Below are 267,394 nucleotides of genomic sequence, written 5' to 3' on the forward strand. Positions count from 1 at the left end.
TGATTAGGATTAGGTTATATCATTCCCAAATTTTGTATGTAACTAAATAGTATGCCCAATACAACACTTCTTTTTATTCATCACGTTTTAAAATTATTATTAATGTTCTTTGAACGTTCTTAAAACGTTTACAAGAAATTATAGACATTTCTGAAAACTCCTAATACGTTTTAATACTTAATAGTTCTCTTAAAGACATTTTTAAAAGGTTTTTCGAAGACGGTTCTGGACGGTTTTTTAAGGTTTTTTAGGCGTCCGCAGAAGGTCCACAGAACGTTATGAATATTCTTAAAAAAGGTTTTCTGACGTCTATAACATCCAAAAGCTTTTCAGCAGTTGATTAAAAACTTTGAAAGGTTTTTAACCCTTTTTTTTACTTTAAAAAGAAACTCTTTAACTTCTTTTTGAAACGTTTTAAATGCGTCCAAAACCTTTTACAAAAGACGTGCTGAAAACTTTTTGACAAAACGTTCGAATGAAGAACTTGTATTGTTTTGAGAACTTTCAGAAAATGTCCAATGGCTATCTGGGAATGCTTTACGTTTGACTATTGGGAAGGGAGCGCAACGTAGTTGTGGTTTGCACTGACAGTACGACGGCCTAGCTCAAAAGAGAAACATTTATCTGGATGGTTATCTTAATTAAGTAGGTAACCAATTTTTTTTTTGACAGCTGTCAAAATAAGGAAACAAAGTGCTACGACCCATATTATGATTTACGGTCATACCGTATCTATCGCAAGTAGTTGTTCCTATCCATGAACATTTAGGTTGTCATTGTCTTATATATATCTGGTATATATATTTTTCAGAAGCAATGCTATAATTTGTTGATGTAACTTAATTACGCATAATGTCTTTTACATGAATTGGAATACTTGTAGTTTATAAGATATATTTCACGGTGCATAAGGCTTTAATATGAAACTTAATAGTTCATGAAAAAGAATTTAATACTCTGCTCTGTGGCTTGATTGAGGCTATATATAGAGGTCATCAAACAGCTTGTTCCAAACTTTATGTATTGTGTGTTCATCTATTACGATAATTTGTCTTTTCTAAATTCTAAAATCTTACCATTAAGCACCATTGCAATCATAGTCGGGGTGTACTTAATATTGATCACACCAATCGCACATTTTTTATGCTCTGATAATTAACTACTTATTATAATAGGAAGGGAAAATGACTTTTTCGTATTAAATGTTAATTGACTGGAGAAAGAAACAATGACTGTTTATTTGTTGATCATTTATCGAAATCATTCATATTACAAATGTGTATAATAATTTCGGTTTGTATATGGAATGAGATATTGTGTGTGCATCTGTGCATTGATATGTTTTGGAGACTGTTTCATGAAGATTAATCTTACGATTGATGGGATTCAAAAACCCTGCGCTTAATCTGCTATTGAATCTGTGCTTTATTCAAAATCAGGCCTAGATATATTTCCTGAAATAGATTTACGATCAGTATTGATCTTATGCTCTATTCGCTAAGTTACGCTCAATATCAAAATCGAGCGCAAGATCAAACCCGTTATGAAATACACCCTTGATTGGTTTTGAAAAAAAAAAAAACACTTATGTTGCAAAATATCTAAGTATTTATGTATCTACTGATGTGTTTCTTTGTGTGTGAGGGTGTATGTGTGTGCGTGTGTGTACGTCTTGGTCTGTGCATGTGTTTGTGAAAGTGCAAAAATTGAATAGAAGACGGGAAATGGAGACTTACAGAAGACAAAATGGTAAAGCAATAATACTTTCGCGTCCAGGAAGGTATACAAGAAGAGTAGACTGCACCGGTAGTTTGGATCTGTAAAACTTCTTTTCTTTTAATTTCAAAACAAGTGATGACATACCAAAATGTCTCCCATTCTTCACAGACTACTCCAGGGAGTCAGGAGGAGAGAGAGCAACCCTGGCTTGAGGTGTTGGCAGGGATTGTTTTAAGACATTAGCGCGTGGTGCCATCGTGGGATTTGGATGTTATGTGACACAGCAGCTTGGAGGCAGACAAAATCGCAAATCCTCCCCCCCCCCCCTCCTCCTCCTCCTCCTTTCGAATCTGCCTACCGAGGAGTACTGGTCTCGCGCAAAGAGGATAGGAAAAATAGAAGGGAGCGGAGCGAAATGAGCTAAGGGCAATAATCCCAATTAGAAAAGGTTTAGAAGGGGATGAAGAAAACATGCTAAGAATTGACGGCAGAAAAGAAATTAGAAAGGGGGAGAGAGAGAGAAGCAGGGGAAGAAATCTCCTCGGGATAGATGTCAAAAAAATCTCCTGATTGAATTAAAGGGAAGAAGACATTAGAGAGGATTTGTCAAAATATGAAAAGGACTGACTTTCCTTCTTCTTCTTTTTTTTTTTTCTATTCGTGATATCATACTGAGAAGTGTCAAACATTTGACGTCTCTCGCTTAACTGCAGCCTTCGGGCCGCATCTCCTGGAATTCGTTTACACGAACTGATAAAAAGATCAACGCGTTTTAACGCCGCCAAACGATAGGTACAAAGGGCGTCGAATTCTTGACGGGACCCCGCTTGTCCAATTCCCGGCTGATGAAAAATCAACTATTCCCACTTATTTTAAACTTTTGAAAAGGGGTGGGGTGCATTTTCAACGCTTTCTGACTTCCCTTTATCTTGAATTTAAATATGAAGTAGATTTATTGATTAATGATATTGATATTACGTTTTACGTAGTGAAAATGCATTCAGGGACCATTATACTAACGAAAATCAGAATTTCATTCCCAGGTTAAAAAAGATCTAATTTTACTATTATTTTGCTCGTTATGAATAATAATTGTAGAAATAATAATAACTGTAGTTACCACAATTTATGTCATTAATGTTATTTTATATCGTACTATTACAACTAAAGTACTATAGATACTTCTATTTGGAAGATCTTTTCTGCTATTAGTTTGGAACATAAAGGGAGTAATTGGAATGCATTTTTGGTAGATTTGGATTCATCCAGCTGCTAAAGTTTCCTGGGGTGTTTTCCCACTCATAAGAGCTGAAGAATAAGTGATTAATTCGATTTGATGAGCTAGAATGATATAAATGGTTTACACAAACATGGCCAATGACGTGTGCCATACATGAATCAAGAGTCAATCTTGTGAATTTGAAAGAGGAATGTGTAGATTAATAAGAATAAAAAGATGAAAAGCCGAAAAAAAAAAACTCACGCCGATCAACATGCCATAAGTTTCGCATGCCATGGGTTAACATAATTATGTTTACCCATTGGGTTATGGGTTAACATAATTATGATCACGATTATGAACATAATGGTGATTGCTGCTTTCCACCAAAAGGAAACGCCCCACGACGGCAAACGCACACAACGACCCGTATCGAAGGATCCAGCAGCGAAGAGATAGAGAAAACGTAAATAGGAAGATAAAGAAAGACAAATAGAAGCAGTGTGTGCAAGGAAGTACCTCCTTGGTGTGTGTATGTGTGTGTGCGCGTGTGTGTGTCTGTAAATATGTGTATGATTATCAAGAGACAGATTGGAACCTGAATTGACAACACGGCGACAAGGAAAAGGTCGTATCTCAAAGACAAACATATTATCATAACGAAGGCAGCTCAGATATACCCAAAAGTCGAGAGTGCGAAGAACAATGTTTTCTCAGGGGTCATGGTTTGTTTTGGCCTAATTCAATTTTACACCCTCCCATTTCCGTCCTCTTGTTTTTACTCTGTTTGTTTCTCTTTTCTCGATTTCTTATGCAGTTTTCTCTCCCTCTTACCCCAAGCTCTCCCCTAAAAAAGCGGAGGAGGACGCTGACGGACTGATATTGACAATAGCTGCTGAACAAACTGGTTTGGTAATGAACTTTAGGAGGCGGTAGATTATATCTTGCCAGAAAAGGATGGACGGGGGAAAAGGAAGACCAAGGAAATCCAACTCATTATCACCGCCCCTCCTGGACACACTAGGTCGAGACAAGTTTGCGTAGCTAATACGGATCGGGATGACAGATGCGTTTCCACACGGCGCAGCGAGTGGTGTCCGGCGAACCTCCATTAACCCTCTCAAACTCAGAAACATCCAACTGATCATATCCCGTACAGGAAAAAGTCAAGCCGTGAAAGCTAACCCTAAGCTTTATCCAGTGCAACGATGAATGAGCAAAAACCCACTTTTACAGATCATTATGTTAAACATTGTCTATCATTCCCCCGTTCTTTTCTGATATTGTCTAAAGCATTTTATTCATTTAGTTGCCCTGAGAAATAAATAAATGCAGAAAGGGCACCACACAACCATATGCATTGTTGTGGCGCATTCATCATGACAAAGGAAAAATTGTAAACCCGTCACTATGTTTTTCTAGATAATGCTAAGCCAGATAAGGCCAGAGTAAAAATTGTTTAGGAAATTTCCACTCTGATGCTGTCTCCTGTATACGGGGCCTGGTTCGGGCCTCCCACTTTTTTTTTTTCACCCGTACATACGTATACATAGAGTGTCACCATTTTGGGCCTCCCCGCTTTTTTTTTTTTACCCCAGAAGTGGCAGTAGAAAAAAAGGATGAAACAATTAAAACGTTTTTTGCTTGTCACTTGAAGAAACCCGGAAATGGAAGTACAAAAAGGGAAAAAAAAATAGAATGAAACCCTTACAACGTTTTTTGTTTGTCACCTGAAGAAACCCGAAAGTGGAATGAGAAGTTGAGCTGAAGACCTTTTTTTTTCTCTTTTTTTTTTTTTTGCTTCTTAGCTCATGAAACCCGTAGTGCCCCCCTCTCCCCTTTGAAACGTGGCGTCGGCCATGTATTTCTGTATATGTATATGTATATGTAAATGTATATGTATATACATATATAAATAGATATATATCATATATTTTTCATCTCGTTGACCTGGTGTTGCCATCATAATATGACGAAAAGTAACAATTGGCAATGGTAAGCCACACATGAATACATTTGAAAGCTATCTGGGTATTAAACAAGAATGAGTTCTTACAACATACTCATTATAAATTGTCCTCAGTTTAGATTACAGATTTCAACAATTGAATCCTTTTTAAGTAATTCTGTGTGTCGTCATTCTGTGAGCAAGAAACTGAAAGAACTGTTGTATAATCAGTATATCCAAGCATGATATACGTCTATCTTTCTCACTCTGCCTCCGAGATGTATGCAAGTACATCATGTACACTGTACATCATAATTCATATATGAAGAGTTTTAAAAAAGATAAACACAATTATCACTTTTTGGGAAGTAAAAAGGTAATCATCAATTAGAGACAATCAAATTCTTACCAAAGTGATATGTCAAGAAATCATTTTGATTTTTCATTCAGCAGATGGAATCTCAGATATCTGAAATTGATGAAAATGGATGCATTTTTTAACATTTACATTTTCAAGCAATATAATACTCAGTATATGATATATGATATGATATATATATATATATATATATATATATATATATATATAGTATATATACAGCTGATATATATGTACATGAATACAAATGCATTATATACACACATAAGCACTGATGCTTATTTTCGAAAAGACTAAACGTGTACTAGTAAAATCTTTTGCATCTGGGAAAGGCACTTATTACTGGAAAAAGGACTATTTATTTCAACTTTACGCTATGCATTCAAAGTGAAGTTACACTTCCGATGGTAACAGCTACGTAAGAGTTACAGTGTAATTGGATACACGCATGTCAGCTTGTTTGTAATGAAAGCTACTTCATAATGTAGGTAAGTCGTGCAAACTTATATTGACATAAAAGACAGAGATTCTTTCATTGGTTATTCAACTTCTGATTACAAGGAAAATGGGTGATTTTCCCATTTCTTTTCAGGATAACATGATTGCACACATAGTTGCCCTTTCACGAGATAAGCATGTCCTCTATTATGCTGTCCCTTCTTCATTGGTGAGATAGTATGCATGTATAGACAGGTTCAACTTTGTCATTTTCCAGCTTGTTTCTTCTAAGTGGAAATGACATTAGTCACCAACATTTCATGCATTCAATCATCACTGTTATGTGAGAGCATTCGGGGAGGATTGTGATATTACGATGGCATACGGATATGATGCGTATACATTACCACCACATCCACTCAGGATACCACCCTGCCATTGTATAAACATGGCCTCCGGCGGCTTACGGCAAATTAGCGCCAAATCCGACTGGTATCGTAGTGGAGATCGATCACATTAGCCGAGCCATCTTCTATTTGGACTTCCCTCTCACCTAGCGCTTCTTTTCCAAAATAAATTCCTTCTAGTCTCTGAAATCAGACACTGCGTTATACTGCACTCCATCTGGCGTGACTTCGAATGGTTTTGTAAAACTTCTGTCACGAAATGTCAATATAATCATCCAAACAAGAAGTATATTAATTAATTTTATTGAAATACTTCATTCTTGCGCATGTAAAGTCTTAAGCATTTGTTATTTCGTTTTCTAGATGAATGGTACGTGTGTGTCATGAAAATATTGGTAAAACTTTCACTATTTGAAATATCATTACGACAATGAACTAAGGTGTGCTATATATAATCAAAGTGTTTGTTGCTCATTTTTCCTGCTTTTTCTATTCCACGGGGGTTATTGAAAGTGAAAATAGAGAAGAAATAAAGCAAAGAAGCAAATACACTTGGAATCATTCATAATTAATGTGTCACTATCCCGAAGTACTATTTGCTTTATACAACATCTTTCATTTTGAGGGGATTCTTTCTATCAAACAAGCTTCTGTTTTGTATAAGATGTATCATAACTCACAGAGGCAAATCATAGTTACTTTCCATTTTGTTGTTCATTGTCGGCAGCTGATACCCGAACAAATTTATCTTTGCTTGTTTTGTTTCACTTTGCTTTTGTAAATACAACCGAAAAATATAACATTTCAGTGTCTTGTTCAATTGAAGCTTTTTAATTTGCAATTATATTTGGATGCTGTCAATGTAAGCGACTCTTCCAATTGGATGAGAGAATGCCCATGAATCATCGCTGGTGTTGAAACGTTCCAATGTCAAAAGAGTTATTTTGTTTTTATGTTCACTTCTTTTCGATGCATGACTTTCACTTTGATACTACTTTATAGTCTATCCATTTCTCTTTCTGAAATCTCACCATGGCCGAAAAAGAAGAAAATGATAAACAGTATACAATATTACAACATATAGTAGGTGGGAAAGTGTTGCTTTATTACTGTCTCCTTATATATGAACGTATACTTACAAAATGCAGTGTCATCGCTCTCTCTCGCTCCTACCTAGGTAAACTTTGCTCAGCATTTAGGTAAATCGAAGAACAAAGCAATCATTTCAAGTCAGAGACTGACATCATAATTTTTCAGGTAGGGCCGCATTTTGCAAATCTGGTATTACGATATATATCTTGTTAAATTAATGGAATTGATTTACACATTTAATTTTTTTTTCGAACAATGTGTGTAATCCTTATATTGATATTTTCTGTGGTATTACTGAGAAGAATTTTGCTTTATGTATAAAATTATGTGGGAATAAAAATAAAACAAACAAACAAACAAGCAAACATCGACACTGTGGGCCTGCTAACGCACAGAAAACGATTAGGACACAAAAAAAGCACTCAAATTACAGTGAATTTTTTGAAGTTGTATAGAAGCGAGAATTTCATTCTTTTACTTCCGAGTCAAGAAAAAAAAAAGGAAGAATAGACACTTAGGTATGTATTTGAAGAGGGACATGCAATCAAATACAAGGAACGAGAACAAAATTTATGCTCGCAAACAATAAAGATTTTCACTAACGTCTCACTGCCTTCTCAATGATATCATCCTGCTGTTTTCAAACGTGGCCAATTTCAAGCAGTCTCACTTTCGAAAGATTGATATAAAGGCGCTACCGTTAATGTGCTAGACATCCGATATTATTTGATGCGGATTAGAAAGCGAACGGTGTTCCTGTGGGAGACATTTACATGTTATTCTCTGCTGTGAGAAGATCACGTGGAAAAAAAAAATGGCGTGAAAGCATAGACTAATGATTGAATAGCCGACGATGTAAAGACGTATCGCGCGGCATCAATGCGTATCCTCCCGATCGCGCGTGTGTACCAACCAATTTCATTTATTCCGCAAAAGCTACGGTAAATAAATTCTAAGGTGATGATTCTTCAGCGCAGCCTCCGGCAAAGGGGAAGGCTGATATGATGAGACGTGTCAGGAAGACAAGAACCGTGGAAATCAGAACCTCGTTTTTAGTGTTTGTTGTGGGAGATTTGCGCCTGCTCTGGCGTGACGACTTGGTCGCAAATGGTTGCGCGTAGCGCGGGGCGAATGCGTTAGGCCGTTTCTGTCAACACGCCGAGGGAAGAAGTGTGGATTTTAAGACATTTAGTCTCGACACTTAAGACCGAAATTTTCGACAAGAGACCTCAAACACGAGCGACATACAATGCACTGTGACGAAGATAGTCAGAGGTTACGAAACATGCGCAGCAAATAATATTTAAGAAGGTATGTACCCTTTAACATCTGTGTATCGAAACGTGAGGTTGCACAAAAACTTCGAGCATTTCATGCTCAGGGCGGTGAGTTGGCTCAGTCGGTAGCGCGTCTGCCTCACGATCACGCGGCCCGGGTTCGAAGCCGAGTCTGGACTGAGCAATGTTGTGTGTAAACATACCGTCCCCTCTAGCAAGAGGCAAAACACTCTGTCCCTCGGATAGGACATAAAATGGAGGTCCCGTGTATGAGAGAGTCACAGCTCATGCACGTAAAAGATCACGCTTCATTCATTCATCGCAAAGAGCAGGGTGTCTAACCCGGTGAAGTGGTCCCACCCCACATCCAACTGGACCCCATGGAAGACCAGCTTATTGTAGCTGAATATGGGCTATCCAGCCATCTTCTTAGATGGAAAATGAACAACAACAACCTTGGCGAATATTATTATGCTTAGAACACATCATTGATTTATAGGTTAATAGATGCTACAATTACAAATGTAATTAAAACAACAATGTTACAACAATATTAACATTTAGGTTGGGTTTTGCCTTGTTTTGTTTTGCCTTTTATTTTCTCACTTATAACAAACGGCGGGTGTACTGACATTATAAGTTATTTTTCTTAGAGAAGTCTGACAACATTCATATTAAGACCAATCGTGTTTTATTATGCTTATTATTATCGTGACAATGGTGTCATGTTCTTGATTAACAAAATAAGTTTTGCCACAAACACAAGAGATGCGTATTAATTATTTACTTAAATCTAATGTAATCATGGTAATGTAAATTTTTGTTACCTTCTTTGCAGTGTTAACAATGATTTGACGTTTGCATCAACAACTTCTAATAAATGCAAGCTTAGTTCAACCAAATATAATGATAAAAACACTATTATCAAATACTAGTACAATGTATATGGATACATTTGTAATGCTGATAAATGGCCTCCATCTTTGTTTCAGCCGAAAATTTGCCTCGTTCATAGAGATTGTTGAAAGAATGGTACTAGACTTGGCCTACCTGTATCTTCACTTCCGCCATATGAGCTAATTGCAACTATTAAATGTATCTGTGAAATCCACAATTTAGAAAAAAATACGGAGACACTGAACAACATTGTTTCAAAATGGGAATTGAAAATGAAAAAGTCGTGACAAAATTAATTCTGACATGATGTCAAGTTTAGTGAGTGCTCGTCCTGAAAGGTGAAGTTAGACGGCTGCTGATTAGTCTGCAAGTTACGGGTATCAAATCCAAGACGTCATGATATTTGTGGTTTGGTTGTGTATTTATTTTTAACATTTTCTTTAATATTCATTCCCTACGAGTTTACATAAGGTGGAATACAGCATTTGATTAACCGTTTGTATCTTGTTTAAAATTGTCTTTGTAAAATCGCAAGACTTTTAAAAGCCTAATTACTGCTAAAGCTAAAACAAGAGGTAATTCATGAGTTAGCAATAAAACTTAATGCTAGAAGGGAAAAGGCCATAATGTCTAATTATTATCTGATTCTACATCATTTAATATCGCACATAGTGCGTGAAAAGCCTATAGGTTTGACACTCAACAACCAACAAAGGGAACCAAATCGCGAACTTGCATGTGATTCCCTTTGAAAGACAACCAAATTCGCCTTTTTCAAACATTTGACTTGGCGTATAGTAAATTTGATTACGCAATCTTTATATTCAGTGTATCACAGGTAAATTTGTTTTCTGTATCGAATAAAACGCCTTTCTCTTGTTCATTTCTTCTTTCACCTAATGATATCACTTTCCGATTTAAAGTTTTCTGTTCCTACGTGTGCGTATCATTGTGTACAAGTAAAATACAGTGCGAAATTGAAAGCACTATAGTTAAGAATATGAATACTCCTTGAGCAAAATTGAACGCTCTAACTTCAGTGACGTGTCCTCCCACACTTATGTGAATACACTATGGGAAACACAAATTATATTTCTACCATTTTGACTGCTCTATGAAGAAGACGACGACGAAGAAGACGATGAAGAAGAAGAAGATGAAGAAGAAGACGAAGATGATGATGATGATGATGATGAAGAGAAAGTAAAAGAAAGGATGAAGGTCGTTCAGATGTTTGAGAAGGGGCTGTGGATAATTAAGATTACGTACTGCAGGCGTCATAGTAGTAGTGTCTATATAGACAAGACATTACTAGCGGTAAGTTGAGTGGATCGTCATGTTGTTGCCTGCAATATTGGCCTTTGTTGCTTCCTTAGCGTTTACGTCCAACGAGTCGAAGTCAATCAACTCAGATATTTTGAATATAATATACATATATGTGACGAGCTCGCCGTTTCGCGATTGTGAGAGTTATTTGACTGTCTGTACAAATGCCTCCGCGAGCCGTGTCAGGATGGCCGAGTAGGCGGGGTTCGTTTTGTTACAGATTACAACGATAACTATTAAATGAAACTACAGTATGTGTCTGTGAACTACCATGTAATATGTTGTATCAGAAGCAGCTCACCAACACAAGCGGCACACATACTGAGTTCACCATCACTTAGATTATGTTACTCCCAAGCGTCACTTGTAAATGGTGTTAAAATTGTACACCTAATTGTGATACCAATATACTCAGTCACGCTAACGTGGTACACCTTTCACAACCATGTGATGGCACAAGTGTCGTTGGTATGCACGGGGTAAGTGCTAGGTCGCACTTTACCAACTCCTCCCGCTTCCTCTTGCGACGACTGGAACTATCAGGATCATGGACAGGCCCACCGGGGGTATGTGACGTATCACATTGCCACTACTTCCATATCCTCGGGCGACGACTGAAACTAGGATCATGGGCACGAGGTATATGCGACACGTCGCATTGCCAACTTCTCCCATATCCTCAGGCAACGACTGGAGCTAGGATCAAGGGCACGGGGGATATATGACAAGTCATTACCAACTTCTCCCAAATCCAACGACTTGCTAGTTTTATCCTCAGGAACAGTCCATGAAATTTCCCCCTGTGTCCTCTGGAATGTGTGCCACCACTCTGCTGCAGTCTCTTGTTAATGCAGCAACACAACCACAAGAAGACACAGTGGAGACATTTGTTTCCGAACACATCTACAGTTTACCTCATATGCAAAAAGAGGAAATGTACAACACATAAGTATGTACCATCGGTCTAAACCGGTGTGGGTATTTAAATTATCCTATTACTTATCCACAACAAACAAGAAACCACATATTTAACATTAAATCTTTAAACTCGTAATAATGCACAACCACATGAAAACGACTATTTAAACCAATAGTGCGCAATTCCATGCTAAAGGATCAATCGAGTCAAACAGACTGCAATCAACCACGTAAAACCGAATCGGTTCCACCGAATTTCGTTACAACATATATGTAGACCTAAATATATGAGCTAGAAAATGAAACACTTGTGGGTGCAAGGTGCGATTTCTTGAAACTGGTCAAGTTTCCCTCAGTAACATGACTGGTAGCCGCTGGCAACGTCGAAACCAGCCGGAGGCTGGAAAAAAGTCTCCGAGAAGTCGGACACGTTCGATTCTCTGGCGACTCTCCGGAGTCCAGGCTAGTCTCAAAGACCGGCTGCGACCGGCGAAACTCGGTACCTATAATATAGTCCCAAGCCAGTGAGATATCCATTTAACAGTGCATGTCCATATGATAAGCGTAACCAGTCACCGGTTGTCGAATCTAAGCGCTGCATGGCTCTGCTCTAACAAACACTGTCAATGGCCAACTTTCACGTGATCATGTTTAGACCTACTTAGTATCCCATCTATCGCTGACAGGTGTTCAACAGAGCTGCATTTGATACCAACGTATGTTAAATGATTGTTTTGATAGCTGTCACCTCGAACGTACATTTATCGTGATCGTATCAGGTCAATTACGACCTGAGGACAATCACCCCCTGCTAAATATTGATAAGTGATAAGGTTAGAGTAAAGATTAAGATTAGGTTTAGGCGGGGAGGTGAACCTCCCTGGTTTAGGGGTTGAGTTTGGATTAGGGTTACGATTAGGGTTAGGGTCAGGGGAAGGGTCCGGGGTAAATGTCCATGGAGTGATTGTCCTTGAACCATCGAGCTATCAGAATTTCATGCAATAAATTGTCGTCGCAAGATGTCAAATCCAGACTTTGAATACTGTGCTCTCAACCACTTGACGGAGATCTACGCGATTCAGCAGACGTCTTGCGGTTTTCTTGAGGCTCTTATCTGTCAGCAGAAGAATAATGACATTCAGCCACGAAGTGGCGTAAAACAGGTTGTCGGACAAAAAGCACCACCACTGCGGCATCTCTACCCCAAGCCATGGCACCACGATGCCTATAATGACCGGTACCCAGTGCAGGTAGAAGGAAATGGTAAGGAGGTTCACAGTGATGGACACACGGACGAGACGGCCCATCTTGCCTTCATGGCGGCCGTCGCCCCCAGCAGGCTTCTTTGGAATGTCAAAGGAACCTTCCATTCTGTCTGCGTCTCCTCGTCCTCTCCTCACCGGCGATGGCCAATGAATCCGGGCTTTGTCGCGGGGGGCGTCCTTCTGGAGTCCCATTGGTTGGACCCTCACCTGCCTGTGCATTCGACGGGCTATCAGAAACTTGTGCCAGTTGATGGCGGTAACGAACAGCAACATGAGTACTTGTGTAGACACCGCCGAGTAGGCCATGGCTTGCCCAACTGGCACAAGTACCATCAACGCTTTTTCGTCGCATTCGACACTGGCACGACGGTAATTGTCGTAAAATGAATACGGAATTGGCGCCTCGAAAAGTGAAGACAAAGAAATGAGGCAGACAACTCCGACAGAAAGTTTTGCCCTGCGAAAAGTGACGACACTTGCGTAGTGCAGAGGACGAGTTATAATTATGTATCTGTTGATGTTGATGAGAATCACAAAGCCTTGCGTAGCTATCATAAAACCTGTGTCGACAAACCGCGAATAGGACAAAAGTTCGGGATGAACCAGGATCCACGCTGTAGCGCGCATGATGATACAGAACACACAGAACAGGCAATTCAGTGTAACCAGTGCTCGAAAGAAGAAACATGTTATCCCGTCAAAATCAGCTGGTGAAATTCGTAAAAGGACAGACATGAACACACTGATGACAATCGAGACTGTGGCTTGGACTAAAACCGTAACAGTTGTATCCATTTTGCATGATCCTGCGTCATTACCATGACAGACGGTAGAATTGACATCAAATCCGTTGTAGGTTTCCATGGTTCAAGAGTTTGCTACCAATTAAACGCATCCAGTCGACACACGGCCTTAGCTTACTGCAAGTCTAATATACTGCGAGCTATGTACACAGACGGCTGCACGGCAGAAGTTTGTGTAGATATCGAGTCCTATTTTGCAGTGACTTCTCGCCCGTCATGCTTTTGATATGGAATTCAACGGCATGTAAACAAGTCAGTCAAAATAATGTGGCTTTGAAAATTTCAATCCTTTTGGTGTGGTGGTACATAATGCAGCTGGACTATGGCATTCGATCTGATGATCAGGTAGGACTAGCTGACTCTAATATCAGTCGATTTTGGGGGGTTAAGTTTCAGTTGATAGAAGACAAGGAATAAAAATATCACATAGTGAGTTTCATACGTCAATCTCCATTCAGAAGACAAAAAAAAAATATATGATTCTAATTGCACGGACGTGAATAAGCGATAGTCTCTGTCGCGTAGATTGACTCGGGCTCATATACGGGCAGTGGGCGTAAAGTTGGTTCAATGTATCCCTAATAACAAATGTATGAGATGTCTGGCACGTGTTCACCTGTCGATTTATTGTCAAACATGATGAGGTTTATGGATATGAACACTAATTGTTAACCTAACCTTCAATAGGACTTGTCAATCATTATGCACCGAAATATTGGCAAAAGTGTAATGAGATTGGGAGAACAAATAGAGGTGTCTGGAGATTTTGACCTCTTAATGTTGGGGTTATTATTCTTGCTCCGATCAAGATTGTTTCATATCATACACTTTTTTAATGATAATCTGCTTAAAAAGGAATGTGGAGGAGGATTGTACGCAACTTTTCATAAGATTCTATTTTTTTTTTTATTAGTGCCATGCCTTCCAAAGGACTATCTGCAATCCCCCCCCCCCCCCTCCCATCTCTGTTCCACTTCTAATGACAGCTCACAATAATGTCGTATTTTCCTGGTCTTTATTTCGGCATTTTGTTGTGTGTTTTGTTTTGTTTTGTTTTTCAAATTACAATAAGGATGGCAGCTGGGCTTGGCAGGTGACAATGGGGTTTTTCGGCCAGGAGCGTTTAATAGCCAAATCCACAAGGATAATGAGTTAACAAAGTCACGTGCTTGTGTTAGTCGCTTTATAGACGCAACGAAAAAGGACACAATAATGATATTCAACCATGTTTGTTTGTTTTTTCTGCTCTCTCTCTCTCTCTCTCTCTCTCTCTCTATGTTTTCTCCTATGCTCGTTTTCCTTGACTTTACAATGTTGACATAGATTGCCTTTAATAAATTTCGGCAGTCATTACTTACATTATGAATGTTTAGATTGTATTCTTTTTCTTACTTAAATTGTTTTTCTCCAAATAGGACAGTTCGTTTGAGAGCTGTCTGTTTGGCATTTGTTTTATCTTTTTAATTTGAAAATGTTATTTCGTATATCTTTACGTTAATGTCTCGATCTTCTTGCATAGTTAAGATGTATTGTATGTTAATTAGGAAAGCATGTGTCCAAAACATCTGTTAAAATGAAGGGATATTCTTATACTCTTACTCATTTAACTACTGTGATGAAATTATGTATTTCTCTAGATAGATTATATAAGCAAGTGTTTGTGTGTGATATTATCTTTATGCCCACAGTTCCTTCTCCTCTCGGCGTCAGCAGTGATTCTCAAGTCAGAAACAGAGTGAGAGTTGAGTCTATTTCCTCAAATTTTAGATCTTCACCGACACAAACTGAGTGGAATGTCAGAAAGGCTTATCATACAAATTGTCACAAGTGTTGTATGATATCTTCCGATGACGTCAGCTTTCATAGCATTCCCTCAGCATTCCCAGCTCATTGCTATTTTTGTATTTTGCAGGCAATTTCGGCGTCTTCTTAATATCTTGGATCAGGTTGTTTATTTCCAATGTCACTTTTGACCTTTTATCTTTGACCAATGTGTGAATATATATATATACATATACATATATATAATTATATATATACAGTTTTATATCACTATAGTTTTATGTTATATAACACACAACATGACGATATGAAATTGGTATTTTTGTTATGTACGCTCATTTCAATTAATAACACGAATTTGATATGATTATATTCTTATGAAATGCATTTGATATGAAATTAATTATGTATATATTATTATTGTATTCTGTTATATAATTATACCTATTTATTGATGACAAAGCCATTATAGACTCACGCTAATTAGATTTATATTGAGTGTAGCTATACGAGTGAGTCATTTTTGTATCATTACAGCCCTGATGAAGGTCCTAACGAGACCGAAAGCTCGGCAATAAACACACACGTTGATCACTAGCTACGTCCACGAATGCTCTTCTTCTCGCATTGTATATACATACATAATATGTATGTATGTATATCATATATATATATATATATATATATATATATATATATATATATATATAATATATAATATATATTAAACAGATATATCAGATCCATGCATCAGTTTGATTGTAATTGTAACTTTTGTTTGAAAGGATTTTGGATGGTCTCGTCCTACCACAATGATTATCTAAAACGGTACCTAAGCCTTTATCCACTTTCTTGCGGATTAATTTGTGAAATGAAATTTACGAAAGAGAAATATAATACATAGCAAAATTGGTTTCCATGTGTTCCTACGCTAATAGAGTGGATAGGTTGACGCACTGAAATTAAAGGTTTTTTAATGTTGTAGGATCGGAAGCGAAGGTGAAGAATTCTGAATGTATGACTGACTTATTTTCTTAGTGATGAAGCAATCCAAGATTTGTTGTATTACTGGGAGCTTATGAGAAATATGATTATCATCCCAACCATCAAAGCTATTACAACCATCACCAACATCACCATCGTTGCGAACACCCCCACAATTGCAATCACCCTCATCCTGCGCATCATCGCTCTCATAAACGAACTACCACAAAGATGTCGATTCAAAATCATTTCCTACAGCCAACATCAGAAAACAAATAACTCGGGCAGCATTATCTGCTAGGAGAGGCTTTCTATTTTATTGCGGAATGATTTAAAAGAACGAAAGAGCAGCAAGATAAGATAGCGTCACATTATATGGTGTAACTGAAACAAACATCTGATAATCTACTATATTGGCATGTCACATAATTGGTTTATCTCAACACTGAACAGACTGATACAGAACAGATTCCGATTCCATTTGTCTTTATGTAGCGCATAACAAATGTTTACATCACAGTCATTATACTTATCATTACATACTTTTCTATTCATTTTTGTATATTCTATCGTCTCCTGTCACCATGGTTACTGTTCACATGTTGAAAGGTTTATACATGTTATATGTTTTGCAGTTAACGTAATCTTCATAAGCAAGAGTACTAGTATGATATGACGCGAAGTCAGCCACAGCGAGCATCAATTATAATTCCATATAGATACGTCTTGTCCTCTTCACGTCGAAGAGTTATGAGTGTAGTGATTTTTTTTTTCTGCATCATGTGACAAAAGGATGAAAGGATAAACTACAACGAACACACGAAAGAATGAAAAAAAAAAAGAATCAAACAGGTTGCCAATTTGAAGTTGCCACTTTCGTCTCCGCTGTCACGGTAAGGGCAAAATCTGTAACAAGAGAAGAAAACATTTCACACGGTTATTTGTCAAATCGGCATCACGTCGAAATTTAGGAGTGTTAACACCCTTTCCCGTCTGATCGAAAAGGGTAAAAACTAACATCCAACTTACACCAAACAGATTTTTTTTTTTTCGGTTTGTAAAGTACACTGTTTATAAATTTAACATCATGCCGGCCAATTAAATGTCATAAAGTAAGAGGAAGTCAGACAGACTTTCACGTTGTCTTATTCTATCCAACCAGATTTACACCGGCTCAAAACTTATGGGGCTCTAAGGCCGGAGATTCCTTTAGATCCCTATACTCACTTTCAGGACGACTACTGGAACCACTAAGCGTGGAGCCGAATATGCAACAGACTCTATACACAGCCTGCTGCCGTTGGTCTAATTTCTCACGATGTGACAGAACAGCGTGGACTTGGACAGATAACAGAATTTGTGTTGACAGTTGAAGAGTTTTATTGCAAAATGAACTAAGCGTCATTTGTAAACATTTTAAAGTCTATCATCTCATAGAGCAAAAGAAACCTTCCCAATAATACCTCACTAGTGACATAACTATTATAGGAATATTCTAGAAGTTATCATTAAAAATATCATATAGACATATATATATATATATATATATATACACATTATTATTTGTGTTTGTGTGTGAGTGTGCGGGAGCGCGCGCGCTTGTATATGTGTTACATTTTTGTGTGGGAGAAGCTTGAATACAATGGGTAGGAACTTGCTATTTAGCTTGATACCCCACTTATTGGTAAAATGCCTAGTGATGTCTCTTACCTCTGGTGACTTCTACCGATAGCCATGGTGATGTCAAGAAGCGATGATCTAGTCAAAGCATCGGTCATAATAGTCCGTGACTCTGCACTGGTAACGCTTCGACCAGCTTGACGTCATCCTGACGTAACAGAAAGGCCTGGTGAACTTGGCTTTCTTGTTGACGAGCGTCAAGCTTCGGCACTTGTTACCTTCGCTACTGAAAGCATTTATGAACTGGTCAGTACTTGTGTCCTTAGCGGCCGACCAGTTCTGGCAGGTTTTACCGGCTTCGGTCACGCTGACATCTCCCTTGTAGTCGGACCCATCGGACTCAGTATAGCATTCTGAAGAGTAGCCCATTCGGTCCTCTGAGGAGTGAACCAGTTAGACCGATGGTGACAATGATAATCGTAATGGTAGTGATCACAATAAAGAGAGTGATGATATTCAAAATTATTTGTCACCACTAGGTAATGTTTTTGACATATCCATGAAAAGAAACTTGTTGAAGTTCTTGCCTATCCTGTAAACAAAAAATCTCAGAATAATTATTATGATTATGTGATTTATTTGAAATTTGAAAGACCCATTAAAAATGTCACATAAAACATACGTAGTACTATGCGAAAGTGCAAAATTAAAGAGAAACGCCTACTGGTCATGATTTCAGCATAAGAGATGGGGCTTAAACGTTTAATACCATGTCATAATTTCCCCTGGTATGAAAAAAAAAAAACACCAACAAAGGTTCATGGGGTCCAGGCTTTTTCTTTTGCGGCTGCTGCTGCTGCTGCTGCTGTTGCCGTTATTGTTGTTGAATAGGTCTTTAAAGTGTCATATCACTTTAATAAAAACAAATGCAAGTGATTTGCAATGTGCATCATATAATATTCCTCATAATTTTCTTCAAAGATTTTTGATTGCAATTAACTATAAATTCATGCATTAACTTCTTTATTTTGCTTTCAGTGGTATCATAACTGCTCAATTCATAGCAAACAGGAACGTAATGTATGACGTATGAATAGGGTTAATTATGCTCAATTGTAACGTAATTCGGGAGCTGCGATCGTGGCGATGAGATCCTCAAAAACTCTTTAGTGGAACACTGCCCTCTGTCGACGTGGTTTTGGACCACATTATACTTACGAGCAACTGGGTCCCCTTTAGTTTGGCTGCAGTCCGTATCGCTAAGGTACTTCTGCGTATCACAGTAGCCCCACCTTTTGTTTCTGGAGAGAGAAAACGGTGGAGATAGCAAAGTGAGCGATAATGTAGGTGAAATGATTTTTTTTTTTTTTTTTATCATGGGGAAGGGGGGGGGGGGGGAGAAGGGAGAAGTCTCAAAAGCCTACTAGGACTGTCACGCCAGATATATTATGAGGGGAAACTTTGCAACAACTTCTTTTCATAAAAATTTTATCCAACATTAGAAAGTTAAAAGTTTCGATTATGCTTCCTTTGTTTTCTAGAATGAAACAGTCGGTAGCGGCCGGCATTGAGTATCATTTGACATTGACATTTGACAATGACTATTTCAACAGCCTTAACATTTTCTTTTCATGGCCAATTATTTTTGATGAACTTGCTGCCACTGTAATTCATTTGCTTGCAATTCGCTTATTCAAGTCACTTGAATTGCATTTTTGAGATATTCTAAGATGATCGAATAAACTGACTGATAGACGCTTCATTGAAATCAGATATAGCTTACGAACGTCTCTGCCTCTTGAGTAATACACACGTCTGTTTTGTTTACTCAGTATCATGTATGTGTATCGCTATCACCAAATTCGCTGAGGTACAGCTGCGTTTAGTCGGTTTAAGCAAAACTGAAGGCATCAAAGCAATTGATAATCTCATTTAGTGAGGTACAGCATTAAGTTAGTGGGCGAGCCACATAGAAAGAATGAAAGCTAACTGAAATAAGATTCATTTTCGTTCATCTTCTCCCCTTCATCTCAAGATTATTCTGCTGCGAGAGCAAGAATCCCGCCTTTGGACGACTTACCCGGCGGTGCTATCTGCGATCCAGCACCAGGGTCCGGTTGCCAGATTTCCGTCGGGTGTGTTCAATGTTTTATCGTTCCTGCAGTAGCTGTGGCTACCGAAGAGCAGGTTGTTGAACCGCGGCTTCGCTCGCTTGGCCTTATTCCTGCCCTGGGGATAGTTGACGTCCCATCTTTGGCACTTGTATCCCTCCGTGGTGACGCTGACGTAACCGGTGTAGTCACTTCCATCGGGGGCGTTGTAACACTCTTGGGCGTCATAGTCCTTATTTTCATACTCTGAACGGAATTCGGCAAGCTGTTCCTCGACATCTGGAGAACGCGAGAGAAAGGCGTCACAAAAGGTTTAAATGAGAGCGAATATTTCTCCTGAAGTCCTATTATAATGACAGGTTCGTTTTGTTGTTGTAAGTTGTTGTTGTTGTTGTTGTTGTTGAAATTGTTATTGTTGTTGATAGTAGATGTTTCATTCTTGAGTAACTTTACGTGTCGGTCTAAGAGTTTTTATGTTTTTATTTTGTGTGTCTGTGCTCTTTAGCGTGAGAACAGTTTTGTTAAGATGGCAATGTTTACATGAGCTGTACATGTTTCAGGAAGGACACGCTTTGCTTGTAGACCTGAAAAACAAAAATGATACAATGCATTAAATATTTCTTGGACAGAACTTCTAATTTGGCGTTGATCATGTAATGGAGTACGTCAAGAACAGAAACTCGATTGAGCACTTTTTTAAGACTCCCTCCCCCCCCCTTATAATCGGTCCGCAGTTCCTCTTCACAATGGCACATGCTTTTAGTATAAGAGCGCGGCTCGACATAAGCCAATGTTTCTTGTTTTTATTAATACATAGACCTGTATTATAAACATTATGTTCCTTCTGCATGTATTATTCATATTATCTTGTCCCTGGCTTCTGAGCTTCAATCGCAGTTTTTAATACGAAAGTTATGTTATCAGATATTCCAATATGCAATACACCAGACTAATCCTCCGCGAAGCTTACCGGAAATTACATCCCGTGCATCAGTGCAAACATCAACACGATCACCCACGTTGCAGTAGCCCCACTCAATGCCTTCCACGTTTGTATAACACCAAGGTCTTTCTTTCCCACTGGATGGATAGTTACGGCAGAAATTGTTGTCGTCCTTAAACAGGAAATGCTCCACGTCTCTGAACAAGGAAGCATGAAACAACAAAGAACAAATTTCTTGTTAGACGGACATTGCTATGTAAAGTAGCCCATGGGGTTTACCTACCCACGTCCGAAACTTGTAATCTTTGACATCAATAGAATACATGGCTGGTCAATGTGTATCTGTAAACGTTGTTTAGAAGCTATAGTCCACAAACTACTCTGGTATATATCATATCATTTTAGTAATTTGTAAGAATGCGAAAGGATGCTAATTGGGAAACCCTACTAAGAGTCGATGGCCACAACCTACCAGAATTCCTCAGTATATGTCTGTAGGTTTCTTTGGTCAATACTTTATTAGAGTGAAGTTTCTACAATGAATGACATGGTTTGCTCACCCGACACGTTGAGGGTGGGTATTGGCCCAGTACTGGCAGGGGTAACCGCCTTCAGTCGCAGCGACAGCTCCTCTGTAGTCCAGACCCGCCGAATCGGTGTAGCACTCAGGGCCGCTCCCCGCAGCTTTGGTATAAACAGAGAATGAATTTAGTGAAGTCCTTCTCTGCGACAAGTCTTTGTATAAGCAAATCAAACGGTGATAGTGTATATTCCATCATGACGGAAAATTTGGACGAAAATATCAAAACATCATTTGAAAAAAAAAAAAACAGAAGAAAAGTGCAGAGAGGGATGAAAGAATTCAAAAGGAAAACGCTGTCCTTAGGCTAAATTTCAAAGTATGTATTTCATTTGTACTTCGGCAAAAGCTGTGTTGGGAACGAAACCATTTGCCAAATCCCCCCCCCCCCCCAAAAAAAAAGAAGAAATCTAGGTTACTTTTAGGTAAAGAAGGCTTTATAGAGGAACAATATAGTTCATATCTAAGGTAGATTGAATAACTGACATGACCTTAACAATGCACATGATAGAAAATGAATATTCACCCTAACAGAGACAAATCATAGATGAAATACATGTATGAATGTTTATGAAAAACATTTGTATTGAAATATATCTTAATATTTTTAATAATATCATATGCAAAATTTAATGAAAGCGTTTTTTTTTTTTTTTTCAAATAAAGTGCAATCCGGACGAAAACAAAGTGGAATATGATTCAAAATATCGTTTGAAGCGCATCATTAGCTTAGACTGTACTGAGATTGCATAAATGTCAAAATAGATAGAGTACTGCACTGAGACTGCATAAACATTAAAATAGATAGAGAAAGGAATTAAATAAAATACATTGGGCATTTTAATTAGCTGAACTCAAAGTGAACAGTAACATGCGCTGCAAAGTAGAACTTACCTCATATTATTTTTCTAATTTTTGGTCTACTTTTGTGGCATTATTGGCTGGCGGAATTAGTATGTGAAACTAAATAGTTGGTTAAAGAATTATGTAAAGGCTATTATGTACAAGAAATTTAAGGTTCGGATGCAGATCTAACGCAAGAAAAAAAAGAAGAAGTTTTTGTACCACTTCTTGATCAGGTTGCATGCCAAAACATATTCTGGTTCCTTTGTGTATGTGAATAAAGGTTTATTGATGGAAAGAAGAGTTTAAAAGCGCACAAAGTGGCTGTGTTCGTAGGTGAATGATCGATATTGCTCCAAGATTTCGACACTTAATATGCTATAGATACTTTGATCGCAACGATCCCCTGTGAAGCCTTCAGCGCAGGTGCACGTGTAAGAGTTGATTCCATCCACACATTGGGCTCCGTTCTGGCAGCCATTCTGGGCACAGTCGTCAATATCTGTTTAAAGGATGATATTATAGTAGAATCATTCATGATTTAATAAATTATTGCTAGAATGTAACAAATGATTAAAGATTTAAGCGAAACTCTTACCATAATATCTACAAAACATCTCTATGCCAAACATATTCATGCCAATGAAAATACAATTTTCATCAGGCAAGAGACAATAATTCATACACATTTTTTTTTTTTAAACGACAAAGTTTTTATAAAAGGTTCATCCAATTTAGGACTTCCATCTGATTGAAGGGGTCAAAGGCAACTTAAAATCTTGTTTTACGAGCTTATATCTTTTCTTATTTTTATAGCAAATTGAACGTTGGATTCCCCGCAGTAGTAAGTGCAGCTCGGGGTTAACTCACTTACTTTGCTCGCAACGATTTCCTGCATATCCTGTAGCGCAGATGCACGTGTAAGAGTTGATTCCATCAACACACTGGGCTCCGTTCTGGCAGCCATTCTGGGCACAGTCATCAATATCTGTTTAAAGGATGAAATGATTGTAGATCCATTCATGATTTAATCATTGGAATGCAACGATTGATTAAAGATTTAAGCGAAACTCTTCACATCTTATCTTCAAAATATCTCTATGCTAAACATAGATATGCCAAGGAAAATGCAATTTTCAGCAAGAACGGAAGCGATATGTAGGTATTGTTGGTTTTTAAGCAACAAACTTCATACACAAGGTTCAACCAATTTAGGATTTCTCTCTGTTTAAAGGGTCAAATGCAACGAAAATCTTGTTTTACGTGCACATTCTTTTAATACCGAATTGAACGTTGCATCCCCGCAGTGGTTAGTGCAGCTCATGATACACTCTCTTCGGTCAGCAAAATGCATCTTTCATTATTCCTTTAGATTTTGGTCTGTCAATAAATTTATTGTCCTTTTATGACGGGATGATGAGGGGGGATGTCCCTTGACCAGAAAGGGAAAAATTTTGAAGAGACTTACTTTGTTGGCAACGGTTTCCTTCGAATCCTTCAGCGCAGATGCACGTGTAAGAGTTGATTCCATCCACACATGTGGCTCCGTTCTGACAATCACTCTGGGAACAGTCGTCGATATCTGTTTAAAGGATGAAATGGTTGAGGAATAGTGTAATTCAGTTTCAGTTCAGTTCAGTTTTTATTTCTGCATTTCAAAATCAATACAAATCCACAAATCCACAAAATACTTACATAGTCATTTACACAGCTAATATTCGTAACGTTTGGATCCTACATACATTTTTTTTTCAAGAACGAATATCATATATGAAAGGAAGCAATAGGAAATGATAAAAATGAAATGCAGGGGACCATCATCATAAGCTAAGCTTGACGAGGAAGATGGCCCCAGGTAAAGAGATACATAAAGAAAATCTTGCCACTCACTGAGTGGGGGGTAATTGTGCAAAGGGCACAACGAAGAGATACAAAAAGAAAATCTTGCCACTCACTGAGTGGGAAGTAATTGTGCGAAGGGCGTGCGGTGCAGTGCGGTGTGCATTGTGTTGGGATGAATCTTGGTTTGTACGTTGAGTGTTATTTTGTGTATCAGTGTGATGAGGTGAATATTACTTCAGTTATGGCCGTGAACTCATTGTTTAGGGTGTTTGTTGACCAGGTGGTATAAATATTTATGTGTCAGAAGTATACTGGATTATGAGGGTGTTTTTTAGTTCTCGTTTGAAAATGTTCAACGACGTACGTTGTTTTAAATTAGGGGGTAAAGAATTCCAAATATCTGGTCCATTGTGCTTTAAAGATTTTTGAGCTAAAATGATTCTGGGGTTTTCGAGATGGTAATCGGACGACTGACGTGTTGGATATGAATGAACGGTGAAATTTGGAGTGAAGAAGCCATCAAAAATTTTTGGAAGACAATTAAATGTATATTTATACATAAAAACAGCAGTTTGAAAGGTGTGAAGATCCTCAATTTTCAATGTTTTTAGTTGACGAAATAGGGGATTGGATGGGGATAAGTAACGGGAATTGGTAATCAAACGTACAGCACGTTTTTGGAGAGTAAGAATTGGATTAATTTTAGTTGAGCCACAGTTTCCCCAAACGATATTGCAGTATGTGATATGTGGTAAGATCAATGCACTGTATAGAATAGTCAGGGAATTTTGAGAAATGAAGTTTTTCAGTCGATATAAAATTCCTACAGTTCTTGAGACAGACGTGTGGATATTATGAATGTGATCGTTCCAAGTTAAACTCGAGTCAATTGTGATTCCTAAAAATTTAGTAGATCTTACTTCAGTTAAAGATAATCCGTCAATATTGATATTATAACTGCTGTTAATGTTCTGTGAAGCAGTAGGTTTGAAACGTATAAAATTTGTTTTAGAGACATTAAGGGATAATTTATTACATATAAACCATCGGGAGACTTTGTCTATTTCCGTGTTCAGAGTATTAAACAGTGTTTCGAGGTTCTCATGGGAGTAAGAAATATTAGTATCATCCGCAAAAAGTATAAATTTAAGAGTTTTTGATGTATTTATTATATCATTAATATATACAAGGAACAGTAGGGGGCCAAGAATTGATCCCTGGGGAACACCACATACAATATTAGAATTCGGAGATTTAGATGACTTAAATAGTACATATTGCTTTCTGTTGGATAAATAATCAATAATCCAAGAAAGTGCTAAACAACGAATACCATATCTTTTTAATTTGTAAATTAATATATCATGATCTATGGTATTAAAGCCTTTGATAAATCCATGAAAATTCCTATAAAATGTTTTTTATTTGCAAAAGATTCAGTAATCTTATCTAACAATTGAATTATAGCTAAATCGGTGGAATGGCCCTTTCTAAATCCAAACTGATTAGGTATAAGTAGGTCATTTACATGAAGAAAAATGTACAGGCGTTTATGAATAATTTTTTCCAGAATTTTAGAAATACTAGGTAATAACGATATTGGTCTATAATTTGTTAAAAGAGAAGGGTCGTCTTTTCTTTTGAAAATTGGAACTACTTTCGCAATTTTTAATGAGTTCGGGCATATTCCAGAAGACAGTGAAAGATTGAAAATGTAAGATAAAGGTGTGGTTATTTGTTTGATGATTTTCTTCAGTATATAAACACTTATTTCATCATGGCCACTAGATCTACTTGGCTTTAATCTGTTAACAATCTCCAGTATTTCTTCCTCACCTGTTGGGGTAAAGAAAAGGGGTTTGTCGCAGTTTGGTGGAAGAAATTCAGTAAAGTTTGAATGAACATGTTTGTTTTTTATTTTTGAAGCTAATTGGGGACCAATAATTACGAAGTATAAGTTAAAAGCATCAGATATTTCATCAGGGTTTATGAGTTCTTTGTTGTCATTATAAAAAACGGACGATATGATATGATTACGTTGCGTATAGGGAAAAGAGTAGATATCAATAAAACCATGTTGCCGTTTTGGATTAAAAAAAAAAGTTACAACTCACTTTGGTCACAGTTGTAACCGGCGTAACCTTCGTTGCATTCACACACGTAATCGACAGAGCTGAGACGGCTGCACGTCCCGTGGACACACGGAGAGGTTTGGCATGGATCTGAAGAAGGTGGCAGACGAAGAAAAACAATTTCTAACTCTGAGAATAACGACTAGAAAATGTCGATCTATGTACCATGTACTAGATTGGAAAAACGTCAGCTAAATGAAATAAAAGAAGCTGAAAACTTCTGTAAAGAATATCCTTTATACAAATACACATACACTCACATAATACAGTGCACTCCCGTTATAACGAACACGGTTATAACGAAATTCCGGTTATAACGAAGTAAAAATTTGGGCTGCAATGTCATCCACTCTATGTATTTTCTATTGTTATTTGTTCGGTTATAACGAAATTCCGATATAACGAAAGAAAACTGCCGGTCCCGAGGATTTCGTTAAAAACGTGAGTCCACTGTATCGATTTTAAGAGGGTTGTAACATGCAAAGTCAAATTTTGCAATTAGGCCTTCTTGACAACAATAGATCGGACACAAATCGCTCTACAGTTACGTAGAGGCATAAGCCTATATACATTACTGGTGAAAGGAATACCTTTCAGAACAATTATCCTCCCAAAATAAAAAAATAAAAATCTGCAATTGCGCTTTATACCATTAATGATTGCAGGTTCTGTGCAAAAAAGCTTTGTGCTTCGACGAGGTTAATTGCAAAAATATTTCTATTTTTTCATCCGTTCTTCTAAACAACGCTTCACACATTTATCCAAAGACAGCCAGACGCCTGCTTTCTTACAGTAACATGACATTTGTTTGCTCCTGCGACAATTGCTCCAGTCTTATTTTCATCAGGGACTTAGGGTTAGGTTTGTGACAGGGTGTGATATTTAGTTTGATGTGAAGACAAGGATCAGGGTTATATCTCTGAGTAGAAGTTATGTTTGGCTGATTGGGAGCAATGGTCGTAGGAGCAAATGCCACACTGCAAAAAGTCCGGTGTTAAATATGAAACACCGAGCTGGTGTTAAATTTCCGGTGCTCATTCATGGTGTTAGATTAATACCTCCGGGTGTCATTTCAAAATTTAAAATTGTTTTTTTTTTTTATATAGTAATAATAGTTACTGCAATTCTTGTTAACTTTGAACTTCAACAAGACGATAAAGAATTTTCCGATAAAGTACTTGATTTTTGAAAAAATCTGTAAATACATTTACACCACAGTAACACCAGTTGGTGTGGTCCCCTATTGAACCTGGACGGTTGTTATACCATTGAAATTAACACCACCAATATCAAATCAACACCATGCGGTGTCAGTCTAGCGCAGTGTCCAAAATATCACCAGCCACAGTGTCAAATAAACACCACGAAGTGCCAGGCGAACACTTTTTAACGCCGTCACAATACATTTTCTACACCTGTGGATGTGGTCCTCTATTGAAGTTTGATCGGTGTTAGATTTAACATCCATGGTGTTAAATCTAACACCGATGTTTTTACAGTGCATGGAACCCTCTTACTCACCCGTGCATCCGTTGTCATTGACGATCCTGTCCAAAAGATCTGGTGAGAAATGCAGATATTGAAAGATTAGACAGTATTTTTTTTTCTTCTCCATATTCCATATTGTCACGTTCACAAGTAAACGTCTTGGACAGCTTGATATTCTTAAAAGTGTAATTTAATAGATGAGACTGCATTGCATTTGGAATGATCAAACAAGTGGTGTTATTGCAGACTCATGTACCATCGCAGACTCGTGTTACACTGCGCTTAGACTGTGTCACTCGTACACATTAATAGCCAAACAGCAAACAAACAGCAATATTCAAATACTGTGACATACCCAGCACAAAAGATACTTTTGGGAGTTGTTTATGACATTCGATTCTTGAATAATCTTTTATGATTCAGGTGTGTCTTTAATCACCAAAATATCTTAGACTTATAAGATTATATTTGCATTGCGATTTTTATTTGTTATCTTTATCATTACTATTATTATCATTATTATTATTATTATTACTATTTCTATTATTACCATTATCATAATTTTAATTATTGTCATTTTCAGTATTATCGTTATTTTAGTCATTATTATTATCATCATCACCATCATCATCATTGTAGTATTAGTATTATCAATATGAGCATCATTACTATTATCTCATAGTTTAAGACTTTGTGGATGGTATACGAGGTACTCATTGGTCACTCTCCTAGTTACGGTACTGAACTGCTAGGGGCTTAAATGTCATAACACACTCATAATCTATACATTCGAAGTTCTCAAGATACTCTTCCTTATACGAATTCCAGCCTGTAAAACAAAAATAACATTGGGAGACTGAGGAGGTGCCTGTACAGCTCAAAACTGTGGCATCACTTGCAATTAGAACTCACGAAATCTCCAACAGTAGCAGTCTTTAATTCAATTCAATTCAATTCAATTCAATTCAAACTTTATTTCATTTTTCGAAAAGAACATAAACATTTCACTTTCATTGGTAACAGAGAATAAGGTTACATAATCAAAACAAAGTAAAATTGAAAAGAGAACATAATTGTGGAACCTTGGGGTAACAAATAATGTTGTAATGAAAATTGACTGAAGTGATATAGATGATATAACATTACACAAAATATCGAAAAATGGAGGGACCCACTGAAAAGGCAATAATTGTGGGCCCCTCACAAATCAAAACTCAAGACACATCTATTTATTCAACTGTCATTCATCATCAAGTATATATTTGAAGCTTTTGCGGCGCAGAAAAATGTTCATAGGCTTAGCGCTATATACATTTATATTATTGTTATTATTATTATTAGTAGTAGTAGTAGTAGTAGTAGAAGTAGTAGTAGTAGTAGTAGTAGTAGTAGTAGTAGTAGTAGAAGTAGTAGAAGTAGTAGTAGTAGTAGTAGTAGTAGTATTACTATCATGAACATTCTCAAAACAGAGTGATGATACAATGCTCATAAATCACTAATATCAACCATCAGTACTATGAAAGATACTTGACTTTTTGTCCTTACTTGTAGCCTCTACCAGGTAGTCATCTGCAAGAAAAAAAAAACACGGTATAACAAAAATATATTTTAATTTCATGATGTATATATAACATGTTTATTTGTGTGAATCCATTTATTATCAATAATGCATGTCTGTTCAAAAGTTACTATTCAGTGTATATTCCTCACAATGTCCCTTATTAGTGAAATCCTAATGAAAATATTGATGCAATATTGATGATGTTGAAACAAATCACACAAACAGACAAAAAGTGCTATATCATTACGTCATTCATTGCATAGTGTACTCGCCCAGGAATGCCATCATGGGTATCGATACTTTAAAGTGGTATCGGCTTCAGTGTATAAATCTAGTCCACCCAATGGCCAGGATTGAACGTAGCGTCACAGTCTAGTTTTACTGAAATCATTTTCATATTTCATATTCAATATCACTATTATAAATTCGAAGATTTGTGTTAGTGGAGTGACAGAAAAGAAATTATATCAGGCACTATTTTGACCCACTAAAGTGAAAAATACTATTATAGGTCCTCAGCGACAGAAATTGTATTCGTTGACTCGTCACTCCAGGAAAGCACCATTCCTATACCACTTTGGAATCTATGATTAAAATAGAGCTTCTCAGTCCATGGTATATTAATTTGTTCACTGTCATGACTAACGCCTTTTATCATAATTATGTGCAATGTGTTTGCATATTGATCTCGCATATTATTCTAAACTGTAAGAGAAGAAGAACTAAGAATATGATTGATAATAGTAGACATTTATAGAGCGCCTTTTCCACTGGATACAAAGCGCTATGAGATGTCATCCCTGGTCGCCATAGGAGATAAAATATATACAAAAATTCAACAGATTTCAACAGAAAGATGCCTACCTGGGTTGTCGCAGGCCAATACTGTGAAGTAAAGAGGAAAGACACAATTTGAATTATTAATTCACCCTACATGGAGGTCATACATCAAGCTATAGTAAAAGAAAAGATCTGTGCCGTTTCGTTACAAACGATGTATTCCTGTGAATTTCGTTTTCCGTTTCGTTACAAACGACGATTTCATGTCAACTTCGTTTAACCCTTTCTTCCACTATTTAACATTCAACATGATATGAAGGAAACTGAATAGTAATAGAAGTAATATGAATGAATAATCAATAGACATACGCATAATTTCATCAACACTACTCTGAGTTTAATGAAGCAATATCAGAAAGTCATTTCCCTTTCATGCATGTGTTTCATTGTAGGACAATATAAAGGGCAGCTGCGCAATTGGAACAATGTTGGACTTTTGGGGGTAGCTAAAATGTATTTTTATATCACTACATTACCTGGTTTACATATCTCATCTTGATGGGAGGTCTCAGCAGCAGCAACACACCGACCTGCAAAAATTGATATCACAGTGATAGATAAATCAAAAACCGCTTATTTAACGAATTCAACAAATAAGAAGTTAGACGAGGTTACGTCTCTTATATAGGCCCCACTCCATGCAGAAATACAGAAGGCTTTGTACTTTGAACTTTAACGAACAGAAAGACACACACTAAGCATCTAGTGAGTATACTAGATATGATTTAGCAACAAATGCATTTGTTGCTAATAATTTTACCTTTTTTGTTTTTGAATTTTTGGCCTCACCTCTCCCCCCCCCCCCCCCCCCCTCCTGAAACAAGAAGCCTGGCAAATTCATGATTGAACGACTGTTCGGCAGTAAGATATTCGACCACTAGATGAATTAAAAAAAAAAAACAAAACCGTAAACATTCCACAACGTAATGACAGTATATAACAATGGTTGCGTGAATCACAGTCAATTCTCGCAGGAGTCCAGTTGTTTCAGCAGATTACGTAAAACAAAACAAAACAAAACAAAACAGTCAAACGCATGCAAAAAGTCACGGAAGTTGGACGCTTACCGAGTTGATCCATGGAGACAATGTCTGGGACTAAGCTCTGAATGACGGCAGCGTAATTACAGAAGTCAATCTGAATATCGATCATCATATTGATAGTGCAAACTGTGACCTCTGTGGATGTAAGAGAAAATATAGGCCTATCAATATTAAAAAGTCGCATGTTACGGGAAAAAGCACATGTTTGATTTAACTATCTTGAGTTTATTTTTTTGCCCATGATCAATCCTTTGAACAAGAAAAACTACAATACCTGTATTTCTATAAGAGAGTCAACTGTACCCGCCTACAACATTGTAGAAAGAAAACCTAGAACCAATGGCAATCAATTACGATTGCTGAGTAGATCAATAATAATTGAAGAGAGAAATGCATAGACGGACATTAACATCAGTTTTTTTCTTGGTCATACCGCAACGATCTCCTTCAAATCCTTCAGCACAGATGCACGTGTAAGAGTTGATTCCGTCCACACATTGGGCTCCGTTCTGACAGTCATTCTCTGCACAGTCGTCAATATCTGTTATTAGTAGCAAAAGGTACGCACTTTTTACCATCTTTAACCAACTATTTATCATCATCGTCATCAATTGTCATCGGTACAATATTAGTTCCACAATTCAGAGGAGTTAGAACATCTTATCAATGTCACACACACACACACACACACACACACACACAAATAATAATACGCGTACCACATCTAATACCAGTGTGTGAGAGACACGCCTAGAACACCATTGTATCATAATATGCCGGTCCTCTGTCCACGTCCCCTTGTATTTCGTATTGTTTCGACTCCACCATACACAAAGGTTACAATAGTCTTTGGAGCAGTGCTAATGGCAAATACGTTAACATACAAAGAAATACATAATCATGACAATGGGTAGAAATACTTTAATAGCTAAACACAAAGCCCAAAGCTGTGGGTATGAAAATACACGCGTCTACAGACATTCTATACTTCTACCGACTCAATTTTTTTTTTTGTGTCTGTATCATTTCTCTAAGATAGTCTCACAGTATAATAATTCTCACTATAATGTGAGGCGCGCAGGTCCGACCATCCATTTCCACAAGGCGTGCTAATATGGATGATAGCATCATGGATCGACGAATAGCTACAAGATTACATATCGCAGGTTACACTTTGTACATGCTCGGATGGCGTAGGTATTGTATCTCGAAACGTCATGCAAATTACATGAAAAAACTACAGTTATTCCTTTCTCCAATCCTGAAGATTCTGTCTGTTTCCTTTTCATTCTTCTTCTTCTTCAGGACATTCTGAATATTTCAACTTGTTCGAAAAAAAAAAAAAGGTTTCATGAAAATGGTAGAATCCAAATTTGACGTCTGCATGACTGGGTGGCCGCTGGTGTCTGATTATAATGTATACTGGTCAATGACATCTCGTCACCCTATCTTCCCAATGTCGTAAGAGGGCGTTCTGATCAGAGGCGACAGCGAGCAGTTCGGAACTGGGGGCAGGTTGGACGACGTCTCGACAGCAGGTTGCACAATACGGCGACAGATTTGACTTGCCAACAATGCTTGCCGAGCTAGCCAATTTTCCCCATAAAAAAAAAACAACAACTTACCTTCGCGTGTTCACCTAGTTAGCGAAGGTCGATAAAGTGACAGAACGTGAGACTATAAGAAAGGGTTTTCAAAAAATTTAATATTCAACGAGCATGATGACTGTTCAATTACGAAACCAAACTTACAATCGACAGAATACAATAGATGAAAATGTTCGACGCGTGTTGTTGCTGCTGTTGTTGTTATTATGGTTGTTATAATTATTATTGTTATTGTTAATGTTGATGTTGTTGTTGCTGCTGCTGTTGTTATTATGGTTGTTATAATTGTTATTACTATTGTTAATGCTGATGTTGTTGTTGCTGCTGCTGTGGAATTAGTATTGTATTTCTTGCCAATGAATTAGATATAAAAAAAATATCTAATTGTTAAGATCAGCAATTGATATCATAACAAATTTTATTTGTAGATGGAGACATATTGAAGAAACTCACATCCGAACCTTTAACCCTCTGAATAATATCTTGCTTTCTTTTGAATTATATACGAGTACTTGATATATACAGATAACAACAAAATTATTCATACCCCTGGGAAATTTGTAGTTTTGAGCAGATTTTTTACAGGTTAAGGATGGAGTGATGGTGATTGGGTGTTAAACTTTTTACTCTTATTTGTCCTATATAAATTGACATTAATTCCAGTTTCATCTCATTTGCATAACAATAGAAATGTTGAGATAAACACCCAATCACCGTCACTCCATCCTTAACTTGTAAGAAATCTGCTCAAAACTAAAAATTTGCAAGGGTAAGAATAATTTTGTTGTTATATAAAATATATATATATATATATATATATATATATATATATATATATATATTATTGCAAACTCATGATTTTTTTTTTCAAGAATGATTAAAAATAGACTATTAATACGTTAAATTAACAGCTTTAACTGCCTGTTCGAAGTAATGACGTCTTTCTTGTAGTTTTATTGATTCAGAGTTTTATTGATTCAGTTATACAAATTCATTTATTGGTTTTGGTTATTTATGTATTTGTTACTTATGATGGATTCCTGTGTATATTATGATTATACATATTTTTCCGTCCCTTATTCGGAAACAGCACGTATAAGCGATTTGCAAAAGTCCGTTATGCATATCATCTATATCTTTATATTTCTCCGGACAGGAAATTCGTAGCCATATTTTTTTTTCCAATTAATAGATTGTATACTTGTCTCGCAACGATCCCCTGCGAAGCCTTCAGCGCAGTTGCACGTGTAAGAGTTGATTCCATCCACACATTGGGCTTCGTTCTGGCAGCCATTCTGGGCACAGTCGTCAATATCTACAATCATTAAGAAAGAAAAATGATTCCCGAGCATCATTGACTTTGCTCTCTGGGGAGCACCAATAGTTTTCCTCATATTTCACTGTCTGTATTCAAAAAGTAAATCACAAAAAGAAGTAAAATAGTAAAAATGAAGGAAGGCACTATTTTGTGTGGTTGCCAACAACTTGGAAAGTAAAGTTTTATGATAGATATTACCCACTCACCAAAATCAACATCAGTCGAACAAAATCCACATCAAAACAATATAGCGTTGATTTTGTTGAATATTGCATTCAGAGGTCAGAGGTAGGTTAGAGGACTCCATTAAAATGAATGAAACTATTGTGCAGAAAGGTAACAACACCTCCTTTTTTTTTTTGGTATGGAAACTAACCTTTTCTTTAGTTGAGGAAGTATTTTTACATCCATCTCTATAATCATTACACCTATGACTCTAACACTATGCATTTTTGACTATCACTGACCAATTCAATTCAATTCAATTCAATTCAAAGTTTATTTCATTTTTCGACTTAACATATGTTTCACTTCTTTTGATAACAGAGAACAAGGTAAATAGAACATAGTGAAATGAATAGACTGTACAATAATTGAGGACCTATAGTAATCATACATTGTATAGTAAAAAAGCAACAGAAGTGATCGAAGTGAAGTACATGTATACCGTGCGAAAAATGGAGGGACCCACTAAAAAGACAGAGCTTGTAGTGTGTGGGCCCCTCTGGAAAAGAACATTGATGGAATCGAATCATCGTAGATACAATGCAGTAGACATGAGGTTTATTTTTTTTTTGGGGGGGGGGGGGAGCGGGGAGGGGAAACATTCGTTAATGCTTTTGAGATCAGATCCTTTGATATGATATTGCGAAACATAATGATCAAAACATGATGAAAAACGTATTTGAAATCATAACATCATTCCGACTATTGTAGTATATTATGTAATTGCAATTACGTTCTAGGTACAGAACCTCCCCCCCCCCCTTCAAAAAAAAAAAAAAAAAAGGTCCATTATCTGGAATGTCAGCTCTAAACTGGCTTACTTTTTGGGGGGTATGATTGTTGCTGTACCAACACACATTTTTTTTTTCACGACATTTGCTTGTCAATGGTATAAATTTTATTTTTTTCGTAAACATGTTAAGCACATGTCTCTAAAATAGATGGAATAGACTCTGGTTATCAGGGAATATTGTGTTCATTTCACTATAAACGTCCCCCCCAAAAAAACAAACAAACAAACAAACAAACAAACAAACAAACAAACAAAAACAACAACAACAACAACAACAACAACAAAAACAAAACAAAACAAAAAAACATAAAAAAACCACAAAAAAAAACAAGACAGAAAAGGTGATGCAATCAAGGGATTCAAGCTGAAAACTACGAAAAATCTGACGAATCCAAAGTACTTTGCTCGCAACGGTTTCCTTCATATCCTTCAGCACAGATGCACGTGTAAGAGTTGATTCCATCCACACATTGGGCTCCATTCTGGCAGCCATTCTGGGCACAGTCATCAATATCTGTTTAAAAAAAAATGAAATGTTTGTGGAACCATGCATACCATAATTATTGGAATGTAATACTTGATTATATTTCAAAATGAAATCATTACCCGTTTATTTACAAAGAAACTTTATGCCGAACATAATGGTTAATGCCAGTGAAAATGCAATTTTTAGTAGGGAAGAGGCAAAATAGGTATTGCTTTTTTTTAAAGTTCTTACAAAAACCTCATCCAAATTGGGATTTCTAGCCGTTTAAAGGGGTTATATGCAAGTCGGGATTTGTTTGTTTGTCTTTACATGAAAATATCTATTCATTTTTAATAGCATATTGAATGTTACATCTCTCTCAGTGGTGAGTGCAGCTCAGGATTAACTCACTTTCGTCATCAAAATTCATTTTCATCATTCCTTTGACATGTTTGTCGGTCAATGAAATCATTGTCCTTTCTGTGATTGTAGGGGGGGGGGGAATCTCTTGGGGGGAAAATCCCTTGGTGGGAAAGGGAAACATTTACGAGACTAACTTTGTTCGCAACGGTTTCCTGCATATCCTGTAGCGCAGATGCACGTGTAAGAGTTGATTCCATCAACACACTGGGCTCCGTTCTGGCAGCCATTCTGGGCACAGTCGTCGATATCTATGTTGAGAAACAAAAATGATCGACAGAGCATCAGTGGCTTTGCTCTCTGTGAAGCACCGATAGTTTTCCTCACATTTTAAAGTTTGTATTCAATGGCCCAAATTCACGAAGGTGGTACAAATAAAACCATGGTTTAAACCATGGACAAAAACCATGGAGCGCCAAGTGTCGCACAGAATATTTTGTTACGAAATTGGTCATTTCGTCGACAAGATGACTGTTTCGTTAACGAAATTATCATTTCGTGGACGAAATATTCATTTAGTTACAAAATGTTGTCATTTCGTTACAAAATAATCATTTCATCGACGAAATGACTGATTTCGTAATGAAATATTCCATGCGACACTTGGCGCTCCATGGTTTTTGTCCATGGTTTAAACCATGGTTTCATTTGTACCACCTTCGTGAATTCGGGCCAAAGAGTAATTAGAAAAGGAGGAAGGGGCACCTGTGAGGTCCCAAACAACTTACAATGTAAAGTTTAATAAGAAATACACATGTATACCTGCTGGAAAAAAACCACATTGTCCCACAGTGTGAGAACCATAATGTGAACACAGTGTGAACACAGGTCATTGTAAACACAGTGTGAAATCTCCTTGCACTTTTAAATTCGAGGGTTTTAACAGTATGAACACAATTTGAGTCTTCAATTTGTACTGTCAAACAAAGCATTACTATGTGAAAATTCTGTGAAAACCACGTCATAGTGTGATATCATATTCACTCTGTTAAATTCGAGCATTTTCACACTATGGGACACTGTGTTCTTTCCAGCAGGGATAATACCCATTCACAAACATCAACATCAAAATCCTCATCAAAATAAACTTTGATTTTGTTAAATTGCCCTCAGAGGTCTACAATCAAGAGATTCAACCTAAAAGCATTGAAATTGACGAATTAACAGTATTTTGATAGGCCATATCATTTTTATTTTGTTTTAAATGAACCAATTATTGTATACTTTGCTCGCAACGATTTCCGTCATATCCTGTAGCGCAGATGCACGTGTAAGAGTTGATTCCATCAACACATTGGGCTCCGTTCTGGCAGCCATTCTGGGCACAGTCGTCGATATCTGTTTTAAAAAAAATGAACCAAATGGGTAGAGGGATCCATTACGCAAAAATGTCGGCAAATGTAAATGTTCAATGAATATTACAGACACATCTGCTATGCCTATATCATTGACCACATGTGCATAAACTGTCAAATATTATGTCAATACCCTCATCATGATGAGACTACTATACATTAAGGTATGTCGATAGACATCCCGTAAGCCCTACACCCACTGGCACGAATGAATAATGAGTGGGGAATAATAAAACGAGAAAGATGGGTGGCGTGTCAGGGGGGAGTTGATGGAACAAGACAGGGAAATCCTTGGAAAAGAAACTGCCAGATTAAAATCTGGTTAAATGGAACTAAATGTATTACTTTGTTCGCAACGATTTCCCTCATATCCTGTAGCGCAGTTGCACGTGTAAGAATTGATTCCATCAACACACTGGGCTCCGTTCTGGCAGTCATTCTGGGCACAGTCGTCAATATCTGTTTAAAGAATGAAATATTTTCAGAATCATTAATGATTTCATCACAATTAGAATATAATGCTTGATTGATGATTAACGCGAAACTATCACCGTTTTATCAACAAAACATCTTTACGGCAATGGAAATGCAATTTCAGCAGGAAAAACCCAAAATATTTATTGTTGTTGTTGTTGTTTCCGACAAAGTTATTACGAAAGGTTCATCAAATGTATGATTTCTATCTGTTTAGAGGGATCAAAGGCAACTAATATTTTTTTTTTTTTAATTAAAGGGATAGTATAGTTTTGGTTGAGACCTAATTTCGGGTTTCTAACATTTTTTTTTTTTTTTTTTGGTGAGATAATGAGAAACCTCTTATGAAATATGAAAGAGCATGTAATTCTATGAGGAATTCAACGTTTATTTGATGAAAATTGGTTTTGAAATGGCTGAGATATCCAAAAAAGAGCGATTCTAATAAAGTGTGGGACCCACACTTTATCACGATCGCTTTGTTTTACTTTGTTTTTGGATGTTTCAGTCATTTCAAACACAATTTTCATCAAGTAAACTTTGAATTCCTCTTAAAAGGGTATGCTCTGTACTATATCATAAGTGTTTTCTTGGTATCTCGCAAAAAGTTAAAAGCCCAGTTCTCATCTCCACCAATACTCTACAATCCCTTTAACATGAACACATTTGCTTTGTTTTTGTTGCTGTTATTGTGGCTATTATTAATATAACTTCTTTTTCTAAGAACATTGAACGGTGCAACTCGCAGTAGTAAGTGCAGGGCAGAAGTAACTCACTTCAGTCAGCTAAATACATTTTTATTTTTATCATTCCTTAAAATGATTCTGCGTCATTGAAATTAGTGTCCTTTTATGATTGTGTGGGGGAAAATCCGTTGATGGGAAAGGGGAACATTACAGCTGATTTAAGAGGCTTACTTTGCTCGCAACGATCTCCTGCATAACCTGTAGCGCAGTTGCACGTGTAAGAGTTGATTCCATCAACACATTGGGCTCCGTTCTGGCAGCCATTCTGGGCACAGTCGTCGATATCTGTTTAAAGGATGGGGAAGAATCGTCAGATGATCTCTTTAAGGAAATTGCTACGTAATCAGTTTTGTTACGTGATCAACTTTATGATTTAAGCTGCAACGGAATGTAAACGCAAGCAGTATCACCAAAATAATGTTATGAACATTTAAGTAACTAACCTGTGTCCAACACATCAAAAGACGATTGATTTGTATAGAGTTAGACTCGTCCCTATGTCGAGCAATGGTAACGGATGAAACATTGAAGAAAAAAAAAACAACAACTGTTATTTCGGCATCGGAGTGACTCATCTAATTCTTGTAAAAACAAATCATCCATCGTTACAATAAAAGTGGATGTTCCAAGATATTAGTTGATCTTGTGCTTTACTCATGTAATATAAACGTTGGAAGTTCAGATCTGGTCGGGTTTTTGAAGGGTATATGCAGAAGATTTTCATCTATGTCATAAAAATGTTTTTGTTGCTGCACGTCATGTCTGTCAACCTATGAAGTCTTTAAGACTTCTTTAGTGCTTTGCTGGTGTACCTTTTCATTCATAACATTGATTACTCCTCGTCAGTGTCTCCAAAGCAGCCGTTAAATAGAGAACTATCCTTCTAACTATTAAACGGCAACCCATTTTCGAACTGAATATCTTTGCTCTTCTTCCACATAAAGCTGGATTTATTTTTCGAGGTTCTGTCCGATATTTTGTAGATGCAATATTTTCAGCCATCTCATATATTATTTTCATCTTACTGTTCTCTAGGATAAAATATATTGATTAGGTCCAGGACAATATGTGATGAGTAAACTTGACAGTGCAAGTACATAAACTTACATATTGAAACATAAAGAGTTTGGACTTACTTTCTTGGCAATTAGAGCCTGCGTAACCTGCGTCGCAGTTACAATGGTATGTCTCTGAGCTGTCACGAATACACGATCCGTGATGGCAGGGGTTGTTGGTTGCACATGGGTCTGGATGTACGGAAACACGAGTGTAGGGGAAGGCAAACGAATTACCTTTTTATCCAGATTAAACACAAGAATACGTACGAAATAAAGTGCAGTTATCTTTTTCAGTGTTTTACCGGCAATCAGTCAAAGCATCTAATCATTGTTTGAGGGGTGATTCCAATCAAGTTTATGCAAATATTACGAATTCCTATGGCAAATGTATTGCAGGACATGGATAAGTGGTGAGGTCCTCCCCCCCCCCCAAAAAAAAAACCAAAACAAAACAAAACAAACAAACAAACAAACAAAACAAAAACGCCTTCTCCTCTGCCAATTATCATCAACAGTGTTTTGTTGTTGTTTTTTGACAAACGGCACGGATCTGAAATGTAAATGGATGTAACTGTTTGCTGCATGTATTACTTTGGTATAGGTAAAGAAATATTTATTATGTTTCTTTTTCTTAAGATGCCACAGTAAGGACAAACAGAAGTCCAATGTAATTAGGAGATTGTACGACGAAATTGTGCCTAAAGTGACCAATATTGTGTATTTGTTCTTCAATTCTTTTTTGGCTACGCTTTTTTATAATCACACTGATGTAAGTATTCGTATACACTGTACTGATTTGTACTGATTCCAAATTCTTAGTTGCATTTTCATAAATGTGTAATATACTATTTATCGTTTGATTTTATCTTATTTATTTCCACATCTGAAAAAATCACCAAAAAAAGTTCACGAACAGTACCTGAAACAGATATACAAAACAAAACTAAAACATTCTGACAAAAGATACAACATAAATCACCAATTACAGTCATCTTTCCTCACTGTTTGAACATGCTTTATATAAAAGCTGTAACGTAACTGCCGCTGTTTAACTGCTTAGGTCAGCAAATTTTTACTATGTGAACAGAGGCCAAAACATTCTGTCCACATGTCTTCTTGTTTTTGTTATTCTTCCTAGTTCTCATTTCAAGTGGAGGAGAAAATCCCAAACTATTACAAAATATTGTAGACTCTATATAGGGCACAAGAAAACCATTCTAAGTGTTCGGTAGTGCAACATTATTCTTGGAATTTGAATCTGTTTCAATCATTTGGAGGAAATTTTACTTAACTTTCATTTCTCTATCAAGTCAACTGTGCCCCTGCATACAGCAACATCTTTATCGAATGTCTGCTTTTAATGCGAAGACACTGAAGACTTTTTCAAGGCAGTAAGAAAGATTGAGTTTTCCAGATTTCACCATCTCCATGCCCCCATTTTAACCCCATCTTCTCGGGCCTCCAACTAATAACTTTAGGCGGTTTCACATCAGCCCGATGTTTCGAAATAACGCGCTATTTTCTGACTTGGGAAATTAACCCGATCACGAAATAGCGCGTTATTTGATAATGTGAACACAAATTAGCGCGCTAATTGTATCGCTCTGATCGAGAAAATTTCTCTGAGTCCAACTCGGGAAATTTCTGAAATAGCGGGATAGTAGCGCGCTATTTGATAATGTGAAAACGACTCGAGAAATTAGCGCGATGCATCAAATCATGCCTAGCGTGTGTGACCCGATCGATCGAGGCAAACTGCACACAAATCATGAGGAATTTTTGAGAGGGAGCACACATTACTGATGCTGTTTGCACATACTCAGCTGTCGAATTAGCTCGAAAAAATTCTCTTCGGGCTGATGTGAACAAGAAATGAAATAGCGCTCTAATTCGCAATCGCGAAAAATATCTCGAGCCTGGATTTTTATCGGGCTGATGTGAAAACGCCTAATGACCGAGAAAATTTTTCAAGTCCAACTCGGGAAATTTTGGATATAACAGGATAATTAATGCGAACTAGCGCGCTATTTGATAATGTTCAGGCTGATGTGAATAGGAAATGAAATCTGCTCGCTAATTTGCGTCGCGAAAAATATCTCGAGCTTGGATATTTATTGGGCTAATGTGAAAACGCCCCCAGCAGTCCTAGAATCGTCTCTTTTTATGACAAAGACATTTCCTGACTTACCTGTACAACCATTGTCATTGATTATGTCATCGAGAAGATCTGTGGACACGTGAAAACAAACATGCAATCAGTCAGACACAACGTTGAACTGCCTATTTGTTGTCCATGCAGTCAACAATTCACGCACTGAATTTCTTGCAAGCTGTGTTTGTGGTTTACTTGTAAAACGTGGTGAATGAGTCAATGCAAGCAAGCAAGCAAGTAAGTAAACAACCAAAGGAAAATACCCCGTCAAATGTACTTCAATCACTTGAATCACTCTTAGGAGGTGCAATTACACTCAGTAACAATACAAATACCACTTGATTAGAATGGGCAGAGAATAAGACGAAAATGGACTAAATTACTCAAAGAACATTATGTTTATCTATCAAGTCTTCCAGTCTATTTTTCAAGTCTTTCAAGTTTGCGGATATGTTTTGTATCCCTCATTACAAAGAATGATTACCATTCCGGCAAATGTTCAATAATATCAAATGGCAGAAAGTATCTTGATCTTTAGCTATCAAAATCTGAAAAATAAACACTAAGAAAAATAGGTTCAATTTTGCACCTTTAAAGGTGCAGACAAATGTCATAATGCTAGCAGCACCTTTACGGGTGCAACCTTGCACCCTTCAGACCAGAAAGGTGCAAGTTGCGCACATTTAAAGGTTCTCCCAGTGTGACATGTCAACACCTTTACGGGTGCACTTTTGCACCCTTCAGACCAGAAAGGTACAAAGCTTCACCCGTAAAGGTGCCCCTAAGGTGACACCTATAAAGCTGCACAGTTAAACCCATCTTTTTTTTCTTGCAGTGAACGAGGACTACATACACAGAAACAGAACCAGAATGGAGAGGAGAGAGCGAGGGAGAGAGAGAGAGATAGAGAGAAAGAGAAAGGAGAGACGTCGAAGTATTTAGCATCTCCTTACTTAAAGCGTCCACGAACAAAGAATCTGCAAACAAAGGATGGAAATGAGAAAATTACAAACTTGTTTTCATAAACCCATATGTTATCTACATTGATACCTCACAGCGTGTTTGTGATGATGGAATATACAAAAATTACAGGTGTTTGTGTTTGATATCTTGAAAAGAATTGCGAATAGTTTCCCCGCACCCTGATTGATTTTTTGCTAAAGCATGTGCGTTACAATGTTTACGCCGGTTTTTTCAAACAGAAGACATGAAGATATATATATATATATATATATATATATATATATATATATACAAATTATATATACATATATAATAATTGCGATCATAAATGACTTGTGAAAACAACAAGAGCTCTTCTAGAATATGTTGATCAAATCGCTGTCTCACCGACAGGCTAAGGGTTCGAAAACTCAGGTGCTCGACTTTCAGATGAATAGTAAAAGGATCGGTAGATAGATGAATTTAGATAAATGATACGTATACAATACACCCGCAGAAAAGCACACATTCCTACACACACACGCACACACAGTTATACACACAAACATCTACATATGAATGTAAAAATCGAGAAAAGAATGTAACTTAGTGTGACCAGTTCTTATTCAATAACTTTATCTATATTTTGCAAGAACAACTGTAATAGCAAAATGCACTCCACTTGACACTGATAGATATAGGCGACATGAGTCAATAATGGACACTTGTTTATACGAGATGACAAAGAAATCCTTATAAAACTCTGATATTATTTTTGTAAAAGCCGAGAAAATGCCACGAATTTTCCGGAATATGGAAAATTACGTTAATGGTGAGTTAAAAGAAAAAGACCAAAAATAATGGAAATGGAACACACTCACCTGCGTTGTCACATGCAGTTACTACAATGGGGGTAAAAAAAAAAAAGAAAAGCAATGATATTAGCCTATAAGAAATGGTGTTCAAGTATTTTAAATTCCGTTGCGGGTAAATCAAAATTCACCAAACATTGCCAAACACAAACCACATGAGAAACCACTTTTGCCTAAAAGGCTTGATTTGATAACAGTATAATTCACAATTCTTTTTTTTTTTACGAATAGTACTTCCGAAATTCCATTACAGCAGAGTAATAATAATAATGATAATAATGATAATAATAATAATAATAATAATAACAATAATAAATCAGTTTGGTCCTTTGCTATGCTAAATATATCCATGGATACGGATATCATGGTGTCCTATAGGCCTACATGCTATTGTAAAATCCCTATTTCAGTACACCTGTCTGATAAAATCCTAAGCCTCGAAATCCAAGTAGGATTTGGTTCACGAGACTTTCGTTCGGCATTTAAGCCCTTAATATACAGTACACAGCTGTTGCTCGTGTTCAGATGTACGTAGTTTACCTATAGCTTTGGTATCTACCTCTAAAAGATCCCTTAACCGTATTTCAGTCACTCACTTTTATATATATTATGAATGTTTACCTATGATTGTTTACCTATGGTCAAACATCTCGTTGCATGGATTTACTCACCTGAACTGCACATATCCCGGTTTACATTGGCTATGCAGGTGGCTAAAATATAAACAATAATAACAACAAAGCGAGTATTAAACAAAGGGCGATCGATCAAGATATGGTATAGTCATTGCATCATTCTGTAATATTCTGCTTAAAAGTAATGCGGCGGCGTGGACCAAGCTATACATTATGTGGTATTTGGGCGCCACGTTAGATTGTTTACCTAATTTCTTACGTCCTTATTTGTCATTGCATGCATTTGATAAAATAAGAAAAATAAGGAAGAAAACAAACTAATGAAACCAGCAAAAACTAGGTGCCTACTCTTTTACGACGTAATGATGATATAATATTCGAGCATCATACTGCAATTCAGCAATTCAACTTCTGACGAAGAACATTTTTTTTTTGCACGAGGAACGCGAAGATTGAATAGAAATAGAAATTGAAATTGATATTGAAATTAAAAAGAAATACATTGGAGAACGTGTTTGTAATCATATCCTTGGCAATCTTTGTTGTTGTTGTTTTTTGTGAGTGTGACGGTGTAATGAGAATTGATCCTCCCGTGATATCTCTACAACTTAAGAAAACAGTAATCATTCATTAAAGAATCATAGTGATTCCTACATTAACAACAAATTTGCAAGATGAAATTTCCAATTTCTTTCTTCAATTGACTTGTTCAATCACTCAAACTTACTAGAAAGATATGCAATGAAGTTCAGAAGAAAAAAAAAAACAATCAGTAGGCCTAATGATAAGACTATAACTTTGGCAGCAAGATTCCTCCAGATCTGTAGTCTTGAGGAGTCATTATAGTTCCCCTACATACTAGATACTCAAACATTTTTACAGAGGCTACCAAAGGGAGACGAAAAAGTGGCCTTTTTAAACAGGTGGCAGCTATTCATGGACACTATTTTCAACATGACTTTAATCTGGGGGATTTTCTAACAGGTAGCCACTATAGACAGGTGGTTGCTAAGGCAGGTTTGACTGCATACGGCATTGGTCACTCACACAATTGGTTGCTGGACACCAGGTCGGGGACAAGGCTCGAGATTATGGCGGCGTAGTCGCAAAAATCGATCTGAAGATTTTCCATCTCGCTGACTGTACAGTCAATTATCGGAGGGCTCTCTGGCAACGATCAGTGACAGGTTGATGGAATACAAAACACAGATTGATATGATTTCACCACTTACCATGCTTAGCAGGTAACTATTAATATGCATGTTTCATCGGTCATTACCATATTATAAACATGGAAATCGAATACTTAACCGTTCGTTTCTCCTCGGTCAAAGAAATACATGCATTCACCTGTTCACACTGGTTATAACATAGATAATTAACACAGTATTGATTATATACCTGCATAAGATAATAAATTCATTTTATTCATTTTTTTTTATATCTATCAAAATGACGTGAAAGCTTTTACATATCTCTCCTTTTCAGGAAAGGGTTGTGCATAATGTCATCATCAGAAAATGAAATATATGCGTGGCTTAAGAGATTACTTAGTATCAAGATTACTTTTTTAGATATTATGTTTTAATTTTGGTCTCTAGTGATTTTGTGCGGCTTTCTGTTGGCCCCATTCTATATATCCACTGCCACCCCAATTACTCACCGGCCATTACGGCAGAGGCCGACAAGAGGATGCCCACGATCAAGAGCAGGTTCATCGTTGAAAGTAGTCGTTTGTTCTTCAGCAGAGAATCTACAATTCTTTTGTTTTGTCTTGTTCTTGACAACGAATAAGAAAAATAAGGAGTCGATTTTGCTTTTCATGTAGACAAAAAAAAAAATAAAACAAAGAAAAAAATTGTTGATCCTACCATGTATATTTAAGGATGGTATTGCTTTGGTTGTTCTGGGCATTCAGATTTTAACCATTTGCGAGATGATAAGAAACCACTGAAATATCAAAGAGCATGCAACTCTAAGGTGAGTAAAAAGTTTATAACATGACCATCAAGTTTGAAATAGCTGAGCTATCCAAAAAAAGTGGTCTTAATAAAAGGAGGGTTTCACTGTTGATCACTTTGATCACATTTGATAAAGATAAACAGTTTGCGGGAATATGCGTTATTTTCTTTCGCAATTGTCTAAACAACAGGATTTCAGATAAATGTAAGTTGTTAATGTAGAGTTTCATCACGAATTTGGTTTAGTTTGAAAAAATGTCAAGGAATTTAAAGTCCATTATCTGACAGACCCAAATAAAACCGTTAAAATGATACACTCTGTACTTCCCTTCTTGCATAGCAGGAAATATTTTTGATTTTATGATTAAAGAATATCTTTTACTTTTTTTTTCATTTAATTAACGCTTTCAATCAGGTTAAATGGCAAATATCCTACAATGACAAGAATATACCGAAATCGTCCCTTCAAATATTTCCATAATATTGAAAAGTTAGTTGACGACAATTTATAATTGGTGTTTTTACGAAAATTTTCTCTTTTTAGGAAACTAAATCATCAAATCTTTATTTGAGAAATATGTCGATACCTGCATCACTAGGTCAGTGGTAAAAGGGACAAAAGCAGCAAAGGAGGATCGTATACGTAGTATACGTCGTATACAGTCAACAGCGTGTCAATCTTTTAATGAAAGATACTACAAACATGGAAGGAATTTTGTTGACCTTCTGGATGGCGTATTCTTGTAAAAAAAAAAATGGTTAGCTTTTGCACTACACTGGGGGGAGCAGACTTGTACAAAATACTTGCATAAGAAAAATAAACAGGTCTATGTGTTGTCGTATTTTGTACAAGTCACAGTCACTAAAAATGTGTACCTGTATCTTACTTTACGTTGGAGATTTCATCTTTTCATTTCTTTTTGTCACATGTTAACAAATTCATTTTTAGGGGTTTTGTTATCACTGTTTTATCCAGGCTTCTGAACTTAAGGGGCCCATTTGTATAGTAGACGCGAAATATTTGAATTCGAATGGTGCACTAACAACAGACCTTATAAAGACTTGTCCATGTGAAAAGACAGAAAGACAGACAAACAGACAGAGACAGACGGACAGAAAGAAAGGTGGTGTTATCCACTGGCTTTTCAAAGTTTTCCAGGCAGCTAGAAACGATCTCCCTCAGCTTTGCAGCATTATTATATGGTATCAATGATTAGATAGAATAAAATTAAAATAATAATGATGGTAATAATTTGCACATATTTAGCACGATGCATTTTTAAAGATTGCGTATTTTGTACTTGACATAATTTCAGTCGCAGTCACCATGGTTGAAAAAAAAAAGTTGTCAAAGATTTTGCAAATTGCTTAATAGTGCCTTTTTCAGCTCTTATTCTGTCTGACAATCATCTTTGAAAACAAGCAAACGCACAAACAGAACTTCTAATCTTTTCAACCACCAGCATAGACTGTCTTGACGAAAGTGAAGATGAAATGGCTTTTACTTACCACTTTGACACCTCCGAGGCCTCCAAAGGGAACAATGTAATATACCTGCGCCAAGTAGGCCCTTTTTATACTATTCACTTTCGGAAAACGTGGCAAAAAGGGTGTAGCTATGAGAAAGGCGCATATGTCAAGACAGGTGCACTGAAATCAAATTAAAAGAGTGAATTCAATGCACTTTTCTCCAATAAAACCCAAGTCACATATTCGATTAATCGATCAGGCGTTTAATTTCTAATCTAATTCATCTTCAGTGCGTCTGTTGAACAAACATCATAAATCTGACTGTTTTATTTAATCAACCTTATATTCCTATCTTTTCCTCTTGAAGTACGATTGGTTAAAGAATGCAGCATTTTCAAAACTTTATAGTGAGTGGAAACTATGAACTATATTCACTATGGTACGAACTCTGTGAAAGTCTTGGCGTCAAGATATGAAAAAGGAACGAAATTTTGGAATAATCAACTTTATTTCATATTCGGATTAACGAGCCTTGGGAATAACGATCATCACCCACCTTCATGGCAGTCTGAATAGTGGATGCATTAAGCAAAGTCAGCTATGATCCATGTTTCTTTACGATTGTAATTCAAATTGCATGTTCTTTATCTCGTGGTAAAATATTAAACGATATCGAAAAGGTATCTCACACCTTACACTGTACTCTTTCATTTTTTATTTTTTTTTTGTTATTCCTTCGGGTGTATCTTGAAATTGAAAACTGCTCACTCTTTTCCACTCTGTCGTTTAGAAAAAAATACAAATTTACATCTTTGAGCAAATAGTAGAAGAGAATTATCAAAAACAGACTCAATCGATACAAAGTTATAAAGCATGATTTATGGTTGCCACGCTGTCTGCACGAATCTATTGATTAAAATATATTGCGTCATTTATAAAATGCATTGAGCACGTTTTAGTGAGGTGGGCATGCAGTGCGATCAGTAACGAGAACTGAATTTACAGTGCGATCGATAGGAGTCCCAGTATTGCAGCAATCATGATTGACATGTTAATTAACAATCGTAATCATATTCAATTGTCCCTGTTCGCATGCTTGATGCATGAATTGTTTCTATCCCCACCCCACCCCCACCCCATTTTATATTCTTTAGTGATTTTGGCTAGAATCACTGCACGAAGAAGTTAGATATTTCCTTTGTCATTGAGTTGATAGCATGGAATAGTCTCCAATAATGTTTGGGTGCGTTCTTTTTTTATTTGTTTCATTAAGTCTTCTTACATAGACTTGATAAGATGAACTGTCCCTCTTTCTCAGCCGTCCATCGCTTTGTACTCTAAGACAGCGGATAACAACATTACAACGCCCATCAAAATACCCATGGAAACGTGAGTACAGCTTGTTTTAAATATACAGTTTTGGTACAGCAATAAAAATGCCTCAGTGTAAACGTCAGATTAGCTTTCGTGTTCTATGCTCGCAGCAAATTCTGTAAGACTTCATTCGGTACCAGTGTGGTGCCAATGAATACCTCCAATGGGCTTCTCTCTGTATGCGCGAGAAACCTATTTCATTTTTTTCATTGAATTAGACCAAACCAATGTTTCTAATAACAATAAACAAATAAAACAAATAAATGAATAATGATAATTGTAATGATAATATATATAACAATAATAATAATAATTATCATTATTATTATTATCATTATTATTATTATTATTATTATTATTATTATTATTATTATTATTATCATTATTATTATTATATGACTACGATATTCACGATGTTGCACTATTGACTTTATGTGCCGCTCAATTTCAAAGCAATAGGGAAATGGATTATTTTGTAAACTTTCAAGTGATTTTACATCTTTAAATCATAATCTGTTGGAATGTAAGTAGAAGTAAGTTGAAAAACTGAGTTGAATAAGGATACTCGTTCATCTCCGTTTTCCCACCAATTCATGCAGTTCAAGGATTTCGATTTTTGCTGTTGTTGTTTATTAAATTTTGTAGAATTCTGTCATTTATTTTTTGGTTTACTTTAATACGTCTGATGTCGGCCTCTGAAGACTGCTATATTATGATTTTGCGGGGGTCATCTCACAAGACCGACACCCATGAGTCATACAACCCACGAGTTCGACACTAGGTAAAACAGCCCACGAGTTCGACAGACGCAACACGGGCTTTAATATATCGGTCTCGTGGGCCTTGTTTGCTTTAGTGTCGAACCCATGGGCTATATGGACTCGTGGGCTGTATAAATTGTAGGCTGTATGTCTCGTGGGTGTCGGTCCCGTGACGTGCACCCGATTTTACGTGCGATGCACACGACATTCTCTTATACAGCCCATTCGTTATTGTCACATGTTCTTTTCTTGTTTCTGCTTTTCTTCAATTCTCTTTCAAGTTCAAGTTCAAATTTAGTCGTTTTTCCACAATATATAAACATAAATCTCACTTTTTTGAGTGACAGAAACAATGCATGTAAATTTGTACCGAGAAAACAACAATAATAGAAAAAAACTAACAGTAGCGATACATTGCAATCGTTGCTTAGGTAACGAAAGTGAAATGATTGTCAATAGCAGTATCATTATGCAGTGTGAAAAAAACGGAGGGACCCACTTAAAAGACAATGCTTGTAGAGTGTGGGCCCCAGGCCTCTTGTATTGAAAGCTCGATGCAAAAATTGAATTGAAAACAGCAACAAAGGACCTCAAAAAGTTTGGCACAAAAAGTTTGGCAGCCCACTAAGAGACAGACGGACAAACAATTACACACAAAACAACAACAACAAAGTAATGAGCATGAGACAAGTCTGAGACAGCAACAAGACTACTGTAAGAAAAAAACTGACTTGACGACACGAGAGGAAGCAAGACTATTATAGCATGACAAAGAGGTAACAGAATAGACAGGAATATGCAACAGGGACAACGATCCGCGGAGGTTTGAGGAAGAAAGAAGAAGAAAAAAGAATATACAGCAAACCCTTTAACTGCGAAGTATAGGTTAAAGAAGATCTTATCATAGTCAAAGCTTAGGCAATAGCAACAATAATTTAAAAACAAAACAAACAAACGGCAGTGCAGATTTTGCGGACGGGTAACAAAATAAGCCTATAAACTAATCTGATTCTGGGGGTCGTCTTTATAAGATTGTCTCTGTCCCTTTCTATACTCTCCAGTCAGATCGTCGTGTAGGTATTCAGCGATTTAGGTCGTGTGACAGTAAAGGCACAGCACTATTGTTGACATTTCCCATATTATATTGTATATCACAACGGTGCATTACTCACAAAAGTCCGTGCAGTCACTCACAAATTGATGGGCTGTCATCAAGATGACACATTTATTATCGCTTTCAGTATAATTTATGCGATGAGGCTGCCCGACAATATACTGTAGTTGTATCTCCCCCGTCATCTCAACCAATTATTGACCAGGCTTTTCAACTCTTAATAATGGCGGTGATCCCATTCGGTTTGGCTCGTTTGTTTTGTTTTGATATTTGTCTTTATACACTTTATCTTATAGCATGCAAAGTTTGAACAATGAGCAAAATCCCTTCAGGACATTATAGGACATATATAATATCATAGCCTGTCACCTCCTAACCGTTTGTATGTTGTCTTTTATGCTCATATTGTCAATTTGTCGCAGTCACCCTCAGTAGAACATTGCACAGAAAATAATATACGCATAGAAAACTTATCGATAATTGCGAGAATGATATCCTGTCAATATGGTCTTTTATTCGTTCTTTACCCAACTTACATACCAGGGCAGCCTTCCCACTCCAGACTCGAGAGTACACAGTTTGTTTGTTTGTTTGTTTGTTTTTTTTTCATAGAAGCCGGATTGTGAAGAGATGGCGCTACTTCTCATATTTAGTCATGGTGATTATTGGTAGGCACTGGCCTATATACAATTTTTGTGTTTACTGATCATGATAACGGTTGTCGAGCCTCTTTGCTGTCAAAACCACATTTCAAATATATTTTGAACCCAATCGGGATCGAGACGACTGTTTGCTGATCGACATCGACAGGTAACAAGGGAATGCAACTCTTTTAAGAGTAATATGGAGTTATTCTTTAAGTTTAATGTAATTCTGACATAGGCTACGGAAAAAAATCAAAAGGTACATTTGAGCCCCTTTTAACACATTACGGCTTCTTCATGTGCATTGAGAATGTCTATAAAACTATGCCCGTTTGTTATGAAGTTATTTGGCATAATCGTATTGTCGTTCTGAAAGTTTTGATATAAATGATCAGCTGGATTGACATCTACAGTTATATCGTTCATGTGAACATTGTAGGTGTAGTGGGTTGTGTGTGTGTGTGAGTTTCAGATACAAGGACCAGATGAGACTGACTTTAAATTCAAAAAAAAAAAACTCCGCATAAAATTGAAAACAAAGAAATAAGCTCCATAATCAACTTCACTGAACCAATTACTTTAACAGAGTACCAAAAATATTCAGTCGATGATTATTGGATTCACATTACTGTTTAGTATATGAAATATTTCAAATATGAATATTTCAAATATTGTGCTGCAAATAATCTTTTTTATGTGCAGACAGTAGTTTCTCAATACTCTGTCCTATTATGGGAACTGGCTGAGATTTTGCTTGCAATCACGGTTTAACAACATAATCAACTGAATCAGTATAGGGTTGATGTAATACTTCCTAGCTGGTCAACAAATACCGTTATAAATTTGGAATTTCGTTGTGCACCTTATTCCCACTATGCGTTTGTGACCTACACAGCGACTACACATATGTATGTGTAGTATACTACATCATTCTCTGTTACATCAGGTCGGTTTTCGATTTTCTATTTCAAGCCCGAGTTCGATGAATCTTGTACTAGTCTGCTTGACAAATGTTTTACTTTTATGAAAGTAAACTGAAACGGTGTGAAGAGGTAATTCAAAAGCTGCAATGAACTTCGTTGTTACTCAACCAAAAGTTTTGTCGTCGTCGTTGTTGTTGTTGTTGTTGTAGTTTTTAACTATTATTACTTTCTCTCTCGTTTCAGGCCAAATATAGATGTCTGTGACGTGGAACCGGATGTGAAGAGGTCCAAAACGGCTTTCCGGAACTCTGGGTAGCGGGCGGTGTAAATGAAGGGATTGGCACACGAGTTACAGAATGAGAGAATGACGAGTGCGCGATTGAGTGGACCGTACCGGTAGGACGTCGGTAACAGACCCAGATTGAAGGCCAGATAGGCACACTGAGATGGTCCCCAACAGATGATGAAGAGTATCACCACGATGAACAGCATCTCCATGACTCGTTTCTTAGCAACGAGATGTCGCATCGACGGGCTGAGTTTGTCTACCTGGTTCTTGTCCCCTAGGTACTGACGAGACTGCCGATGGAGCGCCCTCGCCGTCAGCAACTGCATCGAGAGGGTAAACAGGGAAGGGAGAAAGAACTGCAGCATGAACAGAATCCAACCCGACGATAACTGGGCGGCACGAGACTGATGGACGAGAGAACACTGCTGTGTAGTCGTGTCAACTCTAGAGATGACGAGAAGAAACACATTAGCTAGGAAGGCCACGAGCCAGTTGATAAAGATGACGGTATTCACTCTTCTCCTGGTCAGGATCCGTTTTGCGTGAAGCGGATAAGCAACCGCAATCAGCCGCTCAATGGGGATCTCGGTTAGGGTGAATATAGATGCATCAACGGAGATCCACATGAACATTGACGTGTAGACCACCTTGCAGTAAAGCTCACCTACCCATGAAGATGGCACGCGGGTTGTTTGAGGCAGTGGACACATGAAGATAGATGTTAAGAGATCGGCGGCGGCGAGCGCGCCCACGAGGTTATCCATCGATCGACTATGCTCTCGACGTCTGTAGAGGACAACGATCACGAGCAGATTCCCCACAATTCCTAGCAATGCTGTGACCATCTGCAGAATCACCCACCAGGACCATGCCATTGGTTGCCAAGCCCACTCTGACTTCGTCCAGTTGCGTTCATCCTCCTCACGAATCGGTGGATCTTCCAACATATCACTTCCCGATCCCGAAACTTGAGAGTTCGGGCTGTCACTGACGAAGAACCGTGAGAGATGACAACTTACACAGTCGACGCTGCTTGATTCTTCTGTCGAGTACATTTCTGTTGCCGAGATGTATGTTGCAGATACATTCTCATCCGGTGAGGTGACTTTACGTCGCATGAGCATTAGTATAGCCTCGGTTGGTTCGTCATTGGTACTGACGACGGATGATAAAGGATTGTCCTCTTGCGTAATCATGGAGTGATTGGATGGACTTGCCATGGCGGTTGTCACAAGTACGAGATTGATAAATAGTCTCTGCACTGTAGCTTTCACACCGTCTGAATCTGTAGAAATAGGGCACATTATTGTCACATAGCGTTTCTTGTCAAATCTTGACTTTAATTTAGCTGTGTAGATCTCTCAACAGTCGAGCGATATATCACAGATTCTAGTGCTTTGCAAATCTGTATAATAAAGATTCTTCTAAGTAATGATCGAGTAGCATTATTGTGTCATTGATATCAATGGTTTACATTTTTACAAGCCTACAATGAGTGACTATTTAGATACACAGCCGATGTGGTATTAGAGTGAGAGAAAACGGCTCCTTAAAAGATGGCAAATGATTTCAACCTACTTTTGTACGATATCTTGCTTCTCATCTGCCTATCTCTATTGATTATAATTATATATGAATAAGAAGTTATGATACTGTAAGAAAGCATGTATATCGATGGTTTAATTCTATCTCAATATCGTATTTCCCGTATTTTTGTAATTAATTATTCTGCATATTGTGTCTGATTACAGATAATGATGTTGATTTTATGCGCAGTTCTACCCATTTTGGTTGAGACGCATGAGATGACAATAAAGACTTTGGTCTCCTCCACTCAATGCATTATTTTGTTAATGAAAGTAATATTCATACTTTTGCCATTTTACAGCATTACGACTTATCAAACTGACAAATGATAAAAGTAAATGTATCATTTAATCAAATACTAAACTTCATTACACGTATAGGGGGTCCTAAATAAACGTGTACCCATTCTCTCTATATATATACATACACACAATTGAAATAATTTCATTCATTCCACGTAAATATGAAAAAAAAACTTAAAGTAGAAATGATAGTCGAGTTTTTTTCGATTGTATGTGAGGAACGCATATTAGTTAAAGATCTCCTACTCGGCAGGTTAAAATACCAATTGTCGCTCACCTTTTGTTTTGGGCACTTGTTGCTTTCCACACAAAATCACGCCGATAAGTTTCATCTCTGCCATGTTTTGGCACAGGTGATGTTATGCAGGTATCTGTTTGAAGGCAGATTAGGGTGATATTTGCTTGAAGCGCTGCTGGGTAATCACTTTTTCTCCCCCAAAATAACTTCTTGTTTAAATGCCAAATACCTCGCGTGTTCCCCCTCAGTCTGTACATATACTGACGGCAAGCTGTGATCTCCCAGGTCACTAGCCAAGATAGAGCAATGGAAGGGGAGGCAAAGCAAGTAATTACAGTTATGACATAATATTTATCATTCCCCTCCACATAAATAAAAGCATCAGCTCCTCAGTCAGAACGCGCATGCGCATATTTCAATCTCAGACACACCCAACGCAAAATGTGTGTGCGTGTGCGTTTGCTCGCGCGTGTGTCTGTACGTGTATGATTTCTTTTCGTTATCTTCGTAGTGAATTTCCAAGTTGAAATATTGATAGTTTAGTCCTGTTAAAAAAGGGAAAATATCATCTTGATTCCAACCAAAAGCAGAGACAATATTTTTTTTTGTTTATTCTTTGGTGCTGTCTTACTCTGCTTCTTATATAAGTATTATATACATAATCATTAATGTATTAAATGCTGAAGTTGCGATGAAGAGATTCATCTTGATGGCGACGTGACTTCAGTGTGAATGACATGGCTAGCGCCATGATAAAGTCCGTTGATATTTTTAAAAGATAAGGTGAAGTCTCACAATTCAGTATGTAACGTTTCCATGTTGAATGTTTCATCTTTTCTACAGTCATGAAGCGCATTTGCGTGATGATGATGATGATGATGAAACGGTATCTATATAGCGCAATTTGTCTGTAGAAACAAAGGCAGATCAGTGCGCTCGTGTATGTACGTGTAGAAGTGTGTTAAGACATGCAAGAACTTATGTTTTTGTTTTAAATGTAATTTCCGGTTTTGACATATGGATAATAAATGACTTCTTTTACTGTTACAGATGAGATTGAGTTACGAAGGTCACGTGCTGATTGATTATATGCATGTCATCCTCATGACCGATATCATTCTGCAGGTATCCTCATTATGCACACGTTACCCTCATCCTTGAAGAGTTGTCATGACGTGTACATGTAGAGCAATATCAAAGAAGTTTTTGTTTTTTTTTTCTTTTTTTTTCAGGTGCAATATGCAATAACCCTCTAACAAATTTAATTTGTAGAGGGAGACAAAGTGAAGAAACTCGCACCTGAACCTTCACCCCTCTGAATAATATATTTCTTTCAAGTTTTTTTTTCTGTTTTAATCTGTGTATTTCTCACTCTCTGTGAACGAAAACGAGAAAAAACGAGAGGTATGATTTAATTCCTGCTAACTTGTAAAAGCGCACACGTTCACACTACCGCTCTTGCCGTTCGATAGTGTTTATTCATCATTTCTACTTTCAATATGATTAAGAAGCTTGTCCTTGTATTGCCTAGTTTTGTCAATCCATCCGTCAATCAATCTGTTCATTATTTGTTGTCTCTGGTAGCAGTCTCCTGGAGTCGATTGTATTTTTTTTTTCAACCGCCTCATTAGAGGGTTATTGTATATGTAAAATGATTTGAAAAGTTGGAGTATTCCTTTCGGAAGAAAGTGCATTTAGACGGCATGAGTTCATTGTGTTATCAAACTGAAGCGTACGGTTGATGTAAATGCAACTTGAAATGTATTTGCTATTCATCCGACGACACTGTTTAAGATTTGTTCTTTAATCAAACTGTTTTTCCCAAAGATTCTCAAGATTTTTGCTGCCTACCAACTTGCATAAAACGTCTCTTTTGACATGAAGAAAATACGAAGAGCAATGACATGCTAATGGGGTTCATCTGAAAACTGTGAGTGGATTTTCTTTTCTTCCAAGTCTGGTGGTTGCTTTTCCGCGATCGATCCTTCCCGCAATCAATATACCTTTCAGCGAATATCTTATACTGAGGAACGACTGATGCTCTTTTTTTCTTCTCCGTAGAAGTATGAAAGTTAGTTCATTTGTAAGTTTTCATAAAATTGTACTTGTAGCTTCTTCTACATTATCGATATTTGTGCGCTTTCCTTTGAAGAAGGAACGGTTGCCTTCATTTGAATTCTTGGTTCTTCCAGTTGTTAAATGAACATCATCGATCGTCAGTGATTTTAATGAGGAAGATTTAAGACATGTAGATGACTCGAGCTTCGCGAAAATGTGGACGTGTCCTCAGTCCGGATCGGTCAATTCGGATTGAGATGGTAGAACCTTTGTCATTGCTAATAATGTGGTCGATGAGAATATTAGCTTATTGATGACAGAGGAGAAAAAGCGAGTTTGAAAATATTTCTGCGGGTTCTTTTTTTTTTTATTAATGTGATTTTATGGGAAAGTGCGAGTCATCTGTAGTGGTTGCTGCATGTAGCATTGTGTGCAAAAGTAAGGGCATTATCGCGCTTGGCAGATGTTATTTTTTCATAATTGACAACTTTGTTGATGGCACTTTGTAATGATTTCCTGTACTGTAAATGTACGGTTTCCCCTCCACTAACGCGTATGGTTACTTTTTCCAATACTGAAATTGTCAGACCTTTTTTATTCTTATTATTTTGTCTACAGTCTGTACTACGGGATCCATATTCAAGAGTACATGCTTTTTTGTTATTCTCGCTTGCTTCTTCAAAGATGAATTAAATCGTGTATTTTTCTGTTGCCGGTATTACGCATTATTATATATGCATTACCATAAGGCGACAGATTGAATTGAGTTGAGACGACACAATGAAATGGAAACCTGAGTGCGATGGATCACTTTCGTATGTGTATGTATTTTTCACATGAAATATGATACACATGAGACAGGGAATACAACTAGTTACAAGAAGAAAGACAACAGTACCCAATTATTAAATTTAGCTATCCTGTACCATGCAGAATTATTTTGTTAGAAGAAGTTCTATTAGATTGCAACATAGTCCTATACTGGAAATTATTGCTATCATGTATCAATCACCCAAGATATAAAACATTCCTCAGTCAACCTGATCAAAGCACCATTAAATCATACAATAAATTAATCTTATAATGTATTATATACTATCTAATGTCAGAAATCCCATATTTGAATACACACACGAAAAAGCGATCCTCTTTATACCTATTATACACAATGTTACACAAACAGAATGACAAATGATATAGGCATACTGAAATTAATATCACTTCTGAAAATAACTATATAGGGTAACGAGGTAAGTTAACGTATTACATGTAACAAATGTACCTCAGAATCTCGCCAATCCCATTGGCTGACTGCAACTGAAGTGCATTTTTTCTGACTGCCAGCATTCATTTTCAGCCAATTATTTGTTAAAGTTTGTCCGCTAACACTTTTCCAATAGATTTGTGAGCAGCCATGCTGCATTCACATTTCTTAAACTTAAACCTTTGTACTGAATGGACGGCTCAACGGTACGAGATATATACGATAGGAAACTCGTATTGTATATGCTTGTCTACAAGTCATTAAAAACTATCAATCAGCCTGTCATATAGCCTATGCAGCAAAAGGAGAATTTCACGTTGAAGTACATGCATTTTTCAATGGCATATACTCTTTACTTACACAAGCTGTGACATAACCAATGCTTCCTGAAAAAAAAAATATTAAGAATGTAAGCAATACAATTGAAAACATAATCACATCATTTTACACAGACACCAATTACAACAGCTCCTCAACGTTTATTTGCATCAATACTGCACCATGTAGTGCAGTATTGATGTATTGGCTTTAAATTAATCAAGGAACCTCTGGCATTACCTTTCCTATACTACGCTAGTACCGGCACAGATGAAATGTTTGGGTTATGGTGCCAGTTTAATGACCATGTTTGTGGTGCTAAAGGACAATTTTATGCCACCTATGTGGTGGCTATGAACGAATGCAGAAACTCAGTGGAGACAGCTGCAGCTGCATGGCAAATCAATTTCAAAGTTATGAATTTTAAAAACTTTTTCTTTTCATTGAATGTGCTGTAATAAGATCTCTACAACAATTTGTTACGTCATCGTGATGGTGCAATATAGGAACAATAAAAGGAAATCACCACACACGTTTTATTCTATTAGTTTGTCTAGCATAAACAAAGAGCATTTTGGGTTAGACCTCATTTCGAAGGCAAGGCAAATTTTTAATTGCTCGTAACATAAAACGAAAAGTGGCAAGTCAATGGAAAAGATTCAATTCAATTTTGAATTGAATTGAATTGAAAGGTGTTTTAATGATGTAATGTTAACTTATAGAATTTTGAATATGATTTTTTTTTTTAATCATTGTTGCTGTGCTGTTTTCTTCCCATTTTCTACAGTCACTGAATCTAAAATATCTATGTCTGGTGTAAATTCCCCTTTCATGTCAACACTGGATGCATACAAAATAAATGTCTGAATTGTAGCATGACTTTACTTTTCTTTTGACATCTTCTAGGACAGATGATTTTAATCGAAAAGGCACAGTGTTTGCAAAGTGGTTCCACGATATCATTTTATTCCCCTCATTTGATTCTTATCCTGTCAGAAGAATTACAACCTCATAAACGTTGTAATAATTTTGTGTTGCATACTTGCACCTTTGGAATCTTTAGGGCCACAGACAATGTAACCCACATTATAAAACAATCAATGTGATTTCAAACATAATTGACCTAGCTGTGGCTTTTAATCAACGCATTAATTCATGCCCCCCCCCCCAAAAAAAAAAATATATATATATATATATATACATATATATATAAAACACATTTTAAATATCGACCGAAAGTCTGTGAGATAATATCCTGATATTTTGGAAACTGACAGGGAGGATATAAACACCAAACTTGCATTAAATGAAGAGTGACGTTGATAGCATTAGTACAGTTTCATACATCTTTAACAGGAGCAGATTGAAAGGAATGGTAATCAGATTATGATACGGTTGTAAAATGTAAAGTATATATGCGTATCCGCTTCCCCTTGATGTTGTGGTTTGCTCTGAATATTGAACTTCTGCAGTGGCGGATCCAGGGAGTGTGCACCGGGCTTGCGCCCCCTTTATTATTATTTTTTTTTCTAAAACAAAGGAAATAAACATAAAAACGGGGGGGGGGGGGACGTCCGCCCCCTTTAATTTTGCAAAGGTGCCCCCTCTTTAGGGAATTCCTGGATTCGCCCCTGGAAGATCCCATGGTTCAAATCTCACAGAGAGCCTCCACTCCTTGGACAGATGTATTACCCACAATGCCCCTCTTTACCTAAGTACATAAAATGGGTGCCTTGCGATGCTGGGCATGCTGGGAATGTGATATTCAGTGGTCAGCTAGGCCCTGTGACCGAGCAGCTTAAAATAACGGGACCGCTGAATTATTCCCTCCACATCTTTCTTCTATCGTTTCTTGCCTGTTACTGCAATCTACAATATTCACCAGTGTAATATCTTTACACTATATACTGCAGTAATTGGCACAGATATATTATATTGTTCTGATAAAGAGCATTTAATTCTTAAGTCAAAATGCTCTGACAATGGCCTTTGAATGGGACTAACGGCACAGTACTTGTCTAACCTGAATGCCCTTGTGTTGTAACTTAATGTATGGTTGGCAAGTCTTGTTAATGAATTGGCAAAATGCAAACAAAATAGCGTTGCAAATTACTGCCAAGCACAAGGGCTCATACAGGGTTACATATCAACGTTTGGTCCAACATAGGTACTCTAAAATATGTCCAATAGCACAGAAAATGAAATTGAAGTCTCTCTTCGCATATTTAAAAATGAATATAAAACTTGTTCCAACTTCAATGCATGTCCAAAGGTTCTACTCCTCCACACCGTCTGCATGCGATGCACTGCTGTGTGCACCGTAATGTTTTCCATTTGGTTGCCGCCTGCTCAGGAGTGAATCTCGCTCAGTGCCAATTTGAGGTTTGAATATTGACTGGTCCATTGCCTTTAAAAGAAGGAAACAAAAGAAACGCATGTTGAACGCAGAAAAAAACACCAAAATATGAATGTGCAACTTCAACATCGGCATCGATAATTGATACCCCCCCTCCCCCCTTAATTGTTATTTAGGGTATATACGTGTATGTTCGATGTTCGTTGCCTCACTTTGCAAGTAAAATTTTAAACCCCTTGTTGCGACACGGATTGTCGCCCCTACACGGATTGTCGCCTCCTGCTCGGGGCGACAATCCGTGACGGGCGCTGGCGGCACGGATTGTCGCCCCCTACACGGATTGTCGCCTGGCGACAATCCGTGACGCTTGTGCAGTTCTCAGTTTTTGACCTCGAAGGCGACAATCCGTGTTGGCAAAAAAATTGTTGCGACACGGATTGTCGCCCCGTCACAGATTGTCGCCCCGGGCTCGGGGTGGTTCCTCCGGTGTTAAGCTTTGGTGGGATGGGTATGACTGGTAAGTTACGCGTATGTGTGTGTGTGTGTGTGTGTGTGTGTGTATTGTGAGCTGCATGATATGTGATGTGTATGATTTGTTGTGTGTGTGTGTGTGTGTGTATGTGTGTGTGTTTGGAGTATAATAATACAATATACAATATGAACTCAACAGCTGAAGAAATGCAGTATGATTTTGATGATATAACCCAAGCCCCATTATGTAGTTATGTTACTATGAATCAATTTAAAGAAATTCGTAAGGGTTTATGTAAAGACACATTTTCGTTTATACATTTGAATATAAGAAGTTTAAGTAAGCATTTTGATGAATTACAGTTATTGTTGGATAACCCAAAAAAAAACCTTTATTTACGGTGATAGGATTAACTGAAACGTGGTTATCTTCATGCCCCAAACGATCTTTCTCGCTTGAAGGATATAATGTTTTTGTGAATAACAGACCCGATCGTTCTGGCGGTGGGGTTGCCTTATATGTATTAAGCAGTTTTGAATGTATTGTTTGTGAAAAGTTGAGCAAAACGAATGATATTGTGGAGTCCCTTTTTGCTCAAATTAATGTTCCTGGTAGGAAAAATATTGTGATAGGTATTATTTATAGACCCCCAAATTCTAATAACAAAGATTTTTTATCATATCTCACCGAGCTGCTCACAGATCCTTTATTTGCTAACTCAGAGTCCTTTATATTCGGTGATTTTAATATTGATTTGTTAAAACATACAACAGACAATATACCGGGTGAATTCCTTGATACATTCTTATCCTTTTCTTTTTTACCTCTTATTTCCAAACCAACACGTGTTTCTAGTCATTCGGCTACTTTGATTGACAATATTTTTTGTAATGTCTTAACTCTCCCAGATTCTTCTATAATTTTGTCTGATATGACTGATCATTTTCCTGTTATGACGCATTTTAAGTATAATCATAGTAATGTTAATCCATTTCATTGTCAGGAAAGGCGTAGAGTAACTCAAGAAAATTTGTTTTCATTTTGTGCTTCTTTAGATAATGCTAATCGGGAATGTGTGTTTGATACAGATGACATTAATTTGTCTTTGAATAATTTTTTTGATGTTTTGAATAATCATTTGGATATATGTATTCCCAAAAGAAAATACAAACGGGGGAATCATGAAACAACACCAAGGCTTCCTTGGATTACAAAGTCCATTTTACGATCTATTAATAGAAAAAATAAATTGTTTTACTCATTTAAGATGAAAAGAACAGAGCAAGCACGTTTGAAATACACTTCGTATAAAAATACCCTCACAAAAATATTACGTATAGAAAAGAAAAAATATTATCATAAGCAATTGCAGAGATATAGATATGACATAAAAAGTACGTGGAATGTATTAAAACAAGCTATGAATATATCAACCGAAATCTCTGGTATATCAAAAATTCGATTTGATGACAAGGTTATTGATAATTCTCAAGATATTGTAAATATTTTCAATAAATATTTTACAACTATTGGAGAAGATATTGCTCAAGGAATTCCCAATACTGATAAACATTTTACTGATTTTTTGAATCAGTATAATACACATTCTATATTTTTTACTCCTACCACTAGGTATGAGGTTATTGATATTGTTTCTGGTTTGAAAAATAAAAAAAGTGCAGGTTATGATGATATAAGCAATATGATTTTAATAGGAGCAATATATTCTATTGTGGATCCTTTGGTGTATATTTTCAATTTGTCAATGTCAAGTGGTCAGTTTCCGGAACAAATGAAAATAGCAAAAGTTATTCCTATATTTAAGAATGGTGATAACTTAGATATTAGTAATTATAGACCTATTTCTTTATTATCTTGTATATCAAAAATCTTAGAGAAAATTATATATAAAAGAACAATGAATTTTTTGAAGACGCATTGTGTTCTAACTAACTCCCAGTTTGGTTTTCGAGAAAAGCATAGCACCTCTCATACATTTTTGAATTTCATTGATAAAGTAGCACATGCTTTAGATATTCACTCTCATATGATCGGTATCTTCCTGGACTTCTCCAAGGCCTTCGACACTATTAATCATAATATATTGCTTTATAAGTTGTCCCACTATGGTATACGTGGGAAGGCCTTGGAGTGGTTCAGGAGTTATCTAACTGATCGTAAACAATATGTTTCAATAAACAATTATAACTCTGATATGAGAGAACTAATTTGTGGTGTGCCACAAGGTAGTATATTGGGGCCGTTGTTGTTTATTGTTTATATTAATGATTTATGTGCTTCCTCCCAAGTGTTATCATTCATACTTTTCGCCGATGACTCAAATGTGTTTTATTCACATGAAGATCCAAATACTCTTGTGCATACAGTAAATTCGGAGTTACAAAATTTACGAGATTGGATACGAGCTAATAAGCTGTCCCTGAATATCAATAAAACCAAGTATATGTTTTTTTAGTAACACTTTAGATAATTTGAATATGGATATTTATTTTGATGATACTGTCTTAGAAAGTGTTTCATATACAAAATTTCTTGGAATCACAATAGACAATAAACTTTCTTGGAAATTTCATATAGATTATGTTTGTAAAATTATTTCACGTAATATAGGCGTCATTAACAGGTTCAAATTGTTTCTTCCCCAACATTCTTTATTTATACTGTATTCGTCTTTGATATTACCTTATTTAAATTACGGAATTTTGGCATGGGGAAACACGCATCAAACATTATTAGATAGGGTTTTATTGTTACAAAAGAAGGCACTTCGAATCATTTGTAATGCCGCTCCTTGCTCTCATACAGCTTCTTTGTTTTCTGAAAATAAGATTCTGAAAATTAAAGATTTGTTTTTATTTCATTTAGGACAATTTATGTTTAGTTATAATAACTGTCTTCCGTTTATATTTGATTCTATGTTTCTTCGTAACCTGACATACCATAGTTACCCAACAAGACAGTCTAATGAATTTCACTTGCCCCTGCTTAGAACTGCGTTAGCTCAGCAGACATTCATTTATACGGGCCCAAGATTCTGGAACTCCCTTAGTCCAGACATAAAAAATGCTCCTTCTTTGTTTTCATTCAAAAAAAGATTGAAATCATTCCTCCTTAAGTCTTATAATGTAACAGAAAGAAATTAATTTTGTTTGTTTATCTTTTTCAGTAAGTAGGTTTTGTAAGCACCAGGATGCTATTGATTTTTCATAGGCTTGTTATAGGTCGCGTCTTTCGCGGAATTCCACATCGCATCCCCTGTTTTTCTTACTCCAAACTTGTACATTATTACACGTGCCTTCACAGAGCAGATAATATGTTCTGCTATCAGCAATTCCATACAATTGTATATATCATTTTCTCGTCGCTTTCAACGCTCTACACTTCTAATATGGCTAATAGTCTCTGTTGGTTTGATCTTGAATGTATCGATTGATCTAGGCTTTTTGTTTTTAGTTGTCTCGTCTCTTTACTTGTATTTCTGCTTCTTCCCTTTCCCCTTTTCCACTTTTTTTTTTCATCCCGCACACATGTAGTTAAGTTTTCACTTTTTTTTTTCCTCCTGTGAGGTGCCCACGTTGTACAAGCATAGTCTTTTGAGTGGGTACCTCCACTTTTTTCGCAGAATGTATGTCTGTATGAAAAATACCTAACTTTGTAATGATTATTGACAAATGTTATTCTTTGCTATCTATGCATCATTCCTTATCAAACGCATGTCGAATCTATATTTTTTGTACATTTTGTTGAAAGAAGTGAAAATAAAACCTTTGAATTTGAATTTGAATATGTAGAAACTGTGCATGTGTGGTGGTCATACTGGTAGTGGTTTGTTTGTCTGTGTGTATACGTGTGCCTGTATGCTTACGTGTGTGTGTGGAATATAGCGGCGCTACTGTGGCAATACAAACGCCTTCAGAGTGTATGAGCACGTGTTAAAAAAATTCACACCAGCGTTGATCTAAAAATAGTATGGGTGTGTGAACCAATATCAGCGGTGAGGCAGGCTAGGCGAGAGAGAGACCGAGAGAAAATACATACGAGGGAGGTACCCTCCCCAAATGTTATTTGTCTTTGTTCATTTTTCACTGCAGTCATTTTCTTCCATCAGTCTTACAAACTAGAACGTCCATACCACTATTCTTTGTCCCAGAATAGGTTTGGCATGCTTTATGCATGAGCGAATAATTTCCACACACCGTAAAAAATTTGTCAATCGTTAGTTGATTTTAGCACAAACGAACTGCCATTGCACACCGCTAATACATACGTAATACAAACAAACACCAACAAACACTCAAACAAATCCTCATAATGCAAATAAACCAACTCAACACTTTTTTCTTGATATTCATTGATTTCATTCAAATCATTCATAAATCGACTCATTCTGGGTGTAACATGAAAAAAAAGTTACAAATGGCAATTCGAAACAGAAACAAATCCATTTGTCAATTTATACCACAAATAATCTCACTTCAACATAGATAACTCGATTATAGACCAACCCTACTAACAATTTCTTCACGAGAAAGTTTTAACATGTAGGGCCCTACCAAACCTATATTCCTTGAATACATTGGTTTGGATCATGTAACACCTTCTTTCTTACAAGGGCATATACATAAAAAAAACACACAAATACATTACACGAATCTAGAATGAAATCAGTCATAAAAAACCCGACCACCCCCTCCCCTCCCCATCCGAAACAAATCTAGGGCCTACATCTATCCTAAATATTAAATCCTACCAACATCTGTCATACCATTTATAACTATCCTTCTTCAAATCCAATCCCCAACCCACCAACCCCTGATTAAACAAAACCTAAATCATCCCACACCCACATTCACCAACCCAAATACATACACACACACACACACACACACACACACACACACACACACGAAGGTTCCGTTATTCCGAAGTTTCGTTTTTTCCGAGGCTTCATTTTAATATCCGAAACACACAATTCCCTATACCTAGAGGTTCGTTGATCCAAAAATGAAATTCGGAATAACGAACCTTCGGAATAATGAGCCTTCGGACGAATGAGCCTTCGGACGAATGAGCCTTCAGAGTAACAAACTTTTGCAATAACGAAATGTAACCCCCTTCCCACATACCGACACACACCCGAACCGATACCACATTCCTTCCTGATGAAACGATTTCCCAATGTTGATAAATAAGACATAATGGACCGTATGCAGAAAAGCAGCATCTGCCCGCACGCAAGCTCCACTCCGAATTCATAATTATACAAATCTGCCAAACAAACTCATCAAATTCAAAGCTGCTGATAAAATCAATATCAACGTTTATGCCAGCAACAGCTTACTAGTTATCCCTCCCCACGCGCAGCTAAAAAAACACATACGCAAAAAAAAATGACATTATAAACACATTCTTCCATATCACACACACACACACACACACACGCGCGCGCGCGCGCGCGCGCACAAACGGACACTAAATTATCATGTGCACGCGCACATACACACTTCCTTGAAACCTTTTTACATGGCATGTTTGCATGGATGTAGCCATGTAAGTTATGTGTTAGTATTTCAATGATTATGTCCAGAACGATATTACTCAGCAAAGTGTGCTTCGAGGGCGGGCGACAATCTGTGCCGCCAGCCCCCTACACGGATTGTTGCCAGGCGACAATCCGTGTAGGGGGCGACAATCCGTGCCGCCAACGCCCGTCACGGATTGTCGCCCCGAGCAGGAGGCGACAATCCGTGTAGGGGCGACAATCCGTGTCGCAACACCCCTCTTTCGTTGGCTTTTTGCAGGCTTTACCAGCCTTGGAGACCCCCTAATTCCGGAATATTGCTCAGTGTATCAGATACCAGTGCTGACGATAAGTACCTTGGAAAGGGAAGCTTATATTCCCTGTAAGTATCGAATCCGTCCAAACACCTTAAAAATGTCACGTTTGCTCAATACAAAAAAAGGTAAAATTATTGTCCAATCTTGCCAAGTTTGTTAAAATTATCCTGCTCAAGTTAGGTAACAAAGTCTAATTGGAACATGCTCATTTTTGTACTGGGGTTGTGGTACTTCTCCTATCTCTATGGCACGTCTTTACATTGTAACTATTTTGGAATGGTGCATTAACTATTCCATTCCTCACTTTTGGTATTCATCTGAAAATTCATGATCTTATTTTCCGCTTACCATATACGGTATATATGCCCAAATACTTTATCCATGTATTTTGAAAATGGAATGATATCTTTGTAGCTGTCAAATGATTAGCTGAATTTTGAAAGCGAGTAACAGATTTATAGCCTAATTACTACAACCCTAGAACTCACCACCTTTTATTTTTACACGACTGTTTAAAATATGGCACACTACAGAACTACAGTGGTAGCTTGTTACAGCGATGTCTTCTGGACCTGGAAATTTTGTTGTTTGTGTGTACGTGCATAATTATATGAATACATGTTTTATGTATGCTAAAGTATATACACACATATGGGTGTACATGGGTACCTTGATGTCATTTTTGTGTCAGGCATCCCTTTGCATCGTGTTTTCAATGTACTTAATGATTATTACATTTGTTCATACATGTATGTACATATGTTATCATCATGTTTGTTGTATTTTACTGTTACAAAGACATTGTAAATTTCTCATACTCCGAAAGGGGTCGCTAGAAATTGTTCAAATAAACTTCAAACTTCAAACAAACTTCAAACAGTCGGACAACTTATCACGTTAAGACGACTGGGCGCTTCGATTTGACGCTGGGGAGATTGCAAATTCCGTGGCAAATAATCGGAAATAACATGACGAATAACCACCGTAGAAACATTCCAAAAATGTAAAACGAATTTACTGATGATTACAATCTGCATTTCATACCCTAACGTCGTATACCGACTTTTGATACCTTAACGTCGATCGAAGCTGAAAAAACACATACCCCTCTTTAGAAGGAAATCTCCGGGTGAAAATTCAACTTTACCCCTTTTTACAATTCTAGGGCCGGATTTTGCCGGGCGAAAAGTACCACTTTACCGGAGATTTGGGGAATGCGCACACGCTTCCCCCCCCCCCCCCCCCCCGAGAATAGGGGCCCGGGTATTTCACCGACAGCATCCATGGCTGCTAGCCGTTAGATGGTCTAATGAAAGGGCGAATCACAGAGATTTCATGAGTTGAACACACCCTTACTTTTCGTTTTTTAATCTATATAAGTAAACTCCTTTCACATGAAAGAGAATAGCAGAATGCATTGCAACATATTTCCATATTATGCCTATTCCCAAGTGAACAATGTCCAATTATTTTTAGAATTTCTGACTAGTCAAACTTTGTAACTGTTACACAGGCTATATCAATGAAATGATTTTAAAGAGTATAATCATGATATACAGTTTATATTACTGTTATATTCACAGATTCTAGGTGGTTGGGTTTCTGGTGGTGCAAATGTGTGTGTGTGTGTGTGGGTGTGGGTGTGTGTGTGTGTGTGTGTGTGTGTGTGTGGAGGGAGGAGGTAAGGTGATTAAAGTGGGAGAGGTCTCCACTTACTGGGTATTTGATTTGGTCCCTGAGGGTGCTGGACATGTCCTGCATCTCGATTGGGGAGGCCTCACTGGATTCAGACAAGTTGTCTACGGGTGGCGGATATGCCTCCTCCCCGGGTTGGACCCGGTGGAGTGATGTCGGTGGAGGAACCAGTGGTGCTACGAGGAGGGACACACAATTTAAAAGGATGGTATGGTATTGGTTGAGGTGAAGATTTGGCCTTTAACTTTTTAAACACTATGTAAGATATGTATAGAAACTACTTTATCAAATGTTTAAAAGCATAATAATTCTTAAAGAAAAATTCAAAGTTCATTTGATGAAAATCAGTTTTGAAGTGGCTGAGATTTCCAAAAACAAAGTAAAATAGGTGGGAAATAATCACATATTAACAATCAAAGCTGGCATAGGCATCACCATCCATGTAAGATAATCAAATTTTAAGCTTAACACAACACATATTCAAAACAAAAATTACAACAATGGTAACTTAAAGGGTGAGGTCAGAGGTCAGAGGAAAATTTCAGAGGTAGAAAGTAGCATCCCATACACTCACATTTAATACCGTTTCTGTGTTCCCACTTGTTGGATGGCTGGTCCTCCCCTTCTTCCCCCTCCATCTCAGTGGTAGCTCCCGTCTCATCCTCCGGTTGACCTCTCCCGTGAGTAATCATGAACACTCCGATGAATGAACAGGCGCACCTGTAGCAGACACAATATTGTTTTCATCTGTATTACTTTATGAGTACTTTTTTTTCTTTTTTCATGACAGTTGGAGAACTAACGTCACAAAAATACTGATTAATTCACTCAACATCGATATTCAATTTCACTGGAAATTCAGTTTTGTGGTGATTGTAGACGTTGAATGTTATACGAAGAAACGTAATGAATAATGGTGTGCAGTATGCAATGAAATGCAGTCATTATATCTGACCAGTCATATCACGCAGTGAAAAAAAAGAACAAAAATCAATTCAAAAAATAGATCAGGGCATTCCACACCCACGTGTTGCAGAAAACATCAAAAAACGAGGCGTTTCAAATCACAAGATGTGTTATTCAGACATGTCTATAATATCTTGTGGGAAATCACTGATTAATGTATTTCGTGTAGCACATGAACGAGATCGGCTAGAGAGAGAGAGAGAGAGAGAGTCAAGACAGACAGACGCAACCCTTCAAGTTTGCATGAACCAAATGTGTATTTTCAAGTCCGGTTTATTTTTATTACACCTTTTTTTTTATTTGTCATTTTTGGTGGGTTTTACATTCGGTGGGGTTAAATACTCTCATTATAGCTGTTCAATGGACCGTTGTTCGTATAAGTGATAAATTTGATTCTAGTTTTATAAGAACTTTTAATATTTTCCTTAATTCCTGCGTTTACAATTACATCTTGAATTGACAAGCTATTTTAAGAACACAGTTAATTTTCACTCTTTCAAGTTGGCAAGGTTTAAAAAGGAATCCGTTTGATTTTGTGGAGTCTAATGAATGCACGCTCACCATCAAATATTTTGACAATATATGTATTGAAATTCTGACGAGCCAATCTGATGATAAGATCGCAGTTTTTGCAACAAAATTCCCCCGAACGTAATGGGTTAATGTTGATGCACGACAATCTGCCACAGACACACGCACACACACTCAGAGAGAGAGAGGGAGAGAGAGGGGGAGAGGGAGAGAGGGAGAGAATGCACAAAGGGACAACTTGGTGCTAAAAAGGCAGGGGGCACATAAAAAAGACGCGTGATCAAAACATGCGAACTGCAGAGACTGAAATAAGCCGTGCCGTGTTTCATCAAAGACTCTCTGTTATAAAATGCGTGGGTGCGTGGAAGTCACAATGACCTGTACATCAGTGGTCGGATAACGTGAATTCAATGCACTTTGACCCACCAGGGACCATGGCAAATAAAAGAAGGTTTAAGAATCTGGAGCTTCATATGAAAAAAAAAAAGTCCTTCACAGTAAACATGTTTGGCAGATATCAACGTGAACAGACTGCACCAGAACTTGATACCAAAGATTTATGAATCAGTGTCGAAAGTTATCTAGCTATGACTGATTTGTCAAAGATTAAACAAAGCAACCTTTCACTTATCCTACAGATAGCATTTCATTTTTTAACTCGACACACGTTACTCTTTTACATCAAGAACTAATTTCATGTCAGGTGTGTGGAGACTGACATATCATGCAACATGAGACAACTTTCTTATTGAAAGTTATGCGATTAAAAAGTCCTTTCCACCAAAGTGACCAACTGGGTTATAGGGGGGGGGGGGAAGCTTACCTATTAAAAATTCAACTTACCCAAATAGAAACATACATATCCTGATGATGGTCAAACCATAAAATTCTCCATAGAAAAATACACCTGAAGAGATAAGTAAAACATAGTTTCAGTGACCATTTGTACACCAAATAGCCAAAAACAAAACTAAAAACTCACCACAATCCAAGCATTGCAATCTCATCCTTTCATACTGCAGAATGGATAAATTAATATTTCGTTCACATTGCTGGAGGTCTAACATGAGTGGACATAAAGGGAATTAATGAATATTTCTGCGATGATGAAGAGCCAAATTGAAAAACTAGTATCCTAGCCTCTTTCTCCCTTATCCACTATGCTGTTCAATATTATGAAACCATTATGATGCTATAAATGTATGACCAAGGCAGAGTCAAGCTTTTAATAGTAAATTGGCTCATTACGGTACCTTTCCCCACACAATTTATGCCTGACAGGAGTTACATGGGTTAAACAACATTTTATAACCACATACCGGTGTTTTTAACCCTTGGTATGCATGGACAAAATCTAAAATAGTCTTCAATCTATTGGGAGTTTTCATATCTTAGAAGCAAAGAATTGACGAAGCTTGTAAATAGATATATAAGCGTTACTGCTGTCCATGTTGATTGAACAATATAACATTGATCTGTCAAAGTGTTAACAATGGAATGGCTACCAAAACCTCTTAGAGAAGTATCTTCCATTGACGGTTTCAAAAAGAATCTCAAGACCTACCTTTTCAATTTGAATTGACAATTGTATACCTGTATGTATATGTGTACGTATATATTGTTTGTTGGTTTGTTGTTCTTATTATTTTCTGTGATACTGTTGTAACGTGACACCATATGTACTCTGTTATATAGCGCCTTGAGTATCTTTTTTTAGGTAGAAATGAGCGCTTTATAAGAGTCTCACTATTATTGTATGAGGGACAATGTGAAAACAAAATCTTGTTCTTGTGAGAAAATCACTTGTAGAGCCGTTGCAAGGTTTGATATTGAAAATGCAACGATGGAGAACTCTTTGGGCAATATAATCCGAATATTATCTGCCCAATTCTAGGAAGAACAGTCACGCACATCAGTGTCGACAGATGTCCCACCCCAGAGAATTATCAGTGACACTCACCTACTAATATTGCACTTAGAGTGAAGAATACAAAGAAGACTGGTACAACGACTGAGGCCTCAAACGCTTGCATCGCCTTGGTCACAAATCTGCGCGGAGAGAAGAGGACATTAATCTCTGCAAAGTTTCTATAATAGCGATGGCGATGGCCGATATCATAGGTGTATCTTCCGGGTGCTGTTCGTTATTCCGAAGGTTCGATATTCTGAAGGTTCGTTATTCCGAAGGTTCGTTAATCCGAAACACGCAAATTCCCTATACCTAGAGGTTCGTTAATCCGAAAATGAAAAAGGGTTCGTTAATCCGAACATTTGTGGCGTTATTCCGAAGGTTCGTTATTCCGAAGATTTGTTCATCCGAAAATGAAATTCGGAAAAACGAACCTTCGGAATAAGGAATCTTCGGACTGAAGAGCCTTCGGAATAACGACCCATCGGAATAACGAGCTGTAACCGTATCTTCCACAAGAGATATTCCCGGACAAGCCCCCAATTATTATGAAGGAGAGGAAAAGAAAGTGGCAACTCAACAACATGTCACACATAATCATCCTCAGTGACACCAAACAGATCACCACCAGTGCACTATACCAGGTTTTACTGGAATAACAGCAAGTGAACTTTATTCCTCCCCTCGAGTGCCACAGTCAGTTCGCAAAGTCTCAAAACTTCCTCTGCCCCACGTGGGCTGACCACGTTACACTAATTTACATGAATACATATTCATTCAGTAATAAAGATTCTAATTAACATTATCTATCAAAAATTGTTTTGAGGGGAATATTACAACCACAAGATTCTGATATGTGTTATATGAAAACGATAGATATTGCACTATTTGTTAGAGCTTTATCATGTTTATGCATGGTCAACATAAATTCATATGTTCCAGAATTCCAAATTTCACTCACTAGAATGATGCAATGTTATTGTATCATTCTAGTCAGTGAAATTCCATGAGGCCCGTTGCACAAAAGTTACAATTATGGTAACTTTGCCATCCATTGGTAACTTCCATGGAATTCTTGATTTTGATTGGCTATTGAGTATTGTTACCATGCTAGTTACCATTGGATGGCAAAGTTACCATAATTGTAACTTTTATGCAACGGGCCCCAGGAATTACATGCATTTGATAGTCCCGTGATTGTATAAGGGCAAAATTTACGAATTATATAGACTATCTTATATACATGTATAGTAATGCATTCTTTGTTTACTAACTAAAGTAAATTGACAGAACTGAATTCAACACTGCGATCGGAATTTCATACCTTAAGTTATGGACAGATAATCAGAATATTAAGGACAGTTTTACAGACCTTAATGATCTTAAACATTCCACAATTGTCATATCATTCTTACGACTGCTTAATCATTTCTTTCCTGCAAGCCTTCGAGGTAACATTTACCACGGCAGATTATGCTGGGGCATTGTAATGAAGACTTATGGACTTACCTGATTTGAAACACTCCCGTAATGATAACCACAGCGAACATGATGTAGATGACGGGACTTTTGAATTGCGAAAAATTCCCCTCAAACGCAAGACTGATGGCTGTCGAGACCGCCTTAGCACCAAGAACTGTTAGAGAGGCTGGTGAAGAGACATAGTGGTGAGACAAAAAGCAAAATTAGAACTTCCTGCGAAGGTACGAATGTACATCTTTAAAATATTCTTAATGCACCTGAGAGCTGTCGCTTGATGTTGAAAAGGGGAAATCTTCAGGTGTGAGTTTCTTCAGTATGTCTCCCTCTACAAATTTAATTTGTTAAGATCGCAACTGCTGATCTGTAAATTAACAAACATGTCGGAAAAAAGGAACCAGTGGAACTCGAACCTGTCATCTACTGTTTCCGGGCAGCGACACTACCACCAGGCTGTCCCTGGTTTCCAGCAGTGACACGATGAATATGGAACAAATACCCAAGTTCCGAAATTCCGACATTATTATGTTAAGAAATAGGCCTTTGATATTATGGGGAATTCTTCCTAGAAAGAATTATGACTGAATGAACTGGTTCCTGACATTGTGTGAAATTTTTCATTTTACTGATAATGGAGGCAGTAGACACACGAAAAAAGTTGTCTCTGCAATCAAGAGGAATTCACGGTGAATCTAAGAAAAACAAAAACTCATCAGAGTTCATACTCAGATCTCTAGAAAAAGTGTTACTTCTACATGTAAAAGACTTGAAACAGGTTTCATGAAACTTAAGCCTATGACAAGAAAGATTTTTTTTTTCTACATTTGTATCTCTCCGCAATACATAAATGTACTATGACAATGTCAACCAATCATTTCCATTTCCATCTTTTTTTTTTTCATATGAAATAAATTACTGGTGTGTTAGATTATAACAAGTAATGATGGTGGGGTGTAATGTCATTCATTATCGCAAAAAAAAAGAAGAACCGTTACTAGTATGATCTATTTAGGCGCAAACAAACATGACCGTTGTCATTTAATTGATGATGATTGTAATCATTACTTGAGTTAATTATTTATTATTTTTTTTTTTGCATACTTGGTTGAGGCAAATGTCACTGTTCGGTGAAAATATGTCATTCTCTGGGTTTCTAATCCTAAATCTGATTGTGAGGGAAACGTCAACCATTGTTTGATAAAAATCTTTATCTATCATAAAGTTCACTTGAACATAGCGTGGAATTTGGGCCTTTAAAATTTTGTCCACCTTGGCAAAAATTCTTCGTATGGTTCGTGTGTACCAAAGGTTGTCTAGATCCGCTAAAGGATCTTTGTGTTCAATTACTGTGTGAAAAAAAAAGCAAAGTCAAGTCACTGTGATCCTCACCTGTACCAATCAATTCTATTCTTTTTTTTTTCTAGAAATACCTTCTCCACCACAAGATCCCCCTCCATTAGTGTCACTGCACCTCTCCACCCCCACCCCGCCTCCATTCTCTCCCTTTTGCCCTTTTCTTTCCCGCTCCCCCTTTTCGTACGCAATCTCTTATGTACCTGCAGTACCACGGGGGCAATACCTCACCTCCCTTCCAATACCAATCTCTTTACACATGCCGTAATCTCGTACTTGTCCTTCCACGTGATTACCTATATACCCTTTTCATTTTAACCATGGAGCTATAACAATCACGCTCTGATGTACATAGGCTGACACACTTGGGGGCACACCATTAATTCAGTCACCGACCAAAAATCTCTATCAAGCCTGATTTCTCTTCAGTAAAAATGGTAGGCGATCCAAAAATGTTTCTATTCTTTTTGTAATCCGAGTGTGTGTGTGTGTGTGTGTGTGTGTGTATGTGTGTCTGTGGATAACACACCTGTCGAAACAGCGTTCTACGAGACTCCAGTTCTCTAGTAGATCCAGGGAGGTGGAAGAGAGATACCCCCTCCCTGGTAGATCCCAGCAACCTCCCTGACTACAGGTTAGCTGCTCGCAATCGATGCTTGTGGGCCACTCTCTCGGATCCGCAAGTAGGGCCTACCCACCCTTAACCTACACCTTATACCACAACCAATCTCAGGGCATGGGGGGGGGGGGGGGGGGAGGGACCGGTCATAAGTGCCCCCTATATAAATCTAAAAGATGACACGTGATTTGATTTGACAGACTGAGGTCTTGGTCAACCAATCTGGTTGTGAGTAATAATTTAAATGGATATTACAAATGTTTTTTGGTAAACTTGATTCAACGGATGTAATCCCTTCCACCACTGCTATTTGTTTTTTGGCATCTTTCGAACAATTGGTATGAATAGGTTTCAACCTCTTTTTCATCGATGTTAACCTATCACTACGGGATATGGTCCTCCCATTGTCCCACTTAGTGGCTGCAGTATAAAGTGGCATATCAAGATAACGGTTATGGATGAAAGCATGGCCCTAGATTCATATCACATGCGCAAGCATGCATGCACGCACAACTCACCTTTTTTATCCAATAATCTTTATTCTTACACACACACACACACACACACACACACGTACAATGTTGCTTTTGCAGAATTCTGTACAGGTGGTTACTGAAGCGACATATGCACGAGGATGCCTACGGACAACAGAGTAAGCCTCGATCCATGGGCCATTTCTGAAGGCTAACACCCAGAATCAAAGGGGAGGGCGAATTATATATGCAGATAGAATCATAAAATGCTATACCCTCGCTGTATAAAGTTCTTCCAAAGCTTGTTTTTCTCAAATACTAAATCAACTTTATGGGGGATTTTTTTTTTCTGATACTTTTGAGAGCATTTCACACGACACAAATTTTATTTCACAACACAATAAATGTCATTCACTTATGAAGGATGCAATGCAAACCCTGTGACTATAACTCTTGAATAAGCTCCACCCGCCATCATGTTGTGTCTTCTTTCACCGGCATTACCACAATCGCTTTTTTTTTCATTTGTGTCAGTATTTTAGCAATAATAAAGACTTCACTTTATACATGGTTAATAGGGTCTGTATACTTTCACCTGCGCTTCATCTTACAATCCTGGATATTATTACAAATTGAAAGTGTTTCATATCTCAAACATCGAATGACAAAATGCTTTAAGAATAACTTACTCGTTACAAAGGAGTAATTCACCGCAGGCATCACAATCACTTGCTTTGTTTGTAAAGTGTCGAAATAAGGATTTATAGGGTCAGTCATGGTATAGTGATAGTGAATAGCCATGGGGTCTGCTCCATAAAACGTGTAACCTGAGAAAAACCTGATGGCAAGAACTGAAAACTGCAGGTTAGAATGATGCTTCCACTGACTTTGACGCAGGAAATGAAAAATCATCAACCTGAGTTCTACCATGGAGCTACCAAAATTGGTAGCTCCATGGTTCTACTCACCTAAAAAAGCTTAATGCAATGGGCTTCGGATATGGTGTCAGAAATTGCAACTGAACGATGGAAAATTACAGAGTATATGCAAGGCAAGCCATCAGAGTGTATACATTGTCGAAAGAAGACGAAAAAGAAATAGAAGAGGAAGAAGAAGAAGAAGAAGAAGAAGAAAAAAAAAGAAGAAGAAGAAGAAAAAGAAGAAGAAGAGGAAGAAGAAGAAGAACAACAAGAAAAACAATCCCACACCAAATAGTGAAATTTTTGCTACCGTGAATTTGAGAGCTCCCTCATAATTACCTCCGCCCACGTGTTAGCATAATATTATTGTACACCTGCATGAACAAAGCTATGCAAACCCATCTGTGAGTTTGTTATATCGATATAGGCCTACTGGCCTACTCAGAGTGATTTTTCATTGCGTTTTGAGGAGGGAAAATGTTTAGGATTGCATAAATGTTAATGCTACATATTTGTGTGGAGAAAATGGTCTATTGTTAAAGAGTTCACTTCTGCTGAGTCTATGTTATCTATATGCCTACACATCAGTGAATGCCTGGCATAATGGGTCTGATCTGTGTGGGTGCGTGCTTGTCGGTTCATTTTTTTTTTCAGGACAGTTCCACCTTGTTCAATTTTAGAAGGTAAGTTTATACTAACAAAAGAGCTACCTCACAAACAAGGCAATTCCATCAGTAAACAAATCACTACTGTCAAAGATATTCACATCGGCATATAGATCATCTCTATAGTGGATCTAATTCTTATTATGCATAAAATTATAACAACAATACATTCTGATCAGCAACATCGCAAGAACTATAGACATACTTAAAAAAAAAAAACAATGCAAGGACAGAAAAAAAAAATAAAACGAAGACAAAAAAAAAAAAAAATCAGAACCTGGACAGATGGTTGCTAGACAGGTATAAGAGGGTGACTGATTGATTACTATGCCTACCTAAAAGAGCTGCTGGTAGTAGGTAGAGGATGACATGACTGTAGCCGCGGACGAGCCTGAGGTACATCAACAGCACGAAGAGGACTACCTCCAAGCACTGTATATATGAAAGCCGGATACAACGGATGAGAAAAAAAGCTTCAGAAGTGCGCGCATATATCTGGCTGCCGCATGTCATACATTGCGCTCCCGTTACAACGAACACAGTACGAAATTTCGCCACAACGATGTAAAAATTCAGGCCTGAACTCACTGTCCCATGTCATACAGGGCGCTCGCGTTACAATGAGCACGGTAAGAAATTTCGTCACAACGATGTAAACATTCAGGTCACCAAATTATTGTCAGCAACGCGTACGGTGCAAAGTTCCCTTCCGTTATCATGAAATTTCCATACAGGAAAGAAAACTGTCATTTCCAAGAACTTCGTTATAACAGGAGTGTCCTGGGCCCTGTCTTATAAAACTTGTGATAGAAATCAATCAATCACAAATCTCTTGAAAGCTACAATCAATCGCAACATGTGATTGATTGATTGCAGTTCTCCGTATTAATTTCAGTCATAACTTTTTTATAAGATGGATTTGCATGCAATCGCAAAGTTGTGATTGATTTGAATCAATCACAAGTCTTTATAAGACGGGGCACTGCCCTTCGAGTCTTGTGCACATTTTGTGCATTTGATGGACACTGACAAAGAATTAGGGCCTACATATTCAAGGCAATTGATAAACAGCGTCATAAATTGTAAAAAGGAAGCATATGAAATAAAAATGATCACATTTCTTCGAAAGAATCTTTCGCCCCTCATTTGTAAAACAGAAATCCCCATAGTTTCGGGTGAAATACTTTAGTTATGATACAATGCATCCATATATTAATACAGTATTGCTGTGGGTGTGGAGTGTAAATACTATCATGACTACAGGCACAGTGAATTTGTGTTTCTGCTCTGCAAATCGCTTCACTATTTTAATTGAAACAAAATGCTTGACTATTTAAAATCCAAACAACTTTTGGAAAGGACTGGAAAGTCCTATGAAACTCACGAAGCCTTGCTATGTTAAATTACTTGATATGGGAAGAGTACTATCACTATTCAGGTACACTAATTCATATGCTATGTTGATTTATCTATAACTCTTTGCAACAAAGGGTGCATGAACCCCACTCACATGCAGGCACACACTGCAATGCAATGCTAGTGTGCACATATATTTTTATATGTACTGCTGTGTAGTCTATAACTGCTTGAATAAGCTACTAACTGCGCATAAATCCGCATAAAAAGCAAGCCCACACAAACAGAATTAAAATGCATATCTTATTATTGTCAATATAAGCACGATCGATATCGCTACCACTATTACCATAATATTCATCATCATGTGAACTATACCATATCAGTATCATTACCATATTTAACATTTGTCATAATTATATGAAACAATTATAATATTAAATCATCATAATCATTAATTTTAATCATAACATGGTAACAATGATATTTACAAGATGCCAGTTTAAGTGGATGCCAGTGACAACGAGAGTTAACCCTTTGTCGGTAAACAGCTGAATGTAGCTTCCGGGTTTTTTCTTTCAAAATTGAAAAAACAACAACAACTAAGTATTTAATACTAAATGACGGCGAATGAAAATCAGTTGTGAACATACTTACCAGATACACCAAAAATGGCCAGTAGGCAAGTCTTTGTACAAAGCCAGTGGGGTTCAGAGGAATTTCATCCTGAATAAAAATCAACACAACACAATACCATACACAAAATTACAAAATGATGCAACCGCGTTGTGTGATCCCATGTCATGTTTGAAGGTTTACTTTTGCACTCTGAGATCAAGGCAGCCACAATCTGGTCCTGTTATGGAATTGCTTTTATTTGTTTTTATTGTAAATACAATGATAGTAATGATGCAGAAAACACCACCACCAACAACAACAATAATAATGATAATAATAATTTGAATGTTTTAAATGTTTTCAAAACATGTTATTACACATTTAAACCGTATTTCAGAATGAGATCATTTTAATCTTCAAACTTGTCCCATGAGCATGATTACTTATTTTACATTTTTTGTGGATTGGTAATGCATATATAGTGAGGTGCAGCTGTCTATGTTTGATACTAAGATCACTGCTTGGTGTAGTGTGTGATGAGTGCTTATGTTTTGATGCAGCAGCACTGTTGAGAACATTGTTGTATTTTTTTTCTTCCATAAAGCACGTAAAATCAATTTAACCCAATTTTCGGTAACCCAGGGTAGCCCAGGGTACAGGGGTATATATGTATGTATATATACATATATATATATATAATTCAACAAAATGGTGGATTCCTATTTGGTACCCTATGGTACCAAATAACCGCATCAGTATGTATCGTTTTATGATCATATCATTTACTCCTAGAATGTTTGAGACGCATTCTGTTATTTGGTATGCAACTCTGTTGTGAATATGAATTGAAGTTGCAACTTTTGATTTTAGGCTGGCAATACACATTTGTATGATCTGATACAGCAGACCTACCTTGTGCGTGTGTTCATATGTGTGTATGTCTGTCAGTGTACGTGTGTTTATCATCATTTTAAATCAATCATTCTATCATAATTATGATGATGATTGATGATGGCTATTGTTATCATTATTATGATTACAACATTAACTATGATTATTTTGTTAACATTTTGCAGGCTAACCACAGTATAATGCAATAGAAGCCCTTGCGATTCTGTAAGTTCACTGCCAAAACTCATTCATTTTCAAAACACATTCACTTTGCATCATTTTCATCTGTATCTTATGAGCCATTTGTGCCACAGTGGAAGTCAGTTTTGGGCCCATCATCAAAAACATAATCGTTCTCCTGTGCACAATTCGTACTTTGTCTGAAATACCATGATCAGATGATGACACCATGTCCCCAAACTTGACGGGCTATGAAAATGCAACCTTCCTTAACTTTTAGTGACTGATGCTGTTAGTGACCTGTTTTTAGTGATTTTTTTTTTCAGAATGACCTAAAGACAAACATGCAAAAACACACACACACACACACACACACACACACACTACTCTCTCTCTTTGTGTGTGTCGACTAATATTGGCCCCTGTAAATTTAGTGAAGAAAGAGGATATTTGCAAGACCTTCGTCTCTCTTTGTATTCAAAGGTTGATTTATTTGCACTTTGCTATGTGTGGGCGGAAGTGACTTTTGAAGCACCAAACTCACTTTTTTTTAAATGCTTTCAAATTGAAAACTTTTAATGCTTAGATGTGTTTAAATCCTCAGCCTCCTCTTCCTCAAATAGAATGTGCTTACAATAACAATGTTGGCCCTTCACCACGTACAAAGGTCCTTTGCTGAACTTTGCAGAACACGTGTTCTATTTGTACTGCAGGTCGAAGAAACACTCGTAAGCTGCTCACGGCAGAAAATTAGAGGGTTAGATGTGCAGCTTTTCTGGACTTTACTGTCGACTTCAAGAAAAAAAAAAACAACAACTCGCGATTTAAATGATGATTACCACTATTGAATCAATAGATTCAAGAACAGGATAGAATATTTCTCATCATATGAAATTTCTGATATTTTCTGCCTATTGCAAAAAGATGTGTGCACACGAAATCAGACTCCAATACATTGCAATGTACATACAAAACTCCATTTGCAGCCCAAACATTGACAGAGAAGTTTACACAAACTGAGCCCCCTCAAGATTAACAAGATTGCCAAACGAAGGTGGGCCAAACCTAGCTCTCTAAAACCAGAAAGGTTACACTCCTATCATGCCTATTCCAAGATTTAGCATCCCTCTGTTATAATCTTCAGAAGATATCATTATCATACTCCCTTGCCATCAAACAAGTTACCCCCTCCCTCAGCTATGTGCATTGGAACTCTTCTATGATGTATGATTAACAAAAGAATATACAGTACTATAATCGTTAAAAAAAAAGAACTGCGGTTATATGCTGTTTTGACGTGTTTGATCTTCTGTGAATGCCGCTAATATAAATGTTTCGTATGCTACTTGCCAAGATGTGCTGGGGGATGTATCAAATGAAATAGCCTGATTTATAAAATTCCATTAAACTTCAACCTGTTCTATGTAACCTAATCTCTATGCTTTTACATGAAACCTATTGTATACTTTTTCAGTAGAATTTCAGAAAACCGTTTTTGCAAAAGAATCACATAATATGCAACAAAGACTCCGTGCTTTCCTCCGTGCAGCCAGTGTGGCAGTTTTAAATGATAGACATTATCCAATCATTCAAAATCTGCTTAAGTACCTAAAAATGTAACTGAGTACTTTAAGGCTCCTGTTCCTTACTGCAGGAAGCAAAATTCAAATTTTGACCTTTATTCCACTTTATATTATAGTCGGGTTGTTTGACTTGCAAGCAATCTCTGACTCCAGAAGTCCCACCGTTCCGTCAGCTGGTGTCAAGCATCATTTTTTTTTCTGTATTTAACCATGAAGCTTATTCAAACTGCCAAGCAAATTAAACAAATTCCAAGGTCAAAGACTTACATTCCTTTCGTGGCTGAATGATATTGCAACTATGATTTACATTTTAATCTATATCTCATTCACTTTAAATGACATAACTAGTACTTTTCGGGTACGTTCCATGCAGTGTGAAAATTTGATTTCACACCATGAATGATATTATAAAAGAATCAGCAAACAATGCGGTGGATTTGCTTTTAAGGTTGTTACCTGTGTTGAGAAAATGACGATCATGCAGGCTCCGATCACAATTATTACTGTTCCTGTTTGGGAGAAAAGAAAATGTGTGTTTAGTAAGTCTTTTTTTTTTCTCCTCCTGCTGTACACAATGTGAGGTGAAAGTCTCATCTTGTCTAGCCAGCAAACCATTGGTAAGGTATCTCTTTTGCTCGGTTTGGCGGACACAAAAGATTTCGCAATCAGTGTGACCTCTGAGCTGCGGACATTACTGGCCGCTAGATGGTTGGAGGACTAAGTAGAAGCACTTTTATACTGAAAAAAAAAAGTTGAGAAAGGCTGGTACACTTATGGTCTGGTGCTTCACAAAAACGGCCAGTCTAAACAGAAGTATTCAGGTGTAACACAATCTGTCGCAGAGCTTACTGGGAGTCACCTCCCTGTTTTATTTATTAGATAATAGAGTTTTGCTTTCCTAAGAAATACACACAATTGTAAGAAATTCTTTTGAAATTACAACTAGTCAGTAAACAAAGTAATTGCAGCATTTCATCAACAGCAGTGGCCATAAAAAGCAAAATTTTGACCTTAACATGAAGTATGACTGATTTTATTTTTTCTGAAGACTAGCTAGTAGACACATCTACCAACAAACAAAAAATACTTCAGCATTTTATCACGGCACGTAAATGTAAGCATTAATCATTACAAGTTACAAAACAGCAATCACTAATTCAGAAGTGACGGCTGATGCAAAACTACTACAGTATTTAGCATATGGTACAGGGCATCGCTAAACCATTTGCTTGCCTATTCAGGTGTGGTCTCTCAGGCATTTCTTTTATTGAAAGGACATTATTCATATCCATACAAGAGAATACAGAATATCAATGAATTTTTGGCTTGCTTAGCCATGCAGGTGTGCGTGGTTTGTTCATTTCAAACTGTCAATAATAGTCTAACAGCATCAACTTTGTAATGGTAAGAAAAACATATATTATGGACACAGTTTTTGAGATATAATCTGGCATAGCATGCGTGAACTATATAATTTGATGCAAAAGACAAAAGTTTTTCTCTAACATTTCTAGTTTCGATCAAACACTTTATAAAATAAGACATTCTGCTAAATCTGCTCCAAATAAAATAGTTCATTATTAAAGATCAAAGTAGTGAGCTGTCCCATTTATCTTGTATTATTGCATCACAACCAAAGAAAATCTTCTGTGACATGCAAGAATTAATTGTTTTTGAGGGTAATTAACTAATAAATCAAATAGCAATCAGTTTAGTGAAGATTGAAAAATTGCCAGGCTTCGTTTTCTTTGAGTTTTCACAACATGATATATCTAGCATTCATAGGTTATGAAGATACACTGGCTGATATGACGGTTGACAAAAGATTTGGAAGTATAAATATAGGCATAAAAGATGAAGAAAAATACATCTCACCTAAAATATCTTGACATCTCAGTTTCTCTCCCATGCACCTTGATATATACGCATTGGCTGAAAGTACAAAAAGAAGATAAAAAGAAATGATTAAGTATTTATTGTTTCTTCAATAAGCAATCTACTACCCCCTGCATCTCAATACGTAACTTGACACTATAGAACACCTGAAAGGAGGTTGGAGTGAGCACGTTACACTTCACAACATCACTAATTTTGTTTTGTAAACTATGATCGTTATTCACAATGTACATGTTCAACTCTTCCTCGCGTTAACAACAAGAACAAAATTGACTTCTCTTGTTCAAAACACCGGGTTTTTTTCCCCATTATAAAGCGTTCACTCACAGACACACTCAAATCACCCTTCATTTCACAACACCAGTTGTTTTGTGACTTTCATCAAAAATGGTTCTACATACCTATACTTCTTACTGCTGGTCAAAGGATACTCCATACACTAGAAACACACCTATACAGCTACAAAGCACGTTATTTTAGAAAATATATTGCTACCCGCTATAAAGTTTGAAGGATGATCATATAGTATATGGAGCACAGTCACTTATCAGGGCTCGTCACTATATCAGTGACTCGACGTGGCCCAGGGCTACTAAAACTGATGTTGGGCCACCTATTTAAAAAAAAAAAACAAAAAAAAAAACAAAAAAAAAAAAAAAAAAACATCATTTTGTGGTACGATCGGGCAAGGAGAATTCAAATAGCTTGTTATGTTTTTGTTTGTTTTTGTTTTTTATTTTTTCTTTTAGGTCACCAAAATTTCACATTTAAAGTTTTAGTCGCCCGAATGGGGCCATCAGAGGAAGAAAAACAGTATTGTCATTCCGTGCAGCTATACATGTTACACATGTCATTTGGCACTAACATTTAACGTTTCTCTCAACACAAACCGCACAATATTCCAAGGTCACCTATCAGTAGGAGAAAACGGGGCCTATCAGACAGATGATCTTACACAATATATGGAGGCACACCGCACCTCCGGCAAAATGCCTGATACTCGATCTACAACATGCAGTCCATCCATTGTCAATGAATTGAGTGGGTGCATGAATTGAGTGGGTGCCAGATTTGCAACAAAAGCAGTGATCTGTTTGAACAGAGAAACCATTTCAAGTACTCCATGGGGCTCCGTCTCCTTTTGACGATTCAAAGAATCTCGTCTGACTGGCATATAGATTTGAACTGATTTCTAAAAGGAATGTTATGTGGAAAAGATAGATTATCATAAACTTTGCTTGTTGAATCACTCCGAAGCCAGTGAGCTTGGATCAGGCAGGGAGGTGTGACGAAACCTCCCTGGATCAGGCAGCATAATTATGGTAGTATCTCCCCCCCCCCCCCAAGATATAAAAATGCTGTTATGCCAAAGTTATGTGTGTGTGTGTGTGTGTGTGTGTGTGTGTCTGTGTGTGTGTGTGTCTGTGTGTGTGTGTGTGTGTGTGTGTGTGTTTTCTTCTTCACTTAACTGATGGGGTGCGGCACATCTACAAAGAGTTACATCGGAGTCCGTTCAATTAAAGAATTCAACCAAAGCCAGGAGGGTAGCTTTCAAATTTCATGGCATTTACATGTCTATGAGAGTCAGGCACAAAGATACACAAAGGCACACACGCACACACAAAGAGCAAAGCGCATTTCTAGAAGTTCGATCAGCAAGACTTGAGTTATAAGGCATGTAGCAGGGCAATGCAGCAAGCACGCAAAGGGTACACAGCTCTTGTTCACATTCAGATTCTCTCTTTTACACACGACATTTCTGCACAGACATATTTTCAGAACAGACATCTTTGAGCTCTCACTCGATTTCACGCAAGGTCTTTCACATCCTTTGTGAACAGTTTTAGGAGAGTCTTTGCTAATTACTAATTTTATACAATGCCATGTCACCCAGACTAAAATGGCATGCATCATATTTTGTTCCCTTTTATCAAATATTACTACATAAATTATAAAGGCTGGCTATATGCCACACGGGTGTACTTTCTAACAGAATGTCATGTCTTGTTTGTGTGCCGCATTTTAGAAGCAAGAGAAAGAAAATGTTACTGACACCTGACTGCAGAATAAAAAGTGTTATGTGTCGCGACAGTAATATCTGAATCACAGCAAAGAAAACAAAACAAAAACAAATGCTACTTGACATACACACTGGGCTTGGCTATGTAATTTACTTTAAGTAGGCTATTTGTCACCAGGGAGGTTCAAACTGCATAGCTGCGGACTGTCTGTAATCATTATTACACGTATGGTCTTTCAAATATCAGTTCAGATGAAATGACATGGCAATACAGAGTTTGATGTAGCCATCACTTTCAGATTGGAATCAAGTGTCAGTGTGACTATCCTATGTGATATATCACTTAGACAGTCAAGTACATTGTTGGGTTTGTAAACCACACAAAAAAGGAAAAATGTAAGCACACGAGTGATGTATTCTCAATCAATAAAAGAAATTACACACATCAAACCATTATACTGATGGGACAGAGTGCTACAACATAATTATACAACAACATACAGTTGTGCATCTTTAGGTCTTTATCAAAGAATAAATAAATCATCTAAATGTTATAAAGTTTGTGGCATTGTCTCTTTGTCGCCAAAAGAAAGATTGTAATGTGTATACTTTTGCATTCTTATTAAAAGAAGTAAAAAATGAATATTTAAAGACGAGGAAATCAAGTGAAATTGAACGCGTATTAGACAATGACAAGAAAAATGGTTATGCAGCATACATCTAACAAGCATTCATGTATAGACTGAAATTTATAATATAATAGCATCAACATTAAACGTATTATATGGTTTGCTTTTGATGTTTGTTTGTTTTGTTTTGTTTTGTTTTTACTAAATTGACCTTCCGTCATACAGAGGACGTTTGAGAATCGATGTTTCTCCATCATCTCTAAATAGAGAAATGCATATTCTGGTCATTTAAGAGTGATATCGCAAACATGGACACACACACAAAAAAAAAACCAACAACAACAAAACATATGTATACATACATACATAACATCACTCTAGATACACGTAAATACATGAACATGCATTTGATTATATGCATATGTATCACACACACGCACACACACACACACACACACATGCACACACATTGATACCCACAATAATATACTGTGTATGTATGTATGTGTATGTTATATCTATGAACTGACCACAATATAAATTTCAGTATCATAGAATTATTGGTTTCATAAGATAGATGAATTATACTGGCATCAATTCGCTTATCATCACAAAGATATAAAAGTTTATATTCGTCATAGTACTTCATTTGAAATATTATTTGCCCCGGGGCAATATCTCTTCTCTGAACACAGTCTCGTAACACAGCTTGTAACATACCAGCTTCTATGCAGCGGAAGTCATATAAAATGCATCATGCTTCTCCATTAAAAATCATCGCTTTCAAGGACGAAGTCACTTTTCACTTTCCACGGAATATATAGATTATCATACAAAGTTACTTCATGTTCAAATGATCTTACGAAAAGACACAAAATAGTCATTTAATTCCCCGGGAGAATTCTTACAGAAAAAAAAAGAAAGCAAAAGTAGAGACAAACACCAACGTTAAACTGATTTGAAAGAGATCTATTTTGCATTGTCATGTCTTATTAAGTTTTCTTTTTCTTATTCCTTTAGTTTTCTCCTTTTTTGTTCTTTTAGTGGGGGGGGGGGGGGAAGATTCCGAAATTCCCACCGAAACCATCTACATCCTTTCATATTCAAGGTTGTAATGCAAATTGTTCCAATAGTCAAATAAGTGTCGACTGTAGAGCAGGGGAAATTTGCATTGATCTCTCAGAATACTAAATCTTAATGAATTGCATCAGAGTTTAACTTAATGCTTAAAAGAAAACTTTGGTCTTAGTTCTTTGTTTCGTTTATTGTTGATGGTGGTGTATCACGATTGTACTGAAAAGTCACATTACCTATTCAAAGGATTGAAAATATGATTATGAAGCATAACTCATGGTACTGGATATAGAATGTACCTTGTCAGAAAATAAATAGATTGTTTAATAATAGCCTATGTAGGAGCTGTGTCGCTGGTCTTTATCTCCCGACAATGAAACTAATTTCTTCAGATCATGCAACGTTACACATTAATTGTACTTGTGAAGGTTGTCTTATGTAACAGAAAAATAGAAAGTAATGCCAAGAATGTGGAGGATATAACCACTTTGGCAAAATCACAAATTATTGACCAAGATGCAAAATACCTTTTTTTCGAAAGTTGTCTCTTTCATTAACAGAGTAAACAGAACAGAAACAATTGACTAGAAATTACTGTTGAAAGTAAGGATTACAATGACCCCTTCGTTCTTATCACAGGCATTTTGTTGCCATTGCGTTTGTTTGTTTGTGTGTTTTGTTAGTTTATTTTTGTTATTTTTTTTTGGTTTCTTTGTTTTCGTGTTTTGTTTCTTTTGTTTCTAAGTGAGCCACTGCAGTGAATATAAGAAGTAACTGGACACTGCTGAACACTAGGGACACAAATTATTGTGTTGCTGACCCCGAGATTGCTTTAATCTTTACTCAGAAATTGTTCAGAAGGAATCACTAGACGGATTAACATTTGAGGGAATGCTGTTACTGTAAAGAAAGTGTGACATTTCTTTTTTTTTTACATTCTGAAACCTAATATCAAAGGAAACAAAATAGGTCATGCATGGATCAAGGTAATCCTTATTCCAACTCCCAGGTTTTGAGAGGAAAAAAAAAGGTTCTGAAACAGATTTAAGTTTGCAACATTCTTTGATGTAATTCCTAATACACTGTAACACTTCATTTTTTTTTTTACAGATTAATGTATGTTTAAAAGAATGCTATTAAAGAAAGAATATAGTACACAAACACACACACACCCACACACACACACACACACACACATATATATATATATATATATATATATATATAAATTTCTCTTTAGATTCCTTTTTGTGTGTGTGTGTTTGGTCAACATTCTTATGGCTGTATTTCCATGCACAGCAACACTACATTCCTTTACATATTAATGTGTAAGAGAATGCTATCATATTTAAGAGAATATGACATTTTGTTTACAGTCTGAAACTTAGAATTAAATGAAACAAAATAGTCCATGCCTGCTTTACAGTAAACCTTAGCCTTGCTCTAGATTTTGTGATGAAAAAAAAAAATACTCTGACATGGTTTTTCTGCCATAGGATACAATTCTCCGAATTAAAAAAGGAATAGCATACGTTTGCACTAATTTGGGTCTCAGAAGACAGGCAGTGATGTAAGACACTGTATTTATGCCAATGAGAAAGTGAAAGGAATCAAGATAATTGGATTTTAAACCATAACAAGTACCCCCAACAAATACCTGCACAATTTCCACAGGAGTAACATTAGATTGTCTTTTCTAAACCTCCATGTTCAAGCTAATTGACTGAAATGTTTTAGATGTGAAGAATGATGAAATAGAAATTTCATAAATGAATTTGCAGATTAAATGATAATTGTGTTAGAAGATTAAAACTAGGGTTAAATGAAATGGATATGAGAGACCAGTAAATGTCATACTCCACGCCTAAATTCTACCGCGGCGCGCCGTAAGATGTACACTGCACATTGCTACTACGGAGGCCTAACAATCGGCGATTACGTCCCCAGTGCTATTTCAGCATTATCATGACTTTTGCAACGTTTTGAAATTACAATGATGATAATAACTCTTTTAAAAATCATTGAGGGAATAACAGAGAAAATGTTAAGCTGGGTTAGGAAAAGTTGCAGCTTTAAAAAGATTTTAAAAAGTTAATAATTCCACAAATATGCAAATTTCTGCTTGGTACACAAGGTTACCATAAACAGCATCATTTAAATACATGTTAGAACTACACATATTACACTTCCATGTATATATCTGAAAGTAAACGCACCTACTCTGTATTTTTAAGCGTGTGTCACTTTGAAAATTAATGAATTTATCCTTTTTATGCTTTAAAATGTAATGAAATGAATTTATGTAAAAGGAATGCAGTGGATCTTCTGCAATGTATGCTAAGAAATCAAGTAGGGGTGACAGGTATAGATATGTTAATGGACTAAAATTTGATCACTTCCGACTTCCTGCAACAAAGCTTCACAGACGCACACACACACACACACACACTCACATCAAAGGCAGATTCAGGAATTCCGTAAAGGGGAGGCGCCTTTGCAAAATTTAAGCGGGGCGCACGCACCCCCCCCCCGTTTTTTCTTTTTTATTTCTTTTGTTTTAACCAAAAATAAAGAGGGGCGCGCGCCCGGTGCTCCCCCCCCCCCCCCCCCTCTGAATCCGCCACCGCACACACACAAGCACACACAGACATACATGAAATATCATGCATCTGTAACCACTGCAAACCACTGCACAAGACAGCAGATTGCCAATCACTGTGCACGTGTGGCGTGTAAACGGTAAGTGAACCCTACTCCAGGCATCTACTAGAGTGCGGTATCCTGTTTTCAACACTATTCAGAGCCTGCACCTTTGTCATTGGTTATGAGGGGACAAAAGGACGTCAGAATCAGGACAATCTACATGCAGTATAGCATAGAACAGTAAAAAATGCATAGAGTGGTTGTAGGTACCAGCACTTCAGCTTTACCTTGAGTGGTAAGACTTCAGGGCAGGAAAAATGTATGAACCAACGCATTATGATTAATCTTTTCAAAATGCATACGGACGTAAGACATTATTAATGGCTCCGATGGGAATAAGGTACTTTTCTTTTCTTTTCTGTCTTTTTGGGTGAGATTACCGTAGACATGTTGATGTCCAAGTTATATTCTCTTTATATATGTTTAGAAAGTACTGAGGTTTAACTTGATATATCAGTTCAAACTGGCTTATTCAAAATTGTGTGGATGCGAAAAAATGATCAGTTTCTTCACCATTAATTGTAACAAGGACTTATGGATAGTTATTATCTGGTTATGCATTCGAGTCTCTAAGACACAACTGAAAAATCAAATCTATGTATACAAGTCATGACACTGACATCAATTTAAAAGTAGCTGCACCTTAAATACAGAAAAAACACTTTTATTTTCCTCTTTGCTGTACTGAATTTTCACCAAATTTAAAAGCTTTGTTCAACATAAAATGAATATGTATCTTTTTTTCTTGGACTTCTGGTGGATAAATCAAGGATTCTTTTATTCCCCTTTGACAGTGTCATCACTAGCCAGTTGAAATGAAGCATTCAGTCAAATATACATTATTTCCTTTATTTTTTTTTTTGGCGTGTAGAGGCAGTGCTCACAATGACAACACATAATTTCAGCAATAGCCCAATACCTATAAAATCTTCACTTTCTTGCCAATCCAAAAAACTTTTACGACTGTGCTACATAGCCCTGACTGCTGCTTTCCGACTGTTGTAAGAACGTACCAACCAACCAACCAACAAAAGAAAAAAGGTGTTTGCGAAGGGGAATGGTAACAGGTGTCCATACAAGCAGAAAGTTTGATAACAGACCTGTCAATTTTGTATTATGATTTCACCGATGACTTTCTCATTGCTCCCACTGTTGAAGGGAGATGTATTTTCCACACAATTTCTGGATGGGGCTTGGCAGGGGGCATTTTAAGGAGTATGCATAACTTTGGAAATGCGGCTGAAGGACCTAAACATTACGATCAAAGGGTTACAATATTTGTATAATCTGACAAGCATAATACCTGTATTATCTATTCATTTATCTATTTCTGATGTTTACACAAGGGAATACATTCACCAGACATATTGTAGCTCTCATAAATATTTTGATGGGGATTTTTCTTTACTGAAGGATATTACCGATATGCTGCGTGCTGATAACAAAATATCAGTAGAACTTACAAACTCGAAAGTAGACTTACCCACAACTGTCGTGGTACCAAGAGGTGCGATTACAGAGGCGGGGCCGAAGCCGTAGGCCAAGAAATTGCCCCCCTCGCCTAGGATCATGAGTCCAATACCAAGCCACCAGATCCAGCTTCTTAGATACTCGCTGTGTTGAAGAGGGTCAAGACCTTGTGACGCCCTTCTCTCATGGATCTTTGTCAGAGCGTATTTCTGGTGCAGCCAGAAGATAATTCGACTTTAGGAACCATCAAATTGATTCATATTAATCTAAATAGTTTCAAAGACATCCACAGTTTAATGTGTTGTCATGTTACACAGACAAGGAGATACAACGTATCGAAAAGGGTGCAGGTAAAGTCACTTCACAGGCACTGACAGGGGAATAGTAAGCATGGTAATTATTGTTGCATTAAAGTATATCAGAATGGTATTTTATGACATCTTTGGCTCAAATACCAATAGTGCAATAATGTTAACTTCTCAACTTCATATTCAAAGACAGACTGTACATAATAGGGTAAAATCAGCTATGCGTAGAATGGGATAATGGGACAACAATAATGATCCAAGCAAACAGTGCTGCACTATTAACGCAGCATTAATTATTTATATTCACTGTTTAATCATCAACAACATGTTAAAAAACAAGAGAGCACCTAGCCAATGCCCTTGTTTTGACAGCCTTAAGCTATATATTGCTCTTTGTTATTGTTCTCGTATAAGGGGGATGCTTCTTTGACAATATAAAATTAGAAATACAATAAAACGTTGACTGCATATGAAAACTTCCAGCCAAATCCCATGCATCCCATTCCCACGAGAATGACAAAGACATCAGCATGTTTTGTTCAACATGTTTAATCATCTTTATTCTCAAATTTATCAAAGGTTATCTCATGTTTAAAAACAGCTACTCAACTTCTTCAGTCCTGTGGGCAAGTGACATAATACACGAAGATTTGAGACCTCCGGATGATTTTCGGATTTTTCCATTTGGACAACTGTAAATTAGTTATACTGAGGACAGTTTCCAGGTTTCCGAATTTATGATAATTGGGATGAAGAATAAGAATGTTTTCAAAATTTAACAACAAATTGCAATGAACAATTACAGGATTATGACATGGCAGAGTCACCATGAGAATGCATGAGTTGGGGCTCAAGGAAGCAGAACAAAAGAAGGCATGCATACATGTAGATTATTCACGGGTGAACTCGCAAGCAAGTGGTATTGTAATGGAATAACATTGCTACATTTCTGAAATATGTGAGCCTCTATGTCATCATCCTTGTTCAGTGTAATTTGTTGAAGATTTTTCTAAGTATTTTTTTTCCGCTCAAGAACCAAAATAAATTCCAAAAATGTATACATGGAGTTGTCAATTTATGTACTACATGATGTGAAATTATGAAAATCATCTGGAATGCCCCTTTAAGGTCAACCTGATATTAACCACTATTAACCGCTGTCTATATGTTCAAGAATGTTGCACTCTTTTATTTTTTTTTACCTGTATATTCATGGAGATGCTGATCAGAAGGTTGCCTCCAATGGCCAAACATACTCCTAACACCAGTGACTACAATCATAAGGAAAAAACCCACAAAAAAACAAAGATCATAAATGGCATATGACCCAATCAAAGTTCAAAATTAAACCAATTTTACTTTGCTGTGCAATTACACATACAGTATACATTATAGAAATGTATAGATATAGACGGAGAGTATGACACACTAATCTATGATAACAATGTTCAATATGATTAAAATTCAATGAAAAATTAAATTTAAATTCGAATTCAACGATTAAAGTTAAGCTCATTTTACTGTGCTGTGGAGTCAAACATATAGGCCCTAATACATTATAGATATGTATATAGACGGAGAGTATAACACACTTTTTTTATCATAATAATGGATGAATATATTTGAAATTAACTTAAAAATTGAATTTAAATCAAAATTCAAAGATCAAAAATTAAGCTCATTTTACTTTACTGTGCAGTCAGACATAATAGTATACATGGATAGATATGTATGATATAGGCCTACATAGATATATCCGGAGAGTGTAACACACTTTTTTGCCATAATAATGCATGAATATGATGCTCATCCACAACGGGCAGTAGAAATATACATGAGTTATCAAACTGGATTGGCAAGAACATAAACGTGATATAGCCCCGCCCATATTGCCCTCCACCTACATAAAGTTAATAATATTATGCACTTGAAGAAAACCTACCACCATGACCACACTTACAGCAAGACAGTAAGTTTCTCAATATTTTACTAGTCCTCACGACACAAATCTACACCAAAGATTTTTGCTTCGATTTGCATGACATGCAACGCAACAGCTATTTTATGTTAATCTGATATAACTCGATCTATTAAAGTCATCCATGCATGAAGTCAACGAAATCTGGTAAGATCTGTAACTTGTGTAAGGTTCAATGGACATGACGGAATAAGCACACTTTCCCGTTACTTTGGTATAGAAACCTGCCCCCCTCCCCCCCCCCCAAAAAAAAAGAAATTATATGTATGTATATACATATATATATATATATATATATATACACTTGTATATCTGATTGGTACCTTCAAACTCTGATCAGTCGGACAGCTACATAAAGTGGACGAAACAGTGAATATTGTATTGTTCGATCGACCTAATAAACTGTAAAACTTTGACTGAACTCCCATTGACAGTATCAACACAAAACATGCAAGAAGACAAACGAACCGATGGTACGAGTGGAGTCGAAATTCCCAGGTTGGATCCCGGCGGATCGGATGTACTACCATGGCTCTCCGTGGCGGGTGAAGTTACAGACATCGCGCTTCCCTTTCTTCCAATGGACCAGTGTAAGCACCTCAAAACTGGTAGACGCCGATGTCCGGTTTACCGAATACAACAAGGAGAAGGTTCGCTTGATTTGTTATGGCGAAACGTCATATCTATGGCCGGATTTTCTGCGCGTTGATTTGTAGCACTGAATAATGTCCATCGTGGTACCCCATTTCACTCGTTCCCTGCCTACCGTTCTCTCTCGAATATGTCTCTCGGATAATGCACACTAATATTCAGCTCCGATCACATATCCCTTCGGTTGTTCTTTTCTTGGTATGTCCAGTTGGTTTGACTAATCCCCTACAAAAGTTGACGCTACCTAGTAGGCCTATCGACTATGCGGCAGGTTTAGTAAAGGAAATCACAGGTGTCTACTCCAGTTGTGTGAAACTTCAAATATTCCTCGACTTTTTTCAGTCCATGACCATCCGAGCGTGCGAGTACACTCATTACATTTGCCAAGCGAACCGCATCTTTTTCGTATACCTTAAGTCCCCGCGGCAGCTCTCTTCAGGGACGGTAATTCATCTTTTCAGCCTCATGTGACGCGCACAAAAACCTATGGACAATCTCGAAGTTCGGCGTACCGCCAACCACCGTAGCTCAAAGGACACTCCCCGATCGCATGCCTTGTCTAGATACCACGGGCCTAGACAATCAGGCCATTCCGTCAGTACGCAGCAGCTGATCGAGACACACCCACAATGTCTCCCTCTATTGCTGAGAACACACATTGGGGACTTCCCTTCATTAATATTATTTTTTTTTTCTTCAACGGAGGAGTGTGGATATTGTATGAAATCTGCCCTACAACCGTCTTAGCCATTCCTCCGAGTCTTATGTCTATCTGACGGCATCATGGCTTTAACACGTTCTGTGCCATTGAGTCAAATATCCACAAATTTTCCACATAAACCTATGTAGACAGGAAATAAACGTGGCACATCCGTGGCACAACCGGTTAATGCAAATGTGGAGACAACTGACTGAATACGTTTCTTCTTTGCCTTAGATCAAAGAACTGTCCTACATTCACGTCTGTATGAATGATGTAGTTCGATAATAGGTTTCTACAGGGGAGCCAAACTATATAACAGCCTTCCTCATGCTGTCCTTGACTGCAAGTCACTGAAGGATTTTAAACGGTCCCTTTTTGAATTGGTTTAATTTCATCTGTGTAAACTTATCTAGATATATATATATTCTTGTCTGATACACAAGAAATGTATCTACACTTTTCAAGAAAGCGTATTTCGCCTTGAGATTTTGTATAATTATTGCATTATAAGTTTTCATGAGACTATTATAATGTTGTATTTATATAATATGTAATCTTCTACTCTCTTTTTTTTTCTTTTCCATACCTCTTTATAACTGGTCCCCATGGAAGACCAGCGGCACGAGAAAAGTGCAGCTGACTATGGGCTATCCAGCCGTTATCTTTCTATAATCCTACATTCTATTTCTTTTTTTTTCTTTTTTTCTTTTTTGTATATCGATGATGTGTCACACTATTCATTTGCTATGTATGTATGTTTCATTTTATGCATGAGGTACCATTTTCCCTGTACCTTATATGTTGTCTTTTATATCTGTATATATGTTTATGACGGAAATAAAACAAACAAACAAACAAACAAAACCGAGATTGGAGGGAAGAGCATATGATCAATACAGCATATATGCTGTATTCATCATTTATATAGGACCTATATCTACATAGTATCGTGTGGCAGGGGCATAAGAGTAATGAGTAACGGCAACTGAAAACATGATGTTTACAAAAATAGATTGTTATACAAAAATAGATTTGATGTTTACAAAAATAGATTGTTATATGTAAACAACTGCTGTCATTCATGTTAGTGCAACAACATCATTGTCAACTTGAGTGCAGTAAACAGAGAATGTTAGAGAATCATAATTGGAAGGAGCGATATTTTGTGACCCGCTACAACAAAAGGATCTTACAGTCGCTGACGGGCGAGCCAAGCATGGCCCAGAAAAATGCTATTTTCAGGCCTTTCCTTTGATCATTTAGCTTCGAAATTTCGGCAGATGATAGAAGATACAGCGGGTCACATTTGCTGCCTGCATTTTTTTTTTATTCATGCAACCAAACAAGCAAACACACTGGTTGTTGTTTTGTTGTTTTTTTACGTATTGATACAGGAATTTTATAAGGCTGGATCATAAAGGATACAGATTAAAGTAGATTTTGTGAAACACTTTATTGGATAATCTTAATTACAGTACTGGTTGAAGTAGGGATTCAGGTTTATAAATTCCAAAGTGAGATAATGAGAAATCTCTAATGGAATATGAAAGAGCATGTAATTTTAAGAAGGATTCAACGTTTATTTGATGAAAATTGGTTTTCAAATGGCTGAGATATCCAAAAAAGTGATGATAATAACAAAAGGCGTCAGGCCACGCCTTTATTAGGATCTACATTGTATTTGTTTCACCTTGTTTTTTTTTTTATATCTCAGCCATTTCAAAACCGATTTTCATCAAATAAACTTTTGATACCCCTTAGAATTGCATGCTCTTTGACATCTCATAGAATGATTTCTGAATATCTCGCAAAACATTAAAAGCTAAATCCTCACCTCAACCAGAACTGTACAGTCCCTTTAAAAAAAAAACAAAGGAAAACTATTTTAATTACGTTATTATTGTAGAACACTTCAAATTTCTAAAAGTGTACGTCAACTGGGAATTATATACCATCAAAAGATTTTCCCATTTTTAACCATGGGCTGCTTTTGCCAGAATACATGAAGTCACTGTGAGCCATGTGTAAAGACAGGTTTCACACTTCAGTAGCCTTGTTTGAGCTATGTGTGAAAGGACCCTTGTATTGTTCGATGGCCAACTGCACTTCGGAACTGTTTTGAGAAGTCTGCACAAAGTGAAAGTTCTGTCGCGAAGCTCCTTTCTTAATTAGAGCCTCGTGCTAATTTCGCACATCACAAACAAGTTCAGCTTTAGTGCTTCAAAACAGTCCTAATGAATGAAGATAGTAATCAGTATAACCAATGTTAAAGGGAACCCAAACCCAAAGAACAATGTGGATTGAGAGAAAGCAGCAACATTAACATATCTGTGAAAGTTTGAGGAAAACCCGACAATCGATGCAAAAGTTATGAATTTTTAAAGTTTTGGTGTTGGAACAACAGGATGAGAAGACTACCAGAGATTAAAACGTATGTGTGGACAGCGATATAAAGGAAATATAAAGGGAATTCCACAACAACAACAACAACAACAACAACAACAACAACAACAACAACAACAACAACAACAACAACAACAACAACATTTTTCATTAAGGTTATACATTCCATCAACGTGATACTGACAGGTACAACGTGATACTGACTAAGGTTAGAAATTTCCCCTTGCTTTCTGAAAGCGGCTAGCCAAGTGTTCTTTCATTGTGGTAGAAATATGAATTTTTTGTGGAATTTTCTTTATGTTTTCCTAATGTTGTTGTCATTATCAATATTGAAGATTCTTTATCGTTATGATCCACAATGAAAGCTAGAGGGCGGGCTTGCTTTTTCGACCCTCAGAGCCATTGCGTTGTTGGAAAAAAAAAAATGTGCGGCAGCGGCTCCAGTGAGAGTACACTTTGATGGTCAAAGAAAGAGTTCTCTTAACACATACAATAATTGTATTTACCTGTGACAGTTTCGACGACGGGCTGTCATCTATCTCAAACGATGGTTAATTGGCAACTGATAATTTGAGGCCGATCAGCAATCACCCAGGTGTGACATCCAAGTGACAACGCCATCGTAAATGTCAGACAGTTGGTATGCCCCCCCCCCCCATCCTAGTGTGTACGAGTATGATATAGGTCGAAAAAGAAAATCGAAATTTTCATGCCTTTGCTATTTGGTCAGACGGTAATGAAACCTCTGTCATGTCATTTGCTTGATTTTGCATGGGCATTGATGTGGAATTGCACCGCCAAGCGAAGAAAGAACGACAGGCGAAGAACAGCTAAGGGAAAAAGAATCGATATCCGCAAGTGGGCTCGAATGGTGGGGCTATTTAATACGTCAAACTTTTAGACGTCACATGACTAACGTTACATTCGATTTACTATGATGCAGTGTGTCAGTTAGGTTATCGGAGGGACTGCGCCAAAACAAACAGTCTAGAAGTGTTAAAATTTTCATCATTAACCATGCCACAATGAGACTAGTCTGCCTCCTATTTCTCCTTCTGGCTCTCATGAACAATAATGGATACATTAAAGGTCCTGATTACCTTTGGGAACAGTGATTTAAACAATTTCCAAGGCATGACAGTTATTGCATATGTGTAGGTCTGTTGTATACCACAAAACGTCCTATCTATTAGATTCTTGGGATAACGCCTAAAATATAAGGAGATATCTGTATCTTTCCGAACAAACCGTAACTGTAGATGGTTTAGTCTGGAAACATTTTTATTATAACTATTGTTCACATTTTGTATATTAATTAACAACACTTACATCGATTTTACATATTCAAATTCATTCAGTGGTTGTTTCTATCCCTAACTCATATTTAAGAACTATTTTAAAGCACTAATGCTGGTTTTTTGTTTTATCTGCAAACAGTAAATTATGTCTTTAATAGTTTGTAAACAGACAGATAGATAGACAGGTAGATGGAAAGATTATAATGAATAAACCTATACACAAATGAATGATTAAGACAGACATTCATACTGTTTGGCTAATATCACGTCAACAGGGGCGCGGTGATATAACGTCATAAATTCTGAAAATACTCAGCTTTCTATTCCCCTTCGCTGACGTCACGCATCAGGAAAGATTTTTTTTTTCTTTTTCAGAAAGACGGAATGAGAGAGATTGTAACGTTCTTTTCTTTTTATTTCTCTTATTTCAACAAAATAGATGGGGGCGCACCCGATGTGCCCCGCCCCCTGGATCCGCCACAGTTGACCTCCTGTATTTCCTCAATCAGGTCAAGCTCTTCATATAAGACAAGATAAAACAAAACAAAACAACTCTATCGCCTTGGCGAAGGAAAGTAGGTCTACTGCTGTCTGAGGTCGCATGGTTCAAGTACTCAAACAGTCGAATCGCTCTCCCACACTCTTCACACTACTGCTGTTTCCTAGTCCTTTTACATCCCTGTCCGGACCACTTTGAATCATTCCTTGCACAGACCAGAGAAATCCGGGTGCTTGGTATCATCATGTATCGTGGTGGTAGGCGGAAATCTCCTCGGAAATGCTGAGTGTGCACCGCTGCCACACAGAACCGCGGGGTGTCCCCGGGACCTGTGGTGTGTGTTATATTTGTGGTGTCCAGCTTGGATTTTGGAGTTTCATATAGCCCGTGGGAACGATTTACTGTACTTCCAACATGCAAGCATCATCCCTGCCCTTATTTCTGCATTCCTGACACATTCTCAATGATTTTATCTAGTAAGTATTATTTTCTTTAACCAGCCCCACAACAACAGTATCATTGACACCTATACCATTTTGTCGTTGATATGACTAACCCCGAAGCATTACATTGGTTAGATATATAAAGTTCCCAAAAACAGCATTGCATTACCAGGAAATTCTATGAATCTACATGTTATGTGAAATTAATCAGTGCATTTATGAAGTTGTAAAGCGTATGGTGGTTGCAGGAAGTAACATTGCATGGACATAATCATGATAGCCTCCCATGCACCTATATACGTTCGACATTACGATATGTCAGGCGATCTGACATTAACTGCATGGATCAGGGCGGATGAGAGGAAGCTTAAAATGAATGATATGTCTTTCACATCATGGAAATATGGCGCATGCATGAATCCTATATCTTATATGCGTCGGTACTAATAGACATCTAAAACACACAGATAGTTGTTGTTTTTTTCTGCATGCCCACGTCTATAGCCAGATTACTTTGTAATGATTGGGGTGTCTATCGATTCAATGTGCCAAAGTCATGGCTCACAAACTATGCCTACTTGCATTTTAGCTCGATGTCTCGCGCCAAGGGTCGCCAAATCGCCGCTGGTCTTCACGTTCAAACTCAATTTATTCTCCTGCCAAATGCTGTTACCAAACATTTCTCATAGCAAGATTTCACTGCCAAAATCAATCTAAGAATTGAAATTCAGGTAGGGCCTATGCCCATATCTTATATAGGCCCTTATATGAATGATATTAGTTCATGAATAAATGTCGTGTCGTAACAAAAATAACAAAATAAAAAATAATGTTTATGCCACAATTCACTATTTTGATAATAAAAGGTGAAATGAACTTCACCACAGCACGTGGCATTTAAAGCCCTCATCATACCTGCCAATTTAAAAGCGTTAGATATGGTTTATTGTTCTCAATGCTTTATGAAATTATTTCAGCTTGTAATTTGTTTGTTTTTTGCTTTTCACTTCTTATTAGTCACAGTATATTGTTTTTGAAGCCCTTTATATTTTGGTCTCCAAATTTGACATAATTGATAAATCATAATCTAAAATCGTTTAACCGTTTTATTGAATTAATTCATTTTGTTGTTGTTGTTGTTGTTGTTGGGCTACCAAAAAACGAGATTTTTGTGGTCTGAAAGGGCCACCACCACCACCAACACCACCAACAACAACAAAGTTAGCGTCAATCCTTGCTTACGATCTCGTGGGTTTCCTACATTCCATGTCATGGACAAAAAGGCTGCGAAACAAGCGTATTGCCAATGCATTATGACCACTTCTGTAAATGAATTTTTATATTTTAATGGTTTTTTTTTTTTTACATGTATAAGTGTATATACGGATGTATGACTACGTGTATATATGGGCGTATATGTGTGTATATATATATAATCATGTATGTATATATTATGTGTATCATTTTTATACACATAATCAATTCACTCCCCAAAGATAAGTGTGTATATACTTTTATAAGACAAATGATTTTATGTGCGTTTACAAGCTAACGGTATAAGGGAAGGAGCTAGTATTCCTCCAGATTTTAGAATATCGTCTAAAAAGCTCATGAAAACAATACTGTTGACTATATGAGTGATGAGCGTGCATATAGATTATATTCATTGCCCTATGTTTTTGCTTAAAGTTCATCTGAGAAGCAACATCGTATTTGGTGCATATTTGTCCCCCTTTCCTTGTTTATCTCAAGTCTGAGCTGATAAATTATATATTTTCAAGATTTTCTGCCTATACGTCTATAATCAAATGACCTTTTGGACCGTCGAATTAAACTTTAATTTGAAAACAGTCAGATAATGGTTCGACGATACTTAGTATTCTGCAGTCGATTATGAAGCAATTTTTTTTTTTTTTTTTTTTTTTTTTGCTTGAGGCTTCCATGTGAGGCATTTTGTTCCTTAATAACATTTTGACTACAAATAATTGATTGAATTGCTCTGTTCTAAACCATAATCTTCCTTTCCATGTTGTTTATCTTTGCTTCAGGGTAACTTCAGACGACAAGAGAAAATACTTTCTTCTTTTCTTTTTTCGTCCTATAGCCCGTGCTACGTCCTTGAAGGAAGATGATTCGAATGGGGAAGAGGGTTAGTGAAACCATGGAAACATGTCAACCTTTGTACACCAACCTGAACTAGCATCATTTCTCTGTTTCTACTTTTGTGATGACAGCCGAATATTGCTCTCTCTCTCTTTCTCACACACACACACACACACACACTCTCTCCCTCTCTGTATATATTTATCTCTTTAATATATTAATCATTATTATGAGCTATTATAGTGAAAAAGTGAAATTCTGTTCTTAGCTTAACACAAAAGCAGTAAAGAAGATGAAATCAAAATTGTAAAGAAGATATAATAAAAAAAAATGTTCGGCCATAGACAAGGATCATATGAAATATATGCCTATAACATACGCCATAAATATTATATAATATATAATAAACAAACCGGTAATGCATTTTTGGCCAATAAAGAATGAATTTATTCCACTCGAATTTTCGGCGTCCTACGCCTTCTTCAAGAGTTATGGATGTATGATTTTATTATTAGTATAGATATTATGTAAATATTATGAGTGTCAATGTGTGTGTAAAGAATGACGTAATATTAGTCGTGTTTTGTTTGTGCTTAAGAATGTAGAGAAGGTCATGATTACGGATAAACAGTAAAATGTGATATAACGACTCTTTGCCTGCTTTCACCGTTTTCATGTGGCCCTTTTCTTTTTTTTTTTCTTTTTTTGGTGAAGGAGGACTAACTTCGATTTTATTTTAAATTTACTTATAATAACGAAGCCTTGCCAGTGTTTACAGTTTCTTGCTTATTTGTTGTTGTTGGTTTTTTTTCTTGGGGGGGGGGGGAGGGGGTGGGTGGGTGGGGGTTCTCCTCTTTCCGGGGGTCCAGCCTGCCAGCCTGATCTTTCTGCAGGGGCAGCTCAGTATTCCAGGCAGCTCCGATCTCCTGATTGGATTCGAACCCCGTGTCCGAAGTTCATGAGTGCAAAGTCTTATCACCACAGTCCTTCGATCAAAGAGCAGTTAGACCTTACATTGAATGATATATAGTTCTTGATGTGTTTACCCCCCTGCTGCAGTCCCTGGGCAAGATCACCGTCATCTCGCTGACTGGGCTTCTGGTTTTCCTTGCCGCCCTCTCCGTCTGGACACCGGGCACCAAAGAAACGGAAGACAACAGGTATATAATTCAGTAAGTCCGTCCGTCTCTTTACATCGGCACTGCCTTCATTGTCATAATTTTCCTTGCGAGATTGTCATTATTTTGTAGAACCAAAGAACGGGACATAGATATATACACATAATATATAACAAAGTGTCAAGACACGTTTATGATACATTATTCAACAGGTATTATCATTCATGATGTATGTCCATCCTGGTCTTTTCATCAGCATTGTCATAAACATCCATTTCTAATATAATTTGTTTGAATTGCCCCTTGTGCGACGAAAGACGCCTCGTGTACAACAATACACATTTACGACACAGTGTTGAATGGGTATATATAACTTTTACGTTTATCCTCTTCTTATTATCTGCATTGCCAGTAATACCATTATCATCATCATGATTAGTATGATTATCATGGATATTTCTCAAGTCAATTTTGTAACTTTGCTAGACCTCACAACGAGTTGAATACATTCTTCAACAAAGTTAAGATACAATGATACAATATTCATATTCATTTCAATTCATATCGGCCATGACTAGTGTTGATTTTTTATACACATTTGTTTTTTTTGTTTTTTTTAATTCAATATTAATATTTCATTCAAATACAAGGATTCTTAATGTTACATCGAAGTCATTTGCCATTTTGACTGACTTGACCACACAGACGACCACTGGAATCCTTTACATTTTTATCACTATGTCAGCCAAAAGTATTAGTGCCTCCATTCATCACCCACACTGACACACACACACACACACACACACACACACACACACGCACATCATCATCATTATCGTCATCATTATTGACATGACAGTCACGTTCAACCATCATCACCTTTATCATCTTCAGGAACGCTGGCATCTCTGTAATCCACTACCAGTACTCTAGTATCATCAGCATAATTGTCATTGCCATACAGTGATCTATAATGAAAAAAAAAAACCAAAAACACTCTTCTTGTAATAGCTCTTCGGTATAGAAATTTGAAGATGTTATGTCGATATAGAGTAATTCAAACACTCTCATCCTCTCACGTTGATTGAATGACAGCAAGAAGCATCACTCTAAAGCTGTATAATTATTATTATTATGGTTATGATTATAGCTTATAGGATTCACATGAAGGGCTCAATTCCCCTTATCAGGAATTAAGTTTGTTAGTATCAAAATAGTCATGTAAAAAATGATCGTTTAATGTACCCGTTTCGTTCAATTATCGTTTTGTATAAGGATTTGCAGATCCATTGTTGTGTGTTTCCTTTCTTTTTTATTTTGTGGTATGCTTTGGTAAGACAGAAACGTTTATGCTTTGGTAAGACAAAAACGTATTTAAATCGTACATGTATAGTGTGTAGACCGTTTTTCAACTCTTTTCACATTTTGTCCAGGCAAATATTAATTTGTACTAGCTGACTTGTGTTTTGTTTTGTTTTGTTTTGTTTTCTCGTAGATTGCGTATTCACCCAGTCAAACCCGTCAGGAGACCTGACAGACGAGATCCCAAGAGTTTCGCTGCCAGAAAAGCAAGCGCAAAGTTGGTCCGAGCGCGAGGACCAGGCCCCAACAAGCTCCTATCACAGAACGTCTCATGGCGTCACAAGAGCGTTTTGAGCGGTCAACGTGGTCCGAGTAAGACCAACATTTCCCTCCGGCATGCCAACGTTTCGCGCAAGATGCCACCACGCACCAAATACAATGTACTCAAAAGCAAATCCGACATTCGCGCAATGATGAAGAACTTGACGAAACACAAGGAACAACGAATAAAGGCTATGTCCCCGCCCCAAAATAATTCGGAGCATCGCTTGGCTTCGATGAGTCGGGGTAGATTCTGCCTGCCGCACTTCAACGTGGCCTACATCAAAACGCATAAAACTGCGTCAACCACGCTACAGACTATTGTCAATCGATTCGGCTTGTTACATAATCTTTCGTTTGTGTTAAATAAGATCAGTCCCACGAATGGACATCTTGTTTATATTCCAGTGACAAAATATACACCAAAGATCTTCTTTCTTCCTCCTCTAGGCTACGACAATAGGAGCTCAGAGCGATTTTGGTATAACATGGTGGCCGTTCATTTACGTTATAATCGATCAGCAATGGAATCGTTTATGATGCCAGGGACTAAGTACATCAGCATTATTCGAGAACCCAGTGCTCACTTCGAATCTGCTTTTAACCACTTTCGGTTCACCGACAGCTTCTCGCCAGCTACGAAATGCAGGGTAAAAGGTCGCGAGATTCAGGAGTTCATGCGAAAGCCCGGATATTATCGGCGTCAGCTGAAGAAACTGCCATGGGATACCACGCGTGGTCTTAGATGGTATTATGCTCGAAATAATCAAATCTTCGACCTCGGTTTGGACTCCAAGTATCACGGCAATGACACGGTAGTGCGACAAACTGTCGACACGCTCGCACGCGATATGGATCTCGTCCTCATCAGTGAGTACTTCGACGAGTCGCTGGTCGTACTTATGAAAATGTTATGCTGGACCTTCGACGACATCGTCTACATATCTAAAAATCAACGCATAAACCGAATGGAGATTGACGAACCTACCAGACAGAAGATTCGCCAGTGGAACAGCGCGGACGTGATTCTCTACGACCGTTTTAACAAGACGCTGTGGAGAAAGATCCGGGCGTATGGACCAAGCTTCGACCACGATTTGGCCACATTTCGCAAGAGGAAAGAAGAGGTGTTTTCCAGATGTGTCGGCAACTCAACCATCAAATCGCACGGCGTGTTCCAACACAGGGAGTACACCCCCAGTGCAAATTCCTCCGCCTTTTGCACCTTGGTTGCCGAGAGCAAAACGCGACTTTTTCACAGGATTTGGCTTCGGCAAGCCGGCTCATGGAATGACAAGCTAAAAGCAGCCAGGCTGAAGGCACTCAAGCTTCAGAAGATGAAGAGAGAGAAAATGAAAGAGAAACAGACGGGAGACAAAGTTGTAGTCGACGCTAATCATGTGGCCAATCCAGATGGCGAAAGAACAAGAGAAAACGAAGATGATGATGACGATGATGACGTTGAATCAGTCCACAATGAAGAGGAACGAAAACCCGACAATTGCCGGAGTCTTCCGGAAGAAGACATCAATTTCGCCAGCTCAGAAGGAACTAATCTGGTATTTCCGGAGGAAACATGATTTTTTTTTTTTTTTAACATGCAGGTCCTAAATGATAATTGAAATTGGATTTCACTGGGTTGTGATTCTGTTTCTCTGGTGTTTACTGTGGTGCAAAATGCACGTCGACTTTGTATAACTGGAATACCCACAAGTGTGTTGCATCTCCACTAACATTACGAGCTTAAAACCGGCCTTTTTTCTTTTAATGAAATGGGTTATGAGCTATGATATCAGCTCGTAATATTGTAGTGCAATGAATGGGGTATACACTTCGATACACCGTGCAGACGACCGTTACGGGAATCCGTTTAGGTTCGCCCCGCGCGCACAAATCAATCGGTGATCATCACAGGATAACAAGCGTAGTGAATTAATATCGTTTTGCTCCATACTTTTTGCACTTTCCTTGCATTATCGAGAAAAAAAATGATATAATGAGAGTACACGTGACTTATTTCAGCACTTCAGATTGGTTACATTCTTAAACCCATTTCCATAACAGCCCTTGTTTGAGCACTTCGGAAAGTAGCAGATACTCACTAAATGAAATCTAATGGTGCATATTTATACTGAAGTGGAGGTTGTAGTTGAATATGTTGTTTTTAATTGAAATATCAAACACGTCAAACTACACGTCAAATGACAAGCGTTTCCTACTTGTCACTCCGCCACCTGCAGATGAGCTTCCGAAAACCAAAATGCAAAATGCAAAATGCAAAAAAAAAACAAAACAAAAACAAAATCAAAACAAACAAGCTTGCTCGTCTGTGTGTGTGTGTGTGTGTGTGTGTGTGTGTGTGTGTGTCTTTGGGTGCGTATGTGTTTGAAGGTGTTTGTGTTTCATAGTGAAAGAACCTTGTAGGATTTATAATGTAGCGCAATAATTGTCATCGGTTTAATTGGATAGGACTACTGCCATTACATGCGTATCTGGTTGCTATGTATACGGATTCGATTTAGACAAGATAAAATGACTTTTTCGACTGATATATTGTTCGCGTTTTATTAAGATAATTATGACTATTTCTCTTTAAATGATGGACCGTTAATGATGATTTTATGAATTGTATTCTATAAGCATATTATGTTTATATTATCTTGAGTTCCATTAGCTGCCAGTATGCTGTCTACAATATAATACATGATGCAAAATGTCTATTTCATGCCAAAGTTGTTAACCATTCCGTTGGTGCGGGAGCAGCTGATGCGGGGAAAAAAGAAAGAAAGAAAGGAGAGAAAGATAGAAGGATAAAAGAATTAAGAAAAATACGGAAGAAGAAAAAGAAGAAGAAAGTACTCTTTGAAGCGAATTACTATTTTGTTTCACATAATGATACAGCGCTTTATCAGCGACTTACCTTATACAATTCATGGAAACTGTGGTGATATACCTTCCAGTAATAAATAAGTTTTTCTCCTAATCAATACCTATTACCTTTTTGCGCTGAGTTTTGTTTCTGTTTTGTGTTCTAGTGGTATTTAGACACAAAAATAATCACGGATCGATGGGTATACATAATCGTTTACGTTATAATGAAAAGTATACATCCATCATAAAATGGTCTCCTACACAACATGTTGAAAAGTATAAGCTTCTGGTGTTTCCGTGAGGAAAATTTAAGTATATGTGACCCGCTACAACAAAAGGATCCTAAAGTCGCTGACGGGTGAGCCGAGAAAATCGAGTTTGAAGTCAGATCACCAAAATCTGTCAAAACGTTCGGATTTCTGTTTTTAGCATAATTTTGTAGTCTAATGTATCTTCTATCATCTGCCGAAATTTCGAAGCTAAATGATCAAAGGAAAGGCCTGAAAATAGCATTTTTCTGGGCCATGCTTGGCTCGCCCGTCAGCGACTGTAAGATCCTTTTGTTGTAGCGGGTCACATATGTACATTTACATCTGTAAACGTTCAGATGGGGGAATGGGTGGGAATAGGGAAGAGAGGAGGCGAGGTAAGTTTTGGGAAGTGGAAGGTGGGTTGAATATTATAAATATGAATATTCTTTTATGGAAGGGAGGGGAGGAGCATCATTTTTTTTCTTTTCTGATAATGTCATTTAATGAACATTGAAATGTTAAGTTAAGCAGAATGAATGTGTTGCTTTTTCATGACAAAGACACACACACACACACACACACACACACACACACACACACACACACACACACACACACACATAATATATAGTGCGAGAGATAGTTCCCTTCCCAAACGTACGCGGTGCCTTATTATGGGTAGTTTGTGGGGGTGTGTGTGAAAATGTGTGTGTGTATGTATGTGGGTGTGTGAATATATTGTGTACGACTATTATATATATGCAATGCAAATAGACATATGAATATATCATATTATAATTATACATGTATATGTCTATATTTTATAATGCTATTTTGTTTGTGATTATTATGCTTAGAATGATGATAAAACATGGTTATTTCAGCAGTTTCATATAATAATTTATTTCAACTGATTGACAAATTGCCCTACATCGACGTAAATAAGCACTGAATTGATCAGTGTTTTAGTAGTAGCCATGATTAAAAAAAAAAAAAAAATCATGGACGTACATACTCGAGCAGGATTCGAACCTACGACCTCCTGATCACCGGACAGGCGTCATCTCCACTAGACCACCAAGCTTTCGCCCGACAGCAAGTGTTGGTTCTCATCCTTATAGCTGCATGCAGTGGGTACTGCTTTATTATTCAATTTCATGAATTTGAAGAATTTATTTATATATAATTTTTTGATTAATGATATATTTTTGTCGATGAGGTGACGTTAGATTGGATTTTTGTATTGAATTGAATGATTGATTTGTGTATAAAAGGTAATATTTCGAAGATTGGCATTATATGATATTGTATTAAAAATGACACATCAGGTTATTTAGATAATAACTATTCTGTTGGTAGATCCTGATGAAGGCCTGATGACAGGCCGAAAGCTCGACTGATTAAAAGGGAGAACAAGATCGAGAGCAACGTCTGCCTCAAGTCTAATTTATTTCAGTATAATATATATATATATTGTGTATATATATATATATATATATATATATATATATATATATATATATATATATAGACAGCCCTGATGAAGGTCCTAACGGGACCGAAAGCTCGGCAATAAACAGGCACGTTGACCCTAGCTACGTCCACGATTGCTCTTCTTTTCGCACTGTATATATAATCAGGAATAGCGTTTTACTGTACCTTTTACTAACTGTACGGTTTATCCTTTTCTTTTCTTTTCTTTTTTCTTTTTTGTTTCCTCCATATCTGAGTGTGCATGCATTGTGCGATAACCACCTTAATTTTGTAACGAGGTGGCATACAGAGTATGGCTACAAATTTGCCCTGTCACCTCGAAATGATGGGTTTATAGCTCATTTCAAAAAAATACAATTATGACTATTAACTAAGTGATTTGCTCTTACAACCATTACAATCGTCTCACATTAAAGAGATGATCAATAGCACTGGTTGAGGTGAGGATTCAGCTTTTAACTCTTTACGAGATGATAACAAGCACATCTTAGAATATGAAAAAAAAAACCCTAACAATTTCAAGAGGAATTCAATGTTTACTTATGGAAACCGGTTACGAAATGGCTGAGTTATCCAAAAAACAAAGTAAATCAAATCTTTGAATTCCTCTTAGAATAAAAAATTCATTCATATTTCATAAAAGGTTTTTCATTATCTTAAAAAAACTATCACCAAAAGAAGTTAAAAATCTGAAGCTCCATATCAACCGAAACTTTGCCATTCCTTTAAGGCTTGTTAGGGTTGCGTTGAATTCGACGCCATTGCTTACAGAACTTTGAAAACGGAGACATGCATTTACAGTTAATAGAAATGAAACGGGGATGGGGGTATTCTGATGCTATTCATAACATGACATCTGACAGGGAAAATATTATGGTAACAAAGAAGACTTGCTCATTTATCATCGATGAATCACATGTTGCATACCCGTAGGCCTACAGTACTAAAGAGCAATGATTTGTGAGAAGCAAGGCAGTGGGGTGTGATCTGTCTGTTATACACTCTCTATACATATGAATTATATATATTAAATGAGCGAGTTGATGATGTCATACCCTCACAATTTTTATATTCTGTTATGGGTGTATTAAATTCGGAAAAATTGTTATTTTTAGCTAATACAAGTAAAAGCACGTTCCCATAACAAGATATATCAGAGTTAACATTGAATTGGTTCTTTTTTTTATTTGGATGGTTTTAAGACAAGTTTTACATCTATACAGCTGAAATACGTGATTTTTTTTTTGTCATTTCTGTATAATGAATGAATAAGAAGAGAGCATGATGACATCGTCAACTTGCGGATTTTAATATAATTCATGAGGACTGGTCAAAAAATGTTTTCCGAAAAAAAAAATGTGAAATTTCAAAATGTTATATCTTCCTTAAATCTTATTTGATTTAGTCGTCATTTTTGTATCATTCTGTAGGAAATATTTTTCTCTTTCTCTTGAAGCTAATTTATTTTTGGGGTGGATTTTCTTTTTAAAGCTGCAGATAACAAAGAAAACAATGTTTTGTAAGCCATATGTGATAACTTTCATATCGTCAGACTCGTTATTACGTGATAAGTGCAACTCAAATGATTTTTTTTTTCTTTTTGATGACAACCTCACTTCAACAAAAATGTGAAGATGGCGTTTATCTGTTTTGTGTTTTTATCTTTTGCATTCAGACTCTTCACGTCAAGCTCTGCTTGTGATGACGGTCCTTTGTATTAATTTTTCCTTTGTTCATGTATAAATACGGACGTATGCCTTAACATGTTGCGTTGATTCATAATTTATGTTATTACAGACTAATGTTGTTTTGAAATTGACATTTCTTATATTGATTTGTGTATTACACTCTTGTTGTTGTTGTTGCTTTTTTTTTGCATACTCTGTATCACTTTGTTTTCATATGTTATTGTCTTTGGAGAAAGAAATCGCAGAAATAAAACAAACCAAATCTTTAGGCCTATAGTCTCTTCATAGACTCTAACACTACTCAGCCTCAGTGCACTATTCTCATAGTTTGAATTCGTTATGAACTCGACGACATGTTTATATGCTCATATACGCCTAGGTCCTACTTGTGTAATCATATGACCACTTTTTTTTTAACCTCATTCTTATGTTTTACTTTTTTCTTTCTTGTAAGCCTACACTCCTTTGCCCTTGTACCTCTCTGATTATAACCATGCCATCATTACTTACTTGGCGTCCTTTAACTATTATCTCCACTACTGCGAGATGTTCATTGTATTCAGATTGATATCTGTTTCTTGGAACCCGCAGTTATACCATATGCCTTTACGGTCCTTCGTATTTCACATCTGATTAAAAATGGACTTTTTTTTTTTTTTTTTCATAGACCTCCGTGACGCACGCTGACACATTTTCTAGTCATGGTCGACTATACATTATATTTCGTATCTTTGTGGCTGTCTAATTGTTTGTTTGTTTGTTTGTTTGTTTGTTTAGTATAATGTATTACATCAATCTGAAGTGAAGTATGAAAATAAATGTGCTGGAACTGTCCACTGAGTGGTGACAAGGTGGTGACACCTTATGTATTCCTTTGTATAGTGGTGCATGTAAATCAAATTCGAAATCCAATTCATTCCATAACCACGATCATAATGAGGGGGAAAACTGTTTCAGGATACACTGATAGTAATCGTATAGGGCCTACTCACAGAGTGACATTCTTATTTCTAAAAGTTGTCAATGTGGCGCACTGAACTATTGCGTAGGTGTGAAAATCGGTAGAGGCGCTATACTAGAATGGAACTACAGTTAGAAGCTCACGGACATGTCTGAAAAAGTTGTATGATAGGCCTACCGCGAAATACTATGGCGCACAGCGATCAGTCAACTGGCGCCATTTACTACCAGCTTTCAGTACCATGTCGCAGATGGCGCCTATCCATTATCTGCGATTTCACTCAGTACCGTACTCGTACGCCTACAGACTGTCCGCAGACCACGTACAACTCCACCGGCGCAAACAAGGAAGTGGTTGAAAAATAACCAGTGTAGCTGCGGAGTTTGCGAGGTTGGCGAAAATCATTCATTCTCGTCAGAGGAGCGAACTAAAAATTGGTTTGCTTTGGCGGGTTTGTCATTCGAGGCTGCTTTGATCACCGTGGACATATATTTATCCTCACACCCTTCCAGTAAGTATGATCACAATTTTATTCACGATGACTGTGATTTGGTGTCTCATTATTTGGCATGTTTGGATATTGTCTGTAGCAGCTTTCAGCTCAGACACAGCTAGCTACACCAGCAGACAGGCTGAGGCAGGGTGGGTGTTACTGGTCCTTTTCTCGACCGTGACGTCCCCATTGCCCTGCCCTAGGCCCAGTGCTGAGCTAGGTCGAGCTGCTCGGCTGCTTTGAGACGACCAATCCACTTGGACTTGACTTCCCACCCATTCCAGATACAGTCGGCACTCCTCGTTAAAACTATCCTATGGGCGGTGTAGTTAAAGGGGGAATAGAAAAAGAAATTTATGTTAATGAAGTATTATGGGGAAGTTGTTCGATGTTAAATGCAGTTGTCGTATTCGCATTGCTACTCGGTACCGTATAGCTGTTACGGCTATTCTTTTTAACTCTCAGTACACTACAGGCCGCTATCACTATGCGCTAAATACGCGCTATGAGTCATGTGACTCGACTTCGCTTCAAAGTGTTTACAGATATATTAAATAGAGAAGATTATTATTAAATATAGTATATCTTCTTCTTAATAGTACTAATAATAGTTGTCCTGCGTCCTTCAGGCTTGAAGATTATTACAGGTATGACACTACAGTGGAGGGACATGGCAGATCCAGGAATTCCGTATTACAAAAAAGAGGGGGCACCTTTACAAAATTAAAATCATTTTTTTTCTTTTTATTCCGTCTGTTAAAAAACAAAAACAAAAACAAAACAAAGGGGGGGGGGGGGAGAGCATTCGGTGCACCCCTGCCCCTTCCTGGATCCACCACTGCTGTGTTGATCAGTAGCAATACAGCAGAGCAGGTGCAGAACTGCAGGTGGTGGTGGCCGGTGGTCAGTATGATCTCATCTGTCGTCTATCGACTCAGACTGCATGATAGTTGATGCATTCTACAAATGTAGTTTTATTTTAGTATTTTTATTGCAGGGTATGTGAAGAATTTCTATTAAATTCTTTACATAGTATGATATGTTTCCAAGACTAAAGTGTAGTACCAAGGAGGTATAGTGGGGGATTTCAAGTTTGGTGCTACAGAGCTCCAACACCAACGAGCAGATTAAAAAAGTGATACCAATTTTTGTACTCTTGAACATTATTTGTAAACAAGCTTACGATCAGTATTGACCATATACCCTATACAGTTGTATTCATGGCATTATTTGTAACCACTTGTTTGATTTTCTAACTGATCAGCTAGCAGCCACACAACAGGAACTGTACATGTATTTTGGACAGGTTTTTTTCAGAGCCTGTGTTGGCATTTTAACCCAAGTCCTGTTCAAAGACTTGTCACAAGTGTTTATACAGGCAGGCATCTATGGGAAATGCATGCTAACTTACAAAAGCAAAATCAGCGAAATACATGTAAGGTCCTTGCAACGAGTTACAGGCCGATGTGTTGCCTCTAAACTCCATAGAAGTGCATCAATGGAGTGCCCACCTCGAATTATACATTTTTAGATAGTGCCAAGGAAACAGAAATTTGTTTTCTCTCTTAAAAATCATTCAGTCAAGAATATGAACTGGGAAATACACACTTGAGCTTTTGTACAATCACACCATGCAATGCACAGTATTACTAAACACAAAGACCTTTATCAGTGCAACATAAAAAAGAATAATCAAATGACAAAGGGGTTAAGGTTGACAAAGAAATTCACACCTCAACCATCACCCCTCTGATTAACATCCTCTTTATACATGTACTTTGCCTTGTCTGCCTTTAGAAGTGGACTCCCATTTAACAATATAATAGAATTTCGGAGCTTGGGTATACATGTACATGTTCCATGTTCATCCTGTCACTGCTGGCAACCAGGGAGAGCCTGCTGGTAGTGTTGCTGCCTGGAAAGCAGTGCATATAATAGATGACAGGTTCGAGTCCCATTGTTTCCTTTTCTTTTTCCAGACATGTTTGAAGTTACAGATCAGCAGTTGTGATTTTACAAATATCATTCATTGAGGGAGACAAATTAAAGAAATTCACACCTCAGAATGGTTTAAATTACATGTAATACATAACTTGTTCTTCAGAACGGAATATTGTACATATTGTCATGTGCTATTTATTTAATTACCAAATAACAGGAAATTTGAGTTTGATGACCCACTTTCACAAAGAGCACATGCTCACGTGTTCATTGTTGAATTGCAGAGGTCAAGGTTAAACATTAGTTTTTGTCTCATCCACACGCCCATGTAAGAGAGAACACCAAAATGCTGCATAGTACATGTGCTGAGTCTACAGGTCTTAGAAACAAAGACGTGTGGGCTTATTGGGCAACATTCTGCCCAGTGGAGGTCACGATTCCAACCACCAAAGAAAAGGAAAGTAAAGACAAAGCCACCTTGAAGAAAGTTTTCATTGTTTTGAATGAAACCGTTCTGTTGAAATCAATGTGACAGAGTTTTAAAAGTCATTCGAAACAACAGCGGCCTACAGTTTAGTCACAAGAGTGCTATAGAGAGGCATTCTTTTTTTGTGTGTGAGCCAAGTGTAGCCATTGCATTAAATATTCCTTCAGGTTTAACTGTCCATAAAACTGTTAAAGAATGTAACTGGGAATTTAATGACAAAGACAATGAAGAACATAGTCTTTATCTATTTCTTGTTGACAAACATCAAATGAAGAACTTTGTAAAGTAATCATGGAGTGGTACATCATTAGTTCTAATCAAGTATTTTGTTTTCTTTCAAGACAAATTCAGAGACTCCAACTCTCTCATTTTCGACGGGAGATCTCCCGCCGAAAACCCATATTTGCAAAATCTCCCGTTCTCCCGTTTGAGATTTAATTTCTCCTGCCCTGGCTCTGTGTCTCCCGTTGGAAAGGATTTCTTACTTATTGCTATTGTATGTTGAAAAAATAAGCCTTAGATAGCACCAGAGAGCATCTAGAACCCTAGGAACTTTGCGCTTTGCACACATCAACTTGGAGTCTCCCGTTTGCTAGGGGTTTCAGGCGGGAGAATCTCCAGATCAGAAGGTGCTTTGGGTTGGAGTCTCTGCAAATTTATGATTTAGAATTACATGTATACCCATACAAGTAGGTGTATGTCTGTAGATCAATACAAGTATAGTAAAGAAATGTCCTACAGTGTACATACTGTACTTTTTCCACCAAAAAGTGCGATATATGATGTATTGGGAACCACGTAGTACATTGTAGGGAAAATAACATGCACTAGACATTACTGTAAGGCCCAAAAAAAAAAATTGTTGCATTGGCGTAACATGAGATTTTCATATAGGGTCGGTCGGGCGGATTTTTTTTTTTTTTTTTTTTTGCTACCTGCATTTTACGTGTAAAACTCGTGCTCAGCTCAGTAAACAGTTACAACTGCTGCACCGAATGTGCTGTGTTCATCTATTCTACAAATCATTTATGAGGCCGATATTACTGGAATTATACCCCTTCACAGAATTCAAAGATGTTGAAATCCCTATCCTGAATGTTTTCACGTCATATTTTACTATTTTGACTTAGATTAAGATAGATGCAAATTGACCCATATGTACGATCTTTTCATCGCACACGGCGATCTCTATTACAGTCCCACATATACAGATTCGTGTAAGTTCCCCACACAAGAAACCTACGGCAAAACTGTGCACAATACATCGCAGTCTGAATGCTACGTATACACTGAATAAATCTTGTTAGAGTACGTGTCCGTGTTGGAAACAGATGACGTACTGATCAAGGAAGGCTTATGCGAGGCGCTAGATCTCTCCCTCGTACATCCGATATCCCCAGAGCCGTTTCCACTTCCGGGTTTGTGCGATCGTGATCGCAATCAACAAGATATTTGATATCGATAGCAAAAAAAAAAATAAAAAAACATGGGGTCGGCAGAATTTTTAGGGTCGGGCGGGTTACGCCAATGCAACATTTTTTTTTTTTTGGCTTAAGTGGGGTTCTCCCCATTACACTGTAAATAAAAGGTACATGTGTGAAATGTCATGTAATGTAAAACAGTTTCGAAAATTGAATGAAATTTGAGTTTTCATCATGTTCGACAGGGAATAATTTTCCTTCTCGAAACTTAGCAATTGTTGTTGATGGACATGTTTACATTTTCAACAGAATGGTATAAATCTATGAAATGAAACTGCTATGCAAATTATGTTTTGTATAGCAGTCATACCCAATTGCATAGCAAATTGCTATGCGATACCAGGAAAATTATTCCCTGTTCGATTATGTTCATTAAAAAAAGTAAACTTGAAAATTGAATTTGCTTCATACTGTAGTTTTAGATGTAAGAGTTTATAAATTCCCTGCAGATTTGTTTTGTTTTGTTTTGATTTTTAGATAATGTCTCCTTGCCATGGATTCAGTAAAAAAAAAAAAAAGCTGAAAGTTCAGACTTTGTTTCTATGTCATCCACTGGCCTGCACTGTTTTTGCATACCAAATTCATGTTACTGTAGTGGGAGAGCATTCATTGTAGTCATACAATGTACACATTGCAATGACATTGACTCAGAACTCTGTAAACTAAACTGCCTGTGCGTGGTGTGGTGCAGATATGTACGATGTAGAACCAGTGGCATGTCATTCATGACAGATGTAGACAATTATTTGCGCCCGATCAAAATCACAGGAAATACACAGGAAGAGCGAAGAGGGGACAGATTCCTATTCAAATGGGCGAAGGGTTTTAGGGACTGTCAAGGGGAAAATGCGGTTGGGACTATCTGGTCCAAAATGATAACCAGCCGACCAGTGTAAATATTTAGGATTTGAGTTTAGATTGGTATACAGTCATTGACCGAAAGCTTTGATGCGATGATCTATCAAATACATTTATTGATTCTTGTTTGAAACTTGTGACAAGTGACGAAGACAGCAAATGATGTTATGATGTCAGTAAGGTAGCAGTTAAAGGATACTGTGTTCTACTTTTTAAGAAAGCAATTGTAGTTTGGTGTATAAATACAATGCCTGGTATGAATGTGTGCTTTTATGTAAAAAATAATGATTTTGAGGAATTCTCTTAACATTTTCTTTTATAGTGCATCTGTAATTCTTGTCCTCATGTATGTGACATGAACACAAATTGTTGTACAACGTATTCTTCTTTATTCAGTGACATACTGTGAAGCTTTGAAAATCAACCTTTTCCTCAAACTTCCTAGATGTGTTCAGATATTTCCACATTCAATTGATTCACATGGTATGGTTTGGTACATATTTGGGTTTCATTCCTAAAATTGCCCTACGTAGTAGAGGTATTGGAGGGTGCTTCTAGCATGTAACTAGTTTTGAATTGATGAACCGGTGCCTTTGCAATTATTGAGAGTACTTAGTTATTCTAAAGTCAAACTTGTTGGAGATTTACCTACAATAAAGTTATCCAACACAGCAACACTTCTCTTGACTTAACTACAAGTACAAATGTATACATTATGACTATAAAATCAGAAGATGCTGGCTTCTGGGGTAGCCAAATTGTTTATTAGTGTAATAAGTCATGTTTTCATCCACAAATGTGGATTTGAAAATACAATATTGTTGAAATGACGGGATAGCAATCGGACAGGCTGCATGTTGTACTGTATAAATGTTCCTTAAATGATCACAGTACCCATGCACAGCGGAGTTCTGAAATCTGAACAAGAAGAAATGCAGTCAAACCTGTCTTAAAAAGGCCACCCCAGGGAGATGAAAAAGATGGACCCACTATTGACAGGTGGCTGCTATAGACAGGGTCTTTAACACGATTTTCTCTTGGGGGAAATTGCTGTATACATGGCCGATGGCCACTATAGACAGGTGGCCATTAAGCCAGATTCGACTGTACGGTTGAACAACAGGAGACAACATTTTGCAATTTTTATTTGCAGTTCAGGTTCTGAAAGAGACTTACCCAGATTCATTGTATCCATCAATGTCATCCAGTTGTACACATGTGCATAAATTCATGATGAAATAAATGTTTTTCTTGTTTTGTTTTGTTTTTTCGTTTTTTTAGCTGTGTAGGAAAAGACCATGTTTGAGTACAGATGTGCGCAAATTTATACAAGGTTGTACGTGTGTACTTCATACAATTTGTAGAATGTATCTACATGTAGGCCCGGCACTATGACTACCTGGTGTATAGCACTGCTACAAGTACGTACAATGTACAGTATTACTGCAAATATATTTTAGTAACGATAATGATCTTGATGATGACAGTGATTTATAGCTACATGTACAATGTACGTATAGATGATAATTAGAACAGAAAAGTTTTTTTATTTTAAACTGAACTCATAATCTTTAAAAGGTTGTTTAATAGAGCTTCTACTTCCAGTAATTGCTTTTATTGCAAAGTTTGATTTATAAATGAAAAGGATGGTCCATGAATTGATAAACTGCACAAGTTATATTTTAAATTGGTGCATAGTATTTTATGCTCTGGATAATGATTTCGCTGTATAGTAGTCGGTAATGTATACCCTGAATATGCAGACTTTTACTTCTGTTTGTTTGTTTGTTTGTTTTTTGTAAAAGGCTAACATTTAGGCTATTACTCAGAGTTACCCGAAATGTGTACGATTCATTGTGGCAATGTACTGCCTGTGATTTCAAATTTCTCCAACTCTGCCAGCAAAGAGCGTGCCTGCATAGTTCAGACATTTCACTGTGGTACATACTGTACAGTGTATGTGGATGGCCCGTGAAAGCTGGTGTGATATAAAGTGTGTGAAGAATCCACTTTTTTAATGTTAGCGAGATACTCAAAACTAAAAATATTTGTCTAGATATCTGTATCCCGCGTACTGCATTTTCTTCCTGGTAGGACCGTAAGCATCAAAAAGTGGACTGAGTGTTGGGTCCTCAAGTCTGCCAACACTGACAACATGAATCGGGCTTGATGAACGTGGCAAACAGACTTCACAGCCTTTTTCCGAAAATTTCTTAGAACTGGATTGCGATGTTTCAACAAGGAAGTACATGTAAAAGCCATGCCCCCTCTGTACATAATTACTGTCACTGCTGTCACGTTCTCAGTTCAATTACAGTCCATATTGCTGAAATTAAAACACTTTAAGTTTAACGATGAGTCCCAAGTATACTCTGGCAAGTGTCTCTAGAGATATTATATGGGAAATGTGTGTTATAGCAAAATCAGTCCGTCCTCAATGGGTTAAAGTACAACATCTATTTTCAAACTTTGTGTTAAATTGTGGAAATATGCCATGTGTCAGGATTGAGTAGCTTTAATGAGGTACAGTGTACTATTACACGTATGTGAAAACAATAACAACCAAGAAGAGACAGAGTCACTTTTGATAGAGAAGTGTATGGCCTTTTTAGACTGAAATGCATAATTCATCAAAGGATTTGAATGTGTACATTTGGATAACTTTGATTAAAAGTCATCTACAGGTCTGTACATTGTATCCTGCGTAGATCTTTCAATCTAAATCCATTCACAAATTTATACAGACTGAGTACATACAGTCAAACCTGCCTTAGCGGCCACCTGTCTATAGCGGCCACTGAAAAATCCCCCCGAGAGAAAAGCAATGTTAAAGACCCTGTGTATAGCGGCCACCTGTCTAACGCGGCCAGCGGCCACAAATTTTGTTTCCCGTGGTAGATTTTAACCTGTCTACAGCGGCCATAAACCCGATGGAGCCATAGCCGAGCCGATAATTCAGCGTGTTTTTCTGCGTGTTAGCCGTGCCAGTCATTCATGGGCAACGTTCAGTGATCGCCACCGTTGCATTCATCACTTATTCAGTCACGATAAGGCACTAGTGACTGCACATGCTACATGTACTGTGCAACAATTTCATAAACACTGGCACTGTTCTATGCATGATACACACATGTGCATACGTACAGACATACATGTACATGTACATGTAAGTATATAGATGTATACAACGATGATACATGTTACCTGCCTATAGCGGCCACCTGTCTATAATGGCCACTTTTCCTGTATCCCTTGGGTGGCCGCTATAGACAGGTTTGACTGTATTACAAATGTTGAGTTTCACAAGTGCTGTCAATAAACTATTCTTTAAAAAATTATTTAATAATAACTTCTCCTTCTAGGAACGTGTGTGCACTGTAGAGATCTTTCATCACTAGAGCTACATTGTATAAGTTTCCTCGGTAATGATTTGCACCCATTGTGAATATGAAAGAATCAGTTGTGCACCAATGTGCACTGTATTTTTTGGTATGTGAATTCATGCTCATTGAACCATGATTAGCATACATTGTAACTGCCATGCTAAATATGCAAACGTCAATAGTAGTGTTTGTGTGTGCATTTGTGTGTGTGTGTTTGTAAGTTCTCTCATTGCCCTTCTTTCATTTGCAGACATTACTTACTACTAGCACAAATGGAGGGAAGTTTTTCTACACACGAGAACCTGAGGGATTGTGGAATTTTGTATTCTCCATTTGAAGTGTATGAATGCACAATGTTGTGAGGGCGCCATTGGTCTTGAACAGTAAATTGGATCTCTGTAGCCATGTACCACAGCAGTTACAAATGTACAAGGTACATGTACAATTGTACATGTACAACTGTATGTACCATCCATGGTGGACATTTTATGTTATCCCTTGTGTAGATACGTAGGCTGAATGTTTTTGAGGTTTTTGTTTTTAGAATTGTGAATTTCGCTAGTCTGGTGCTATTTGCAGAATTGAAAACGTGAAAATACATGTACTGTGTATACACAGTTAAAGCTGTCTATAGCAGCCACCTATTAGGGAAACGAAAAGAGTGGCCGTCATAGACAGGTGGCTGCTATGGACAGGTTATCCCACTTTGTGAACATTGCCTACCCTAACTATTTGTATGTATCATCGTTGTACACATCGATCTGTAACTACTTTACAACTCAACAAGTACATTTTACATAAAGTATGTGTATTATAGGTATGCACACGTGTGTTTCATGCATTGGATAATGTCTGGTATTTTCACCGGTTGCACAGTAGCATGATGTGTAAAGTCATTTTAAGTAAGTTCACCTTCATAGACATGTGGGTTGAGTGAATGCAGCGATATTAGTAGAACACATCAGTGAGAGTTTGAGGAAAATCAGACAATCTGTTCAAAAGTTATGAATTTTTGAAGTTTCTGCTCAGTCACGGCTGGATGAAGAGACTACTAAAGCTTGTGATGTCACATGTGTACAATGATATAAAGTTAGAATAAAGAAAATTCAACATTAATTTCCATTTTTCTCGCATAACAAAAGAACACTCGACTTCTCTCTTTCGGAAGGCAGGGGGAATAATATTACCCTAACATACATCAGTAACAAGACGAAGAAAATGTGCACTTTATTCAAAAAGTAAAGTTTTGTGAAATTCTCTTTTTATATTAAGGAATTTCCTTATATCGTTGTACGCTTGTGACATTATACACTTGCGCACAGTTTTGCTGGACATATGACATCATGCAGTTTGCAAATGTAGCATAGCACTATTACCATAAACTTCTGTTTTTTTAGCTCTGTGGGAAAAGACCATGTTTGAGTCGGCAAATATCTGCAGTGGGACGAGAATAAGAGAGGAAGTTTGTCCTGACCCAAAGCCAAACCCACTGATGGAATCACCACATGTTGCCATGGGAACATATATTATTTTCATTGTTTTTTGGCATGTCTGGGTATTGATTGATCACATGTATCATTCTTTTTGTGTTGCCTTTTGTTTTGAGGATTGCATACTATCAATCTTCACAATAGTTTTGGGTAAAAGGAAAACATATAAATTGTAGTGGCCAGGCATGAGGAACAAATGATAATTTCTTGTTAAATTCTGAGTGTCATGAGATTTCTTCAAATGACATCTTTTTAATAGTAAAAGTAGTGAAGAACTCAGTTAACCCGTTCCATACGGGAACCTGGTGGCCTGTGTACTAAAGTCTATGGGGATTTCAGATTTCAGCATGGAATGGGTTTACCACTCGTTCGTATTAGTGTCCTTTGAATAGGCCCGTTCACAAACAAAGAAAATTGAAATTTCAATCGCGATCCAAATTTCGATTTTTTTTTCCGACCGTTCATACACAGGGAAAAATCGCACTTCGCAGCAAGGAAAGAATGATCAGTGGCCAAACTGCGCATGCACGAATCTTGCATGACCGAAGATTGACCCCGCAGTCCCAATAGAGTTTCGCACGCGCTACGAACGATGGGACTAAAAATACCGATTTCCGAATCTCGATCGCGCTCACACACACAACGCTTGGCAAATAATTGCGATTATTCTGAAAAATCGCACTAATAGTGCGAGTTGGATCGCGATAAGGATCGCGGTAATTAGTGAGATTTTTCTGTCCACACTGGAAAAAATTTCGAAATTTTGATCGCGATAAGAAAATCGATTTTTAAATCGCACTTTTTCCCTTGTGTGTGAACGGGCCTAATGTTGATACTTTTTCTTTTGTCGTCCATCTTCCACAGTTCTGTCATGATGATTAGCGCGTTGGAAAAGAGACAAGGTCATAAACTACTAGTAAATCACAGACATGTGCACATGTAGAATGAAGGAGAAACAATGTGCCTTTATATGAATATGTAATCTTACACATTTCACCCATTGCACATTCAATGGGAACTTACCAAAGTAATTAGTATACGTGGATTAAATGTTAGCAGTCCTATGACACGTATTATGTGTGAAGTTTCGTGATAACCTAGACGCCTTGTGTGCAAATAGCGGTATGCATGCATTATGATCTGAATGCATACGTATACATGTAGCTGTAGATCTGAAAGTTAATACTCATCATGGTGCATGTTATGTGCTGTACATACAATGTACACTTGTACATTTATAGCTAAAATTTAATTTTCTGGCAATGCATTTCACTATGAGTGCACAAATGTTTTGTATGATGGATCCTACAAATATTAAGTTTCAACAGGCTTCCTACATCGTATGCATCTGGGAGTGTACAAATTGTACTGTTTTTAAATCCTTTATTGAACTCTACATCTTCACAATGCATTTATAAGAAGTGTCATGTGTTGTTGGAGATGTACATGTACCAATGTTAAACTAAGTGAGGAGAGGCATTCAAGTCTACTGCACAGTGCTGGAATTGCTCAAGATTGTTTTCTTAAAGAGTCTACATTGTACGCTAAAGCACTGAGGATTGTGTAATAACTTACACTTTCACAATCACACACTTACAAATCTACAATGTATCAACAGAACTGTTACTGGTCATTTTACATTGATTTTAAAGCTCTAGGCAAATGTAAATTGCATTTTTTTTTTTTTTTTTTTGGTGCAGAGTCAAGTTACTTTATATTCCATTCTTAAAGATTAGAGTTGACAAGGAAAGCAAATTTGTATATGAAGTGGGTCCAAAGATTTGTATCATTGATATTTCTAGAGGATTATTTCAAGGCCACAGTGTACATACATCATGTACTGTACGTGCATGTACAAATAATACACCCATGAAAGGCTTAAAGGGATGGTACAGTATTGGTGGAGATGAGAATTGGGCTTTTAACTTTTTGTGAAATACCAAGAAAACATTTATGATATAGTACAGAGCATACCATTTTAAGAGAAATTCAAAGTTTATTTGATGAAAATCAGGTTTTGAATGACTGAAACATCCAAAAACAAAGTAAAACAAAGCGATCGTAATAAAGTGTGGGTCCCACACTTTATTAGAATCACTCTTTATTGGATATCTCAGCCATTTCAAAACCAATTTTCATCAAATAAACGTTGAATTCCTCATAGAATTACATGCTCTTACATATTTCATTAGAGGTTTCTCATTATTTCACTAAAAAATGTTAGAAACCCGAAATTAGGTCTCAACCAAAATTGTTTGATCCCTTTAATGTGAGGTTGGAAGCAGAAACACTTTTTAATACCTATTACCCATGAAAATGTGTCGGTGCTTTTATACTGAGATTGAATGAATGATAGCTGTGTTTCGTGAATCTGTTAAAGTTCCTCCATAGAATGAATGTGTCCAGTGTATTGAAAGTGCTCAATTATTGGCAACCTATACCCATTTAAAATTTTGTTTACCAACCTGGATTGAATTGTAAAATAGAAATTGAAAGTCTGAATGCCTTACAAATTTTATGTGTTGGCAAGCATCATTGTGTATATAAAAAAAAAAAGACAGTATCCACATGTCCATGAATCTATAATTATAGGCATTATTTCTTTTTCCAAGCAGAACTCCTGAATTGCTTATAAATGTATTGATCATTTCTCCTTTGATGATATAATGATACTTCCTCAGACCTTGTTCAATATTTTAATGAAGCATAAACCGCAATGGTGGTTTGTGTGTGCCCGTGGGATTTTTTCTTTTACGTTTGTATGTTTGTTTGTTTGTTTGTTTGTTTTTTGCCTGTTTTGTTTTGTCTAAGTTGAAAATTATGGTTCTTTGCTGAGCTTCAGATTGCAACAAATTTTCTGTTACTGTTGCCAATAAATGATGTGTTACTAATGACAGCTTTTGCTCAATGCTTGCATCCTGAAAATTGACAAAGTTAAAGCAATTTTCCTTCTTTTTTTTCACCACTACAACTGTATGTGCAACTCTTCAAGCTCAGGAATGACAACAAATTATGAACAACAATAAGGATTGTGAATTTCATTATACTTTGACTGAGCACTTGTGTTACCAAGTTGTTTAATACTGACGGATCCACTTTTAAGTTTATTCTCAGTACCATATTACTAATGAGTCATTATAATCATTGCCTTTTGATAATCATCGCTATGACTGTCTAGAATTAATTGGTGCTTTTCTGTCTTGTTTTTATAAATTTGAGGCAGCCAAGAGTTATAATGTGGACAACTACGTGTAGTCAATCCCTTGTCCCAGTTGATGGTAGCGTGCATCAGTAACCAATCATTCAGTTTGCCATATTATGGAACATATCAAGTGTGGAGATCTCTGTCAATATTGTGTGTGGTATTGAAGCAGGGACGGGAAACTGGCTGTGTTCATTAACGGTCTTTGACTATAGTACTGAAAATGTAATTTATCCGTGTTCAGCGGCTGCCCGCCTCAATTGACTGCTATTTGCTTTTACAGTGTACACATCTGAAAGTGACAAAAGATGTGTTGCTACAGTTTTGCTTGACATTATGTGCTGAATTCATGCTATTAAAACAATGATACAATATTATTGAAATGTTATTATTAAAAAGGATCATCAAATTGCTCAGTAACTTTATATAGCCCATTATATACTAACTTGTCTTCATAATGTCATGTAAATTTGTATCTCCTCATTATACTTGGCATTTATAATGCAAGTACATTCAATTCTGGGCAATTCCACGGTAACGGAAGGACATTCAGACAGAATTTTCACAGTTTAAAAAAGTACTCTAAGAAAAGTTTGATGGATACAGCATTTCAAACTACAGAGATGTATTACCAGAGCCAAAGACTATAATTTCCACCAAAATTTTTGTCATACCTGCTAAAGAGTAATGAAATATGCATATTAATGAGGTCGGTAACGGAAGGACATCAAAATGGACATGGGTTTTCAGGCAAATTAGTTTTTATCAAAACTCTGTGAAGTTTATGGAGCTATTTTAATTTGTTGGTATACAGTTTAATTGCCATAGTTTTAGCTATAATGGAATATATTTGACTTTCAAATATGTTTATTTATTTTTTAATTACACCACATAATGTCCATGTGTGTGTGGTAACGGAAGGACGGTAACGGAAGGACATGCAGATCGTCTGTGTAAAGTGTATGGGGAAGATGGGTTATGGTTAGTTTTTATTAAACCTCTCTAAGGTTAATAATTTTTTTCATATGTGGCAGGTATACAGTTTGATCCGAATAGTTTTAGCTTTACTTTTATGTATTCAACTTTGAAACATTTCACCTGGTTTTTTAATTACAGCACAATGTTTTCATTAAATGTGTGGTAACGGAAGGACAAAGAGCTTCGTGTGCATACAGTGAAGGATGTTATTTCCAACTTTAATGTTAATCCTTGTAGTCCAATGTGATATTTTTTCTTTCTTTTGCTTAATCCCCCGTAAATAAATCATGATTAAAATCTGCACACATCACCCTGGAGAGTAATCTACACGAGACCATAGTTAGATTGTTCAAAATACTGCTAATTCCTAATCATATGAATTGATTATGCAAATTTATTCAATAAATTACATTTTAGCCCATAGAATACTAATGTGAAGCAATTTATGGACATTTCTTGGTGTGGATCTTCATTTTGAGGTATTAAACAAATGTAGTGATAAAAAATTGCAAAATCAATCTCAATTCTTTTATTTTTTATTGTTTCTTGAATTTCTTTTGTATTTCTTTGTTTTTTCCCTTTTGTTGTTTAAGTGGTTTTTTTCCAAAGAAAATTGTTGCAGACCACTTTTTAAACATAGTTAAGCGAAAGTCAAGTAATCAAAGTGATCGAAAGAAAAAAAATTATCAGATTTTTATGAGTTTTATGAAAGAGCACTATTTCCCATAGGGTTTGTACACAAAATTACAAAATTGAGCCAATTTTGGGTCGACTTGCATTCAGGAAAGAGGTGTGGCTTCATTTGTTATTTGAATTTAGTCAAGGGTACTTAGAGTAGGTTCTGACACATTTGTGTTCTCATCTTAGGGATATTAAATAGCTAAAAACAGACTCTAAGTCCTTCAGTTACCACACCTTTGTCCTTCCGTTACCAGCTTCGGTAACGGAAGGACATTTTTAATTTATTTATAATTATTCAAAGAGGAGGGGTTTCGTGGATGGATGGGTGCCAAGTTATAGGCCTACCTAAACTTGCTTTACACTGAAAATTTTATGGTTTTTATATTACTATTTTTCATAAAATATTAAAAAGACCTCTTTTTGTGGTAACGGAAGGACAAAATACAAGGTCACCTTTAGGAAGTCACTGAAGCGTTACAAATCATGGAAACCGTAAAAATATTAAATGAACTGTTTCTTTCATAATTACTAAGTTCTAAATATAACAATTCATAACATTTATTTCTCAAATATTGAATACAGGCCATGCTACATTTGTATTATAATTTATGCATTTTTGAAAATTAATAAGGTTAGTTAAACAATTGAAAAATTGACCCCGAATATGTTATAATACTAAACATTTTTACTCAAATCAATAAAATTCACACTTTAAGCTTTCATTTGATACCAAAATTGCGTGGGAAATATGAATTTGAAATTTTAGATGTCATGTCCACTTTGGCGTGGAATTGCCCTTCTACTGTTTGTCAAGTATTTGGATCATGGTATTGCAACCTTTAAAAATGCCTCATTGCTCTTTATTGCAAATTACATGCAAATGCAAAAGTTGATGATGAGTGTATTGTAATGCAAAAGTAGATGATAGATGTATTGCCATTGGTCTGTGTATTAAAGGGGCCCTGAAATCCAAATAATTTATGCATGTTGATTTGTGTTGATTTACAATGTATGATACCCTCAACATCACTTTTGCGGTAAAACAAATATCTAGAAACATTCCATATATTTTTGATGATTTTTTTCTTCTATTTTTTCTTCAGATTACTCTAGGAACGCCCACAAAAAATCCTTCCAAACCAATATTCTTGAGATGACATCATCTCTCTGACAGATGATGTCATCTCAAGAATATTAAGTAAGCATGAAACGGGCAAAAGTTAATGTATCACAAAAACTTCTGCATTTACAGCACATTAATGTATACTTGGCCAATGGCCAGTTGGCTTCAGAAAGTTCAAATTTGAACAAATAAGATACAGTAAATAAAGTTTCTTTCAGTCCCATATCGTGTCTTCCCACCTCCAGGTGTGCTATGCTGTAGTCGAGAGTGATGGGGTGTGTCGGAAGTAGCAACAAAGACCGGGGGGAGGACTACAGGCCGTCCTCCAGCCAGCCCCCCTTGTCCATGAACCCTCCCCTGGCTTTTCCACAGTCCTACCCAGACCCCAACAGCAGCAGACCCCTTTCAAACCCCATAATGTTCCATACGCCAGATGCCATTATTCCTTCTGCTTCACCGAGACCAGGTATGACCAGAAGTACACAATCTATAATTTCACCGAATTTTCTACAAATGACGAGTCTTATTGCAAAATGAGCTAAGCGCCATTTTTAAACATCTCAAAGAAAGTCCATTGATCATCAGATAGAGCAAAATTAAACCTTTCCAGTAATACCTAACTGGTGACATAACAAGGAATATTCTAGAAGATGTGATTAAAAAATATCCTTTGTTTTCTTATCATTTTCTCTTTTTTTAGCAGCTTTAATCACAAATATATATCAACTTAATAAGAATGGAGTCAGCTCGTTTTGCGATAAAACTCTTCTAATAGTGAATGGTCACAAGTGCGACGGTACAGGATTTCGCATGAGGTGAGAGATAGAGGCGCTCCATTCAATGAGGCAAAGCCGAGTTGAATAGTGTGCCTCATCTTTCACCAAATGCGAAATCTTGGTTGTTCCACTGCATGAGTAAAGATCATATACTATTTGTTTTATACAGCACCTCAGATGTCAACTGATTGGTCCATATATATATCCTTGAATGTAGCACAGAAATGCAACAATTTTCCTTGATTGGCGACTATAGTGTAAGTAGCACAGTCACAGTCAGCCGTGTACACCTATGTACTCAAGCCTCCTGTCACCGATCGGGTGAAGTTGTGTGCAAAACTGAGTGACAAACTATGCGCTTGTAAAGCGCACTTGTAATTGCTGAGTTATTGCTTCAAACATTTGTTTATTGCGACATCAGAACCGTGCAATGGCACAAAACCTTCGAGTCAATTGTGAGTTTAATGTAAAAGTCAATGGAAATTGGTGACGTCAGCCATACGATATCCATTTTTGCTGTTAAAAAAAAAAATGCACGGCTGACTGAGACGTGTGCGATGAAGTATTTTTAACTGAATGTCACATGATGGACACTCAACCAATCAGATACCTACATTTTTTGAGGTCTTCATACACGCACTTGAGCGCGTGCTCTAGTTTCTGAGCTGGTCCAGGGCGAGGCACACCTGGCATTGATGAGGTAGCAAAAGGTTTCTGTACAACTGTATAAGGAAATTGGGCGATTTTCAGCTTGGCTGCATACTTATGGGTAGAAATCACTGATCTCTATGTACAGAAGAACAAGATCAGTGGTGAGGTAGCCTGTTTTCTACCTACAGAAGAACAAGATGAGCTGCTTGGCAGAGGTCTGCGCTCTCAGAGTGCTTCTCTAGTTCATTATGTATACTGGCTTGTACATGTGTACATCATGCATAGTAAATGTTTGATGGTGTTTTTATTGTCACATTTTTTTTTTTTAGTTCACTGAAGTATATTTTGCAATAAGTTATATAACAAGAAAAGCAGTTTGAGAGTGCAGACCTCCACCAAGCAGCTCATTTCCACCGTTGATCTTGTTCTTGCATAGATTTCAGTGATGTCCACCCATGAATGCATGCTGAAAATCGCTCAATTTACCAATAAAGAAGCCTTATGTGTGCATTAATACATCATCTTCTTCTTGTGCAGTGCCTCGCCCGAGCAGAGCATGCACTTTATTGAGCGTATGCAAACCTCAAGTACACGCAGCTTGAACTCCCAAGTTCATTGATCCTATCTGCCAAAAGACCAAAAAACCTTAAAAAATCCATGAAAATTCCCTGATCTGTACAAAAATTTATTTGTTTGTTCCTTGTGTTACTGTATAATATTTTTTTTTTTTCTGCAAGTTTCATTCAAATTCATTTGAAAATTTTTGAATTATTTTGCAAACAGACGAACCAACACCGATGAAAAACTCCTCCTTCCATGGAGGTAAATATTGTGCATGGTAACAAAACTACATTTGTGTCATGTCTGAGGTGTGAAATCACTCTGTTCTTTATTGTATTTAGAAGAACTGATATTATTCATTCTGTTAGTTTGGTTCTTGATCACAAATTCCTGCAACTATGAAATGAAATTAGTCTCACAAGTGCCAATATGTGAAAATATTTCTCCTTTTTCTTTACTTTTCCCCTCTTCTTATCAAAGCTGTCGTCCAAAGTTTTACAGCGCTGTACGACTATGAAGCAAGATCAGAGGATGACTTGGAGTTCCGCAAAGGGGACGTCCTGGACGTCACAAAAACGTAAAGCATTGTTCGTTTTCAAGCTTTGTAAATTAGTTTTCACTCTTTTCCTGAAACATACCATTTCATGATCAATTTTGACAATTTAAAGGGAAGATAAACCCCAAGAACAATGTGGATTGAGTGAAAGCAGCAACATTAAAGAACACATCAGTGAAAGTTTGAAGAAAATCGGACAATCGATGCAAAAGTTATGAATTTTTAAAGTTTTGGTGTTGGAACCGCTGGATGAGGAGACTGCTAGAGGTTATGATGTATGAGTGGACTACAATATCAAGAAAATATAAAGAAAATACTACAAATATCCATTTTTCATGAAAATTACAAATTCCATCAACTTGATATTGACATTTATGTTAAGGGTAGCAATTATTCCCCCTGCTTTCTGAAAGCGGTTGGTCCACTGCTCTTTCATAATTCTAGAAAAGTGAATTTTTGTTATGTGCACTAACCCATTTTTTCTACTGGTCTGACCTGTCTGTCGGACCAGTAGGTACCCAATTTTTCATGTTTTACTGGTCTATTCCTGTTACTGGTCCATCAGGGACTTTTAATGGTCAGGGACTGTTGGACCAGTGCCAGTGTGCAGTGTTGGTGACCTACAACATCTCTCTCTTTTCATCTGAAAGGGATAGTGTAGTATTTGTTGAGATGAGGATTTAGCCTTTACAATTTTGCAAGATACATAGAAACCACGTTATGATCTGTTAAAGAGCATGCAACAGAGGATTTCAATTTTTGTTTGATGAAAATTGGTTTAAAATGGCTGAGATATCCAGAAACAGAAAAACAAAGCCATCCTGATAAAAGGTTGGTTCCACCTTTTTGTTGAAATCGCTTTGTATTGGATATCTTAGTCATTTCGAAACCAATCTTCATCAAATAAACTTTTAATACCTTTCAGAGTTATGTGCTCTTTCATATTTCATAACAGGTTACTCATAATCTCAAAACAAAAAACAAAAACAAAACATTACGCATGAAACCCCATCCCAACCAAAACTATACATTGTACCATCCCTTTAACCCCTTCATCCTCTCTGTTTATCTCTACAGAGAGGGAGACTGGTGGATGGCCCGCTCCCAGAGGACTGGCAGACAAGGCTACGTACCCAGCAACTATGTCGCCCCCATAGACAGCATGAAGCGAGAAGAGTAAGTGATTGCATTTTATAGTAATAATAGATAATATCATCTACATATAGACGTTTTAGCAGCGCATTAAAAACGTGTATCGTTGTCCGCTCAATTTTTACCGTTCAATGTCAGAGCATATTGAACAAAATGCATAGGCCAACGTATTAATTCCCCATAGGCTACCGTTGTTACTGGCCGTTCAAGATCACACCGTATTCTGTCTCGTCTGTTGCGCAAGCGCTTGCTGAGTGCGCAAACGCTTGCTACTAGTGCGCGTCATTTTGTTACAATTCACAAGCATGCAAACATCTTGCTAGTTGCTCGCTTCATACGCAGTTTTAGGGGCTTCCCCTTTTCAGTGTTGGGATGTGACTGCCGAGTCAACTTCAAAGACGAGTAGAAGCCCGGTAATTTTGTGCAGTTTATGCTTGCTCTACTTGATTGTAGATGATGATAATTATATTTGATGGCATCAATTCATGGAATACCAGGGAATATTGCACTCGTTAGGGCCAATATTGCACTGTCTCATCTTCGATTCGTGCAAAATTGGCCCTAACTCATGCAATATTCCGTGGTATCCCATTCATAGCCATCGGCATCTGTTACTATATGAATAATGTATGAGTTATGTATGCATTGGGCACGAATACCGCACGAAACGCGAGACAAGCCACTGGTCTATTCAACAAGGTGCATAGAGCCGCAATTGAATAGACCAGTGGCGAATCTTGCCCTGAGTGCGATATTAAGTGCATGAACAAAATCATAAATTATTTGTTTTATACAACACCTTGTCCATAATCACACTACTATTTCTAATGACCAGCAACTTGGGAAGGCCCCAAAATAAATGTAACAATTAGGCCGAGAATTCTAAACCACCCAGTGTATTCAAACACTCGCCATGATTCGACCACACGGGAATGAAAGCAAACTCTGCAGGGTCTATACCCAGTCTACACTAGATGGAGAACGTTCTAACGTTAAGCTAACTTGGCCGATCTTTAATGCCAGTAGATCTAGACTATAGATCTCCCACGTTAGAGACTAGAGGTCTAGACTATGTCTATTTCTGACTATGATTTTGTATAAAAACACAGCACTTTGAACTAATCAAATATTAGGGTTTCTCAATTGAAGGGAAGGCTTGATTTTGAGGTCACTGTGGTCCATGTAGCAGATCCAAGTCAAAAGTAAAAACACAGAGATTGTGTAATATATGCAATACATGCAGCTACAATGTATTGTATGTAAGACAGCTGCGCGCATTTGTAATGTTACATTGCAGTATGCCCGGCAGCCGCGCCGCGCCTGGCCTGTGAATAAACCAGTGCAGCCAGCACGTAGTTTGCTGGCGCTTTGCACTTGTAAGTCGAGCGGCCGTGTATTAGTACCTGTGAGATCCGTGCATTAGGCCCACGCCGGGGGCCTAATGCACGGCTGTCTCTGTTAAGGAGTTTGATAGGTATTTCTATCGAATGTCTTGTGACATGCTCTTGGCCAATCACTATGCGATCTCATTCTCAGGTGTTGTATAATAGATAACATCTGTTACTTTCAAACCGTAATTAGCTGGTCGTTGTCACCTTTGTCATCATGAAGGGGGGGGGGGGGAGAGGATGGGGAGAAGGATCGTCAAATGAGATGAGCTCATTTCTGCCTTTGGTGACGAGCGATATACATTCACACATCCCTGTAATTGCATTCATATGATTGTTGCTTCATGTATTTATATATTTTTTTTGTATCATATTTTATCTTTTCTATGACTTTGATGACTATATCTAGTTTCTGCTATCTGTGTTTCTGTTCATCTGTCTAAATTTTAAGGTACATGTACATATCTTTGTGCCTATTTTTAAAATCTGGCTGTATGCTTTCCAAGAATTAAATTTGATGCGTCATTACAAATGAGACTCACAGTTGTTTATTCTGTTTGGCATTTGGGGCAATATTTGTTTAAAGACGGCAATCAAATTTCACTCTCACTCAGATTTAGAGTCAATATTCAGCTCATCTTTAATCCTTTTGTATGACCATAAAGTGCTCTGAGGGGACTAAAGAAATTGATATTTTCAAGGAAGAAACAGTCATAAAGGCACACTTTCATTTTGTCCTGCATGTTTGAGAGCATAAAACAGGTTATTTGCAAACTTACTGTGGGTGGGGGAAGGCGATTCTTTTGTCTTAATACCTCCCCCTCCCTTTGAAAACAAGTATGCATTTTTAACCCGTTTAAGACAAGTCCGGCGTATACTGGGGGAGGTGTCTATGGGAAATGTGTGTTGTAGCAATATCATTCCGTCCTCTATGGGTTAATAGTTGCACTGAACTTTTTCCCCACCCGCTCAAATGTTTGTTGTGTCTTTTAAGAGTCCCATGTCCCAAATTTTTGCAATGTTTTATACCACTTGCATCACCTGTCAGTCAGTATACACTGGTGAAGTAACTCTTGGTTATGAATCCAGACCGTACTTTAATGACATTATACACCCAACTGTCTGTATAATGTGTTCATCAGGCTTTGCTACAGTAAAGCTAACAGCAAGAAGTTGACATAGGATTGGCTATTACCAGCCACGCGTTTCAAATTTCAACCCCGCCCTACCCTTTAACTGGATACATGGCAAAGTCAACAGAAACTGTCGGGAACGTCTGAGCAACTGGTGTGTTAAATCCTTGGCATGGCATTGCGCACAAGGAGACACTTGAGAATAACAAGCACTCTCGCTTAATAGACCTCAACATTCTGGGCACTTATGGTATGGAATGCAGTTAAGTAGGGAATTTTCTCACAAGTTCAATCTGTTTGTTTTCTTTTTGTTTTCTTTTTTTCACAAAGTGTTCAAAATGGAACTTATATTTAAGTCTTTAGAGGTTTCTGTTTATTACATGAACACCACATCAAAGTGAATGTATCTTCCATTCTTTCAACACACCTTTCAGACAATGATTTGATAGCTTGTTGGGTTTAATTTGTTTTGTGTCTTTCTTCACACTTTTAACATTTAAATTCATGTGATTGTCACCTTTAAATATTTTGCACTATACATTAGAATGCCCATTCAGTATTTTCAGTAGCATATTGAAAGTCATGTATATTTTTAAATAAAAATCTGTTACTCTGTCATGTGGTGACTATTTAACATATTATGACATGCTAACATTAGAAACATGTTTTGTTTTTCTTTATGTTACAGCCAAATTTTATGAAGGATTTATGTATCTCGTGTATCTCCTCCTACCTCCTGTAAAGCATTCAATCATTTCTAAAGAAAATATTCCAATTCTAACTACAATAACAATAAAACACCAAAAAACCAGAAACTTGCATCAAGTACTACAATATTAAAAACCACATCATCATGTCACTATTGAACTTATTTTGAATTAGAACAATGTTTACAAAGTTACATGACTTACTTTATATCACAATAAAAAGAAAACAAACAGTTGATGTTAAAGATTATATTGAAAGGAAGCGGATGTACATTGTATGATAACAAAAGAAGCGGCCCATATGTTATAGGCCTTTTCTACGACCTTCACACCATAGGCACCAACAATTAGGGAGCACAGAGAGCCATAGTCAGGCAAATTAGCGTGAGGGATTTTTAAGATCGTCAATTCTCCCCATGATCGCTTAATTCTGTAAAAACTCAAATGGCGATGGTGCTCTGGAATCATTGTGTCAACAGGGCTGTGCTGGTGCACAGTGTGAGCTCTATTTGATCATACAGTACCTGAAAACATATTAAAGCACCATCTCTAGACATGCTCTTGATTACAATGTTAGTTTGTTTCGTCAATACCAACCTACACGAACTCTTCGATCCTCAACTTCTGGTCTCTTGTACATATTCCGTTTTCTAAGAAATCTTAGGGGGAACGAGCTTTCGCTCATGCTGGACCAACACTGTGAAATTCACTTCCTCATGAGCTACTCAAAAGACTCAAGCTCCATAACATCTTTTAGGAGTAATTTAAAATCCTGTTTGTATAGGAATTCTGCATTACCAAAAGGTTTACAGTACAGTATCATAAAAGGGATATTTTAAACACAGAAAGTTTAGCCCTGCATGGCATCAGCTTGTTGTGCATGGGTGCTTCATTCATTTGCACATGGCGTGTGGCCAGTACACAAACCCTGACCACTAGTAACGGCATGGGAACAATATCAACAGTCCAAGGAAACTTCAGTGAGCAGATTTGAAGTTCACAAACACCAGCATGAGGATGAATGGTATGGGACAGTGATGAGTAGATGCTATACCTCATCGGCAGGATTCTTGCTGGGGCTTGACTTTGATGATCCCCTCTATAGCAGGAGAGTCTTGACAAAGTCTATGTGCATTTATACATGCCACATGATCAAAATCAAGGTTTACAGTGGTATCATAAAAGGGATATTATTTAACAATTTGACAAACTGAACATTTTTTCTTTCTCTTGAATTGTCTTAAGAATTTATATATCGTTCATGTAGCTGTTACTGGCAGGGAGACAGCTGATGATTTGTGCTTGCATTGTGGTTGTTACAGTTGAAGATAAAAATGTAGGACCTACAGTGTAGTATACGTTTACGTGTAGCCCATTTTATATTGATCACTGTTTGCATACAAACAGCTGAACCTGAGCAAATGTGCAACATACAAGAGACACATAGCATGGGGTTAATCTCAGGACTATTTAAGGAAAACCTCTACATCCTTCTTCTGTGGGTTTAATATTTATTGTGTTTGTATATAAAAGAGGAAACGTTTTCAGACAAAATAGAATTAAAAAAAAATGAGCAAATGTACTGACTGCAAATAGCTGTACTTATTACGCCACTCGGGTACAGGCTATTGTTTGAATAGGGAATTTCCCTATTTTTGTGACCATTGGCGTAGTGCCAGAGAGTAACCACCACATCAGCCTACCTGTCGAGGGCTTGAGTGTAGGCAACTTTGGGCAGCAGGCTGTGACTGCTTTAATAGCTAATGCATATACATGTATTCATATCTCATGCATACCACTCTTTCAAATAATGTTCCTGACTACCAGGAAAACTTGTATAATTAGGCTTGCCCAACACAGCCCTAAACTAAATTGCAATGCCTGGGACATATAAGAGCCTATCTCACTAGTGGAGCTGTCATCATTTACTGAGCACTGGAGAAAGCCTCCAGAAAAGTTGCACTTGTTCAATTTTCCCTTTAATATTAAAGTCCCCAGAGATTTGGGTTGTTGACACTAATGATCAGATTGTAAGGTAACCATTTTATTTCATGGAATAACAGGGAATATTACACTTGGTACGGACGAAGTAGATCAGCAGGTACATGCAACATGTGTTCAGGCATGTCTGAGCAAGAATTTACATTTTAAAGTACCTGTATTTAATACTGTCGTGTGGTGTACACCAATCCAAAGTACATGACATGAACTCTTGGTAGGCCAGAGCAAGATACCTTTCTACGCAGCTTCCCCATCTTGATCACGTTTATGAACTACAGTATACCCTAGTCTTCTTTCATCACTGAGAGATCATAGTGCACCAAATTTCCCTCTTTACATACATGACCTGTTGAGTAGCCATCTGTTCCAATATAAAGGTACAGTACCACACTGTGAAGCTTTGGCTTTGAGTTATTAACCTGTTGAGGACGGGCAGATTTTCTTACAAAATGCATTTCCCATAGACCCCTGCCCGAGTATACTCGGGACTTGTCCTGAGTGGGTTAAAAGTAGAGTATACAACTGTATCAGACAAATATAATGCATGAAGTTTTATCAAAATTGTACCAAAACATGAGAGGGTTTTGAAATTGTTAAAGTTTCAAATGTTTTCATGAGGCAGTGATTTTTGAAGCAACGCTACAGTTAGTATACTGTGTAATGTGGGGGAGATGGTGATGCCATTAAACCTGTTCAACAAGGATGTCTGGATCTCTTCAAATCTCTATAAATACGCAATTCCCTGTCTTTGTTATACATGTAGTTGGTATAAAATTTTTATGTGAAATCAATAACAAAAAATTGTATCCTTCTTGTCAAATTGTGGTCGAGTCTTGCAGTATCTTAGCCCAGTGACATAAGAAAGAGGTAGTTTTTGCTATTAAAATTTGTGACCAGAAACATTCTATGATCAAATTTGTTGTGTTCAAACCAATGGAACAGTTTTAGGTGATGACACCATAGCCTTTTGCTACTTTGAGTTTGAGGATGCAGTTGATGTCAATGGCTCTAAAATCCTATAAATTTCATATAATTTTTGTCCATATAGATGACACATTTTACAGTTAATACCATTTTGTTAGTGTCAATTTGTTATTTTTGTTTCAAAGAATTAAAAGCTGGAATATAAAATGATGATATAGATTAGAATTGCGCTTTTAAAACCTGAAAATAAGACCCCAAACTGATTGAGTGAAAGCAGCAAGTAGAACACCTTTTATCAGTGAAAATTTGGAAAAAAATAGACAATCCCTTCAAAAGTTATGAATTTTGGGAGTTTCAGTACCCACTAAACATTTTATGATGTCTTGCATGGACAGTGACATCTAAAAGAAAATATACAAATAATTTTACATAATTTCTTTCTTTCTAGGAGCACTATTACTACAGATGTAAGGCTTACACCTCTTTTTAGAAGGCAGAGGGCATAATAATTACCCTCAGCATATCTCAGTGATACAATGTAAGTGGAAGAAATGTGTACTTTCCCTAAAAAAAAAATAAATTGTATTGAATTCTTTTCATATTTTCTTATAGTGTCCTATTATGACATCACAATTTGTTTTCATATCCAGTAACGATGGACCAAGCTTCTAAAATTCTGAATTTTTAAAGGGATTATCTGATTGTCTGCAAACTTTACTGATCCTGTGCTCTACCTTTTCTACATTCATTACACTCTAAATTCCTTAGATTGAAATAGATTGTAGTCAGGGACCAATCCAAATGTTGGATTGAAGTTTTCAATCTAATAGAGTTAGAATTCAATGTTATTTGATCGAAACTTTCAATCCAATTTTGGATTTGTCCCTGACTACAATCTATTAGATTGACTTTCAATCCACGGAATTTAGAGAGTTCGGTACATGTTTAGGTTTCATTCTCCTTTATGAGCTTGCGATAAAGTTGCAACAATTGGTAAACACAAGTGAGACTACATACTGCGTAGGTGGACCCAAATATCAGTGCTTGTAGATTCGCTCTATATAGGTCGCTCACTGCTGTGTGACATATCCCATTGCAGAAAAGAACACGCCTTTGTACAGTAGATCATTCTACGCTTTTATCTCATCTCCAAGTGGCAAAAACAAAAGGGTGGGGAACAAGTTTAGGTGGTTTCGTTGCTGTCTATAGCTTGATTTATTAAATAAAGAAAAGGCACAGTGCAAAGTGCATTTTCCCTAGTGTCTATAAAATATATCTCATAGCAATGTTGGATTTCATATAGCTGTAAATACGAACCAAATACCATATTATCTACTAACTATTTATGAGGATACACGTATGTGCAATTTCCGTGTGCGGTGTTTATGAAAGTGAAACTGGTCTGATATACATGATCTGACTGTAGAGCACTTTAAACAGCAATCATATTACATGTATGCCTTTCAAGTCAAAGAACACAAAAACTATAATGAAAGCTTTCATCCTTATGAGTATTAAAAGTACAAGCTTGTAGAACATCATTGTGTGCGTGAGGTAAATGTGTGTACAACTGTAGTACCCTATTCACTGAGCTCTTGAGCTCAAATCAATTGGAATTACAACACAGAAACATGTCATGCAGGACTGTCAAAGGCAGAATTCCTCTCCGTGTTTAAACTTCTGTACATGTGTGCAGGGCACATTGTACAAGTGGTTATGTGTCATACACTCAGCATTCCATCTATTGCATTCCAACCCCCCTGTGCCCAATACAACATTAGCTCCAGTATAAATTGACTAGAAACCAACATTGCACTCTATAAGGACCTACAGTGGCCAAAGTCTGTATTGTTGATATCGAAGTAAGTTGTTTGTGCTGTTGAATGAAAATACTTGTGGTTGTTTTCTTCATCTTGTGTCATTCTTCTTTTCTTTCGTTCTTTGTTTTGTAATATGGCAGGGACTTTAAGGACCTTCAAAGGTTCTCCTTTTAATATTGGCCAATCTAGTTGTGCAAATCAATTAAAATTCCATTTCTTACTGGTATTATAAAGAGGAAGTCCAGCTGATAAAATCATTCCATTAGAAATCTACATTATGAGGTATTATATACATAGTGCATTGTAGGCCTACAGGTACCTTTAATATCAAATAGACAATACCAAGGTGCAATATACACATACAGGATGAATGTCATATTCACATATACCTTGATACAGAATAGTCAAAGCAAAGGAAGCAGATTTTAATAGTGTACAGAGGATATCATAAAAATCAGACATTAAAAGGAAGTTTTGAAACTTCTACTTGGACCAGTTTAAATATGAAACAATTTTTCATTTTGGCGAAGAAGTACCGTATGCATACAGCTGTACAAATTACAAGAGTGAATGATGTCATTCCCACATGCCTTTTCCAGTGGTTGTGTATTAAAAGAGAACAGTCAAAGAGTACTACAATAAAACAATTTATAACCATTGAAGATGAGTCCCTAGTATACTCGCGCAGGTGTCTATGGGAAATGTCTATCATACATAGCAAAATCAGTCCATACTCAATGGGATATTAAAGAATGTATATGATGGTTGATCTGATTTCAAGTAGCTGCAACTATCCCTTCTCATTAAAAGTCGTCATGTAGAGGTTTAGAATATTAATCATCACAATCCATCTGACCAAATGAATAGTATAGATACAATTGTATGCCATGCATGATTGATTACAATCAGCTGTCAGTGCTTGTCAGTGTGAAAAGAAATTACTACTGACTACACGGTATGAACATTTATTGTATGTGAATATATACATTTTGCTATGATAATACTGTCATTTGATACTATGCCTAGCCTAAAGACAAATCTCACTGACTTTTCATAACAGGAAATCGCACGCTATTTTCGGTCTTCCCCAGAAAATCCCACTGATTAATCTACCGTGAACGTAGCATTGCTACATATTTGTTTTAAGACAGTACCATGCAGAAGTTTCCCATGCCAAATCAAGTCTGTTCCTTGGCACCCACAGAAAACATGAGAAACACTTCATGTATCAACTTGTGCATCCAGCCAGTTTGATTTTGGGGGGAAACTGGTTAAAAAAAAAGAAAGAAAGAAGAAAATCGGTATATAGTGGCCCTTTTGCAAGTTGAATAGTCTACATTGTACACCTTTTTTTAGTTGGGAGAAAACTTGAATAATTCAGAACTTTTTAACGTATTGTCAGATTTCCAACAAATTTTCACCTTGTGTTTCATTATCAAATCTCCTTGTATTTATTGTATTCAAATGCATTTTGAGGAACCTTCCCCATTGTGTATACATTTGTATAGAAAAACAAAATAAAGAGCTGATGCACTGAACTCACAGCAACAACAGTGGAGCTGAAAATTAGACGCAATCTATGCGATGTCGGACAAAAGTGGGGAGGAGAGGTGGGGGAGGAAGATGGGAAAGTCATCTGGAAGTTTTTAGCTTATTGGAATTGAGAGCGTGGAAGGAGAAAAAGGATTTCATTCAGATAATGGAAGTGGTTGCAGATCGGAGCTATCAAATTTTGTGTCTTTCTGATGATACCCAGATGACGATGGCCTTTAGTAGCAGAGCTTTTTGCCATGTAGTCATTTTCATTTTTGTTCTGTTTCTAGGCACTATGTAGTTTACATTTGCAGACGGAAAATGTGATACAGCAAGAAGTGCATTGTGTACCCTATAGAGGAGATTTTTATTCTTACAGTACATAAGTAAAACCAAGATTTAGTGTATGTAATTGAGAAGTGTTATGCTTGCATAGTAAAAGCTAGTTAAACTGTAAAATTTATCTGTCATTATCACCAGACATAGTGCTTGACATTCTCAGCGCTCCTCAAAAATGTCAAACTATTAAACCCGTCCTGTTTTACAATAGAATCTGAATGATGAAGGCAGCTGAATGCATGTTCTTTCTTTTTATGAGTTTGTGTATTAAATGTCACTTTATATCAATGTTGCACATACATCTTAGGCTGCGTTTATCTACGTTACTTGAGAGAGAGAATCACGTTTCTAAACATTTTGGAACGGTGTTTGCAAACGTGGTTTGAAACGCGATTCACGGGAGCCGCGTTTATCTATTCCATCATACAATCTTGACTCAAGTGGTGTCACTGCGCAGCTGCTTTGCGCTGTTTGACCCGGGAAGTAAAGGTCAACTGCATTGTACCACCAAACATGCCTCCTCAGTCATACACAAATAATGGGTAGAGAGCGCTTGTAACCGGAAACAGCTGTGATTTGACCTTGAGATATAAACGCGTTTCAAAACGGCATCGCGTTTATCTACTCACAGAACGGCGATTGTGGTCTCAAACGTGCTTCAAAACGCCCTTTGAAAGGCTTTCCAAAACTGCGTTTCTAAACTCGTTTGAAAACATGGTTGCGTTTATCTAACCTTTGAAAATGCCTCAAACGTGTTAAGGATCGTGATTCTGCCTCAGAAAAGTTTTAGATAAACGCTGCCTTAGAATACCCACCTATCCTCAATGCAGCTTTAGTATGGGATTACACATTTTAATATGTTATTTACAAGAAATGAATATGGTTCCTCTGGCACGTTGCATTTCAATGAAAAAAAAACAACAGCAACAAAACTCTCCTCTTCTTTGAAATGCAGCCAATGAAGTTAATTTCAAAAATGTCTAAGAAAATGACCATGATTTCTATTTCAGCTATTCGTGGGATCTCATATCCATGTTTTTATTTTCTGTTTTGTTTTGACTTTTGAATTTATTACTCTCTTTTTAAACCATGAAACTGAGAATGTTCACTTATATGTTTGCATGCATTTGTCAACTGTGATGCTAGCTACTTTGTCTGATGGGGAAATCGGCATCCTAATCCTCTGGAAACTTTGAGGAAATCCTCACAAATGATCTGCCAAGTTAACTTTCCCTTTTGTTTCAAAGTAATTGTATTGTTTAATTTTTTGTTTTTTTATAAAGAAGGAGGTACAGCACATTAGACTGCACAAGATACCAATTATCATACAGACAATAAATATTTGAATTTGTTTTTCCTGATATTTTTTTCTTTTTAAATCAATGCGTTATCCAGACTATATCATTCTGCAAGACCCGAATGAATGACTCTTTTAGTACAATCCCTTGATTTCATCTTTCTATTACACTACAATTGGGTATGGGGATTTCCGAAGATATACGGCCAACAAGGGTTTGTGCCAGCAAACTATGGTCTCCCCCATCCTTCTGGGTCTTTGATCTCAGTACTGAGACTAATGACGGAGATAAATGGCAATGATGAAATCCGGGGAGTAGTCCTCTGCTCAGTTTCACACCAACATGGCCGTCTGTCCAAAGTCGTCAACCATGACATTGTATTTGACACAATGGCAATTTTCTTGTGGAGACAAAAGTGAAACTACAACATACCCCACTCACAATATCGAGAACATCATTGACATCGCTGTTGAATGAGCCCCATTGTTTCCATGATATCCATGACTGCAGTCAGTGCAATTCACCCCCCCCCCCCTCCTTTCCCTTGTGTTTGGGAGATGAAAGTACATATCAAAGGCCATGTCAGTGAAAATTAGCATGCATGGTTCAAACAAGAACAATTAGAAAACAGCGCAAGTTTGAGCAAATTCTGATCAAAACTATGAAAGCTATAATGATTTTTTTTTAACATGTTGCCATTCATGCACAGAATATTAATGTTTAACTCCATGATGCAGCATAGGAGCTCACTTTCACTTGCCCTGTGCATTGATTCCATAAGATGTCTTTCTTTTTTTTTGTCATTAGTGACAGAATAATTTTTTTTTTTTTTTAAAGATGCAGGGGATTAGAGAAAATAATATTTACAGTGATTTTATTAATGGGAGTGTGTACAATTGGAACTTTAGATGATAGAAACATTAAAGTTTCTTATTTTATATTACAGAGCTCTTGGTAGTTGAGCTGGTGTGTAAACATCATACAATTTCTAATTTCTTGATTAATCACAACTTTAAAAGAATCATCTCTGTTTTGTTTGAAATTTGCTCAAACTGTCACTGTCATCAAATACTCCTCTAATTTGTCTGCTTCTACTCACTGTTTCAGGCAGGAATTTTCCTTTAAGTGTTTTTTTTTCTTAATGAGATTCATTTGAATGTAAATGGATGACTCTATGTAGCAGCCCTGGGCAAAGCGTTAATATCATAGTATAGGCCGTATGCATAATATACCTTTGTTGTATACTAAATGCAGGCCATTGTATTGTGCATGATACATTGCATAATGTCTTCAATGAATAAAAAGTACTATTGTATTAATAGCAAAGTGATACTGTCAAACTATTCTCTGTCCTCAAAGGGTCATATGACAATAAAGATAAGAACCATCTTTCAATGTGAAAGTACAATGAACTATGTTCTTATTTCAAGGTCTCTATTCCGCTAGAGTAAACAAATAACTTGATAGCCTAGGACTAATATAGGGTGCTACATTGTAGTAACTATTTCTTACCTCTTGCTCGGTTGGGCAAGTAGATTTTTATTTTGCTGCAGAACATTCACCCGAACATGAATTTTACTTCTTTGAAAAGAATGTCCAAAAATATAAGAATATGATATAGAAAATCACCTTAAGGGTGGAATAAAAAAACAATCATTTGAATAAATAGCACACGTTGATCTGCGTGCTTAAAACACAGTCATTGGAGTGCACAAACTTAGTTCAATCAAGTGTTAGCGTTTCTTTTCTTCATGGTTCATGTAAAGTGAAAGTTGCTAAAATGAAAACAAAGCATGATGCATCTAAACAGTCACTGTCTTTTGGCTTCTCTATGGTTGACCTTGAGGGTTTGTAAAGGGGAAAAAGTGAAAAAAGTGATGATTTCAAACTTTTTGCTTGCTCAATCAGGCAGGTATTTTTTTTCCCCTCATTGCTCCACACTCTTGCCGGACTTTCATTTTCATCGGATAAGGGTTTCCGGAGCACCTTGCCAGTAGGTTTGGACTTGTAGCACATCCTCTTCCTTGAACAGGGAAAGAAAGCATCTATGCACTTGCATCATTGACAGCAGTAGTAGCTATTTCTCAAAGTGTTACAGTGTATATTGAAACAAGTTGTGGTTCAAGTGCAAAGAAGTATGCCTCTAGACAAGGTACATTTTTTTTTTTACTCGCTGTCATGATTTTCATATGTGACCCTGCACCACAAAACCAACCAAAAGTCGCCAGATATGGATTTTTAGTTAAAGGGATGGTACAGTATTGGTGGAGATTAGAATTGGGCTTTTAACTTTTTGCGAGATACCAAGAAAACACAAGATGACATACATTTGTAGTACAGAGCGTAGAGGGGAATTCAAAGTTTATTTGATGAAAATCGGGTTTGGAATGACTGAAACATCCAAAAACAAAGTAAAACAAAGTGATTGTAATAAAGTATGGGTCCCACAGGGCAGATTAAGGGCAGATTCTGAAAGAGCAGACTCTAAGCTTTAAAATTATGTATAATTCAATCAGAATGGCCTCCCCTAACCTACCTAAATACCGGAAAGAATGCACACACACCGGATAAGTGTGAACTGAGAAAAGAGGCAGTGAAGTACACTGTCTATTCAAGTGCTTGAATCTTTACCAAACCGTGCTGGCTGTGCCATGAAAGGGACAAAACACGGGATGTAGACCACTGGAACAATAACAATGAAGGGATTATTAGATTAAGCTGAAATTGACCATGTTCTAATGACACATTCTGCCTATGATTAATGCTAAGTTTCAAAGCAGTAGAGTCATCCTTTCAAAAGTTATTAGACTTGAAAGTGAAGAATGTGCAAAGGATTTCAAGACATGAAATACCTGATCATTCTACTCTTCCCCCCCCCCTCCAAAAAAAAAAGGGGGTTGTATATAGAAAAATTGTTCAAAACACACTTTCCCATTCATATTAATATCCTAAACTGAAGGATAACGGAGAAGAAGGATCATTAGCTCTTTCAGAAAATATGAAAAACTCGAGATTGACTTGGTTGAACCATTTCACCTTTTTTGAGTCCTCACGTAAAATCAAGGGGTGCGACTTTTTGTTTGTTTTGTGATGCATGGTCACATATATGAATTTTGTGGCACGACAATGTTCTGTTCCCGATGTCTGCCCCTGTGCATACTCGTGATGCTCACTCAGGCTGCGTGTCAAAGTCACTCCACTTTTTGCTGCATATGTCATTCTAATTTCTGAGTGTTCTGGGGCTGGGTGTGATGAGAAAAACACACAGCATTTTATAGCGGAAAGCGCACGGTTGATTAGTCATGGCTCCAAATATGGGGGCAATGGTGGAGATGCGAAAAGAGACAAGACGGAGAAGGATATTGCGAGACGAACAGAGATAGCAGCACATAGACAGACACAAGAACAAACACAAACAGACACAAATATACACAAAAACAAACACATACAGACATGGAGTATTAGGGTGGTATTCTGAAATCCTTCCTAGGAAGAAATTTCTTTCTATAAAGTCAGGATTTTTTCCTAAGTGGTATTCTGAAAATCTTCCTAAGTTTCTTCCTAAGTCTGTTCCTAAGTTTTTTCCTAGACTTAGGAAGAAACTTAGGAAGGGGGCGGGAGTATGCAAATTTCTGACTTGGGAAGAAGTTGGTATTCTAGAATGCACTTTAATAGGAAAGAAATTTAGGAAGATATTTAGGAAAGCTCCACCCCTGTCCTAAGTACGTTATTAAGAACAGCAAGCTGCAGACATTGTGATAGGCGTGCTTGTCATTCACTGTGCGCACATGTACTTTGATGCGCGAAATGGGCGTAAGAAAGGGGACATGCCGTGCGCACGTGTATTTTACCCTACGTCATAGTAATATGCGATTGTCATTGGTTGGTTCCTTATGATACGGCATTTCGTATTGGCTTAAGACAGGACGTGGGCGGGGATAAGGATGGCCTAATTTGCATTAAGAAGTGCCTAGGAAGAAATTTCAGAATACCAATTCTGTCTTTCCTAGGCACTTCCTAAGTTTCTGACTTGGGAAGAAACTTAGGAAGATTTTCAGAATACCACCCTTAGAGTATGGAGTTACAACGTAACTTATGTTGTAATACTCTCCATACTTGGAGCAAGACAAGGAAACGGAATCACAGAAAACCGAATGTTAATTTGTCAAGAGGCTTGGCTTGGATGGGTGTATTTAATATGAAAAAAGAGTAATGTGATAATGTCTTAACAAATTGTTACAGTTGACAATAAAAAAATTTTAAGAATGGCATGATTATATTTACTGTACGATTGCAGATACTGTGCAATTGCAGATAAAGAAACAGTAATCATTACAATATGAAATGATTGAGTTAATGTTCAGGGTTAAGAGTTTTACATGCATCAGCCAAAAATGTTATTTTCCAGTCATTAACTCTGATAGGAATGTCCAGAGGAAACAGGAATTTGGCAGGGGAAATGGAAATAAATTGAAAATTAACTACATGTCTAAGTGATAGGCCTAGTGAGTGGAAGAACTTTAAAGTTTGTAATGTCAAAGGTTCACTCAACAGCTGAAAATGCTGAATTTCAGCTCAGAGTACATATTCAAAATGACGTACTTTGGAATAATATACCATACTTTGGTATACGGTATGATGGCTATGAAATACGTACATGTCGGCCTACAAATGTACATGTACTTGGTTTGTGCATTTCCAGAGGTGAAGGGGCAATCTCCAGGGTTGCTGATCAATGTCAAATGGATTTTATCTCTAGAAACATAAAAAGATATTAAAAGGGATCATACTCCTAGCAGGATATTGTACTTTAATACACCAGAAGGTATTCCAGAGAACTACAAACTATGGTTGAACTACTCTGCTTCCCTATTCAAGCTGTATGTCTCTGGTGTGATCATCATTTCCTTGTTTGTTTAATGCTGAAGGGAAATTTTTGTCCACTGTCCCTCACATCTCACTTTTCCTTTTTTTTTTTTTCTTCCTAGCTATCTATATGTGCAGGAAACATTTCTCAATATACTTTTCCCTATGAAGCTTTAATTCCATTTGTTTGTGCAGTGTAATGTATATCAATGGTTCTGTTTTATAGTCAGTTGTTTGTACCAGGAGTCAACATCATGAATGAGTTGGTTAGCATCATCTCTCTGACTCTTTCAAGACGTGGCATGATTGGCACCTGAAAGAGTTGCAAATTTAAAGTAACTGGAAAAGCACTCTGAGAGCGCAGACCTCCGCCAAGCAGTTACTTTCCACTGATGATCTTGCTCTTCCACAGAGATCAGTGATTCCACCCATACGTACTAGTATGCATGCTGAAAAATTGCCCGATTTGCCAATATATGCCACTAGTATGCATGCTGAAAAATTGCCCGATTTGCCAATATAGAAGCCTTAGTTACGTCATAAATCCTCAGCTGCGCGGCGCGCCTGTCCCTAGTGGAAACTGGAGAACGCACTTTAGTGCGCGTATGAAAACCTCAAAAATGTGCAGCTTGAACTCCCAAATTCATTGACCCTACCTGCCAAAATAACAAAAATCCATCATAAAATCCGTAAAAAATTCCGGATCACTACCAAAATTTGATCATCTGTTCCTTGTGTCATTCTCAACCTTTCCTGCAAGTTTTATGTAAATCTGTGCACAACTTTTTGAGTTATTTTGCACAGGGACAAACAAACAAACAAACAAACAAACAATCAAACAAACAAATGGTAATGAAAACATAACCTCCTCCCTTGGCGGAGGTAAAAATACAGTTACTGTAATACCGTACAGACTTATGTCCAAAAAAAAAAGAGAAGAAAAAAAAGAAGAGAAAGATACAATTGGACCCTGTGCAATGATAACTTTAAAAATACGTAGTGAATCAATCCAAAAACAATTTCAGGGTATGAAGCTATTAGCCTCATCTTACAGAAAACCCCATCCGATTTTCTTCAGTGGTCAAAGAGAAAAGAGGAATTTTGCAAAGTTGTCAGGAATCCCTTCCCTCCAAGTTCTGTCTATCATGTTCACATTCATACATGTGCTTGCAGATCCAAGTGCTAAACTTGGAAGAAACATGCCTATGACATGCCTTACAACGATCCACATTTCTCTGTAAATGGGGTTTTCTGCAAAATATCTATAGGTAAGATGTTATATTTTTAGACCCTGAAATACCATTCAGACAGTTTAATCATATTCATGAAAGTTATCAATGCAGAAATCCAATCAATGGTATTTTTTTTTTTTTTTTGGGGGGGGGGGCATTCTTTATAGTTCCATTTAAGATTGCCTTCTGCAGAAAAAAAAAAATGACTATATTCATACTTCATAATTTGCTGTGTCATATTGTCAAGAATCCCAATTTTCAAGATATGCTCTCAAGAGATATGACTTACTGTATACTTTAAGTTTGTCTTTCATTTATTGTTACTGCATGGTACAAGTTAAAAAAATCATATTATTAAATAAACAAAACAATATGCATTGGTTTTATGTGATAAGATGGGGGTTCCTTCCCCCTTGCCCACTCAGCTGAATATTTATCCCTAACAATCTGTGCCATTTTATTCTTCATTTGTCTCTTTGTATTTAATTAGATGGTACTTTGGCAGGATTGGCCGCAAAGATGCCGAGAAGAAGTTGATGGGACTGAATCTCCCGAGGGGTACATTCATCGTCAGAGATGGAGAGGCAAATCCAGGTAACTTCCCCCACCCCCAACCCCTGCCCTGCCCTGTTGGAAATGGAGGGGGAGTCCTGCTAAAAAGCTTCGATAACTTGTCTGTACTGCAGTCCCCACCACCCCCCCCCCAAGAAAAGTAAATAAATAAACCTTAATACATAAAATAATAAATAAATGAATAAATAAATAAATATAAAAATGAATGAATGAATAAGTAATTAAAAATAAATATGGAATAAAGTTTAGAAATTGAAAAAGAAATAATAACACATAAATAGAAATAGGAAAAAAAGGACACCTTTGCTGCTTGTTGAAAACAAAATGTGGGATAAAAAGAGAGTGTGCTGTGGATGTACCACATGCAGGAAAATACAGAAATTAATGGAGGGGGGGGGGGAGAAAGTGGAAGCTTAAAAGACAGTAGATGAACAAAGAAAATACAAGATTTAAGTTATAGAAATGTATCTAGTTCAGAATGTATGTCATATTTCTTAGAAAGTACATGTATGTGGTAATGAGGGCTTCCCTTACACAAGATCTGTTACAGACTCTAATACAGCTTTGTAAAATCTTGCTTGACAGAGCCAGAACATGGGGTCCAAAACTAATTTCCCTGTCACTATTCTTGTTGCTTTCCCTTCCCCTAGCAACTAGAGACTTGATCAACCAGATTCAGCCTCTGCTTTAATTTGAATAATGATAAAAAAAAAAACAAAAAAAAAAAACACACTTTTAAGTGGGTCAAAGCAAAAATAATCATGAATTCTGTACAAAGATTGAGGGGAGGACTGCCAGAGGAATAATTTGAATCAGGTAAAGAAGAACTAAAGATGTTGATTGCAATAGGAGTTAACTCCATTCAGGTTAAATTGAGATATATATGCAATTAAAGCTACTATGAAAACATAGAAAATTCTAGAAATATATGGGATATATTTAATCATAACTTCAAGATTATTCGTTGTAATATCTAACAAGTTATGCATCACTGGAAATGTTTTATTTTGCTCTATCTGATGATGGATGTACATTATACTTCATTTTTTTTTTTTCAAATTGGCACTTAATCCGTTTTGCCATCAAACTCTTATAAACTTGTTATGTTTTTGCACATCTTATGCTACAAGCATGCACCGTACGTGGAGACACACACACACATGAAGACAGTGTCTGGAGGATGAGTGGCGATCTTTGACAGTTCAGGGGTCGAAGGGTTATAGAGCCGTTAATATATTAAATTGCACTACATTTCTGACAAGAGCAAAACTCCCTACCTGCCTACATCTGCCTCATGATCTCTAGCTCTAGTGCAGTTGTTGAGTTCTACATTGGTTTTGATTTCCTGGTTTACAGTAACAATTTATAATAATACTCCTCCCTGTAGTCAGTGTTGTATATCAAAAGCAGTACGGTGTAATGCCTCTCGCCATTGGTGAGAGTTACTAAGAAAAAACAAAAATGGAATGTAGTATACAGTGTTACTGAAATTTAGCCGATTGAAAGATGATCTTCTCATAAGATCCATCAACTGAGTCTGTGCTTTCAATGTGACATATTGTTGTTCTTTATTCCTTTTTATGCGGAAGAATATGTGAGGAAAACCTACGCATGGTTGTAGAGTTACTGTTAATCTTATGTTTATGTTATCCACTAATAGCCATATGGTTGTTGTTTTTGATAGTGACGCCATACCTTTATGAATTACTCATATACAGTGTATATCCAAGAAACAAGTTCAAGACAAAATGAAAAGTCCAGAAACACATGACGTAAATCCATTTTCATGACTCACCTATGTCTTGAATTTTTTTTTTTTTTTGTCAATGTCAGTTGTGTGCTTTTTTGTTGCATCAGACTGTAACAGTGCTATTGCTTTTCCTCCATGGAGATGGACAGGTGTAAAAAACAACAACAAATTATGTTTTGTTGGCATCAAGGCATGCTACATTGAACTTGTGCAATCAGGATTTATTCATGCATAATACATTGTATGTATTTGTATATAAACATACAGTGTATATTTAGTTTGTGTGTACATGTGTGTATTCATGTCGCACAATAAGAGATGTGATTGGTCAAATTAGTACCACCTGTCATAAATTGATTTCATTACAGTTAAAGATTGTGAACTCTTAATTCTTTCACAGAAAATCCTGTGATAAAGAGAGTTAAACTGGATCATGTCTAGCCTAGACAAATCAGTTTATAAGTATGCATTATTGCTGTAAGAAAGGTACTCAGACACCTACGCTCTTTCATTCTAGCCAATGTACACTCCAAATGCCTAATTTGCCCCCTTTTGCAATTCTGTTTTACCTCAGCCTGTAGCCTAGGTGAAATACAACTGCACTGGTGCTCAGTATGCATTTGTTGTGCTTAATCTACTATTGTGCCTTCAAGTTTATGTAGGCCTACTTCTTGAGTATGTTATTGATATTTGATATATATCGAGGGAAAAATAGCAAGAGTGAAATATATTTTGAGAATAATTATTTTTCATAAAGGATGTATTCATATTTGATATTTGATATACATTGAGAAAAAGAAATAATTGAGAGAAAAATTTATTTTGACATATAATTTTTCATTTGGAAATATATAAGTATATAGTAAGAGTCAGAGTTTCTCAAATGAATCCAAGTGATATTAGAATAGCCATATATCACGTTCCGCCTCTCAAGGTTTGAAACTTGTGTGAAGAGTCATTCTGGGATTCCCTTTCACTCTAGTTCTTGTTCACACGCAGTTGGCAAACTTGAAGTTTAGGTTGAAAACTTAACTGTTGATGATTAGTTCCACTTGTGAATTCACGACGCAGGTTCACACACGCACCTAAACTTTAAGTTACAACTTACGAGCGAATCCCACTCAATGATTACACCAGAAGTGCAGAGTCTTTGCTGGATGACCTTATGCCCATACAACTTATAAGCACGACTGGAGGTTGACCCGGATGCAAACAAGAAGCGAGGTTCACGCTAACTCACAAGCTCGTTGATTATTGTGTCCACAAGGAGCAAATCTACAAGTGGGTACTCCCCGTGGCTCCTGGAGAGAGTGTAAACCCTAAGATGTAGCTTGGTTCTAATATCGACTAAACTTTAAGATTGCTAACTTTGAGTGCATCTACATGGTGCTAAACTACAAGCTAATCATTGAGAGTGAAGTTTTCGACCTAAACTTTAAGTTTAGGAACAGCGTGTGAACCTAACTTCTGTTTTCACAGAATGTCTTGAGGTTCTCGTTACCATACAAAGTCTGTTTTATCAGGTCAATCCAGGCACTGAGAAGTATGGTCGGAGTGTGTGACTAAACCATCTGACAAGTTGCTATTTTTATCAACACTGAACCAGTCATGTTGCTAGATGCCTTAGGTGTAACATGTTGTGATTATTAAATGACTCATACAAAAGCAATGTCTTGCTATGACTGTTGGATTTTCAGAGAAACATATCTCAAATAATCAGAACTGATGGTAATCGCATGCCTTTTATTGCAGGTTGTTATGAAAACAAAAGTGCAGAAAATGCTGTAAGTCACTATGGCTATTAAAGATAAGCTTTGCTTAATACAAAGTCCATAAGGAAAGGATGACAGTGATAACAGTCACGGTATCCATATGACATTGGAGAGTTTGCAAATGTCAAATGTTTCCTTTTTAAAGTGACTTTACTGCTTTTCTTTGTTTTCCAGGCACATTTTCGTTGTCGGTAAGGGACTCTGACCCAAACAAAGGTGACCATGTCAAACACTATAGGATACGCAAGATGGACGGTGGGCACGGGTTCTTCATCACACAGCGCAGCATCTTTCCCACATTGATCGAACTTGTACGACACTATCAGAGTAAGTCGGCTCTTGTCTTAATACCCACACACACTCGTCATTCCAGGTTTGACAGAGGAAAGAGAGTGACCAGTCAGACTACAGCAGTAAAATGTTCAAATTTGTTTCACATTCTGGAGATTGTAGTCCTGCAGTAAAAGTAGATGTAAAGTAGTTACTGCTAGAGCAGGCAAGTCAAAGACAATGTTCATCAAAGCTCTTTGGATGTCACAATAACAATGGGTAAGGAATGATGAATTTAGAGATCTTAAACACAAGCTTCATCAAATCTGTCTATTCACCTCGTAAAAGTTGGTAAATTATGGGACTTATGACGGGATGTATGGCCCAGTCCCAATGATGTTTAGGAAGATTTGCATACTTGAATTGTGCATAAAATTGGTTTATATTCGCCAAACATTTGCAACCAAAATTTTGTGCAGCTCAAAAATCCAGGCAACAGAAAAACGTGCCTCTGCAGATAATTGCGGATGTGTGCGGACATCAGCCGACTCATACAGGCATCTTTCACAAATATTGTGGAATCGACGTTTAACGAAATATAAATCAATTCTGAGCACACTTCATACACAAATCTTCCTAAATGCCAGTGGGCAGGGCCCTAAGGATCCCCTTGTAAAGGGTGGAGAGGTGTTGGTGAAATAAGATGCTTCTGAGGGGAATTAGTTACAAGGGTCGTAACAAACACTTCATCATGCAGAGAAGATAAATCAGCTTTGAAATACCAATGATTAATTTGATAGTTTCAGAAGCAAAACAAAAAAACAACAGCAAAGAGGATGTGTGCTGCTTGCCAGTCCCATAAGTACGTATCTGTGTGATGAAATGTCTGTTCCATGTACAATGAAAACTGTGTAACACCCGTCACATATCAGACTTTGAACTCTTGTCTTGCTGTTGGTTATAAATTAGTTTCATATTCAAAGTGTATTGTGACATCAGATCCAATCTATCTGTAGCATGCTTACCAGCAAAAATGTTTGATAGAGCAGTAAATGCTCTTTCCTTTAATAAGCAAGTATAAAATAACAACATAATCCTACTTATTTTGTGAACTGAGAACCTCCTCACAAGGAAATGTGGGTATTGGGAGGCTGGTGGTTATTGTCCTGAAAAAGGCACCTCATCTCAGTTTGGCTTGGGGTGTAAGAGAATGTGCAGAAGAGTTTTCAGTTTTTAGCTGCAAGGCGGTGGCGAACCTCAGTGAGAAATGGCGATTTGAATGAAAATAGTGGAAATCTGAGGGGAGAAAAGTAACAAAGTATTAGACGGTTGAGGTTAACTGTGGACAAGTCAAGTCAAGACTGATGTAAATTCTTCTCAACTATCTGATCAAAGTAGGTAATCATTTCTATTCAAATAAAAAGAAAATAGAAATAAACTCGCTTGAAGTGATGTTTCGCCAATTGCCAATTGGCTTCTTCATACTCTTGAAGTTCCTGTCGAAGAAACAGCCCTTATTTAGCTTGAGATTGTACGGAGTCTTTGTACTGTGGCATTTGGTGATGTATCAGTTGATCTGGGCAGGTTTGTGCATTTGAGCAGAATATGTTTTTCTATTTACATAATCACCAATATGTCAAGTCAAGTCATTTTACGAACATCTGAAACCAACCATCAATGTCATATTAAAAAAAGTATGTACAATGTACATTCAAGAAATTCTGAATTATATCATTTTTATCATGATGTATGCCGAGCAAACCAGAAAAAAAAATGGCTTAGAGACATTATGTATGACATTTATGACCAAAAACTGCTACTTCAGGAGACAGAGAGAGAGACAGAGATGAAGCATAACAGGAAAGAAAACAAGAAACTGGTACATTTGCTGGCTAATCTTTTCTTTTTCGGGGGGGGGGGGGGGGGGGCAAAAAATGGTAATCATTTTCTGATTTTTTTCTTTCTACAGAGTGTGCAGCATCTGAGAGAAAATATAATGTGTTTGACATAATCACCACCGTAATGAAAGCCTCCGAGTTTTCCTATGTAATATAACATGCACTTTAATAGTGTAAACAGTGTAGGTGAGAACGACATGTTGTGATGAATGATGAATATCAAAAGCAACAGTGAAATGGATCAATAGAGAGTGAAAAGCTTGTGTGGTGTGAACAAAGTTTTGTGAGACTTGAACCCACTGTGCTCTTCCTTACAGGTTCAGTGGATGGCCTGTGCTGCCTACTGACCAAGGCGTGTCCCAAGGAGAACCCCAACACCTTTGGTCTGGGCAAGGACAGGTGGGAGATCCCCCGCGAGTCCCTCCGGATGATGAAGCGTCTCGGACACGGCCAGTTTGGAGAAGTCTGGGAAGGTATATTAAACTGGACTTTGTGATCATGTGACTATTCACAAAGACACAGAAAAATTATTTCTTTTCCCTCCCTACTCTATGTGACAATCACACCCGAGATTGAGTACGCAATGTCTTGCCAAATATCTCTGTACATCATCAGTGTTTGCATGTTGTCTATTTCCATGCCAGATATACTGTGCAATGCAATTTAATAATGTAGTTCAGGGGTGTTCGGCAGGGTAGTCTCAAGGAAGCAGACTGGCAAACTTTGACATCACTCTTCTATCTCCCTTCACTCCCATATATCTCAAATCAGGTCAGGTTACGTAGTACAACCAGATTCGAGTTGACTTTTGTTGTTAAAATCATGTCATGGTCTATGTTATGATCTGATTGGTCAGTGCTTCCATTTCTCGCTTGTTTCTGACCCATAGGAGTGTGGAACGGAAACACACCGGTGGCCATCAAGACCCTGAAGGAGGGGACGATGTCGCCCCAAGCCTTCCTCGCCGAGGCCAACATCATGAAGAAAGTCCGGCACGAGCGACTTGTACAACTCTATGCCATCTGCTCCGACAGGGTACGTCACTAATCCAGCAGTCTTGCGCTGTGCTGAATCAATGTGTTCAGTGAGCTTAAAGGGGAACCCCAGGCCAGTCAAGAGTTAGTCTGAAACGAAAGAGTAAAATTTAACAAGCATGACAGTGAAAATTTCATCAAAATCGGATAAAGATTACAGAAGGAATTGTGAAATACAGTGTAGTGCTCTTGAATATTTGAGTTCTTGAACACTAGAGTAGAAGCATTTATACGAAATAGCTGAAAATTTTTGGAGTTAAGTATTTTGCATTGAGATCAAAATTTTAACACTTATTTCAGTTCTTGAGCAGTTAATATGAATATGCAAATAGTGAGCTTATAGTGTGTCTTGGCCTCATAACCTTCCATATAGTTTGTACATAAAAGCTTGAAATTTTTAGTGTTTTTGTTCAAATGCGGTTAGGCCACATTCTCAATTCCTGATATATCTGACTATAAATCATTATTTTGAAATTTTTCAGAAATTATTCAGCCAGGAATAGTGTAATATTTTATACTTTTCGTGCAGAAAATTTTATTTTCATAATTTCTCTTTTTTTAGATAGTCAGTGGAAATATGTGGGATGATGACACCATAATCTCTCTCATTTGCATATTCTTATTAACTGCTGTTTTCTCAAAGATTAGCAAATTTTTCAAACTTTTAATACCGGTACTTTAATCCAATTTTGATCAAATTTTTACTGTTGTGCAGGCAACATGTTACTCTTTCTTCTCAGACTAAATTGTGCCCTTTGACCTAATGAGGACGGTTTGATTTTGCTACAACACTCATTTCCGATAGACATCTGCCCGAGTATAAACCGATTCAATTTCGATGACCTATTCACCTACCGCCGCTAGCGGCGCTATAACAATCGCCATAACTGGGGGCCAACGGGGGGCTTCCAGCGAGATAGCTACCCAGCGAGTTGCACTTGCAGCTCAGCGGCCTAGCGTACCCATCGCGCATAGTTAGTCGGGCGCAGCCGCCGCGCCGCGGCCGGCGACCGCTGGCGCCGCGCTAATATTGTGATTGTTTACTCACTGTGTGGAAAAGTCATTCAGTGGCCTTTAATGCCTTTCTTTTGGACAAATTGAGTGATTCAGACATATTGATCTACTTTGAAAGCTTCAAAGGAAGGATCAGGAAAACACATTGTGCAGTTGTTGGGTGCACAAAATAACAGAAAAAAATGGAAATGGAAGCTGCACGGCAGAGTGTGAAATTCAAACACCGCTGACGCATGATAAATTAAGGCAAAATTAAAGACAATTAAGTGAAATACAACGGTATAAAAATGCACAGATATCGAAACAAACTATGTCTACTAGATTCTCTGTTTAATTAGGTTATCACTGCATATTCGTAAAATATGTTGTTCATCTTAGAAGACAAGTTTAGATCAAAGTTCTAATTTGATAATTCACCAATTTTTTTTTGATTTTTTTTTTATAATCCTTGGTGTCCTACTTGCCAAAGTTAGAATCCACTTCCTGGCTAGACTTTATTATTATGACAAACATTTTACAGCCTACACTACAGCTAAATAAATGTCTCAAGATGCGTAAAATTCTTATAATCTTATTGTTTTCACTTCTTCAATGTTCAGCACTGAATTGACCATAGGCCTATTCAATTTTGGCCTGGAACTCTGAATTTGACTTTTGATAAAGTGATACTTATAAATATTAAACCATGGTTGGTGGCAAACATCTGTTTCATAATCATACTAAGAAAATATGATTTGAAAATCACTTTTGTAGATTATAATATTAGGCGTTAGCGTGATGTTATGCAAGGTTACTTAGACCTAAAACAGTAGAAGTTTCGGTTGTAGACATCAGGCGACGTAGTCGTAACTTAAGTTTAGGCATATACGGCCTAGAAACGCCTAGATTATATTCCGTTTAGTTTACTCAGTTAGGCTTGCCTGAAGTTATCGACAACCGAAAATGATATAGGATGTAGGGTTAATGTAAGTCAATAGGTCTAAATCTAGTCTGGACTCTTGCCTAGATTTCTAGACAAGATCTAACGTTAGACAGATTCTGCCCTGCTGGCCCGACACTCCCGAGTAAAGGCAAAAGCCTGCCCTAAAAGGGTTAAGTTAACTGTATAGCTTGCAATATTGCGCCATATCTAGCTCAAGATTCTTATTCATTATTTGTCTTTAATTATATCAGTTAACTTGTCAACATCCTAGGCTTATTAGCAAGACGTCTGCCTGTGCCTAGCAATAATTCTCCCCAGCGGTTTTTATTCTCTTGCAAGTCTTACACAAATGTGAATATACGGGGCTAACACGCGAGTACCCAAGTCATCGCAAAAGAAATAGAGTCTACAAACATTCACGGATCGTACAGATACTTACCTTGAAATTCAAGTTTTGGCTACAGCCGTATGTCATCTACCAATTCGCTCATAGTCGGTATAAGTTGTTTAATTTTATTTATTCTTAATTAGCTAGCGAAAAAAAAAAATGTAGACTCTAGTTGTCACAAATCCAGATGCGTCGATCGCTGCCAGCGCCAGAGATAGCTAGATGGCCGGCTGGCGCCGGGTGGTAAAAGCACTGGCTGCCGCTGGCACCCTTGCCACGCACGCACGGCGCTTGCCGACCCGGCCTGTTTGGCCCCCAGTTATGGCGTCGCCTTAAGAGGGCGCACTTCCATGAACAGTCGCTTGAATCGGTCTATACTTGGGACTCGTCCTCAACGTGTTAAGTCATCAGCTGGTATACCATATCAGGGGCGGATCCAGGAATTCCATAAAGAGGAGACGTCTTTACAAATTTAAGGGGGGGGGGGGCATGCACCCCTCCCCATTTTTTCTTTTTATTTCTTTTGTTTTAACAAAAGGGGGGGGCGTGCCCAGAGCGCTCCCATGTAGATCCGCCACTGCTATGTTTACATCCACTGGTATCCAAAGATAAATGGCAGACAGGATGATGGATGATTAAACAACACGGGGCAATTAGTCTTATGTTTGATAGATTTATATTACATTTATGACACACTACGAAGCAATGAATTGCTGATGTACATGGACTCTTGGGATGACATCGTAGGCACTCACCAAAGACCGCGGCACTGAGGATAAAGTCCCTTGACGAGAGGCATTGCTACTGCTTCAAAGAAGCTTGAACCAGGGACCTCAGGATGTAGAGTCTATGGTTCTATCCATTGAGCCAAAATGATTCTTCATGAGCCAGGCTACTCTGCCCTCACACTTTTTTTTTATCTCTTTTTGAAAATTGTCTGGTCTTTCATTTCTCCTTTTTTATAAGCATATTTGTGACAAATCAATGATCTGCAAACTGCTGACGATGTTACGTGTTGAAAAGCTGTTATAATTAAAAGGAAAAAAAAAAACTTTAAACATTCACTGTTTGATTAAAGACAAAATCATTTGGAAAATATTCTCAGTTTGTTTGTTGCATTTTGTAGATGTCTTTCTTTTTGATCATTTACTGTTCTAATTTGTTTTTTTTAGAAATGGCTCACTTAAAAAGTGCTATTCAAGTGGAAGGCCTTTGCATAGTGTGCAGATGGGGGGGGGGGGGGGGCAGGGGAGAAGCACTATTCAATCCCAAAAGAGAATACACAGGTCTATACAAGTGCATGCACAGCACAAACACAGCAAAGTAGTATCAGAGACTGGGTTTAGATGTAGGCCAGCGCAAGTGTAATGCTTGTTGTGAGAATGCCCTTTGTACACACTGTGCCTTACGAACGTTGAAAACACGCACATGTATACACATATCTGAGGCAGCTTTATAACATCCCATACGAGAAGACACAGAGCCTCATTATGTATGTGCCGTGTGTGTACAATTAGAATTTGTATGACAATCCATGTTGGGGCAGGGACATGTCAATGACAAAAGCGTTGGCATGGTACAATCAGCTGAACAGTGGGTTTATGAGAAAGAGCTCTGAAGTTTTGGTTTCATTTTGGTCTGAAGTGGATGTTTCGACAAGGAGGCAGACATATTTGTTACACTGCAATCTTTCGATTGCGGCAGCTGATTTGCAGTTTGGGATATGATTTCATTCAGCAGTGAATTCATCGTAATTTCTCAGATTCCATAAATGTGCTGGCACCTTGGTATTGGCGATACTGATTTAAAGGACAAGTTCACCTTCATAAACATAGGGATTAAGAGAATGCAGCAATATTAGTAGAACACATCAGTGAAAGTTTGAGGAAAATTAGACAATCGATGCAAAAGTTATGAATTTTTAAAATCTCTGTGTTGGAACTGCTGGATGAGGAGACTACTACAGCTTGTGATGTCATATGCGTACAACAGTATAAAGAAAATGTAAAGAAAATTCAACATACTTTCACTTTTTTCGCGTAATGAAAGAGCACTTGACTTGCCTCTTTCTAAAGGCAGGGGAAATAATATTACCCATAACATATATTTATATGTGTAACAAGTCTAGGGAATTTGTATTTTTTTCAAAAGATGAAATTTTGTGAAATTCTCTTTATATTTTCCTTATATTGTTGTACTCATGTGACATCATACGCTGCAGTAGTCTTTTCATCCAGCGGTGACTGCACAAAAACTTCAAAAATTCATAATTTTTGAACGGATTGTCTGATTTTCCTCAAACTTTCAATGATGTATTCTACTAATATTGCTACATTCTCTCAATCCTTATGTTTATGAAGGTGAACTTTAAGGATTGAATCGATCTTCATTCATTACCCACTGCGGTATATTTGATAAACAGGAACAGCGCCTGTCAGGTGAATAATATGTGCATCAAAGTGTACGCTCATCAGTAACGGTTGACTCCACTCAAGACTCTTTGGCTATGTGTCTACTTGATAAAGCTTTACAAAATTTGTTATTGTGAATTCTCACATTTTTCCGAGCCAGACCATCCTACCCACTTCATGAATCCCCGCGCTACTTGGTCTTTAAGAATGTAATAGAAGGTTCAGGAAATGATGATATGAGTAATATGAGAATGGTCAAAATCCTGGAATTAAACCCAATTACAAGGTACTGTTGTACACACAATTTTATGTGAATTGAGTGAATGCAGAAATATTTGATAGTAAAACATATCAGTGAAATTTGAGGATGATCAAACAAACCATTCAGAACTTATGAATTTGTAAAGTCTCGTTACCACCATAGCCTGATATTGGAAAAAAATTTGCACTGCTTGTGGAATTTTGCACTGCCGATGGTATCTTGTTCAAAGTTTACCCACAATTTGCTTCTATTCTGATCATTAAAGATAATAAAAAGTTTTGGTACCTCAAAAGTTTCCCTGAATTTCCTTGTCTTGGTTTGTGTTTGACGTTAAAGTACGTTGTCTGTGAGAATTACTCGCCCCAAAGTGCTCTCATGTCTTAGTAATCATGCAATAATGGTTTCGTACCAGAGCCGTCGCCGTACAGCGTCGATATATATTGTACGAAACCACTGACTGCGACTAGCAGCGTGCAGCCCATTGAATGCATAGCTAACTGCGACCAGCAGCCCCATACGCATAGTGTAATGGGGCTTCGCATTGTAGCATTCAGGATCATGACAGAATTAGTATCGCGGGTAAATGTCAACTTAAAATTCCAAAAATTCTTCAATTTGAAGACTTACCAATGAAGGTGAAGTATTGAAAACAGGCTTCGGGCAACGTTTGGTTCTGCCTGTAGTCCCTTTCTGTTCGAATTGATGATTGAATGTGACTCGGTCGAAAGGACCTTGGGAGAGCTACATACACTGACTACTATGGCCAGCGCATGCGCACACAAACATCTTATCTGTTGATGGATTTGAAATTTGTGCGCATGTGATGTGTTCGCATGCACTGGCTGCAGTATTCAGTGTATGTAGCTCTCCCAAGGTCCTCTCGGCCGAGTCACATTCAGTCATCAATTCGAACAGAAAGGGACTATAGGCAGAACCAAACGTGGCCCGAAGCCTGTTTTCAATACTTCACCTTCATTGGTAAGTCTTCAAATTGAAGAATTTTTGGGATTTTAAGTTGACATTTATCCTGCGATACTAAATCTGTCATGATCCTCAATGCTACAATGCGAAGCGCGATTACGCTATGCGTATGGGACTGCTGGTCGCTGTGCGTATGGGGCTGCTGGTTGCAGTTAATTGCATGATTACTAAGACATGAGAGCACTTTGGGGCGAGTAAGTCTCACAGTGTTAGTTATATGAAAGGTACTTTAACCTGAAACACAAACTAAGACAAGGAAATTTTTGAGGTACCAAAACTTTTTATTATCTTTAATTGGACCAAATATTGGTGATAAATTGTATCTTGAATCCTTATTAAGTGTGGACTTGATTCTCTCTTTCCCATAAATATCTGTAAAAAGCTTAAACATGCTCACTAGTATGTATAGAAAAGAGAAGTACTTCAGAAATTTGATAGTAAAAGTGGATGACAGAAAGTGTATTTTCTTGCTGAAATGTGACATGTACACATATTGTGTGCATTCTCTCTACACAATAGAAGAAGAAAAGCGAAAGTTTTGATCATTTCTTTGCTCACTGTTCTTGTTGTTGTCGTTGTCCTTGCTATCAGTGGCATTCCCAAAACAGCAGTAAAGCTTTGCATGTCTTTCGGTCTTTGGTTTCTTTTGTCCTGTAGGAGCCCATCTACATTGTCACAGAACTCATGTCGAACGGCAGCTTGCTGGATTACCTGAAGGACGGAACAGGAAAGGACACCAAACTAACAACTCATGTGGACATGGGTGCTCAGGTAGGGGCAAAAGATTCAAACTTATGGGAAAAGTTACCTCATGAGGCAACCCTTCGTTTGGTTTGTGTTTGGATTTATTTTTATGCCTCCGCCACAAAGTGTCACTGGAGACATTCAAATGATTTTGGGTTGTCCGTCTGTCCTTCCGTCCGTCAGTCAATATAAAGCAATTTAATGAACAGTGTAACTAAACACTGTGTGAGGTATCCAAAGGAAATGTGGCATGTGTATGCATGAGTGCAATGGATGAAGCTGTGCCTATCAACTTTTAGGTGCACATGCTCATTGTCAAAGGACATAGGTCAAGGACAAATCAAAAATTCACGATAGTTATTAATTAATTGGTTTGATCACCAATGATGTATTAAATTTGGTATATACATTTATGTCAGTAAATAATTCAATTTGCAATCATGGCTGAAAGAGAAGAATGAATTTCCTTGTTTCTTGTAAAATAGGATAAGTTGTATCAGATGCATAGTGAAAAGTTTTTCCTGAAGAGCAGTATAATTGAAGACATTGATGTGACAGAAATTTGCATTATGCGTTTTAACCCCAACTTACTGTGTATAAATCAAACACAGATTGCAAGTGGTATGGCGTACCTTGAGACCATGAATTTTGTCCATCGTGACCTGGCGGCCCGAAACGTCCTGGTTGGTGAGAACAACATTGTCAAGGTGGCAGATTTTGGTTTGGCAAGACTCATCGAGGAGGATGAGTACATGGCAAGAGTCGGTGAGTTTTCTGGGAAATTATTACGCATATTAAAGGTAGGGGATACCTTTTACAGAACTCCTAAAATGCAGCAAAACATTAAATATGAACCTCACTGGACTTGTTTAGGCCACTGCTTAGAAATTTGGAAGTCAACAGTTATTTACAATTTGAATAATGCACAAAACTCAACTACTCAGTAGTTCTGTGTGTCAGCCACACTTAAGCCTTTTTGTTGCAGTCTTCTGTATTTTTTATCTATAAACACATATCTAAAAGTATAAGAGCTGATGTAATAACATATAGAGTGTGCGGCAAGAATGTATATAGAAATGTTTGTAAGTTCTGATGAACTTTATTCACAAAATATACATGATGGACACACATGCAGTGCATGGGTCTGCAAAGGTAGCCTAGTAATGTACTGGAATTTACGGTGAGCCCTGAAAAAAATTCAATTCAAAATCAAACGGTCAATAAAATTGTACTAAATGTTACCTTCCACTTTCAATACTTTATGGGAGTTTCTAAAATGATACTCTCTTCAACATACCACTGTGTTTATACAACTCTTCATTTAAGGCATGCAAATGGGATTCCCTACCTTTAACGTACATTGAAAAAAACTCAGTAACATGGGGATACCATGTAATGGTAAATGCTACATTTTTGTATAATCCAACTTTAGTATATTCCAGAATCCCCCAAACAAATTATGGAGAAAAAAATCCATCATGAACTTTAAAGTGAAATCTAAAAGACAGTAATGCTTTTCAGATGTCAAAATAATTTTGAAGATAAATTTAGATCAGGTGTGTGTGTGTGTGAAACTGTTCCAGTGTTAGAAGGCGTTCTCATACAGACCACAAAAATTCACAAACAGCATTTAGTGCAGCCAGAATTTCAGATACTCCTATAGCTCGTTAATCAAACATGCAGCTGATATGTGCATCCATGGCAGACTACAAGCATGCATACATATATCGGGGCTCAAAATTAACTGTGGCCTGGTGGCCTGGGACCACTAGCAGTTTAATGTGGGGCCACCAAACTTCCAAAAAGGTTATCTGTAGGTGGCCCGTCCAGGCAACTAAGATTCAAAATTTTTATATATTTTTATATTTCTTTGTATTTCTGGTGTCGTACATGCATTGCTTTTTCAGGCCACAAATATTTCAGATGTTCCATGTAGATTTTAGTGGCTCAGACAGGCAACTAGAGCAAAAAGTTAGTGTCGATCCCTGCATACATGCAATTGTGCATCACATAAACCTGTTTTGATAAGCTTCTTCTTTTTTTTCAGAAATTAATGAATGGTCAAGCTAGATAATCTTTGTGTTCTTGAGCGTGTTTAAAAGAGTTTATGTTGTTCAAACAAGCAATAGGCCACCCAGAATGGAACAAAATGTGGTCAAAGCATGTTGTTACAAAATGCCAAAGGTCAACTTTAGAAACATTCAATCTTGAAACAATATTCTGCTTTTGATATCATTAGGCACCCCCGAAAACAAACTCAAACAAACAAATAAACAAACAGCAACAATTCAGTATCAATTTGCAATTACACCTAAACACCTTTAAGAAATAAGTTCTTTTTGCCATATGAATACTCTTCTGCAGGCTGTGATATGAAGAAGTGCACTGTATTTATATTCCTGCAGGAGCCAAGTTCCCCATCAAATGGACGGCTCCGGAGGCAGCGCTTCATGGCAGATTCACCATCAAGTCAGATGTATGGTCGTTTGGTATCCTCCTCACAGAGATCGTCACCTTCGGCCGCATCCCGTATCCTGGTACGTCACACGATTTCCTGAAATTTTCGTCATTATCGTCATTTGTTAAATTTATTGCACCATCTGATTGTTGTTTATTGTCACACAACGTACTTTAAAAGTAGAAATTTTTTTGCGCATTTCGCACAACCAGAAACTAGCACGAAAAGAAAAGCATGCAGATATTTATGCCTGCCATATGTTCCAGTAGTTGATGTCTTGATTCCATGGAATTAAAAACACCCGAAACTCATCTTACCGGGCCGAGTGCGAAAAATAAGTCGCATGAAAATAACCACTTTTATAGTACACATAATTTGTATGTGACCACCCAACTCAAAACCCACAAAAAGTAGGCCCAAATGAATTGTTGCATAGTAAGCTCGAAGCTATAAAATGCTACTTTCATAGCTCCGGTGAAAATTGGACCATCCTAACCCATTCTAAAAGTGATTGAAATAAGAGAGAGTTTAGTTCCAGTTGTCGATGTCTTGATTTTGTGGAATTAAACATAATGGGTAATATGCAAAACTCATCTTTCATACCTGGCCGAGCACTAAAAATTACTTGTGCAAACATGTCCACTTTTACAGTCTTAGATTATGAGACTGTTTACGAATGCAAGTAAATGCAGCTAGTATGTGTATATCCTCTGAATGGATGCTGCCTTTATAGTCTGTAAGAAGAGCGAGATCTTCTTTAACTCATAAATATCGTGTAACCAGAAACATTCATTACATTACATTTACAGCCTTTCTTGCCACACAAAACTTTTGCAAATTTCTGACCAAAAAACAAAAATGAGTCCACTGTGTGTAGTACAATTGTAGTAAAATAGGCATTTGTTGAACACACACTGCTGGTCGATATAAGACGCACAACAAAAATGAATGTACACTGCCTAGGATGCATAGGCCTATTGGTAGTTGACTTCGGAAGAGCTCGGCCTTACCTGTGAGCAGTGTACTTGCATTCAATACGTTGGCAAGGCAAATAAAGCTTTTGCCAGCATTTCACTTTCACAAATCTTGGCTCCCTGCGAAATTTGCAAAAGTTTCATGCACCTATAGATTTCTGGTTTGACAGCACTGTAAAAGTGGAAATTTTTGCGGTGTTGAAATTTTTTGCGCAACCAGAAACTAGCGCAAAAATAAAAACATGCAAATAATTTTGCTTGCCATATGTTGGAGAAGTTGATGTCTTGATTCTACAGAATCAAAAAGACATGCAACACTCTTCTTGCCTGGCCCATCACGAAAAATTAGTCATGCAAAAATATCCACTTTTACAGTACTTTGGTCTATTTCCACTCACTGGTATTGCTCCTCGGTACAATTGTACGTGGACCTCGACCGTTCTCTGAGCAAGTATCTTTCCCCTTTTTCACTGCTAGGAATGACGAACCGAGAGGTGCTGGACCAGGTGGAGCTGGGCTACCGCATGCCCAAGATGCACCACTGTCCCGACTCCCTGTACGAGATCATGCTGAAGTGCTGGCACAAGGACCCCCAGCAGCGACCCACTTTCGAGTTCCTCCACTTCTGCCTGGACGACTACTTTGTATCAACAGAGCCCAACTACAAGGAGGCAGACTAGGGGAAAGGATCCCACCCCCTTCCCCCCATCCCCCTTCCCTGAAGAGGGAAAGACCCTGGACGGAGCTCTCATGAGGCAAAAAAGTGATTGCCAAATGGACAGTGGTTAGGAGGATTGGCGTGTAGCGAACGATAGAGAGAGGGAAAAGTAAGAGTGTGACTTGCCGCTGAAATGACGAGGAATGAAATTTCGCGATGGAATGATGAGGGAAATGAGATTGTTATTTCTGTTCTTTCATTTGCTGGAGTTAACAATGTTATATCAAATCAATTTGTACAATTACAAAGAAACTCCACCAGAAAAGTGGCGTATGAAACAAAAGCAAACAAATGAAATAGTAAACGTTTACAAGCAAAAATGGTTTGATTGCAGGAAAACATTTTTATCTTATTCTAGGACTACAAAAGGCATACTGACGACATAATGTATATACAAATATTTATGCAAGGTTAAGTGCAAAATTTGATGTCGTTATTTTGTATAGTTTTGCAATGACCAATCTTCGGCCTTTTGTCCAATCTGTGAAAACTTTTGAATACATGCAAAAAGCCGCGTTTAGCTTGAGTGCCTAGTCTGCCCTTGTATGAGAACACTCGACTATTATTTGCTCACTGTACAAACAGCAAATATTCTGCACAATCATGTTTATTGGTCAGTCATCAATAGGGCCTATGTGCAAACATTAGGGGATTATATTGACCGATTCGGGTTCGTTGAGGGCAGCAGACATTTTACGGCACAGGGCGCAGCCATAGTGGGTGTATCAGCCGACCCCCCCCCCCCCCCCCCCCCCCCCCCCCCCCCCCCCCCCCCCCCCCCGCTCTCCCCCACCCCGGGGCAACATGTTTACACGCACTTGTAACAAAGGTTCGTGCACTAAGCAAGCATTCGCGCACTCAGTACGAGACGCCTATTGGCTAAAGCAGTTTTTCATTCTGCGCGCGTACTAATGTAGGGAGAGGGGTGGGGGAGTGCGGGAGGGGGGGGGGGGTCGGCTGATACACCCACTTTGGCTGCGCCCATGCCAAAAATACACATAGCGCGTCACAGAATCGGTCAATACGACTTTGGTGTTCACACACATTGTAGACATTCATGACTGGGTACTACGTGTGGTCATGTTGGTGTCAAAAGACTTGTCAGCATTCCTTTTATACACTAGGTTGCAAACTATTCAAGAAAAAACTGAATTAATGGTGCAAAAATGGGCCCACTCAGCCATTGATATTTCAACACTGACAGCTTTGTAGCATCAGGCTTTTAAACAATGCATATTCTTAACGAAGAATGTGCAATTATCTGGTTCTGATTACTTCAATGTGCTTGCAAAATTGATCCGTGTCACGGGGACCAAATACTGGATATATGCTTTGTTTTTTTTTTTTACACCATAGATATCGTCAGTGGTAACTGACAAAGAGTGAAAGAATGGACCTGTACTAGGTTTGGTATTTGATGCAAATAATTTAAGGAGGGAAGTCTTCAGTCTAATTGGAGGGTTCAATGTAAAAGTGTCCCGCATCAGCTTTATCTGAAGGCTTCAACTTTTAAGATGCCAGCCAAGTACTGATAAGTGTCGTGTGAAGCGTGCATTCGCTGTATTTTTTACCCCTTCCCAACCGCTTCCACGCAGCACTTTAAAATCGTAGCTGTCGTATATTGGAATGCACTTCCTACGCTGCAACAGCACTGTTGGAGTGTTCCACAATAAGTCTATTTACATTTATAGCCACTAATAGTTTGCAATTATTTGCATCAGAATTTGAATGCAACATAAAACTTTTTTTTTTTTAAGTGTAAGAACATAAATAATGGCGACTATTAGTGAGATTCAAATCATGATCCACGCACTATGAAAAGAGCGATGTTTCTGAAGTAATTGCGTTTTTTTCAGAATAGATTCAGTTATTTGCATTACATAGTAGGTATGAATGCTGTGCAAAATGGTATTGGTTTTTTATATCGCAAAATGCAAGGCACACATGGTATAGTCGCATGAAAGTCAGATCAAGCAGTTTGGCTTCACTCGAACCGGTGCAATTTGGATGGCTTTTTTTTAATGCTGTGTACTTGTGAACAAGTGCGCAACAAAAGCGCAATTTAAACAGCGATTCAAATCACACTTTTCCTGCATATGTGAGTGTGCCTAATATGGAGCTCGAGTCACGGTCCGCCAGTCTCGAGTAGTCTATAGGAGGGCCTGCATGCATTTAATGCTGTATGCATACTGTGCTAGATCCCTCTTTCATTGCAACTTGATGGGCAGCAGTGTATGCACACACCATATTGAATACAACTTCTCCTGTGCACATCACATGGTAATTTGACTGACTGCATGCTTGAATCAATGACCAAACTGTCATGCAGTATACAAATGCATATTATATATTTTAGAGGCGTTTGAGCTGCTCTCAAATTGATACGTACCAAAATAGTCACTTTTAATGTGTATTAATTGCCTAGCATTAGTGCAACTGTTGATAGCAGCTCTTTGTGTATTTTTTGTATTTGCTAAAGACGCTAGAGCCATCAGCATACAGTAATTACTTGTTTACTTTTTAATCTAGGTATTAGTGTGAGCCGCCAAATGACTTTCATGTTGTACTCTCAGTCGCAAGAATTGTCGGGAAATGTGAGTCTGTTGCCATTCATAGAATTTTACCAAACTCTTGCTGAGATCAGAAAAGAATGTGCATTTGTTAGGGAGACTTGGTCATATTGGCCTATGAAATAAAAAAAAAGTAAAGAATATTTTTGTGAAGTGAAGCTGATCCTATCAGTTTGTTGATCAAGTACGCGTAACAATTGAACCTCACTACAAATCGGTAATCAGGAGATCTTGAATATGGCATAATCTTTTTGCACTGTGGTAACATGCAATATATTTTTTTATGATTGTGTGTACTGTGCCACTGTAAATATTGAGGCTTTTCATACGTAACATTCCGTTATTTTGTATGACTAGGGTCAATCAATTTTGTCCTTTATAACCCAATTCTATTCTTTTTTAAAAAAAAATCTTGTTGGTTTTTTTTTTTATTTTGTTTTGTTTTTTGTTTTTGTCATTGTTGCTGTTCTGACATTCTTTGTGACTAGACATGGTGATGCATTCTTAGGCAAAATTGTGTGTTTACATTTCTTGGAAGTGTTTCACGCCATCAGCAGCTATCACAGTTTTTAATTGGGGTGATCTTGCCTGCACAGGACATGGATGACTCTGAGGTGTACATACAGTCATCTGACAAAGCGTGTCAGTACATGTGCACAACTATGTACATATTTCAATCATTTATGTGTGGGAAGTGGGCTTCGGTGAAAATAGACATTTAGAATGTGGTATCAAAGCAATATTTTCTGTTTTGAGATTTCACTTTGTCTCACTATTTTGCAATATTAAAAAAAAAAAAGGTAGGCAAAAAAATTCCATTCTACATTTTGTGTAAATTCAAATTTGCACTGTGACCAAAGTATAATTCTTTGTTAAGTGTGGTTAAGGGTTTTGATCTGGCTGCAGGTTTTCCCATGTTAGCACACGTTTGGTACAAAGATTTTAAACCGACTTTGTTCTTCAGTATTAAAGGTGAGCATTTCAAATGAGAGAGTGTGTGGTCAAAATTAAATCAGCCAGCTTCCAAGCCGATGCCATCATACTTTGTTATCACACTGTGGAAAACAGCGTGGATTATATAACCTCAGTTGTCCAGACATCAGGTAATCTTCTGTCTTTATACTCTCATGTGGTATTAGGGGGAATCCTGTTACAAGAATGTGGAACGAGGTCATCTGGTCCAGGTAATTAACCTCGTTATATCTGGACACTTGGCTTTGTGTGCTTGGAACACACACACAAATGCACACTGCATGACTGTGCTCTGTTTGCACCAGTGTCATGCACATGACAGTGTCATTGAAATTCAGTACTTTTGTAGAAAGCATGCAGTACATTGTGCAGGACATTGCGTTGTGTGTGTGTTTTTTTTTTTAATGATATAAATATGTAGTTTGCTGTTTATAGAGAAAATGATCTGTCCATTGCCAAAGACTTTGTCTCATTAACAGATCTGATCAAAAAAAAAAAACTTTTCTTTTTTCTTTTTAGAATTTCTGCTCCCTTAGACCCAGACCACCATAGCTGGCGATAGTGTCCTCGTACAAAACATTCGCAGAATGCTTACTGTGATACAATTGTACATGTTTAAAAGTGGATAGTGCTCGAGCCTTATCTGACCATTGTCTTTTAAATCTGTACAACTTTCACTTTTCGTACATTGATGCAATGAAACTCTTATTTCATGATTTTTTAGAGTAGAATGGATTTTTCCTTCGCTTGGGCAGAAAGGCAAACGAATTTGATATTTCTCGCAGAAATTTTGCTGGTGGGGAAAGTAAAATGCTTGCTGCAGGTTTGGTTCGGAGTATGCAAGTGTCTCTCAACTCGTTAATTTCAGCTGAATCCTGGCAATTTGTCCTAGCGTGTACAGAATTCTGAGATGAGTTTCAATGATGACTTTGAATTCTGAAAGAATTGGCTCAGCCATGGGTGGAAGAATGGTTGTGTGTGTGTACAATAGAACTGTCGTTATAAAAAGAGGTAGTGTTTAGCATAACCCTCTTTCATAACAAAGTGATTTTGAAGGTCCAAACTCTATATATTTCATTGTTTTTGTACCCTAATATACAAATGTTGTAAGAAACCTGATATAACAAGGTAATTGTCATGGTGTTTAGGTCCGTGCTGTCTCGAGGCTCCCTTGTCTTTGCCACATTGGGCTAGACTTTTCATGTTGTTCTTGTTGATAATAAGTGTAATGGGGTCAAGTTGTGTGCATTGCAGTGCCTAGTTGAATCAAAGGGTTTGCATAGGGATGAATATGATGCCAAACATGTAGTGCTGCCGTAGGAAAAATGTGCCAATGTTTAATAGTGAGTACATAGTCTTGATTCCTGATTTTTAAACTGAAGAACAAAAAGAGTTTATAAGGAGCCATAGTCAACTGCTTATTGAGATTGGATTTGGTAGCGACTGGTATTGCGGAGCTGCGAAGTTATAGCACTATAGTGGAAACCAACAAACAATATACTTTTGTGGAGGGCAAAAATACAAGCAGAGGGACTCAAAATGTTTGGTAGAGCCAACAGGACACTTGACAAGCTGATGAATTACATCAAGCAGATATTCACCATGAAGGATAGCAATTCACTCAAATTTGGTATCATTTTGCATAGACTGACTTAAACGGTTTCTCTAAAATTTGGCTGTTGCGGAAGCGGATCATTTTTTTTTTTTTTTTCCGTACAGCTTTTGCTTAAAAAAAGAAAAAGAAGGAGAAGAAATTGCTGCCTTTCAAAGCCAACTTGAAAATTGCACAGAGGACACAGTGGAAATGGAAACTTAGGAGACTGCTCAACCTGTAGTGATCGGAGACTATCTTCAAGCAAATTTTGATATTTGATTCAAGACTAAATGCCTATATATGAGCTTGGCTGTGCATATTTTGTGATAATTCACCCCACACCCCACCCTATCCCCATCCCATATGTTTGTTTTCACATTTCTTTTGCTTTCCCATTGATTTTTGCTCTCTTGTTTGTTTGTTTTTTTACTGAATGTTACAACCTGATGTACCATGTAACCTTGCCAAAATATTCAAAATTGCCAGTGTGCAGATAGTGAAAGGTGGCTGATGGAATTGATGTCAAGAAATGACAAATTAGTTGAATACGTAATTTAATAGCCAGTATCGTAAAGTGAAGTGTAAGTTCTTATTTCGTACGTGTTGAAGTCTATGATGAGATTTCAATTTTATTTTTTGTTTAACTGCTGCTTTTGTATTCGGAAAGTAGTTTTATAATCATTAATCATGAAAAGTTGAGGCTTGGGGGGGGGGGGGTATATTTTGAGAAAATACTACTAAGACACACAAAGATATTTTTACTGTTTTGTGAAATTGAATCAATTTGATTACAGTGCACTCCCGTTATAATGAAATGCTCGTGACCAGCAGTTTTCTTTCGTTATAACGAAATTTCGTTATAACCGAACAAATACAATATATAACGAAAACAAGGAAACCATGTACATATATCATATTCTGTTTGCTGAATACTCATCATACACTGGAAAGCTATGTGAAATGTGATGGGATAACTGTATTACAATAATAAACGCAAGTTCCCTTCAGAAACAGTGCGTGACACAAGGAGCAAACACACACAGTGATGTGAAGCGTTCACCCATGCAGAGACCCTATAAATGCTTGTTTCGCTACGTATTTTCGAAAGCAATTCGCATTTCGTTATAACGGAGCACATTTCTTTTGTTTTTCTTTGTCTGTGGCGCTCGGAAAAGACTTCGTTATGACGGAAATTTCGCTATAACCGTGTTCGTTATAAGCGAATTTTGTACCATAGACTTTAATGGTGATGATTTTGGGACCAGAAGATTTACTTCGTTATAACGAAATTTCGTTATAACCGTGTTCGTTGTAACGGGAGTGCACTGTACACTCTAGCAGTGATAATCATGACATTAACAAAGCAGGTCAAGTTACAGCTTGCTTGCAATTAGATGATAATTACATCTTTTTCCACTCTCTTTTGCACCTGTTGCAGTTTTGCATCATATGTAAGTGAAACTGGAATCATGTAAGTAGCTGAAGTACAATTTGCCAGCCTATTGATCAAATTTACACATGTACTACCAGTGTCTTGATGAACCACTGTAAAAGTGGATATTTTCTCGCAACTAATTTTTCGAGGTCAGCGGGGTATAAAGAAGAGTTTCGCGTGTTTTTAATCCCGCGGGATCAAGACATCCACCACTGGAACATAATGGCAGGCAAAAATGTTTGTGTGCTTTTATTTTCACGCTAGTTTTGGGTTGCGCGAAATGCGCGAAAATTTCCACTTTTACAGTATCAGCTTACTGAAGTACCTAAGACCAGCTCGGTCCACATTATTATTAAACAAGTTTCATTGTCTATTACGCAGTGCCACGTTTCTGGGTTATGTACTACTTTTTATAGAAATATGAGGTATTATAAGTGGATTTATCATTGTAAGAATTTCTGATAATTGTGACCATTATGATTTTGTATATAAATGGCAAATATTTTATGCATGTATAGTAGCACAGTTTCATACATATGGTAGTTGTACAGTGCTGGTGAAGAAGCTTGTTTCACCTGGCAAAAAAAAAAAAAAAAAAAGAGAGAAAAGCCTTTTCCTGTTGTAGTGTCAACTAAACTTTTACTGTCATCTATTATAAAAGAAAATGATAATAATAAAAAAAACAAAAAACAGGCAAACATTCCCACCCTATGGGCTCATCCTGGTAAGTTTACCCAGTACACTGTATCTGATAATCAAACTATGTCAACTTGGCACTGATGTGTCATAAAAAGAGAAAAGAAATGGAACAAAAAAGTCACATAGTTATATGTGTATTCTGCTTTGTTAATTTCTTTTAGTAGAACTGTATTATGAAAAGCTGAAGTTGTTGTGCCCCCAGTGTTCTGTAAGTTTTGTTGGAGGTCGGAGGTCACGAATGGAAATTGCAGGGTCACGTTGAATTTCAATTCGGTCTCCATCCTATCAGAAGCTGGCTGTATGATTTTGGCCACAATTCCACAATGTAAATTTCATTCTGTGACATACATGTACGTGTGTTTGACCAGAGAATACATTTGTAGGTTGGCATTGCTACAACTCACCTCGACTCTATACACCGACGTGCACTTGGCCTTGGCAATACATTAGATATGTGTACAGTATGTGGGATATTGTAAATGACTCTGTGTTAGCCCACTGCAAACTCATCTTTTGTTGTTTTTTTTCCTTTCATAGACAGTTCTTTCATTGTTTACACTTCTGCAATTCTCTTTAATATGGATTTTTGCTTTATCGATGTCAGCTTTTGTACATGTATGCTGTCTGTCTTGACAATATGGAAGTGATGTGTTTTGCAATGTTCTATTTCTTTCCTGTTAGTTTTCAGAATACACAAGATACTCCCCTCCCCCCCCCCCCCCAACCCATTATTTATGAACCCTTGTTAATTTACATGTGGCAACATCTACAATTCTCAGCAGCCATGGCACGAGCGGTCCCTTGTGAATGGTCAAAAGAAACTTGGTGAACAGTGGGAAATATTTGGTTCAACCTGACATGACTGTATATTTCTTATACATGTAGCCACCAGGGATTTGTGTAGATAATGAATGATGTTCTATGTATGTCTCTGAGTTTCTTTGATTGTCCCGTGTTCAGATGTGTCACTCAGAATTGTTTCTAGTTTTGTACAAAAACAAAAGGAAGAAAGAGATGATGTACACGTACACTCTATTACAAGGTCAACCTCTGTTCTTTTTTAAAGTGTGTCTTCTGTAACCATGGCAACTTTTATGCAACTCTCTCCTCCACACAGACTATTATGTTTGGGATGATATGAAGGTTTAGCACACCCTCCATTGTGCTTGTGGATGAAGACGTAATGGAAGATGGGTCTAAAGCAATCAGCTTTATACAGATCACTGGTCACTAATTATTAAAACCTGGTGTGATATTTCAATGTGATGCATTTCAGTTCGGTTATATTCTGTTTGACAAACCCACTGTGCCTATCATCTTAATGCTGAACCTGGATGTATGCTACTTTGGATCACACTTTGTGTTTTTTTTCACTGAAGACAGAGGGAAGATTTTAAAGCCAATTATTTTTTATCAGTACAATGTACATGAATCGTGGAAATGATATTTATGTGAAGTACTGTACTAGTTGTATTTTTGTAAGACTAGATTGCATTAGGACTGTCATGCAAAGAACTATTTCTATCACATTCTTCTGTTTCACACATGGTGCAACAGACATGAATAAAAATATTGATTTCTTTTTTCATAATAAAATCAACTAATTGACTATATATTTCTTCTTTCATGCATCATTATTTTCATTCTTTGGTCAAATTCAGGGATTTCACTGCTCAACACACATACAGGAAATGTGCAGTGACCTGTCAATAAAACACCACCCATATCACAAGAAGAGGTACACGCAGAGACTCCAACCCCAAACACCTTCTGATCTGGGGCCGGTTTCATAAAACTTGTCATCAGTGACAACTGCCACATTTCTATGACAAACTTGCTCTCAGCCAATCAGATGCAAGGATTTCAGTAGCTTGTCACATCTATGACAAGTTGTCACTGATGACAAGTTTTATGAAACAGGCCCCTGGAGATTCTCCTGCTTGAAATCCCTAGCAACTCCAACTTGATGGGCGCAAAGTTCCTTGCAGCCGGGGGCCAAGCTTTAGGGTTCTAGATGCTCTCTCGTGTTAACTCAGGCTTATTTTTCTACACGTACATACAATGACACACAAAGTAAGAGATCATTTTAAGCAGCAGGACACACAAAGCAAGGGTGGGAGAAATTAAATCTCGAGCGGGAGAACGGGAGATTTTGCAAAAATGGGCTTTTGGCGGGAGATCTCCCGTCGAAAGTGGGAGACTTGGAGTCTCTGTACATGTACTAGGAGATAAGACACATTGGCCCATATTCACAAAGGTGGTTTAAATTTAGTCCATGGTTCATGCAAATTTCTTCTGCATAAAGGCATGTGACAAAAGGCACAACTAAAAAGACATTAAAAAAAAAAAAATACACAAGTTGATACTTGCATGTGAAATGTATGCCTACATGTACTTCATGCTTATTTCAGTTCCTGGGCTCAATTCAGACCTCAGTTATGATTTGAACCACCTTCAAGAATATGGGTCGTAGACCCATTTAGAAACAAGGAAAAGTAGAAATTACGCGGTGCGTAATATATGTCCCCGCCGGAAGTAGCATTTAGTAGCAAAATGTACAATATAGGTAAAAAGATGAAGGTCAAAGGTCAAAGAAGTCAAAGGTCAAAATTCTATGTAGAAGTTTTGAAGCCCTCACCTAGTGCCATCACATAAAGCAAACGGAATCAAAATCGGGTTAGAAATGGCGAAGGAGTAGCATTTTGTAGCCAATGTACAATATAGGTAAAAAAATCAAGGTCAAAGGTCAAAGAAGTCAAAGGTCAAAATTCTGTGTAGAAGTTTTGAAGCCCTCACCTAGTGCCATCACTTCAAGCAAACGGAATTGAAATCGGGTTACAAATGGCAAAGGAGTAGCATTTTGTAGCAAAATGTACAATATAGGTCAAAAATCAAGGTCAAAGATCAAAGAAGTCAAAGGTCAAAATTCTGTGTAGAAGTTTTGAAGCCCTCACCTAGTGCCATCACATAAAGCAAACGGAATCAAAATCGGGTTAGAAATGGCGAAGGAGTAGCATTTTGTAGCCAATGTACAATATAGGTCAAAAATCAAGGTCAAAGGTCAAAGAAGTCAAAGGTCAAAATTCTGTGTAGAAGTTTTGAAGCCCTCACCTAGTGCCATCACTTAAAGCAAACGGAATTGAAATCGGGTTACAAATGGCGAAGGAGTAGCATTTTGTAGCAAAATGTACAATATAGGTCAAAAATCAAGGTCAAAGATCAAAGAAGTCAAAGGTCAAAATTCTGTGTAGAAGTTTTGAAGCCCTCACCTAGTGCCATCATATAAAGCAAACGGAATCAAAATTGGGTTAGAAATGGCGAAGGAGTAGCATTTTGAAGCAAAATGTACAATATAGGTCAAAGGTCAAGGTCAAAGGTCACAATTGAAATTCTGTATAGAAGTTTCAAAGCTCCCACGTAGTGCCATCATATAAAGCAAACAGAATCAAAATCGGGTTAGAAATGGCGAAGGAGTAGCATTTTGAACATTTTGATCACACACGGACGGACACACAGACGGACACACACACGTACGGAGCCCGTTTCATAGTCCCCTGCTCGAACTCGTTCGGCGGGGACAAAAAAAAAATGCATTGTTTTGTTGTTTTTCAGGTTTTATTAGGAATACTGATCTCCAGTGCCATCATCATAGCAGTTTTTCCACCTTGCTGTCTTGAACCATACAGTCATGTAATAAAGTACAGCCCACGCCTGTTATAACAAACACAGAACTATAACGAAATTCCGGTTACAACGAAGTAAGAATTCAAAAGTATCTTCTCCATGTTTTTTATTGTTTATTTCTTCGGTTATAATGAAATTTCAATATAACGAAAGAAAACTGCCGGTCCCTAGGACTTCGTTATAACTGGGGTCCATTGTAACTGTGACTTTCCAAAGGATAATGCCACCCAAATAAATTATGCAGTGTACATGTACATGTACATGTACATGTACATGTACACTAGTGGATTGAGTGACTACAACAACATTTATAGAAGAATATATCTTTGAAGTTTGAGGAAATTGGATGATCCATTCAAACATTTATGTACTAACTTTCAAAGTTGTGGTGCCATCACTGCTACAATAAGAAAACAACTTTATGACTTCACACGCGGACAACTTACAGTGCTCAGTCTACGGGACCTTGTTACAATAGGGTTTCCCTGTGTTCCGGCATATCTGGGTAATTTCAGTTTCCCCCTATTGCCCATTGAATGAACACAACAAAACAAATGCAACATCCAAATGCTTTCACCAGACTGTCTGATTTACATGTCCAGAAGTATCACATCCTCTCCATCACTCAACATATTTTTTTTTTCTCTCAACATCTAATGAGTACATTGCCAAGTAGCATTTGGCAAATAACCAAGGTCCAGATACATGTATTTCATATTTGCAGCTTGAAAAAATACAGTGTATCAAAAATTTCCAATGGCCTGTAGTGCTGAACCTTCGTCGTATGTTTTGAACAGTAAGCACATTTGCAGCGTGCAAAAATATAAAAAAGACAATCATGACCTTTAGCGCTAAAACCTTCACTATCTGATAAAGTGTTGCATACAATCTGTATGAGCAATTTCTTCACACAGATTGATAGAAATTTGAACAAAATGCAATCAAAGGGACATAATACTGCCCCATTAGATTACGTATCATTCACAGTGATTGCAAGCTAGCTGATAAGCCTTCTGACAGAGTCAAAACCTGTGCTTACTTGTTGATTGGTTGTCACATTTCTTTTTCAAGGGAGAATGGGAGGTCACAATCCCCTGGATTCTGTTGCATGACAAGCATGTTATCAGTTGTCATGATCTGCTATGAAACACAATCACAACCATCAAGCTTTTTAAAAGCAATTTCAGCCTGCAGCCAAGGTAAAATATCATCAGATTTTGAATGATAATACATGTGGATGTTATCAGAAGTAAGAACGTGGTCATTTCTGCAGAGAAGGTTTTGCCCTGCTTTCACTATGACCCATACAGTACGAGCTTCTAGACCATTTCACGGGAGTGGCCGGGTTTATGGCAAGATTCAGCCAGTCGGGTGAATGGTAAACAGGTCATAGAGTATAAAAAAGGAAGACATAATGCTTGACCATGCTGTCATTCTACAACTCCCTGACTGTTCAGCCAATTCTCTCTGACAGCTTTGAAGACCATCCCGGGATGCTCATCCTCCCTCAAACAAAGAGGGAATCCTGGGGTCCATTGCTGCTTCTCTGCTTCTAATGATCCCAATTAGGATTTGAGTAACCCGACTCAAATTGCCAATTAAGTCTTCTCCAGCACGCATAACGTCACTCCAGCGATGACAAACACCATACCTACGTAGATGTCTGTAATTAATAAATTGTAGTGGGCGATTAAAATGTCAAGGTGGTCGAATCTGAGAAGGCCAGCAGGAAGTATTTTACTTTTCCTTCATTTTTTTTTCTGTCATGATCATTGACTTTTCCTGCTCTACAATAATATTTCCTGCCCTTCAATAATGGTTTCAGGAACAGACGAACAAATATCAAAACAGTGCCATTGCATGAATGCTTGTTGTGGACTCAAACCCTTGACTGCCACTTTCAGTAACATAATTTTGTCTGGTTTGTTTTATTTTTTCAATATCTTTTCAAATTTCTCCTCCATGCTTGTCTGTGTTCTAGGACTGAAAAATGTTTCATTAAAGTTGCACTGCATATTCTCCTCAGCATTCAGCTGATAAGCAGTCCATAAATAACCATGCTCTATGCTCTACTAGTATTATTTGTTTGAGCAAAACACAGGACAATCGGGGTTTGTTTTCCTTTCATTTAATAATATATTCTGGCAGAAACCATGCCGTACTTTCATGCCACACTTCCAGACATCCTGTAAAGGTTGCAAATTCCACACTTACAGTGTGAATTCGATACAGAGATCTGATGTAACAAAATACTGTACCTGACATAACAAACTAAATTCTCCAGTACCAATGAATTTATTTCCTCTTTTTTTTTTTTTTTTACTGTTTATTGACTAACAAAATATCTGATTAAAAAAACCCAACACCACAACCTGTCTTGGTCCTAGGGACCTCATTATACCGAGTTGTCACTGTATCTGGGCAGTACTGTGGCCCGTTACATAAAAGTTACCATTATAGTAACTTTGCCATCCAATGGTAACTTCCATGGAATTCTTGAATTTGATTGGCTGTGGAGTATTGTTGCCGTGGTAGTTACCATTGGATGGCAAAGATACCATAATGGTAACTTTTATGCAACAGGCCCCTGGTTTATTTAAGTGAAGCAAACAGATTTTTTGAGGTACATTGTACATTGTACATTGTACATTGACCTTTGACCCCACCCACCCCTCTTGACCTGCTATCCACGCATAAACACACACACACATACATGTGTACACATACATTATTTATACATACATTTACAACATAAGTGTACACGAACAGGCCGTACAGAAATAAATGGTGAATGGAATCAAAAGACAACCAGTAGTTGGATAGCACCCACCTGCACCCCCTACTTTTTCTCCGAGCAGTTTCCCCGACAGCGTAGTGAAGATGAATGTCAAAGAGTTGGTGATTGGAACTACTAAAGATAGCTCTGTATCAGACAGAAAAAAATAAATAAATAAAAGACATAGAATGAAAAAAAAAACAAACTAGTATAATATGAAAACCTGCAAATGTGCACAGAAGAAAAAATGAACACAAAGGCAGAAAAATAATGATCACTGCATTAAACCTATTCCAACTACCACAAACATGACCTCCTTGGATCATTTATGCACCCAGACACTTGGATTAACTTGGCAAACTTTTTCACGAGCATTCAGTGAATCTATCCCAGCTTGAACGAGGTGTGAAGGTACAATTATGTAGCATGCCCACTCAGGTTTAACAATGTGCCTCAGTCTAGATAACAAGAAGGCCATGGTAACACAATGGGGATTGGGGTGGGGGTTAGCTAATCTCTGCTCTTTGGCAATTAGTTCCCAGACATCTGGGCCAGGTAGGAACAAAGCAATTCAGCCTGTTGCCAACACTTTACAAGGCATAGCACTGAAGGGTTAGCTCTTTCACTGTTAAGTGACCATTCTTGTGTGCAGAGACCACAGCATTCTAAAGATGATGTTCATGACTGGGTTAAATATGGGGATAGCTGGACAGTCAAACTTTACTTGTTCAAAAAAGTCAAACAAATAGTTGCAACAAACTGTATTCTTTTTGATATCACAGGATTACAGAACAAGCCAGTTACAAACAATCCATAAAACCATGGTCTTCATCATATAATTCATTTTTACTTTTTGCTCGAACGCAAAATTATTCTCATGAAGAAAAAAAAATGTGTCGGTCACGATTGTGCAAGGGAAAATCAGAGAAAAAATGACAAATGCATACTGTACAGCATGGCAGTCAATGTAATCTCCAAGAAGCGATGCTTTACACCTATGTTTAATGTACATTTGTAAGTGTAAACTTATATTGGCAGAACATCTCCAACATGGCAGTGTGCCTGACATGATCGACCTACCTGCAGAGGCGAGCGTGAGGTAGAAAATGACCGACCCACTTTGGTTGATGAGAAACGCCAACAAGTACTGGAGGACAAAAAGAGATTGAAGCAATACCAGGTAATCTACATGACAATCATTGACTGGATTCATACAGACAGAGTGACGGAAAACAAGAGGCATACTCAACCTACAATGTACAGGTATTGCACAGCATAGACGCAATTAAAGGGGCATTCCAGACGATTTTCATAATATCACATCATGTAGTACATAAATCGACATCTCCCTGTATTGATTTGTGGAATTTATTGTGGTTCTTGAGCAGAGAAACAAGACTTTGAAAACCCTTAAACAAATTACACTGAACAAGGATGATGACATGGGAGGTTCACATATTTCAGAAATGTAGCAGTGTAATTCAATTACAATACTGCTTGCTTGTGAGTTCACCTGTGTATAATCTATGCATGCCTTCTTCTTTTGTTCTGCTTCCTTGAGCCCCAACTCATGCATTCTTATGATGAGGCTGCCATGTCATCATTCTTGTTCATTCCAATTTGTTCTAAATTTTGAAAATATTCTTATTCTTCATCCCAATCATCATATATTCTGAAACTCTGTCCTCAGTATAACTGATTTATAGTTGTTTAAATGTAAAAATCTGAAAATCATCCGGAGGTCTCCTTTAATGTGGCCAAACCCATATATCAATGTATTTAATGGGAATAAGTGAATTAGGTACATTACTTTATCTGGCCTATTCTTCTGTAAGCATTTTCGACAATGAAATGAAGTGACACTGCTGTTCACTTTAACCCATTGAGGATGGTTTGATTTTACTACAACACACATTTCCCATATACACCTGCCCGTGTATACTTGGGAATCATCCTCAGCGGGTTAATATTCACAACTTGTGTCCAAATTCTGCAATATACTGCTTGAAAAAAAGGGGGGAAAAAAAGGAAAAAAAAGCATATAGTCCCATTCTACATTCAAATTATTATTACTATTATTTATTATTATTTTTTTTTTTTGCATATAATTTCCACTGCATACTAGTGAATGCACGGCTAACAGTAGTCGGGTTAAGTGCCAATACATTTTGCATAAGACTGTCTTTTCATATCTTTGTTTGTTAGTTTGTGTTATTTAGGACAAGTTCACCTTCATAGACATGAGGGTTGAGTGAATGCAGCAATATTAGTAGAACACATCAGTGAGAGTTTGAGGAAAATTGGATAATCCGTTCAAAAGTTATGAATTTTTGAAATTTCTGCTCAGTCACGGCTGGATGAAATGACTACTATAGCTTGTGATGTCACATGTGTACAACGATATAAAGAAAGCATAAAGACAATTCAACATACATGTATTTACATTTTTCTCGCATAACAAAAGAACACTCGACTTCTCTCTTTCAGAAGGCAGGGGGAATATTACCCTTAATATACATGTACGTTAGTAACAAGTCAAAGAAATGTGCACTTTATTCAAAAAGTAAAGTTTTGTGAATTTCTATTTTTATTTTCCTCATAATTTATATCGTTGTATGCATGTGACATCATACACCATAGTAGTCTTCTCATCCAGCAGTCAGTGACTGCGCTGACACTTTAGAAATGTATAACTTTTGAACGGATTGTCCGATTTTCCTCAGTTTCTCTGATGTGTTCTACTACTGCATTCTCTCAATCCTATATGAAGGTGGATTTGTCCTTTAATAACACAAACTAACAAACTAAAAAAAAAAACTAACAAACAAACAAAGACATGAAAATATAGTCTAAACTTTTGGATGTGCAGCTATTACGAATTAAGAAAAAAAGGTTGGGAAAAAGATTAAAGAACAATGTGGGATATACAGGAGCAAATTCACTGACTTTCAAAGTCAGACAATCTCTACCTTCTTATAGCACGATAGCCAAGGACAAAAAAAAAAAAAAAAAAAAAAAAAAACACATTAGATGAAACAAAATAAATGAAGACTGACAGAATGTCACTATTTTACTTTTTGTTATCATAAACAATGTTAAGAAAAATCAAACACTACATTTAATCAACTAGGAAAAATTAGTGTCTCTTGGGCTGTTGGCAAAGTTCTATAAGTTGAACACTGATACAAAAGTATGACAAACTACTTCCCCCAACATGCAGTCATGTCAAAATGCTGCCCTCCTATAGCATGTCCTTCTAGACAAGGAATAATGACATCAAATAGTCTCAAACAGAATATTATTTAAGTTGGCTCATATATTAAATGACTTTTCCCAGTGAAATTAAACACATGACATGCAAGCTACCCAACATACATGTGTAGCTTTTGTCCCTAACCTTCCAGTTTAGAAACAGGTGCTTCATTTCATCGAGGAACTGGAGCAGGGCATTCCTGCGTTTGATCCTTTCGATACCAGCACCCTCTCTCTTCAGGAGAGGGTTGGTTGCACCCCAGAGAATGGCCACCATCACCAGAGACATCGCCTCCAGAAAACCTCCATCAGCCATGTTGCCACACAGGTGGAGAGGTCTTCAACCCTTAATGGACATAAAAGATTTAAGGAGGTCACTCAACACAAGTTATACAATATGCAACAGAAATTAACAATACAACAACAAAACAGAAACAAAATGTAACTGTGCAGTAATAGTGTGCACAACTTTTTGTTTTTTATCCTACATGATATGCCTAGAATACTTCTACTTCTACTTCTATGGTGCTTCTCATCAAAGCCTGTTCAGCAACTGGATGAGGGTTTGTGGTGTGGTGCTTCAGACAGTGGATGCTATTTGTGCTTTGTGCTTGTGCAAGTAAAAAAAAAAATCTCTGCCATGCTTAATTGGCTTCTATGGCTCTCTTGAACTGCTCAACAGAGGGCAGTTCAATGATGTGTTGAGGAAGCCTATCCCAGTCTCTGATTGTCCTTGGGAAAAAACTGTATTTGTAGGCATCCAAGGTAGAGCCGGTTCTCATAAAACGTTGATGTTGGCTGCTTCGTGTTGTTCTTTGTCTCTGTTTGAGGTAATGTGGTATAGGTACTGCAATTTGGTCGTTTATTGCTTTGTAGAAGGTGGCGAGTCGAGCTTGCTTTCTTCTGTCTTCTAGGGTAGGGAGACAGATACTTTCCCTCATAGCCGTGATGTTATGCAATACCAGTACATGTAGGAACCTACATAATGTACATGTGTACTGGTACAGGTAGGTTGAGCCTACAAATGTACCTACTATTCCATGAGACTCACGTTAAAAACCAACCACAATGATAAAGGTTCCTGTGAATTACAATGATGTGTAAGCATCATCATCATTAACATTTAGTACAACATGTATTACTGAGTCTGAGACTCACAAACACACGCAAGTCAGTGAACGGTGAAATGACAGTGAAAACAATCGGTCTCTAACGTTATAACTCACAGAACTGTTGTGTTAGACTAATGTCTAGTATGAATTACAATAGAGGCTCTTATGTTAATTTCATCATCATTACCAGCTCCTAATAATGCTTGTACTAGAAGGCCATGTACAAGTTTCAGGCATCTTGCTCTAGATCAAAAACTCGAGATCTTAACTTCAGTTAGCCATAAAAACGTTAGAGATAGAATCTACACTGTATTCTACAGCATACTACAAAATATTTAACGTATGGGACTGGGGGATTTATTGCCGGTTGCACAACTCGTCAAGCTCAAGTATTATAAAAATAAAATACCACCACCCATCACAAAATCATAACGAAACACGAAATTGGGCGCTTCGCGCCTGAAGTTACTTTATCACACAGAAACACTTACCAATCTTACTCTGAAACAAGGAAAGGTTACTTCGCCTTTACGACGATACTTCATTCAGGTGACAAGACTGTGCCGTCGCCGTCGACGATCACTTGACGATCGATCGCCCCGCCCACCCCGCGGCCGGCCGCGCATCGGTGTGCTGGGGACGCCCTGGTGGAGGTCCAGAAGCACTGGCAGGTCCTGTGGTTCACAAGGTAGAACTACAAGAGTAGGCCCTAATTGAACCCGTTCCGGTCCACTCTGAATTGTGAAACCCCCACATGCTAATATCAATACACAGACTACCATGGTTTTAAATGGATCGGGTTAAGGAAGCCTGAAAAGTTATGGTATGAATGCCACTGGTTTCCTTGTTCAATTTCATTAGCCTAATCACCACCCACTTCTACATCAAAATGTTAATAGTGTTTACAGCATACCGGTAATTCAATTATTTATCTTATCTTCTATTATCAATGACTATATGAAAAAAAAGGCTCCAAAATCTTCACTTTCATGAGAAAGTTGAGCAACATTGAAGACACACATAGCATAGGCCTACCATAAAATTTAATCAATCCACCTCAAAAACAAATAAAATTCAAAAGAAAGAGAAAAAATATTCCCTTCAGAATGATACAAAAAAAATACAAAAATCGGATAAGAAATTAGAAGATATGACATTTTGAAATTTCACCTTTTTTGGGGGAAATTATTTCTTGACCAGCCCTTATGAATATTCAAAACAGCAAGTTGACGCTGTGTCATGCTCCCACAAATTCTTATTCATTTCATATACAGAATTGACAAAAATCTCATATTTCAGCTGTATAAATATAAAATTTGTCTTAAAACCACCCAAAATAAAAAAGAACGAAATGATAACTCTGATATAATAAACTTGGTATGGGAACATGCTTCTACTTGTATTAGCTAAAACTAATTTTATTTTTCCGAATTTCATTATTATATAACATGCATGAAAAATTGTGAGGGTACGACATCTCACTCATTTGAATATTCATAAGGACTGGTGGAGAAATGTTTTCGAAAAAATGTAAGATTTCAAAATGTCAGTACTTTCTTATTTCTTATCCGTACGACTTTTTTCATTTTTTTTTATCATTTTGTAGGGAACATTTTTTCTCTTTCTCTTGCAGTTTATTCATTTTTGGGGAGGATTTCGACTTCGTGAAACACCCCCCTGATTCACAAGAGGGCGGTGGTGTGTGTTGAACCCACAAAATCAATCATGGTGTCGTGGACCACTGATCTCTGGTGGTGTGGACACGACTGACTATGTGACAGTCGTCGAAATGGTCAAGAATGCTGCTTCCAAGGTCTTATCAAAGATCCTATAGGATCTTTGGTCTTATACAAAAATAATTGTAACTGTACAATGGAAGTCATTGAGGTTGGTCTTCATATATCGCATGGTATCGCCCTGTAAAAATCGTCGAGAAACTAGCTGGAACAACGTAAATTCAAGTGTAGGCCTATCAAAATTAATGTTTGAATGACTCATAATCAATATGATTACAAAATATTAATGTATTAATTGTTATGTTTGAATATATTTTCCTATAATCGGCTGACATGATAAAGAGAAATAACTAACACGCAGTTAAAGTGAAGATCAGCACTCGCAGCATCACTCAAACATATAGATTATGGGCCTACTAAGGTAGGGTTATCCTTGCATGCACGCCCGCTGGAATACAATTTTGAAGAAAAAAAAATAGTGATGACATTTTTTAAAACGGTAATGCTATCGTCCCCATCATCATCATCATCACCATCATCATAAGAATAAGAATACTTGCGAGCATTGCTTTTAGTTTATTCCATCATATTTCGCACTTTTTTATTCGTATTATACCTAATAACTCGAGCTTAAAAACTACTCTTACTTACAGATTTTTTAGCCTTGTGTTGTCGATTGACCCTGATGCCATTGCGTTGAGTTTCTTGGAAAAACGTTTTTCATCTTTTGAACTCTAATCTCTTTGCACCATGCGTATAGGAATACAGGTGTCACCATTTTCATTTTTATTTTTTTACTCTGCAAGTGGCACTAAAAAAACAAAAAAAAAAAACACGAAACCTTGAAATGTGATAAGGCCTTTGTTTCTTTTTTTTTTAATTGTCAGCTGATGAACATAGAGTATTTTTAAATCCTTGATAACAATAAAACAAAACCCACGAAGACCTAACGCTATTCCCTTATCTGATTTGCATGAGCATTGTGACCGATATGATTGTCTAATGAAAACAAAAATGTGTGGGCCCTAAACTTGGAAGATACCATTACTCATTAAGTTACTTCAATTTCATCAGTGTTTATATAGGTAAACCGACCACTTTTTCTCACTGTATAACTCTGCTTTGTTTGTTTATTATATGTGTTTGAAGACGCGCTTGAACAGGGAATGGCGTTTTCGTTAATGTAATTGTCGTTTCTTTTGCTCGACACAAAAGAAAATTTTGAAAGACTTTTACTGTCTAATGCAAGGTCACTGACCTTGGACAGATTGGATTAACAGACACAAAAACACATTATATAAAATTTGGTCGGTGCAATTTCTTTCGTTTTTGTTTCCTTCCCATCAAGATGCACAATTAAATAAAAGGTTACAACAGATGTCCTACACAGTCACCAATGAGCCCGTACGTCCTCTCTCTCCGTCTCCCCACCTTCCGCTCTTCTTTGTCCCCCTCCCCTGGAGCTCCGTCCCCTCCCTTCTCGACTCTCCAATTTTCACAGACAACAGCTTCGTTGTTCATTATTGTGTAGTTGCGTTGGCACTTTGATCATTAGAACAGCTACAAAGTTATAGCTCAGGTAAACATATCTTAATAACATGAAATTAAAGTCTCTTCCCCCCCCCCCCCTCTCTCTCTTTATTTTATTTTGTTTTTGTTGCGGGGGGGGGGGGCAAATGGGTACCAACCATGGCCGGCGCCATGCGCGTTTTCGAAAGTGGGGGGCCAATTCACACTTCCGGGATTCATCAGCTAACAAGCAAGAACAACAACAACAACAAAAGGTCTTCAGCGCAAAAACAAAGCCTTTCACTGCTCGTGCACACTTCAAGGTTTCTATCTATAATTTCTTTACGATCGTGCCACTAGTTCCACTTATACGCACTCACTTCCGGGGTAAAAAAGTGGGGGCCCAAAGTGGTAACACCTTATGTATTAGGTTGGCCTATAGTTTCCTAAGCACATCTTTGGATATAACACAAAATGGAGATCCTGTGCGTGACCGTGAGAGAATCACAACTCGTGGACGTTGAAGGTATAATTTACCATTTACAGATGAAACAAAAACCCATGCAGCATTAGTGCTTCAGATTTGAAATGTGAGTTAGAGATAAAAATAACCAATGTAAAAACTTAAACCAGTATGATCGATATTATACAAAATGTGAACAATTTCCAGATTAAACCATATTTTATACAGTTTTGTTCTACTAATAATTGTGATATCTTCTTAAATTTTAGGCTCTATTGCAAAAATTTTATGATTTATGGTAGGATGTTTTTTGATACAACTGACCCTTATGCATCAAATGTGATATCTTGAACATTGTTTAAATCACTGCTCTAAAGGAAAACAGGACCTTAAAAGATCCCGCAACATTCATTCATGGCTTAGAGCAGGGTGTATAACCCGGTGAAGTGGTCCCGCCCTCAAATCCAATTGGTCCCCTTGGAAGACCACCTATTGGCAGCAGCAGGTAAATAATAATGGGGTATTCAGCCGAATTTTCAAATGGAAAACCAAACAAACAATCAAACAAACAAACACTGACAAACAGACCTTGATTGTAATTATCATGCATATAATTATGAAATCAAGGTTTTACTGTTAGTATATACCAAAGCATAAGAAAAATAAGATATGTAGTTATTTATGATCGTAATTTAATAATAATTCCTTTAAAGTAGAACGATCATTAATTGTCACTGTAATTGCAAATACTATATACATCTTTGTATAGTTTCTATCTTGATTTATTCTATATTGCCGTTTATTGTATCAACCGTCTCATGCATCCGTTGCTGTAATGCTACAGGATAGTTCGTAACGTGCGTGTTGTTCCTCGTCCCTCCATTAACTATTCCTAGGGATTCGGAGAAATACACTGGAGCCGATTTTTTTTTTCTTTTTTGAATTTTGGACATGTTCAAAATGAGGAAATAAAATCAGCCGCTCCAGTGTAGCTCTGTGAATCATTGCAATAGCTAATGAATGCTATGAGGACGTCAAGTTCTTACGAACTATCTTAGTGTGAACACCGGATGCGAATTTTATGTGTCTTGAAATTTTCTCATTCTTTATCGGGCATTCGTTGGCTCGATATGCATCTAAGCTTAGGCCTGTTATGTACCGGAAACCCGGTTCTGAGCAACATTTGACAAAATAAAACATTGAACGGAAATTTATAGACAAAGGAAAAATTATATACTACAAAACTTCTCGACAGTTCGGCGGAACTTTGTTTATATGCAATTGTTTATATGCAATTATTGTCATAATGTATACTTTCGTCAGAAATTAAATAAAATAAAATGAAATGAAATGAAATGAATAGTGAACCATAATCATTATTTTTCCTCTGCAAGACTGAAGGGCTAATAATGGTGAAGCTGTAGTGTCTATTCTCTGATGACTCCAGTATCTACTGTTCAAGAAACCCGTCTGGCAGAGATTTCGACAGGCCGTTTTCACGCAAATACTTTCTATCGCACTCCCCCCTGTGAGTCAGGTTAGAATCGCTCGAGAAGCGATGGTCGATAGAGGCCGGCAACGTCAGGTTTGTGGACTTCTTGCTGGATCTCCGACCCTGGATAGTTTGGGAGCTTCTGACAGAGTTTATGCCGGTGTTACTTGGAGACGATTTATTTGGCATGGTTGTACACTTTGGGGGAGGTTTGCTAAGCCATTCGCCTGAGTTGCTTCTTATATCCTTCTGAGATGTAAAAGAAACGTCGATATCGGAGATTACTGGAAGCTCCCATGCCTTTTTCCGCTGGACTTTAATTAATTCGTGACATGACGTAAAGAGCTCCTGATTGACTGATTGATTGATTGGCGGAAAATTGCAGGCATTTGCGAGTTTGGATCTCTTGCTATCGAATGCCGCCGCATTGCGTCTTGGCAAAGAATCAGAATTCCCGCAGTTTTTCGGAGTGCGCTCCTCGACAGCCGCACGAGTCGTACTATCATCCATTCCTACTGTGACGTCAGCCCGTTTGTGGACCACTGACGGCGTCCTCGCCTCTGATTCCGAACTATCTTGGATGTGGCTGGCTTTTCCTCCGCCGGAGAGCGAGAAATTTCTGATATAGCACTCCAGCAGCCACGGGCAGTCGGATTCGAGTGCGGTCCTCGTCTGCGTGTCCTGAACGACAATCACCGGTTGGTCGACGATGACGCCTCGGCGGCAAGCCGGCACGCCGGCGTACTTCGGCAGGGAACACGATATGGCGGGGAACTGCACGTGACTCGCCTTCGTTTCTTCCCTGTCGATGGTGTCTTCTCCAGCAGTGGTTGATGTACAGGCCTGGCAAATTCTTCGACGGCCAAAATTTTCAATGTCCTTGGAATCCATTCTCTATTGACAAACAGACAAGAAAGACAGTTGGGATAACAAACAATCTAATCATGCTATAAACACAGTCACTGGTAAATATCGGTAATTATGTCTCATTATAGATTAGATTACACATGAATATATTATCAAAGAAAAAAAAAACACTGTGAAGAACGTCTTAAGGGATTGTTAGCATATTTGGGGAAAAAAAAGCAATTCAATTCAGAATTATTTGGAAATCATTATCCCAATCCCTTGATCCCATTATCATCAATCTCACACCGTGGAGCTATAATTATGTAGCTCCATGCTCACACAGTCTCTTCCAAAGTCCGAAATCGCAACGTTTTACTATTGTAGGCCCCGGGTAGGGGCGCAGACATCATCAGTATTTGGGGGACGGAATTTCATAATGATGAGGGTGCGAAGATGAGACTTCCCGGGGACGGCCAAGCGGAAGATGTGTCTTGTTTTAGTATCCCCTAGCAGGTTGTAAAGGGATTTCTTTTTTGGTAATAATTTATGTGTATTCAGGCAACCAGCTTTAAATTACAAATGAAAATGTCAGCGCATATCATTTTTGACACAGAGAAATCGTGAGATGTATCGTCATAATTCATATTGTTCAATTCATATCCATGCCATTTTCTTTTATAACAACCATAACACTACTTAATGCTACAGCTGATGCGGCAGATGTATCAAAAGTTGTGATTTCCCTTCACATTATACGCACTGGAAGATATTCACTTTCGAGTTACCCACTTGTACATTATAGAGTCTCGTCTACGTGCAAGTAATCTTTGAACAATCTCATTACGTCGTGTAAAAGATGTGATTAATATAGGTACAGAGTCAACAAGGTTTTTTTTTTCTCTCTCTCTCTCCTTCTCATGTCTTTGCAAGATCAACCACATTTTAAGAATAATACACTCAGCAAAAAAGGAAAGTAAACATTTTTTACAAGTTCATATTTCTTATAGAAAATTTGGCTAAATATTATTGCTTTATATACCATTTTAAAGTAATTTAACTGGCTACCAGCCTGGCAGGTCAATCAAAAGGCAAACTTACGCATGAGTGAAAACATTCGTTTTTCTCTTCCACAGCACAAAAGTAAAATTGGACAAGTTGTCATTCATGCGTACGCGCTCTTCCATATAACAATGACAATAAAAGACAATTAAAAACAATAAAAAATACGAATTAAGTTCAAAAATCACCCTATGATCTTTATTAATGACTTTGTAGCCCGCAAAGATAAAGAAAGGTGAAAAAATGAGAAAACTATACGAATCTTCTGTCAAATCCAAATTCAAACGGCATAAAAGAGGCAATCTTAAGAAAAATGGTAGAATTTTCAAATGTTATTTCATATTAAGAAATTTGAAAATGATATTTAACGGTATTGAATTTGCTCATAAATTCTTAAATTCCTAAATCAAAATAATTTGGGTTATTCTTTCATTATAAACGAAGAACACTCATACAAGATTATTAGGCCTATACTACAATGTATTCTATTTTGCCAACTGTATGCCTCCTTGCTACAAACACTTAGGCTGTACTAAAACGAATTCATGTGCGAGTTATAAGAAATCAGTAAGGTATTCAGTATATACACGATATAGGTATATCGATATATCATACTTAACTTCCCTCACAGCAATGCATTGTGTAAAGTTTATCTACAGTACTCTGATACTAAATCAAGCGGCTGGGTCAAAAAATATGGATGACGATAATAATATAATATAACATGAGGTGATATGATTATTATGCATATTAATATAATAATAACGACATAATAACATAACAGGATAATATGACACACTATCAAACCTCGAGCAGGCCGATATCATCTAGCAATAAATCTAGGAATCTATATAGTTTGCACGAAACGACATGGTTTTCAAACTTACCCAGCTAACCTGTAGGCGTCATATTGGAGTCCAGAAACAAATGCCGTTATTTTGCCTGGAAAAGAAAGTCCCTCTCGCCCTTATCATTATACGTAAAATGGTATAGTAGCGGAGAAGAGAAAAACAAAACTCACAGTAATAATAATGTCGGGGAATAGAGTCATGCAGAGAACGCGTCTTCTCGTGAGAAAAGTTGTACGCCACTCTCTGGGTACAACCACCTCCAATGCAATTTATACATGGATGAGGAGTAATGGCTTTGACTGACGACAACTGGTGATTAAGCAACATCATTGCCCCTACGGTTTCACTGCAAAGATAACCCTGTTTTGCTCGTGACGCACGCAGCTGCTCTGAAGTCACGTCACTCCCACAAACTCGTCTTGTTCAAGAACATGTTTGTATTTCTTTGCATTTTCATTTCTTCTGTGATAGCTCGCAAAACTTGATTTCTAATCTTTCAGATTTGTAGCAGGTTTATGATAGCTTCTGAGAAAGAGTAAAGTGATTAACTTAATAAATGAAAACTAAGGAATTTCATCCAGGAAAGAACATTGTACCAGGATAGTGCCGGCTTCGCCTGACTTAGTCTATTTTACTTAGGTCTGTAGCAATCGCAAGTCTCGAATCCCGATGAAATGCAATTTTTCTTGCTCATTTAACTTCCTTTATTCATAAATTGAATGTATTCATTAACACTTTCTTCTTTTTAACGGGCTCTTTGGCCTGTGTCCTGCACCCCCCCCCCCCCCATATTATTATTAGGTTATTAGCATTAGTCTGGTTTCCATACACTTTGGCCTTATTTTACCAATGTCTTCTCCAGATAATGCGCCCTCTGCGGCGACGGAGCCACGATGAAGTTGCCGCCCTTGCTGAATTACAGAACTCTATAATAACATAATAATAATATGGTAGGCCCTACATAAGAGTTTTGTGAGCTGAACCCACAGATCTCTGGAAACACTCTCATTTAGATCAGTCACGTGGCCGAACCAATCAGCTCTACCTGCTACTTCTTTCACCGTTAGAAGCCGTTGATATTCTGGGGAAGCCTAGAATTAGTACGGGCAGTTGCAAGCTAGGAAGCCTGAATATTATAGGTTTTCCCGGCCAATTTCGCACTTTTGTCGGTCCATTTGATAAAAAGTTCATTCAATTTAGGGAAAATCCTCGTCACTGCACATTCTGTCATTCAAAATTGCAAGTTGGTCGTTCAATTTAGCATTTCGATCAATGAAATTTGCACATGTGCCTGTCGAATTCGTAAAACGAGCATTCAAATTGGCACGTGCTCTTCAGTCATTCAAATTCGCCAACACTGGCCGAAAGGGGTATTTCAGTCATTCAATTTCGCGTATGGGCAGTCAAATTCCTAACATATTCATTCAAATTAACGTCATGTTATTTCTTTTTTGAAAAGGTGATAACATTTAAACGCGTATTTCTATGTGACTTTTTGTTTCATCCACGCACTGTTAAGCAGTAAAAGTATATTTTTGACCATACTGTATATACATGTAACTCGAGTTTGTTGTTCTGTAACGCCCCATTTCTCTCATACATGTCATTTTAGGCCTACATGTACCGATACTACAGATTAACTTCATCTTCTTACAGTCATGACAACACAAGTTAGATACAGACGTATTTCTCAAGAAGACAGAAAAAGAATTATAGAAGCATTTTGATGATCATAACCTTGACTTCCTAGAACTGGCCGACACACTCGGAATACAGCACTCAACGGCCAGATAAGTTGTGGCCACATGATGCACTATCTTCGGACTGGAAGAATCACTAAGCACATTGAAGAAAAGATAAATTGTTGCTAATCTCTAAAATGAGTACGAAAATATGAAATGTAACGACGCTTGCAAAACAATAACTATGTTGACGAAAACAAAATAAAGAAAGAACCAAAGCATAAACATGCGTGCTAAATTGATTGCAAAAGATGTTAAATTGGATGCCCAAAAATGAATTTGAATGAACGAGTGCGGCATGTCCGTGATCACGTGACTATATCATTCTAAATTGAATGAACGAATAACGAAATGGTGCTTGTTTTACAAATTTTAATTGAAAAAGTGTTAATTAGAATGAGGCTAAAGGTAATTTGAATGCTCCAAAATGAATTTGAATGAAGAGATCATAAAAATGAACTACCGAACATGTCATCTACGCTACATATTGCTAAATTGAATGCAGCAATTAGGAATTGGACTGACAAAAGAGCGAAATTGGCCGGGAAAACCTATATTATGGGATAGGCATGCATTACGCTCGTTATCTCTGTCTTGAGAGCACCCCTCCCCTCCCCCCCCCCACCCCCCGCGCATCTATCTCAGGGCCCCGTTTCATAAAAGATGTTAGGATGGCAACTCTTGCTGGAATGGCAACTTCCAATAGCAACAGCCAATCAGGAACCTGGATTCTTGTCGTTACCATGACAATTGCCATTCCAGCAAGAGTTGTTATCGAATTGACCTTATATGAAATGGGGCCCTGGGCCCCGTTGCAAGAAAGTTGCAATCAATTGCAAATTTATTGCTAATTTTGAAACAACCATTCTGATTGGCTCAGGGTCTGCCCTATTAAGAAGACATGCATGCAACAGTGATTTTGATTGGCCAGTGACAATCAGTTGCAAGTTGCGTTTAAACGCAAAGTTTCTAGCAACGGGGCCCTGGTCTGCCAAATTTTTTTTGGTAACCACCCCTCCACCCCTTCGCTAGCTTTTCGCAAAGTTGTTCATGTCTTGGACAGCCCTAAATCCGGAAAATTGCTTACTGACCCTCCCAAATCCGGAACACATGCTCAATAGAAGTCCACGCAGACACCCCCCCCCCCCCTTATCTCAGGCAAACTGTTACTACCGTATAGGGCCTACATTAAGTTAGGATTTCTTCATTTTTAATCTTCAAAACGGGATCCTAGAAACAAAACAAAAATGAAATTCTCATTACATTAATGTTTGATCAATATTGCTCTGTTATTCAACACATTGAAATATAGCCCAGTTGCTAATTAGAAATCTTCGGGTATAGAAAACAAAATCGGCCCTTTTTTCATTTACTTTTTTTACTTTTTTTTCTACAGTAAATAAATTCTCGGGCAGGAATTTGTCGCTCAAAAGAGTACCCCTTTACCGGAGATTTGTTATAGGGAACACCAATTGGTCCCTCCGACCACAGAGTTGCCGGGTGGCCAGGGTTTCCATTTAGCTCATCCTGCTATCATGTCTTTCGTCCTTCTATACAGGGAGCAAAACAGAACAGAGAGAATGATGGCCTGGAAGCCAGACTTTGAGAGTGACTTGGTTTGGAGACTAACAGGTGGAGACCACTGCTCTCCAGGGGCGGATCCAGGAATTCCGAAAAGCCCCCATTTTTTTGTACCTCTTTTGTTTTAACAAAAAAAAAATAAATAAAATAAAGGGGGCGGGGCGCCTGAATCTGCCACTGGATCTCTATATTTCTAATCTTCTGATGATTTATGTATGACATTTGCGTCTCAATAGGATATTCAGTATACTGGTGTGAGATAGTGCGTCCATCTGATACGTAGCTTCATCCGACTGTGGTATATTGGGACAACATAATCGACGGCGCTTTAAAGATCCATGGACTTTTCTTCGGCTGATTTTATACGTTTTTATGACACTTCTCGTCGAGATACTCTAATAATGGGAAATGCACAATATGTAAAACGTATGGCAACGTGATCGTGAACACATTGCATCTAAGAAGTATCGTTATTGTGTTAACATTGCAGTATTATAATTTCTTTCAGAAGAATGTTTTAAAGAATATACTGAGTGAGCATTTCTGGACGTGTTAGAGGATAGAAAATTGTGTGAAATTGAACATGAACTTGATTATTCTGTGTGATATATGTTTAGATAGACAGAATCTGGTGGGAGGTTGAATTATTGGGTTGAATCACGTGTTTCTATTCGAAAAAAAAAATAAAAAGGGTTATCGCGACTTCTCATAATAATTATATAAGTCTGTATATATAATAATGACCTCACCAACGCTGTCCTTAGTAATGTGCAATAAGGCCTACATCTTCGTAGTGTTTTTCAGTCCCTATACACTTTTTCTATATTTTAACATTCTGCCAAAAGTATCACCGATATTTGCGTATAGACATACTTCGAATTCTTTTACATTGTTGTCTATGCAAAGAAGACATCACTCTGGTGCCAGAAACTGTGTGTATACTGTGTTGATAGCGTGATTACAAACTGAGCTCGACACCCCTCCCCCCTTTAGAGGGCTGAAGATTATGTACATGGTTCTCTGGAAGGTACAGCAATATTGTTCTCATTTCGACAACGTTCTAAATGATGTCAAATAGCTCACTGCATGTTTATTTTTGATATTATAATAATATAAGTTATGTTTATTTGAGAGCCTATCAGGACTTTACCAAGAGAATGGTGTGTCACAGAAGTAATTCTGACATACACTAATTTGTTGACCCTTGACCTTTTTTAAATTACATAATTAAATGGTAAAGCATAAAACTATAAAACAGGCGGTTTCGGGCGTTTCCAGTGACTATAACGGCTTAAAGGTATTGAGCCCATCAATCTGTTATATTTCATAGACCCTATATAGTGCATCACGGAAGCAGGTCATTTTGTAAATGGGGAAAATGCATGATTGCACAGATAACTGGGAAAAGGACGAATAGCCTGCTTTATTTTGTCACGTCATATCTTGATGTAATTTGTCTCCTTATCCCTTCTCTTATCTTTCTATTTCTCGTTTTTCACGTACCCTTTTCTTTATTTCGTCTTCTTCGAGATCTTCTTCATCTCACTTTTTATAATCATTTCCTTCTCCTTTTCTCCTTCATCTTCGTCTTGAAATTCCTCTATTTCTCCTTCGCATCCCTTATCTTCACTTTTTCGCAACAGCGCCTACAAGGCATTTCTCTCTTTTTATAATGCTTCGGAGGACATAGAGGAGGGCGTTCACAGACAGTAAGGTTGCTCGGACAAACTGCCTGCTTGTCAAAAATGGCAAGGAGGATTGGGAGATAATTCACCATCCATTGACATCTCGTTACAATAGATTTCAGTTCCCCTTTGTGAAAGTTTTGTGACACAATACCGTTGTTCACTCAGGCAAATCCCCTTTCAATAGTTCGCTCTACCCAAACAATAACAGTCTACATGTGAGTGTCCGTAGTGTTGACATCATGCATAATATACGCCGCTGCTGTTGACTAAACCGGGGAGGTGCTTTCTGACTGAACACGTAATATGAAAACAGCGCGGTTGATCAGCGCTGTTTGAAGGCATTTTGGGTGTCATCCCTCATTACACGACGTGATCTAGCGCGTCGAGCTGGAATGAGACGAGTTTTTGCCTCCCATAATATGATTATGCCGAATTAGATCATCTTACTTTTTTTCTCAGCCAGCTGCCGCGGTGTCCTCGCTGTTTTTCAGCCTTCATGGGACTGAACGACGGGCAGGCCAGAGAGTGAGAGAACCCTGCGCATACACTCAGAACCCCAGAGAAAAGCATTCGACGATATCAAAGGAGACGCACCTCACGCACTACAAATCAGACAGTCTGACAGTCCTATAATGATGCTCCATTCAGGTAACCACGGCACAGTGATGTCGTCGAGGACGAGTGCCTTGTCGATGACGGTGTTGATGATAGTAGCTGCGGTCGTGGTCGTTGTCGACGCCTACCCCTCTGGCCCACCGCTGACGAGTTGTAGTAGCATGCGACCCACTGGACATGGCACGAGCACGGTGACCGGTATCGCCCCGTACACCATCACGACCAGCAAGTCCTCATACGCTGCTGGCGACGAGATCGAAGGTAAGCATGTTATATTGTGCGGAAAGAGACGCACACGACCGCCATGAAACGCTCCATTAATTGTGACTTCCGCGATCCGAATTTTACAGTTTACATAATCTCGTTATTAAAGGGATGGGACAGAATTAAGGTGGAGATGAGGGTTAGGCTTTTAACTTTATGCGAGATACCAAGAAACCACCTATGAAATAGTACAGAGGATACTATTCCAAGAGGAATTCAAAGTTTATTTGATGAAAATCGGTTTTGGAGTTGCTGAGACATCCAAAAACAAAGTATAACAAAGCGATCGTAATAAAAGGTGGGTCCCACCTTTTATTAGGATCACTCTGTTTTGGATATCTCGGCCATTTCAAAACCAATTTTTATCAAATAAATGCTGAATTCCTCTTAAAATTACATGCCCCTTTACATTTCATAAGAGGTTTTTCATTATCTCACCAAATAACAGTTATTAATAGAAAACCGGAGTTAGGTCATAACCAAAACTATACGATCCCTTTAAACTCGAACGTCAACCTTATTATTATCACAAACATGTCCATTTTGTAAATGTGCGCATCCATGAAATAACAGAGTACCGACCAGTATCACATTAAATATGCATGCAAGGGGAGAGGGGGAGTTGGGGAAGGGGGAGGGGAATAAGGTTCGAATATTGGATTGTCCCCCCTTTCCCCAGAATAGTGATTGAGTAGTCCAAAAGTGTGTATAACCTATTGCTAGAGTGCAGGGATGGAGATCTTGTAATACTGCTCTGCCTGATACGGAGTTTTACCAATAATAGTGACAAGAATGTTAATGTTCTACAGAATATACAAAAAAAAAAACACTGTAATTCGTTGTTGTGGAATACATTCTGTACTCCTTTCGTTTGAACTGCGTGAGGAATCAGATATTACATCTGATAATGACTCTAGAAGTAATGTTCATGTATGTTGCCAACATATTGTATGTATATCAAGAAAGAACCATGACAACTTAATCATAACTAGTTTATCATAGTCTGACTGCGGTCATGGTGCTCGGTATGGCATCAAAACAAAACGATTAACATGCACGAAATCCAATTTCTCTGCACTCGACGCACTAGCATCCCCATGTATGTTGCCATGGTTACTCCCCTTACATGAAGGTTTCATGCTGCTTATTTAGAGTGGTACTTGCAGGAGCACAGAATCAGCATCTGAAAATGACATCTATATCATTGTCTCTTTTTCTTTCCATCCGAATGAGGGTGCCAATCGATGGTGAACACATCTTTTTTTTTTTTTCGTGTTTTCCCCCTTGACAACAATTAGCAGTATCCATGGAATAAAGTAAATAATAATTATGATCACTGATTGGCCAGGATGAGAGTAAAATACGCAATTAAATGTGCAAGCTTTTGAGATCGGTACTTTACTTGGTATACGAATAGTGCTGACGACCGGAATAAATGACAGTTTAGATAACGCTAATCTTTCGATGAATGTCCACTATCTTTATTCCTCTCTTGCAATACCTACAACTGTAGAGGCCAGCGCAATCAATACCATTTCGAGCATTCAATAATTTCTCGTCCGTGATTTGTATTTGATTTACCTCGTGATGGATAAGCATGGAATAGGGGTGTTTATAGTGTCTACAATTCATAGTATTACTCCATGTTTGTACATATATACACGGGGTGGGTATTAGTAGCGGCAGCGTCTTCAAAGTTGTAATACAAGTCGCAGTATAGCATTACAACTATATATTACATCTCCCATTGGATTCTACTTGTAATTATTCCATCTGTGATGTAGTTCTTCTTATCGTATTTTGTTGCCATCTCCGCTCTTGAAAAATCTGCATTCAACTGTGGAGACAAAAGATCATTTTTTTTTTATTATGTTCTTGATGAACATGTTTTTCATTCAATCATGATAGTATACATCTGCGAAATTTGTTAATAATCATCAGTTATTCTTGTCAATGACTCTCAAAACTTCATCAACTTTTTACTTCACGTTTGCCGTTTGCATCCATCTGACCAGGTGCCTTATCAGGCATAACGTATATTACCCTAAGTTCAGTGTATGTGTCTGCTGTGAAAATGACGGGACGTTCACGACTATTGTGATTGACAAACAGTTCGTTGTGTCAGGCGAAGGAAACTTTCGAATAGAATTCCTTGTTCCGCAACTGTTCCTTCTCTTCCGTCTGTTGAAATTCTCACCGTGGGGTCTGTGCCTGTGGGCGCTGCATGGGGGTGTCCCCCACGCGCCCCATCGGATATGATGAAATTACACCAATTATTGTTGGGTCAGATGTCGAGTTTAAAGACTCCCACTCCCTTCAATATCTAGACATACAAAAGACGGTTTAGTAAATTGTTCCCGTACATTTCATCTCATGCCTGTGTGCTGCAACGATTAGGTTAACATTGTGTGTATTCCACCTCGCTGATTATTTTCAGTACCCTTTTCTAATAAGCTTCATAGAATACTTTCCTCAAGAAGATCACTTCCGCTTTATTCTTTTTGTCTTTCTTGGCATTCCTTTGCAAGTAAAAATAGTGCATGTCTTGGAGACCAGAAGAGACTCCGCTTCGCCCTTATGTAGTCATTGCAATTCGTCATTTATTTGTTTTTATTTTGTTTGTTTGTTTGTTTGGATTGGGTTCATTCGCGAATATTAGTCCAGCTTTTTTACTGGTTTCCAGCAAGGTCGTGAGCGTTTGATTTTATTAAAAATGCAAGTATCCACAAAGGAAGTTACAACACTTAGATAAGAAGCAATCAGAACGCATACAAGTTATATAGTATAACATTGAAAAGGTATTTAAAAAATAAGATAACGACGGAAAAAAAAAGATAATCTATACATAACTTACGGCATTATACAAAAGTTAGACAATATAAATAAACAATGTTTCACAGTGCAACTAAGCTCATTGTAGTGGTGACGAACGTTAAAATGGGACACGGGGCATGGGACAAAACTGAAAATAGACTGGCCTATCTGTAAGCAAAATAATAGCTGGAAAGTTTATAAGAAAATGACTTTCAAATGTAAGCTTTTAAGATATATAAAACACGTACTTTCTTTATTTCTGTCGTGAAGTATTCAGTGCCCATGCATCTATTATCCTAAGGCTTAAGTTATAAAGTACGATATCATTATCAATATCCTTAGCGAGATTGCCTATTGAGTATGGTATTTTGTTGATAGCTTTGATATGCTATTGTCATGGTTTTTCATTTTTCAGGGAAAAAAAAGGAAACTGCGGGTCTGCAACATACAACTCTTTCTCAAGCATAATAAACAAGATTGCTTTCAGCATTTACTTTCATACGTAAAGTGTAGGTACACTGTATACGGCAGACAACGTTACCTTCGTTGCCATAGTAACCTGATCACTCATAGAGATGCATTTTGGAACTAGGGTTATCCTCGCCAAAGAGAATACATGCACGATGGAAACCATACACGATTCCCACAGTTTCTCTTCTTGCGGTCTTCTTTAGATCTCCCTCCCCTGTCCCTTCCACACCTCCCAGAGAGAGAATGAATTTGCATTTTCAAATTTACGTCATAGACAGATCAACGTCGTATTCTGCAATATTTTCTCGAGGATACCGACATTATTTTCACTTGGATTAGTGCATGTAGTTATAACAAACTTTCGAAATTTAGGTATACCATTCCATCAGGGGTGAATATGAGCACAGATATTGAGTATAGTTGGTGAGATAGAAAAAGCCTGAAAGTCACAGCTTATTTTTAAAGCTATCCTGATTATCTAATACATGCAAATTAAACCCGCATGTATACCAGAACTAGATAATTTCCAAAAGGAATGCAACCTTTTATACCCTATGACAAATAATTACAAACCCAGTTTTCCCAACACTTATAGTGCCTATACCCATCCAGTTGTATCTTTTCATTGAAGAACTGTGCATTGATTGAAATACCATTCATATGCTGATGACATTTAATATTCAGGATAATTTTCATAGCTATATTCATAATCATTATGTAAATAATCATTTTTATCTAGCTATAAAGATTTCTTGATTTTTGTTTCTTTTATCGCTCACTCTCAAAATTGGTTTATTGTGTTGTTGTTTTGATTTTCTTTGTTTTGTTTTGTTTTGTAATAGCTCCGGCATGCCTCAGTGATACCTTAACTATACACCTGTATAATTATGTCTCATCAAAATTAATGGTTTCCGCCCTCGTAGGCAAAGCTTTACGTTGCCACTTCTGTTTGTTTGAAGAGGAAGAAGAAGGAGGAGGAGGAGAATGAGTCCGTCTCCAAAGTCTTCCTTCTTATTTTTATCAGTGTCACACCGCAATGTACAGTATACAAGGCAATCTATTCGTAGATATTTATAGATTGCTTACATAATAACGAATAAAAGTCGTGCTTTGTGCAGTGTGAACATTGCCCCGCCGCTGGTTAATGATTGTCACAAATTAAAGTCAGTGACACATTCCATTTAACCTTGCTATACCGGAAGTTATTGTCCCTGCATGTCTCCGATTTCGGCAACACACAATATTGCTAATCATGAACGTAAGTATTCTTCATCACTAAACTTTATTTAACTAAAAACGTCACATGACGCCCTTTACATCAATGTTCATCATCAGCATTTTAAACACAATTATCCCTATCCTATCTACAATATCGCTCTATTTTTAGCAGTTGCATTATTATCATTGTTATAGTCACAATTTGTTATGATGATGATAGTAATGATACAAATGTCAAAAATGTTAATTATGTTTCTAAATATCAATACTCATCATTACAATATTCATTGTAATGATACTAAAAATCACGATTGTAAATAATAAGTATAGCATCATTTTTGAATTTCACTAATTAATATATTGGCCTATATGGTATTGTGGGCCGTTTGAAAAACAAATCATATACGATTAGTAGTTTGCTAATTTCTTTTAGGGTTTAGGGAGTCCGACTGATGTTTGGGTTCATAAATCTGATCCCCAAATCACGAGATTGTTTACAAAATCATGATTTGTTACGAGGTGAAAATACTACTAGTATATAAAAATACTAAACAATTATGTATGTATATATATATATATATATATATATATATATATATATATACATACATACAGGTATATGCTAATATATGAATTTTCCATGTGTTGGACTTCGAATATCATTATAAGTAAAGAAGGAGTCTCGAGTACAACCCCATTTGTAGTTCCAACTAGCAAGGTTTTTATTAAATTTTCGACCCGCCTCGGGCCTCCGTCAGTGTATAATACACTGACGAAAAACCTTGTTGGAACTAATGGCGTATTCCATACTCCTCCTCCTCCTTCTTCTTCTTCTCTCTCTCTCTCTCTCTTATATGTATATATATATATATCATACATATATCATGATGATAGTAATGATGATAATAATGATAATAATAATAATAATAATATTATTATTATTATTAATATTATTATTATTATTAATATTATTATTATTATTAATATTATTATTATTATTAATATTATTATTATTATTATTATCATTGTCCATCGTAATGATGACGGAGAGTACCACTACGGGGGCACACATACCAGCACTGCTCACTTATACGTTTACTTAAATACTGGAGTATAATCATTCAATTTCCCCTCGAGCTGCGTGCGTCTTACTAGTCCAAGTGAGAATGCCGCTGTGAGGAATTGGAGCGCCTGTTGCCTCTATGTATATTCTCTGCTGTCAACCGCTGCTGTCGTGCCTCATATGAAGATACGTCACAGTTACTGGAGTGTTATCTGATGCATAATACCGGCCTTTTCTTTGTTAAAATCGTTCTGACGATAATTACAAGATACGGAGATTATTACAAACAATGTTAAAGGATATAGTAATAGTTTTGGTTGAGATATAACTTCAGGTTTCAATACATTCTTGGTGGGATAATGAGAAACCAAGAAGATGTAATTGCAAGAGGAATTCAAGTTTATTTGATGAAATTAATTTTGAAGTGGCTGAGATATCTAACACAGAGCGATCATTGTGGGACCCACCTGTTACTACGATTATTTTGCTTTTGCTTTGTTTTTGGATGTGGCAGTCATAGCAAAAACCGATTTTCATCAAATAAATTTTTAATTCCTCTCAGATTGTTATGCTCTTTACTATTTTCTTGAGATCTCACAAAAAGTTCAAAGCCCAATCATCATCTCCACCAGTAGGGCCTACTATAATTATTATACCATCCCCTGGACGTTGATTTTTTTTTTTTTTTTTTTTTGTCAAATACAATGTACTAAACACAATGCGTGGGCATTTCATAATATTGAGCTGAAGAAAATTGGGACTGCCATTTCCATTGTTAGCCTATGAAGAGCAGTGACCCGTCAGTCCCGTGGTAAGTCGAGCGGCAACGATAATGAAATCTTTGAATGTTTGAATAACACCAAACTATCACACTCTGTGATAATAATTGCGTCACTTGTTTGTGTGTATGCGATTCTTTTAATCCGTCTTTATCGCAGGATTGCGACAGGGATTGTAACGGTATATCTGAACCTGAGAAACTTGATTGTCAGTGATTTGTGTGGAGAAATTGGCATTTTGTCTTAATTCGCAACAATAACCCAGTTATATTGACATGTTATAAGCTTTTACTCTTTAGATCTATATAGAGTACAATTTTTTAATCATTCTATGGGAGGGGGGGGGGAGCACAGACGAAATAACAGAAAACGGCGAAACAGAATCAGACAGTGTTTATTCGTTCTCCATTTCTTTTTCGTTTACCTACATTGATAATAATATTGTTCTACGCACATTGTTTGTTTACATTTATTACATCCTTGTGCGTACATTCATTTTATATATAAAACATGTGTACAATATCATACACATGCATGCATAACTATTATTTGTGAGTGCTCATGAATGCTTGTGATAAAGCCTGTGATGAAACTTCAGACAGGCTATAATTATGTGCGTTGCGTGTGATAGCTCCTTGTAGTAGAGCGGTAAAGCCCTTAAAGGTAAGGAATCCCATTTGCATGCCTTAAATGAAGAGTTGTATAAATACAGTGGTATGTTGAAGAGAGTATCATTTTAGAAACTCCCATGAAGTATTGAAAGTGGAAGGTAACATTTAGTACACTTTTATTGACCGTTAGATTTTGAATTGAATTTTTTTCGGGGCTCACCGTAAATTCCAGTACATTACTAGGCTACCTTTACAGACCCATGCACGGCATGTGTGTCCATCATGTATATTTTGTGAAGAAAGTTCATCAAAACTTACAAACATTTCTATATACATTCTTGCCACACACTCTATATGTTATTACATCAGCTCTTATACTTTTAGATTTGTGTTTATAGATAAAAAAATACAGAAGACTGCAACAAAAATGCTTAAGTGTGGCTGACACACAGAACTAATGAGTAGTTGAGTTTTGTGCATTATTCAAATTGTAGATGACTGTTGACTTCCAAATTTCTCAGCAGTGGCCTAAACAAGTCCCCTGAGGTTCATATTTAATGTTTTGCTGCATTTTGGGAGGTCTGTAAAAGGTATCCCCTACCTTTAGAATCATGAGAATTGTGCAAAATTTGACTGAAGCATGAAACTTTTACCAGTGTTAGTACATACCATAAGATTCATTTTAAGATGGAAGGTAAGTCTGATTTGACTTCTGATGACCTCCAGATGTCAATGGACTTTAAATATCAGAATATTGATGTTTGGAGGCATTTGTGAATGATAGGCTTAGATATGGTTACGATGCACTAAATATGCATTATATTTGTACTTCAAAGAAACTATAATCTTCCGATTCCACAGGGCATTGACAGGTTTCTACCTTTGACCTCTGATTACCTTTTAGCGGTCAATGACCTCAAAGTATCATAATATTGATCTGTGCCGTTATTAGTTAATGATAAACATGGTTAAGATGTGCAAAACAAGCATATCTGTTTTGCAATGAAACTGTCTTCATATTTCAAAGAAAACAGACCAGGTTTCTACCTTTGACCTCTGGTGACCTTCAGAGGTCAATGACCTCAAAATATCATAATATTGATCTGTGGTGTCATTAGTTAATGATAAACATTGTTAAGATGTAAAAAAAAAAACAAGCATAATTATTTTTATCTGTTTTACAATGAAATTGTCTTCATATTCCAAAGAGCTTTCTACCTTCGACCTCTGTTGACCTTTTATAGAGATCAATATTATTACCTCAAAATATCACAATATTGATCTGTAATGTCATTATTCAATGATAGACATGGTTAAGATGTACAAAACAAAGATATCTGTTTTACAATAGTAGCCCAGATGGCTACTAGCACATAATAAAGAATAGAATAGAATAGAATAGAATAGAATAGAATAGAATAGAATAGAATAGAATAGAATAGAATAGAATAGAATAGAATAGAATAGAATAGAATAGAAATACTCCAGAGAGTAAAAGAAAACAGAACACTGCATTCGTTTTCCTAGTCACCCTGTGACGTCAATTATATGTTCAGTCTTTTCCCCTTCTTGGAGTTTATGAAACCGTTTATCTTCCTTCCAGCTATTACCTTTTTTTTTTTTTTTTCAATTCTCCTCTCCCAAGAAAAGTCTATGGTCTTAGGAATTTTTGAGTTTGATACTGGCTACTTTCCCCGCTAGTGGTCAGTGCCATGCACTCTCCATCCCCAAAGCCCCGCACAAAATTACTGGGAATGACGTGATGACATGTTTTTGCCCTCTGATCCCCAAACATAAATGACCCTCTGAGCTGGAAGGTCGCCCTCCTGCAAGAACTTATCCCTCTTATTTTAGCATTTATTGTTTAGTGGAGTGGGTCAGACAGGAATTTCAAAGACAAATTCAGGGACAACGACCCAGAACAACGATGACGTTGGGTGTCACAGGGACACTAATATCTATTTGGTTTATCATTTTGTTATCCAAGAAACAATAAAGTCTATAGATACCAGTGGTTACAGAGAAGAAGTAAATGAAGAAACCCAAAGACGAGTTAATCAGAAATTGAAATTGAGTTTTCACAAAAACGAATAGGAGGAGCAAATCGAACATTTGACCGATAAGGAATTAATTTCTAGAGAACACTACACCCCAATATGAGATTGAGCCAATGAAATGTTTTAGGGAAAGGAAGTTCGTTAGTAGTAGTTATAAAATCATGTTTGAGCCGAGAAATCAGTTAGAGTGGCAAGCACAATGGGCGGCTTCACACTACGTATAGTGACCAAAGGCTGCAGAGTATTTTGGAAGTTAAAGGAACTTTGAGAATAGTTGGAGACCAGAGATGAAGTCAGGAGCTCCCCTTCCTTGATACATCATGCCCCACTCTAAGTCAATCAATACAAAGAAGCTTTATTGACGCTGAATGAACCATCGACCTTCGCTGTGAATGTTGTGAGGATCTGACTGTCATGACTGAATCACCGAGCAGCAGCACATGAGGAGAAACTGTGCATTACGATAAGACAGAACTTTGGTTTACGCCAATTTGGAGTGCAATTACAAACTCCAAATAGTCAACTGGTGTCATCTGAGATGTAGAAGCGCCCTGTCAGACTGATACAAAGTGGACAGTGATGGTGACGAAGAGTTTAATGAGGGCGTGACAGCACACCGCTCAACGGACGGCCCAGCCACACTGACGAGATCGACGATGACATGAAGACAAGGACCTCATTCGTTGACCGTATTACTGATGTCGAGATAGGTGGCCACACCCACTAACATCATTTCTCCCTACTAACCAAATCCCTCCCTTTCCCATAGAATAAGACGGTATATGAAATGGTCTCAAAAGCCGTGAAGACTTACTTGAGTGATGAGTGGAATGCTCAAAGTTGTGAGGAAAGAAACTTGTTTGTGATGAAGTCTTTGTTTCAGACCTACAGGAAGGCAAGTCATTGAATAAATATGCCATTAGTAGCATTGGTGTTATCTATGTATATTTTATCATTCTCCTTCATTTTGTATTTGGTGTTGTGGAACAATATTTAGTTTCTTCTATTGGAATTTTGGTGATGATTGATGTCTGTATGAGTACCTAACCCCCGACCAGTACAGAAAGAAGCTGACAGACCAATCCAATATTTGTCCGCCTCTGTACTATAATTGGTCGCCAGCTTGGGGAAAGTCGTAAGGAGTTTTAGGGAACTTACACAATAATGACGTTGTCTTCATATATTCCAAAGAGCACAGACAGGTATACCTTTGATCTCTGATGGCATTGACAGGTCGATGACCTCAAAGTATCAGAATATTGATGTTTGGCGTCATTGATGGTAAACAATCAAGATGGTGCTCTAGAGAGCATTGGTAGGCCTTAATTATTAATCTGGTCTGGTGCATACCGAAAACGGAAAAAACAATTAAAAAATCGACCATTGACCCTTACTCAAAACACTGCCCCGGAGGCCCCCCCCCCCCCCGCCCCACGCTTAGAAAACACACACATACACACACACACACATTCTGCCGTCCCTGTTTAGGTGTACTCTTTGGGAAAATTGAAAATGAAATTGTGAAGTGCGAATCACCATGTCCCTGAGGAAGAATTGCGATGTAAAATGCACTCGCAAATCTGTCAATTCTGTATCGCCCACCCTGGCAAAAGGCATCAAGTGACAAATGCGACATTTTCTTATAAGTAATGAACAAAATATTTCGCTGGCGATTCCAATGACATACCTCAATAGGATTGATTTCTACGTCATATTTTTTTCCAGGAAAACATCAATAATTCGTATTTGAGTAATTTGTCGAACCCTTCCTCCCCCTTATATATATATATATATATATATATATATATATATATATATATATATATATATATATATATATATATACATGTATATAAATATATATATTAAGAGGAATGACTTCAATTTAGGTTTGATGACATTTCAAGAGATGTAGTCTGATTAGTTAATGGGCAAATCATTCTACTGTTAGCAGTCTTGAGACATATCTTTAGCAAAAACTGTTCGAGTACGTTGACGTTGATATTAAATATAAATCACTCTGTCAAGTAAATTATGTATGAACAAAATGGTTTCTTTTGAACATGACTATTGTGTTGAAAAGTGCTTGGTAATCATTCTGCAGGCAAAATGTGTTCATGAAAACTCCGATGTTAAAAGCATGTGATGGGAAATGTTAACAGTATGTGCGAATGCTTCTATGTTTCCTGCTAAACTTATTTTTTTTTTAGTGGGGAAAAGAAAAGAAAAGAAAAGAAAAGAGAAGTCTCGCTTCAGGAGAGATGTTAAGGTCCCGCTCTACACCACAACGCCTATACGGATGTCTCAAGGGGGAGGTGGGTTGGAATGTCTATAGAGCACCAACCGTAAGTGCAGATTGGCACGCTATCTTTTGAAGAGAAACAATACTGTTTCACAATGTTAGTGGGGAAAAGAAAAGAAAAGAAAAGAGAAGTCTCGCTTGACGAGAGATGTTCAGATCCCGCTCTACACCACAACGCCTACGGATGTCTAGGCTGGAGGTGGGTTGGAATGTCTTAAGCACCAACAGTAATTGCAGATTAATTGGCACGCTATCTTTTGAAGAGAAACAATACTTTGTTTCACACACGATGATAGGAGAAAGACATTATCATCCGCTCGTGTGAAATCAAGCAGAAGTTTTTCAAAACATTTTAAGAGGCATCTTGGTGAGTTACAGTCTGTTAAACATGTCAAAATGTAATGTGAAAAACAAATTGAAGGCCACCTGTAGTAGCCTCACATTTTCCGACATCACAACTTTGATTAACACGTTCCATAATACTCACTATTTCTGGAGAGGGAAAATAATTAACAACAACATTGCAAGACTGATGCATTTCTGCCAAGACAACAGACGGGAACTGATTTCACGTAAAATACATAAACATGTATTTTGATTTTTCCATGTATTTTTCCCATGTCATTATACACAAAGCAGTGTCAAGCAGTGCAACATGTGGGAAATGCTAAAAATATTATCCTGATATAAACTGTCACTCTCTTGAAGTATATATTGGGATTGAAGAGAGTTTGGAAATTAATTGGATGTAGAATTTTTGTTTTGTTGAATTTATGTGCTTTCAATTTATCTAATATATATATATATATATATATATATATATATATATATATATATATTCAAAATTGAGGGATGTAAATTCGGCAGTACAATATACAGGGTGGCCCAGAAAGAACGGAACACCTATGATCTTTAATTTCAGCAATATTGTTGTAAATATGTCATTATTTTGCATACTATTGGAAAGACCACTCTTTTTCCAATAGAGACGTATACACTGAATAAATTAAGCTCTCTTGTGTAATGTGGGCCTTGTTTTCCTCGAGTGTCGAGCTCAGGGACCACACAGCTTGTGGGCCTATTACATGTATATTTTGATGTCGAGCTCATGGACCTTGTTAATCTGGTGTTTAGGTCACGGGATGTATGACTCGTGGGCTGTGTAACTCATGGGCTGTACGACTCTTGGGTTGGTTGACTTGTGATGTACACCCGATGAGGTGGGCCTGCTGTTTTCTGGTTAGCATCTTTCACCCTTTCATCCAGTTCAAGGGACTTTGCCATATTATGCATGTTCACAAACTATATTGAGCATCAACCCAAAACATGGTACTCCTCTCCCCACCTTCCATGTTTAAAGGGGATGGCTAGTATCTGATCAGTGGCAATCAGTAGGAATGCTGGAGGATGATTGTTCCAATCCTTGTGGGATTCATAAGAGTACATTATATATCTATGGTTGTGTGAAAATTATTTGCTTCAGAATGGTCTCATATTCAAGTAATGTGCAGTTTAATGTTTCTCGATTGCCCCGTCACTGTACAGGCATGCTAACCTGGAAACATTAAACTGCACATTACTTGAATATGAGACCATTCTGAAGCAAATAATTTCCACACAATAATAGATATAAAATGTACTCTTAAATGAATCCCACAAGGATTGGAACAATCATTCCCCAGCATTCCCACTGATTGCCACTGATCAGTTACTAGCCACCCCTTTAAGCGTACAAGCTTTGTCTAGTGCAAATTGGATAATGTTGCAAACAATTTCATGCAAGCTAGTCTGCATAACTAACCAAACATAAGTACTATATATTTGAGGTCACTGACATCACTGAAGACACGTTAGCTTCATTTCTGAAGTAATGACCGCTCACATTCCTGAGACCTGTTACTCCATGAAATAATGCTCTGTGGAATATGCATACATACTTTGATTATACCGTCAAGGCGAAATTTGTACATGATTAAACATTTAGGATTAAACCAATGAAGCCAAACATCAATTATGTAATCCTACACAAATTCTGATATTCTAAAATATGACCTCACATTGTCCTTAGAGGTCAAAGTTAGATATACAGGGTAATGACTAATGTTCTGTGGAATGAGAAGACACTTATATTGCAGCATAAATGCTAATAGTATGATGCATGATTGCACACCAGGTATACAGTTAACCAATAAATATACATCAAATATCAATATTCTGATATTTTGAAGTCATTGACCTGTCACAATCCTCAGCGGTCAAAGGCAGAGACATGTAAATCATATCCTTTGATCTGAGGGATAGCAAAACGATTCAGTTCTAACACAAATGAATTTTTAGGACATCGTTATCATGTTTATCATCAACCAGTTGCACCAAATATCAAAATTCTGATAATTTGAGGTCATTGACCTCTGGAGGTCATCAGAGGTCAACTGGGTAGAAACCTGTCAAGAACCTGTGGAACATTGACGCAATTCCACTGTAAAAAAAAAAAAAAAAAAAAAAAAAAAAAAGGTTTTAGTACATCATTGCCGTGTTTATCATTACCAATGACGCAAAATATCAATATTCTGATATTTTGAGGTCATTGACCTCTGGAGGTCATCAGAGGTCAAAGGTAGAAACCTGTCAGGGCTCTGTGGAACATGAAGACAATGCCACTGTAACAAAAATGAGTTTTTAGTACATCGATCATTACCATGTTTAACATTAATCAATGACGCAAAATATCAATTTTCTGAAATTTTGAGGTCATTGACCTTTAGAGGTCATCAGAGGTCAATTCAGACTCCTGTAGAATCCTATAGCGTATACTAACACTGGTGAAAGTTTCATGCTTTAGTCAATTTTTGCACAATTTTTCGGCTTATCTGCATCTGTTCTATTGTCTAAACATTGCGTTAAAAATGGTATTAAAAAAGACCAAACAAGATTAGTGGTTGGAAGTGAACCGTAACTAGGTCGTTGAAATGAGGCAGGGAGCTGCCAGCAAGAAGAGATCCAGCTCCCTGGATGAGGTATAAAATACACTTCTCCTATGCCTTATATGGAGATGAAAGACGGGCCGCTCATCCTGAGCGGAATAACGCGTGCCTGCACAAGTCATAGGGACTTCCGTGAATAGAGAAGAGAAACATACGGGATTACAAACATCAACGTAAAAAACAAAACAAAACAAAACAAAAAACACACACACAATATAATACAATGTAACGTCTTTCCGTTCTACCTGTACAGCACGATAGCTACCACCATTGACGCCCATGCAAAATAGTCAAGGCGAAATAGACCAACATCGTAACAATGGTAATGGTTTCGATGTGGCTCGTTTTATTCACTCTTGCCACTTGACTCGGCATTGGCCTCGTTATGCTTGTAATGTGACACAGATCTGTAGCTTTGTCTCGCAATCCATCAAGCTCGCTGTCAGAAATTGAGACTGTTTCGAGATAGAATCACGCGAGTTAAGAAAATAATATGAAGCGTTTGTTTGCAAAATCCGATAAGTCCATATTTGTCAAATGGAGATATTTGCGATTAAATGTCAAGAAAAATAACGAGAATGATAAGAAAATTTTTGCTTCTTTTGACCATAACTTCAAAAATATACCTTTATATGTAGTGACCAATATATCATATAAAAGGTATTATTTTATACTTTATGACAGAGACCGTACTTCAAAATCTTCAAAAATGGACTTATCGGTTTTTGCAAACAAACTCTTCTTATTATATTCTACTGTTATCGTATATTGTAACGGAGTAAACAATGAAAGTATAAAACTCGTGTATCATTTTATGTATTATTATGTGTACATACATAATCTTTATATTCATTTACATGTATAATAATTATGACTGTATATAGAATTATGATTACTATCTAAAGTGCTTCAGAATATTAAAACATCGATTATTCGTTTCATTTCACATATTACGTAATGCATAACGTACATTTTTTTAACGAAACCCAAACATTGCTACTGTCAGTGCTTGTAATGCTGATGTTAAATCAAGGAGCTATTAGCTCCTTGGTTAAATGTAACTGTTGAATATGATATGAATGAAAACTGATTTATTACACACACTCACACACACATACACACACACACACACACACACACACATACACACGCACATTATACACACAGCATAATTACGATCATGAATAACTCTGGACTATTCATTGTCCTGAAGTGTTTATAGTTTGGGTGTGCTCGAAAATGTTTCAGGAGAAACTATGCGACATTTATCATAAAAAAGTGTTTATATGGCTCATAGTATCGTGAAGATGTTGAAATCAAAGACTAATATACAGCAAAGCTACAGAAGTACCTTTGTATAATGTTATCTCTTTTGTACACTGCAAAAAGTCCGGTGTTTAATATGAAACACCGAGCTGGTGTTAAATTTACGGTGCTCATTCATGGTGTTAGATTAACACCTCCGGGTATCATTTCAAAATTTGAAATTATTTTTTTAATAGTTTCTTAGTTACTGCACTTCTTGTTAATTTTGAACTTCAGCAAGACGATGATGAATTTTCCGATAAAGTACTTGATTTTTGAAAAAGTCTGTAAATACATTTACACCACAGTAACAACACCAGTTGTTGTGGTCCCCTATTGAAGCTGGACGAGTGTTATAGCATTGAAATTAACACCACCAATATGAAATCAACACCATGCGGTGTCATTATTGAATTAACTCTAGCGCAGTGTCAAAAATATCACCAGCCACAGTGTCAAATTAACACCACGAAGTGCCAGGCGAACACTTTTTAACACCGTCACAATGCATTTTCTAAACCTGTGGGTGTGGTCCTGTATTGAAGTTTGATCGGTGTTAGATTTAACACCCATGGTGTTAAATCTAACACCGATGTTTTTACAGTGTACATGTCTTTCCGTCACCACAGTCACCATCTCTGGGGGAAACTTCATCGGCTTCTTCTTGCAAGCACGCCGGAGGGACAGCGGCGCCGACAGCTCCACAGCGGTGGGTTCATTTAGCTCAATAGACACCACATTGACCAAAGTGATCGCCTGTGGTGGAAGTGCTTCGGTGAGACATGTGTTTTTATAAATTCTTAAAAACATCTATTAAATTTGTTGTATTGTTTCCGGTGTGTGTTTGTGTGTGTGAGTGTGTGTGCGCGCGCGCGCGTGTGTGTGATGTGTGTGTGATTTGTGCGTATGTTTTCTTGTAGATCCCTTCTCTGCTTTTATCTTACTTATCCTGGCTTAATGAGATCCGAAAGATTGATTTCCTTTCTAATCTTTGAATCAATATACAGAACATTATTTACGGAAATCATAAGCAGCAACACCACCCCCTAAAAAAAAAAAAAAAAAAAAAAAAAAAAAAAAAAAAAAAAAAATGAAATACCGGGTATAGATCCGGTGCGAGAGTGCCTTGGACTCTCCCCATATTACTGATGGACGCATTTAGGAAGAAATCGAAAAATAGTTTGGCTTGTAAACTTGCGTCTTTAAGTTTTGGAAACATGTATTTTAAGGAAGAGAACGTTTGATCTTAGAATTAATCAGTGAGATTTAGGATCATAAAACAAAAAGTGATGCTGACTGTATGATCCTTATACAGTATTTGTAAAATTTACATATTTTCGTAGATATTCAAACAGTAATAATTAATGTTTGAATATCTATGGAAATGACGTGATTATTGAAGACGATAAATTCAAGAAGCATTGTGTCGTAAAGTTATTACAAAATGATATTCGGTCGTTTATCTTGGATGATGTGCTTTTTTTCGATTTGACAGAGCGCGTGGTCACACAGGAGCAACGCTTTAAAATCCAGCGTCACAGCAACTTGGACAACTCCTGACGATGAGGGCACCATTGCTTTCAGGTAAAATGATACTGTCGGGGCATACTGTTCTCTCGTTGCCTATATTTTTTATCTTCTTTATATGCCTCCATGACGAAGTGTCGCCAGACTGAGGCATACATTTTCGGCTTGTCCGTTTTTCGTTCCGTCCGTCATCAATTTCGTAGACAGTGTAACCTAAGAACCGGTTTCAGGTATCCAAAAATGAAACTATGTGTGTCAACGAAGTTGGGGCTATCAATTTGGGTGCACCAAAATAGGGTCAAAGGTCAAGGTCAAATTCTGAAATTAGCATTATTATTACCAAGTTATTTTCATGAAACTCAGTTGGTTTCTACTTTTACCTATATGTACATGTATTTCCATGTAAAGATTCTCTATAGGGAAAGTTCTGGGCCATGGGGTCAAATTTCACTGAAAGGTCAGAGGTCAAATGAAGATGCTTAAGTGTCAAGCTACTTTTTCATGGCTCGGAAATGGCTCAAATAATATTTCTATTATTAGGTATGTACTGCATGACAATGGTTCTCTTGATAATCTTTATGTCATGGGGTCAAAGTTCAAGTGACAATGTTAAAATGTCACCATATTCCGATAGTTTGAAAATAGCTCAAAGTATTGTTGTGAATATAGGATGTGTACCAGTTAGAGATAATTTGAAGAAAGTTGTGACAATAATGGGGTCAAAGAGCAAGCGTCAAAAGTCAAGTAAAAAATGCTGAAATTCCCGAATTTTTGTTCTCTGAAACAATACCATTCAGCCATCCATACGAAAATTGGATCACGGATTGCATTTACACTCAGCACATTCGGGGATTGTATGCTATCAAACTTCAAACATGTTATTTCAGTTTCTCACCAGTCATGAAACTGTCGCCTTACGCTGTCAAGAGGCCAGGGATGTATCTGGTGCAAAGCCTTATTGGGAAAATAATGCGATATAATGACGGACGTATACACCGGACTTCATACCGACATTTCCAGCGACCATATATTTACATGTTGTTGTTGTTGTTTTTTTTTTGTTTCAGCTTCATGCTTTTGTTATGGACCATTGTAACAAGAAAACAACATCCATGCACAAGCAGTTAAGAATGAGACAAATTCAAAATAACACTATCACGTATATAGGTAAAATAAAATAAAAGCAGCAAGGATTGAAATAAACAGCTGGTATAGTTTTAGATATTTCAGCTGGAGACTTCCAATAGATAATGAAGTTGTTGACTGAAACAAACGGCTGTTACACAGTAGGCCTACTTCACCTACCAGTCTGTCTTTAAAGGACAAGTTCACCTTCATATACATGTGGATTGAGTGAAGGCAACAATGTTAGTAGAATACATCAGTGAAAGTTTGGGGAAAATCCGACAATCCGTTCAAAAGTTATGAATTTTTAAAATATCTGTGCAATCACTGCTGAAGGAGAAGACTACTACAGTGTATGATGTCACATGCGTACAACGCTATAAGGAAAATAAAAAGAGAATTTCACAAAACTTGACTTTTTTAATAAAGTGCACATTTCCTGTACTTGTTACTGACTTATGTTAGGGGTAATATTATTCCCCTTGACTTCAGAAAGAGAGAAGTCAAGTGTTCTTTTATTATGTGAGAAAAGTTAGAATATCTTGAATTTTCTTTATACTTTCTTTACATAGTTGTACTCATATGACATCACAAGCTATAGTAGTCTTCTCAGCCAGCCGTGACTGAGCAGAAACTTCAAAAATTCATAACTTTTGAACGGATTGTCCGATTTTCCTCAAACTCTCATTGATGTGTTCTGCTAACATTGATCCATTCACTCAACCCACATGTCTATGAAGGTGAACTTGTCCTTTAAGATCAGAAGTTTAATGAATGCGTCGTACCCTAATGCATTATTTTGTGAATGTATCATAATTTGTTTCATTATACCATTGTGCTTATTGTTACATGATTATATCCTTTCATTTATTTTTTGTTTTGCTTTAGAGCTACGATTGTGCAAGGGCCAAGTAGCGACAAATACTGGACAGATCTATATTCCGATGAGATTTCATCCGGCTCCGCGGGTAGTAACACAACAGGTAATAATAACAGAAGTATCGTATTAATGGGACATAGTTTGGGTTCGAGCATTTATATGATAGAGTTATTTATCATGGCTTTTCTGTACCGTTGAAAGATCATCCTCATCACTCGTTGGAGTAAGGTGCAAGTTACCTGCTATCATGATCATCAAGTTTTCTTAATTAATTTGTTGCTCGACGACAGCTCCGACAATATCGAGATGACTGTTTCCAGCACATCTATTACAATAAAAGAAAACATTCGCAAAGGAGATAATAGACGAATATAATTCGTGATTATTATGGACAGAGAATTTTTTGTGCACATTGCACTGTCTGTATAGAGTGTAATATGAACGATTAGGGCAGTTTATTGTTCCATCGATGCATTGTACGACACCAGCTTCAGAGTTATATTCGGCACATTATGTCAGTTGTCGTGGTCTTGCTGGTGAAACTGTCGATTCCCAAATTCTTGTTATAACAATTCTGTGATGATTTTGGCATTTGTAGAAAAATCCATGTCCATCATGATAATGTGCCTGGAGATTTATGATTTAAATCATTTTGATAAAATAGAATAGAAAGCAAGCAACGGAAAAGAAAAATGAAAAAAAAAAATCACTAGCCTGCAAAGCTGTGATGAAATAATTATTTTGATGACAGAATATGTTCATATTCATTTTCCCCATGCATATCACCGCTATGTAACCTTCTTTTCATTTTCTTCATAATCATTCTCTCTCTCTCTATCTCTCTCTTTCTTTCTTTATCTCTTCTATTTCGTATCTCATTTTTCTGTCTATTCTCTCTTCTCTTTCCTTCACCATAATTATGATTGAGAATATTCTTCATGCGCTCACTGTAATTGTATCATACTCAAACAGCTACCATGGTCTCATGTGTGTTGCTGACGTCCATCAGAGTATAGTGATTTTATCCCAAGATGAACTTTTGAATTAACTGCCGATTCTTCGTCTGTAGCACTTAATTGCAAAGAGGAAGAAAAATAACTTCATTAATGCCTGTCTCAAGTGGCTACTCGATTGCTACTTATCTTAATAGCCGATCACGGATGATATTGCAAACACAAAATTGCTATATAAACATAATCATGCTCGGTGTGGATTAAGTACCTGACAATGAGACAGTATGAAGTATAGGCCCTATATAGGCCTGAAAAGATATTCCTTTACCCAATGCTTTACTGTATTGTCTTTATGGTCAGTAAACTGTAAGTGCACCATGGTAGTCGATCGCTTATGTGTTGCCTTTTCATGCCTCATGATTTGGATATAATCTCTGACGTAATTGTTTCCATAGCAACTGTAGGGTCCATAACTTGGTTGCACTATCACACTTGCTGTTACGTTTTCGTGACATAACAGGTTGTGGGAAACAATATATATCCCTATGAAATTTCTCAAAAGTATTTAAATGGAAATGTTTTCAAAGATACATTACATCAGAATTAACCTTATCCGTGATGATTGTATAAAAGACTAAAATATTGTAAATCATAGTGATAATACATTTCTGAACAGAGATATATCTTAATAATCGAATAGAATGTAAAAAGAATCATGATAGTATAGAGAGTGTACATGTCCAGCTTATGAAATAGACCATGAAACCCAGAGTCCGGTTTGTCATCATTATCACCATCATCATTATCAATAATGAAAATATAGTAACAACAACGGTATCGAAACAATACCGTCCTCTTTGATTATACACAATTTGAATGATGATTATAGTCTTTAGCGCACTGGCGGAGGATGTAACTCCTAGTGCCAAAAAACACCCCCACCGCACCACCACCAACAATCATAATAATGATAATAACAACAACACAGCATGATTCTCAGAAGTTTCAAAAGATTGGAACCAAAAGGTTTAATGATAAAGGTATTATGACTTGTTCTGTCTGCCCTTCTTGAAATAATACAAGCGTACATTTAAAAACGAAACAAAACAAAACAAAACTCGGAAAACAAAACGGGAATCTTCGCCAGGGTATTGGGGTTTGTTTCACCTGAACATCATAAGTCAGTCATATCCATACCCCCCCCCCCCAAAAAAAAAGAAACAAAAATAAAACACAAACAGCCCTAGTCTTAGAGGTTATGTACAGTGCATGGGTTGGCGGATCACGAGGATGGTTATAGCAAGGAGGTACTAGGCGAGCTCGCCTACCTCCTTGGTTATAGGGTCTGTATCGTGTTACATAAAAGAAAGAAATTGTCACGCTTTGTCACCGTGAACAACTAAAGGGGCTATTTTTTTTATTGCTCTTTTTATTGCTACACATTTTTATAACTATCATTGCTTTTTTTTTTTCAATAATGATGACTGGCGAGGGAGGGAACATACCGAATGTTCCACCCGAGGGATTTGAAATGCTATTAATTGAGGGAGGTTATACAAAAATGTTCGCCCATGCGCGAACATAACGAATGTTCCTCCATCACGTGACTGTGTTTAGCCAATCACTAACCGGTATTTGACTAACCCATTTAATATGATATGATGTTCCACGATAATCGATAGACACATACAGTTTTTCACGGTCACCATCCACGCTCTCCGATACACACAACATTTCATACGCCTGTCAATGTCTGTATGCCCATCTACATATCACCCTGTCAGCTACAGTATCTTTGCGTCTATAGCTGGACGTCGATATACATGATCATATCATGATAAGGACTTCCCCTTTTCTTATGATCCAATGACAGATATGATTCAGACTCAAACAGCAACATCACCGTCGACCACAGATAGTGGTGGGTACTCTGTCATTGAATTTCTTGGCTTCGCTCAGTCGAAATCGCGACACACTTTGCCAAAAAGGATAAATAAACATTTTGTATGCAATCATAACTATTATATATTATCATGGATATTGTATACTGGCGACATACCATCAGAATTTCCACGTCCGTATTATAGTATTAACGTTTTCTCGTGTCTCAACAACACCAACAAAACCAACAAATCAAATTAACGATCAAGCAAACAAGCAAAATCGTAGAGTGGTCTGTAGAGTTTTATAGGGTAATGATGCCTTCGGATGATGGTTAATGTCTATGCAGACAATGAGACGATACAAAATTATTGTCATTCTTAGTGTCGTCCTAGAACAACAAAGAGTTGTTGTTATTGTTCTTTTCTTGCCATCAGTGTTATTTTTGTTTTGTTGTATTCTTTTATAATACATCAAATATCAACAACCACAACGACGACGATCACGACAACAATGACAACTAAACTCGTAGACGATTTCATAGAGTGGCCCGTTTGCTCCCGATCATGAGGACAGAAGTTTCAAAAGACGGGTACCGAAATGTTCATTGCAAAAGGCATTTCATACGCTCTTTGTGTTCTTTCCGGAATTGTACAAGAGAGGATTATTAAACAAGTTATTCTTGACATGACTCTCCCTCAGGGTATACTGTACGAGCTGAAATTTTCGCGGTGGTTTTATTTTCGCGAATTTCGCGAATCGCCTTCGAACCGCGAAAATAACAACGCGCGAAAATAACAACACGCGATTAACTACGTTCAGTTAGACCCTCGTAACCGCGAAATCAACAACACGCGAAAATGTCCTCCAAGTAGCAAATCGCGAAAATATCTGTACGCGAAAATTTCAGCTCGTACAGTAGTATATTGGGGGTATTTATTCACCTGAATAACATGAAAAAAAAAAAATCTACAACAACCTTTGAGTGTATGGTCTAAAAGCTAGTGCAGAGATGCGGGAGGAAGATGGTTAGTGTCTATCTAATAGACAATGAGAAGTGACAAATTGTCATTCATTGTCACTGTAGGTCATCCAGGGGTTGTGTCGTTATTGCTATATTTCTTGCTGTCACTTTTTTTTTTTGTATTGATCATACCATGATCTGATATTTTGCAATCCCTGATAGAAACATTTTTTTTTTTTTTTTTTTTTTTTTTTTTTTACAAGTATTGGTCTTAAATAATGCTTTCATACACCAAAGTTCCATGTTTACCGTGATACTGTGTTCATCCAATTTTCGACGGTATATCATTTCCTATTCTGGGCATCGAATCAGGTATTCACAAAAGCATAATTTTGTTTTCTATACGAATAGAGTTATGAAGAACCTACTTTCCCTTTTCTTTGTTCCAGTGACAGATATGACACAGACTCAGACAGCGAAACCGTCGACCACAGAAAGTGGTGGGTAACTCTGCCATCGTACAACTCGGCTTCGCTCAGACGAAATCATGACACGCTTTGCCATATGAACAAACCAACCACACAGGGAATTATGCTGTAGAATTATACCACATCCATAATATTATAATAAAGATGTATCGGCTGTTTTCTCGCGTCAAGTGCAGTGGTTAAAAAGAGAAACAACGAGTGTTCTATAGATAGTATGGTGATACCTTTGGAGGATGGATATAGTGTCGGGTGCACGTCACGAGTTCGACACCTACGAATCATACAGCCCGCGAGTCATAGAGCCCACGAGTCATACAGCCCTTAGGATAAGGCAAAACCAGGCAAACAAATCACATGAATCCGACACTAGGTAAAACAGGCCCATGAGTCCGACACTGGACAAACAAGGCCCACGAGTGCGGTATTTTAGGCAAAACAGGCCAGTGAGTCCAACACTATACAGGCAAACAAGTTCCTCGAGTTCGACACTCATCGTCATCACTGGAATAAACATATTTATTATACGGAGTGCACAGAAAAGAAATATATATATATATATATATATATATATATATATATATATATATATATATATATATATATATATTGATCAGGCATATTATGGGAGACATTTCATTTCACCGTATGCTCAGAATTGCTTTATCAAGGAGACACACGACCTTAGAAAAACAATTTTTGTCTCCTTAATGTTTTCAAATATATTATATCCCATTTCAATCGACCCCTATATTGGGAATGTGCTCGGCTGATCAGGGTGCTCCATAGCATATATCTACACAATGTCTCCCTATTCGCAAATCTGGATCCAGAGTTATGTAAACATAAATCAAGAGGCTGGTATTGAAACAGCGAGACCGCGTCGACCACGCAGGTTGTGATGGGTACTGTGCCATTCAACTCGTCTTCGCTGATGAAATTGTGACGCACCTTAAAAAAACAAAAAAAAAAAAAAAACAACCCAAAAAACAAGACAACAATAACAACAACAACAACAACAACAACAACAACAACAACAAAACTAACAAAACAGCCAAAAATATAGGCATTATTTTCTGCCAACATAGCATCAGCACGTCCAAGTGCCACGTGGTATATAGTCATATCGGATCCTCTCGTTTTAAGTGCATAGGGACTGATAGTTGCAATTGGTAGAGTTTCCTAGCGCTTCTTGCAGGGAGGTGGTCCACCTCCCTGGCTTCTTGCAATGAAATACTATAGTAGAATAATTTTTTGTATATTAAAAAAACTGTTTGTCCGTAATAATCTATAGATAATTTTTTTTTTGTTTTATTCTGTCACGTGCGAATTCGTTATTTTTTTCTTTGTCGTTCCCACCAATCAACAACACAGAGACTACTTCGTGCACGACTGCAATCTATAGAACGCTAACACCATTAACATCTCTCAAAGCTGACCTTTTGTCTTTTATTGTTCTTTCTATATCTATATTTATCTGTTTATCTATTCCTCTTTGACTCTATACTATATATGCATTTTTTTTTTTCGGGTGGGGGCAGTCTATTTACATGTTTCTTCTTTGGGGTTAAATATTCTGAGAATAATCATGATTTTTTTTTAATGAATATTCCCTTTTGTTCTTTCCAATGACAGGTGTAATGGAGACCCAGACAGAGAGACCGGCGACCACAGATGCTGGTGGTAAGTATACGACGTCGACATCGAGCTCATACTCAACTTCGTGCAGGGTAAAAATGTTGAACGCTGTCTGTAGAATCATTTCGAGTAGCGAATGATTGCCTTGTACAGTGATATTGGTACAGTTCGACCTCGATTATCCGGCCATGTCGGGACCGGCGCTCATCCGGATAAGCGAAATGGCCGGATATGGGGGACACAATGTTAATGTATAGCTGCCGTCCAAGCTGCCGTCCCAGTGCACTGGCAGCTAGGCAGGTATACGCGTACCCCGCAACGGTGGTGTAATCTATGCTAGCCTGCGCAAAGTCCAGGCTTCACAAAACTAAAGTATAGGCTTATCTTTGATATGTGAAAATCATACATGTTTTACCTCATTAGATATTGAGAAACCTATCATGCACATCTTATGAAATTAGTGAAATAGATCCATGAAAGTCACTGTTTTTTCTCAATTTTTGGATGAAAAAAAAAGTCCTTTACTGCGTGAACGCGTCCGGATAATAGAGATTTCCGGATAAAAGGATAGGCCGGATAATCGAGGTCGAACTGTATACGCGTTCGTTGATGATAGAACTTAAAGACTGTTTTTTCCTTTCTTGTGTTGATTTTGATAGACGCTGTATTGGGTCATTTCGAAGGTTTCCCTTTTCTTTCTTTTCACCATGATTTCTGCTATCCATGGTATATGGGCGTTTTGAAGTGATGGTATAAAGAGAAGACAATATATATATTTAGTGTATATCCCTTTTCTTAATCTTCATTTATGACTGGTTCTTAAACTGGAAATACATTTCAAAAGATAAATTTCTTACTTTCATATTAATATTGTTAATGGGGAAACCATATAAAAACAATTTCTGATTTTGTGTGTGCGCAGTGTGTGTGTGTAAATGTAAATTCCCCAAGATCAATCTAATTCTAATGTTGCATTAGAGGTGCCAACTTACTAATATAATGAGATGATAATTCATGCAGCGAAGTTTGATGGGCTGTTAATGTTTTTAAAATTGATTATAATCGACTCGGCATTCACCCTCTTAGACTATACACGTTTTACCCCTTTAAAAGAATCAGTATTCAAACGAGCATTGCAACATAGCAAATTCGTACACAATGCCAAATGAAATGATATGTCATGTATGATAGGAAATATTTCTGTCTAACGTTTTCTCTGTATGATGTCCATTTTCATGTATAATACAATTTGATATTAAAAACAATAACTAGCACTAAAGGCCCATCACAAGAATTGAACACGGTCCCATCATTCACAGCCATATATCCCCTTCTGGTTACATGCATTCAAAATATTTGTAAATTATTATACCAATCTTTATTGTCATTAGAATAAAGCAAGCTAAGAAAATGTTTCTAGATGATTCTATTCTGGTTCACATGCACTTTAGAGTTCACAAGTTCAAACGTTTTATTTTGTTCTGTTTTGTTTTGTTTTTCATCTGCCTTGTTCCCATCGCAGACGCCATCAACTCTTCGACGACGTTAATTGTGACGTCACTCTGTGGTGCAATGGTTCTGAGAGTGGTGATGAATAATTTCTTCTGGTGACCACATGCATAGCAGCGCTATAGAAAAACAAAAAATCTTGCAATTTGTATCAGGATATCCGATATGCATCACTGTATATACGCAGGAGTTAAAATGCTGATGAACATGCTAACAGTACCGTTGTTCGTCTCTTTATAATGTAGTGTAGAGACAAAATCGCATCAACAGAGGATAATTCATATTGAAAATATGTTTATAATAATAATAGGAACATTTTATAAAGTTTTTATAATGGCTATGAGTGGCCTCTTCTATCATGCTTTGTAACATCATCATCATTTCGCTATACCAATGCATAATAACTCTGATTACTAAATTAGACACCTTATCATTGTGGCGGAACAATAAGAAGAAGAATATTTGCTTAATTACATACTGATATAATATGCAAAATGGTTGTGTCCTTTAAAATAAACAACCCCCCCCCCCCCCCCAAACACAAACACTCCAATTAAAGTACAAACATTCTCAAACGTGTTCTGCTGTGGAGCTAAAAGAAAAAATGAAACGCATCAAAATAAAGAATAAATAAATAGTTAAATAAGATAAGTAGAATAAATCGTCATAGATATTCACTTTTTTTATAAGCCTTTCATGATAATTCCAATTCAAGAGCAATATTTCACACCTTTCTTTCCACACAATATCAGAGACTCTGGGAGCATATTAAACAATCATGTATATAGGCCAAATAGCAAACTGCGAAATGTTGATAAACACCAGTGCCTGTGAATAAGCAATGACGGATGATCATCTTCCATACAGTAAACTGGGGTGCGAGGGAAAGTTGGCTATCGCTTGTGGCAATAATAACAAAGAAAATGCAATACTGTATCTTTCATTGGGAACGAGTTACGATTTTGCAATTTTTTTGGTATGAATAAAGCAAAGAATTATGACTTTATTGTGTAAAGTGGCATTGCTTTGTCCGGTTGTTTAGAATAAACAGGCGACACATGTGACTCATGCACTCTTGTAATATAGTGTCATGATCTCAGTCTGACTGTATAAGCTCATTTTGTTGCTGAACCCGGTGAAGTCGACCCGCCTCACATCCAACTGGACCCCATGGAAGACCAGCTAGATCAGCGCAGCTGATCATATGGGCTTTCCTTTATCTTCTCAGATGGAAAAAAAAAAGAGAGAAGAAAATGTACCATTGAACTAATGGAGGCCCTTTTGCTATTCATGGAAATACGCAGGGTTTTTGAAAGGGGATATGGCTGCCAAAGAGCTTGAAGGTATAAGTAGAAAATATTTGCAAAATGATATGTCACAAAGCAATATTCTAAAATCGTGCGTAGCTTTGTACCGTCATTCTATGAAATATAACAATTTTAACAAAACAATTATGACATCACAAAGCACTTCTGACATCGCGCACTGCGCCGTACCGTGTCTCTCGGTGAACAATGTGACGCCACAAAGCAATTTTGACGTTGCGCACTGCTTCGTATCGTCACTCTGTGTATTGAGTTTCTTACAAATCAATTATGACGTCACAAAGAAGTTCTGACATCGGGCGCTGGGTCCCTTCGCAACATCATACAACTTCTCGCTTCGCATTTTTCAAATTTTCCCCTTCTTTTGATTTTTTGATTGTAAATTTTGATCCAAAATATAAAACATATATAACCATACATAATGCTTTGCCTAATTTTGATTTTCTGGTTAAACTATAGGCCTCGATGCCTCCAAAAGAACTATTCAGTGAGGGGCTGCGCCCCTCAGTGAGCAGTTCTTTTGGAATCACCAGGGGTCCGTTTCATGAAAGTCTTAGGAGAGACTTTCTCTCTCCTAAGTCATACTTAGGAGAGACTTTGCTAAAAACCGTTTCATGAAAAAGCTATCGCATAAAGCTATCACATTAACTCAGACTTAGGAGAGACTTTTTCTAGAAACCATTTCATGAACAAAGCTAGCACATAAAGTCTCTCCTAACTTGGCAAAGCTATCACATAAATCTAGGAGTGGTCAGGAGCACTCCTAAGTTTATGTGATAGCTTTTTGAGAGAGCCGTTGTATCAAACTTTTTTCTCATTTTGGAGTAATTGACCCTAAATTTGGCATGTGTGACCACTGTCAAAGGTAGACATGCAAGATATCTTTTTCGTTGATATCGCATAATACGTTGTCATGAATGGCAATGGCAAATTTTCACAAAAACATACAAATTGTTGTGGATTGAACTACTGCCCTCAGTTTTAAAGCAATTAATGCAGTTGAAATTCTGCATAGAATCAGATAAATGTAATATGTAGTTGTGCAAAACACTTTTTTCATGTGGTGTGTGAAAAAAATCTGTTGCCATGGCAACAAGTTTTTCTATACCAATCACACAAAGAAATATGTGAATTGACCTAACTTCCTTAAAATTCTTTTAATTGACCAAAAATTTGGCACATGACCAATAGATGTGCAAAACTAATCTTTGGTTGATGTTGAACAATCTGTTGCCATGGTAACAACATTTTTTCACTTAAAAGCATACAAAAATTGTGAATTCGCTAAATTTGTCGATCTTTGTGCATATGACATGAAATTTGGCACACATGTGACCGGCATAGTGCGTAGATGTGCAAACTTCATCTTTCGCCATTGTTGAACAATGCGTTGCCATGGTAACAGCAGACTTTGAATGAAAATCATACAAAAATATTGTGGATTCTGTTATCTCTCAGCTTTTGAGCATTTTGCTTGAAATTTGGTACATGTGACCACCATGATATGTATAGTTGTGCAAACTTCATCTTTCACAGATATAGAACATTGTGTTGCTATGGTAACAGCATTTTCAATGAATATAATAAAAAAGGTGTAGATTCAGTTTACTACTTCAATATTTGAGCATTTTACTTGAAATCTGGCACATGAGACTGCTAAAGTACATAGACTGATGTGCAAATTTCTTCTTTGTTCTTTTTCACACAATGTGTTGCCATGGTATCAGATTATTTTGAATGAAAATCATTCAAAAATATTGTGGATTCAGCTAACTTCCTAAGCTTTTGAGCATTTGACTTGAAATTTGAAACATGTGCAAGTTATACTATGTACTTGTGTATATTCATCTTTCGTTAATACTGAACAGTGTGTTGCCATGGTAACATCATTTGTGAAAATCATAGGACTTTCCAGTTTATTCATTTAATTTACTCAGTTTTAGTTGAGCACTTGACTTGCAACACATATATGACACATGTGACAAACAAATTTTTTTGAATTAACAAAACACTTTATTCAATGTTGAACAATGCATTGCCATGGTACAGCTTTTTTCTTTTTTTAATAAAACCATATAAAGTTAGCGCTGGTTGAACGAACTCCCTCAGTTGGAGGTGGGAGTAAAAATCACAATGATACTTCTAATTTCAGCAGGTATTCTTTGTTTCGTACTTGGATTTGATTTCACTCATCAATTGCCACAATGGGAAAACATTTCATTGAAAGAGGCAGTGTAGGCCGACAATGATTCAATTACACTGTATTCAATTCATTCACTGCTATCAATTTCATACTCATTAATATCAATTCCTCACAATTTAACTACATGTCATGTGACAGATTATGTAACTGCACAAACTATTTCATATATTTCATTCTAGTTGCCTGATTCATTAGAAAATCTGATCTTGAAAACATTATTTCATTATTCAATGTCATCATAATCACAGCACAATTATCACAACCACATTGGTGATACTGGTAAGAGTCCTTGTGAAATTATTATCACTCAAAGTATTTTCTGGTATAACATTCTACTTGATTTCTACATTATAAGCTATGCTTGATCTTTCTAATCAAATAATAATTGCCCGCATAGACATAATTTCTAACTGGGTTACATAAATGTTGTCGTCACATGCCTGGAAATAATAACAACTAGAAATGTCATTATGGCGACTGGTATGCCTCCGCCATGATGCATGATTCTCCTAATAGGTTTAGATAGTGCATGTGGACAATGTGTGATTACATTTTCACAAAAATGGCTAAATATTAAAATGACAAGTTTGTCACAAATGTGTTAAATGTTCACCTTCCTTGACCTAGGTTTAATTGGATGAATAGGAGAGCATGTATTTGGGATTTCAGGACTTTAACTTCACTTTGACCAATTCATACGTTTATGCATTGAGTAATTTCCAAGGTATGAAGAAAAAGTGCAATTTCTGTATTGAATAGTAAATTGTTACCATTTTCATCTGGCCTTTGACCCTAAAATTCATAAGATAATCACTGTCAGGCAGAACATGCATAAATATGTAGAAAGTTTAAAAATAACTTGAGCCACTTCCGAGACATGGAGGAAAAACTTAGTTCAGCACTTTCACTTGATCTTTGACCTTTTGACCTTTGAGGCAAAAAAAAAAAAAAAAAAAAGATCTTTCCAGAGAATCTCTATTAGGTTATACATGCATACACCAAGTGTAAAAAATAATCCTGCTGGCATTGCATAAACATGAGGGAAATAGTAAAATTTTGAAGTGTTGCCCTTGACCTTTTGACTCCTGACCTTTGACCCCATGAACCCAAAATTGTCTAGATAATCACTGCCAGTCAGTACATGTATGTTCCATGAAGATACCTCGAACAAGGTTCCAAGGTACGGAGATAAAAGTGAAGTTTTAATATTCTTAATTGACCTTTTGACCTTTGACCTTTGACCAGATGACCACAGACTTTCACCAGAGAATCTTAATTGGGTAATACATTAATACACTAAGTTTCAAGAAAATATCTTTAGGCATTGCAGAGATATGGTGGAAATAGTTAAATTTTATGTATTTGACCTTGACCTTTTGACCTTTGACCTTGAGCATGTGCACCCAAAAGTTGATAGGCACAACTTCACCCCCTAATACGCATGCATGCCAAGTTTCATTAGGATACCTCAAATTGTTTTTTAGTTACGCTTGCCACAAAATTCATTACGGACGGACAGAAGGACGGACGGACGGATGGAAGAACGGACGGACGGACAGAAGGACAGACGGCGGACAACCCGAAAACATAATGCCTCCGGCACCACTTCGTGGCGGAGGCATAAAAACAATGCACTGCAATGTTCACTGATGCATTTATGTTTGGATCACTTATACATCGACAGATCTTTCATAATCATTTGTATTATTTTCATGGTTTATTAATCAAATTATGAAAGCAGCTGAACTTCACACAATGCTATCATTGCAAATATTTTGTAAGCATAAAATAATATGTGTTGCAATCCACCTTCTTTGCACTCTAAGGTTCCCTATATCAGAATATTAATTATGATACTAATACTAATGATAATGACCTTGTCTACTGCACAATAGCTTATAATCATCAAAGATCAGAAATCAGACTCTTATGTGCTGACTGATACAGAATTTGCATTTATCCATTTTAAAATGCTTTCTTACACTTTACAAGGCCTATAAATCTTTCTTTTTTTTTCAGAGTGCTTCAATTCACCCGTTTGCTTTTCACTGAATCGTTTGCAAGCTTAATTGTTCTGTTCTGTTTTGTATTGTAATGTTTTTGCTTTTTCTTCTGAAGGGGGATTTTTCTCATTTCTGGTTTGGTTAATACATGTACCTGGCAAAGCACTTATGCCATCACCTATGGACTCGTCTATGACAAAACTCAGTGAAGTTCAGCAGTCAGACTGCAATAGTCTGATTGCAGCTTCATATCTAACACTGCAATTGTGACTCTGTATCACAATATCAACAGAAAGTCACCAAACATGGATTTCTGGTTAAAGGGCTGGTAAAGTTTTGGTTGAGACCTGGTTTCAGATTGTTAACATTTCTCTCTTTTTTTTTCCTTTTTTTTTGGGGGGGGGGAGGAGGGGTGATATAATAAGAAACCTCTTATGAAATATGAAAGACCATTAATTCAAAGAAGAACTCAATGTTTATTTGATGAAAATTGGTTTTGAAATGTTTGAGATATCCAAAATAAAGGAATCCTAATAAAAGGTGGAACCAACCTTTTACTAGAATCGCTTTGTTTTACTCTGCTTTTGGATATCTCAACCATTTCAAAACTAATTTTTGTCAAATAAACATTGAATTCTTCTTTGAATTAATGCTCTGTAGCACTTCAATAGTGGTTTCTTAGTATCTTGCCAAAAAAAGGGCCAATCCTGTTTCTGAAAGAGCACACTCTCAGTTTTAAAATGATGTACAACTGAATTCAGATGACTCTCCTATGTATTTGAATATTAGAAAGAAAGCACACACTCTGCAAAAGCATAGCTAGCAAATAGGTTCTGAAGTATGTGGTCTATCTTACCTAGCTATGTTCTGTGCAATAAATGGGACAAAAACCAGGATATAAAACTCTAGAGCAACAATAATGAAGGGATTATCAGATAAAGTTGAAATTGAACATGCCAATTATGTGAACACAAAATAGAAAAGCAGACAGAAAACAATCAAGATGTTGTTAGGTTCTGTAACATTACTCATGTCATTTGCAGCAAGTGCATAACATTTGAAAATCTATCATGTGTGTAGGCCTAGCGACAATAGACCTATTCTTATTTTCCAAATGATGTCCTGAAAGACATAATATTCGCACTCCATTTTAGGAATTTTTGTTGTGCAAGAAGCTTTTATCATAAGGATCTATTACAAATCACCATGACATTTGCATTCATGACTTTCATTACAGTGCTGCAGGTACATGTCAGATCCTCACATCTAATGCAGCCACCCCCCCCCCCCAGAAAAAATGTATACATTGTATACCATTAATTTTTGAAGGACTGAATCCACAGCGGTCAAAACCAACATGTTATATTCAACCTGTCTGCATCACCTTTGGCAAGCTCCATGCCTTGAGAATCTATATGAAAGAAAAAAGAAAGAAAGGACAAAAGAAATAGAATATGGAAAAATAAACAATACTGGTTACATACTGAAATATTGTGACATGCAAATCACATCCCCTCACCCTGACATTATACAGAGTGGTAACATGTGGGTGTACAGTTGAATGAATACACACACGACTACCACACATATCATTACACAGAGCTGCTTGTCAGCAATTTCATATACAGTATATTTGCAACAGTTTAACAGCATCAAGGAAAAAACAAAACAAAGAAAATCTTCTGGGTTGTCATACACAAGAATTAGTGTATCGGATTCTTCCTGATGAACAAAAAAGGTGTGACACAGACTCAAAATGAAAATGTGATTGTGACTTAAAACACTCATCTGACATAATGTCATTCATTCATGTCAGTAGAGACTTATTTGACTTTTTTTTTTTAGAAAGGATTGTAACTTATGTCAGGCAAGCTGGGAGTTCCAAAATAAACAGAAAGTTGATTCAATGGGTTATGTAACAAGTCAGCTGCATTGCTATGTCAGTGCATTAATCAACTCTTGTGAGCCGTACTGAATTCCCAATTGTGGCTGATATAGACATAAACATTAAATCAACTCCCAACTGGGGTGTATGAATGCACTAATTTCTTCATTTCTCGTGTGGAACAGTTCACATATAGAGGTGACATTGTTTGTCCACCAAGTCTACAATAATTCCTAAAATAAGAAAGACCGAATTACCTGTAACTGATATGTCATCAACAAAGGTTGCCTTTTTTCAACTGTTACTCAAGTTGTTTATTTTGTAAAATCTTTATACTTTCAAGTTTAATTTGAGAAATGCATACCTGTGTTCTGTCGTAGATAAGATGCTGCTATACGGTTCATAGTCCAATTGCAGTCTGACTCTGACCTGGGTGAAGTTCAGCTGCAGTTGTCAGTCCCAAGGGCTTGGTGAGGTTCAGCTCTCTTCAGGCCTTTGGGTGTGCAAATATAAGAACAGTTAAATATCATACAAACAGAAACATCGGATGCACAAATGTGATAGTTGGAAAATATTTGAGATGAGTGTACATCTTTATTAAAACAAGCAATTAATGAATATCAATTTTGTAAGATATATTATGTGAACAACAAGTTGTAATTGCCAGTTTTTCAAAGTTTGAATCACTATGTAATGAGCCCCTATTAGCAAATTGTAAGAGTATGAGGTAATTTTAGTAATGAATGAGAGGGGAAATTAATAACAAGCATTCACTTTATTCAGTTGGCAGCAGAATTATTAAACCCCCTTGCATTATGGACACTATGGCAAAATGAATAACATTACAATTACTAAATCATATACAAATGGTGAACGGATATATAGTTTATGACAAATGCCTACCTGATCAATAATCTTTGATTTGCATATAGTTAGAAACTTTGATCATTCATGCATGAAGAGATAAGGTCAAATGAGTACATTATGGTCATTTCAGACCTTTCTGTGATCACTGAAGCATGACGTGTTATGGTCTGATGATAACTATTAATTTCTTTTGTTTTTATGGAATTTTAAATAGTATCTTGCCATTCTATTCATAACTCTCAGCATTTCATTGGGTTATATTCATTTTGACATGACTTAAACTTTGAATTATTAATATCATGGCTAAACCTCTGTACAAACTCTATGGTGGCAACTTTCACTAGAAATTAGTTCATTTAAATATTTTTTTACAATGAAAAATGCCAATTGAAATATTAAGAATCCTACATCAAATTCCATCATATTGTGTCACCTATCAAAACATTGAGTGAAACCATATTCAACGAATCATTTCAGTGATCACTGAAAGGACTGAAAATGACCATAAATGTGCTCACTGGACCATATCTCTTTATACATGAATGATCAAAGTTTGTAACTATATGCAAATCAAAGGCTACTGATCTGTTTTGTACTTGTAGCAAACTATCTGATCACCACTTGTATGATTCAGAAATAATCTCAGTTATAATGTAATTCATTACGTCAGAGTGTCCAACATGCAAGAGAGGAGTTGACTAATTTTGCTGCCAACTGTAGATGATCAAGATAAGATGATTTCTCAACTTGCTTCAATAGCTAAAAATAATCATCACCAAATGAAGATGGTGGAATATCCATGACACTGTCACTTGACTTTTCCATTTGCATCTTGCCCCCAGTCCTTAACTCTGAAGTGGATGAAGTTCACATGTTGTCTGGTCCTTGGCTGTTTGGAGTTTATTCAATATACAAGAACAGTTAATATCTTACAAACAAAACAATAGTGCAGGACATGGGACATTAGAAAGTATGTTAGAGATGGGTGCTTTGCCTTTGCTATAACAAGCTATAGCAATCAAATTGAAAAGCCCTACCATTGATTTTGAAAGACTGAATTCACTAGTATCTACTGATCCATAAGCTGTAAATAGGACTTTTCACAGTTTAAAATGATTAGCTATGTCGAATATTCTTGTTTCAGACATTGTAAGAGCATGAGGTTGTTTTGATACTAGAAAAGGGAGAGGGTAAATAAACAATCATAGTAGGGCCTACAATATTAAGATAACGTGACTGCTAAAGTTTGTTTCAGGAGCTTGATACATGTAGACATGCAAGTACCCCCCCCCCCCTTCCTTCAATTGGATCAGTATGTAATATTCTACAGATAGTGAAATAAAAAAAAAATGCAAAAAACAGTTGTTTCTAGAAGGGTCACTATTCACCGGATAAGAATGTTTGTTTTCAATTACCAAGATGGACATTACAGCAAACATTGTTTTCAATATTTCCTGTCTAACACTATTCAACTAAAAATCCAGAGACAATTTGATGTCCAAATGTAAATAATGTTGCAATTGTAGTATTTGAAAATATACAGATATGTTGTCTGCTAAAATAGTATTATAAGCTAAAATACTTGCATTCTGTTGAAGGTGACCATGCTGGTTGATAAGTCTCGACGAAGTTCAGTAGCAGTCTAGCTGTGGAGAAGATGGAAGTTCAGCAGTTTGGTTCTGTGTTCAGTGAAGTTCAGCAACTGACTCTGGGCTTTATGAGATGCAGAAGTCTGATTGTAGCAGTCTGACTGATGTTCCATATCTAACATTATGATTAAAAATGGGAATACAAAATAGAAAGTGTGCTTTCAAACTGTTGTTTGATTATACAAGATTTTACACACAATATCTAGAATCTGCATGAAATTTGAAATCAGTTCACATGTTTTTGCAGTTTAAATATATAAAGGACCTTATATTATTATTATTTTTTTTTGGGGGGGGGGGGTTGATTAATAGACATACTATTAGTATTTGAGTTGTCTCAATTCAACATGTGTAAGCCTATAGTTTGGGGTATTATGACTTCTTGAGGTTCTAGATCTTGTTGATAGGCATCCATGTTGCAAGGTCTACATCTACCTAAGATCTGGTAGGACCAACTGTACTGTGGCTTCACATTCGGGTTGATCACAGTTACAGCCTGAGATGCAGCCACAGTCTGACTCTGATCATCAACTGTTGTCATGTCATCATCATCAATTAAATTGCTAAAGGAAGTTGTGTAAGCGGTACTAGCACCGGAGTATGGACCTATAGAATCTACTAACTGCCTAGATAGATAGCACTATTTAGAAGACCTATTAACTTCCTTACTGATGAGTGATAGGCCTACTTATGTTAATGATAATATGTTTAAGAATACCAAGGCTAAGGGTCTAGTCTGGTTATACTTTTGGTATACACTGGTTAAGTAGTATCTAGGTCAGTAGGTGCTACTCAGGATCACTATACCACTGGATTCTAGATCTATAGACACCTGGTAGTATAGTAGTAGAATTCTAGAGGTTCCACGCCAATGAATTTAGGTAAACATCATTCTCTATCTTATTGTGACACATGCATTGCGATTACAGTGCTGTATGCACTTAGAATTGTGGAAGATAGCTTTCAAGTCTGAACCAAGATCTGAACCATGGTTTCCAATTCATATTCTGTGTAGACCTGGATCTACGTACTACTACTAGGCCCTACTACTACTACTAGATCTAGTTAGTCTAACCACTGTCGACTCTCCAGATAGTACTACCGGCCCTAACCCCAGGGCACTCTCTGTTAGTTGTACAAAGTGCTTCGCATTCGGGCTGGTCGCTGTTATTATAACCCCTAACCCCTAGTATTTTACAAGTTTTTGTTGTAGACCTATAGTAACGTTAGATAGTAACATTAGGACTTGTAAACGTAACAAAGACACAGGTAACGTACAGCTGGTTCTCTGTAGTGTAAATGCTAACGCTATAAGTTCACATTAGGGCCTAAAAAACATTAGGCTTAGGGTAGGCCCATAATTCTGTTGGACAAAATAACCTAGATTTTCTAGACTGAAAAAAAACACAACAACAACAGATTTTTCCTGTCGATTTGACACAAAACGGAAAATTTGTATCACTTCTGAATACTATCCACACAGCTAGTGACAGTGTAATTATTCAATGTTAGACACGTCTTCAAAAATATAGGCCTAACTTTAATAATATTAATAATAATTAAAATGCAGACCAATTCTTATGAAATTTCCGGTTTCTTCTTCGATCCCTTCACTATTGACTATTCAGGCCTTAACAGTTATTACCTGCAATTCACCCATGCATGAACAAATCGGGCAATTGCTCTCATGAAATATCTGCACGCTAAATATATCATAAAAATCAACCCACAAACATTTCACTATTACTTGTAGAAGTTGTAGTAGACCCTACCATGCTAAGTAACAAACTACCGATACATATTATTATAGGCCTACTCAGCTGGCCATTTGGTCATTCAAACAAACGGCGATGTGCCTACGTGGGACTATTGTGATAACGCTACTACCGGTAAGATTAGATCTACATCTAGCTAGCCCTTGGAGAATTGTAGAAGATTCGAACAAAAATATATCCAAATAATATCACATTATGAATCCACATGCATTACTTTTCAATTGTAGACAGCTTTAAATATACTCACTAATAGAAATATGTACTGGTAGCGGTGTAGAATGCAACTTAGCCTTTAGGATCCTGCCTCCGTCGTAGATCTGTTGCCTCTGCGCTGTATACACTGTGTGTATACGTGCTATGTCTATGTAGCGAGTGCTCACCGCATGTAACACAATAGGGAGAAAACGTTAATGATATGCTAATGATATGTTAATTAGTATTACCCTCGAACATGACGATTGAAAAAATTAAAGTCTCTCATAGCTTAGGAGAGACTTCGTGAAATGGTTTTTACTTCTCTGTGAAAGTCTCTCCTAGCTTAGGAGCGGCTTGGCCATTTTAAGATTTATGTGATAGCTTTTATGTGATAGCTTCATGAAACGGACCCCAGGTCCTCTGCATAACTCTCAAGACAAATTGGCCTACTTGCCTACTCAGCAGGGGAGAATACGGAGAAGTGGGACAAAAAAAAAAAAAAAGTGAAAGTGGGGGGTCCCAAAGTGGTGACCCCTTTGTAAGGTGCCCCCCCCCCCCAAAAAAAAAAGTATAATTTATATTAATTGATTTTAAAGCCCAAAGAAAGTTCTGGTACGCCTGCAAAAGTTGACAAATTTTGCTCCAAAATGTGAACGTGTGCCTAGGAAATGTGCGGAATAACACTGTAATAACAAGATATTCGATGGGTAACGACGAAAATGGGAAATATTAACCAAAAACGTTCAGTCTCAGAACTTACCCGAACGGGGTCAGGCTAGACTCGGACTCGGGGATAACTCGGTCTCGCTGTGCTTGGCGGCGGGATGAGTTGTATTGGTTGTCCCTCTGGATTGTACAGCGTTGTACTATGCATATGGGAGCGGCCTGTATAAACTACATTGTAGCGTTCTGGCTACTCGCAGTAAATGGTCCGAGTTGTTACAACGCGCGCATCAAAAACCTCTTTGGCGCGCATGCAAAATTAGTGTGCGCCTCAAGCACCTCTAAAAGCAATCAAAGACGCTTGATAAACAACAACAAAAACTTCAAAGACCGCGCGTCTCAGCAACTGAGGTGATGTGCGTATTTAGGCTTGAGAACCGCGCGCTGTCCATTTGTTTTGTACAGGATAGCACGCACTTTCCCGTCTGCTCATCAAGGCCTTGTTTGGTACCCTTAGTATAGAGTACTGATGAACATGGCGATCACGAACTGTGTGTATGAAATAGGGTCGAGTTTTCCCTGAGACCGAGTTAGTCTGGAGCCTTCTGGAATAAAAGTCGGTCTACCGACTTTTATTATTTTTCTCAAAATACTCCAAAACGACTCATCATTCCGGCAAACCGCGTCAGCCAGGTAAGTTTCTTTGTAGACTCTTTCGATATATTGCAAGCAAATATGAAATGGTGTCCTTATAGACGGATTCTCAGGTCCTTACCAGAACTTAGTTTTCACTTTAAAAAGGCTTCTGAACGGGGAGAACTGGGCCACCCCCTGGGATAGTGTGGCATTGGTTGGGGTGAAGTTGTACAAACAGTATCTATAGGCTAGACAATATTACATGCATATCATAATTTATGATAATGTGTGTGTGTGTGTGTGTGTGTGTGTGTGTGAGTGTGTGTAGACCCTGTGTGTGTGAGTGTTTGAATATTATTTTACACAGGAAGAGTTTCATCCTAAAACGTAATACAACATGTTTATCCATTATGGTCCATCAGAGAAAGTTGCATTAAAAGAATCTGAAATGTAAAGAAAAAAGGAAAATCTTTGATATGTTTTATCCTTTGAATGCAGGGAGAAGTGGAACCGTGCTAATGTCCTACATGTCCTAGTTTACCCCAGCACCCCCCCCCCCCAAAAAAAAAAAAAATAAAACAAGATATGGCGGCTAACTAATTTAGCTAATTTAAAAAAAAAAAAAAACTTTTAATGCAAAATATTGGCACTCAAGCCCTACAAGCAACGGCGTAAATCCATACTGAGGAGTGGGGGGGATGGTCACCATCACCACGATTACAAGCCCATAACCGGACCGGCGCAGCCTTTTTTTTTTTGGGGGGGGGGGGGTGGGGGGTGGGGGGAGAAGCTTTGTGCCCCCCTCCCCCCCCCCCCCACACACACACACTTGACAGGGATCGGATGCCCCACTCTTTTGCATGAAATATAAAGTGGGAGAAAAGTGGCAGCAACAACATAAAGACTTTTTGTTCTTGTTGCTTTTTTTTTTTTTTTTTTTTTTGCTTGTCAGACGACTTTCGGCGGAAAATCAGACCTTAAAAGTATGAAAACATTTTTTTTTTTTTTTTTTTTTGGGGGGGGGGGAATATCTGTGAGAGGGAGCGGAACGACCGAACGGGGGAAGGGTGTGTATGGGGGGGGGGGGGTATCCCTCTCCCACACGAGGAAGATTTTGCATTTTCAGACCTGAAATTCAGCGATCTGGTGCTCACTTGTGGTGAAAATTTTCTTTTCTTTTCTTTAAAAAAAAACAATAAGAAAATGAAATATTCACAATACATTATTGAATGACAAAATCGTGGTATTTCAGCTCTTGCTATGGGGCCTATCATCGGCGTAGACAAGATTTGATCTTAGGAGAAGCGGTTATGTGAGGGAACGAATCAAGCGAAGGGGGAGGGTATGGTAGGGGGGTTTCCCTCTCCTACGGTGAAATCTCTTTGCGTTGAAAATTTTGACATTTTTCAGTCCAAAAACTGCCGTTTGTAGCTATATTCTTCGCTTTGGAAATTAAGGGGGGCACACCAGGCGCAACTGCTGTCAATCACTGGCAGCAACATCAGGAGAATGGCATAGCGATTAAATGCGAGCGAGCGGGGCGAGCGAGCATGAAAATTTTTACATTTTACAGTCTAAAAACTGCCGTTTGTAGCTATACTTTTTCGCTTTTTGAATTGGAAATTAAGGGGGGCCGCATCAGGCGCAACTGCTGGCAATTACTGGCAGCAACATCAGGAGAATGGCATAGCAGTTAAATGCGAGCGAGCGGGGCGAGCGAGCTTGAAAATTTTGACATTTTACAGTCCAAAGACTGCCGTTTGTGGCTGTATTTTTTCGCTTTGGAAATTATGGGGGCACACCGGGCGCAACTGCCGGCAATCGGGCAGCAACATCAGGATGGCATAACGATTAAATGCGAGCGAGCGAAGCGAGTGAGCTTGAAAATTTTGATATTTTACAGTCCCACATGTCCTTGGTGGCTGTACTAGTATTTTTTCGCTTTGGAAATTAAGGGGGGCGCACCGGGCGAAAACTGCTGGCAATTACTGGCAGCAACATCAGGAGAATGGAATAATGATTAAATGCGAGCGAGCGAAGCGAGCGAGCTTCAAAATTTTGACATTAATTTTGGCAGTCCAAAAACTGCCGTTTGTAGCTATATTTTTCGCTTTGGAAATTAAGGGGGTGCACCGGGCGAAAGCTGCTGGCAATTACTGGCAGCAACATCAGGAGAATGGAATAATAATTAAATGCGAGCGAGCGAAGCGAGCGAGCTTCAAAAATTTGACATTTTACAGTCCCCAAACTGCCGTTTGTAGCTATATTTTTCGCTTTGGAAATTAAGGGGGGCGCACCTGCTCACAATCACTGGCAGCAACATCAGGAGAATGGCATAGCGATTAAATGCGAGCGAGCGGAGCGAGCGAGCTTGAAAATTTTGACATTTTACAGTCTAAAAAACTGCCGTTTGTAGCTATACTTTTTCGCTTTGGAAATTTAGGGGGCACACCGAGTGCAACTGCCGGCAATTACTGGCAGCAACATCAGGAGAATGGCATAGCGGTTAAATGCGAGCGAGCGGAGCGAGCGAGCTTGAAAATTTTGACATTTTACCGTCCAAAGACTGCCGTTTGTGGCTGTATTTTTTCGCTTTGGAAATTAAGGGGGCACACCGGGCGCAACTGCTGGCAATTACTGGCAGCAACATCAGGAGAATGGCATACTGATTAAATGCCAGCGAGCGAAGCGAGTGAGCTTGAAAATTTTGACATTTTCCAGTCCTAAAAACTGTCGTTTGTAGCTATATTTTCGCTTTGGAAATTAAGGGGGGCGCACCGGGTGCACCTGCTGTCAATCACTGGCAGCAACATCAGGAGAATGGCATAGCGGTTAAATGCGAGCGAGCGGAGCGAGCGAGCTTTAAAATTTTAAAATTTTACACTCCAAAAACTGCCGTTTGTAGCTATATTTTTCGCTTTTGTTTGTACCACTTTTATTTGAGAACCATCCCCCCCCCCATCGACGCCTCTATACATATTAGGTTGCTTTTGTTAAGTGAAAGATCTGCTGCACACTGTTTGATAAATTAGGGAATATACGTCTATGTCAAAAGTGTACAAAGTTTATCCCTTATCCTGTATAGCGGACCTTTTGCATGTTCATGATTGCAATACAACCATCTGGTGCATAGTTCTGGCGATATTTGGACAATTTTCCATTAAGAGAGTTCGAGATTTGTCCTCATCTCGGGAATTGCTTGGGGGATAAATGATTTGTCTGTCTAAACACTTCCTTTGGGGCGGGGCAAATGCCCCTTTGCCCCCCATAGATTCGACGTCCCTGATCTTCCCTTGGTATGCCCATAGATGTATCCTGACTGAGTCATCAGTCACTGTCGTTTCTCAGGAATGATTCAGGAAATGGAGGGGATTCAATTATGGCGATAAAGTTGTTGTTATCGTTTGTTTGTATGTTAATTCGTACATATTTTGCAGATGGTCCCCAGTTACTCGCGTCATGGCATGTTTATATGTAGACCTATACTCTTTGACGTTGTCAACGCCTGAGCCATACCTTACAGTGTATGTCGATGTTACTTTCTTCGCGAGCGAGCGAAGCGAGCGAGCGCTTGAGAAAATTATACATTTTCCCACAAGATAGAATACTGTTCAGCTCTGTTACCTGTCTGAAGGCCGGCGTACAAACGTCATGCAATATGCCAAAATTGATACAATCACATTTCTGCTTCCTCCATTTTTTCCCCTCAAAATTCAGGGGGGGATGATTGTACAGGCCATCCCCCCTCCTCCATTTCAGGGGGGGATATATCCCCCCCCATCCCCCCCGGGATTTACGCCCATGCCTACAAGCGTGCTAAGTGCCTGCTAAAGAAGTTACAATGAATTCAGAATGCGCTTTACGTTGAATGCAAAAAAAAAAAAAAAAAAAAAATACACAAGTGTCCGAAAAAAAAAATCACAAATTAAGCTTTCCTGCAGAGTTGTTGCAGAGCAGTTACGATGTGCTTGTACTCTGATGCCAAATGCCTAGCATAGCAGGCGATGAGACTTGAAAGCTGATAGGTTAGTTCATTTTTTTGTTTTTGTTTTGCGGTAGGACTAGGAGGGGTGTTCCGCGGTTCTCCGCGCGTAACTTGTACGTCGACGTCCCAGTTAGGCACAAAAAAAAAAAAAAAAAAAAAAAAAAAAAATGTTGTATTGGCGTAACATGAGATTTTCAAAATAGGGTCGGGCGGGCGGATTTTTTTTTTTTTTTGTTACCTGTATTTTACGTGTAAAACTCATATTTAAAGGACAAGTTCACCTTCATAAACATAAGGATTGAGAGAATGTAGCAATATTAGTAAAATACATCATTGAAAGTTTGAGGAAAATCAGACAATCCGTTCAAAAATTATGAATTTTTGAAGTTTTTGTGCAGTCACCGCTGGGTGAGAAGACTACTGCAGCGTATAATGTCACATAAGTACAACAATATAAGGAAAACATAAAGAGAATTTCACACAATTTCATCTTTTGAAAAAAGTACAAATTCCCATGACTTGTTACTGACATATGTTATGGGTAATATTATTCCCCCTGCCTTTAGAAAGAGGCAAGTCAAGTGCTCTTTTATTATGCGAAAAAAAGTGAAAATATGTTGAATTTTCTCTACATTTTCTTTGTACTGTTGTACGCATATGACATCGCAAGCTGTAGTAGTCTCCTCATCCAGCAGTTCCAACACAAAAATTTTAAAAATTCATAACTTTTGCATCGATTGTCTAATACTAATTTTCCTCAAACTTTCACTGATGTGTTCTACTAATATTGCTGCATTCTCTCAATCCTTATGTTTATGAAGGTGAACTTGTCCTTTAACAAAACCCCATTCGATAGAGAGAGTCTGTTGCATCCAAAGTTTGTTATATCACCGGTTTAAAAGCAATAAATAAGAAAATCATATTTAGGACATGGAAAAATACCCTGGCCCCCACTCGAACCCATCAGTCAGACCGCAACGCTGCTGTTAATGAGCTCAAAACAAAAATTTATCGTACGCGCAGGTTTTCGCGCATGTCCTGTTCAGCACCCGAGATTCTGCGAGATTATTCAGAGACGAAGTACATGGTCGACGAGATTCACTTATTGACGACATGAAAATCTACTATCCGTGACTAATTGACATGGTTTGTGAATATTTGAAATAAATCACACTTTTTAATGCTTACATCATGTAAAATGAATTTATGATACCATTGTTATTATCACTGCTTTCTAATGATATTTCTAAAACGATCATAAAACAAATTATGACAAGGCGTTCTATTTATTGCCAACCCGACCCGTTCACAAGTTAAATCACTTCATTTAATGATATTCAACGTTCTAGAGATTTTGGTGAAGATAGCAGAGTAAGAGATGAATAGGTCCATCACTTGGAAAACATTAAAATTGAAAGTCTCGTCGAGTAAAAACTCATGGTGTGATAATGTGGGGTATAAGAATGATCAATGCGCTCCCAGGGTATCCTTAAATAAGTTACTCAGTGATGCATACATCACAAAAATATAGTCCCTCTGACTTTTGGCTATGCTTATAAACAATTGCTATCTTATTACCATCAGGATAACTTGAATATAATTATTAAATTGTTTGGGAGAAATAAGTTGAAGCATTTGGGGTCTCAGAATACAGTATAGGTCTATAAGGGAGAAATTGGATATTGCTTGCCAACATTACATACTAGTACTAGTGTAATAATATGGAATAATTATAACAACACACGTAGATGATGAGGTAGGTCTGGTTGGTACCAGGTAAGGAGCCCCAAGGAGCTCATGACGACAAAGTCCAAGTAAGTGTTACTAGTAGACCTTACACTATTGATTTATATCCTCTCAATGTAACGCTGTATCTAGGGTCATAAACAAAACCCAAGCTAACGTAATACAGTGCATAGCGCTATCGTAGAGTACTGTACATGTACCGGTGTTATTGTTGTTTACGTGAAAATGACTTAGCGCGTACACAAACATTTTGTGCACGCATTCACACATACTGAGTACTGTACTGGATACTCGTAATACACACGGTTTGATTTATCAGTGGTGCACGTGTTGTGGGATGGGGGTGGGGTGCGAGCGTGAAGAAAATGTTACATGTAAAATGTATCAAAGTTTAGATCTAGGGAAAAAATACTGCAGTAATTCTTGCTGCATCAGTCATCGATATAGGATTGTGTATCCGAGTCAGTACATTGTAGACTAATTACACACACACACACACACACACACACACACACACACACACAAAAGGTGTGCACATGTGCCGCTTCCCTCTATGTAAAGTGCATTGACTCAAGAAAAGTTTTGTTTATTAATGACTGAAAGGGGAACACCCAATTCAATGTTGTGGTTGACGTAATGCTTCGCTCTACGTAAAGAGCATTCACTCGAGGAAAGTTTTGTTTACATGCCTAAAAGGGGAACACCCACTAAAATGTTATAGTTGACGTAATGATTTGAGGATGCATGCCACATTGTTTGAGAGAATAATTCTGGACCCATCCATTGCTGTGGATAAATTTCATTTTTGTCTCTTTTTTTCTTAATAACTATTCTAGATCTAGACAACTTCTACTCAATGAATATCTATCTCAAATTGGTTATACTGTGTACATGTTAGTCACTATGTTAGACCTAGACAATGAAGACTTAAAAGGAATATGGCCTATTGCATGGGTGAATTTTTACTTTGCTAATTTATAAACGTGCTGCTTGCATATTGCAGGGCTATTGAAATAACATTGTCAAATGAAAAATTTAGTTGTTGCTGTTGTTGGAAGAAGACCCTGTATACTTTAATAATGCTGACAATGATTTTAGCCTTAACACTTAATACAAATATAAATGCATAAGTGCACAATAAATTATCCTCTTTGATACATCCTTCATTTTAACAGGATTTTAACAGGACACATCAGACCACAATGGCAGACCGCTTCTCCTGTCGGCGAGATGTACAAACATGTCCTGCAGCAGACCAAAAAAAGTTCTGGTCATTGGGGACTCTATTTTGCGAGACTTAGAAGAATATCTCCTACATCTTGACGTTGACTACATTTTCAGTGTTTTCTGCTTTCCGGGGACAACTGTACAGACCATTCGTACGTTAATCAGAGAGAAATTCCATGATATTGTATATGATGAAGAATTTGATATCGTCTACGTGCACGTTGGAACAAACAACTTAAAGTTTGGTTTATGGGAGAGAGATAAGAAGCATTATCTCAATCTATTTCACACTCTTTCTGAACTATTCAGATCTGCATCTATTGTATTCTCTGGAATTCTTCCGCGTTGGGACTCCCAGGAATTGTATGAACGCTCACTAATATTCAATTCTGGACTTGAGATATTATGTCAACAATTAGGATGTGAGTACGTCGACTTTTCTCACGACTTTGTCGATTCCGATTATATGTTCTTTCACGATGGACTGCATCTCCTGCCACTAGGCAAAGCGTTTCTAGCGTTTTCTTTAGATTTATACCTTTTCCATAAATTTCGTGTATGTTCGTCCGCTAAAACTCAATTTCGGAAATGGATCCCGAAAGAACTGAAAAAACAATGTGTGACTTTGAAGCAAAAGAGTAAGAAAGAGCCGTGGACAGAGACGGATTTGGATTTGTATGTGTACACGAGGAGAGAAAAATACGGCAAGCAGCAGTTTAAGAGACGCCAAAAAAGAAAAAGAAAATGGAATAAGAAGAAACTGCAACAGAAATGGTCATCTCCAGGATTTATCAATCCACGCAGGTATGCGAATGTGCCAGATCCGCCGATACTGCCCCCACATCAGCACATCGGCAGGAAGCTATTTTCCTTCATCCCCTACCGTGAAATCAATGTCGCACGTAATGATAGGAAAATCTCAGAAACACCACTTCCATGCAAACGCTCTCACTACATCCAAAGAAAAGGGTTGATAAAGCTGACGATGCGAAGGAAGCAAACTGTATACGTCGGCGAAGGAAAAGGAAGGTATTTGATTTTTCAATAACTTTACGACTTCTGATTTTGACTCATTTGACTTCTTGAATTTGACATAAAAGCAAAGTTATAGTATCCCAGATTATATTATTCCTTACAGATCTGAAGAAATAGGGGTAAGCTTGTTTTAACATTTTGAAACCCCTATACACTCAAAGAAACGGTGGTGGTATAAGTAGGGCCTTCACCAATATGACTTTGTGCCATCTGTTACAATTTTTAAACATAACGGTATTTAGATTTTTTAGGTTCATTATTTTGCTGCATTACATGCAAATATTTTATTCATGTCAAATCAGAGTAATTGCCAAATCCATCACTCAATATTTTCTGACCCATTTATGGATTCCTCCAGCTCCAAAAATTCGGATACGACAATGCTACGAAAATTTTTGAGTTTACAGCCATTTTTTTTTCACATTACTCTACAGAAAACGTCTTTGTTTAACAAGAAAAAAAATACTGTAAACACATACAATCGAATATTCATCAATTCATTCTGCAATTAATATAAATTACAAAGTTAAATGAAATATCATCTTACATCACGGTTTTTGAATATCATTCTCATCACAATGTAAATTAATTTGAAATACATGCCTTCTGAAGAACTACTGAGTGTATAGACATTCTGAAGTGATACGTGTACTTTATGTTCTTTGTGTATGGCGCATAGCATCCACCCAACTCCAGTAATTCTTCAGAAATCCAGCTGGTTGACACATGCATCTTGATAACTTCTCCATCGCCGACAACGATGTCTAGTGACGATGTCCAGCCATCTGGTAGACCACAAGAATCATCCTCCGACATCTTGACAACTTCTTCATCACCGACCATGACGTCCAGCGACGATGTACATCCATCTGGTAGACCACCAGAATCATCCTCCGACATCTTGACAACTTCTCCATCGCCGACCATGATGTCCAGTGACGATGTGCATCCATCTGGTAGACCACCAGAATCATCCTCCGATACAGTGCCAACTTTTCCATCGCCGACCATGATGTCCAGTGACGATGTACATCCATCTGGTAGACCACCAGAATCATCCTCCGACATCTTGACAACTTCTCCATCGCCGACCATGATGTCCAGTGACGATGTGCATCCATCTGGTAGACCACCAGAATCATCCTCCGATACAGTGCCAACTTTTCCATCGCCGACCATGACGTCCAGCGACGATGTACATCCATCTGGTAGACCACCAGAATCATCCTCCGACATCTTGACAACTTCTCCATCGCCGACCATGATGTCCAGTGACGATGTGCATCCATCTGGTAGACCACCAGAATCATCCTCCGATACAGTGCCAACTTTTCCATCGCCGAACATGATGTCCAGTGACGATGTACAGCCATCTGGTAGACCATCAGAATCATCCTCCGACATCTTGCCAACTTCTCCATCGCCGACCATGATGTCCATCGACGATGTACATCCATCTGGTAGACCACCAGAATCATCCTCCGACACAGTGACAACTTCTCCATCGCCGACCATGATGTCCAGCGACGATGTACAGCCATCTGGTAGACCACCAGAATCATCCTCCGACATCTTGACAACTTCTTCATCGCCGACAATGATGTCCAGCGACGATGTACATCCATCTGGTAGACCACCAGAATCATGCAACAGTCAAACTTTACCTGATTTACATACCCGCAACACTTTGACGTCTGTACTATCATTGGGGTGAAGAAAAGACCAATACCTGCTTGTGGAAAGCAGGAATGCGGTCAGTGTAAAATATGTAACTGTAAATCTTTTAGATATTATAATTTGTCAGCTATTAAATCAAAGGAATTAGTTGAACTCATAATGAGTTCATGTGCTGTTGAACTAGAAGGCTACATTATAATTTTGTTCAAAGTGCACGGCAAAATACACTAAAAAACTTAAGAAACCCACTTACACTCCAAAAAAGCATAGGAAGAAAGAAAGGAAAGAATGTTTTTTGTCATATTATGACATTTGCTCAAACACGTCTCAAAGAGACTGCCACTGCAGCATTGAAACTTTTAATGCTTGTTTTTCTGTAGAATCTAATTCCATTCCAGATGCAATACCATTATGTATGAAACATAGATCCCGATTATCGCATTTTCGAAACTGGGATTCCTGCTCAGTTTGTGAAAATAACCTTAAATCAGAAGACAAAAGATATTCATGTTCTTCAATAATCGATATAGATATGGACAGACTCTTGAATATCAATGACAATTTGACCTTAAATGAAGATAGCATATTATGCAGCCCGTGTTACAGATACTGCTTAAAGCACATTAATAAACCGGCATCTTCAATTGATGAGCTGCAAGATATGTTGCAAAAAGAGGCTGAACAATATGCAGAAGCTGACCAGGAAACAGTGCAACTGAAAGTTATGTGTGATGTTTTCCTTTATGTATGTAAATTATGCAAAGATGATGGATGTTTCTTGTTTGTAAAAGTGTACGACTACTATGTGTCTGAAATTAGGAAGCTATGTAAGGAAAATGTTAATCATCACTATATACGAAAAAGCCCATCGTATGTAAATGGTAGAATAATTCATAAGTTTGGTGATCTGTTGCATTCAAATCGAATTGCACGAAAGCACGGACTGTTTTACTATCCTTCGAATTTATCACATGATGATATATTAAATGCCTGGCATTTGTCACACTCAAAACTTCACATGATCCAAAGAAGCGAAGGCAGTGACGATGTCGAGATGACAGAAGGAGAATCTCAGTTGTCCGCTGATACACAATGTGATGTTAACACACAGTTTAGAAACATAACATCGCACTGCAATGAATCTTTACGCAAACAAGGAAAGCGCATTACCAGCGCTTTTGTTTCTAACCCAATGTCCTTAGCTGAATTCGAATTTCAGACTGCTTATAAGTTATTCAACCCCCTTATTTGGAACATTGTTTGTATGATAACAGCTTCTCCGGAGGAGACCAAATTTTTCAGGCAGTCAGATATAGATATATGCAAAGAATATATCCAATTTCCTTCTGAAGAAGGGCATTCCTATCATAAAAGAAAACAGAGGAGAGCTGTAGCTATATTTCTTTTGCAACTAGTAATGCATGATGACAATAACTATCCCTTGCAAATCATAGTGGCAAACTGCGTGAAGAGAATGTCCCACTCAACGAAATTACTGAGAATCTTAAACCACATTGGATTTGCTTGCTCAGAGAGCACTTTAGACAGATTCTTGCAGGATATCCATGACAAGCGCACCGAATCTGGACCTCTAAGTGAACTTAAACCTTCTGCATTTACCATAGTTTCAATAGATAATATTGATGTTCTCACTCCATATGCTGCTGTTACGGTTGACAAAACTCGAAGTTGGCACGGGACGTCCATTATGGCCCAGCAACCGAAACCCAAATCTGAAAGGTTGCACGAACATGAGCAACTACATGTACCGTGCAAAGATTCTATCAGGTCACATGATGAGGAAAACTCCTTTACAACACCCAGCGTAGAGAAGAGTCAAACGCAATATTCCTTTCCAGTTAAAAAACCAAAAGTTCGAAGGAGGCTAGCCGAATTAGATGATCTCGTTGTACCACATCCTCAAACATTTGATATTCCCGTATTTTCAACTTCTATCAAAACACAACTTGATGAACAGCACTTTTCATTAACTGATTCAGAAATTAAAGCTGAATTATCAGTTTATAAGGAAGCATTTTCGTACGTTGTGGAAAGATTCTATTACGTAAGAAATAACATTTCTAGTATAATTCCAAGTTTTAAATGTAAATTAGCCATACAACATTTGAAGGAAGTTGAGAAATCAAAGTTTTCTTACATGTACATACTTAATGAAAAGGCTGATTCTCCCGAAACCATGAAACGTTCACTTGGCCTTTTATATGATACGTTTAAAGTTGGAAAAGACATTAATCACCTAATTGTAGTTGGGGATGGTGCAACAATTCGACTTCTTGTTAATCTTAAGAACGAATTTAGAGAATCTTTAGATTGGGTTATCCCATACTTAGGTGATTGGCATGTTCTCAAGAATTATCAGGAAGTTTTAATGAAGGTATTTTGGGACGCTGGGTTAAAAGATGTTGCAAAGATAACACACAAACAGTCTACATTGTCAAGCTTAGGGAATTGTTCTAATTTCAAACGTACACACCAATTTTTGTTACAAGTGTTTGAAGCCATTTTTATGGTACAACTCAGTTGTTTTCTGTCGTACAAAGAAAGGAGATGTGATAGCTTCAGTGAAGAAGAATTCATTCAAAAGGTTGGCAAAGTTGTTTCGTGTCTAAGACGTGAAGATGGGGTGTATAGAGGTGTGTCTGAATTTCTAAAACAACAAAGGAATTTTCAGACACAAATTCTAAATGCTCTTCATGATGAATTCCTAGTGTTCTGCAAAGAAATGTCTGCTAAACTCGAAACTTTTAGATTTTGGCATCGATTTCTCGCAAGAGACTGCTTATGTTACATTAATCTACATTTAGCAATTAGAACAGGTAATTGGAATCTCAGAATTGCTGCCCTCAAATCTATGGCCCCAATTTTTCATGCCTTTGATAGACAGAATTATTCATTTTTGATTCCATTACATTTAAGTACAATATACAGTCTTCCAGAGTATGTTATTGAGCACTTAAGAAAAGGAGCATTTGTATCCAGCGTGACAGGAACAAATTTCTCAATGGTTGCATGGGATGAAGGTCACGAAATGTTAATTAACAAAGATTGTAAAAACAGTTTCTCAGGACACTTACCACAACACGTTGAAAAAACGTGTGCAACTCTTGAATTCCAAGCCAAAATAGTATCTAACTTTGAACAGCAAACAGACACTCAAAGACAGCATCTTTATCAGAGGGACCTACAGCAGTCAGTTGTCGAAAATGAATTTCTAAATGTTAGAAGTTATTTCAATGCTCTATGTGATACTTCAATCTTCTCTGACACCCCCAGTCATTCGTCACTTTATCATATATTTTCTAAGGTAGAGGCAAACCCAGTCCAGCAACGAGGTCTGCTCTGTTACAGAGAGTTGGGACAAGAAGCATATGAGTCACTGTATAAAGCACAAATATTACAAGAGACTTCACAAAAGAAACCGGTGATGCGCAAATTCAAATTAAAAACATTTGCTAAAGAAAACGTCCGGGCAAGAAAAATAAGTGACTTAGAAAAAGAAAAGCGCATGATAACAAAGTGTTATAAACACGCAATGGCATTTTCAGTAGAAAAAAAGAAGCCTATTTCAGAGTTGGGTCAATGTGTGGAAAGTCCACGTGCAATTTGTACGATCGACGGTCTGCCATATAAAGGTGCCAAGTCTGTAGTTTACGATTACTTTGGAAAACGGTACACAGCAGCTGATTACAAGTTGATAGATAATGATTATTGTGCACCATTTAGTGACAATTCATCTGTGTGTGTAATACTGGAAGGAATGAACATAATTCATTCTTCCCCATTACATCAGTTTAAGATATTTAAAGAATATGTAGACTTTTTATGCCGAAGATACATTGGATTTTATTTTCGTAGAGGGTACAAAGAAGTACGAGTTCTTTTTGATCAATATAACACCCAAGGGATCTCTCCGAAATACTTGGAGAGAATGCGTCGTGAAAAGGGAAATACGAATGAACCTCCAGCATACGAATCAATAGACGATAATGCACCGTTACCTAAGAATTGGGAGAAATTTCTCAAGCATCGCCCAAATAAGCATAAGCTTTGCAGATATCTGTCGCAACAATTCATACATCGTGTTAGATCATATTTGCAGAATGAGAGCCAAATTTTCATAACATCAGGAGGGTTTCATGTAGGTCTGGGTGATCCAGGAGAGCAGGAATGGAGTGGGTTTGTGGTAACGTACCAAGGGGTCTCTAAACACAATGTTGTACATAATCACGAAGAAAGCGACACTCAAATGTGGCTACATGTTTTCGATACTAGTTGTCACAACATTTTGATTTATTCCATCGATAGAGATATTGGAATGATTGGCCTTCCCTTAGATTTTGGCAAAAAGACAATTGTTATACAATACAGAGCCAATAATTGTGACGAAAAATATCTCTACCTGAGTACTTTTCAATCTGCTTGTTTTAAAGACGCTGATCTTGAACGTTTAATTGCAAAAAACATTGATGTCAAGAAGTGTCTACAAGTTTTGTACATTTGTTCTGGATGCGATTTCGTGTCATTCTTTGTTCGCAAAGGAAAGAGTCTTTTCTTCAAAACTTTCTTTCAATACATAAATTTTATAACTGGCGAAGAATCTCCTAAAAGTCCAGGACAGCTTTCTCAGACTATTCTCAACGTAAATTCACATCATGGTTTGTTAGCGTTTTACCGTCTTGTCATGTGTGTTTATTTTATGGCAAACAGAGTTTGTTTGCATGACTATGACTCCCCTGTAGAACTTTTTCACAGTGTGGTTGCTGATTCTGTTTTAGAACAACATTCAGAGGCATTGGACATTGTACGCAGGGCTTCTTGGAAAGTGGGCTATGAAGATGAACTTTTACCCTCTGATGAAGCTTTGCGACTACATTGGTTAAGATCTTGTTGGGTTAGTTCAGTGTGGGATAGCGTTAAACAAGAAAAATTTATGTATCCTGATATCAGGAAATATGGATTCAAAGTTTCTTATGTTGGAGGAGAAACAGTAGTAAGTATGGAATGGGATTCTGCAGACAATGTTCGCAAAATTAAAGAAAATGTACTGTACTTAACCAGAGGTTGTTCATGTGCCAAAAGTAAATGTCTAATTCGCCAGTGTAAATGCCGGAAGAACAGCAACTTCTGTGGCCCAGGCTGTAGATGTAGACATTGTGAGAATACGGAAGCTGCTGTTGCTACTAGGCCGACGGCTGATGTTACTCTGGCTGACTCTTTATCAGGGATGAGTGAATTTGAGTTTTCTGGTAGCGAGAGAGCAGCTCATTCTGAAGAACGTTTTATGATGATGAGTGATTCATACGACGAAGATGTTCTATCAGAGATCGAAGAAGACATACGTATAACAGAGTCTGACGATTCAGATAACGATGACTTCTAAATATCGGGATTTGTCTATAGAACGTGATGTGTAAAATTGTATATATTCGACATAATGTCATTTCACCGAAGACTTATTGGTTGCGTCATGCACAATATGGTCTTGAACGTCATGTTTATATCGTTTAGATTATTACTGTCTAAGCTGCTAAGCGTTTGTTTTGATTTCAAAGGATTTCAAGCTAATGACTCACTTATACTATGAAGTGCATGCTTTCCTGACCATAGATCTTACCGCCACAAAAATAAGACCTAGTATTCATCCTTCCCTAAACCGGGTACGCAACCCCCTATTTCCACTTTGAAAACGTTGCGCTGTCCCTGCAACATGATTTAAGCATTGTGTTGTGTTATTATCAAGGTCTATTGATATGCAATGAGGCTGGGATATGTAATTTTAATTGAATAAATACATTGGTGTTTAAATCAATCGACAAAGTCAGCGCAGGAATATGCACTTTTAGACGAAAGGCAAAATTGAAATCAAAGGGAAATGAGATATTGATTATATCCACATCATTAAGGAGAGCATTACTGGAATCTATTCGACACGAAACAAATGCATGTTATATGAACTCTTTTTTAAAAGTTTTATATGTAAAAGAAAGATGCGAATTTAAACACTTTTTAAAGAAATAGATATATGAATTAAAAAAAAAATAACAATTATGATCTATACGTGGCAGTATCGATGAAAACGCCTAGGTTTTGTGCCACGTATTATTTCGTCTGACTCGAAACCATCTACAGTTACAGCACTTTGCAAAGTGGGTGTATTGAACCTTGATAAAAGATGCAGAAGCTCAGTGTTTCGGGTATTTATAGCATGTTCATACCCCATTATACAGCGAAAACATCACGTATACATTCAATGAGACAATGAATTCGTATTGATGCCGAGGTCCATTTTATATAATATTTGGATGTCATAAACATAAAGTATGTATAGGGCCCAATTCGTGTGCTGCAGTAATTCTGGATATCGAGGAGCTGCACGGTTTAGTTAATGGCCAAGGGTTACTCCCAAATTGTTAGTGTCTGGATTAGACAAATCTTGTAGACCTTCTCGACATTGGAACGATGTGACAAAAAAGAAGTGAATCAATTTCAAAGTGTCATTCAGAGCATAGAGGTGCTTTAAATAAGCATTTCTGTCATGTGTATTCATCAATAGGGTCAAGGCTGCAAGTAAAGTCAAGTCTCATGACACAAAAACATTTTTCTTTCTATTACACTTTGTAAATTGAACTCTTGTAAATGCTGTTTCAAAACTGATAATTCAAAAAGCAGATTGAAATGGGCTATACTCATTATCATGCAGATTATTGTTTGTGATGCACTGATCTCATAAAGATGTGAGATGTCTTTGCTAGATCAGACAAATCCAGCAACTCCATGAATGAAGCAGAGTTAAGGGTTATGTGCAGTATCTACAGAAGATTAAATCTCCAGCCAAACAACTCTCCGCGAGGACACATGGAGATAATCAAGAATCGATATAAAAGCTTCTTACGAAATGGACTTTGCGGGGGCGGTATGGATGATCAAGAAGCGCAAAAGAACAAATGGGAAGAGAGTGGGTATGAAAGACAAACATATTCTTGTACCCGAAAGAAAATGTACATCAAGGGGTATATTATTCTGTGAAAAAAATCAAGCCGTCCGTTGATGAGAATACCCACAGATACCCCACCACCAGATTAATATGCACTTGGAACATGATGAAATTCATAACATAGTCTTAGATGAACCATTGTTGTGTTTGTATAATACTTTTTGTTTGACATGCAATGCTGGAATTGTAAAAAAAAAGAATTAAAAAAAAATTTATGAGACAAATTGTGTTTACGCGGATTAATCGAACCTCATTAAATGAGTTACACATTCACATTATTCGTGTAACATATCGCATACGTATAGTAAACTTACCTCGCTTAGACATTGTGCGTCGCACTGCACTCGACATTGAGGTTAATGAATTTTTTCATGTATGTACAAGATGTGTACAATGTGTTAGTTTGTCTTCCTTTATCAGATATTGCGTTTCCGGAATGTTTTGCAACATTTCCTGCTTTAGAATAGTGGCATTTTCCCCAGGAGGCGATAGAAGTTGCTGAAGTCTGCATGCGCGAGTTCTAATTTATATACATAATATTCTATATAAATATCTATCTTGTACGATCAATAAAACTTGTCATGTTATATGTTTCAGCTGCAATCATCTTACTAATGAACGTACTGTTTTTATTGAAGAAAGCAAAAGCTGAAATTAGATTTAATAACTCGCTTTATGACAAATGTTTATTTTTGCTGATTCATATTTCATCAACATGATCAGCTACAAAAAGTTTCAAGCTATAATAAAGCAATTTTTGTGTATGTACATTCTAGAAAAAGAACCGCATTAACTTATCAATACACAATGTAAACCTTGTCTTTTTCTGTTCTTATACAAGATTGTTTATTTCTTTATTAAAAACAATATTCCTTGCTAAGTTTTTGTCTTTATACTGGACTCTTAATGTGTATGGCTGTATGGATAGTTTACACATTTTACATACACATTATCATGATGATGTCATGTTGCTTTCTAGTGCACAATTGCGAAAATATATTAGTTGATAAATCAACATAGAAAATTTACCGATCAAAACCGTTTCTAATTTGTCCTGACTCCTGAGTGATATGAGTCTGTTTCCGAGTGTGTGTTTGTATCTTCTTTGCTGATGATACATGTACGTTTTGCTCTCTGATAAACTGTTGGTGTTGCACGTTTGCCGGCTGGCTGTATACAATGTCTGCAGTATCAGGTCACTTCAAAATTCTCGGTAGGATATTCTATTTACCTTCAACTTCATATTCACAATTCACAATAAACAACTGAGACGCAACAAGAGAACTGAAATCAGACACATCATGCAATCTCAAGATCATGTCAGTTGCAAACAAAGGGAAAATGAACATAAAACGTGTACGTGTGTTTGTTTTCAAAACCGAGCAGCTAGTGATTATCTCTTGTATAGCATGTGCTATTCTAGTATACTTCTAAGAGATAGTTTTCCTACTCACAAAACTATCAGTGGAAATCTAATACCAGTAATGAATTCTTAGAAAGTTTGCTTAATGTGCAAAACACACACACCGCACACACACTCACACACACACACACAAACACACACACACAAGTAGGCCCTAAATATTATACTTACAGTACTGCATAGTAAAGACGCATTCACTTTCCCTCCGCAAAAGTTCGTTCAACTCTCCGCGCTCATCACAGGGGAATTAACCAATCAGGTACGCGCATTCGCGGCAAACTGAAATCTTGCCATATTCGTCAGAAATTAACTGTACGACACAATGATTTATCCGCCAACCTGACCCGTTCATAGAATCAGTCCACAGGAAATTATTATATTTTCGTAGAATGATATATTCCCTTTCATTTCATACCTCTTCCATTTTGGTCCACGTTTAATTCATTGGTCTAGTATACCACCCCAAAAAAAGTGAAAATATGCAAATTTTATGTTTTATAAATCCCTCGTTAAGTATATTTCATATGTCATAACCTTTAAAGTGGTCAAATTGTTTCAAAATACAACTCTTCACCATTTTATCGATGTATAAATCATGTAGATTGCTTATGTCGTTTAGATTTACAGACACTCTGAAAATGTGGTCTCCCAGCTCATTACGTATTCATGTCCGCAAGGTCCATGCATACGCGTACGATAAATGCGAAGGCTTTTCAGGACGTTGCGGTCTGACTGCCATAGGAGACCGCATGCGTGTTCCCGTTTTCAACGTCTATCTACGGAAGATTTGTCCCTAGAAATTTATGAAGGGGGGGGGGGTATAAGTTAGTCTTTTCCGTAGATAGGGGTGTTCATTGAAAATTCTTTCGTAGATGGGGGAGGGGGGGTCTGTTGAAAAGATAGGGGGTCAGAGCCCCCCCCCCCCAAAAAAAAAAAAAAAAAAAAAATGGACTGATCTCCAGAAGATTTTCCCTAGAAATTTATGAAAAGGGGGCGGGGGTAATTTGTCAGTTTCTGTGGATAGGGGGTCATTTTCTGAATGTTTGCCCTAGATGGGGGGGGGGGGGGGGGTCTTTTGAAAATAGGGAACAAGTATAGGCGTCCACCCAAAATAGGGGTGTGGGAAGGGGGGTGAAATTCGCGAAGGTGGTTTTGGTTTAAGCCATGGGGTGGTTTAAATTTGAGATGCGTTCATTGGACCACTTTTGAAATATGTGCTAAATCAAGCGCGTATTTTCAAAGTGGTCCAATGAACTCGCCTCCAACTTAAACCACTCCATGGCTGAACCATGGTCTAAAATGAAAGCACCTTCGAGAATTCCACCCAATGTTGTGACAGGCATTTGTTATTTCAGAGTTTTTGTTACGACAAGGTTTTACTGTATTCACATGGAGAAATATAGAGTGAAGTAAAACATCATAGAAACAGTATATACTTTGTAGCTGTGTTTATTCTAGGAGTCCAATTTGTATATAATATCAGTATGGTCAGGGGATCAAATATCGCGCGGGACCTAAATTTGCGCAGTTAAATTTAAAAGTCGCGCACAGTACTCTGAGGTGAAATATGACGTCATTTAAATATTAAATAAAATCTTCGAACCGGACTTGCCGGTCGCCGACACGCTGTACTGGCGCGGCCATTTTCCGACACCATAACAGCTGCTGTTGTTGTTGTTGTTTTTGATAATTCGCAAACCCGTATCGCGCCCTCTCTCAAGTTCAGGGTGTTTTTTTTTTTTTTTTTTTTTTTTTTTTTTTTTTTTTTTTTTTTTTTAGGGTCGGACGGGTTACGCCAATACAACGATTTTTTTGTTTTTTTTTTTGTTTTTTTGGCCTGAGCCCAACTCTTCCCTATCAACGTACAGTATACTAGAAGTAAAACTGCGCCCTACTAGATCACTGCATAAAGCTTTCTACAAAATTAGTCCAGGGGTGTTTCACGAAGTCGAACTTAGACTGACTCAAAATATTATGGTATGTCACTAGTTTTCCTGTTCAATTTCATTAGTATAATCACCACCCACTTCAAATTATCATTAATGTTTAAATGAATAATTCCATTAATATTCATTTTATCTTGTGATGTCAATGGCTACATGAAAAAAAAAAGTCTCCAAACATTTTCATTAGAAAGCTGAGCAACATTGAAGACACACACAACATACCATAATTTCTAAGTTCGACTGAAATGTTTCGTGGAACACCCCCGCAGACCCAGAACCAAAGAGGAGAAGTGTACTCTTTTTTTTTTCTTTTTGTCAAGAATTGACCACTGACGACACGATTTTCATAACATCCGCGTCCCGAAAATCTCCCTGGTGATATTAATAGGCCTCTACTTTTGGAGGAATTGTCAGTCCTAAACTTCTTCTTTTTTTTTTTTTGTACGTAAAGTTATAGATTTGCCTTCTATTTTGGAACAAAAAGGGATCATGCAATTGGAGTAAAAGAAAAATAAACAACTTTTGGCACCTTTCTGACTGACAAGATAGGCCTCCTACAATGTAGGCTACCTGTAGGCCTATCTATTGGCCTATATTAGGCCCGCACCTCCATGGAAAAATATTCAAGTCTAACCAGTTTTCAGTTCGAACAAATGGAATGACTGTTAGGCTATTCAATCTAAAATGCAGACCCTAAGGGCCTAGGCCTGCTGGAACACAAGATTTTTTTTTTCTCTCTCCCTCTCTCTCTCTAACAAAAGCAACAACAACTTCCAAACCTGTTGGAAACATTCGCTATTATAGCGAGACAGGTTGGTCTGATCGACTGGTGTCCCATAGTCAGGGGCGGATCCAGGAATTCCGTAAAGGGAGGGGGGGGGGGGTGCCAACAATATTTCTGGTGCTACTTTTCCGAGATTCATCTCATTTTTTTTTTCTTTTAGAGGGGAGGGGGCGCGCGTCCAGTGAGTGCACCCCCCCCCCCCCCGCATCCCCGCCTCTGCAGAGTTACGTGTATTGTACTAGTACTAGTACACGGTACTGTAATAGCTTTTATTTTCGCAAGGGTTTAATTTTCGCAAATTTTGCGATGCACAGTTTTGGATACGAATTTAACACCACGCGAAAATGTCGCCATGCGCTAGGGTAATACATGCAGTGCATTTACGATAGCGTCGAGGTCTATAGTCACGAAAACGTAATCTCCAAAATGTGACCTCTTCATTGGCGAGAATATCTATACGCGAAAATAACAGCTTATCCTCGTGGAAGTACAGTACACCGTACCACTGGGTGTGTACCATTCGAATTTGCATAATGTTGCCGCCAAAAAGTTGTGTGCCTGAATTATTTGCATATGTCTCTTCTTGGTTAACGGCGCTGATTGGCTCAAAGTAGAGATCATGTCTCTGATTGGATAATGCGCTAAATACCTTCGTGCAATCGGATACCTCATTTGCATACGCTCTGTAATAAATATGAGTGGTCGCGACGTGCGTGGTTCACTTGCTAATCAACTGCCAGAACTGCAACTTATTACGAACGTCAACGTACGATCACGATGCCCAAGAGTCCGTCAAAAGGAAGTCCGAGGAAAGGTAGCCCTCGCAAGGCTAGCCCGGTGAAGAGGGGTGGGAAGGGAGCGAAGCGAGCAGGAAAGGGTGGTGGTCGCCGTCAGCGGGGCCGTGTTGCTAAGCGACACCGTCGACGTCGCGAGAGCTACGGAATCTACGTGTACAAGGTGCTGAAGCAAGTGCACCCTGACACGGGGATCTCCAGCCGCGCCATGTCTATCATGAACAGCTTTGTCAACGATGTCTTCGAACGCATTGCATCAGAAGCCTCCCGCCTGTCCCACGCTAACCGGAGGAAGACCATTAGCAGCCGTGAGATCCAGACAGCTGTGCGCCTTCTCCTCCCTGGAGAGCTGGCCAAGCACGCTGTGTCTGAGGGAACCAAAGCGGTGACGAAGTACACCACGTCCCGCTAAAGCCGAACCCGAAGCTCTCAGTCTCGACATCCTCCGAGACTCGAGACACTCCCAAACACAATCAACGGCTCTTTTCAGAGCCACCACATGCACAAGAAAGAACTCTGCATCAGATATTTCTCTCGTGTTTTTCTGGTGAAATAACACCCAAGGGCCTTGCTTAACAGGTAGCGCTGGATCTAACGTAGACAAGTGGACTCTTCTACATAGGCATAGGTCTAACGGTTAAACTCTACTTTAGATCGTTCGGGGCACCAGTTTGCGGCACCCCTAGGAATATCTAACCATATCTTCAAAAGTAGGCCAACATGTTGGGTAGGCCTATTTTTTTTTTTCTATATTGTTTTAGACCTATTTGAAGAGCAACTGAAGAGCTCTCTTTTGATACCAGGGGCCTGTCTTATAAAGACTTGTGATAGAAATCAATCACAAGTTTTTTGTGTGCTGCAATGCAAGTTGTGATTGATTTGGGGACTTGTGATTGATTTGAAGGTATTAAAGACGCGGCCCAGAGCAGAATAATAAAATAACTCGGATGATGGCCTTCATAATTCTTTAATTCAAACCGTGTGTGTCGCCCTGTTTTTTTAAAAACGTAGGGCCTAGACCTTCCGAATGACTTTCTTAACAAAACGTTAAGATTTTGTTCTGTTGCTAGGCAACCACCATCATCCCTTGTTTGTATCTTTATACAAAATCTTGCTATAAAAAGAGGCCTGGCATGGTAAGGATTCCTTGTGTAACGGACTTAAATATTCTAAAATTCGTTGCCTTTGCCAGCTAGGATTGCAACAGTGACCAAAATGTTGGGGGTGGGACCGGTTTGCGGCATCCCTGTGGGATTTAATACACACATAGACGTCTAGCGCATGTCAAAATGGGTGGAAATTGATAAAATACTTAGTACATGCGATCTTGAAAAACTATGAAATTGTGAAGGATCGAGATAATGAATCCAAATAAAGTGTTCTAACAAGCCGAAAACTAGTTGGTTTTTGCAAAATGTTAATGTTGGAAGAAATCAGGGGAGTGTAAGGTGCTGCAAGGCTCTGCTCTAACGTTAGAGCAGAGGGTCTAGCTAGACCTCCTAGAACCATGGCTCTGTTTCATAAAGCTGTTCGTAAAGTTACGAACAACTTACCGGTACCGTACCAAAGATCCGTTTGATCGTACAAATGTTTTCATACTGTAGTAGATCGTGTATCGTTTCCACATTACAAACAGAGGCAAGGTACGGTACACAAGTACAATTACGTGCACTCGGATTCAGAAGTGTCGATTAATCACAGGATTTTATCGCGTTTTGAAAAAATGCATTCGAAATGTTCATGTTGGACCTTTTGCAACAATACAATACGAAATTTGAGTCTCATTTTACTGGTGGTTTTTTTTGTTGTTGTTGTTGTTGTTGTTGTTTTTTTGTCGCTTTATTACGTATTTAAAGCGTGGCCGGAAAAACGTTTTAATGCCATTTTTGCATCGTGCTAAAAGAAATTTCTGTAGACATTGCGTGAAGTAGGCTTATATTTCCCTCAAATTGGAGTGAATATTTCATATTATTCCGCAAAATCCGTAATTTTCAGGACTTTGTGAATAACTGGTGTTATTTTTGCTCGAAATTTCATCCTCCGAGTATGAACATCACAGAGCAGCAAAAGACGAACGTCCGTTGAATAACCATAGCCTACTTTACTCTCCTAGGCCTACTTTGAGCTCTTCTAGTGTGTAGGCCCTACTGTAGGGCCTATAAACTTAAAAATTTCTTGAACTATTTTGGAGTCATCTCTGCCCGTAGTTTTATTCAGAAACTCTCAACATGCTCATGGCAAAGTACTGTATTTATATACCGTGTACTACACGTACTAGTAAAATCGACTGAAAATTTTTAAGGCAACACAGACTGTAAATGTACCGGTATGTAATTTTTGACTAAAATAACAGTAACACTTGTTTGGTCGAATTCTAGAAAATGGAACAAAACCATAGTGGGTCTACATGCAGGCCCATAGCAGGGCCGGCGCAACTGGGGGGGGGGGGGGGGGAGTGCTTGGGCCCCCACTTTTTTTTTCTATTGTTGTTGGTTTTTTTTTTTTGCATAATAGGACAGATACATAGGAATATATATGGTCTAACCACTTGCCCCCCCCCCCGCAAAAAAAAAACACAAACAAACAAACAAACAAAAACAAACAAACAAACAACAACACTTACAAAATTTACACTTTTTACCCTGGAAGTGGCACCAGAAAAATGTGGTTAAGCTTTTTCTGTTGTTTGCTTCTCAGCTGATGAAACCCGGAAATGGATAGGACTAATGGACTCCTCGCAATTTGAACAATTACAGACAGTGAAGGCAATGATGTGCCAAATATTACTGACCAAAACTATTGACCTTTGATTTTACTTGTATACTACTAGTACTTCAAAGTCAACTTGAGTATTAGAGTGGTATTCCAAATTTCACTGGAACAAGATATCAAGAAAGCTAGTTGAACAATGAATGGTCAAGTTTGTTCTGTATCGTCAACTTTCGCCTTAAGGATGCAGTACACAAGAAGTCTCAAACTTTCCATTGCTGGGAGTACATTCAAATGAAATACAGTAAACCTCGCATGAGTCGAAGCTCTCGGGACTGATGAAAATGCGTCGACTTAAGTGAAATTCGACTCTCGCGAGAGTCGATTTTTTTTCGACTCACAGTTATGTACAAGTATTATAGTACATTTGCATGCATATGTGTGTGTGTGTGTGTGTGTATGTGCGTGCGTGCGTATGTGTGTTTGCATTCAAATTTGTCTGTTCTTGAAGATAATGTTCTTTTTTTGTTCTAAATTGAACATGGAATTTGTATCAATACTAGTAGTTAAACGTAGTTCTGAGAATGTCTGCGCTGTAATGTGGCAATGTGCATGTGCTATGTCTATGGTGCAACATCTCTGTCAACCTACCCTGAGACAAACACTCTCCCAGGCCCATCCCACCTCCATTGAACAAAACTATACAGCCAGCCGGGCACGCACAAACAAGCTCCGCCCACTTGGCCTGTCACTAAAATATTAAAGCAGCGATTGGTTGACCAAGGAGTTCTGGCTTGACATGGATAAAGTATGGATGTGCTGTGTGTATGGATAAAGTATATGGATCGATGTGTTGTGTGTATACATGTACTAGTATACATGTGTATGTATTCGACATGCGTGCAGAGCGGTACGGTGAGTGTGCATGCTTACCTGCAGCAGGCCAGGGACGGGGTTTTGCGACATGCCGATTTTTTATTTTTTTTTGTTCTCCCTAAATGTAATGAGAATGCCAGACAAATCTTCTTCGGCTCAAGTGATGTAAACTACGTGTATTTTGTACAAAAGGGACTGAATGTTTTACTTCGACACAGCCGAAATTCGACTCTCGTACTTCGGCTTATCCAAATATTTCTTAGAGAAAATACATAGGGAAAAATCGGGACTTTTTATTTTGCTTCGAGTTAAGTGATTTTCGACTCACTCGACGTCGACTTATCCGAGGTTTACTGTACATACATATTGGTCTACGGTGCATACCAGGTACATTACGGTAAAGCATAACAGAGCAAACTCTTGGCTGAAATTCATCCAATCAGATATTTCATCACACATCACAAATTCAAATTAAAGGGTAAGAAACAGACAGTAACACACAATGTTCTTAATTTGGTTAGATTGCTATTAAAGCCTTTATTTGCAGGTGCTAAAGTCAATCTCCATTTGCCAGAATCCCAGAGGAAAGCTGATGATTTTATTTCCAATGAAACTACACTGTATACAACTCCCTTGGTGACAAAAACTGATAACTGAGAAAGCACAAAGGGCGAGTCATTATGCAGGGGTCTAAAACATAACTTGTGCCTTGGTCAATAACAGTGGATGGTCGGGGGGGGGGGGTGGGTAGGGGGACACAGCTTAAAAAGACACTAAATTTTAGGTCATATATATATATATATATATATATATAGAGAGAGAGAGAGAGAGAGAGAGAGAGGAGAGAGATGATGATGATGATGATAATAATAATAGTAATGATAATAATAATAATAATAAAAATGATAATAAATAATAATAATAATATTGGGGAAAGATCTTCTAAATGTAATGAGATTCATCTAGCCAACAATGGTCAGTAAGCTATATCAGGACAACCCCCCCCCCCCAAAAAAAAAAACAAAAAACAAACCAACAACCCAGGTCATCAATGACGACATGTATTTTCTCTCATAAACCTTTGCTACATAGCGTCCATATCTTTGGGATTTCAATACACATATCTAGCATTTAAGATTGCTTACAGCACAGGCTGGCTAGGCAGGATTTGTCTTCCTTTTTTTTTTTAATTCCTTATAATGTACATCCTGCTTAAAACCACATTTTCATCACTACATCCCAACAAATTTTCAATTATTTATTCAATTTTCATTTATATTTCTTTCTTTCTTTCTTTCTTTATTCATTCATTCATTTATTCACTTATCTATTTATTCACCTATCTATATGTTTGTTTGTTTTTTCATGTAAAAAGGTAATTTTCATATTCATCTCCTCATCAAGTGATAACAATCGAAGGGCTAGTTTCCCCTGACAACATTGTAGGATAAACCTAGACACATCATCTTTCTTCAGCATCTTTACCCTCCCCCCCCCCCCCCTTGGGACATGTTAGATACACGTAATACATGTAAAAACAAAAGGGTTTGTACTCCATACTATTAAAAGGGAACTGATGGCAGAAGCTAAGTACACTTTAGGCATCTCATACTTTTCTACATACTGTATCAAGTGCATACGTATGTGCGTATACGTATGAGCAAAGTGAGAGGAGGTTTCTACAAACATTGTGTACTTGCTGGCCATGGTCGCACTTGAACTTTTGTTTGGAGACTGTGCATTGATCATAATACCCCACACGCTTCATCACAGCAAAGTGTGATGCATCACTCTTGGAACAGCAAGGTGTGGCAACAAATGCAGCCGAGTATCATAAAGAGAAAGAGGAAAAACCCCACAACCATCATGTAGCACGATATATTACAAAAAGAAATGCTGACTATCCAGTGTGACATCAGTTTACCAGTGTGGATGCAACTAGCATATACATGTATTATGCGTAATTTTTTTTTTTTTCAACTACTTGAACAGTGTTGTTAAAGACAATTGATGAATTCTCTAAAAGTGGATTACTTGGGAACATTTTCCAAGATTTTCTGATGAGAGCTCTTTGAACGAGTGTTTGTATGGTTCCATTGTAATGTTAACAGCTAGAAATATCAATGAATTTGCAGTACCATTAACTACACAAGTTTTGCAATAGTGGTTTTACTTTGTTGTCTTCACAGAAAAAAAAAACAAAAACAAAACAAGAATCAGCTTACTCCAAACCAGGATATCAATACAAATGCATGCATCTCCTTCAAAAGCTTCAAAAGCTTCCTCTACATAACTGCATTTGACCATCATGT

General features: G+C 37.5%; 8 protein-coding genes and 2 long non-coding RNA genes across 10 annotated transcripts; 5 read left to right on the plus strand and 5 right to left on the minus strand.

The window, feature by feature from the left end:
* Positions 1-26,507: 26,507 nt before the first annotated feature.
* On the minus strand, positions 26,508-29,564 carry LOC140234176 (uncharacterized). Its single transcript, XR_011901594.1, has 3 exons — positions 29,546-29,564; positions 28,047-28,085; positions 26,508-26,615 (listed from the first exon to the last, which is right to left on the minus strand). It is a non-coding gene; the product is annotated as an uncharacterized lncRNA (long non-coding RNA).
* A 23,425-nt stretch (positions 29,565-52,989) lies between these two features.
* LOC140234426 (galanin receptor 2a-like) lies at positions 52,990-54,276 on the minus strand. Its single transcript, XM_072314472.1, has one exon. It carries the CDS (start codon positions 54,274-54,276, stop codon positions 52,990-52,992), a length of 1,287 nt encoding a protein of 428 aa, XP_072170573.1.
* A 6,822-nt stretch (positions 54,277-61,098) lies between these two features.
* Positions 61,099-95,387, minus strand: LOC140234427 (NIPA-like protein 2). The gene is made up of 13 exons (XM_072314473.1): positions 95,295-95,387; positions 94,051-94,119; positions 92,554-92,749; positions 84,624-84,680; positions 83,205-83,257; positions 80,134-80,202; positions 78,456-78,552; positions 74,121-74,259; positions 72,663-72,751; positions 71,546-71,609; positions 69,780-69,925; positions 69,227-69,381; positions 61,099-61,230 (listed from the first exon to the last, which is right to left on the minus strand). The coding sequence occupies exons 1-13, from the start codon at positions 95,385-95,387 to the stop codon at positions 61,099-61,101; spliced, it is 1,359 nt and encodes a 452-aa protein (XP_072170574.1).
* A 7,564-nt stretch (positions 95,388-102,951) lies between these two features.
* On the plus strand, positions 102,952-107,247 carry LOC140234428 (galactosylceramide sulfotransferase-like). The gene is made up of 3 exons (XM_072314474.1): positions 102,952-102,972; positions 103,986-104,098; positions 105,540-107,247. Exons 1-3 carry the CDS (start codon positions 102,952-102,954, stop codon positions 107,245-107,247), a joined length of 1,842 nt encoding a protein of 613 aa, XP_072170575.1.
* A 6,070-nt stretch (positions 107,248-113,317) lies between these two features.
* LOC140234350 (tyrosine-protein kinase Fyn-like) lies at positions 113,318-168,117 on the plus strand. Its single transcript, XM_072314408.1, has 12 exons — positions 113,318-113,443; positions 129,295-129,515; positions 131,518-131,614; positions 132,671-132,769; positions 150,477-150,580; positions 154,256-154,408; positions 156,567-156,722; positions 157,139-157,284; positions 163,919-164,032; positions 164,617-164,770; positions 166,411-166,542; positions 167,915-168,117. The coding sequence occupies exons 2-12, from the start codon at positions 129,320-129,322 to the stop codon at positions 168,115-168,117; spliced, it is 1,554 nt and encodes a 517-aa protein (XP_072170509.1). The 5' UTR covers positions 113,318-113,443; positions 129,295-129,319.
* Positions 168,118-179,029: 10,912 nt separating this feature from the next.
* LOC140234088 (transmembrane protein 234-like) lies at positions 179,030-186,846 on the minus strand. Its single transcript, XM_072314168.1, has 5 exons — positions 186,741-186,846; positions 185,283-185,483; positions 182,966-183,032; positions 181,940-182,032; positions 179,030-180,772 (listed from the first exon to the last, which is right to left on the minus strand). Exons 2-5 carry the CDS (start codon positions 185,451-185,453, stop codon positions 180,708-180,710), a joined length of 396 nt encoding a protein of 131 aa, XP_072170269.1. The 5' UTR covers positions 185,454-185,483; positions 186,741-186,846; the 3' UTR covers positions 179,030-180,707.
* Positions 186,847-199,837: 12,991 nt separating this feature from the next.
* On the plus strand, positions 199,838-227,116 carry LOC140234346 (putative defense protein 3). The gene is made up of 6 exons (XM_072314404.1): positions 199,838-200,095; positions 216,332-216,477; positions 217,198-217,286; positions 219,243-219,337; positions 225,153-225,200; positions 226,678-227,116. The coding sequence occupies exons 1-6, from the start codon at positions 199,852-199,854 to the stop codon at positions 226,764-226,766; spliced, it is 711 nt and encodes a 236-aa protein (XP_072170505.1). The 5' UTR covers positions 199,838-199,851; the 3' UTR covers positions 226,767-227,116.
* Positions 227,117-234,487: 7,371 nt separating this feature from the next.
* Positions 234,488-238,694, minus strand: LOC140233666 (uncharacterized). The gene is made up of 4 exons (XR_011901561.1): positions 238,619-238,694; positions 236,534-236,711; positions 235,724-235,836; positions 234,488-234,573 (listed from the first exon to the last, which is right to left on the minus strand). It is a non-coding gene; the product is annotated as an uncharacterized lncRNA (long non-coding RNA).
* An 11,046-nt stretch (positions 238,695-249,740) lies between these two features.
* On the plus strand, positions 249,741-255,170 carry LOC140234429 (uncharacterized; the record flags this gene model as incomplete). The annotated part of the gene is made up of 1 exon (XM_072314475.1): positions 249,741-255,170. A coding segment is annotated over one exon (5,196 nt), but the record flags the coding sequence as incomplete, so codon positions are not given.
* Positions 255,171-261,443: 6,273 nt separating this feature from the next.
* LOC140234283 (histone H2B.2, sperm-like) lies at positions 261,444-262,232 on the plus strand. Its single transcript, XM_072314343.1, has one exon. It carries the CDS (start codon positions 261,481-261,483, stop codon positions 261,907-261,909), a length of 429 nt encoding a protein of 142 aa, XP_072170444.1. The 5' UTR covers positions 261,444-261,480; the 3' UTR covers positions 261,910-262,232.
* Positions 262,233-267,394: the final 5,162 nt, after the last annotated feature.

Source organism: Diadema setosum, chromosome 10 (genome assembly GCF_964275005.1).
Source record: "Diadema setosum chromosome 10, eeDiaSeto1, whole genome shotgun sequence".
Lineage (NCBI taxonomy): Eukaryota > Metazoa > Echinodermata > Echinoidea > Diadematoida > Diadematidae > Diadema > Diadema setosum.

What these genes read in the sequence shown, in the direction of transcription:
- LOC140234426 (XM_072314472.1), bottom strand. Translation starts at nt 54,276, where the DNA reads ATGGCAAGTCCATCCAATCACTCCATGATTACGCAAGAGGACAATCCT.
- LOC140234427 (XM_072314473.1), bottom strand. Translation starts at nt 95,387, where the DNA reads ATGTCTGTAACTTCACCCGCCACGGAGAGCCATGGTAGTACATCCGAT. An exon ending in CGACTCCACTCGTACCATCG is followed by an intron (nt 94,120 to 95,294) that starts GTTCGTTTGTCT and finishes TTATGATTGTAG; the next exon opens with TCACTGGTGTTAGGAGTATG. An exon ending in GGGACCAAATCAAATACCCA is followed by an intron (nt 61,231 to 69,226) that starts GTAAGTGGAGAC and finishes CTTCTTTTAAAG; the next exon opens with GCAATGGACCAGTCAATATT.
- LOC140234428 (XM_072314474.1), top strand. Translation starts at nt 102,952, where the DNA reads ATGATTCGAATGGGGAAGAGG. An exon ending in TGATTCGAATGGGGAAGAGG is followed by an intron (nt 102,973 to 103,985) that starts GTTAGTGAAACC and finishes CCCCTGCTGCAG; the next exon opens with TCCCTGGGCAAGATCACCGT. An exon ending in GACAACAGGTATATAATTCA is followed by an intron (nt 104,099 to 105,539) that starts GTAAGTCCGTCC and finishes GTTTTCTCGTAG; the next exon opens with ATTGCGTATTCACCCAGTCA.
- LOC140234350 (XM_072314408.1), top strand. Translation starts at nt 129,320, where the DNA reads ATGGGGTGTGTCGGAAGTAGCAACAAAGACCGGGGGGAGGACTACAGG. An exon ending in GTTTGGAGAAGTCTGGGAAG is followed by an intron (nt 156,723 to 157,138) that starts GTATATTAAACT and finishes TCTGACCCATAG; the next exon opens with GAGTGTGGAACGGAAACACA. An exon ending in ATGCCATCTGCTCCGACAGG is followed by an intron (nt 157,285 to 163,918) that starts GTACGTCACTAA and finishes TTTGTCCTGTAG; the next exon opens with GAGCCCATCTACATTGTCAC.
- LOC140234088 (XM_072314168.1), bottom strand. Translation starts at nt 185,453, where the DNA reads ATGGCTGATGGAGGTTTTCTGGAGGCGATGTCTCTGGTGATGGTGGCC. An exon ending in ACCTGTTTCTAAACTGGAAG is followed by an intron (nt 183,033 to 185,282) that starts GTTAGGGACAAA and finishes TTTGTCCTCCAG; the next exon opens with TACTTGTTGGCGTTTCTCAT. An exon ending in CCTCACGCTCGCCTCTGCAG is followed by an intron (nt 182,033 to 182,965) that starts GTAGGTCGATCA and finishes TGTCTGATACAG; the next exon opens with AGCTATCTTTAGTAGTTCCA.
- LOC140234346 (XM_072314404.1), top strand. Translation starts at nt 199,852, where the DNA reads ATGATGCTCCATTCAGGTAACCACGGCACAGTGATGTCGTCGAGGACG. An exon ending in GAGGGCACCATTGCTTTCAG is followed by an intron (nt 217,287 to 219,242) that starts GTAAAATGATAC and finishes GTTTTGCTTTAG; the next exon opens with AGCTACGATTGTGCAAGGGC. An exon ending in CGCGGGTAGTAACACAACAG is followed by an intron (nt 219,338 to 225,152) that starts GTAATAATAACA and finishes TTCCAATGACAG; the next exon opens with GTGTAATGGAGACCCAGACA.
- LOC140234283 (XM_072314343.1), top strand. Translation starts at nt 261,481, where the DNA reads ATGCCCAAGAGTCCGTCAAAAGGAAGTCCGAGGAAAGGTAGCCCTCGC.